Raw genomic sequence first — 288,358 nt, 5'->3', positions numbered from 1 at the left:
GCTCCAGAGGCTACTTTTAAGTCTATTACTATGGTTTACTGCCTCTGCATGGAGCACCCTCTGGTGGGCAGGGGGATAACCAGACTGAATGAATGCCTTCTCCAGACCCTTTTCCCAAAGAGGCTGAGACCTGTAGCATCTTCCTAGTTAAATTGGCCAGGAGCCTGCCTGGGTATGAAAGGGATACTGAAGCAGCTGGAGATTTCTGGGTCTGCTTCAGAAGTTCTAGGCACTTCAGCGTATTTAACAAAAAGTTTCAAGGAAAGTAGACCTCCTTCCTTGGGCTATGAATCCTTTCCAGAGACAGGATATCTATTTAGATAAATGTAAGTTTCAATTCTTCCCTTTCTCACAGTCCTCCTCTCTAAAACAGAATTAGTGAGTAACACCCATCTTAGAGTGATACAGCCTGGTAGACAGTGTTTTGGAAGACTATAACTCTTTAACTCTTGGAAAAGGAAGAAAAATATACAACCCTGCAATCTGCAAAGTTCTTGCACAGATATGAACTCACTGATTCTCAGAGAATTGGAGGTACAAGTGTCGTTATTCCCATTTTACAAAAGCTCAAGTGGCTCAGTGACTTGCTTAAGATAAAATGGTTAACAGGACCCTTGCTTTTACTAAGCAATTTGACCTCAAAAGTCATGTCTTTCGTATTAAATATACCCTTCCTATAATCATGTTAAATAACAAATTGTTCCCAGGGTAAGAGAAGGGGAGTGATATAAAATTAAGCCATTATCTTATCCCTTGCTATGGTTTGAATGTTTGTGGCCCTTCCAAAATTCATGTTGAAATTTAATCCCTAATGCAACAGTATTAGGAGGTGGGGCTTTAGAAGGTGATTAGGCCATGGGGACTCTGACTTTATGAATGGATAAAAAATAAAATATAAAAGGGACTGAGGGGGCAACTTCACCTCTTCTGTTTTTTCTGCCTGAGAAAACACAGCGTTTGTCTCTTTTGTAGGATGCAGCAACAAGGTGCCATCTTCGAAGCAGAGAGCATCCCTCACCAGACACCAAATCTGCCAGCACTTTGATTTTGAACTTCCCAGCCTCTAGAATTGTGAGCAATAAATTTCTATTTATAGATTACCCAGTCTCTGGTATTTTGTTATAGCAGTACAAAGGGACTAAGACATCCCTGAATAATATTTCAGTGGTATAAGGCAAAATGTTATATATATATATATATATATATATATATATATATATATATATGTATATTACAAAGGAAACAGACACATTATTTTACTCCAGTGGAAGAAAAGTAGTGTTACACAGGAAAGACTTTATGACATAGGCAGCAATTTATCTGGGTCTTCTGTGAAAGATAAGATGTCATGAGCTCAAGACAGAATCTGGCAAAGGAGTGAAGGAAATCAAGTGGAGGAAAAACTGAGAAATCTAATATTGCCCAACTATAGGTTCCATGAGAGGAAATAGTGAAAAACAGCTCTGGAAAAAATCAATGTGGATGATCTTGAATGGGCGAGCCAGGTAAAGCATTAGGCCTTTATTCTGCCAATAATTTGGAACCCTGAAAGGTTCTGAGCAAGAGACAGAATGATCCAACCTATCCTACTGTGGTACTATTGTAAAGTACAGATTAAAATGGGGAGACATTAGAAGATATGAATATCTTTGCCTCAATTCACATGAGATGAAAAGGGGGCTCTATTAGGGTTCCAATACCAGGAATGTAAAGGTGGGGTGAAATGACATAAGTAGAAAATGGATAGAACTCAGTGAGTGACTGGATATGAAGGCTAGCCAGGGGTTGAAATCAAGAGCTATAATTAGGGTTTGAACCCAGCTGATTTGAAGGACAATGACAGAACTAAGCAAGACAGAGGAGACAGGAAGAGGAATTGGCAGGGAAGGGGATATGGTAAATTTTGCACACGCTGACCGTAAAAAAAGTTTTGATTGATTATTCAGAATAACATTTTCAGCAAATTCTAGATAATGAATAGTAGATCTAAAACACAGGAAGTAAGTCAAAGGTGGAGACTCAGGAGTCAACAGCATAAGGAAGACAGAAGTGAATAGAATGACCAATGGAGAGAGATGAGAGTCAAGTGCAGGAACCCAACAGACCCTCAAGAAAGCACACTGAAAGAGACAAAGGAGTAATATTAAGATGAACAGGAGAAGAACATGAATACAATGCCATGTGATAAAGGGAGTGAGAAACATTAAGAAGTAGATTATGGCCAATAGTATCAAATCTCAGAGACACAAAGGAAGACATGGGTTAGGACTAGACTATTAGTGAAGGTCCTGGTGGTCTTTCAGAGCAATTTTAACAGCTATGTGGGCTTTCAGCAGATTGAAAGAGGTTACAGAGAGAGAGAGAGAGAGAGAGAGCAGGAAGTGGAGGCAGGGAAAGTGTAGGCTACAACTTTTGGGAAGCAGACAGCCTGAGGCACGTAGCCAACCATCTGGTTCTAAACTACCTTTCCAACTTTATCCACCATTTTGCTCCAAGAAATAATTTTCTCCATATTGCCTTGTCATGTGTCTATCACCTTGACTACACCAGACTCATTCTCAATATTCTGTTTTCGCATCCACTCTGTAGCTTCAACCTCTCTGCCCATTAGAGGCTGCACATTACGGCTTACACAACCTGCATTGTGTTAAGACTCAGATCATGTCCTAATGCCTCATGAATCATTTTCCATTTATTTCACCTTTACTGATTTCTCAGATCTCATAAAGTAACTAGTAGAATAACCTGGACTATGCATGCTTCATTTTCTTGTGAAGAATGTTATATTGCTATTTAAATAATCTGCATACAAAGCAAGGGAGACTTAAGCCTCCCTATGAAACAAAGTAAAACTTATCTGCCTTTTACACTGTAGAAGTTCAGGCTCTGACAATGGAGTTGGGCAAGAGTTGGAGGCGGCCTGAAGGAGAGAATGCTGAAAGAAAAAAGATTCCCTCAGAAGTTGGTGGAATGGAAAAATACAGATGTAATTAGTTATAAAAATAATCAGAAGAAATAAACACAATTATACAATTACAAAATTTGATAGGCATAAGGAAGGAGGTGAGCTAAATCTTAAAGTCATGTGGAGCAATAGATAATGCATAATGTTTACCAATAAAGATAAAGTAGCTTACACATATATTTTAGTGCTGATATCACAACTAACAGAAGATCTAAAAATAGAAGTAGTTAAAAGTAGTTGAGTCTAGATAGTGAGTGGAAGCAGGGAGGGGCAGGGTCAGGGGAGTTTAAAAAATATATAGGCTGTTCTTTTAATATTTGCTTTAACATGACTATCTATTACTTTGACAATAAAACATAAATAAAATAATTTTGGTATACTCGTTACTGCAGTGGCCAGGCCGGACCACCTGGTTCAAATATTCATCCTTCACAAAATCCAGAAGAGTCCTTTGACGTGGGAATTTTCATTTGCAGTTCATTGTGTTTAGCTTAAGCATAGCTAATACATGGCAAATTTCAATTTCCATAAAGTAAGATTCTGTTACCAGCTTCTAACTCCTACTTAGTAAGACATTGATAAACCCTAGCCCAGTGTACCTAAGAATGATATCTGCTTGGTAATGTTTAAATGCCTCATGATCTTTTCCATTCCAACTCTGTTCTTATTCCACCAAAGGGCACACTAGCATGTTGCTTTGTTTTATTAGAGTTCAGATTTTCAATTGCAAAACTTTTTCTCTGTCTATATCTGTAAGTGTTTAAAATTCATGTTTTAAGTCAGCAACACAGTCAATTACACCACTAAGCAAACTTTACTTTCCATCAATACCATTTGCAAAAAGCCTTTCTGTCTCATTTCCATCTCTGGGCATTCTCTGCCCGGCTGCCTTGTGCTCTTTAGACCACTGAGGTTGTTGGAGAAAAGTCTTCATTTGCAAGCTCTTTTGTGGGAAGTAGAGCCTCCTGGTTGTATCCTAACTAGAAACTGGCCTCCTGTTGGGCTGAAATCTAGCATCCTTATGTTTCCTTTTTAATTTTCTAAACTACCCTCCCACCTGTAGCTTCCTAGAGCTTTTCTGTTTGGTTATTTCATACCTTGTGCCACGCAAGTTTTATTTGACACATCACAGCCATTCAGGTATTTGTTCCATGTAGGTTAACTTGACAAAAATAGAATACTAAGATATAGAAAACTACCAATGTGTCCCCCTGTCCCTGCCTGCCACCACGCCATTAAGTTATTATAGACTGACTTGGATTTTGGATCCTATTTCTTCTTGCAAATAAGGCAGACTTTCTTAAGGTTGAAAAAGCATGTTTTAAAGAAAATAGAATGAAAAACAAGTCTACATTACAGCATGAAAGAGGAATTTCAAAATGTGTTTAATTTAAAACATCCAGTATGCCATTTGCTATAGTCTGAAAGGTCACTGGTTGCTTATGTTTTATTATTTTGCTTGGTTTCATTTTTAATAATTTTGATTCTGGAGATCCTGCATTTCAAGTCCTAAAACCAGTGGCAAAAGCAAGTAAGCTCCTAGCCAAGGTAAAGCTTTAATATCTGACTGGTAGAAAGAGAGGCAGGAGGAAGACGGCAAAACCAGTCAATGTAACACTGCTGTTTGCACAGGCAGCTGCAGAAGCAAAGCAAGAGCTGCAGATGTGGATGTCTGACCTTTAATCCAACAAGAGTCTCACAAAGTATTGAAAATAGATCATTTCAGTCTAGTAGGAAGGTTTTAGATGTGCTGACGGAAGAAGAAAGTCTGGCATTAAATTGTATAGGTATCTGCCTACCAGAAAAACACAGCTTCTAAGAAAAGAGCAAAACCATCAGGTCTCCTAGTATTTTTTTGGCCACAGGGTTGGGAAATGAGATTGCAGATGTCAATATGGGACTACATTCTCAACAATTTAAGATTTGGCTTCAGTCACACATCCCAGGTGAATGTGTCCCTTCCAAAATTCAGGTATTGCCAATTTGATAGTAATAAGACATAAGGCCTTTAAGAGATGATTAGGCCACAAGACCTCCTCCTTTGTAAATAGGATTAGGTTCCCTTATACAAGGGCTTGACAGAAGGAGTTTGTCTCTTTTTGCCTTTCTGTCTTCTGACCTGTGAGGACAGTGTTTCCCGCTCCAGAGGATGCTGCATCAAGGCGCCATCTTGGAAGCAGAGAGCTGCCCTCACCAAACAACTGTGGCACCTTGATTTTGCACTTCCCAGTCTTCAGAACTGTGAAAAAATAAATTTCTGTTCTTTATAAAGTATCCAGTCTCAGGTATTTGTTATATAGCATCACACAATGGACTAGAACAGTAAGGAACACAGATCTAGTGACATATGATAATTTCTATCTCTGAAATTAGTATAGTTTACTTTTCTGTCCCAGGATGAATTATATCATCAAAAAACAATAGCTTTAATGTAAATATAACTGACACTTCTCATGTTGCTGTATGCTAGGCTCCGCGCAAAGACCTTACTTTCATGACCTCATCTCAGATCAATACTGAAAGTAAATGAACATCATTCCCATTTTAAAGACAAATGAAGGGTTAGGTAAGTCAATTAAGAGTTCTACATGTCCCCACTCCACACAAGGAAGAACTCAAACCTAAACCTTTCAGATGACAAAACCAATGCTCTTTCAATTAAAAGCAAAGTAGATTATACAGTAAGATAAATCTGAATTTGCCTCCTAGCTCTACCATTTACTAGCTATCTATCCTCAGGCAAGCCAATTTCTGGTAGTCTCACTATCCTTCTATTATGTAAAATGGGACTATTAGTCTACTTCTTGGGGGCATTCAGTAAGATTAAATTAAACAAGATAATTTATCTTAAACATTTTGCAAAGTAGCTGGTTTATAGTACTCAATAAAAGACTAGACAAATATGTCTTTCCAGTCTCCTTTTTTAAAGCAACCATAAGTATGAATTATATTTTAGCACTTTAACATAATTTTCAATTATTCACTAATATTATTTGTGCATATACCTACATACACTGCAAGTGTGAAACTAGGACAATAATGTATCAAGACAAAAAGAGAATCAATTCTAGAGAACTTAGCTTCCAATGAGATGCCTAGAACACAGAGAGATGAGACTAATCAGTGAGATGGCTTTAAAGAAAAAGATGCAAAGACACAAGGAATTGGTCAAGAGGAAAATAAAGAATAAAGGAACAAATACTTGGCACATTTTTAAAGAAAATTAGGAATTCAAATCCGTCTGCTCAATTTCCAATAAAAATTAAAAAAAAAAATCAACAGAAGGCTAGGTCCACTCTAATAGTTGGATAAGAAGGAAATACAAACTGGAAATACCATTTGGCATTATACAGCAGGCTGGAGTAGCACCAAAGGAATCAACATGTCCCCCCAAAATGAGGGTAGCTTGAGACAAACCCCAAGGAAATGCTGGAGCAAGGGGGAACAATCTAGGCCGTGGGAATGGGATTTGCTATTTCCTTGAGAATACTGGACCCTACTTTTGTAAAATGTTGAATGAGGACTGGACTCTACTCTATTCTGCCCTTTGATTTTCATATGCCTACTCATGTGTCAGTTGCTTTTAACTGCCAAGAACAGAAGTCATCAATTGCCAGGGAGAAAAGTCAAAGAAGAGCCTTTTTTCTCCAGTATCTTTCAGTTAAAATAGGCATAAAGGAACTGACTGCTACAATTCACTTTTTTTGTCTGACAGAGAAGAATAATGCTTCTTTTCTCAATGTCTCTTAATCCTTCCTAACTAGTAGAGAAAGGCTGGTGTACCATTTCTCACTAACATGTTAGAAAAAGTAGTCCCCCAAATTAAGAGAACCCCCATTCCCCAACGTCTTGATGATTTCCAAGGTTTTTTTTTTTAACTAATATACAATTTTTAGAGCAGTTTTAGATTTATGGAAAAATTGAGCAGACTAAGTATAGAGTTAACGTACACTCCATATATTCCCTTTCTCTTCCCTGCCATAGTTTTCCTGTGTTAACATATTGCAGTAGTGTAGCACATTTGTTCTAGTTGAACTGATAGCCACATTACTAACTAAAGTCTGTAATTTACATTAGAGTTCACTCTCTGAATTGTACAGTTCTATGGGTTTTGACAAATATATACTGTCGTGTATCCACTATTACAGCATCATACAGAATAATTTTATGCCCTAAAACTTCCCTGTGCTCCACCTATTTACCCCTTTCTCCCCTCAACCCCTGATTCTCTTCAACCATTTCTATAGTTTGCCTTTTCCAGAGTGTCATATATTTGAAATCATACAGTATGTAGCCACTTCAGACTGGCTTCTTTCACTTAGGAATATTCATTTAAGGTTTATGTCATTTCATTAAGGTTTTTTTTTTTTAACAACTGTGCATAATAGAGTTGACTAAGTCATATATACCTTAGTGTTGAAAAGTCAGCAAAATTACCTCTGACATTTAGGCTAGAACAAGCCTAAAGCCTAGCGACCTCCCAAGATGTTGCACATTTTCCCTCAGTTACTATTTCACAGCGTAACAATTTCCCACCAGGAAAACCTTCTTCATATCTGCACTAAATTGCTGAAATCCTTTTAGATTTTAGTGAGGATTCAATAGGATAGAAACGTTCTCTTTTTCTCATTCAACAGACATTTATTAAGCACTTGTATGCATTCAATAAATTGTGTGCCAGACTTTGTGCTAGTAGCCACTAGAGGCGTAAAGATGAATAAACCCAGTCCTTATTCTTAAAATCTAAATGTCTTTGCTCCTTCTAATATCCTTTGCATTCTTCCAGTTAAAGCATGTTTTGCCTTGTCACTCTCCTTCCAGGTTAACTATTTAATACAATTACTCCTAGTTGCCAAACATATCAAATCAAAAATTAATGGCAAGCATGGAAAGTGCTACCTACCATATTAACTTAACTAATCGATCTTCCATTATTTCTCAAGTATGCTTACAATTGTCACAAATTCATGTGACAAGAATATCCTTTGTAAGAGGAGGTTTAAACCAAGGTTATGCCTTTGCTATCCATCTGCTAAGACACGCATGTTCCTATCTGGTGCCTGCCATCATCTACTTCTTGCAACTATAAAGCTTCTCCAGCTCTAAGTTCTTGGGCCACATTTGCCCTACTGCAAGCCACATGGGCAAACATTCTGCCACTCTACACGCCATACCATGAAGGGATGGGGACCCTCTGAAGCTGCCCGCCCCTGCCTGGGCACCTCTTATAGCCATTCTCACCTACCAGCCTAAACCATGCTGGCCACAGTTGCTTCTCTATGACTCTGTACCTTCCAGGCCTGACTTTCTGGAAAGGAGGATACATGGAAAGCAGAATTTCTACAACTGTTTTGGTTTTGAGGTTTATCTGTGCTTCAAGTTTGAAAAGTTAATTCTGAAACCCGAAATCTCAGCATTGCCTATTCTATCTTTCTACATATAGGCTATAGCAAACCATAGGAGAGAAAAAAATGAAAACTTTACTACTGCCTGAAAGGGGAACATGGTAAATTTAGCAGAAAATATGGGGGAAAGAAGCATAGTTGTAATATTTCAAAACATGGTTCCATTATACGAGTAGAAAATTCCAGGTTTATTTCTGCTTTGGGTTAATTAAAAAGTGACCTTGCCCAATGACGGTCAGTTGGATATCTCTTATCATCCTTCAGTGGTATTACATGGTTTTTCCCGGAACTACAGATCTGCATTACTTGGTTGGGGAGGAGTGGGTGGATATATTTAGAAACATTCAATAATTAAAATCACTTTCTACTTACCTTCTGCAAACACATCTTAATGATAGAGTTTCCTTCAATTCCATTAAAGCACAGTTTTAATGAAATCTGTTATCTCAGCTTCTTTTAAGGAGATATGTTCTCAGTAATTCTATTTTAAGGGGGCTATCTTTTCTTCCTAATGCTTACGGAGAACACACACACACACACACGCACACACACACAGTTTGCTGTGATCTCTCCAAAAATAAATTAAGAAGTAGTAAAAGAAAGGGAGTGGAGTTAGGCAAGAAAAAGCACCCAAGGGAAGCTGCTAGCTCTTTTCAAGTCCTCAGGAAAACAGCATAAACAAATATACCTTTTTAGCAGTGTAATCTTTAAATAACCTTAAAGAGTCATGATTCACTTTCACAAACAGCTCCTTGAACTTCCATCAAAGTTCCCACGGCCTTGCTGACGTCACCCTTCCAAGGAGACTGAGGTCATACCTCTAGACTTTTTCTGGAAATACTCTGCACTTTATAGGAATGATTGACTTATGCAAAACTGCTTAATTACCTTGTGAAAAACACATAGACAGGAAATAGAGAAATAGTGCATCGACAGACTAGCAACGTGGGTCATCTGCAATTCCTCATGGTCAAGACAACAACCTGCTTGTTAGTGAAGGGACGCTGTCCTAAAGATTTGTCAGATTGTGTTGGAAACTCCCTGAGATAGCAGGTGAAGCCTAAGGGGATGTGGAGATTGGAGTAACAGGACCCAAAAGACAGCTTACTGGTGGCAATAGCAGCTTCTGGATTCTGTCAGTGGGTATAATCTGCTAATTCAATTTGTCCTGGCTTCAGCTTCCCTTTGGACTTTGAGATCTGCTAAAAGTTTATGAGAAAAAAAAAAAAAAGTGGGTAGCATTTTTTTTTCTTTATATTTTGTCTTCTAAACTCCCAGATGTCAATTGCTAGTAGTGGTAGTATTGGCAGCAGCAGTGGTAGTGCTAGTAGTAGTAATAGTTGTAAAAAGAACAGTAGCAACTAACGGTAATTATGTTTTACAAAATGAGCACATAAAATTCTTATATCAAATCTGAGATATAGCTATTTACAATGTTCTTCTACAAAGGAAGAAGCTAAGCCTCAAAAGGAGAGTGACTTATCTGCAATCACTCACAATTAGTAAAGGGCAGAGCCAGAATTCAAGCCCAGACACTTGACTCTAATACCCTTGATGCTGTGTGATAATATGTAAGACCATAAGATGAAAAGCCATTATCTCAGTCTCTGATTGAATACTATACAAAAGTAGTTTGTTGCTTCATTAATATTCCGCTTATAAAAATACACTCAACAAACGACACCATGGTGTTTCACATTCTCTCCATGGTATTAGAAAACTCTGGCACAGAAGTTATCATTATCGTAAAAAAATCCATAGGAGTTACCATCTTCTATTCACATTCAGCTAGATACAGATTTCTTTAACATGCATTACTGACTACTAACAATGGGCAAAGCACTATACTAAGTGCCTCCGCATACACATTTTGATGTAATCCTAATAGCGGATAAGGGAGATTGCATTATTTCCACTTGCTAGATGTGGCAATGAAAGAAAAAGATAGTCACGCATCCATTTAATTATTAATTTATTCAACCAATATTTGAATATCTACTACATACCAGGCACCATCCTAGGTACTGGGGATGCAGGAATGAAAAAACAGACCCTGCTCGATCAAGGTTTAATTCAAGGGAAACACACACACACACATGCAATTCAAAAAGATGTCAGGACACGGTAAGTGCCATGAAGAAAAACTAAACAACGTAAGGGATAAATATTGAGGTGGTGGTGACAGGAAGGCCCTTTTACATGGAAAGCCTCTCTGATGATGATACTTAAGCAGAAACATGAAGTGAAGGAGTAGATATATGGGGAAAGAACACTCTCACCAGAGGCACATTTATCAAAACCGACTTCGCACCAGTACTGAGCTTGGTATCGTAGATATAATGATTAATGAGGCATGGTCTTGACCTACCAGGAGCTTTTGGTCTATTTGTGAAGACATATATAAATACATTATTATAGTATGATCAATACATGTTCGGGGCATTATGAGCAGGGTCAGAACTAGGACAAGGCAAGGAAACAACTTCATTTTAAAAGCAGACAATACCAGGATGGCTGATTTTTGTCTTGTGCCTCAGGTTGCAGTATGGCTCTGCATGGCACTGATTATAAAGACATACAGGAAAGGTTTCTTACCCTCTTTTCTGGGGACCGGTGGTCCTGGAACTGATTACATATGAGCTGAGCCTTAACTGATAGCAGCAGCTAAATTCAGTGCCTTGTCAGAGTCACAGAGCCCAGGAAGTGTAGAACAAGGCTTCAAACACACATTTCTATATTAAAGATCATGCCTATTATATCTACCTGATCAGCATTTCCTAAAGTATGTTTGCTGTGTTTGCAGAGCAGTGGATCCACAGGATATTAATAGGTATTACTGGAAAAACTGGTTTGGTGATCAAATAAGCTTGAGAACATTGAGCATATAAGAATTTTAACAGGCTTCTTTATTGAAGAACTTTTCAGAGACTTCATAAGCAAACAATACCCAACACTGAGAGAAGCATTTCTTCCTTCACAAGGACAACAGAGGGGCAAAGTGCAACCAAACAACAATAATGCAACTATTGTTTCTTGTGTGTATTACAGGCCAGCACTTTACGCATACATACATACATGCAAAGTACAAACTATGCAATATATAAATATATGTGTGTGTGTGTATATATATACACATATATACATATATACGTGTGTGTATGTGTGATTTCATCTTTATAATAACGCTGGAAGATAGTTATTATTATTTCCATTTTGCAGTTGAGAAAAACTGAAGGATTTAAAGACTCTAACAATTAGCCTGAAGTTATGCAGCTTATATGTAGCAGACCCAAAGGCTTTGACTCCAAAGTTTGTGTTTTCTTAGACCCTACACTGCCACTCTGGAGTCTAGGTAATATTCAGAGACTGCACAAAAGCTGGCGAAAGTATCTCTGGTGGATTCAGGAATTTGAATAATAAACCAGAACAGTATTAATTCCAAATGATTTGGGAAACAAGCCTAAAGAACAAAATGAACTACGAAGATGCTGAAGTCTGCAAAGTTGATTTTGGTTTGGTTGTTTTCTGAGCCCAGTGTGTATCCAACTATCTTGCAGGTTTCTGGTAATTATGAAAAACATACCATTTTCTGAGTTTTTTTTTTTCATAGATAATACTGTTTTACTCATTTTTTTTTTCATTCAACTGAGAGTGTATGCAACGATCCTCTGTATATTCTGAACCCAACAAGGCAAGGATCTGGGATTATGTCAGCCTTGCCTTCCCACCACATGACCGGTTGGGGTTGTCCTTTCTATAGCCACAAACACTTAACCCAGTCACATTTCTTCCATGCTCAAAGGGGCTGACTTATGAGCAGGAACTTCATGAGCAAAATGCATAAAAATATAAGATGAATATCAAAGGGAGACCCAGGTGGCAGATTCCATGCGTTATTTTTAGTTAGACCACCAAAATCTTTTTGCCCTCATAAACAGAACCTATCTGGATTCAGCCTTATTCCTTTGGAGAAGCTGATTAGAAAAGAAAGGAGTTTTGCCACTAATAGGCAATGCCCAACGAAAATGAGGCTCTTGGGGCTCATCTCAAAAGGAAACGCGACAAGAAAGCACTGAATTTGCAAAGAAGTGAACCTCATAAATTGTGCACAAAAAGGTTTTGAAGATTCAGATAAAAAGCTCAGTTCCAGCATGACCATCTGTTATGTCCCCCTAAAAGAAGATAACTAGTAGTTTATAAAAGCAATAAAACAGTTCCAGAGCTCAAAGGCAATAGCAAGGACTTCCAGTTACAAATCAGGGAACACGCAGGCTGACATCCAACTGAGCATGCTTCCATTACCCCCCACACTGCCTCTCCAGTCAGAAACAAAGATTCCCTAGTTACCGGTGTCTGATCTACTCTTTTTCTCCCCCAAAGGGATTATGACTGGGCATCAAACCTGCCGTCCCTCTTTCCTTCTGTTGATGCGCACTGCTTAATTTTTTTTTATCTGGCCACCTTTTCCATACACATATATCATCTTTGACCTCTTCCATCTCACTCTGCCTCAGCCTCTTCCAATTCTTATCCACTTTTCTTAGCTCTCCACCCCCACCCCACCATTTGATTGAGTAGTGAGCCAAGACTGGAATCACATCCGGACTAGTCAGTATGAGAAGTTAATGATATACCTGGTCAAAAAGAAGAAAGTTTAACCATAAACCAGAGAAATCAACTCCTGAAGCTGAAATAAAAGGCTCCCATAGTTTCTCCCCTAGAGCCTCCTTCCCAGCTTCTTAATCGAGCTTTGCAGTCAAGAGTTTGGGCAAAGGCTTGTGCTGCCTGGACCGTAATTTTGGCTCTGCACTTTCTGGATATCTGACCATGGGTGAGTTACTTGACCTTTAAATCCCTCGATTTCCTCATTGGTAAATTGTGCACAATAATGTACCTTCCTCTTGGGGTTGTTAGGATTAAATGAAATAACTTATTTAAAGTGTATAACACAATGCCTCCCAAATTTTTAAGTCCACAATTAATGTTATTCATCATTATCAGCAGCAACAGCAGTTAGATCTTTCTCCAATTAAACTGTTATTTTTTTGCTCTTACCCTCCTTTTGTAGTAATTACTGACTGCAACTATATTTTTCCTATTCTTTTATTACAAACACACACTGAAATTACTTAAATAATAATAGGAGCCTAGCTTTGGCCAATGATAATGTTAGAGGAGGTAAAGCAAGGGGAAGACCCAGGCTACCCGGTGGGTACCTGGTTCAGGGCCTGACCTTCAGATCACAGGCTCTGCTTGAGGTCTGATTTTGTCAGCTTACTAAGAATGGACCCATCTCTCAAGGGGTACATTTGAATTAATCAAACTCAGGAAACATTTATAGAACTACACCACCTATCTTTTAATTTACAATAATAAACATAATTATGACAGAGCTGTAAAACTTGTGGCAACAAAACCAGAGAAACGTCTCCCTGTAGACCTATATAAGAAGCCCAATTTTAACCAGAAGTTATTAGGCGAGTATGCAAATAAAACAAGAGAGTTAGCTGATTTTAGCTACAGTCCCTAAAACAGGCTGATGCATCTATCTTCCAGAGAGACAGACCTTTCAGCAGTCATTGGCTAAAGCTCCCTCTACAATATGTAGTACCACCTGGGGATGCTGCCAATGGTTGTTCAAGGGGCTAATTTCTCAGTTCTTCCAGGGCTAAGAACTGAGTTTCCCTTCTTTGAGCAACATTCTTATAGGCCCCAAAGCTATTTTGCTTCTTAAAGGTAACTTTGCATGTCTCTGTTCTGATCGATTTTATACTAATTTTATAGTTGCACTCCCTAGGGGGAATTTGTTTTTCCCTTATACATAAGCTCTTGGGTTGAATCTCAACATGCTAACAGCATTTACTATTTCCATCACTTTGCAGGGAAAATAGGCATGTGGGAAGATGGGGGCTACTGAAGGTCCAGTTATGTATCATATTACTTTACAGAAAAATTAGCTTCAAGTTCTAAGTAAATAACTTTACAAATGTATCTGACACTTGCTCCCACACCCTCCATCTCTATTAATAAACTAGCATTATGCTAACTTCATTTTTAAGCTAAAGAATTTCTATTTCTAACACACCTCTTCTCAATGATAAAGAGGTCATTATAATTTTTGGCATAAATGTGGCAAAAAGAAAATGGTGACACTTGTACCACCTACACGATCTGCAAACCACATTTAAGAGTTGTTAATAACATGAGAAATTTTTGAATTTAAAGGGTTAAGTGAAAGGAATCAAGATTAAAAGTAATATATTCAGAATATGGGCAGTACAGCATAGAATTAATCTTTGCTCCAAAACTTACTGCCTGGGGCAGATGCCTTACTCTGCTGTGTCTAATCAGGTAAGCCAGTGATGTATCTTTTTGCTTCAGTTTCTTCATCTGGGAAATGGGAAGACCGTGCCTACATCATAGATTGTAATGAGGATGAAATAAGTTAATATCAGTGAAGTATTTAGAACAGGGATTAGCACATAACAATCACTCAATAACTGTTAGCTCTTTATCATCTCCACTATAAAAATACAATTAAAAAACTAGGGAGAATATATCCATATATCCAAATATTATTATCTACCTCTGAAAGGGGCTTTCTTCCTCTTTATAGTGTCCTGTGCTTTCTCCAGATTTTGTATAATGCCCATATACTACTCAGATAATAAAAAAATAAACTTTTTCAAAAAATTATCTCAGTTGGTAACTTTTAACCCGAAATAACGTTTGCCCCTTTAATGATGCCATTTTAAACTGCATCACTTTTCTACTGCTGCCATAACTACTTACCACAAACACAGTGGCTTAAAATGATACAAATGCATCATCTTACAGTTCCACAGGTCTGAAGTCTAACACAGGTCTCCGTGTGCTAAAATCAAGGTATGAGCAGGGCTACCTTCCTTTGTGGAGACAGGAGACCACTGATTACAGTTGCACTGCCTAAAATAGTAGCTGTAGCCATACACAGCTATTTAAACTAATTACAATTGAATAATATTACAACTTCAGCTTTTCCATCACTCTGGCCACATTTCGAGCTTGGTCGCCCCGTGCGGCCAGTGGCTTCTGCATGGGACAGCACAGATGCAAAACACTCTCATCACTGCAGAAAGTACGGACAGTGCTGAGCTAGAGATGTGACTCATATGGACTTCCTCACTGGTGTTCCTGTGCTTCAGTGGCCTCCATTATCTTTTCAGATACAAATGGGCTCAAGTCAATCTCCTGTTTAAAATTCTTCTCTGGTGTCTATTGCTTATAACATTTTCCCAACATTTTAAAGCTATATAATTCAAACCAAATCTTATATATAAATCATAAAATGTAGCTGCTCTCGTTATAACTCTAGTAGGGGCTTCGAGACCTCCAGTAGCCTCATTCTGCTGTAAATCTCTGAGCACTTTGATACTCTCTAAAGACAAAGTGAAACCCCTTAGCATGGCATAAAAAACTGTTCTTCATCTAGTCCCAGCCCTTTCGCTCTTCCCCAGAGACCACTCCACTATTCCCTTTCACCCTTCTGTAACTTCATCCATGAAATCCCCTCTACTGCAATGTCTTTCTCTCTTTCCTTTTTCTTTTTTTTTTTTTTGAGACCGAGTCTCACTCTTGTCGCCCAGGCTGGAGTGCAGTGGTGCGATCTCGGCTCACTGCAACCTCCACCTCCCCAGTTCAAGCAATTTTTGTGCCTCAGCCTCCTGAAGAGCTGGGATTACAGGCACGTGCCACCATGCCCAGATAATTTTTGTATTTTTAGTAGAGACGGGGTTTCACCATATTGGCCGGGCTGGTCTCGAACTCCTGACCTTAAGTGATCTACCCACCTTGGCCTCCCAAGGTACTGGGATTACAGGCATGAGCCACCACGCCTGGCCTCTTCTCTCTTTTCTACCTACAAAACTGCTCCTTAGCCTTCAACCTCTAACTCCATGTTCGCCATGGGGAAAAGCCTCCTGATGGAGAATTTTCACTCAGGCCAGGTGTTCTCATACATACTGAGAGCAATCACATGGACAGACTTTTAAGGACTTTTCTGTGAATCCCCAAAATTGTATGCATAATTTCATGTGTAGGTACATTTAGAAGGTACATGCTCTCTGGTTTTCCTACAGTTATTAACTGGCCAGTGACCCCAAAAGTTTAGGAACAGTGCTAGAGAAATTTCAGGGTTCAAACAGGAGTCCTTTCAGCATTTTATGATCCCTCTTTTAATCTCAGTTTCCAAACATAGCCTTTTATTTTTAAATTTCCTTACACAAATACAGTCATGCACTGCATAATGATGTTTTGGTCAATAATGGACTGAACGTAAAATGGTGGTCCCATAAGATAATACCATATTTTTACTGTGCCTTTTCTATCTTGAGATATGTTTAGATACACAAATAAATACTTACCATTGTGTTATAATTGCTTACAGTATTGAGTACGGTAACAGGCTGTACAGGTTTGTAACCTAGGATCAATAGGCTATACCATAGAGCCTAGGTATGTAGTAGGTGTATACCGTCTAGCTTTGTGTAAGGACACTCCATGATATTCGCACAATGATGAAACTGCCTCATGATGCATTTCTCAGAATGTATCCCTGTCTTTAAATGACAAAGGACTGTGTATATAGTCAGTTCTGCAGTCTTGTCTTCAGGTTAGAAGCATATGCCCCATTCTGGTTCATTCTCTCATGACATAGAATGCCAGGTACTCCAACATATGCTCTCTACAAGAAAAAAAGAAAAGAAAAAAAAGGTGAGGCAGTGCACATTGCTGAACTAGGAAAATAGTTCTATCCTTATTAATTCAACTCTGTATACTTTAGAAGACACTACTAACAGCATTTACAGAGGTCTTCACGTGCCAGGTACAGTGCTAAGTGGTTTACATATAGTATCTTAATTAAGCCTCAAATCCCTTGAGAAGTATTATCTCAATTTTTACAGATGAGAAAACAGGCTTAAGTTACATAGCTAGTAAATGGAACACTGGGATTTGAGCCCAGGCCATTCAAAAAGTGGGTACTAAATTCACTGCATTCTTGTAGTGTTCTAGTTCTCCCTGAATAATCACTGTAAAGGATCTCTCTTAAAGTGATATTTGTGGCTGTCTAAACTTAAAGATCCCGAGGAAAAGTGTGAAGATGTTAGCTGAAATGTTAAAATCATTCCCTTTTAAAATGGAGACAAAGACTAGCATTATACAGTGACTATATGTTAGATAAAAACGTATCATCAATCTACAAATAAGTCTGTCACTCACCGACTATATTTCTCTAGGGAAGTTCCTTAAACTCTCAGTGCACAGTTTCCTGATATGCATAATGGGGGCCATAAAAATACTTGGTTCTTGAAAATAAATTAAATAACATAGGGATGATGGTTAATTTTAGGTGTCTACTTGACTGGGCTAAGGGATGTCCAGATAGCTGGTAAAACATTATTTTGGGGTGTGTCTGTGAGGGTGTTTTTGGGAGATATTAGCATTTGAATGGGCAGACTAAGATCATTCTCACCAATGTGGGCGTGCATCTTCCAATCCTTTGAGGGCCCAAGTAGAACAAAAAAGCAGAGGAAGGATGAATTTGCTCTCTTTAGTTGGCTTGTGACGTCAATCTTCTGCCCTTGCACACTGGCGTTCCTGGTTCTGGGGCCTTTGGACTCAGACTGAATCACACTACTGGCTTCCCTTGTCCTCTGGCCTGCCAATGGCAAACTGTAGGACTTTTCAGCCTCCAGAATTGTGTGAGCCAATTCCTATAATAAATTTCCTCATAGACAGATAGATGGATAGGCAGGCAGACAGACAGACAGAGCCTATTGATTGTGTTTCTCTAGAGAACCCTAATGCAATGAAGAAATACATGTTAGTAATGGTCATTACTGTTGCTGGAAAACAGGTTTGAGGTGGAAGAATGTTCTTTCTGATTTATTGGTCTTCCTAAGTGAGCTAACATAACTGAGCTGAAGGTTGTTAAGACTACCTGCTCTTCTGCTTTTGTCTAAGAAGGAAATGAATCAGAGAGATAACACTCCTGCTTCATATGTAAGAGTTTTATGGGGTAGTGACTGGTGATAAACGTGTTATTCTCTAACTATCAGGAGTTGGACAGAAGCAGGCAGATGAGACCATTAAAAATATGAGCCCCCTAAACAGATTGGGGCTGCTGCAGCTGGCTTCACATCCAGCTGATCAGAACGATATCTTAGATCTAGCCCTGCTCCTCCAGCTCTCTCCAGGACTGGGCACACAAACCCAACCAAATGAACTCTGGTCCACAAAGAGATGCTAACATTATGTCTGTCATAACCGCATCTGCTCCAGGAAATATTTCATGACCCATAAAAGTCCCCCCATCTTGGGGGCCAGGGAGGGAAAGTGCAATGGCTAAGTGACGAATTTCTCTTTTGGTTTGTGGCCACATCTTAGTCAGTTTGGCTGCTATCACATGCATTTCTTATAATTCTGGAGTCTGGAAATCCTAGATCAGGGTACCACGTTCTTGGTGAGGGTCGTTTTCCTGGTTTAAAGATGGCCTCTCTTTATTGCTGTACCCTCACATGATGTATGTGTGGAAATACACACACACACACACACACACACACACACACACACACACACACACACAGAGAGAGAGAGAGAAAGAGAGACAGAAAGTGCATGAGCTCTGGCCTCTTTATCTTTTTATAAAGGCATTAATCCCATTCTTGAGGCCTCTGACCTCATGACCTAATTACCTCCTAAAGGCCACACCGCTAAACACATTGAGAATTTAGGCTTCAACATGCAAATTTTGAAAGGTACAAACATTCAGTTCACAGCAAGTCATGAAACCAAAAATGCTCTTATATTCTGGTTTTATACGTAGAGTATTAAAGAGAGCTTCATGCAGATGAATCACACAGGATAACAGAAGTTGAAGTGTGTAGTTTTAACTTGTAAAGTTATTCCATACAAGGTATTTTACAATTTTTGAGTTAACGCAAGGCTATTCTATAATTTTCGATGAAGAATTTTGCATACTTCTATTAATGCTTGACATTCTAAAGCCAGGAAACACAGTTTCCGTTCCTCCACAGTCTCCCCAGCTGTCTACTTGCTGTCCCTTAAACATACTGAACTCATTCCTGACTCCTGGATTTAGCTCCTTAGTGTTCCATTCTCCATGTGGAACACTTTTATCTTTGCATATCCAAACTTATCTAAGCTTCACATTTTGTCCCAAGCCCCATCTTATATTTAGATGTTAAGACTTCTCCAATTCCTGCCATCTCCAGTCACCTTGCTTACAACTGTGTATATCCCACAGTGAATAATGTATTCTGTGTGCCAGGAAGTGTGCTGTGCACTGGAGATGCAGCAGTGAACAAAACAACTGAGTGGTAAACAAGGCAGAGGAACAATCAGACAAAAATTAAAAAGATATTTCTATAGTAAAAGGTAATATGGCAAGATTACCAAGACAGACTTCAGAATGAGAAGAGATCTCACCAGGTTTCCTGAGACCTGGGGTGATGCTAGATTGGGTCAGACTCACTGTGAGCTGTCCTGGGAAAGAATCAAGGTTTGAGACTAGTAGTTACCACCACCCAATGAAGTGTAGATAGAAATAAACTACCAGTACACACGCAGTTTATTGTGGATAAGTCTGGAGTTATGCAAAGCCTATCCTCTCAAGATTTAGTGTACTGTACCATTAAAGACACACTTCTTTGCCTCCTTTATAAAATGAACAGGTCTTTTTAAGTTCTGGTAGTTATCGCTCTTTCAATATATCATATCAATGCTATCTTTCTTCAAGCAGCATAAAGTGAATTTTGAAGTGTTTTATTCTGATGATGTCCCTTGAAAGATATCCACTTGTTAAGTATCTCTCATGTAATTTTCAGTCTAAAGTCCATCATCTGTAGACAGAAGTGAGGACAGCACAGTTGGAAAGAGGCCTAAAGCTGTTATTTTAAACAAATAGCTAGTTACAAGTGCTGGTGAGGGAGAGCTTTCCCATTTGTCTTTTCATACACAGACTAGCTTGTCGCCACAGCATTTGTGTCCCTAATCTGATTAGCTAGAGGGGTGTCCAGAAATCCCCTAGCTACAATAGCCACTTGCAAACTCCAAATACATCAAAACAATGATTAATAAAATATATCTATAAGCGTGTTTACAGTCGCAGGGGGTTAAGAGGGAAATGAAACAGCAGCTATTGCAAACTCCTTTCCCTTGGAATTCATAATTTATTTACCTTGTCTGTCCTGTTCCCGGTGTGGCTACAATCAACTGCATTCAATGTCAACTCCTAGTACAACAGTCTGTTGTGCCTGCATTTCTAGCTCTACACACTAACAATTCTATAAACACTTTCAAGAAAACATCAGCATCTACATATTAGTTATCCAGGTGAAATATAATTGCTACTAGAAAACGATCTGGAGGCCTCTCCTTCCCTGTAAAAGTGTCCTTAAAGAGAAGTATATTAATCAGGGTAGGCTAAGTGAGGAAAGAACCTCAAAACCTCAATGACTTAATATAATCAACAATTATTTCTCATTTATGCCAAATGTAATGTGGATATTCCTGGTTTGGCTGTTCTCCTAAACACAAACTAAGGGATCCAGGTTCCTTCCAACTTTTACTGTTTGCAACTGCAACATGATATACCACCATTTTCATGGAATAATATGAGTGTAGGCATGGCCTACCAAAAATTTAACCACCTCTTCCAAAGTAACATATAATCATTTAGGTTCACATTAAATAAGCCAGAAATAGCCAAAGGCCTCACCTAGATTCAAGAGGCTTGGGAGATGTAAACCCAGCAAAATGGCATTCAACCTCCTGGAAAGGGAATGCCACGTTGCTGGTGATCAGCCAGCCATCTTTGTTCTGAGGACTTCATGTAGACATATTTTTTTAAAACACACACACACATGATCTACCAATCTCAACTCTTACCAATCCTTCAGGAGATGATCAACGCATGGCTCCTAAGTCCTCACAGTGATACAGTCCCAGTTTAAAGGCAGGGGCTTAGGAGGCCAACAAACCTACATTCAAATTCTAACCCATCACTTATCAGTGGTGTGACCTTGTGCAGATAGCATATCCCTTCTCTGCTTCACCTGAACAATGGAGACAACCATCATATTTTATTCACAGAGTTGTTGTGAAAATTAAATGATGGGGCATGTCAATAAAGATACCCCCAAAATGACAACAATGGCTATTTAATTACAACTTGATATAACAAGGAGTCAGCCACTGTCACTTGCATTTGGCAGAGTCAAAGTCAGGCAGGGAATGAGAAAACTTTGTAATGAAAAAAGGGAAGTCTTCAGGTATGCTTTGATTGGAGGCTGCTGGCATGGGGAAGCTGGAGATGGGCTAACCAGGACCAGACATCTTAAGTGATTGGCTCATGAAGCATAATGGACTTTCTCTGCTTGATCCTGAGTGGTAAGTGGCAAAAATTAGGGGAGCAGACAGTCACTAACCAAGTCCTGATAATAACGGGCTGATGCTACGGAAGTTGTGGTTTGGTGTCCCGGGTTGGTGGCTGTGCAGTTCATGAGTCAGTTGTCACCATGGTCTGGCCTTTACCCCTTTACTTGCTCAGTCTCTCATGAGCTATTATTTTTTCCAAATTGGATGGTGGTTCTACTCTTCTTTCACAGACAGAGGTGATCTTCCCAGTTCTCCACTCCTATGGAAGAACTTTAATCAGAATTTTTATGTTCTTAGGCCCTTGCGTTAAGGGATGAGAGGCAGGGAAAATACAAGACAATAGCTTTAAATTCTGTGCTGTCTGGCAAAGCCAGGTCTACCACTAAGCTACACTGCATAGAGCAAATCTCTCCATAGCCAGGTGAAGCCACTATTAAAGGGCAATAGTGTGTTCTACAGTGCTGTGAATGAATGGGCTTTCCAGGATGCTGGAGAGCTGAGGGCAGAGAAAGAGTGTTCAGAAATGCCTACACACTGATTGCCTTTACCCCAGGTGAGGATGGAATGCTCTGACCTGAAATTGGCTCAACAACCAGCAGAGCCTAAAGTCTGCAAATATCTCCTTGAAGAATTAAGTACAGAGAGTTTATTGGGTGTGTAGATTCGTTATGAATGGTGATGAAAGGCACAATATAAAGTGACTCTGACTCAGCACAAACTTAAGCTTCTTGGATCCTGCAAGACCTTACTTTACATGGATAATGGTACCAGTAGCTACATGCCCCCACCTCACCCATTAGAGACTCTGGGGTCCAAGTGAAGTGGCAGGAAGATATTCTGCAGCTGCTTTTGCTCTGTGTTGTCACATCGCTTCTGCTAAGTTTCTGTATCCTTGACTAAGCCTCAAGCTTACAGCGTGTGTGTGTGTGTGTGTGTGTGGGTGTACATGCACACTTGCACTCCAGGGTTTGGATGGTTTTTAACATTAAAACATAGACCACTTGAAATTATGTAGGTGTCCTGGGTCAGACCACAAGTGGTGGCCAGTCTCAGCCACAAGCCTCAAAAGAGACATGTAGCACATTTGAAGAAAGCAACCAGGACAAAGAGAGACTTAAATAAATGACACATGAGAATGAATAGTTGAGGAATGAAAGGAAGGAAGGAACTAGGGATGTTAAACCTGGAAAAACTGAGTTCTTGCTAATAGCACCATCCAAAAATTGAATGTGTTTTCCCTGGATTGGCAGGAGGCAAACTAGTTAAGTCTCTATCCCGGGACATATTTGAACAAATATAACAATACTATGTTTGAAATGTTAATTGACTCCTTCTGCCCACCTCTAAGACTTTTCCCTTCCCTCGTAGCCCTTGATTCTTTATAAGCAGCCAAGTTGCCTGCCCTCATTGCCTCTGGGAAGGGATGAGCATAAAGCAGAGGAAAATGGAGCCCTTTCTTATATTTGTATTCCAAAGCCTAGACTCTTCAGGGAATGAGAACGGGAAAAAAAAATCTCCCACTACACTAGAAACCAAAATCATGCTCTGAGGCAGAAGGTGGAGACAGACTTAGAGGTTTGTGAACTCAGAGTCTGTGAAGCTCAGGATGACAGCATTTACCTGGAGAGACGCTGTAGGCCAGAACCGAGTCAACATTTGCAGATGGTCCAAATTTCCCTGGAACAAGGTCCATACACCGCCTGTGCCTCAGGGCGCTGCATCCTGCCTGCTTCAGTATTTCAAGTACACGGATGCCTGCCTGGGAGGCAAGAAGCATGTGAGAGGCAAGACTTCACACAGCCCCCGGAAGACTCACCTCCTGAGGGAAACTCACTCCCACTACAGCCTCACAACAGCCCAGATGTTTAAACTTCAGAGATTAAAGGGCGGAGAGTGGAACACTAAGCACCTAGCAAGATGAATGTGGTGATAAAAGGCCTAACTACTACGCTTTGGCAGAGTTGGAGAGACCAACCCCACAACCCCCTGAGCCAGGAAAGTAGAAAATTACACACAGACTGAATGATCACTTGGCATGGGGTTATCTAGAGGAAGTCAAATTAGGAGTCTGTGTTAGTTGGGGTTCTCCAGAGAAACGGAACCAATAGGGTGCGTGTGTGTGTGCGTGTGTGTGTGTGCGTGTGTGTGTGTGTAAAGGGACTTACTATAAAGAACTTGCTCATGCGATTATGAATGCTGAAAAGTCCCAACAGCTGCAGGGTGAGTCGGCAAGCTCAGAGACCCGGAGGAGATGGGATATAGTTACATTCTCAGTTCGAAGGCCTGTGAATCAGAAGAGCTGATGGTGTAGTTCCAGTCGGAAGGTCAGCAGGTTCAAGACTCAGGAAGAGCTGATGTTTCAGTTCAAGTCCAAAGGCAGAAAAAAGCCAACATCTTAGTTGTAACGCAGTCAAGCAGGAGGAAGTCTCTCTTACTTGGGGGAGGGCCAGACTTTTTTGTTCTATTACAGGCTTTCAACTGCTTGGATGAGGCCCATCTACATTAGAGGACAATCTGCTTTATTCAGTCGATCGATGCAAATACTAATCTCCTCCAGAAATACCCTCGCAGACACGCCCAGAGTAATGTTTGGCCAACTTTCTGGGTACCCTGCGGCCTAGTCAAGTTGACTTGTAAAATTAACCATCAACAGGGTCTCAATGGGATGACGATGAAGACCTTCCCAAACATAGATCTAGGGTGTTTTGTCAGGAGGGGATTCAGGCATCTAGAACTTGGAAAAAAAGAAAATGCACCGGGGAATTTGTTGAGGCTTATCTATGTTTGCCTTATCTTGCTGATGTTTCTTTCTAGGAATAGTTCAGTGTAGCCAGTCTGTGTTGATGTTCAGTGGAGCATCCAGCTATGGCATAAGTGCTTTGCACAGTTTTGTAGTTAAATCCATGTCATTTATCTGGCATAAAACCAATTTTTTAGAGACATAAATAGCAAAAATTTTCCAAGGCTATAAAAATTGTTCTTCCAACTTTCCTGATAACCTGATCTTCTGGACCCAGTCAAGTCAGTACAACGTGGTGATTAAAATCAAATGTTCTAGAATATACAGGCCCAGATTCAAACCCGGGCTCTGCCAAGACATTTACAATGAACTTCAGCAAATTATTTAAAATCTTCGAACCTCAGTTTCCACATCTACAAATGTGAAGATAGTGACATTGCTTACACTTATTAAATCAGAGGATGCCAGTAAATAACTTAGCCCTGTATTTGCCACAGGCCAAATGCTTAAGATGTATTAGAAGTGGTTATAATAACTCGGATGGAGTTCTTTAAAATGTGCTGCCGGCATTGCCCTGAAATCTTTTAAAAACACTTCCTCTACTTATCCTTTCCCTTCCTCTTGCATCCCAGGACTTAACTATCCATAACAACTACCACTGATTTTCAAGATTAGCAGATAGATTTCTGGCTGAAATCCTGGATGATAATTTCTCCAGAAACTCAGGAAGCCATTTACGAAGGGCAGGTATTTGACTTGCATGCCAGAAAGGTGGAAATCAGAGAACAGAGATAAATAATCCTATTTCCTCCTTCAAATTAAAGCTTTGTGCGCATGCATGTGCACCAGAGAATACTGACTTAATCAGAAGCATTCAATTAAGATTAGAAAGAGTAAAATACAGCCTCAGAACTGAGGCAAGCACAGCAAACAAGCAGTTATTTCTACAAAATCCAACCTCATGACAATGCTCGGTATCACTGATGTGTGGATATGAGCAATTCCAGAAAGTAGAATAATTGCACCATTTGGCAATAATGCAAATGTTCTCTCCTTTACTATGTTGCTTTACCTCTGGCTGTGAGTCCGGAATTTTCCAGAGAGAAGACACTCAAGAAAGATGTTGCCTTGACTACTTTTAAAGATAGATTTCTAGATGCAAATATATTTCTAGATGCAAATTTTCAGTCACATAAAAAAAAAAAAACAGCAGGTCAGCTACAGTCTGTTATTATTTTAAACTACACTGGTTTCAACCAATGGTTTCAAGAGGTAGATGACTTTGAAAGGATAGTTTCTTTACAGAAAGTTTTACAGACATAATCAGTCAAGGGAGATACCACATGACTGAATCGTCATTATCCCATATGGAAAGAGTACCTTTGTGCACAAGATATTTGTGAACAAATATCTCTAATATATATGAAAGATATTTCTATTTTGATAGGATTTTTTCTATATATGTATTTCTATTAAATACATATGGTGAAATTTTACCTATAGTAAAAGAAAAATCCTATCATCTCTTGGAAAGAAATTATGCCAAAATGAGAATGTGTCATTAGTCTTCAGGAAGGCCAAATTAAACCTCACTGTGATACTCCAACACACACATTAGAATGATAAAGTTAAAAAAACAAAGCAAAACTCTGACTATACCAAGCACTGGAAAGGATATGCAGGAAATGGAACTCTCACGTGCTTGTGATAGAAATATGAAAGGGTACAACCACTTTGGAAAACTATTTGGTGCCAGGTGCGGTGACTCATGCCTGTAATCCCAGCACTTTGAAAGGCGAAGGTGGGGGGATCACCTGAGGTCAGGAGTTTGAGAACAGCCTGGCCAATATGGCAAAATCCTATTCCTACTAAAAATACACACACACAAAAATTAGCTTGGTGTGGTGGTGTGTGCCTGTAGTCCCAGCTACCCGGGAGGCTGAGGCAGGAGGATCACTTGAATCTCGGAGATGGAGGTTGCAGTGAGCCGAAATTGTGCCACTGTACTCCAGCCTGGGTGACAGAGCAAGACTCCATCTCAAAACAAAACAAAAACTATTTGGCAGTTTCTTACAAAATTAAACATACAACTGCCATATAATCCAAGTATTCCACGCCTAGGAATTGAGGGAAGAGAAACAAATATGTATGTTCACATGCAGACATCACATGAATGTACACAGCAGCTTTATTTGTAATGGCAAAAAACTATGAACAACCCAAATCAACATCAAGCAAATGGATAAACAAATTGGTGATATAGATAAAGATGGTGGTGATATAGATGTTTGTTTTCTAGATGTAGTGATGGTTTCATAGATGGATTCACAGGTCAAATCTGAATTGTACACTTTAAATATGTGTAGTTTATTGTACCTCATTTAGCTATCAAGTATAAAGACAAAAAACATCTTCTTCTTTGTGAATTTCTCTTCCTCTGTCTCTTATTTTGCTCCATATGTTGTATACGTGTGTGTGTATATATGTATATATGTGTGTGTGTATATATATATATGACACCCACTAACAGCATCCATATATTGTATATATTGTATACGTGTGTGTGTATATATGTATATATGTATGTGTCTGTGTGTGTGTGTGTGTGTATATATATATATATGACACCCACTAACAGCATCTTCATTTCCCCTTGAGGAATATGCTTTCCTGATTCTCACTCCTTCAATTCCTGCATTGTGGCAAGCAGGAAAGCCATGTGATTCAATCTTGGCGAGAGGAGGATACCCTTTTAGCCAGTGTGATGGTTAAGAGACAAGCTGTACCCTAACCTGGGCCAATGAGATCAGACTAGGAAGTCCTGAATTAGGACTTCTCTTCAGATCACAGAGAAAGAGCCTGACTTAGAGTGTGAAAATGTAAGCATGGAACTGCAGGCGGACATCTGGCTCCACCAAGGGAAAGCCTGCCTAAAATGGAGCCAACACAGAGGAGAGATGGCACGATCCTGTGTGAGCTGCTGAGTTCAGATGTGCCTGAAGGCAGATCTATCTCTGTACTTTCAGTTTTGTGGCCAATACATTTCACTTTTCATTAAGCCAATCTCAGCTGGGTTTTTTGCCACTTGCCATTATCTCTCCTCCTCCTGGCCAAAGAATGACGTGTGATGTCCATGGGAAAGCATTACATATTTGGTAGTTTTCCCACCAATGAAAAATTGATAGGAATGCTTAAGTGATTTAAAAAACCCACTAGTTAGCTCTTCTAAAATTATAGATGGTGGTAAATGAATAGACAATTTGACAAGCCAGAGGATGCTCATGGTATGATCCTCTCTACTCAATGTATCTCAAGATAATCCTGGACAAGATGAATACAAGAAGCAAAATAACTCTTATTAGTTGTGTGACTTTAGGCAAGTTGTTTAACCAGAGTCTCAGTTTCCTCATTTTAAGAGAAGGCTAATGGCAGTATCTACTTCTTGGGTTTTTAGGACAGTTACATTAAACCATGCACATAAAGTCCCTGCCCTAAGGTAAGTCCTCAAAAAATATTTGTTGTGTTACTCTAAGACGCTAGTAATCTTTACCTGTACTAAAAAGCCCCAATGGTTCTCCCTTCTCTTAACAAAAATCCTATGCATTCTTCAAGTCCCACCACCTCCTCCAGGAAAATCTCCCTTGATTACTTCAATACACAATGTAGTGATTTCTTTTTTCTGGATTTCCAAACCATTTACTACAAATGTGTGTCTGATACCCTTATCTTATTTTGTCATAAACTGAATTTCCAGTCCTAGGCTGGAGCCAGTTCATAGTAGATCTTTGGAGTTAATTATTAAATTTTCAGAAATTTTGAGAGATTGTTGCTAAATATCCCATTATTTAAAAATTAAATTACAGAAAATGATGATTAAATAAGTTAAATTAAAAACAAAGGCAATACCCAAAACATAACGCTTTCCACTATTTGTATAACATTTATGATATTTTGCTATTATCTATACTCTTGAAATGATGTCTGTTATATGTGTATAGAGGACACTATTAAATGGAGTGTTACTGTACATCTCTTTCTGAATTCAGTGTCATCATGTTGGCAACTTGTAACTTGCAAATGGTCATGGCAGGAGAATTCACACCTTCGAAATCAGCAAATGCTGCAAATCAGGATTCCACATCCCTACTTAAATTCTTTGAGACGAGGTCTCGCTCTGGCCCCAGGCTGGAGTGCAGTAGCGTGATCTCGGCTCACTGCAAGCTCCACCTCCTGGGTTCAAGCTCTTCTCCTGTCTCAGCCTCCCGAGTAGATGGATTACAGGTGCATGCCACCAAGCCCAGCTAATTTTTATATTTTTTAGTAGAGACGGAGTTTCACCACATTAGCCAGGCTGGTCTCGAACTCCTAACTTCAAGTGATCCGCCCACCTCGGACTCCCAATGTACTGGGATTACAGGCGTGAGCCACTATGCCCAGCCTCCACACCCCTACTTTCTGGTGCCAGTTGTTAAACATTTAGAGGCACACCACCGATTTTAGCTTTTGCACGTTTTAAATTGTTCCACTAGGTTCATTAGCTCTTTGATCATAGGAATGCTTCACATTTGTCTTTGCCCTCTGTGTTGTTCAACATTTACAGTGGGTGCTCAACATTTTGCCACTTGATAGGAGCCTATAAAGAAGCAATCATTTCACAAAGAGAGCTTTGCTATGTGCTATTAATCTATCTGACCTTATGCAGTTAAAAATACCTCCAAGCACACACAAAAACCTTGCAGGTCTATCACTGTTTGAGTTGTAAACAATGGGGAAAAATGCCAAACGTGAAAACAGAGTAAAAATATTACAATGGGACAGTCGAAGTGAATGCATACTGACACATCCTTACCCCCTAACAAAAAGCTAAGATCAGTCGAATTCATGTCACAGGGAACTGGTCCAAAAAATCATCAATGTTTCACCTACAGAAAAGAAAAATGTAGGTGCGCAGAGGGCAATAAAAAAGTATCTTCAAATAGCTGAAAGGCTATTACAAAAAAAAAGACTAGGTATGTTCTGTATTGCACTAGACAATAATAACACCAGAATCAATGTTTAGATGTTATGGAGAGACACATTTTTATATAATGAGGAAGAACTGTCCTACAAAGATGGCCCAAGGTGCAATAGTCAACCTCAGGAAGTAGGCAAATTCCTGCTCCAGTATTACTCAAATACAAGGTGTGGCATATAGTAGCAATTTAACATTTTTACATGAATGAATGAGTGAACAGGCTGTCAGTGGTTCTCAACTGGGGCTACTAATTCTTCCTAAGAGGTGTTTGGAAATGCACTGAGGCACATAGTGAGAAGCAAAGACGTTAAACAATGCAGTGAAGGATGTCCCCACACAAGAAATTACCACCACACAAAATGCCAACAGCATCTCTCGAGAGATATTGAGAAATACTGAGCTAGACAAATCCTGGAGGGAATGTTTTAAAGATCAACATTCAATCATGAAGTAAGTGTTTACTGAGTGACTGGCAAGTTCCAAGCACATTGCTAAAACTTTAGGGCTAAAAGGTTGCATAAGATAGTTTCTTCTTACAAGAGGCTCGAGACTAATGGGAGAGAAAAAGTAACCAGTTTCAAGAGAGTGAAAAATGGCTAATCTAGAAATCTGAACAGGCAAGGATAGGGCAGAGGGCTCCTCTAACTACTGGGGCGTGGGGCAGTTGAAAGGGTAGGGAGGCCTCTCAGAGGCCTTGAGTTGGGTTTTGTAGAATACGTACAGGAATTTGCCAAGCGGGAAGAAGAAATTCCAGATGGAGAAAACAGTAGGGGTTAAGGAACAGAAGTGTGAGAAAACATGGTGCTAGAGGCCTGAGAAAGCAATCCATGTAGAAAAGAATTACTTTCGTCATAGTTACATTTGGGTAACTGGTATATTTTGTAAACATTCCCACACAGAGCATATTATGAGAACCTAAGCACTGTTTCAGTGAAGCTTGAGTATGGGCACCGTTGAAAAAGGAGACTGGGGAGTTGAGGACATGTTCTTTGCAACCCTGGGGATCTTTGACTTTTTAGAGAGGGGAAGAGTTATCTCTGGGTTACCATAGGATGAGCAGAAACCAAGGCCCTCATCTTACACCACTCTCCTCCTTCTCCCTCCTCACTCTGCTCAAGCAACATGGGCTTGCTTTCTGCTGCTTGAGCTCACAAGTAAGCTTATTCTCCCATCAAAGGATTTGCATGTGCTCTTCCCTCTCCGTAGAACACCCCTTCCCAACCTTGAGATCTCATTTCAGTAGCACCTCCTCAAAGAGGCCTTCTCTTGTCCACCCAATGTAAAATACCATCAGCTGAAATGTTTACATTCTTTCACTTGATTATTGCTTGTCTTTACAACTAGAGTGCAAGTTCCATGACAGCAAGACTGCCTCGGCCTTGTTACTTGTATAGTCCAGAACTATGGGTACCACTAGACCATTTAGTCACACCTGGCCATTTCATCCTATGACAGATAAGGAGAAAACGGACCAGAGGAGAGCACACATGGGATGGTTAGGAGACTCCACACCACAGTCTAAGAAGAAGAAACTACTGTCTGGTCCACCTAAAAACCTGAATGAGACTAGAAAAAACTTGGAAACCATGTGCTTTGGGAGAAAACTGCAGGTCCTGGGATATTCGGCCCCAGTAAAAAGTAGTCTCAGATGGTGCATCCTCTTTTCAAATGTCTGGAGGTATCATGTGGAAGGAGGACTGGAACTGCTCTGGATGATACGCCAGGGGAAAGACCACAGGGTAGAAGACAAGTGAGAAAGTAAGACTTCAGCTCCACATGAGGAAGAACAGTAACAGGCAAAGCGACAGTCAAAAGTTCACAAGGGCCTTTCACAAAGTTCCAGGTTCCCATCAGCAGAGCTGTTTAAGCAGAAGCTGGCTAACCAGTCCAATAGGGATGAAAAGCTCAAGCCTTAGTAAGAGAGCAGACAAAATAACTAACATTTGTATGTCACTAAGTGCATGCCAGGAGCACTCTTGGAGGTACATGAAAAATATGAACTCATTTAATCCTTACAACAACCTGAGAAGGCAGGTGCTTCTGTCATCATTTTACAGCACAGACTAAGACACAGAAGTCAAATAACCTGACCGAGTTCACCTTGCCAGGAAATGGCAGAGCTAGCTTTTTAAATGACCTTTGATGTGTCCTCTAAATTTCACAGTAATTTTTTTATGCCTCAACTAGCAATGAGTTGCTATCCTATTTTTATCATCTCCAGGGAAAAAGCTTTCCAAAATGTCCAAGTGTGACTGTCCAGCACCATGGGGGTTCAGAGTGTAGGTGGCACATAACGCCGTACTTCAATACTTGCATAGAACAGTCATTCTGAAAAGCTGTGCTGAATGAGGGACTCAGACCTCGGTGTAGCACATATTTCTTTATTTTTATTGTCTATCTCCCCATAACCTTCAGATCCACAAAGAAAAGGATTTTTTTTGTTATCGTTGACTGCTATCTCCGCAAGTGTTGAATAAATATTTGTTGAAAATAGAAAAGAAAGGAAAGAAGAGGGCCGGGCGCGGCGGCTCACGCTTGTAATCCCAGCACTTTGGGAGGCCGAGGTGGGCGGATCATGAGGTCAGGAGATCGAGACCACGGTGAAACCCCGTCTCTACTAAAACTACAAAAAATTAGCCGGGCGTGGTGGCGGGCGCCTGTAGTCCCAGCTACTCGGAGAGGCTGAGGCAGGAGAATGGCGTGAACCCGGGAGGCGGAGCTTGCAGTGAGCCGAGATCACAGCACTGCACTCCGGCCTGGATGACAGAGCGAGACTCTGTCTCAAAAAAAAAAAAAAAAAAAAAAAAAAAAAAAAAAAAAGAAAGGAAAGAAGAGGGGGAGGAAGAAAGTCAGTATCTTCAAGGATTCTCCACCTTGGACTCGGCACATTAGCTTCTTTGCGGGCCTTTTCATTTGAACATATCAAGAGAAAAACCACTAGGAGCCCAGATCTCAGACAAACTAAACATGCAGCTTTTGTGGTTTTCAAAAGAATCCATTGCAAACAGTTTGGTTTCCAGGTTAAAAGAAAAACAAAAACAAGCACTTTTCAAGCAAGGTAGCTGAAGCACAGATAAAAGTTTAGAGTACATCTCTGGGTTGCTGTCAAAATCCCCTTCTGATTAAATGTAATAAAAGAGAGTCAATACTAAAATGTTAATAAAATGCTGTTTTTCCCCTAGTCACTAGCATCTAATAAAGGTGTTTTGATCCTATTTATGAAATAAATTATATTACTTAGTACCCAAAGGTGCGATTTTGTCTGTGGGAGGTAATCATATTCTAATTTAATGACAGAGAGGAAAAATCATGCATGACTAAAATAGCTATAACACAGGCTATCCAGCTTTAAGAAGACTTACATCTTGAAAGGGGCTACAGACATGCCAATGCTTGTTAAAGTATTAAAATTAACATGTTTAAATTTTTTCATTTACTATATATTCAGTGTGCCTTCTTCCAGATCCCATAAGCCCACACTATCTTTCTCATGCATATTTAATCTTTCTTTCTCTGGGAAGTCAACTCCACAACCACCCCTCCAGAAAAAGAACTGTAAACAAGGCTGAAGGGAAAAGTGAGACAGGGAGATGAGGCGAGAGCAATGCAAAAGGACAGATGGCTAAGAATAGCAGAGCATCCTACAGTCACCCTCAAAGGAAGAGAGAGACAATTAGAACCAGAAGGGAGCAGATTCCTTTTAGAGGCATTTAAGGCTCTAATATCTTCCCCAAACGGAGAAATGGGTTCTATTTTGAGGCAAAGGGGAGGCTTATGAATACTTTATAATGTTTGCATTAGACAGCCTATGTCAGCATGAATAGATTGCATCCTTTGGGTGAGTAAGCCACTCACTGGTCAGCGGTTAGAAATTTTAAATGTCTTTCCCGAAGCAAACTTCCTGGGAGCAGTTGAGTCACCAACTAAGGTGATTTAGAGGCAGACAGAAAACCTTTAATGGAGAAATAATGAACTACTTTGCATGCATCCATTAGGCCCCAAGAGTATAGAAGGCCTCCCAACACGGTTCAGCAGAAAACCATTAGTGCAGCCACATTTTGAACTGTATGAAGACAACTGGGGAAGAAGCTAAAGCAGAAACTCTCTCTTCAGCCACACAAACATCATTTTCTACCTTAAGCTGGGATGGCATGAATGGTATGTGATTTTGTAAGAAAAAAGGGGTCAGTATGATTTATTAAAATTCTAATCATTCAATCAAAATTTCTGGTGAGGATTCCCTTAATACTTGGGCAACCGTAACCAAGGCCATCCTGCTGTCCAAGCACATTTTTGTTTCAAGTGAGTAGGGGAAGTGCTGTGCCTGAGTGATACAGGAAATACATGCTTTCCTGTAAGATTGCTAAGGGCTAACTAAATTCTAGGCCTAATTAATTTCATTAAAATGACATTTGGTTTGAAAAATATTTTATAGTTTCAGTTCCCTCAGAAGTAGATCAAGAGGTGGATATTAGAATGCAAGTGGGAGGTGATTTGGGGGCAACTCCAGCAAAAACATGAGACAGGAAAAGGGAAGTGAGCTAATAAAAGGTTCATTGTCAATAAATTGCCACAATGGGCAAGTGGAGCTTAATCTCACTGGGGAATTCCAGGAAGCAGCATAGAAAATGTGCCTCAAAACTTAACCCGCCTGAGAGAGGAAGTATAGTCACATACCAGCTCCCCATTATGGGATGCTGGGGGTGGGAAAAAGGCCTTAATTGTCCAGCACTTTCCAACCTGCTGCCTGCCTGAGGGTGGAGGAGTGGGTGGTGGTTGAGGGAGAAAGCTGAGTGGGTTTCAGCAGCCACGGAAAGCATGTAAGGAGAAAGACGCCGGTACTTGCACCAGAAGTCAAACCCAGTGTGCACTGAAATGGCAGGGGTCTAGGGCAGCAAGAGCAACTGCTGCCGCAGGAAGAAAAGTCAAAAAGGAAGCAAGTGCCAGTGGACTATAGCGAACTAGAAAACATGGGCTTTCAGTGTCGCTTGTAGATACTAACATTTCTTACAGGCTTCAACCAAACCAAAAAAAGTTACTCATATATCCCCAGCAGCTGCAGCCACACAACCACTACCACCACCCAGTGCCCAGAACGCTTAGGTGGAAGACAAAGCTGGATTGTTCTGCTTAATACGGGGAGTGGAACTTAAAGTGCCCTAAGAGAATCAAGGAAAGAAGACAGATGCCTAGGAGCCTGGGTACTGTGTGAAAGTTGAGGAAGAAAAAAAAAAAAAAAATCACCACCCCTACTCTCCATTCTGCTCTAGGAAGAATAGCAATGTAGAAAAGACCGGAGAAAAGAAATCTGTAACAGACGATTTTTCGATAGTTTCTTGTTTCTTAATGTGAGACACACATATGCACATACAATAAACTTCCTCTCCCCACTATTCTTAAAAATCTTCAGTGCAAACTACATTATCTACTAACACTATGATAGGAGGTGATTCTAGAGGCACTCGGAAAGTTGCCATGCTCTACATCTGAGGTGGGCATTGACAAGGGGACAGTGCACTTCCTAGCTATATCCCTGTTCAGAGCACTTTCTAACATGCCAGAACTCTAAAACAAGTCACTCGTTTGCTGATTCAGTCTCGGATGTACATTTTGGTATTTCCCCCGCCAAGATCCCCCATTAGATGTTTTAAAAATTGAGACCAACATTAAACTCTGACTTCTGGGGGTAAAAACTCCCAGCAGTTTTAATATATGGTGATAACAACATAGCTCTAATCAGTTAAAGAGTATGTATTAAGATTGCCACAATCCCCTCACTCTTTTTGTTTCCCATACATTACACTTGCACTGATTTTTTCCCAGGAAATCCTAGCAAAAATGCGTCTAGCAAACATGGAAAAAGGATAACTACTGCTAGCAAGAGCACTGCATGATTCTAGAACAAAAGAGAATGTATATTTCTCTGTGGAAATGAAGAACAATCCTAAGTCTAAAACAAAAAGTGTGTGTTGTGTATGAAGTTTCTGGAGTCCTTGAGATTGACCTTTATGCTCAGAAAAAATTACTCAGATGGCACTTTGGTTTTAAATGTTAATATTTGATTTTTCAGGTTATAAATTTAAAAGTCTAAAATAAATAAATTTAAAAGCCTACTTTTTCCTTCAGCTTACAAATGTAATTCTGTTTATAATCTAGTGAAGTTTAGCAACTGCTTTTAAGGGTACTTAGAGGAATATTTAGCACCATTTATAAATAGTTAATTAAACCTCTTCAAACATTTTTAAATTCATTTATAAATTTAATATATTTGATTTCCTTTAAGTACTTCAATTGTCTGACTTTAAACCTTCCTGGGTAATTAAATAAATCTCTGAAATCAAATGAATTAAATTTATAAATATGGTGAATCAAATTCGTTTAAATATTCCAGCACTGTAGATCAATTTAGTAATATTTCAACCTAAAACCATAAGCCTAAATCAATTACTCAATTATGCATTTTATATTGGAATTATAAGGCTGGTCTGTTTAACAGAACAAACTCTCTTAAGCATTACAAAAACTTAAATACCAAATAAACACGGATTCCTTTTTAACACAAAAGCATGTTGTGTTAGTTTTGATTCTCTCAAATACTGCTGTATTTAATTTAAAACTTTACTCTTTTAACTCCCTAGTTAAAAGAGATGATGACTTCTTTTCCAACTAATGAACACCACTGCTGATTTTGACCAAGTCATCAGAGTCTTCGCCAAATTGATGGGAGATCATGAGCCCTATTTATAGACTATGTGAGGGACTTCAAACTAAAGTTGGTGGCCATGTAACCTAGTTCCTAAGATTTGAGTCACACTGTAACCAAACTGCAAATGAGATTAGAGTTTGTAACTGTCACTCAGGCAGCTGTACCACTTGACTGGATTCTATAGCTCTTCCGCTCCTAAAATATATAAATATTTCCCCTTTTAAATCTAAAGACCTGTGATATAATTGAAGAATACTCATTCTTTTTCTGTATTTCCCAACTCTGCCCCACCCTATAATGTCTGTTATGGACATTAAAATTATATTGTCCAAATGGATTCCTGATATTTCACACAGATTTTGTCTATTTGGTCACGATGTCCAAGACAGTTCTACTGACAGTGCTATATGGAAAGACCACACCAAGTCCCCTCTACTTATCAGTTCCTGGTAGGTATCTGCTATGATCACCTGTGAGATACACCATACTACGAGTTTGGAAATCCAAAGGTTGTTAATGTATGGATTTCAGGCAAACTGTATAAGCACTCAAGTTAAAAATGAAAGGGGAGGTAGGGATGTATTGTTTAATGATTCTTAACTTTTTGGAGGTCACCAACACTTCAGAGAATCTGATAAATGTTATGAACCTTCTGCACAGAAACACACAAGTTTATAATTTCCAGGATTTTGTGTTTCCCCTGACATTCACTAACAGATATCACGTTACAAGAAGCAACACAAAACCTTGGACTAGATGGATCTTTAAGGTCCTTTTCCCAACACGGTCCTGAAAACACAATCCATCAAAGTGACGCATTACAGAGGAGATTTCAGAAACTTGTTTTGGAGGATTAGTTTTCACAATGACTAATACAGAGAGCTCATCATAATCAAAGCAGAATAAAGTTCAATGGAAATTAAACAGACTAAATTTTCTTTCTTTTCCAAAATTTTTTGTAGTCTGCCCTAATTTTCATTGACATGTATGGCAGAAGTAGGGTAGAGTGAAAAAGTAACCTAGAAGGTTAGAAAAGATAATTTTATTCAGCTTGGAGAAGTAACAGTGACGAAAATTTTTATGATGGGTATTCCAAGTACGTAAAAGGCTTTTATACAATGAAAGATAATAAGCTTATTCTCCATCATTACTAAAGATAAAATATAATTTCAAGATAATAGAACATTTTGGGGTTTTGTTTGGTTGGTTTTTGGATGACTTACTTAAGATAATAATGGAAACAACTTACCTGGAAATCACAACCTCCAGTGTTCCTCATTTGTCTGGGATTATTAAGAACTACTAAACAGCAAGAGGAACCACATGTTTTGTGAATGAATTAATATGAATGAATGACCTGTTAATACTCCTTTCAAACTGATAAGTTGACATATTTCATTGCAGATTATGTAGTTTTTCTATTTGTTTAAGCAGTTGTTTCATCTATACACTCTATGCTCTTTACTAAATAGAAGTAATCCTATTCATATCATGGTATTTTTTAGAGTCTACATTTTACCTGTTAATATCAATTCTGTTGAGTTTAAATTCCCCACTGATAGCATAAGTTTAAAGAAAGAGTTATAGCTATTTAAGAGTCTCTTTGGGCCCTCTATGTGCTAAAAGCTAAAGGCAAACTTCTAACATGGTTTTACCTTGTGGAGTATTTTTGGAGGTTCAGTGGGTTTTGAAATTATTTTATCTGTAGAGCCCCCCACCAAAGCCAGGGCTCCTGCACTGAACACATTCAAGGCTTGGGTTTAAGCTGCCTGGCTCATAGAGTAACAAAGAAAACAAAGCTCTCATGCATGAGGCCGTCAACAAAAGCAACACACTTTCTTTAAAGTTTCAGTTCAATAAATGTTTGCCTTACGGGAAAGATCTTTTTGCGTTTTGAGACTTTTTCACTCAAATGCCCTCATTTTAAATCAAGTTTTAAAAAAATGCCTTTATTGTTGTTGCTAGAGATGGGACTCTCCAAGGTGCCTACAAAAACAATGAGGTTGTAGTGAACTGAAAGGCAAAAGGCTTGAACTCTATGACCTTGGGTAAGTCCTTACACCTCTATGGTAAGAGGTAATGAGAGTAAGGTATATAAAAATGAATAGACCTAAAACCATAAAAACCCTAGAGGAAAACCTAGGCAATACCATTCAAGACATAGGCATGGGCAAAGACTTTATGACTAAAACACCAAAAGCAATGGCAACAAAAGCCAAAATTGACAAATGGGATCTAATTAAACTAAAGAGCTTCTGCACAGCAAAAGAAACTACCATCAGAGTGAAAAGGCAACCTACAGAATGGGAGAAAATTTTTGCAATCTATCCATCTGACGAAGAGCTAATACTCTGAATCTACAAGAAACTTCAACAAATTTACAAGAAAAAAACAAAACAACCCCATTAAAAAGTGGGCAAAGGATATGAACACACACTTCTCAAAAGAAGACATTTATGTGGCCAACAAACATGAAAAAAAGCTCATCATCACTGTTCATCAGAGAAACGCACATCAAAACCACAATGAGATACCATCTCACTCCAGTTAGAATGGCGATCATTGAAAAGTCAGGAAACAACAGACGCTGGAGAGGATGTGGAGAAATAGGAATGCTTTTACAATGTTGGTGGGAGTGTAAATTAGTTCAACCATTGTGGACAAGAGTGTGGTGATTCCTCAAGGATCTAGAACCAGAAATACCATTTGACCCAGCAATCTCATTACTGGATATATACCCAAAGGATTATAAATCATTCTACTAGAAAGACACATGCACATGTATGTTTACTGCAGGACTATTCACAATAGCAAAGACTTGGAACCAACCCAAATGCCCATCAATGATAGACTGGATAAAGAAAATGTGGCACATATATACCAGGGAATACTATGCAGCCATAAAAAAGGATGAGTTCCTGTCCTTTGCAGGGACATAGATAAAGCTGGAAACCATTATTCTCAGCAAACTACACAGGAACAGAAAACCAAATACCGCATGTTCTCACTCGTAAGTGGGAGCTGAATAATGAGACTACATGGACATAAGGAGGAGAACATCACACACTGGGGCCTGTCAGGGGTTGGGGGCTAGGGGAGGGATAGCATTAGGAGAAATACCTAATGTAGATGAAGAGTTGATGGGTACAGCAAACCACCATGGCATGTGTATACCTATGTAACAAACCTGCACATTCTGTACATGTATCCCAGAACTTAAAGCATATATATAAAAAAAAAGTGTAAAAAAAATGGATAGACAGTGAGAATGGAGGGAGTAAATGTCTTCAGGAGTTGGGCAGCTACCATATAAATGTGACTTCGGAGACTGCATGCTTCCTCTAATGCCATTCAAATCTGAATTTTTAAAAAATTCAGCAAAAAAGACATACATAAGGTGGATTAAATCCGAGCATTCAGAGTCTGAGGTGTTTTTGTCCCCTCCTATACTAACACTCCTCATCTATAAAGAAGTTGGCAAATCTCCATGGATCTTCGCCTTGTAGAAGAAGTGGCCTAGAAGTAAAAATAACTTCTATGAAGTTCTTCAGTGCTGCTATAACCAAACCTGTCCATATGTTAGTAAATGTTTCTATTTTGCCCTCACTTTCCTTAGGGCCAAGCCCCTTTTTTCAACACTGCATATTTTTTCATAGAACACTCCAATTACCAATTGGGAAAAAAATGCTTCATATTTATGCTGAACTAAAACATGCCATATACTAGAACTTAAAGTCAGAATATGCAAATCCCTAAAATGAAGCAAAATGACAAGTCACCACAGGAGATGTATTTTAGTCCAATCATATATAAAATCCAGAAATTATGCTAAGTTGGCAATCACTAAAAAAGGCATGTATTCCTCTATTCATTCATCCAATTATCCATTCATTTTTAAAATTCAGTCATCATATACTGCACTCCTATTATGTGCTAGGCACTGAGGATAAAAAGATGAAAGAAACAGACACATCTTTCAAGGGGATACTGCCTGGAATCTGACAAGAGACATGGTGTTGATCATAAGACAGTGTATGAGAGGATTACAGATGGTCTTCTGAGCAAAGAGAAGGGATACCTTGCTCAGATAAGGGAGGAGATGGGAGCTCTAAGTTTTCTTGAATAAAGAGTTTTAAATGATAAGCAGGAGATAGTTGGGTAAAAAGAAGAATAGTACTTTAAAGCTAATAGTTGTTTTTCACATATAACAACAAAACACATTCCCAGTATGTAAGTTTTCCATGTCTTTTATATCCATGGAAAACTCAGATCAGATCTAAGGATAGCACACAAAATTCTCTCTGAAGCTCACGGAAAGTTGGCATGATTTTTCCTAACACAAGCCCTACTGATTCCTCTGATGGCACTGGGGACATACAGTGCAAACTCCATGACATCTCAAATACATGGAGCTTGGAGAAGACAGCAGTTAAAATCCTCTCTTTCTCTTGCACGCGCACGCACGCGCGCGCACACACACACACACACACACACTCATACTTACTAAAAGTCCCAGAGTCTTAAAGACGTATCTGCAAAGGAACGTTAAATGGTCCTTTCAACCAGTGAACTAAATTTAAAAGAAACTATCTTATAAAAATATTTGTAAATACACTTAGCAAAGAAGATTAATTCTTGAGACTCCTTGCATATTCCAAGTGAGCCAGAGGAGCTGTATCTTCATCCTTCCTCCTTGCTGAAGTTACTTTTGTTTTCAGCTCACTGTACTTTTATCAGTACTAATTGGGACATTCTTCCTGCCAGGGCTTAGCATTTTCAGATTTTTTTGTAGGTACTGATTTAATGGCACTGACATTAAGGTTTCTATCCACTGGGTCACATAAAAGCCAACTAAAACAGGCTGCAAAAGAAGAAGAGTGTTGAATATCAAAAGGAGTGGGTGGGCAGGAAGACGACTGTCAATGTGCTTACCTGGCTGGACAGACATGATAGCTGGTGCTGGCTCTAGTTATTAGCACAGCATGTTGAAGGTCTACTGAGAGTTTCTATTGAGCCTCCTCCTGACGGGATAAAGCTCAGGAAGGAGGAGAAGGCTACAGTCTATCTTTGATTTTGCAGACACTGAATCAAATATTCCCATCTCAGTAAAATAGCAGAGACACAGGCCAATCTCCAAATCAGCTTTCTGAGCATTTCCCAAAAGGTTCTGATCAATTTGGCCACCCTGGTGAAACCCGGGCATTGCTATAAAAAATACAGACCCAAAGAAAGATGCAGTACTTTGAGGAGGAGAGAGCAGAGGTATGAGGTATGGCCAAGAGTTGAGTTTTTTAAGCCAGCCTTGAATCAGTTGCTGCCTAAATTCTGTGGGAGCCAGACAAGTATTTGAGGGAAGCAAGCGTGGGAACTGCTTAGAGAACAGAGAGAATCAGGACAAAGTGGCAAGTCCAGGCCCTACCCAAAGGGCAGCCACTATTCAACTCTAGCCCGGTGTTTGGCCGTGACAGCATGCAGGTCTAGTATGGCAAATGTGGTATTTTAAGAGAAGTGAAAATACAAATTTTATTGTGAAATCCCCCAAGTCTGAAATGTTGGCAATGAAAGTAAAAGTCATCCAGGTCAAAAAATACACCTGGTGCTAGATGCAGCTGAGCAACCACTGGTTTATATCATCTGATCCAAATTCTAAAGGAAAAGTTTGGGGTTCACCTCCATAGCAGAAAGTAATAGAGATCCTATTAGAGCTTAGGCACCTGAACTATGCTACTTTTTAAGCCAGAAGGGCCCTAAGGGGCATACCAGCTGGCCTTGGATATAAACACATGTTATGTTTTCTTCTCTCTTCTCAAAGCAAACTTAACATTAGGTTCAAAATTTCCAAGGAAGAGAAATAAAAAGGGAACTGATGTTGATATTTTGCCTTTCTTTTAAAGGTTTTAGAGGGCATGTGGGAATAGTAAGTAGTTTGCATTTGATCTCTACAGTCAGTCTTATTTATTAAAATAAACTTGCCTGTTCTTATTTATTGAAATATGTTTGCTCTGACTCTCAGATGACTTACTTTCACAGATATTAGGACTGAATGATCTGAGTCTCCTGTTAAAGTATTGCAGGTAAAATGAGGGTTCTTTAACCTGGCTTTCCTCAGCATTTCAGGGACTGTTAACAGCAATTTCATTACACAAGGACATCCCAGGTGAGTTTCCTGATGGTCAAAAGGAGTTCAGGGCTAGAAATTACATCGTAAGTCTGACAAACGGCTTCACAACCACAGGGCCTGCTTCCTCAAAGTGGGCAGTCAATGAGCAAGGATGGAAAGTGCTCTGTTCTGGGTAGGCAGGGGCAGCAGCCTTCCCTTCTTAGAATCTCCAGCAAATGCAGAGCATGGGGGTAACCAGACTGAAGCAGTGGAGGAGGATGGATTCATGCACTCATTCAGTAAACATTTATTTAATGCCTACTTCAAGCCAGGTATTGTTATAGGTGCTGTGAATCACTGCTAATTAAAATTCCTACCACCATTAAACAAAATTCTAAACAAACAGACACATATTATAATGTTGGACAGCACCCAGTGCCATGGGAGAAAGGAGAGAACTAGGAAGGATAAATGGGCCAATATGACAGAATAACAAGGCTGCTTCTGAAATGTTTCCCTAAGGCCTCCTCGGAGAGCATTTCCTGGATAAGAGGAGCAAGAAACATCAGTATACTTTGGCATTCATATCTTGGTTCACTATGCAGAAAAAAAGAACACCAATTTGAAACCCAGTCAAATTGACGAAAACTTGTATTATTAGGCCACCTTTAATTCCTTATGTCTCAGTTCCTTCACCTGTAAATGGCAATAATATCGGCTACTCGTCTCAAAGGATTAAGTGTAGATTATACATGGCAATGAACCAATGTTCTGTACAGTGAGCTCAGAACAGAGTCAGCATGGTGTGAGCCACATGGTGACTTTCACTGGTACCTAGCACAGTGTCTGCCTCCAGGTAGTTACTTAGTTCCTTTTCCCTCCTCATCTCCCTTAGAGTGAGGGCCCAAGGTGGGTATGAACTTGCACATCTGTGTTCCACAGCAGAGATGCTGGGGCTGAAAAGAGCTAAACAGTTCTTTTGGAACCAAAGTAAGAAGCAGAGTTCCGTATTATTAGCTCTTTTTTCTTTTTCCTTTCCACACCTATTTCATTCATTTATTTTTGTAGAGATGGGTTTCTCGCTATGTCGCCCATGCTGGTCTCAAACTCCCAGCCTTAAGCAATCCTGACTCAGCCTCCTCCGTAGTTGGAATTGTAGGCATGTGCCACCCTGCCTGGCTCCTTTCCACACATATAGTTAAAATGTATACATTAATGAAGAATTAGCAACTTTTGAAAGCATTTGATGGACCATATTATTTCTTTCAGACAGTGTTTCATGGTCAAAAGAAACTTGTTTCCATAAAAAAAAACTATGAAAAAAATGAACAGTTTTGTTAAATAGTTGTGTTTTATTCCTTCTTTCAAAAAGTATGGCTATAATGGGACTTCAGATTGATTTATATGGGTTGATGACTGCCAAAAAGTCAAATGATAAAATTTTCCAATGCAAAAATAATAACTCTAGTAAAATGAACAAAATACTCCAAACATATATTTGATGAATTGTGACACCAGTTGAATACTGCCTGCCAGATTTTTCAAAGGTTGTTAAAAATGGGTCCCTTTAACAATGCAGGTAAGGGAAAAGTGAGAAATTGATTTCAAATTAACATTTTAAACTGCTTTTGCCACTGCTGGTGACACTTCTGTGCTCCTTAGGTGAAGACTCGATACCTCCCTTTGTGAAGTGGCAGCTGAGGAGATTCTGGCACCCACTGAGGCCAATGAAAAGCCCAAGGAAGGAATGAAGACTCAGAACCACCACTGCATTAATTTGAAGGTGGATGGGCATAATACATCTGTGGTGTAGTTTAAGCTTAGGCGGTATATACCACTTAGTAAACTAATGAAAGCCTATTGTCAATGAGGCAGATCAAATTCCAATCAATAAAACAGGCACACCTGCACAGTTAAATACAAGGATGAAGATATAACTGATGTATTCCAGCAGCAGACAGGAGGCATCTACTAACAAATGAACCTAGTACTTAACTACAGAACTCTTTTCCTACAGACTAAGAATACAGTCTCAACTAGAAAACTATAATTCGGTTTTACTACATTCTGACTACTATAGTATTCTCTGTTCTTTCATTTCCCTCTTTCCTATTCTTTTATTGTAATATAAGGTAGCTTGTGTATGTGCACAAGCATAATGCTTTTTTTTTTTTTTTAACTAAATGGCCAATGGTATTTTTTGATGGTCATGAAATGGAGATGAGATGGGGAAAAAGTACTGGATCTGTGAAAATGCCCCCTTCCTTCATTAGTTGCATGCTCATTAAGCTCTCATTTTTATATTCCAGTAAATTATTTTGTTCTCAATTTTAACAATAACAACAACAAAAATCCTTGCATATCTTCGATTGGCTCACTTGGAGAATCTGAACGTCTTTCATTCATCACTGGTAAACCAAAGCCAATTTTATAACTTTTTTGTATACAGCTGTTACATATAGGGCAATGTCTTTAAGTAGGGATAAATTAGTCTAAAAAAAATGAATCCTCAGTAGTGTTCCCTTCAAGTCAAGTGCCTTGTTTAAATAAACTTCTTGTTTAAAAATAAATAAATAAATTCACAAACTTAATCCCGCAGCTGCTTACCTACATTTGGCCAAAAATGAATCAAATTGACTTTTCTCACTCACCATTACAAAGAGGGTGTGTGTTTACCTCTGGAAAAACTCTAGAAAGTCTATTTAAGAAGTGATAAAAGTAGACAGTCATTACTTTATGAGGAACAATTAATTTGTAAACGTGCTATCCAGCATATAGCCAGCATATCTGCACACTTACTCGAATTTTTTCAAATCAAATGTATTAAACCAGAAGCTGAATAAATCACATTACAAAAATTAATGTTTCTAGACTTAACATATCTGTGCGGAAACCATGCCTGGTAAACTCCATGCGATGTCATAGGCAGAAGGAAAAACAAGAGTGGCGCATCTTTGACTCGAAACAACGAAACTACATTGCAATATTCGTTTTCACCATCCGATGCAAAAATTACAGGTCAGATTTGCCTTAGAATAACTAGACAAGTCTTAGGTACATTTTGAAAACCCTTTGTTGATTAGTATTCCAACTTTTAGCAATATCCAATATAAGTCCCTGCAAATACAATCCTTTGGACCACTGAATTTAATAATGTAACACTCCTCACCCCAATTCTGGAGGTCCCTTGTTCTCCTTTTTTATCCACAGTGCGTATCTTACTTTTTCTGTATGTATGTGTATATATGTATGTAGTACTATGCCTAATGTTTATGACCTGCTTCCTTCAAAAGACTGTAAGGTCCACAAGGACAGGAATCCGTATTGTGTTCAGTGATATGTCCAGAACACTTAGAACAGTGCCTGGCACAAAGTGAGCTTTCAATAAACGTGCTGCCTGGATGAATCTAAATGCATTATGACAGGTTATTATTTAAAGCAACACAATGGGTGGGTTTCATTGGTAAGATGAGTTTTTCTCCCATTTAAAAAATGTACATTTATTTTCCAATTATGAGCCTATTGCTTTCACTGCCAGGTGCTCTTAAAGCAAGTTACACTTGTGGTAGTGCAGGTAAAAAAAAAAAAAAAGGTCATTAAACCACCATGTGGGTATGTGGGTACAGGAGAAAAGGGGTCATGCCAATGGATCTTACATCCTCGTAACCAGTGATCTCATATTTAATAGCTCTAGGCCAACAACTTAAAATACCAATGTACCAAAATACTTGCAGCCACACAACCTGGCCCAGAAATCAAAGCATGCCATTGCGACATTAATGCAACGAGCAGGCTTCCTGCAGGTAACAACCTCTAACCTCAGAGCGTTCATTAGGTCATAGTCACAATTTTATCTATATTTATGCTCACTTTATTTTTCTCTTTAAAGGCAAAATGCAAAACACCTATGCTGAACACTTTCAAGTATAAATATAATTCCAAGGTACAAAGTTCTCCTTCACATGGATAGCCCTTTCTCTTTCATTTTGAGTTGACCATCAAATCATCTATTTTTTCCAGCCGTCTTATAAGGAAACATGTATCAAAGTCTCACATATTAAAAGTGATCTTCTAATCCGGGCTCTGTCATATCCTAAGGCATATCATATACGTTCCTGAATCCTCAGTTTCCTTATATGTTGAACAGAGCCAATGCCATGCAGAATCGTCAAGGTTAGAGTTGCTGAACGCAAAGTCTAGGCTGTGGTTCCAGAATGTAGCACTGTGGCATAATATCTATTCAGAAAATAATCTGCATTTTACTAACTGCTTTAAGAAGCAAAATCATGAGTGGCATTTCTTCTGTTATAATAATGTAGCCATGCTCTTGTCATCTGAGTTCTGGGGCCTTACCTGGGGGCTAAAAGGGAGCAGAAGGAAGCAAGCCAAGAGGGTGGGGTTCCTGCCCTCTTACTTCTATCCAGGTTTGGGTTAAAATAATATAAATGGTTTGTTTGATTTGGGAGAGGGAAGAGTTAACCTTCCTTCACCTGAGAAGGCAAATATGTGCCCAAGTTAATTTTCCAAGTAAGACTACATGGTGCCTGGAAGGGATGAACCAAATCCTTCAGCCTAGGGCCTTGACAAATGATTGCTGTATTTAACTTGCCTTTAAAATGGACCATGTTGATTTCAGTATAAGTTGCTTGGTGGCGACCAATGTAGATCAGAACAAAGGGCACATCACAGAATGTCAGAACTGTGTAAGGTCTCTGGAAGGCATGTAAAACTCTATGAAGATCCCCATCCCATTAGCATTGGGCATCTGTCCACTTTGGCATGTATGGGCTTAGACTCACATTTAAGTTTTGAATAATAAGAAAATATAATATCCATAAACCCAATGTTATAGAACAAATTCATACCCATCACTCAAATGGAAGACTCACACTAACTCTATGGAAGGTTTTTCTCTTCAAGTGTGGGGAAGTAAAGTGTCCTCATTTCATTGGAGTGATTATCACGGCAACTTCAGTGCTATTCTATCATGCCTTCAGGCCACAGCACATTCTAACGTCCAATCTTTGTGACGAAGCACTGGAACACAGTCACCAGCCTCCTCAACAGATGAGCTGCAACTCCCCTGCAAAGCAACTAACCAACCATTCTAAATTCAAGTCATCAAAGAAAGTTTTCTGCTTAAAATGAACTTCAAAAAGGTGAGTCACTCTTTTTCACAGTCAGCAAGTTTCCTATGGGTAGAAAGAGAGGGAATGATCACTTATGTTTCAGTGCTGAAAATATGGGCTATGTCTGTCTTGATGCCTTTTCAAAACAAAAGTATTTTAGTAACTGCAGCCACAGATGTCAAAAGCCACTCCCCAGGGTCACCATCGTCACCATAGAAATGGGCAACCCTTAGGCGAGAAAGCATTCATGTGCCAGTCACTGCCCTATGCACTTTGTAAGCATCATCTCATTTACTCCTGACCACAACCCACTGATATTATTATCCCATTTTTCCAGATAAAGAAATTCAGATTTAAAGGCGTCAACTAGGCTACTGAAGAAATAACTAGTAAATAAAAGAACTCAGGCTCCAGGAGTCAAGTTCTTCACCTCACTGGCATTCCTTTGGCATCCTCGTCATACCATGTCCGGGTTTCTACGTCTCCGTCAGGCCTAGCAAATCTGAGTCCTCGATGAGCCCTCCTATCTTTTGCTGTAATAGCAAAAGTGTAATAGTGGTAGTGGTGTAATACCACTTCTGCTAGTTACAGTGTAATCACTAAATCTTCCATCTTAGGAGGAAAACAGAAACCACACCAGATATCTTACCAGAGAGAATTTGAGATAAGAAATTAGTTAAATTGGTGTTGTGGAACTGAAAAAGTAAACAAAGAACACTGAGGCAATCCAGGCATCAAAACCAGAAGAAGCAACAACCACCCCTAGGGAACGTAAGGAAGAGACAGGGTAATTAGAATCTGGAAGATTGGAGGAGGAACTCTGCAGAGCTGGGCACCAGACTTCTGAGGAGCTGCCCAGCTGGTACTGGGTGTACCAAAATGAACTGGAGACTGAAACTAACCACTGTTGCTAGGGTGAAAACAGGAACTGCAAATATATAGGAAGGAGCAAATGCTTCTCCTCTCCTCTAGTCTCCCAGTCTTCTTCTAGTGCTCCTATAGGCAGAATCTAAGGACTTGAAGAACCAGCTTCAGGAACTCCCAGTCCAAAAACAAAGCTAAGTACAGAAGGGTGGGTTTGAAGTTGGAGACAAAGCTAAAGTACTAGTTAGCATACCTCCCATTAGGTCAGGTGTGCTGGTAAACAGAAGAGACAGGGCAGGCTGAAGGAACTCATCACCAAACATCCTGTCCCCTCCACTGATGGTGAAGTGTGACCCCTAATGATTCCCACCAAAAAGACTCTTCTCATTTGATCTGGTCCCCATTGAATGACTTCATGAGGGGAAGAAAATCAGTCTGGATTGATGCCCATAATGTGTGAATATTGTACTGAGAATTTTATCATGTGCATCCTAATATTTAATCCTTAAAAAACAGTTATGCCATCATGCAACACAGGCATTAGGAACAAATGCCTTGCTATGCAAAATCACATGGTAAAAACCACAGGGCTCACAGGAAAATTGGGGCTAGGGGTCACTCATAAAGTTTTGTTAGTGACATAGAGGAACCTAATAAAAATAGCACAGTTTTACACATATTAGATGATTAAGAACTACGTAAACGCCACAGTAAGTACGTATGGAACTTCATGAAACTTTATCTTGAAACAGGCTCGAAGTTTGCTCGTGGGAGTGGGTGGTCAGTCGGGCTGCACTCGAGCCTGGGTAAAAGAGCAAGATCCTGTCTTAAACAAACAAAACAAGAAAAGAAAACGGGCACACTCCTTTTCTTGGACCAGCATGCTATTTTCTCATTTAAGATACATCACTTGACAGTATGATGTCAAGGCAGCAGAACCTGAGGGCAGTTTTCAGTGCCGTTTTACCAATGACCTTTTCCAGGTGGGAGCGTAGTGCCCTGGGACGAAATGGCTGGTGATCTCAAGCTTCTTTAGGTCAGCGTTTAACGCAGAGCTGCTGAACAAAGGAATTCGTGTCTGTCTCGTACTTTCTCATAAGTGCATTTCTAGATCTGAGTCATAGTGATCCTCAAAAGATGTTTGATAATACTTCAAACACATGGAAATACACGTCCCAACCTCTGTGGTCCAGAAATAAAACATAATACGAATTGCTAAGTTTGTTCTTCCATCCTTTGCCACAGTGATCTTTCTAAGTCAATAATGTCATTCCTATGCTTAATTTCCTTCAGTGGCTCCCTATGGCCCAAAAGATAAAGTCCAAGCTCCTTAGCATGAAGGACAGACTCCTCCTAGATGTAGCCCCTATTTACACATCAAGCTTCAACTGCAGCTAAGCCCCTACCTAAGCTATGGTCCAGTCAGCTGAACTATTTGCTTTCCCACCATTTCAGAGCCACGTGAATTTGCTCACACTAATCCTTAACCTGAAATGCCCATGTCCTCTGTGCCTGCCTGCTCAACACCAAGCCACCATTTCGCTCACAGCCTCCTCTGATAGGAAGTTCTTTCCAATCTCCTCATCTTCCCAGGCAGAATGAACCACTCATTCTGTGGGGCCCCACTGTACCCTACGCTTGCTAACTCCTATCATAGCACTTTGCTGTACATATTTGATTGAAGGTCAACTCCCCTTACCCCACCTTTAAAAAACAAAAAACAAAAAGCCACAAGCTATCTGAGGGTACTGGCCATGCCCCAGTAATCTCTGCATCCCTGGCACCTAGCTCATTGCCTGGTAACTGAATGTGTCATCAATGTTTACAGAATGAAGCAATGGCTACATTACCATTACAGGAAAAGAGTGCAGTAATATAGATCAAGCTGTACCTTTTCTTTTCTCCACCTGAAATCTAGAAAAGACCCTCAGTGCCACTAAATATGTTTCAATATTGAGAAAAACCTACTGAATTGGTAAAGGCAAGGTGATTACCAAATGCATCAAGTGATTTTCCCAAGATGAAGATGGCCTAGGAACACCAAGGTGGAAGATTCTCAAGCACAAGAAACTCACTGGTGCTTTGCCTTAAAAGCATATTGAATTAAATATAGGTAGTACCAAGGAAGTGGAAATTATACTACAGCAAATACTCCTTCTGGTTGAATGATTAAGTGAGGTATCTGGATAAGAAGCTATGGAGAAAGACTGCTGCCAGTAATAAACACTTGTTTACAGAATCTGAGGATTAAGAAAACTCTTGCCCTGTAGTGTGAGTTTGACAAACGCTGTTTAAATAAAAGCAACTAGGCTGAGTGCAGTGGCTCACGCCTGTAATCCCCGCACTTCAGGAGTCTGAGGCGGATGGATCACCTGAGGTCAAGAGCTCAAAACCAGCCTGGCCAACATGGCGAAATCCCATCTCTACTAAAAATATAAAAACTAGCTGGGTATGGTGGCACATGCCTGTAATCCTAGCTACTAGGGAGGCTGACGCAGGAGAATTGCTTGTACCTGGGAGGTGTGGGAGGTGGAGGTTGCAATGAGCCAAGATCACACCACTGCACTCCAGCCTGGGTGATGATGGAGTGAGACTCTGCCTCAAAAAAAAAAAAAATAAATAAATAAAATAAAATAAAGCAGCTAGTCATGCTGTTCCACATTAAGGCCAGCTTAGTCAAAATACCATAAAAAGCGTGCAGATACCAGATATATGACACTATAACTAACATGGGCTGCTTACATAGAGTTTCTGGATCTAGATTCTTCAAGAGGTCTCTTCTATTCCAAAGTGACTCATTCTTCCTGGGCAGCAGTGGCATGAATCATTAATCATGTAACAGTATATACAGTCCCAAGGTATATTAGGCATGATCCTCTTGAAAACACACATTCTAAACAATTTTTCCAACAAAAGCCTACTTTCCCTGCCATTTGGGTAGGGCATTTCTTATCACAAAACAGTGAATTCTGAGAATCATTTTCTGACAGCTCAATAACTGAAATGATACAGGCAAATCTAAAGGCAGGTCATACTTTTCCTCCTTAGGAAAAATGGCCACACAGAAGCTCTAAGCCTGTTTTACCAAGTGCCTAAGGAAGATTCCCACAGTACATCTTACAGTCACTTCAAACTCCTTATGCCCCAAACACCCTTCTTTTTCCCACAAACGTGCTGTCCTGGCCAATGGTCCATTTTCCTACAATGGTATGATCAGCAGCCTGGTTACATTTACCAGTTAAAATCCTCAAATCATTCTTCATTCCTATTTCTCTCCCCTATCACCAAATCTCATCGTTTCTTTCTTTAAAAACTTGGTGACACACCAAAAATATCTCAGCCCTCGCTTGACTAAGGTTTAGAACCACAGCATACATTAGTTAGTTAGCTATTCTCCAAAATTCATGCCCCCTTTCTATAATGTAGAGTTGTTGCCAGGAAGTGACTGCCTGCTCTGAAGTTCTATTTACCCTACTTGCAATAAGGTGTGCTAGTGAATGTTAGGCCATGGAATGTGAGCAGAGATGATGTGTGCCACTTCCAGGCCAGGCCCATGAAAAACTTCCTCATAGAGCCCCTATATGCTTCTCCCTTCTCTGCTGGCTGTGATGAAATTTGGGGTCTTAAGTGGTGGTGGAGCCACCAAAGGAAGCTGCTTGGATTCTGGATCACCATGTGAAGTGAAGTATCCTCTGTCCAGCAGCACCCATGTTTTACTGATACATGAAGAAATAAATTTCACGTACCAATTCACTAAAATATTGAAGTGTGCTTTTTTACAGCACCAAAAAATCAGGACAACTAGAAATATTTAAGGTTTTAGTTAAAATCATCTCCACGGGCATGATACTGAGGGCTATGGAATTGCCCTTGACCACAGGAATCAAACCTCTTAAGAGAATTCTATTGCTTTTTGAAAATAATTGTAACCATTATATTGATTAAAAATAGCCACAATTTACTAACCTTTCCCTATGTGCTAGGCAGGGATCATACTGTGTGTTTTGTGGATTTTTAAAAATCATATATATATACATATATATATACACACACATATATATGATTAATGATTGATGCCACTATATATATATGTGTGTGTATATATATATGTATATATGTGGTAGATATTGCTACTGTGTCTCATTTTGTAAAGGGGAAAGCTTGGAGGTAAAAGGTGAAAGCCTAGGTTACACAGTTAGAAAGTTACATAGCCAAAGCTCAAGGTCCTCTGTCTTTCTCCAAAGCTCATGCCTTACCCCTTGTTACCCTGCCTTCTCTCTAAGGAAAAAAGGTAAACAAGATAAGAATGTGGTGTAATGGCTCTTGCTCCAGTTACCGCATGAAACTGCATTTTACAATATAAATGTAAATTTATTTCTGCCATACAGAATAGGCAACTTGGTATTTTAGTTAACACCACTGAAGAGTTGTATAAGTCTAGTTTCAGGGTTTCCCAGCACAGTGGAGGCAGCTGGATAACCAAGATGCTTTTCTGAGGCTCACCTCTGCCTTCCCCATTCCCGAAGTGCAGCATTCTTCCCTTCACCCCATGAGGACCTCACATGGATGCCTCACATGTTACATCTGACCATCTATGACCATCTTTTCATTCAACCACCCGTTTCCAAATCCAGATTTCGGAGTTAGCTTTTATAATAGCAGTCCCTCTCTAGAGCGTGGACTAAATATCACTAAGTCAACCATCTCATCATCATCAATTTTCTCCCTCTCTTCAACAAAATCCAGGTGACAGTTAGCTTGTATTATGCTTTCTAACCATTGTGAGAAATGTATCAGATCCCAAAATAAATCTACCATGTTTTTTGAAAATTAATTCATCTTTCCATAAACTGCCTTGTTTATGACGGATCATTTTCCAAATTACATGCTGATGGGACACTTATTAGTCACTGACTACAACTTATCTGACCAACTGTTCCTGACAAAGCATTTCCCGGCAGACAACAGGGGAGCCAATTTGTGAAACGCTAACCAGAGATGGTGGAGGTCACCTCACAGAGAGCACTGACCTCTTAACCCAAGAGCTCTGCTCAGGTATTTTATGTGCCAACCTTGGCACAAAATATAATTTGTTGGGTTAAAATGAAGACAAAGACAAATTAGGCACTTCTATGAGAGTGCTGAATTTTTTTTTCTATTGCTATGGTAACACTACTCCATTGTAGGAGACGGAGAAGAAAGAGTGGGCCTTAACAAATAAGCTATAAACTCTGTCAATGATGTATCAAAAACGACTTTTAAAAGATATTCCTTTCAATTATTTCACTGCTAGAAATTTATCCAAGAGCAATAGTCTGTTAAATAGGCAAAATATGTACATATCGGATGCTTATAACATTAAAGATACATGTCCAACAATTAAATTATGGTGTATTCATACAGTGGAATTCCAGAGAACAGGTATGAGTTAGAATGTAGATGAATACTTATTGATGTGGATGCATGTTCATCATGTGCCATTAAGTCAGTATGTGAGTTACAGGATAGTACATACCATTTGATTCTGTTATAAACATTTCCCAGGGAAAAATGTCTGAAGATATTTACACCAGCATACTAACAGCAGGAGTTATTTCCAGTGAGAGAAATTTTGGGGGTGACTGGAAATACTTGCTATGTGCTTTTCTGTATTTTCTCTGATGATTTTTCATATTTGTGTAATATAAACAGAAAAAATGCAACTGTGGCTGATTACACTATTTATTCAGAAATATCCACTGCCCCTTCTTAGTGACCCTTTCCTGGTGCCTCTTTTTACGGGAGGAGGATAATTTTTGTCCCCATAGACATCAGGCTTAATGATGTGACGTACTTTGACTAATGAAATAAAAATAAAGTATGAGTGAAAGGGACATGGACAACTCCCAACAGAAAGCTTGAGATTTATCATGTGCTTCCATCAATTTTTTTTTTCCTCCATCCTGAGACAGGCATGCTCTCGACAGGAGAGGCTTCCTGAGACTAGACAGCAAAAAGATGTGAAGCAGATTTGAGCTGACCTGCCATAGCCAAGATACAAGTAAGAAAGTTATCTTGGGTTGCCATAAGCCACTGGGATATGGGGCTGTTTGTTAGCATGGGATAACACATTCTAAGCTGACTAATAAAGCAAATTTACCACCACCCCCCACAAGACCAAACTAGGATTTAAATAATTCTAACAGTCCCTCAGTTATTTCCAATTTAGAGCTGGTGTTCCATATTAAATTCAAACCTCTCTGCTACCAATATTTTTAAACTGTTATTTATGGGAGAGTTTATTGCTCCCAGCCTCCCCTGCTTTCTTTCTGCCTCCCCACATCATCTCAGAGTCACAGTGATGATTCCTTTGCCTTTCATGACTGTTTCTTTTAGGCCTTCCTATTCTCCCTGCAGTCCACGGGCAACTACTCATTCCATGCCTGCATATGGTGGCTATGGCCAATGATATTACCCTTCAACCCTCTTTTTAATATTTACTTATCTTTAAAATGTTATTTTTAATATGTGCTTTTTAAAATTTAATTTTTAATTGACAAATAATTGTATTTATGTATATATAAACTATATGTATGTATTATATGGGTACACTGTGATGTCTTGATATATTTACATTATAGAATGATTAAATCAAACTAACTAATAAATCCATCACCTCAAACACTTATTTTTTTGTGCTAAAATATTTAAGACCTACTCTTTTTCAGCAATTTTGAAATTTACGATTATTTAAGTCACAAATCAATCTTCTTTATACACTGTTGTGGGATTCATGTTCCTTAAAGACTACTCTCCAATTTACCACCACTAGTTCAAAGCTCCCCAGCCCGTTAGCCTAGAATTCAGGAATTGCTTAATTCTTCAAGCTCACTACCCTCATAACACAAACTCTCAGCAGCAGCCAAACTGTTTCATTCATTATTTCCTCCGCATAACTCACATTCCCAGAATTGAGGCTATCAAGATGATGGCAGTAGCTTGAACCCTCTGGAGAAAGGTTAAACTGGTGGTAGAAGCAATCATTCAATGGGTGACTGACATACTGCAATACAGGTAGCACAGCCTTGAGGTACAGGCTGCAAAGTCGACAGGCTGACAAGACATGGTGATAATCACCAACAATTCTTCCCATCCCTGAACACACAAGACCTTTTTCCTTTCTCTTAGAATCTAGGCTGGCTTTGTGACTTGTTTTGACCAATAAAAATGCAGTGGAAGTGATGAGACTTTCAAGAGGTTAAGAGACCCGGTGGCTGCCTCTTTCTCAGAGCCCTGCAGCCAAGCTCTAAGGGAGTCCAGGACAGACCACAGAAGGATGAGTGGTCACATGGAGAGAAGCCCTGAAGGATGTGGCCATCTGGGACTTAGCTGCTCCAGCCAAGTTTCCAGCTGAATGCCACCTGAGTGACCAAGCCAAAAGTACATGGAACAGAGTAAGTGCTCAGTCACCCCAATCAATCCAGACTTGGGAGGAAAAATAAACTGTAGTTCTCTGTAATAATTTGTTTCATAGCAACAGATAACTAAGACAAAAGGTATTCTCCTTACTTCTGCTCTGAATACAGTACCACTCAAGCCTCTAGGGGAACAGTGGTCTATGGATCCTAAAAGACAGTACTCTCTTGGCACAGTGGTAGCACTGGGGTGCCCTTAGATGACTGAACAGGCAGTGAATTTAAATGGTGGCAAGAGGAGTAGGAGTGCACATGAAGTGAGAGAGCAAAATGATGATAGAGGCCATATGGTAAGTATTGCCAATAAACTAGTCCATAAGATATAAAGAGATGAAAACCTAGGAATGGTAGAAGATCCCAGCTGAAGGTGTGGGCAAGAACCAGTACAATTTGAGTTACAGTTCCTGTGGCTCTGTTTACACCAGCTAGGAAGGACTGAGAAAGAGTCAGGTGGCATCAATAACGTCTAAATCTATTACAACCACTCATATCCGCCACACTGTGGTTATCAGGAGAGACATAAATCCATCATGGGCAGAAACACCAACCTACCAACAATCAGAGCACTGAAGCCGCAGGTGGCAGAAACTGCTAGTTGATCATCAAACTGATTTCTTCCTGTTCCTGGGCACATGATCAGATGACATTCCCCAGCCTCTCTAGCAGTTGGATGAGTCCATGTGACTGAGTTCCAGCCAACAGAATATGAATGGAAATGATGAACACCACGTGCCAGCCTGGCCAAGAAACACCTCCACACTCTCCTGCTTGCCCAGCAACCTTGGAAATTACATGCTGATGGCCATGGAGCCTCAAGACAGAAAGACCGACCGTGAGTCTCTGATCTACTGCTTGCAGGTGAGGTGCCACCTAAACCAGAACTGGTGACTGAAAAAGTGGTGTACTACCAAGATTTGGGAATTTATCTTTTATGCCCTTATAATATATCCTAGCTGCACATACGGCAGCACTAAGCATCTATACCTGAAAATATTCTTTAGAGCAAAGATACCCCACAAGGGTCTCCAGGTGTTTTGGAAAACTATAATACAGTAATGAAAAGTCCTTAGCTATGTTCAATATTCAAAATGCCTAATGAAAATTCTACATTTAGGTTTCCAGGCTAATTAAAACATCAAGCCTCTCTGCTTCTGGCTGGGATGCATCACTTGAGCTAGCAGCACTGGCCAACTCGTGCCAGTCAGGAGCCTGGAGCTGCAGTATGGCCAAATAAAAATCCCTGTAAAATGCAGCTTGTTTAGTCAACAAAAATCTTTCATTACATGAAATAATAGAAGTGATACCTGGTGGTACAAAGATTTGGAATCACTGCTCTCACATACCATATTGATACAGTTGGGTCCCTTCATGTTTTTTTTTTTCCTTAAGGAAAATGGGCATCACAACAATGAACGGTTATATAAAAGCAGATGCAAAAATTAGTAAGATATGTATGGATATTATATTATCTTTCTGACAGCATCCAAGAATAGATCTGGCTGACGCTATTAACCAATTGGATGACTTTGGGCATGTCACTTAAATCTTGCTGAACCTAAATTTCCTCAGTGGTAAAAGGGGGCTTCTTTCATTTGCCTGCAGTGGCCCTGAGGCTTGGGGGTCACCAGCACTAGCAGGAGTGCTTGTTAAAGGAGACTGCTGGGGCCCACTCCATTTCCATTCACCAGGTCTGGAGTGGGGTCTAAGAATTTGCATTTCTAATAAGCACTCAAGTGTAACAGGGTTCTCCAGAGAAAGAGAACCAACTGGCTGGGTTGGTGTATAGGGGTGTGTGTGTGTGTGTGTGTGTGTGTGTGTATGTGTAAAGAGAAAAAAGGAGAGAAAGGAGAGACTGACTGATTTCAAGGAGTTGGCTCCCACAACTGTGGGCCTGGCAAGTTTAACATTTTGCAGGGCAGGCCAGCAGGGTGGAATTCCAGTAGGAGTCACTGTTCCAGTCTTCAGTCTGAAGGTAAACTGGAAGAGAATTCCTCTCTTCTGGGTTTCTCAATCTTTTCTCTGAAGGCTTTCAACTGACTGGATCAGGCCCACCAGAATTATGGAGAGTAATCTGCTTTACTCAAAGTCTACTGATTTAAATATCAATGACATCTAAAAAATAACTCCATAGCAACATCTAGACTGGTGTTTGAGCAAACAAGTGGGCATAATGGCCCAGTCAAATTGACACCCAAAATTAAACATCACACCAGGTGATGCTGAAGTCCTGGTATTCCTGAGAGCCATTGCCCTACAGGACAGCGATGACGATACATAAACCAAGCCAAGTAAAATCATCTAGTAGCAAGGGGTTTTTCAATTATAATGGCCTCTTCTACTCCTCCTTTCAGGCTTTTTTTTTTTTTTTTCTTTTTTTTTGAGACAGTTTCACTCTTGTTGCCCAGGCTGGAGTGCAATGGCGTGATCTCGGCTCACTGCAACCTCTGCCTCCTGGGTTCAAACAGTTCTCTTGTCTCAGCCTCCCGAGTGGCTAGGATTACAGGCACCCGCCACCACGCAGGCTAATTTTTGTATTTTTTAGTGGAGATGGGGTTTCACCCTGCTGGCCAACCTGGTCCTGAACTCCTGACCTCAGGTAATCCACTTGCCTTGGCCTCTCAAAGTGCTGGGATTACAGGCCTGACTGGGATTACAGGTATGAGCCACCATGCCTGGCCTCAGGCTTTTACATTTTTAACCCATCAGAGAAACCACATTTTTCACTACCCAAATATTTGAGAGAATATTCTTGAAGAGAATGTAAAAATGCACACCTGTGGCTGCTTCCTAAATTCGATTACCCCATTTCTGGATTACCCACTTGTCAGTTTAATGACATTACTGACATCACCAAATCTCACATTCAACAGACAACCGACACTAAAACAAGGTTGGTATGGTTTTCCACCTACGCCTAGGATTTCTCAAACCTTCATGGATAGAAACATAGAAACCTCAATTTCAAAATTAATGCTTATATTCTGACCAGGCAGTTAATAATTACATGTTACATCAAGGGGGTGAATAATTTTGTATGTTGCAAAGTTGTAAAATGATGATATTAAAAATGCTAATTTATCTAAGAGAGTTGTTTCCTACTAGGATTTTTTTTTTTAACACATTTTAAAAATCTGCACTTCACAGCAGTTAGGAAGTAGCAGAATCTGGTTCTGATTTAATCAGATGAGAACTAATTCAGCTTCAGGCCATAATGACACTTGGTGGGAGAGGTCGGGAGGCTTTCACACATTAAAAAAAAAAAATACAAATCTCTTTCACTCTTCCTTGAACTTTCACTCTGCTTGATACTATTCCTAGATTTTAATTCCAAATTCCCCCAAGGGCAGAGAAAAGCCATCTAATGTGTTAGAATGTAAGACATCTTTAATAAGGTTTTTATGATACCAGAATCAAATGAGCCACTTTTTAAAAACGTATTTTGGCAAGGGTGGCAACAAAAATATTTATATAGAGACATACACCCATACACACCTCTATTTACTCATCCATCCACACACACAAACACACACACACACATCTTTTTTTGACCAACCAACCTCTTTTCTTATCAAAAACATTTGGATAACCCTTATCTAATTATTTTACTTCACAAATTTTGTTCCACAAAGTTTATTGTTATAGGGATTAGGAAAAAAAAAATCAATCAGCTGGGGGGAACTCTAGATTTAACAAGCTCCACTGTTTTGGAAAGTCTCTGATATTTTAATACGCTAATATGTGCTGGGACTTTTATTAAAACAAGTGTGTGTGTGATTGTGTGTATTCACTATTTCCCAAACTTATTTGTTCATCAACTTTTGTTCCCTGTTCAGAACATCTCTCAATATTTTAGTTCTACTCAAACATGCAAGAAAATGACTTAAAGATGTATTCAGGAAGAATTTACACTAACAGTTGATGGACTTCCATTCAAAGAAATGTCTGTAAATACTACACTCTGTTTGTAAATTCAGGTCAGTAAGGCTACGTCTTCAACCGAGAAAGAAAGTAGAGTCTAATCCTTAACAACGACTCTGCTTCTTCAGTTTTCCCGCATTCGAAAAATCCTGTTTCCCTATAATGATGATAGTGTTTCAAATCCGTCTGGACAAATGGTGTAACAATTGCTAAACACTCTAGGAAGACAACAAATGTCATATATAAAAGAACCCAAAACATCAACACTAGTCATTTCCAGGTTAAGATTGTGAGTTCTTTCTTCTTCATGCTGTTCTGCATTTTGTAAATTCCCTAAAATGAGCTATACTTTTCTAATCAGAAAATAAATATAAGTATCATTTTAAAAGGTAATCTAATAGATTTTCTTCTCAGGGGATATTTCATAACATAAATAGTTACAATGCCATGATTTTTATCGTCATAACCAACCAGAGAACACAGAAAACCTAAATCAGAAATTGAAACTAAAACATGAAAAATGTCCCACAAGTGCTAACCTTGCTTCTGTTTTGTCATCGTATGTGAGCTGCTCTTCATTAAGAAAGGAGAATCTTCACTTTCACAGGAAATGTGCAGCAAACTGCTAGACAGCTATGTTTTTACCTAGCTAGAACTCGGATAAGGAAAAAGAAGAAAACCATTAGCATTATAGCCAATACTTTACTTTCAGAACAGTCATTTATGGAACAGTTTCTAATGTCTGTGGTAGGCTGGATAATAATTACTGCAACGCCCCCTCCCCAACCCTGGCCCCAAAATACACACCCACACACGATATCCATGTCTTCACTTCTGGAGTCAGTGAATCTTACCTTATATGTTAAAAAGGATTCTGAAGATATGATTAAGGATTCTGAAGATATGATTCCCCCATCTCATGATCAGGGAAATTATCTTGGATTATCTGGGTGAACTCTAGATACAGTCAGGTGTGTTCTTATAATAGGGAAGCAGAAGGCGATGTGATGACACAAGAGAAGGCCTGTGGTCACAGAGACTGGAGTGATGCAGCCACAAGCCAAGAACGTGGGCAGCCACCAGAAGCTGGAAGAGGGAAGGAACAGATTCTCCCTTAGAGACTGTGAGGAGAATGGCTTCCAGGGGGAAGTGTGGTTCTGTGAAAGCACTGATTTTAGCCCAGTGGAACCACTTCAGAATTCTGGCCTCCAGAACTGTGAGGGAATTAATTTCAGTTGTTTTAAGCCACCAAGTTTGTGGTAATTTGTTACAGAAGCCATAGAAAACCAATGCAATACCCTAGTCGCAAGTAGGCAAGTGGTCTTGACTTCTATAAGGCTGGGGAGATGGACCTTCTGGCTGACTGGATCTTGAAGACAATCCCCACCTTTGGTGACTATTCCTCCGCCCTGATGCAGGGATGAGCAGGGCACTGGCCTGCAAGCTCTGGGTGCAGTTCCTTTCAGTCGCACTGTTGAAGTGTGTTAACTAAATCTGAGAGATGTGAATCTGGTCATGTGAATACCTGGGATAATGTCCGTTTATTATTAAATACATCATTTCCTGAGATTCTTAGCTGGATGTTTAAAATCATCTCTCTTGCCAGGAAATTAATAAAATACGCATCTGACACAATTATGTCCACACCTACAATCCTGATGTCAAACAGAAAGCCCCATAAATCTAGAAACTTAGAGAACGTTGTATATAAGAAACAGGTGAGAAAGAGACAATTCACTAAGCTTATTGATTAAACTTTGAAAGAATAAAACATATACTGTGGGAAACATCGGCAGTTGAACAACTGCTATACTTGTGAATCAAATTCATTCCACTTAAGAGCTCTATTATCTCCAAGTAGTACCAAAATTGAAAAGAAGTTATTGCATTTAAAGGTTTAATTTAAATTTAGGTCCTTCAACAGCAAGTTCAATGATTTATCACACTGATTGAATTCTAATTCTCTTACAATGTTGAAATCTAGAAAACCATTTCCTTCAAACATTAGTGCCACTGAGAAACACACTTATAGGAACTCCTTAATCCTCCAAAAATAATGTAACATACGCATCGTTTAATTCAATGAGGCAGGGTTATTGTCATATAGTGATAAAATTAGTAGTTCTATGCCAAGAAGTACCTTGGGCATAGGAGGCATGGTATTTTTTTCTGGTAGTCTTCCAGAAAACCTGGCTTAGCAAAATGACAACGTATTGATGGCTTAATATCATAAATATGGAACAAATTATATATAACTTACTAGAAAACAGAGTAACAATCTGAATAATTCACTTTTCTTCAAGAGGGACTTAAATCCCTTTCCTAACACCTCACTCTATACCACACTTTACATAAAAGTGGCTTACATCACTTGAACCCAGGAGTTTGAGACCAGCCTGGACAACACAGGGAGACCCTGTTTCCTTTTTTTTTGAGACGGAGTCTCGCTCTGTCGCCCAGGCTGGAGTGCAGTGGTGCAATCTCGGCTCACTGCAAGCTCCGCCTCCCGGGTTCACGCCATTCTCCTGCCTCAGCCTCCCCAGCAGCTGGGACTACAGGCACCCACCACCAGGCCCGGCTAATTTTTTTTGTATTTTTAGTACAGACGGGGTTTCACTGTGTTAGCCAGGATGGTCTCGATCTCCTCACCTCATGATCCACCCGCCTCAGCCTCCCAAAGTGTTGGGATTACAGGCGTGAGCCACCGGGGAGACCCCATTTCTATAAAAAATTTAAAAATTAGCTACGCATGGTGGCATGTACCTGTGGTCCCAACTACTTGGGAGGCTGAGGCAGGGGGACTACTTAAACCCAGGAGGTCAAGGCTGCAGTATGATCGTGCCACTGCACTCCAGCCTGGGTGACAGAGCAAGAGCACATATCTAACAACAAAAAAAATTAAATTAAAAAGCATATTACTATCTCAATGTAAAGTAACGGGAATTCAAATCTGAATGTCGATTAATTTCAAACAAAGGTTGTAGCAGAGACTTGCTAGCTGTCCAAAACCCGTTTTGTCTTATTCACGGGTGCACAGCTAGACTAGATTTCCCAGCCTCACTTACAGTTAGTGTTGAACTAAGACTGTGGCCAGTCAAATGCAAGTATAATAATGTGCATTGCTTCCTGGCCTGGCCTATATAACCCCAAAGAAACAATTCTCCACACTCCTTACCTTTCTCTACCCCAGCCTCAGGAGCCATGTGTTCAAGAAGACCGGCAGAGCCACAAAATGGAAGGAGCCTGGAGGAATAAATATATATGATTGGCACTGATTTCTTGCAGTAGCTAGCATTAGCTTTACTGATACATTGGTTTTGCTTTATTTGTTAACTTACGTGTTGATTCAGTTAAAACAAAAACACATTGGGTACCCAAAACATGACAGAAAACAAACAAGTGACTCATCCTGAAAATTCACCAAGTAACGGAAATAATATAACTAGACAAAAATCCAACCATGCACAGTCCTAGGTCCTGTGGATGAAATGTGTACAGAGTTCTGGAAGTTTCTGAGGAAATGGGAGGATGAAGATAGCTTAAGTTGATTCTTCAAGTACAGACATGGCAAGAGCCTTTCCAAACACAGGAATAAACTCATGCAAAAGCCGCAAGGTGCCCGATGATTGTGGGCCCTGTGGGGATGGAGTGGTGGCAAGGAGTAAGAGACGGGGCTCCACGTACAGTCAGGGGAGCCATAACTGCAGGCCTGGTACTCTCAGCAACACCCTTCACACACTAGTACCACTGCCCAATAATGTTAATACCACTGCCCGACAATGTTAGTACTTTTGCTGGGGAGACCGGACTTTATTCTGAAGGCATTTCCTGAATGGAAAGTCACAGTCTGGTAGGTACAGACAGAGTTAAAACTGTGATTTGAGAAAAACATTCACATACCAGGTAGAGAATACACTTTTTCCCTTAAGGGATGTGGTAGTTAAGGAAGGCAAAGAACCAGTAATAGGTAGATCAAGTTTACAAGCTACTGGATTATTACATTTCAAATCCAAGGTTTTGTACAGATGACTTTTAACCCACCTTCTAAAATATACCTAGGGTAATCGTTTCCAAAAAGGACATATTCAGTTAGGCAAATTACTCCTTTACAAATCTAGAAGCTTCGTCACTTTTTATACATTCCTATTAGACATTAATCACAGAGTATTTCTATCTCATGTATCTTTTTAAATTCATATTGAAGGAGAGAAGGAAAAACAAACAGAAAGGACAATAAATACAAAGTTAATATCCCATCTATCCAGAGATTAGCTGTCAAGCAATGATACCCAGGAGAAGCATCCAAAAAGTGAAAAGGTCTCTGAGAGGTGAAGACAGATGTCACACTGGCTAGTGACTAAAGATGTGGCAATTTTCCCACAGGAAAATCCCTCAAAACCTTATTTTGATAAAGCTGTATAGAAAACCTAAGTGTCCAGGTTTTTAAAAAATTTTTTAGTTTTTTGGAGCAGTTTTAGGTTTACAGCGAAAATGTGTAGAAAGTACATACACCCCTCCTTCCCATCCTGATATATGCAGTTTTCCCTACTATTAACCTCTTGCATTAATGTGGTATATTTTGAAAATTCATGAACCACTATGGATATATGATTAACCTAAGTCCATTGTTTACGTTAGGATTAACTGTGTTGCACGTGCTACGGGTTTTGACAAATGCATAGCGTCATGTAGCTACCTTTAGTGTCATACAGAATAGTTCCACCACCCTAAAAATCCCTTGCCTACCAATTCATCTCTCTGTTCCTCTCACCCTCTGCCACTCTGGAAATCACTGATCTTTTCATTGTCTCTATATAGTTTTGCCATTTCCAGAATGTCATATAGATGGAATCACACAGCATGTAGCTTTTTCACAATGGTTTCTTTCACTTAGTAGTATGCTGGTTCCTCCATGTCTTGTCATGCCTGGATGACTCGTTAATCTTATCATGGAAGAGTACTCCATTGCATGGATGTACCATAGTGTCCCCATTCAACTATTAAAGGACATCGTGATTGCTTCCAATTTTTGCCGATGATGAATAAAGCTACTATAAACATTCACATGCAGGTTTTTGCGTAGATGTAAGTTTTCATTTTGGTAAATAACTAGAAGCTTGATTGCTGGGTTGCATGTTTAGCTTTCTAAGAAACTGCCAAACTGTCTTCTGAAGTGGCTGTAACATTTTACGTTCCTACCAGCAATGAATGAGAGTTTCCATTGCTTTACATTCTCAACAGCATTTGGTATGATGAGCGTGTGAATTTTAGTCATTCTAATAGATGTCTAGTGGTATCTCACTGTTGTTTTAATTTACAGTTCCCTAACATATGTCAAGCATCTTTTCATATAATTATTTTCATTTGTATATATGATTTGGTAAAGTATTCAGATCTTTTGCCCATTTTAATTGGGTTTTCTTATTGTTGAATCTTAACAGGTTTTTAAATACATTTTCGTTAATAGCCCTTTATCAGATAATGGGGTTTTGTAAAGATTTTCTCCAAGTCTGTGGCTTTTCTTTTAATTCTCTAACAGCGTCTTTTGCAGAACAAAAGTTTTAAATTTGAATAACATCCAGTTTATCAACTTCTTTTTCCCATGGATCATGCTTTTTGTTGTTGTATCTAAAAAGTCATCACCAAACCCAAGATTGCCTATATTTTATCCTAGGTTATCTTCTAGGGCCTTTATAAGTTTACGTTTTACATTTAGGGCTATAATCTACTCTGAGCTAATTTCTGCCAAAGGTATAAGGTCTGTATCTAGAGTCACTATTTTGCAAAAAATATTCCGTTGTTCCAGAACCATTTATTAGCAAGACTGTCCCTTCTCCAATAAATTGCCTTTGCTCTTTTGTCAAAGATCAGCTGACAATATTTGTGTGGGTCTCTAGTGTCTCCATTCTGCTCCACTACTCTATTTGTCTGTTCTTTCACCAATACCATGCTGTCTTAAATACTGCGGTTTTACAGTAAGTCACGTAGTGACTGACTGTTAATAAGAAAGGGGAAAAAACACCCACCATAGAAAGGTTCATGGTAACTCATTAAATATATCTATCTGGAGAGAAAAGAAGCACCTAGTAGGACACTGCTCCGTCAGCCTGGATGCATCCCAGAGTGAAGACACAGCAAGGCAGAGTACCTTGGGCATAGGAGGCATGGTATTTTTTTCTGGTAGTCTTCTGGAAAATCTGGCTTTGCAAAATGACAAAGTATTGATGACTTAGTATCATAAATATGGAACGAATTATATATAACTTACTAGAAAACAGAGTAACAATCTAAATAGCTCACTTTCATCTCTAATGAATGGGATGAATGCCATTTTAAGCCAATGAGGTTTGGGTTTTTGTTTGTTACTATAACTTAGCCTATCTCAGCCACGACATCCTGATCTGGAAATAATTTCAATTACTTTAATGAAGGAATGTCACTTTTGATCTCTGAATCCTTCATCAAGAACAGAACAACACTTTGGGAGGCCGAGGTGGGCGGATCATGAGGTCAGGAGATCGAGACCACGGTGAAACCCCGTCTCTACTAAAAATACAAAAAATTAGCCGGGCGTGGTGGCGGGCGCCTGTAGTCCCAGCTACTCGGAGAGGCTGAGGCAGGAGAATGGCGTGAACCCGGGAGGCGGAGCTTGCAGTGAGCCGAGATCGCGCCACTACACTCCAGCCTGGGCGACAGAGCGAGACTTCATCTCAAAAAAAAAAAAAAAAAAAAAAAGAACAGAACAAATAAGCATCAGCAATGCTCCTATAAGTGTAGCCATGTAACATTAGACATGGTACTATTAAGAAATAAGAAGCAAAACCTTGAGCTCTGGAAGATAAAGATAGGGCGTTTGTTTAGATAGTAATTATTTAGAAGTTAGAGGGCATCTGCATCCAAGAAACAGCTTTTGGTTTGAACCTCATTTAGGCAGGGACTCTTACTACCTGAGAGAGTAGAATATAACTTCTCAGACTACTGTAGGGAGGCTGAAGCATGGATAGGAAATCGGAGCAGAGGGCAGGCAGAGTTGCCATACAACACCAAGAGAGCAATTTGCTGACAATCAGTGATAAGTTGCATGTATTTGTGAAGAAAACTGGATGCAAATTACTAGTGAGCAACTAAACAGACTCTGTACTTGAAGAAAATTTTGGCCACTTTCATTAGAAGAGACTGAGAAACCCATACAAAGAAGGTAACAGATTCCAGAACAGACTTGAGGGGAGGAACAAAATAGTTCAGGACACATGGGACAATCAGCAGAACATCAAAGGGGCAAGTAGACTGGCCTGAAGGGAATGGTGTCCCCCACCAGATCCTTTGTGAAAAAGAGCTAAAAGTTAATACCGCATCCCATACTCTGAACTGCATAATTATTGTGAATATTCACATTTCAATACACAGGCCACATTTTCAATAATAATAGAGTAGGCATTGGCAAACCAGGGTATGCAGTCCAAATCTGACTGTTAATTGTAAATAAAGTTTTTCTGGCGCACTGCCACACCCATTTGTTTACGTATTATCTGTCTGTTTCAGCACTACAACAGAGCTGAGTAGTTGCAACAGAGGCCAATGGCTTGCAAAGCCCAAGGAATTTACAATCTGGCTCTTTACAAAGAAAAGGGTTGCTGACTCCTGACCTAGAGAGTATGGATTTAGTCATTCAATAAAACCTTTTGTTGTCTGTGAGAAACTTAAAGTTTTAGAACATGCTTCTACTACCTTTATTTTAAAGGCCCTATCTGTCCACCAATGTCAGTATTCTTGTATCTGTAAGAAATTAAAAAATTATAGAGTGAGTTAATGGAGGAAAGCTTCTGGGATGCTGGTCTCACTCTGCTCCTGATCTGGAGGCCTGGGACACAGGAATTTCCAAAGTGTGAAAACTCATCAAGCTATGCACTTATGTGCACTTTTCTGGGTTTTCGGGGTATATATGTATACTGTACTTCAATAACATTTTTTTAAAAAGCATGTATACCTCATCCCTTGTAGAATTTCAAGAGGCAGCATGTATCAACTACCTCCCACAGACTGGACTCCACACTAAGTACTGAAATGAAGATACATAAAATGTACAGTTACAGAGCTCGGCAGAGTAGACGGTCAATACATATAAAAGCACACAAATAACTATATACGGTCAAGTATGTAAGCTGCAGGATTCAACTACAAGCTCATAACAATCTAACTAAACTAGCTCAGGCAAAAGGGAAATTCATGGGCTCAGAGATTCCAAGGAAGTGTTAAAGCAGACTAGGAACTGAGAAGTATCTAGGCCAGTGGTTCTCAAGTTAAGATGATTTTTGCCCCCCAGGGGATACTTGGTAGTGTCTGAAGACCATTCTGGTTGTCTCTACTGGGGGAGAGCTAGTGGCATCTAGTGGTAAAGGCCAAGGGACAGTGTTAGATACACTACAATGCCCATGACAACCCCTGACAACAAAGAATAGTTTGGCTCAAAATGTCAACATTGCCGAGATTGAGAAACCTTGATCCGAGTCTTTGTTACTAAAAGTGTGGTCTGTCAAAACAGCAGCTTTTAGCAGCATCTTAGAGTAGATCAGAAATTCAGAATCGTGGCCCTACCCCAGATTATTTAAATCAGAATGTGCACAAGACCCCAGGTATCTCTTGAGCACATGAAGGTTTGAGAAGCAGGACCCTCAGCTCCTATCACATCTGGAGTCAGGTAATGACTTTGCCAGGCATGTTTTTCCCTGCGTGACTTCTCATCCCTTGCTGCAGATGAGATTCTGCCTCACGCATAAATGTTGGGTGCTATAGGTTACTAAGATTCACGCCTCATATCTCCCCCTCCGTGCAAGAGGTGCTGACTTGCTTCTCAGGTGCTGAGTTTACCAAATTTTAGGTGGCTTTTATAGCTACAAAGGAAAATGATGGGGGTACTATAAGAAATCTACCTGGATTTGGGATCAGGAAAGCCAACGCTGAAAAATTTAAGCTGATTTCTGAAAAACAAGGACAGTTGGCAAGCAAATTAAGGTGTCTGTCAAATATTTACTAAGCACTTATTATGTTCCAGACACTGTTCTGGACCTAGGAATGTATCAATGAACAGGACAAAGTCCTGATCCTGCCCTTGAGGAGTTTATATTCCACTGGGCAGAAGCAGACAAACACATAAACAAAGAGAAAGCACAATACAGTTACAGAACCCGATAAACGCTGAGAGGGAGGGAAGCAGGCAAAGAGTCTGGAGAATAAAGGACAACGTGATAGAACACCTAGGGCCCAAGGACAAATATGTTAGGAAGGATTCTCCAAATGAGGTTGAGATTTGGACTGACACCTGAAGAAGGAGTTAGCCAAGCAACCAGGAGAAAGGTATTCTACAAAGACAGATCAGCACAGGAAAAGGCCCCAAAGAGTGAGAGCTCCACAAGCTCCAGCCTAAGGGCAGGGTTGAGGGGTGGGGGCAGCAGGGAAGGGGAAAGCTGAAGGTGCAGGATGAGGGAAACAGGGTCCTAGCGGTTAGCTGTAAAACAGACCTTCAGCAGGAGAGCACAATGGTTCCAACTGAGGTGGCTCCTGGCTCTGGCTGCCTCAGTTTCAATCTGGGATTTGCAATTTATAAGAACCGTGACTAGGCCAGGCTCAGTGGCTCACATCCGTAATCCCAGCACTTTGTGAGGCCAAGGCAGGTGGATCACTTGAGGCAAGGAGTTCGAGACCAGCCTGGCCAACGTGGTGAAACCCCGTCTCTATTAAAAATACAAAAATTAGCTGGGTGTGGTGGCGTGTGCCTGTAGTCCCAGCTACTTGGGAGGCTAAGGCAGGAGAATCCCTTGAATCCCCAGGAGGCGGGGTTGCAGTGAGCCAAGATTGTGCCACTGCACCCCAGCCTGGGCGGGCAACAGAGTGAGAACCCGTCTCAAAAAAAAAAAAAAAAAAAAAAAAGTGTGACTGTTTCATAGGGTTGTGAGAATTACAAGTAAATGTCAAGACACCCTATAACAGGAGTTAGCCCAATCTGGTCCACTGCATGTCTTGTATGGCCTGTGACCTGAGGAAGTTTTCTGTTTACATTCTTAAATGGTTACGTTTTAAATGGGCATATAAGTACCTACCTCATACCCTTGATTTTGCCCCTTAACTCCACAAAGCCTAAAATAGTGACTATGTGGCCCTTTACAATAAAGTCTGCCATAGCCAAGCCTGTACACAGTAGGCGCTCAGGAGGTGAGGGCCAACACTGCCAGCTACCCATCTCAACGGATATGACTCCCTGGCCAGGCATTACCTGAGGCTTTTTACATTATACTTCCCCAAATAACCATTATCCTAATTTATAGTTAAAATGCAGGCAAGTAACATGGAACACAGAACTTTAATTCTAGAACTAAAACCCAGGTCACTATGTCCCAAAAACCCATGATCTTTCAGTCACTCATGAAAATCACACAGGTAAGCCCTCTATTAATTCGTCCTCCAAGCTAGGTATTGTTATCCCCTGTGTATCTGATACAAAGACAGTCAAGATGAAACTGAATGAATTTATATCACAGTGCTCACTGTATGACCAAAGCGAAGAGAGGATTGGGGATAAGAAAAGGACGTAGCTGATATTGAGGGTGGTACTTAAACCAATTTACTGTCCCTCTTTTTGCTTTTATTCCCCCAATATTCTCTAGTAAATGTTACTTTGGTAATAAGAGAAAATACTTATTTTTATAAAGAAAGCAAGCAGAAATAATCAGCCTTACCCAGAGTAGCTACATTGTACTTTATAAAGACAGCACTATTTTGACAGCCAAAAAAGACACTTAGGAATACAGCATTACAAATTCAAGATCATGTCTATGAACTTGGCTTGAAAAAAACCCTCCGCTAAAATACAACCTACCATCTGTACAATATATTCAAAAATGATTAGCATAGTATGAAAAAATAATGCTGGAACAGCAGAATTTTTTTTTTTCCATTTTTTAAGAACGCTTCCTGCTCGGTATTATTTTCGGATTCCTCCATGAGGTATAAGCAAAGGCAAAATGGAATCTCAGGTCAAGAAGATGGAAACAGAAAGTAAACAGAGACAAAAAAGGAACATTAAATACTCTTTACTGAAGATGTGACACTGCTCTAGAAATTTCACTGAGCCCAAGAGAGAATCTTTGCATGCGCCAACGTCAAGAGCTGCACTGGGAAACCTCCCATTTCTGGCTTCAAAAGTAAAAGCCTGGGTCCTACTTACACTATCTCAGCTATCAAAAGCTATAATGCCATTTCTCTGACAGCAGGACTCTCACTCTCTCATGTCACTAAAAGTGAATCAGCAGAGCTTGCAGATGCATGGAGCCCAGAAAGGCACCTCTCAGAACGAGGGTGTGGAGCGCGCCGGGGCAGCGTGGAGCACGATGATGGCCACAGACAGCAGTATCTTGCCCTGACTTTCTCACCAACCAGGGTGCCTTTTTGCACAATCTCTCGACTCCTGGAATCCTTACTAAAAATAAGGGAGTTAGGCTGAGAAGCCCTGTCTAAAAGCCATTCTATGCTTCTGTGATCTTAAATCATGAGGTCATGTTCACATTTGTATAAATACATCCTAACAAAGTGAAACCCCTACAGTACATTTTGGGAAATTGTATCCAACCACAAATGTTCAGAATTTTTCCCCAAATGAAAAAAAAATTGAATATCAAATTTATACCTATTAGAGAATATTTACCACATTGGCAGAGTGCCTCAAAGGACTTAGGAATGTTCTATTTGTATCTGAAAGGCAGGCGCGTGAGTTTTGCTCCTATCTCATCAGTCAGCACTAGACGATGACTTGGGGATGGGCTTCTGCTTGTAAGAAAACTTGTCCATACAAGAGGTGATCAAGAGAGTGACCTCCAGCTGCCTACGGCGGACAGATGCTTGATGCCTGACACAGAACTTCATCTCTAGGGCCTGAAGAGCTGAATCAAGCCAGGAGACAATCCCTGGAGAATTTAAATCAAAAAAAATGTCAGGTATGAGCTACTGTCGGCATCGCTTTCCTTACTTCCTTCTGACACTCTGCCCCCCTACTCTGAGGGCGGACAAGCCCTCAAACTTGTTTTCCCTCCAACAGGGCCCAGCTGGTCCCTTCCAAGACAGAGGAAACCTGTGGAAACTCTACCATAAAAGGAGGCTTTGTTCATGATCATTGCTGATCACCTCTACAATCTCTCCAATTTTAGAAAATGCCTTAATTGGCTGCTGGAAAGGTCAAGGCTCTAAGGCTGGCAAACAAAGTGCTCCTTTAATAAGCTGGCTTTCTTCAGTCTACAGAGAAAAGGCAGATAAATTCACACGTGGGACAACATCCTTGCCAAGAGGTATCTAACGGTTAGATGTGCTGGACATGTAAACATTAGCATGTTTTTCCAGAGACTGCTAAATACACTAGCACAGAGGTCAGCAAACCTTCTCTGTAAAGGACCAGATGATAAATATTTTAGGTTTTGTGGGCCATATGGTCTCTGTCGCAACTACTCCACTCTGCTGTTCTAGGGCAAAAGCAGTTATAGAAAATACATAAACGAATGAGCATGGCAGTGTTCCCATAAAACTATTTACGGACACTGAAATTTGAATTTCATATAATTTTTGCAGGTCAAAAAATACTCTTGATTTTTCTCTACCATTTAAAAACATAAAGATAATTCTTAGCCCGAAGGCCATATAAAAACAGGAGTCTGTAGTTTGATGACTCCTGACTGGGAGGATGAGACAACTCATATTCTGCATCTTATCACAGAAAATGCAAAGTGCAGAGTCTTTCTTCACAAGCTCATTTATACTCAATTTATCCCTTTCCCTTCCCAAATCCAATCCTCCAAAACGTTCCTCCAAGGGGGTCCACTGTCTCCATTTCCTTTGTCTCTGCTCCCATCATCTCTCCCATGGCCTCCACCTCATCTGGTACAATAATCTTACCTTCAAAGTAGTCACCATCCACCAGAGTGATGGGCTTTGAAAAGAAATCATCACTCCTTAAACTCCTTCAATAGTCAACAGTCCACCCCCCCAAATATAATCAGGATAAACTCTATAATCTGTGCCAAGCCCTGCAAGGCCCTGCCTCTCTAACTTTGTAATCCTCTCCTTGTCTTTGACTCTATGTGATGGTTCACTGTGTGTCAACTTGACAGCCTTAAGAGATGCCCAGATATTTGGTGAAACATTATTCTGAATGTGTCTATCAGGGTGTTTCTGGATGAGATTAACATTTGATCAGCAGACTGAGTAAAGCAGATTGCCCTCTGTGTTAATCAGGGCTCTCCAGAGAAAGAGAACCAGTAAGATGGAGATTCTACATATAAAATATCTGTATGTCTGTAATGAGATAAGGAATGGGCTCACATGATTACAGAGGCTAACAAGTCCCACAAGTGGTGCAAATTACAATCTGAAGGCCTGAAACCCAGGGGTGCTAATGCTGTAAGTCCCAGTACAAGGACAGAAAACTAATGTCTCTACTCGAGCAGTCAGATTAATGTTCTTCTGCCATTTTGTTCCAGTCAGGCCATCAGTGGGTTGGATGATACCCACCCTACACTGGGGAGGGTAGTTTACTCTCAGTCCAATTACAATGACAATCTCTTCCACAAACACCCTCACAGATACACCCAGAAATAATGTTTAACTAGGTATCTGGGCATCTCTTACATTAGCCCAACTGACACATAAAACTAACCAATACACACTCCCTAATGTGGATGAGCCCATCAGTTGAAGCCCTGAATAGAACACAAAGGCTGGCCCTCTAGTCAACAGGAGAAAACTCTTCCTCCCTGACTCCGCCTGCCTGACTGCCTTTGAACTAGGACATTGACTTTTTCCTCCCTTCAGACATGAATATTGGCTCCTTCTGGGTCTCAAGCTCTCATGCTTCTCAGGCCTTTGGACTCGTATTATTACTATACCACTGGCTGTCCAGGGTCTGGAGCTTGCGGACTCAGACTCACCTTGCAGATCTTGAGATTTGCCCACCTCCATAATCGTGTGAACCAATTCCTTATAATAAATCCCTTTATACATAAAAACACAAATTTTTTTATATATATGGTATATATCTAGATAGATATGTATCTCCTATTGGTTCTATTTCTCTGTGTAACCCTAATACAACCATGAACTGTCACATCACTTTTCTCAAACTTCTTCAAACACATTATGGCCTTTGTATGTTTCCTTTTTCACAAATGTTTATTACTGTGTTGTTACCTTCTCATTCAAGTCTCAATTTCAATATCTCCCGCCCTAATATTCTTTGAAAAATGACTTCCTCTCACCCTTCACCAGTGATTCTCTACCTCACCCTCTTATTTTTGTTCCCTTCAAAAAACACTTATCAAATCTATAATTATTTTTATTACTTATTCATGCCTGTCTTCCCCGACTGGAAGGTAACCTTCGTGAGGGTAGGCACCACCTCTGTGTTATTCACTGTATCCTGGAGCCGTAGGGCAGAGCCTTTTAATCAATGTTGCGGAATGATGAATAGCCCAGAGTTTACAGTCCCTGCCTTCTTCTTTGGAACTTCCATCCACTTCATCAGAAAATGACCTTTGCATGAACAAGATGATGCTGGTGATGATAAAGACCCCCCTGTACCCTGCCCCAGTAAAGTGATGCTTGCTCCCCTATACCACTGTGAAGTCCTCTGCCATCTTTATGCTATTCTTACTCTCTGGACTCATCACTGAAATGAGGACTTACTCTCACAGAGGCTGTGCCTTACTACTTAACTGGGTATTCACACTGGTGATTCAGGTTAACAGTTAAGTCACCACCTCATGTGACTCACAGCAGGGACTTTTCCCCACCACCACCACCACCACCACCAGGCTACATGCAGCTTGAAGTTCTGGGTACTATGATAAGTCTTATGGGTTTGCTGAATGAACTGACTTACCCATTCCAGTTCCTCAGCAGCACCTCAATCAGAATAACCCTGGGTAACAATGGTGGATCAGTGGTGGGGATAAACATTAATGGGTACAACCTTTAACAAGAGTCTATGCTTAGAAATGGAGGATTTAAGAGCTAATCAGCTTCACCTTTCCCTAATAAAAATTATTTTTGTCCTATTATTCATAGCTACCTTTGGCTGGTTCCACTCAGTCAGTGCTTGCTATCTGTTCCTTACACTGGACCCATGAAGAGAGCTCTTATTTCCACATAGCATGGAAAGCAAAGTGAAAGCACGACAGGAATTCACTGATTGGTCTGTGGTCAGTTCGTGAAGCTGATGAGCTTCTCACTGTGGTTGTCCCACTGGTCCTCTGATTCTCTCCTGCTTCACAAAAGGCAACAGGAGGAACATCTTTAACTCAGGTAGAACAATCTGATTTTGGTGCACGCCACCACTTAATTGAAGACAAAACAACCTGTCAGCACTAGTTACGTGAATTTGTCTCTATATACCTCAAAGTCCCCAAACAAGGCCAGTCACAGTTATCTGAAACCTGCCAGCAAGCCAGGGAAGTGGGTTCTGGGAAATCTTTCTTGACTAGATCTGGTGTATCCCAGGAAAAAATGTAGAACCTTAAAAGATCTTCAGACTGTATATGCCTGGGATAATACTCTGCTCACCCAGTTCTTGACTGCATAAAATGTGACTGGAGTGTGAACTATGTTCATTTCCCATACAACAGTTTTTCTTACCAAGTAAAAAGTCCCCTCATACCTGCTCTACTGAAAAAGGCTTAATCCTTTTCACTTCGCCAATGTGAATTTCATGCTGTAATGGGCCGAGTTTTGGAAAAACAAAGCAGTTATTTTATACCTGCCCAACTTTCTGTTCATACAGGCAAACAAGACGATCAGTGGTGAAATCTCGCCAAGATCTCTTGAAAAAGATCCTTGATTTAACAATGACTGACATCTGCACACTTTCCCGTTGAATATAATTCTCTTCACAAGGCCACACCTTGCGGAATAAACTTTAAAAGAGCAACCAGAGCTAAACTGCAGGCATTCTTCTTTCCTAGCTCCAGACATCCTTATATAGGCTGTTTATTTTTCAGCTTTCTAATATAATGTTGGGTTGACATGTCTGTCATATGACAGCAAGAAAACCAATGCATGAGTCACGCTCTAAAGTGATCAAATACTGGCCAGTGAAGCCAGAGCTGCTTTTGATTCATTAGAAATACATTTTCCAGCCCTGCATTTTTACCAGGCAATGCAGTTCAGTCGGTATTGCAGTTTTTATATAATACTTCTTTATTTGATTCAAAGTACATATTTGTAAGATATTGCTAAAAAGTCACAAAGGGAAGGAGGGCATTAATTGTGCATCTCCTAAAGCTTTATTTCCACAATAAGTGGTAAGTGCTAGAAACGAAGAAATGCCTCAATCTGCCTGAAAACCTCCAACATGGCTTTCTAATAAGCAAGACTACAGGGTAAAAGCATTCCTCAGCATTTGACGAGTGAAGACTCCCACAGCTGCTAAGATTAGGTTTCTAGCAGGACTTCCCACTCTCTCCTCAACTGCATGAGTGAAAAATACAATGGTCTCAGCTTGATTCCAACTATACTTTATTTCCTGAACTGACACTTTGGTTTTCTTTAGGATAGAGCTGTTTAGAGTCAATTGTAGCAATAAAAATTGACAATGTCATGAATATTCTTACTGAAAAGCTGCTGCACCTTGCTTAGGCATTGAATATATTGTCAGTCTGTCCAAAAATAGAGTATCCCAACAGTTGACTGATACAGCAAGAAATGTCTATCTTAACAATCAGAAAAGGTGGTCATTTTCCAAAGTGAATTCATTACGTGGTTAAAAAAAAAAAAAATTTCTATGACCAAGTAAGTACAAGGTGTACAGAGTTAAATAAAAGTTAAATTAGGGTTACTTTTCCACATTTCTGAGCTTTTAATATTCTGACATGTATTAGGAATTTAAAATAATTTCTTACTGAATTTTTCTTATAAAGTGCAACAGTTTGTAAGGCTAGTCTTCCATGAAGCTTTTTCAATTTTGCAATAGGCCACTTAAAAGTGTCTCAAATATGTTACTGTCTTTCCTACCTCTCTCTGACACTCATACACACACTATTCCACCTATCATATGGATATTTTATATAGTGCCATGTATTTTAGATACTTCTAAGTATATTACGACATAGTAAAGCACAATGAGCATGTTTCACAATGCTTTTTGGCATAATTACTATGTTTCCTACCTGGATGATATTTCAGGCAATTCTAGTAAGGGCCTTTTTCTTCAAAACACAAGGTGATTTAACCAAAGCATGAATGAACAAAAGGAGGGGCTGCACAGAAGTGTGATTGTCACATCTGTTAGCAATGCATTTGGTAAGCCTTCCCCTGTCACTATATATATTCAGAAATAATGACAAAAAAATGTAGTTCCTCTGGGCAAATGAAACGGAGGTGCAAATTAGAATCACACCTCCAGTCTCATTTTGGTATCACTTCTTGTCTGGATAAACAACACTTACTCTCACTCTCCTACTCATGGCAAGTAGCCACTGTTAACACTTGCATTAGGGATCAGTCACAACAAATTACAGTTAAGTTTCACACCACACTGCAGGAGGCAGCCTGGGCCCAGGAGAGCATAAGAGTAAAGCTGGGCCGCATTACCAATTTTGAGAAAACTGGCATTGGGGATGAAAAGGCCCCTGTGCCTCAGCCATATGAAGTGGTTAAAATTCTAATATTCTACGTGGTATCTTAATATTTCTGTGTATGGTGATTCATTATTCTCTGTGGAGAGTAACAGTAGGTAGCTGCTTGCAAAAAGGGTGATTTTAATCACCAATCACTTTCAAGAACACAAGAGATCAGTGGTACTCAACAGTGAAAGCTTTATTATAATGGGAAACTGCCTGTGTGGATTAAAAACACAAACAGATTTCACTTCAAGATGATTGTGTGAGATGCTAAATTTCCATGATGTGAAAAGTATCTACAGACTATGAGCCACATAAAAGTATCCATGGGGAAGATGAGAAAAATAAGGACTAGAGACCCAGTTCATACATGAATTTTCCCTACCTACTTGTGGGGCAGAAGATAAAAGGGGCTTTGTAAGCTGGATCTCAAGTTGGCTAGTTTATTGTTTATCCAAGTAGGGCAAAGTCCACTTTTTTGAGTGAAATACAAAGGTGAAATCTGAATAAAAGTTTATAGAATGCATGCAATTAATCTCCACTAAATAATAAAAAGTAAAACAAAATCATAAACCTTTAAGAAACAGGGAGGGGCAGGGTGGCTCATGCCTGTAATCCCAGTGCTTTGGGGAGCCGAGGTAGGAGGATTGCTTGAGCACCCAGGTGCTCAAGGCTGCAATGAGCTATGATCATGCCACTGCAACCCAGCACCCCAGCCTGGACGACAGAGCAAGACCTCGTCTTTTTTTTTTTTTTTTTTTTAAAGATTCAGCATAAATGTGAGAAATATGTAGAGCTAAACAGTCTTTAAGTGAAGCAAATACAGATGAATTCATTCACCATCAGACTTGCTCCTTTTGGAGGCATGTTACTTACTAGGGCACCTCTATGAAGTTTTCTGAGGGATCCTGACATCTCAAGATGAGGGAGAAATCAGGGTGTTTTGTGATATTGAGCCAGGTGGTTTTCTGAGATCTGGGAACAGGATTTGTTCGATAATTTAGTAAATTAAGGTGGGGGGGATTTTTTAATGTCCTTCAACACCAAGTAAAAAATGATTGGGTTTATGATGATTGTAGTTCTCTTTTCCATAAACTTCTTGTTGATATGATTTAGGTATCTGCCAGCCCCTCCAGAAGTAGAGAAAAATCATTAGAATATATCATTTCGATGTCCCCTCATCCACACACTCTGAGACATCCATTAGTATAGGTGTCCTTTGTGATTTATGAGTAATTCTAAAGGGAAGGGCTCCTTGTAACCCAATATCCACACACTGCTATTAATAACTCTCAATAATGGCATCTGTCATGTGCCAAACATGACACTAAATACTGGATCTGCATCATTATCTACCCGTTCACAACAGATCTCTAAGGTAGATTTTATTATGTTCATTTTACAAATGAGCAAGTTGAGGCTCAAAGATGTAAATGAAGTTGTTCCAGGTAACAGTGCCAAGAAGTAAACAGGACAGATTTAATCCTGGGCGGTTTGATTCTAATAAGCATCTGTGCATGCTTTTATTGACAAACTACTAGGTATAATGAGAAAAACAGGCACAAATAATCAAGACATATGTGGTCAATGTGTCAGAAGTGTGACCCACTAACCATGATACAGGCACTACAACTGATTTTAGACCAAGAGGGAAGGATTCAGAAGGTGGTATTTGAAGTAAAGCTTGGCAGAGAGAAAAAGGTTCCCTTTTCTCATTAAAATCCTACTCTCCCTTCCAGATTCATCAGGGATTCATAAGTGCAAAAAGGACATTCACGATGAAGAAAAAATGTAACGGGGTGGAAAATGAAGCTCACATTTATGACACTGCAAACTGTCTAGGTTGGCTGAGGTGTACGCATGTGAAAGGAACCGTATAAGGTAAAACTAGAAAGACAAGATTGAGCTAGTTTTGCAAGCAAGAATTCTTTGGAATTGTATTAAACCTCTTCGACATAACTGACAAACTCCATCAACATCTATACTTGCATTTTCTTGCAAGTCTCTTCATTCCAGTTCCATAGGCATTTTCCTTTCCTCTCACTTGGCTTACTCCAAAGTCACTTAGTATCCTAGTCCTCTTCCATCTCTCGAGTTCTCCTTCAAATACATCTCAAACTAAGTCACTACTCCTCATCTGCAAACCTGCCCTCACAGTGAATATTCACGCACCTCTAACTTAGTCCCACGCCTTGTCTACAAAGGTCTGGCCCCTATTCCTATCTGTGAGCCTTGCCTCTCACTATTCCCTGCCTTGTCCCTAACTCTATAGTTAAAAGGGACAAGTTCTTAAACTTGTTAAAAGTTTAACTTGTTAAACTCTAGTTAAAAGGGAAAGTTCTTAAACTCTCATATATTCTTTCTTACCTCTGAGCCTTTACACAGGACCACCTCTGCACATGGCATGCCTCTCCTTGCTCTTCACATGTGCCTAGCTAATTCCCCCTTATCGCTGAGTATCAGTTGATATGTTACGTCTGTCAGGAAGATATGTCTTATCTCCTCACATCTAAGGTATGCTCCTTTGCTTTCTACACACTCTGATACACTCATGCTCACCATTCGGTATTGCAAATGCTTTTCTACTTGTCTTTCTCACTTGTTATCTTAAGCAGCTACTGAGCTATTGAGCATCATTAAATCTTGCAATCTCACATATGAAAAAATGAACTATTTTCCATAACAGGCCAATACTATTGAATTCACTTGTATATTACTCATTTTTCACAACTCTTCTTCAAATTCTGAAGAAAAATACTAAAGAAAAAACTGTATCTTCACATAATTTTTTCCACTCTCTTCCATTTATTTCCTCTTCTTAGAGATACCTATATATATTGGCCCCTTCGAGGGCTTAACAAACATCCATCAGTATGAGAGTACAATAAGTGAGTCAACAAATAAGTATGACGAGTGACTGCTCCATGTACCATTTTCATGAGACTATTACATAATTTCATTAACCTCAGTTGGTACCGAGAAGCCTACAGTCCACTGGACTAATATGGGAGAAAATAAGTCAGTATTCATCCCTCTATGTCATTGCATTTCCTCACATTCTCTGTTCTTCATTCAATCCTCGCTGTTGTTTGAGACTAAATTCTCCGAGTGAAGACAAGCTCTCGAGTGCGTTTGATGCTTCCACATAACTCCAACAATGAGAGGTTTAAGTGGGGGCGCAACTAGTCACGCAATTGTTGACTCATCCAATCAAAGAAAATTAAGTGATGAAACATTTATAATGTTAATATTGCCCTCCAATCACCTGGCAAAGAGGTTAGTGCCTCTCCCTGCCACATATTCCTGATCACAAATCCAAAGGCAAATACTAGACACATCAAACAAGGCACGTGCCTGTTTAAACTGGGCAGATAAAAGCAGAACTTTCGGGTGGGCACAATTAGCACCCTCCCGAGGGAGAATAGAGAGAGGGGAAATGATGCAAAATAATGCAGCAACACTTAACTGGTATTCACATTCTAGCTTGCAAACAATTTCTAATTCACTTGCCTAGACAGTTAACCATCAGTCTGGATGTAAAGAATTCAAGCTCAACCAAGAAACAGGAAGCATAAGTTCTGTCACAAGTGTGTTTATTTTGGTGGCTCACATCTGCAGCTTTTTCCCCCTCAATGTATTTTTTTCAGAGCCAAACGAGGAAGGGAACAAAGTTACTGGGCCTAAATCCATCACTGTGATTGTATGCTGAACCACCCACAGCATCATGAGAAGGAAGCTATTAGTTTCATGCTGAAGAACTCCAACCCACATAGGGGCAGAATCTAGAAGCAAAGGAACAGTCTATTCAGCATGATTAACTTTATTCAGTACACCCAACAACGTCTAAGAACTGATCTAGTCACACTCGGTTTAAAAGCAGCATTATCTAAGGGGATGTGTTCTGATGGATGTTCCAACGTACCTGGTGTTCCACTGGGAGTCCAGCATCAGCATGAGATCTTTTGGTGTCATCTTGTGTTGATAACGTTACTGCTAAATCACTAGAACTGCGAATAGAGACTGAACACTGTGTAGGTGCAGGGCTAAACTATCTTAAACCAAACTTACAAAACCAAAGGGTGTAGACTTCACAACAGCAGCCTTGTCAACTGCATCGCATGAATCCAAATCCTTGGATGGGAAAATCTCCTATACAGATTGAGTTCTTGTAATCCAGAGAAAGGGTCAGCAAACTATGGCCTGCAGGCCAATTCCTGCCAGCCACCTTTTATGTAAATGAAGTTTTACTGGAACGTAGCCACAATAACTCATTTAAATATTATCTACTGCTGCTTTTGTGCTACAGTGGAAGAGCTGAGTAGTTGTACAGAGGTCACATGGTCCGCAAAGCTTAAAATATTACCTGGCTCTTTACAGAAAAATTTTGCCAATCCCTGGTCTAGAATGGTGGAGCATTCACTAATTCTTGCTCTGCAAAACCTGGTTCTAGGTCAAAATTATTTTGTCTTGATGCTGTAATTCCTCACTGAAGATCCTAGTACTTAAGGCTTTGGGTTGGCCCACAGACATCTCAACCCTCTGCTTGGAAACACTATAGGAACAGGTCCAGGTGGCAACCCTGCAAATCTGAACAGATGCCTATTTTTCTTCTGCCCATGAGACAGATGGTCCTCAGAGAGGGGGAGAAGAATTAGTCCATGAGAGAGAATTCTCTGTGCAGCACTAATTTTGGAAATGTATCCCTGATCCATCTGGCCAAAGAGGATTCCTTAGGAGTACCTTTGCCATTCGGGTTTGCTGAACATTCAGGAGGGGAATCCTAAGTTCCAAGGCTAGAACCTGAGGTATTTGCTCTCTGTCAAAAGTAAAGCCCTTGAGACAAGAAGTCTGAAATAATTATTACAGAAGATGATTATAAGGACGAAGACAAGGATAGCTGACTACTCATTCAGGGACCCCTTTTCAGATAATTTCTTTATTTATTTTTTATCCTAAACATATATACTTTTTATTTGTCTATTATACCAGGATAAAGCTGGGAAAAAAAAGAGATGCATTCACTGTTGTCTGCCCTGTATGTCTCTGTGACATGCCTGGCAGCTTGGCGGGTCTTGCTAGGCAGAGGATTCTGCACCCACATTCAGTGCACTGGATATCTCACAGGCCAGGCACAGGAGGAGTTTGTCCAAGAGACCTGCAAAGGTCTTCTTGATTTTGCCCAAAGGATATCAAACATCCAACATAAAGGAGAGGCACGATGGAAAGAAAGGTTTTATGGTTTCCTTAATTATAGTAACAGGACGGTGTTGAAGGTTTCTGAGGATGAAATCATAAGTATAATAATAATAAAAAAAAAAGAAAAAAAAAAGAAAATGGGAAGACTCATCAAGAAGTACAGAATGCTGTCAGCTGAGGCTAAGAGTGCAGAAAACTGTGCCCTGCAGCTGTGGCTAAAATCAGAGGTTGGCCAAAGGATGGGAGAGGAAGCAACAGAAGTGTATGCTACCCTACAAATTTGGTATCAATATTAAATATTTAAAATTAATATGTCATATTTTCTTGTGAAGCATTATAACAGATTGGCATGTACAAACTAAAGCTTTTTTAAAAAAAGTACAATTCAAAGAAGCTTTATGACATACTACTTCAGGAATTATGATTTCAGATAATTTCTTCACTTTCCTTTGATAGTAAATTTTCCCTTAGATGAAAAAGATAATACCCTGATATTCTGCTATGTACAGAAAGCAGGAAGAACAATACTTTCTGAACTGCTACCAACAGTAGCTCTCCTCTAGATGTAACAATGTTTCTCCTTCTCATTAACCACCTTAACTCATCTTTGATATTCGGGCCTTGTTATTCTAAAGAATATTTCCCCGAGGAACAAACCATAAATTTGCAAAGTTAATTAGGACTCTGATCTTAACACAAATCCCCCCATTTCATTCCTAACGATCTGCCGGGGGTGTCCAAGGGAGAGGAATACAGTCGTGGGTCCTTGGTTTGTTTCTGGTTGAGCCAATAAAGCCCCTTCCTCATCCCTCTTTACTGCTTATCACTAGAGACATAATATAAAAACTATACAAAAATAGAATGGAATGTCTTAAACTCCTTTTCCCTTTTATAATTAGTTGGCAGAGAGACATTTAAAGTGTGCATATACTTCAGGAAGACACCATATAAATATGATTTTTATCTAGGTATGACATGGCTTCAGGCTGCTAAAAGCCTAAAACAAAACAAAGCAAAACAAAACAAAACAGAAACAACAACAAAACAAACTAAGGCGGGTTGGACAAGATTGCTAGTATAGCAGGAGTGTCCAGTATTTTGGCTTCCCTGGGCCACATTGGAAGAAGAATTGTCTTGGGTCACACATAAAATATACGAACACTAATGATAGCTAATGAGCTTTAAAAAAAAAAATCACACACACAAAATATCTCACGTTTTAAGAAAGTTTATGGATTTGTGTTGGGCTGCATTCAAAGCCATCCTGGACTGCAAGCGGCCCCACAGGTTGGACAAGCTCGCCGTAGAGGGTTGGTTCTGTTCAGCCCCAAATAGGAAAGAGACAATATTAAGATCAGACATAGGGGGAAAGTTAGGCAACTAGAAGTAGAGGCATTAATAAAAGCAACTGCTGACAGATTCTGATCATTCAATCTTAGCCAACAGGCTTTTGAAGTATGATGGACTTGGGTGTAAGTGAAAGAGTTGAGTAGTTGTATAGAGAACATACGGAACTACCACTTACTACCTGGATAATCTCAGAGTCCTCACCTATAAAACAAAATAATTACGTAGTTACTGGCGCTGTTATTGTGAGGATTGAATGAAAAATGCATATAAGTCATTTAATAGTGCCTGAGTCACAACACAGTAAGTCCTTAATATGTACTTAACAATCATTACTGAGCAAAGTTTCTGCTAAAAGCATAGTTGCTGTTAGAAGCAGAAAACAGGTGGAGCAGAGAAGTCACAAGTGAAAAATATCTTTCTTGGTTTTCTTCTGAGTCATATACTTGGAGAAAAAGGAAAATTTTTAGTGCTTTTGGTCCCAAAACCCTGTGTGACGATACCTGTGAGCCTGACAAGATCCTTCATCCAGTTTCAACATCAAGGGGAAAGAAGATGCTGCTTCACATAATGAAGGTCTCCGCAGATGATGCCGTGCCACAGGAATCAATCAAGAAATAGTTACATCCCCAGCATTGCTCCGTGGGTTGTAAAATAAATGTTTCTTAGACAAAGAAAGTATAAGTAGCTGAAACATTAGGAAAATAATATCACTGATCCTAACACGGTAAAGTACTTGGCTTAAATTTAGCCTTACAAGGTTTTCTTAAGAATATACTATTTGTTTACAAAATTTAACTCAGTATTTTTCTAAAATTGTAACACCTTCTATGTGAAGTCCCCAGACACAGGCACAAATTGTAGGAACAGAGACCATGAGCAAATAATAAACCAGGAAAAAAAAAAAGAGTTGATTTCATGATAACCAGGGTGGGAACAAAATTGACGTCTTTATAAATGAAAACCAATACTTGATTTATAACTAGAAGCAAATGGGCAGCCAGGACAGACGACAGAACACAGCTGCGATGACTTCTAGCCACTGATAATCTCATAAAGCTCACCTCTGGGGCAACTCACTGAAAGCAAATCAAGATCAACCCCGCTCCTCTCAGCAGATGCTTCTTTTTCCAAGCTCCATGGGTTTAGGTTACATCTGAGCTCACTTTCACACATGTTGCGAGCTAATTACAAAGAATCCAGAAATGTGGGAACGAACTGGGAATACTGTAGGCTGCTTCAACAAACCTTAGCACCATCTGCTGAAATATTAAGATGCTTGTTTAAAAAGTTGGCTGTCAGAGAAGGAGGTCACAGCACAGACAGTGGGGAAGTTCTCTTAAATAACTACTTCTTACTTCTCTTTCCTGTATACAAGCAGTAGGGCACCGAGCCAAAGGTGAACCGTCCAGAGATAGAAGACCGTATCTGCTAACTTCTCCTGGTCCACGTTGCCAGCAGGAGAGAACCTAGAGCACGTTGGTCATCAAAAGAGAAGAGATACGGTCAAAAGACTGCAGCATGTTTGTGCCTTTCAGTGAGCAACAACAGTCATTTGGGAAAATAGAATGGAATGTCTTAAACTCCTTTTCCCTTTTATAATTAGTTGGCAGAGAGACATTTAAAGTGGGCATACACTTAAGGAAGATAGCATATAAATATGATTTTATCCAGGTATGACAATCCCTCAGTAATCTGAGACTTGTGAGATTTGGGGATTCCCTTTGTAGGTTAGATGTTTCTCTCTCAAACAGAGCAGCTGAAAAGAGCCTCAGGTTTGTAGACAATGATCAGGTCAATGGTTAGAGTTCCAAGGGGCTTAGGGAAAACAAAAGAAAGCCTTGCATCATTTAATGTCAATGTTGAAAGGCCCCAACAGAATCACATATTAATAATAGGAACAGCAGCAGCTCCCATCTTTCTAGCATGTACCAAGAGTTATGTTAATGGTTACATCTGTTATTTATTAAGTCTTCCAGCACTCTCAGGTAGGTACTGTTGTCTCATAATATACAGGAAGAATATAGATGCTTACAGAAGTTAAGGAACTTACAAGAACTCTTCAGTTTGGAATGGGTAAAGCTGTTATTGAAGCTTAGCTGCTGACTCCAGAGACTAATTTCACTTGTAACCATGAAACTATATTGACCATGGACTGAGATTCATGTAAGGCCGCTCACACGAGGGAGTGTCATCATAAGGATATGAGTGGTAAAGCAGAAGACAAGGATCTTCTAAGAGCCCAAAAACATGCTTCAGAGAGACAATAAGTGGAGCCAAAGTAACTAGAAGGATGCCAGGCAGCACAAGTTCATGGGTCTTCACTCCTGTGTATCACTATTACTGACACAGCTACTCTGCCTACCTGCTTTCCCTTCTATTAACTTGTTTCTGTTCTCTGTAACTGGTCCAAGTCACTCATTGGCTAGACTACAGATTGGCTGTCGCTGAGTTAGGTACCAATGGTTCAATTAACTGAGGCCAGGTACAAGAGCAGGGGCCTCAAGGGCTGCTGAGAGCCCCAACTTCAGTGGAAGTTATGGGAAAGGCACACAGCTATGGAAGGAGCCATAAGAACAGTGGGCCCCATGCTGCTCATGTAGTACAGAAAGCAATCCTGCATCCATGTTTGTACTCTCCCTCACATTTTTGGCTTTTACAGAGATGGTTTATATCCAAAAGGGCACACGGGATTACTTTTCAGTCCCAGCAGTCGTCTATGTGTAGTGACTACATGGATAAAATAGTATATACATACGTGAAGATCTTTCCTACGAATAAGTACAAAGAGTACTAACAAAGACAGGTTACTCATGAAAGGGTTTCCTCTTCCTTCTTCACTCTGTTTGTTTCAAAGTCCTGTTTATTAGAATTAAAAGGTGCATGTTCTTGAGTTCCACTTACCAGGAGGCTGGTCATTTTTCATCATTACGTAGAGGGGTGGCTCCGAGTTTAGCTCAACCATCTGTCGCCCCTCACAAGCCTGAGGGATTCACAGCAGGACCAGCAGAGTTTGCCAACCCTCTCAAGCAGGCTCTGAGGGCAGGGTTGACAAGTTACTTCCCAAGCCTGGGTGGACCAGACAGGAAGAACAGACCCATACATATGACTAGACAGAGCCAGACACGCAGGGATAATAGGTCATCACAAAAGCAAAGTTGGCCTCCAGAAAGAAGAAAACCCACCCTGCAACAATCACTATCAAAGCCACAGGTATTCACACAGGATACTTCCATCGAACTCCAAATGTCTCTAGAGCAAAGAGGTTAAAAATGTTCTTGTGGTAAGTAAAACCTCCTTTTCATGCAAACAAAAATTAATCACATAAACACGACATGGTAACATAAGCCAAAAGATCAACAAAGCTTTATGGTAAGTAGGATCAATCCATTGAAAAGAATAATTAATGTTCAAATAAGCAGGGCATTCATTTTTTTCCCCAAGAAAATTAAACTCTGAAGATATGGGTTACTGAGTATCATTAGATCAGAACCTAACTATTAACACACTTCATCCAGGTGGCGCTCAGCTCCACACAGCTTCCTGCTGGAGTCAGCTTAGAAAGGATGAGGGGGAGTGAAAGTAAAGGCATAGTTTACAGCCGTTTTTATGAAATGTTACAATCCTGAAATATTCCACTTAACTTCTCCAGGCTCTTTTAAATGCACTTCTAACAAACTGGTAGGACAGGTATGAGAAAGTATATGAGGCTCGGAGTCACCAGGAGTGAGTTTACACTCGCTCCCAGGTTCTGCCATTTACTAGCCTTTGTTACATCCAGCAAAACCTTCAGTGTTCCCTTGAGATTCAGATTCTTACCTTCTCACCCCAATCCCAATGAGCATCTTTGCACCTGCCCTATCTATCTCACAAGATTCTGCAGATCAAATTAAATGTATATTCAAAGCTTTACAACCCTGAAGTAGTCATCAGGCATTTTCATTTTTAATCGTGGCATGAACTCAAATCTATTTTATCCAGCTTTCAATAAAACAGGGTACATGGTGAGAATGGGTTCCAGAGGCCAGGTTAAAACCCCAAATTTAAATCTTAGCTCTCTAAATAAATCTTGGGAGTCTACTTACACTCGTTTCCTCAGCTGTAAGAGCGGAAGACACAACTCATTTTGTAGAACCATGAGGTGCTGCACACGAGGCAGGGCTAACAATGGATACTAAATGAAATACTGGTTTTCTTCTTCTAATCCTGTGGTGCCTTCCAACTAAATCTTCTCTAATTATCCAATGGCTTTGTGGTATTATATCTTAAATATATATAATATACAATGTTCAAAATGAACAGAAAACTGAAGATATCCAACCTTTTCTATTCTTACATTGTTCCAAAAAGCACACCTTTATAAATTGAAACAAAAGAAATTTACAGGCAGTAAAGCTTTAAAAATCCTGACACGTGTCATATAGGAATGTCCTCTCTTAGCAGGTACTTTATATTATCTATAAATGACTTACTTTTTATTAAAGGAGGTAAGTGAAAATTAAGGGCAAATGAACAAAACTTCACATACCCAGGCTTTACCCAAAACTCTAAAAAGTAGAGTTTGCTAAGGATTGCACCCACTACGAGTAATGAAGCAATTTTTTTCCCTTCTATTAAGACATATCAAGTACTTGATACCAACCAGAGAAGATAAATAATGGTTTAAACATTACAGGAAAAAGATCCTTTAGAAAAACTTACTTTTGGGGTATTTTTCCTGTGACACTGCTATAATAAGATTTTACAACACAAACAAGAATACGTGTCAACTCAAAAGAATTTTCATTTTGACAAGAACACAAACATACCTATTGAAACTCATCCAACATCCAAATCCACCTGTTTCCTCAGTCTTACAGATTTAGCAGTCTTACAAGGGTGAGGGCCAGTACTTCCTGACCACACCGATCAACCGAAGTGTTTGCAACCCTCAAAGGTACCCGTGCTTTCAGTGTATAAACACATAAAAACACCTTGAGGCAAAGTAGGAGGTGGCCAAGCCTTGGCTGCTCAAGAACTGCCGTAAATCAATTTTAAAAGGAAAAACCAAATGGCCATGTCAACTGCCGGGTTCTGATATGTGTTGGCTGTACTTGGCTAGAGAAACGATGAAGTTATCAAAATTCCTAGAAGGAAACAGAATTTAGAGAAGCAGAGATGTGCAATTTGTTTTTTCTTTTCCATGGACAAAGACAGTAAAGCCCCTAGCCAACCCATTAAATGGTTAACTGGAAACTGTTCGCATATTATTCCTCTGGCCTATTTATCTCTACACAGATTTTCACTTCTAGTAACCACAGAACAGTTTGTTCCATCAACCATAGCCCTCTGCAGAGTAACTTTAAACAAATAAACGTGGAACTACTGTAGACTCCACCTCCAGCCCTTGGTAAAAGTAACCAGAATTGGTTGCAAAGGATCTGCTACAGTTTGAATGTCTCCTCCAAATCTCATGTTGAAACTCAACTGCCATTGTGACAACATAATAGGTAGACCCATTAGGGGGTGATTAGGCATTGACAGCTCTGCTCTCATGAATGAATTAATGCCATTATCACAGGACTGAGTTCTGGATGAAAAGCAAGTTTGGCCTTCTCTGCCCTTGTTCCCACATTCTCTTGCCCTCTAGCTTTCCACCATGGGACGATGTAACAAGAAGGCCCTACCCAAATGCTGGTGTCATGCTCTTGGACTTCCCAGCTTCCGCAACCATGATACCAATAAATTTCTGTTCATTATAAGTTACCCAGTCTGTATATACCTAAAGGAATATAAATCATTCTATTATAAAGATGCATGCACATGTATATTCATTGCAGCATTATTCACAATAGCAAAGGCATGGAATCAACCCAATTGTCGATCAATGATAGACTGGATAAAGAAAAATGTAGTACATATACACCATGAAATACTATGCAGCCATAAAAAGGAATGAGATCATATCCTCTGTAGGGACATGGATGGAACTGGAAGGCATTATCCACAACAAATTAATGCAGGAACAGAAAACTAAACATTGCACATTCTCACTTACAAGTGGGAGCTGAGCAATGTGAACAAATACACACAGGGAGGGGAACAACACACACTGGGGCCTGTGTAGGGGGAGGGAGAGTACCAGGAAAAATAGCTAATGCATACTGGGCTTAATACCTAGGTGATGGGTTGATAGGTGCAGCAAATCATCATGGGACACGTTTACCTGTGTAACAAATCTGTATATCCTGGATATGTACTCCAGAGCTTAAAATAAAATTTAAAAAGAAGTTGCCTAGTCTGTGATACTCAGTTATAACAGCATAAAATGGACTAAGACACGATCTTAAACTATTTGAGTTCAACCACCTAAATGACACTTGGAATATCCCAGCCCTGAAAGCCATCCAACCAAAGCTGCGAGATGTCCAGGGAAAAGACAACTCCCAGTGCAGGCCTACGAAATCAATTTTTGGGCCCAGGAATCTACGTATAGATGTTTTGACAAGCCGTCTGGGTCAATCTTAAGAATGCTCAAGTTCAAGAAACACTGCCTCACATCACTTCTTCTCAAACTTTAATTGCGAATGGATCGACCTGGGACTTCTGTTAAGATGCAGATTATGGCTCAATCGTTTAGGGGTAGAAGCTATTATACAGTAAGTTTGCATTTCTTACAAATTTCCAAAAGATATCAATGCTGCTGACCCATGGGCCATACTTAGAACAGCAAGACCTTGAAAACAGAGTCCAGTGCTCTTATTCTATGTACTATAATAATTTATTAGCAATCTACTTTGGCAACCAAGATTACGTCATGTTGAAGGTGATATGGTGGTAAGTAATTAGAACACTATCTGAAATACTGCACATTTTATTTCAGGAAAGTCCATATCCTTCATGTTTATGCACGTCAATTTAGATAGCAAGTGCTACTGTAAAATGTATTTCAATACTTTTAGGTATGATTTCACTTATATGATACTACTCAGTTTCTAAATCACAGCTTGGTACATAGAGGTCTGTGGTTCTAACCACACAGAGTGCTCAACACTAGTCAAGTCAATCACTTTTCCTTTACCACAGTTCCTCACCTGCCAAATGAAGGCATTTGCATCAACTAATCCACAAGGCATATTACTCCTTATGGGTACAACAGCAAGCATGAACACAGCAAAAACAGAAATACCCGTAACTGCTACCAAGATAATTTTCTACACATAAAAAGCAGTTAAGATAATTGCTTATCTTGCCACCAAAAGAACAAATGTTCTCTTGTCTCTGAAGACAGAAAAACGAAGATTTTCATCTGAACTGGGTTCCACTGAAGCTTGCAAGCTTTCTTACCTCTTAGAGGTTCACATACCACAAGACAAAAAGGAAATAATCTGGGTTCTACTCCAAGAAGTTTGACTCTGACCATGCTTTAGTCAGGATACATGCTTTCGTCTTTTTCGTTCACTTACCTAGAAACAGATAACTCATCTTTCCATCTTATTCTGTGATGATGAAAGAAGCTAAACCCTAACCCCTTATTCCATTAGGGAATATGTACCTTTCAGAATTACGAAAACTAGTAATTAGGTCACGGTCTACATTCAGCAAAGGAAAGCAATAATGGCAAGACAGTTTTATATAAAAGTCTGACACTAAGAGAAATATCTGCCCAAGTACACCTAAGAACTCCACATGCACGTAGCCTCCTGATATTGTTGTATGACTCTTAGGATTCGGCTTTGGTGAGTAAGTGGCATTAGTCAAGCTATCAACTCTAAGTAGAGGATATTCTACTACTAAGAGTAAATTCAAGCATATCAGGTTACTTTCTGGCTATTAACACCATAATAGTTCCATCAAAAAGAGGGAAGTTATGAAGTCGTGTATTTATAAGTGTACACTAAATACCACTCACCTGGTCTCTTAAGAAATAGAACACCAGACATTTCAACTTTTCTTTACATCTGTCTGATTTTTACTGATACACACACACACACACACACACACACAGAGACACACACACACTTCAGACACAGGACCAGTTTATATATTGTCCAAGACAGAAGACATTATAATTGTTTATATCACTAACTTTATATAAGAAACATTCACACTTAGAAGACGTTCTTATCCAAGAACAGAAACATGTAGCAAAGTTTACTGAGTGTGTACACTTGCACTTTCTCTAGAAACATATTAATTCCTTTTCCATACTTTTCCTGGAGTCACTGTTTTATAATTTAGGCATTATTTTCAACCCTGACACACCCTCGAAGCAAGCAAATCCAAAATGTAAAACAAACAAACAAACAAACAAAAAACCCACAACGAATATTATCAGCACTAACGTTTTGATAGAGAAAATACATTTTAGAATGAGCCAGGCCTCACACCCTAACTGTGAGTAGGTAATAACTCCTCAGACTTCACTCTCCCTTTTTATGTATCCTACATGCATTCTGAGTGCTCGCAATGCTCAAGGAACTGTGGTGGATACAGAGGGAAAGAAACACCAAACTGACCTGCAAGAAAGGTACTACTCTAGGGGATTTTCCAGTCTAGAAAGCTAAAACATGAGCTAAGTTATGTATGTATTATAGACTTCCCCTCACACACACAAAAAGCCCAGCTAGACTCTTTTCCAGGTGATGTATTTTCAGCAGTAAAACCAAACCACCTCACTGAAGGGTAAAATATTTCTATCAAGGCCACCTACTATTAACCATTACAGTACACTGTGTTAAGACTGCAGGTTTTGAAGTCACACGAGTTGCAGATCTAGCTTAACAATTTGCTAATTATAGTCCTTGGACAAGTTTTTAAACCTCTTTCAGTCTCATTTTATTCCTCTGTACAATTGGATTAGAGTATCTCTCTCATAATGTTAAGTGAGATAATGCACAGAAAATACTTAGCACAGTGCTTGACTCAAATCATTTAGTCAAATATGTTTTCTGGGTGTCAACTGGTATAGAAACAGACAACCACAGGGTTCCCGACCCTGAAGAGAACACAACAGACGAGGAGGAGGAACGAGCAGAGCAGGAACACCTCAGATTTCCTATACCCTTTCCAGCTAACTCCAACCACTAATGTGCCTCTGCCTTGGCTGAAAAAAGCCCTGTCTGTTATAAAGCCTGTCTGAGACTTACCCTAGAGCCACTGAATCAGAACCCAGTTGTGTCTGAAACATCTGTATTAATAAGTTCCAAAGGTGAGTTATCATGCATACCTAAGTTGAGAGCCACAGTGGAAGATAAAATGTTTTACAAGTGTTTCAATATTTGTTGAGACATGATTCAGCTAAGATCTGATGTTTTACTTTGAGCCCAATACAGCTGTCTATAGTCTTCAAAATCTCAGGATCACTGTCCAAAATTTCATTCAGAAGTCTTCCTAATGGAGTTCTTCCTGATTTACCTCCACTCCTTGCCCAGGGCTCCTGCCCACTGTGTGGGAAAGGAGAGCACGACACAGAGGTGCCCTCACTGATCCCTCTGCTCAGAGGTCTGGTCAACCCATCTATCCTCACTCACAGCTCCACATCCTTCTCATCTCACTTTTTTGTATCTCTGATGGGTCCTTAACTAATTTATTCACGATGATGTTACCACATTGCTTTCAAATACTGAGTATTAAAATCAAGTCTGAGTATTAAAAAACATTGTCTAATAGATACACTTCAATTCTAATGATTTTGGTGCCCTAGTATATATTGGCTTGGTTTCCAAACAGATAAAATATAAATTGTCTTAAAGAAACAAAAAAAATCCATCAACAATTCACACTACTACAATTATTTAATCTTCATTAGAAGGAAAAAGGGAAGAAAGTCTTGCATTTGCTAAAATTTGCATGTCGTCAATTCAAAACACAAATACGGTAGGAGACTATAGTATTATTTAAAAATCGTTATCCAGAGAGAGAGAAAAATATTTACAGAAAAAGTTTTATTAAAATTACTAGATAAATTACTAGATAAAATATACCAGCATTTAATACCTCTCCAATTGTATGAAAATTTCTATTGCAGGGAGGTGTGACTAAAGAACTACACTACTTGACTTAGTAATAGATCTAAGCTGGCTACTCAAACAGATTGCCATCTGGTCAATCAATTGCCATTTGAAAAGCTGCTCTAAAAATATCTTCATGTAAGTGCCTAAATCTCATCAAAATGTAATGACTTCTAATTAATTTATGCTAGCTAGCAGGAAACAAAATTTCAATGTACACTTTAGATTCCCACTTACAATACAATTACCAAAACCCTCCAATATTCTCAAATTATTTTCCCAAAAAGAGACATGGTAACATCTCCTGATTCCACTTACTATGAAGCTACTATAAACTAGTCCTACAATTAGGGCAATCTCTACCAGCCTTTTGAATGTAGGGGAGTCCATCAATTTGCTTTAGCTACAGAATATACAAAATACGCATTTTCTTATTTCCACAACATGGCAACAGTACACAAAAGTAAGCGGGTGCTGCTATTTACCAACTCTAAGATTATGTACACTTCTGTAAAATGGGAACAATACAGAATTCTCTGCCTCACAGGTTGCGAGAATCAGAGAGAAAACGTATGTAAAAGCATATTGTTTCCCAGGGCCCAGAAAAGGGACCAAGTCTCCAGAGCCCTGATGACAAAGGGTAATACACCAAAATATGGACTCATTTTCCACTCCATCTTCACTGGCCAAGCAGCTGCCAGGAATAAAGGCCGCATCTCCCAATACCTGGCAAACAAATGTAGTATTGCCTCGCAAATCGACTACTCTGCTGAGGTGCTCATAGCGTATTTGGGGAGAAGCTTCAAGAACAAGTTGAAGAGAGACTGTCTTTCTATGAGAGTGGAGAGATCCTATCAAAGAAAATGGATGTCATGAAGACAGAAATGGTTCAGGCAGAGAAAATGGCTGCTGAGATTATTAGGAAGCTGGAGAAACAGGAGTAGAAACGCTTAAAGAAGGAAAAGAAATGCTAGCTGCACTTGCCGTCTCATCTTTGGAAAACAGAACTCCAGAGGAGTGTGCAAAGACAAGTGTAAAACCCAAAAAGAAGAAAAAGCAAAAGCCCCAGGAGGCTCCTCAGGAGAATGGAATGAAAGACCCATCTAACTCTTTCTCCAAACCTAATAAAAGGAAATCTTTTTCCAAGGAGAAACTGGTTAGTAGCCATCGAGAAGAGACCCCTGGCAGCATCAGTCTTCCCAAGAGGAAAACATCTTCACCCAAGGAGGAAGCAGTTAGTGATCCCAAAGAGGCAGGCAACAGGATCGTCACTAAGAAAAAACAGGAAATTCTCCTTCAAAGGGGAAGGAGCCGGTCAGCAGTGGACCTGAAGAGGCTGCTGGCAGCAAGAGCAGCTCCAAGAAGAAGAAAAAGTTACACAAGTACCACAAGAAGGTTAGAATGCAAATGGACCTTCCCTGTCAGGCGGGGCACATCCTACCCCAAGGAGACATTTCCCATTCCGTGTCCTATACCCCAATAAAAAATTCTCACACACAAAGCATATTGTGAATCCTAAGGCAGTATGATTATGGATATGCACAGAAATATACACTCCTTCACCAAAATGATATTCATAGGCAGAAGTACAAGACACTAGAAAAATACTGAAACAACTCCTTCATTTGAGCTGCTGTTTCTGAAGTGTCAGCCATTAAACTGGAGCCAAGATTCTCTAAGAAGATACTCTTTCCAAAAGACATAAATCAATGGGCACCAGATTGTATCTGTGAATCTCTTTCTCATGCGTGCACATGCAGATTATCTCACAAAAGCTCCAACAAGTCAAAAACAGCAAACAAGAAGTAAACACAAAAGGAAGAATTCCTGAGAAAACAGCATAATGTTTTGCGATGAGTCACATCCAGGTTTGCATGGGGAGGATTCAGGCAAAGGAACAGTACATGTTCTTTCTGCACATGCAGCCACAGCCATCCTGGCTTACACAAAGCAGCAAGGTGTTTAAGTGACTCTGATCAACACAGCATGCTGATGATCCCATTGTACATTTGATTTGGCTCAGGATCGCCCAATCGAATTTGCTAACACAGTAGACTCCAGAAGAATCACCCATTAACAACAATCCAAATACAGACTCTAAATGTGCATAAGGCCTTTTGTGATCTCCGCTGGAGCTTATAGTATCTAACAGCTGCAACTGTGACTGTTCTAGCTAATTGCTCTCAGCAACAAAAATAAACAATCGCTTCAGGAAGGAGACTGTATCCACCAAATATTAATGAATTTTTTAACTCAGAAATCTCAAATCTTGGTTTAAAAATCTTGCTACTGCTAAAAAGTCTGAAACAGAGTTAAGGAGGCCCTGAAAGTCCTTATTTTGTAGTTAATTCGCCCCTCCCACCCACCTAACCCCCTCCCCCACAGTAAAAAAAAAAAAAAAAAAAAAAAAGGAAAAAGGAATGTGCCTTGCGTTTGGAAGAATTTAAGCAATCTGAGATATTTTAACTCATGTATAACTTTTTAACATATGGGGGAAAAGAGTCGCACTGATTGGAGCTATTTTTAAAGTGCAGCTCTACCATAAAAATAGACATTTACTCATAAGGATGCTTGAATAGAGAACAAGCCCAATCTACGTCTCATTGTTAAGAAAGGGGTGAAAAAAGGCTGTCGTGCTTTCTGGAGAGCCGTTTATGGTCCGCCTGTGATGTCATGGCAGGATCCAGGTGCACTCTAACAAGCAGCTTTCAGTCTCATCAATTCCTTTAAAAGTGCTCTTCTACCATCAGCTACTTCTCTGAGCACAAGCAATAAGGAGCCAGTATTTACCCAGACCCTTGCAAGACAGAACATCACCGCAATCACAGACCCAGGAAGGAGGAGGAAAAATTACTCACCCACAATTGGGTTCATCGTCGTCCTCTCCTCCTGTCCCCATTAGGGAAGGAAGCATTTTCTTTTGCTAAGAAAAGAAAGGACAGAAGTAGTTATCAGTACCCTATGACATCTACTTGCCCTCTGTCCATAGAGAGAAAAAGCAGCTTCATACTTCTCTCCCTATCCATGACCCTACTGCATAGCTGATGTTTGCAACCAAACTGCCCACCGAACACAGTGGCAAGTAGTCATTTAGGCATCACTACCCCAAACTGAGGTTTGGAGAGATCATCTTAGTGTCTGGACTTAATCTGTCTTTAGCCTTTTTCAAAGCCTGGAGACTCACGCCTGTAACAGACTCACGCCTGTAGCACTTTGGGTAGGCTGAGGTGGGTGGATCATGAGGTCTGGAGTTTGAGACCAGCCCGGCCAACATGGTGAAACCCTGTCTCTATTATAAATAGAAAAAAAAAAAAAAAAAACAAAAAAAACAACTCAGCATGCTGGCAAACGCCTGTAGTCCCAGCTATTCAGAAGGCTAAGGCAGGAGAATCTCTTGAACCTGGGAGGCGGAGGTTGCAGTGAACAGAGATGGTGCCACTGCACTCCAGCCTGGGCGATAGGGTGAGACTCCGTGTCACCAAAAAAAAAATTAAAAAAATAAAAATAAAAATAAAGCCTGGAGAAATACACTTGTAATAGGAAACCACACAAAACTCCTGATTTTTATACCTCCCTGACATAATGTCAGCAACAATCAATATAACAAAAAACAGACAACAGCTTTGACATGTCTTAAAAATCAGAAATGCATTATTTTATGTCTCAAAAAATATTATCCATATACACATAGAACACAATTAAAAAAGCAAAAAAACTTTATTAAAGAAAAAAGCAAATCTGAATGTTTAAAAGTGTTGTAGAAAGGATTAAAAATAAAGAGGCAGAGACAAAATGTACTAAAAAATGTTTTCTTTCCATGAAAGGACTGAGTAAATTTTGACTTGTATTTTTTTGTACTTTATGCATTTTCGACAGTGACTATATTATTATTGACTGAAATTATTCTTAAGGGAGGTAAATGATACTGAGCACATCAAAAAATACTATATGCACTTACCTATGTTCAACTTCTAGATGCCATACATATCCTGAAGGATTTCAAAAATCCGACATCATAAAAGGACACAGCTTATTAAAGTTAATTCAGCTTGTGTTTTAGTACTTTGATGGTAGGAAGGACAGAGTTCCAAGAGTGGGGAGGGCTGGGTTTAAGTGCCAGGTCTCAGGCCAGCAAAAAATCTTGGAGAACCTTAACTTCTCTGGGTCTGGCTCATACATCTGCAAAATAAGGGGTGCTGAACAAGACCACTGAAGTGTCTTCCAACACTTCAGCTGTTCAAAATTAGACTGAGAAATAGAACATAAATTAAGTCTTCAGCCTAAATCTTACAGCATAGTGACTGGTACAGAGTAGGCGCTTGATGTACACTTAGTGAAAGAAAGGAAATTTTAAAAAAGTAAAGTATTTAAATCAGAGCTTCCCACACATAAGCCCTGGTGTGCTGCTAGGCCTAGAAGTGGTTGTACGTGTGTGGAGATAAAGGTTCCCCCTCAGGACAGGCACTCATGACATAAACGAGCTTGGGAAGCACAACTTTTAAGATGTACTACTATTTCAGCAAAAAATAAAATAAATTTTCATTATTTGGATTAGGATAAGTTTCAGACTAAATTTATGAAAAGTTCTCACCACCCTTTAATGCTTGGCTTATCATCTGGTCCTCAGGCCATCTTAAGACAGAAAACGTAAGTAGCAGTTTACTTAAGCATGGAGGCCTTCTTTATGCAATGTATGAATAGAAGACAGGTACTTCTTTAAGAGTAACTCCTGAAAAACAGAATATATTCAACATATAGTTCTCTACATACAGACAACACACTGCAGCAAACATTCTCAAGAGATGAAATTTCTACTAAAGAACATTTCATACAGTAACAACTACAATTTCTGGTTCAGCATTTATAGTAATATCTGCTTAACCTTTCTGATAGTAACCCAGGTTTTTTTTTTTTTTTTCGGTGTGAAAATCTGCATTATTTCTTGTAATTACTACTACCTAAGGCATAACAAAACATTTTTAAAGAAATAGATGATCTATAACATGGATGTAAAAGTACGGGGATTTTCTTTCAACAAGGTGCTCAATGGTACTTCCTGATGGGCTGCTTTTTTTCTTCAAGGTCCAAGGAATGAAGCACTGCATCTTTTGGATGCCTACATAGATTTATGGGTCATGACCTCCCTCCCCCATGCTCATGGCCAGCTGTTGCACCTTTGCCACACTGCAATTAAAAACCCGCAATCCAGATAACAAAACTACCTTGCCAACTGTGTTTCATTCCAAAGGGTGAGTCACCCTGAGAATGGCTGCTGGTCTCATCACGTCTGCAAGAAAATCCACAGATGGGCGGGTTGCTTCTGAAGCATGCATTCAACAGGACGAGGAGCATTCTCAAAAGGAGTACACCATGAAAATCAGCATTGGAGACAGCATGTGGCTATCAACAACCTGTAGGTCAAAGGGCCTTACAGGATTTAAAAAACCCAGCAAGGTCCATCACTGAAATGGTTATTGAGTTTCCAAACACCAAAAAAAAAAAAAAAAAAAAAAAAAAAAGGCAACCTATCAAACTAAAACCTCATCTTGCATATATCTGAGAAATATTTGAATTTTATAATTTTTCCCTCACCTTCGATGAAGGTGATGCTTGAGTGATACAGGTAAGAAGGGTGTAAAATACATATCCAAGAAAGGAATGAATCAGGTACTATAACACTAGAAATAGTATAAATCCTAAAAAATGGTAACTTTTATCATCTTAACAATAGAGTTTGATAGGTACAATAGTGGGAGAAAAAGATCAGTATTCCGTTGCTGGAGAGATTCTGTTTTTGTTTGATCTTTTCACATACACTGCCTGACACACCCCAAATAAATGTCTCTCTCAAAAGAGATGAATGTCCCTAGCAAGTTCTATGGAACTCCCCAAACCACACATAATCTATTATGGCAAGTAATCTTTAGTGTTGCAGTAGAAATGGGCAAGAAAACAAAAAGTTTTGCTGTTTAGGTATTTTTTTAGACTTAACTAGTCATGGACACGAAAATGTCCAAGGAACTCATAAGTCTAGACTGAATATGACTTAATTCTCCAGAAATAATAGAGGTAGATAGAGGCTTGCCTATGTCTTTGATCACAGGGATCTCTTCTTGAATTGCCTCCCCCAGTATCTTTTAAAATCCCACCTACCCTTACTGATGCAGCTCAACTGCTGCCACTTCCGTGTGGCTCAGCATTCCCATCCCAGGAACAACCTTCTCCCCGACTACATGCAACATTAGGAGTCTCCCCTTCCTCCTCTTTTAATGCACTTTGTGTATAACACTTTACTGTAGTTACTTGCAGATGTAGTCTTCTAGAGCACGACAGGCTCCAGGGGAGCAGAAAGGCGTATGTCTTCCACACATTTATGTCTGCAGAAATAGACTGTTTTATTGTATTTATAAGGTTGCCATAAGGTATTTATTTGAAAAAATACCTATGAGTGATTTTGAGGCTGAGTATTATTGTAGTCCTCACCTACATCTTTAGTTACTTAAACCAAAAGTAATGTTAATACTAAGTTTAAGATCCTAAGATAGTGGTGAGTCTTAAGGTAGGGTAAAACCCATCAGGCATACTTTTAATATCCAGGGTACTTTACTATATTAGTACATTCAAAATTGTCACTCCATAGTTTATGTTTAGAGAGAGCAAGACTATCAGCCAGATACCTCACGCCATCCAGTTATTCAGATCCACAATGTCTTACTGTTTATTAGTAGCTTTGCGTTTTTTAAAGAAAGGATCTGGACAACTTGAGTATGACAGCATTCAAAGATTTGCGAAACTAAGTGATACCACTGTCAGATTGAAAATTAAACAATTAGCCAACAATTAGTCCAAGAAAGGAAAAGAAGCATCTATAAGAGGAGTAGAACAGGTTTTACTTTTTTGAGTTGTAACTGGATTTATAAAAACTACAGCAAACTAGCTTGCCAGCTGCTCCTGGGCTCTCATAGCACTTAGGACGTTGCAGTCGTAACCTGTTGGCTTGTTAATCCTCCCTTCTAGGTGGTATCCAAGAAGGTAAGAGCAGTATTTTGCTCACTTTTGTAGACCCAGGGCACAGTATGGTAGATAACTATGTGCTGACCAACCAAAAAATCTGTTTATTTCTATGAGCCAGAATTCTAGAAAGGTTAATTTCAATAAGGTCCATCCTATATCAACAGGATACCTGTATTAGTGGTGTAAATATTCAATCTTTCCAACTTGAAGGGAGATGGGCCTACTACTTTTGGAAATTTTCAGAGGAAGAGTGTGAATACTACTAGAAGTAGAGAAATATGGGCTATTAACTGCAATGACAGAATATCAATGCTCTTCATCCAATAATAATAAACTGTCATGATTTTATCAGTATTTGTTTGGTCCCACTGTTTGAGGTTCCAGTATAATAGAGGCATAAAAAAGCTAAATGCCCCTCTTTTTTTCTTCTACCCAATAAAAGGTATATGGCATATTGCTCCATAAGTAGGTTAATAGGCCTAGGTACTGCAATTTCAACAAACTTATTAAAAAACGCATTTTCTTTGTTCTAGGTAACGCTGTAAGCAAGTAGTTGTCAGTTTCCACTACAATTCATTTGTAAACCTCTTATAAAGGGTAGAAATCTTGCAATCTGTTTATCTTAAAAAACAGTGAGGTTAAATTGCTAACTTTTTTTCTCAGATTAAAACAATGTAAAATGATGTTAACATCAAGAATTTCACATCGGCCGCTCTAAAACTCAATTTCAATATTGTTCAGATAATTTCCAAGCACAGGTAAAAAAGAGAGAAAAACAAAATTTCTCCTCAAATATACCAGTAGTTACTATACCAACTTCCTTTGCTGAGAATTTTTCCACTATCTGCTCAATTATAAAAGAACTGCTGACATGCAAACCAATCAAAATACCGATAAAGCATGCAAGAGGAGAGAGGTGAGGGGAGGATGTTCCAACATCACAAAATTAGAGTATTAAATTCATATAAGAAGAATAGGGAGTATGGAGATTTAAGACTAACTGCATGTTGAAAAAAGGAAGTGCCTTGTCACTCAACTATGCTCTTGACTAGTAGGTTGTGAATTCAAGACAATTACTTTTAGAATAGCTTCTACCAAAAAAGCCGACAGATACAATAAAATTAAGTCATTCAGTATACTTTGTTTAAAAAAATGAGTGTTTCATTATTATACTCATTTGTCTGAAGTTCTATAGAAGTAGAATCCTTTCACAAAAGATCAGCAGGAAATCTTTTTTTCCTTCACAGATCTGTTAAGGGTGTATACAAGAACTGAACTTGTATGCGAAATACGGGGTTGGCAGAGTTCATGGTTTGTAACGTGTGTGACACACAACAACACTAACTTAACAGAAACTGAATTTGATTTTAGGGAAGAATCTCTTGACAATCTAGCATTTGTGCAAAAAAGTAACTTTCATACACCAACACTTAATCCCATGAGTGAATTAAAGATTGCCAGCGGAAGCCCAGTAAGCTACTTTCCTTCTATTTGGTTTTTAACTCACGTGTAAGGGTGATTATTTGTGCAAAAAGCTGAAGGTTGAATCCCAGCCATAAAATGGTGTCGATATCCAATTTCCCAAACTTTACAACTAGCAGATGAGAGTATGTTCTCCTGTGAGAATTACTCATTTAGCAATATTTGAAAACTAATCAGAAGGTGTCATTCAGTCCAAAAATTTTTTGCACGTTCTACTTCAATTAACTTGCCTTTTGGGATTCTAAGAGGTAACACTGCTTTCCACTAAAACTCTCAGGGAACTTCTTTTAATTCAAGAAAGCAAGTCTGCTTATTAGACTGAGCATAGGTACCCCCGAATTGTGTATAAAGACCTACTCACCACACTGTTCTTTCCCTTCAACTTTGTTTATTGATGTACTGAACATGAAAAAGTACAAAGAATCCAAACACAAAAGAAAACATGTACAGCCTCTTAAATACTCAACAGAATATATTTTCTATTCCAACAGATGTGAATTAAGTCATACTGTACAACTTCAAATAAATACCAGCCTTACATTTTATTAAGTGCTCTGATAAACACTGTAAAGTGAAGCACAATTTGCATGCCCTCTCATCAATGCCTTGGTTTGCTACAGTAGTATAGGAAAGAAGCATGTAGCTGCTGTTTTCCCTTGAGGGAAACCTTATTAATTTTTTTTAAGTATATACATGTATTTTATTTTTTAGTGTTTTTCTTTTTTTAAACGCAGAAGGTTAACTCTGACAATCTAAATGCACCTAAGGATATGAGAAAGTGCTAAGCCAATTGATTTCTGAATAGCATTGAGTGGGTCAGCATGAAAACTCGCTTATTCACTTTAGCACGCGCCTCACAGTATATGTACTGTACTATACTGAAAAATTTTATAACTACAATTTTAAATAATAAAAAATAAAACTCAAAGCAACCGCAAAGATAATGTACAACTATGTTATGCATAGCACATTGCCTGTTCTAAGGGGAAGCATGTGAGCATCTCAGTTTATACAAAAAGCAGGACGTAACTATATAGTTCTCAGTGCATCCTGATGAAGGCATTTTTGCCTTCAGCTTTTTTGAAAATTTATTATAAGCTAGATGCTAATCAGAAAATATTTTGTATTTTTTAAAATTTCTTTCATACATGGTAAAGACTTATTTTATTATTTCCCCAAATAGTGGTTTAAGCATCATACAAAGTTAAATTTCAATAGCATACAGATATTTATGATTTTTGTATGAAAAATGTAAGGAAATTTGTTCAAAACCTATGGTTATACTCATTTTTTTATACCACAAACATATTTATAAACGAAAATGTAGCATCACCATAAACAGCTGAAGCTAGACTATCTACAGACAAAATTAGCAACAAATCTGATGCACTGTAAATTCAAGTCCTCAGGACAACAAAAGTGATTAAGCAAGACCTCAAGTAACAATGTTAATGCCATTTACAAAGGAAAAAACTGATACAAAAACATTCAAAACCTGAACATCACTTGGCATGTAAGGGAAAAAAAAATAAATTAGCTGAAAGGTTCATAAACACAAGGTCTTATTTACATTACACAAAGCTCAGGTGTTAGCCTTGAACGTAACTTTCAAAATACCTTCAAATATATCCAACTCAGATCACTTTTGCTGATTTGCTGCAGTACAAATCATGTGCAACATCTTTTTTCCTTAAGACAAAACAATTCTTCAAACAATACTGCAAGTACATCACTAAACACCATGAGCTCTATCTGAAGGGATTTCTTTAGGAAGAACAGATTTTTTCCCCCATCTCTCGGTAATTTAAATTTCTTGCCTGCTCTTAATATATTCTTTTGTAAATTTTTTTTATTTGTTTCAAAATCACAAATCAATGTGAGCCACCTATCACATAATAACCAGGATGATCAGACGCTCCACTGGTGATTACAAAAATGAAACCAGCAGTGTTTCCCCCCATTGATTCTACTCCTTTCATACAAAGATCTCAAAAGTATTTTCTACACCATAAATCTTTCTAAATTTTCCAACCGCTGCAAATTTCCTGGTAAATTTTAAAAGCTCACTAGGTGTCATATGAAGAGATTTCTCAAAGTATTCAAGTCAAAATATTTGTTCCAGGACCAGTAAAAAGTTTCTCCAAATTTTCTTTTTTATAAAAATAGATGCTTTTTTTAAACCCACATCAAAGAGGCTCTTATCTCTTTGGCAAGGTACTGCTTTACGAAAAGTTCTCCAGTATTCTTACAATAAGCGTTTATAATGTAGCCCCCCCTTCCCCAACCCAAATCATAATTACAAAATAAATACTGTTTTAAACTTCATAAATAAAAATGTAAACTTCAAAATACTTTTCTTAAACAGACATAACAGCAATGCTTTAAATGTAAACCAAACGCAAAGCTAATCAGGAAAAGGAAAAAAAGGGGGGAAAAAAAGACACAACCAACTGAAGAATTACAACACAAAGCCTCAATATTTACTCACAGGTTCAAGGCAGTTATGTAAAAAGAAAAGAAATGTCTTCCCTTAGCTGAAACACTTTAAAAGGTCCACCTTCTTCAAAGAAGGCAATAGAATGCAATGTGACAGGTAAAAACCCTGTACCTCTTGTCCATATTCAAACATAAAAGATATTTAAGAAGTTTTAATTCAAATACTAGCAATAAAAAATCTCACATATTTCTTAGGATGCTAAGTAGTCGTTTTATCCCCATCTCAACACTGACTTACAAAGACATTTACTAATGTATAAAGTTTCTCTTAACTTGCCTTTGTTGTATAGTTTTCATATATAAATGGACTGAGGACAAGAGCTCATTAGGCTTTGTGCGTTTTGTTTGTCTTAAAGGAGACCTGCAGTACTCTGTCTCCCAGACGGTATCCATTGAGGCTAGCTATCGCCATGGCAGCCTCATCATAGTTTGTCATAGTCACAAATCCAAAACCTTTGCATTTATTGGTGTTAAAGTCACGGATGACCTTCACATTGGTGACAGCTCCAAAAGGCCCAAACATTTGCCACAGGATACTCTCATCTGCGTCAGGAGCCAGGTTGTACACAAATATACACCACCCTGTTCCAGGGTGCCCAGGGATATTAATTCCAGCCAAACTGGTCATTCCGTCAATGGTCATTGGAGAAAACCTACTAAACAGAATAGGAAATACACACATACACACAAAAAATAAAAACAGAGGTTGGTTATAGCAATAAACTTATACCTTTTCCATCCCCAAGAATTTTAATAATTCTCCTCCCCCAACAAATACATAAACTATTTCATGTTTTGACCAAGGTCTGTGTGTGGCTTTGCAGTGACATGCTAGACTACTGAGATATTAATAAGTTATGAAATGACCATTATTCACTGTACTAAATATCATCCACAATAGCAAAGAAATATATTTAGAACTGGCTTCATGAATTAAGCAGGATTGGCAGGGGAAGGGATCAACACATATGTAAACATGCTATAACGTCGTAACGTAATATGAAACAAATGATGGGTTTTTAAAAGACCAGGTGGCATCTGGTGGTATAAAAATTTCTTGAGTCAATTGTGCTTCGAAGAGCAGCTTTTCATTAGGTTGCACATGCAAAATAAAACCCAACAAAAACTTATGAGGGGTGTGAATGGCACTCCCAAAATCAAAGAAACCAATCAACTGTGGAAAGGGATTATGAGTATCATGAACCTCTATCATTACCTCTTTACTCCATAAGCCATATTGAGCAGATTGTCCAACCTGCAAAACACACATTTAGCAAACTTCAGTTTTTAATTTTTCCCCTTGATGTTCAAGAAAGCTGGGCTCATTACTGCCATCTTCCGAGGGGATATCTGTACACTGATTATATGTGAAGTCTCAGAATGCTGGGTCTTTTTACATTAACGAATGGTTTCTCTCTACAAGGGTCAGTACATTGGACACAGTGATGGTCATCTGAGGATACCTTTCAGAAAGGAAGTGTGAAAGCTCTGGGATAGTTAACTTTAGGGTTCTCATCAGGTAGCTTTAAAGTGATCAATGTATAGCTACATGTTCTTTATATTACTTTTGATTTTCACAACTCTGTTGGTGCCTGCAGATACCTAAGGCACACAGGGTTTAAGTGGCTTGCTCAAGACCACAGGGCTAGTAAATTATGGCATTGATATTCAAACTCTGCAGGTTACAGAATTCTATATATTTTCCTTTCATTTCCCAAGTTTGAAGGACTTTCATCTCTTAGAATCAAGGAGGTATAATTACAGGTAGAAAACAACCTTATTATAGACAACCCAAGCTAACCCTCCCATTTCTCAAATGTGCTCAGCTGAGGTCTAGAGAAGGAAAAAAGAAAAATCCACCACTCTAGTGTGCAGCAAAGCCAGGAGTTCAGATCCTGATCTGGATGCTGTATTCAAATTACGCTACAGGAAGTGTGTCCTACTCAGTTTTCAAAGGTCAAGTAGGAAACAAAACAAGCCAGTCTGAGCCTCACTTAAAATGTTTACAGAAAGTAAATAGGGGTGAGGGTGGGGGTGTCAGTACTCTTTAAAACAAAACCTTCTACCTTTTTCCTATATCAAAAATTAGTTTTACAGCATTTGACTCTTCTTTATCAGTTTCAAAACACCACTCTAATGTCCCAAATTTCCACAGCACTTACCAACTAATTACGTGTTTTGAGGAGGAGGCATAACTTAATACATAGCCCACAATCACCCTCAACTACTACAATGCTCAACGCTTTCCAAAGACATCCCAGGGTTGTCCCTCTAGGACTGGGGGTGGGGGTGAGAATTTTTTCTTTAACACCTGTGAAAGGTAAGTTTGAAAAGTCTCAACCCTATCCCCTAACCTGTGGCATCAAGTCACGCTAAAGTATACATGAAAAAGCAACTCCTTTTAGTTTTGTAAAAGCCAAAACACATCTCATCTGGTCTTTCAGAATGGGGAAAAATACAGCCTCCCACATCCCTGCCCTCAGTCTCCACTGAATATTTTGTTTTGTAAAGATGAAAAGAACTGAGCTTATGCAAAGTGTAAGGAAACAGAACAGACCACAATGACAAAAGATCTTTGTGTGTGTGTGTGTGCGTGTTGTGTTTGTGTGTGTGCCTTGACCCACCACCCTCTCATTGCACCACTGAGCACAAGCCAGGGTCACTGATAGTTTATAATAAATATGTGATGATCAAATAAAGACAATGAGGTTCCCAAAATTATTGTCAACTTAGTCCAGAATGAAAACTACTAAGAGGATTGGTTGGGTGACCTTGTCTGCACATAAGTAAAAAGAGTACATATGTGGGGTTTTATTTTTTGCAGAGATGAGTATAGTCAAAGATGCCATGCCTTTATAGTCAAGAATAAGGGTCACAAATATCAGCAATAAAGACAAACACATATTAGCATCACCAATCATAAAGGAACAATACTATTTTATCAAATTGCTGGAATGATCAATACAGAATGCATGTGGCATATGCTACCTGTAGAACAGAACAGCATATTGAGGTCTCCAACCAAAGTGCTAGAAGACTCAGAATGTAGAGGCACCTTATCAATTCACTCATAAGTTACACCATCTATGCCCATTAATTGCATCCAGGTAGGGACAGGTCACGCATTGCTACCACCCACTCAGGACACCAAGCATACGCCCAGAGACAGATGAGTTTTGAGAATTTTCAAACAGGGTAGAAATCAAATCTGCCCCTGAAGTGAATTACAGTCAGGCATTGTTTAACAATGGGGATATGTTCTGAAAATGTGTCACTAGGTGATCTCGTTGTTGTACGACCATAGAATGTACTTATATAAACCTAGATGGTAATAGCCTACCACACACCTAGCTATATGGCATAGGCTATGGCTCCCAGTCTACAAACCTGTATAACATGTTACTGTACTGAATACTGTAGGTAATTCTAACACAATGCTAAGTATTGTGTATTTAACCATATCTAAACACAGAAAAGGTAACGCATTGCACAATATTAGGATGACTATGGTATCACTAGACAATAGGAATTTTTTGCAGTCTACTATATTATGGGACCAAGGTCGTACATGTGATTGACTGAAACGTTACGTGACGCATGACTGTACACGCAATGAGGGAGAAATATTTCGTGTTCCATCCTCCATCTCCCCCACTTCCACCTCTGGCATCTCCAGACAGGAGGTCTGGAATTTTTATAACAGGATCTCTGAGGACCCTCCAAATTATGATAGGGTATCTTTTTTACCCTATCTGTGAAGTTTTGTATGATACCATGATCTTCACTGATTTCTTCACTTTTCTCTCGTTTTAGAAAAAAAATTGGTCCTTTGGAACTAAGCCAAGTTATCCACTCTAATCTTTCTTCTCCTCCAACGCCAGCGAGAGTAGGGAGAAGCATGGAACCTAGAAAACAGGGCCCAGGCACTGCTGAAACCCCCTGCCTGTATGCAGCTGGGCCCAGAAGTATTTCCTAGCTTTCTCAGTGCCACATATTCATGTTTCCCACGGGAGTTCAGAAAAGGCAGCGGGTGCTCCACATGGGCACCACTCACTCCAAATCTAGTAGCATAGGCTGTTGTAAGAGAAAATGGTGCAGCAACTCAAACACAAGGACTACTACAAGCCCCTAGAAATATGTCTTTTCTGGGTCTGTCCACTGCTCAAGGACATCTTTTTATTTTATTTATTTATTTTTGAGACGAAGTCTCGCTCTGTCGCCCAGGCTGGAGTGCAGTGGCGTGATCTCGGCTCACTGCAAACTCCACCTCCTGGGTTCACACCATTCTCTGGCCTCAGCCTCTCGAGTAGCCGGGACTACAGGCACCCACCGCCATGCCCGGCTAATTTTTTTTGTATTTTTAGTAGAGACAGGGTTTCACCATGTTAGCCATGATGGTCTCGATCTCCTGACCTCGTGGATCTGCCTGCCTTGGCCTCCCAAAGTGCTGGGATTACAGGAGTGAGCCACCACGCCCAGCCATCTTTTATTTATGGTCATTTATAAATGGAAGTCAATTTTTAAATGGAGAGCAAGCTAGCTGCCTCCAGAATAACTGAGAGAGGGGTGTGGATGATAATGTAGTACATCATGGAAAGTAAATATTAAAGTATCCATTAAATATATATTTAAAATAAAAAATAAAATAAGTATGTATTTAAAATAAAGTATTTTTTACTTATATTTAATAGATGCACTGAACCCAGTACCCTCTCAGACCTGCCTCCCTGGGGGAAGACTGAGCAAGCATCGAAGGGGAGAGGTGGCCAGTGGCACTCTCCCCTGCTCTTTAGCCTGAACAAAATCCATTTTACAAATAAGACAGATATGGAGGATTAGACTGGATAACCTGCTTTAATTAAAATGACCTTCATTTAAAGAAAAAGTAACTTAAAAAAAGATTACTACAAATATAAATCAGAGTAAAGAATGGTACCAGTAAGGGAAATACAAGTAAATAAGAAAAGGGAGAGCCGATTATTTCTCCTATTCTTAGTACAAGCTACATTATAAGGTTAGACACAAGATAATCCAACATGGATCACATGAAGTCAGATGAGATATCTGAAATTATTTTATGGTCCTGCTTTAAAAGAAATTTATTAAGATATTAGGTACATGGAAAATGAAGCCAACCAGTACAGTAATTAACAAGACATTAATATGTTGATTGTCTCATTTTTATCCTTTTTTATGTCTGATTAGAGTTTATAATTTAATGAATAGCACAAGCCTATGTACATATGTAATTTATGAAAAAGGCACATAGGAGAGATATGTGTATGAACATTTTTCTATCAACAGGACCACAGCTCCAATTATAACTTGTCAAAATTTTGAACAGAACCATGTATCAGGTAGATCATTCCTATTTTAAAGCTAGGTGTTTATAAGTAGAAAATAAAAATAAAGTACCTGCCTAATTTCTAAAAAAATTAGCTGATGGACTATGGGAAGGCCTACATTTAAGTAAGGGGAAATGTGAACCCAATTAAAGTCACAAATAAAAATATGAAGATTAGTTATTGATGGGTAAGAAAATATACTCGAAATCCCACAAATAATGATTATCAAAATCTCTCCAAAGCGCCAACCAAGAACTGCTTGGAAATTATCCACAACAAGACCATCTTCTTACTGCCTTACTGCCTTATTCAATTAGATGGTATCATCTGTCCTCTAAGAAAGGGGAAAATTATTTAAGGGGATTGATACCAGTTTCTTCCAAAAGGAAATTGTGATAATGCAACCAGCACATCATGCCTTAAAGGCAACTCAAGTGCTGATTTAAAAGGCTTTTTAAAAAATGCATAAAGGCTCATAGAAGCAGGCACACAGGTCATTAGACTAGATCATATTCGATAAAATTAAAGCTGTTTCACAGAAAAGAACATGAAAAAATCTGGCTGAAAGTTTAATTTTGATATCATGTCCCAAGAATATACTTAAGGGGCTTGAATTACACCATCCATCCAAATAAACAAGGCTTGTCCTATTTTGAAAACTGCAGTCAATTAAATAAGCGTATTAGACCAGCAGTGCTCATATTACAATATTCTCTAATTATTCACATAGGGTGACTAAGCCATAAACCTCACAAACCCACCTTTAAACTTAACCCTTATTACACAGATTTTTAAGTTTTTTGACCTTAAAAGATACGGCTCATACTTTATGATTATTAAAAGTATTCTTGACTATAATACATATAACTTATATTGCTCAATCTCTCTCAACTCCCAAGGTACTATGATAACATAAAAATACAGTGAGAAATTTTCTACATGTCTACTGAAAGGTGACAAAAACTCAAGGCAAGAGCATTAAAACACAAATATCAGGGACAAAATAGATCTGTGCGATGATTTAGACTCGAACTATAGAAAAGAGCAAAATACCAACAAAACATGCAAGCCCTTAATTCAAGTGTCTTTATGAGTTGAAAGAAGAAGGGGGAGTGGGGCGGAAATCAAGATAATGACAGCCAAGTTCAATATACTGTATTAAAGAAAAGCATCAAACATCAGGTTAAACCTGAAATCTGATTTCTTCCAACACACCCAATCTAGATCAAACACTATCTCTGAGCACACTAACTCGTTCATATTTTATTATCTGGACAGGGATCACGGCAGGAATGAGAAATGCGGTGAACGGGACAACAGTTAAAAATCTGAAGAGAGAATAACAATTTCTCCCATTTTCTGAAACCAAGTTTCCCTTACAACTGACAATCTCTTATTCTCTTCTTCTAAAATGTCTTTCTATAGGAGTCAAGGAAAAAGAATTTTCAAGTTAATGGTAACATATGGTACTAAAAGATAAAAACACAGAATGGGCCAGAAAAAGATAATTAAATTTGACCATAAGAACATCCTGTAAAGCTTTACCCAACCAAAAATAAAAAGCACAGAGCCTGCAGGGATGGAGGCTAGGTAAACCTAAGGGCTGACCACCCATCAACAACCTAGCACCTGAGTCACCTATAAGCCTTGCCATTTCAATAATCAGGCACTCTCCCAAATCCTGTCTTCTCAATCTTCCTAAGAATTCGATCTTGATTCCAAGAACTTTGTTTTATCTAATAACTATCAAACAAAACCACTGCTTCAATCTGGAAAAAAAAAAAAAGTAACTGACTAATATAGCTTTCCACTAACAGCAAACATTTTATAACTTTACAATGTTAAAAATCAACCAATATATTTTGAAGAACTTTCTTCTATCTAAACTCGAGATCATTTTCAAGGCCCCAAAGAGCTCTGAAATTAACTGGACAAGCTGCCTAGGAAATACCTGTAAAATTCCTTCAGGCTTGTTCATCCTATGTTTGCAATTTAAAAAAGCATATTTATACATATATTATTCACTTAAGATGTCACAGAGGAAACCTCTGTGCAGAAAAAGGGCTTTCTTTGTGAGACTTCTTTCTCCACAAAGGCAAGCATCAAGCAGCCCCAAGCATCTCCCACTCTAGTCTGATCACCACTACCACGGGAAGTCAAAGGTGGCAACGGTTTTTTTTTTTTTTTTTAAATACCAATGCCTTTTCCTCACAGCAGAGCATGAAGTACAAGGCTCAATCCACTGGCAACCTAGTAACTCAGAGTTCAGATGTAGCCTTTTGACAGTACCACCTCTTCTCCCACAGGAAAGGCCAACTTAAGTTGAAATTTAATGTGGCATTCATAACAAATTTCCTTCTCATATCTCAAGCAACATAATTCAGTATTTTTTAAAAGGAGCTACTTTAACTGATTTTATCTCCACTCTCTTCAGCACTGCAAATATTCCAATGAAAAAAATAAATGCATAGATTTAAGCTAGAAAACGTAACTCCTGATCTTATTAGGTTATATTTGTGATTATATTTTTGGTAATTAACTACTCTGTCCCGTGAATGAAATAAATAAAATTGATACGCACTTGGAAATGATTTTTAAAAATCAGTGTGGGGTTAGATAGCATTCTGGGTGTAGTATACCATATGGCCAAAAAGGATATTTAAAAATGTCCTGGAAAATAAAAACTGCATGACTTGCTTATGAAACCAAAAACTCTCTGCTCTGCTTAACTTCTTAAAGTCATTGTTCTTCTCACATGCAGATTAGGAGATTTTTTGAATGACTCCTGGTTTGTTATCCCAGGATCAGAATAAAACTTAAAAAGTTAGAATATGTACTCCTGTCATTGAGATACAGTGTCTTCTTTGGGCTAAAGCCACGGTCATTCTATGGACTATAGAGAGGTCAGTGAATTACAACCAACAGGCCAAATGGAGACTGCCTCTCACCTGTTGCTGTATGCGCTATAAGCTAAGAATGGCTTTTACATTTTTAACAGGTTGTTTAAAAACAAAAACAAGACAGATGCAACAGTGACCATAACCCATAAAGTTAAATATTTACTATCTGGTACTTTACAGAGAAAGTCTGCCAACCTGTTTGTAAACAATTTTAAAAAGGAAGAGAGGAACTTCATTTGTAGAAACTTAACGTAGTCACACAGGTTATATATTCTTAATGGTGCACATACTATAAAGTGAAGTAACAGAAACAGCTTGACCTAAAAATTGACACATGAGAATAAAATCTTTTAAGAACAAAAAGAGGAAATCTGAAGCCCTGGAAACAATTCAGATAACCCCAGAAATCTACAGATTAGAATTTCTCAACCACAGCATTATTGATGCTTGGGGCCAGGTAACTTCTTGTTGTTGGGGCTATGTTGTACATTGTAATAGCTTAGCAGCATTCCTGACCTCTACCATTAGATGCTACTAGCACCCCCACAAGTTGTGCCAACATGACCAACATGAATACCTCTAGACATTGCCAAATGTTCCCTAGGAGTCAAAATCACCCTTGGTTAAGAATCACTGCTGTAGGTTACTGTCCTTTGGTCCCCACCTTCAATATTAGCAAAAGACACTATTTCTCAAGTAGATTCTCTCTGTGCCCATGGAGAAGAAAAATTAATAATAATAAAAGCAACAACACTGACAAAAGCAAACCAGAGATCCTGTCAATAAAGTACTGGACAGTAAACCTGAGTATTCTCTTTCAGTTTGGTAGCTGGGCACAAGAACCAAACCAGACTTACCTAAAACGCTGTGCCTGCTGAGCTAGCGGTCCTGGATACCTTCTGTTTGGAGACTGGTACAGCTGGGAAAGGATGGCCTGATTGGTTTTTTGGCTTGGATTATTAGCAAACTTTACAGTGATTGGCTCCGTGGCACCGGGAGGTTTCTGGCCATTTAGGCCTTTGATAGCTTCTTCTGCCTCAATTCGCTTGTCAAATCGAATAAACCCTACACCCCTTGATATGCCTATGGTAGATTTGAGTAAAGATTTGGAAAGAGGGAACAGAAGGAGAAGGGAAGGAGAGAAGAAAGGACACATTAATTTTTCCTTCTCGAGAACATGTTTTCACCTACATATAATATTTGCCACAAAATCACACCAGGAGGAAACCTTCCCCTTAACTTATTAGCCATTCAGTTTAGAATCACCATTTTGCATTTTTAGAAAAATGCGTGTCACTTACATAATCTGAGTACCCATTATCACATGCATTCCAATCAGCTAAGACAAGAAAGCACAGGCATGTCCATGTTTTCTCTCTCTCCCACCTCCCTCCCGTACACTCTTTTAATGTCAACAGTATACTGGAGCTCCATTTTTCAAATTGTGCTATTGGATAAGCAGCTCAGAAATAAGGGACACAGTAGTTCCTGTCCTTGAAACAAGGAGAACAGAAAGAAGAATTTGCTAAAAATGCTACAAAGCTATGCTAAAAATACATACGCTGTGGTAGAAAGACATTTCGGTTGAAATTTTAAATAATATATTCAGCTTAATAATATTGCATAGGATATAGGTCCTTTAGGAAAAAAATGCCTGAAAATGTTCTTCCAGTTCTCTGAAGCTCTCTTGTGCTTCTAACTAGCTATATTTTATTACAGAAAAATATTATATGGAGAAAAAGAAAAGACCTAGATTTTAAAAATAAATAAACTTCTAGAAGTAAAGCATCAAAGCTTTCTGACCTCAGCAGCATCACTCCTGACTACAGAAGATCACTCCCTGCCCCACATTCTCCCTGGTGTGAAAGACACAAATGGGAAAGAAGGACAGCCAAGAACCTTTCCAGATTATGAAAAATTGTAGAGGGAAACCCAGCTTATTCCATTTAATTAGTGTGAACAGGCTAGTGGGGTGGCCACAGCTGGTCATCATGAGATAAGCAGTGGCAGGGAAATTTTTTTTGGCAAGTAAATGAGTACTAGCAGGACCAGATTAGACTAGTAGCAAGAAAGTATAGATGATTCAGAGGATGTCAGTGAAGAAAAAATAACAGGGGTTACTAAGAAAGGTATGCAGAGAAAAAGCACTGGACCATCGTGCTTGGAGGAACTGAAAAAAAAAATGGAAGGTCTACTTGCTTTAAAATTAATACTGTGTAAGGTCAATGACTTAGAATTTTCTAATGAAGATAAAGCATATTTTCCATATATGCGTATCTAAGACAGCCCCTATCACTTTACCTTTTCTATTTAAAGAGCATACATTGCACATTATTACCACCTGATGGCTGAATAAGAAAATTGCAGGGTTTCATTTTTCATTTCAGGTAAATTCAGTAAGTTCACTTTGAAAGCCTTAAGTATGAAGAATAAACAGTGAAATGATAGCAAATCCTTTCACTTATCTACTAGCGCCTATTAAGAATTAATAACCCCTAGAACTTAGCTGTTCCATTAGAAAAGCATCAGATTAGCAAAAAAACAGCCTCTACACAGCTTGAGTCACCTAAACCAGTGGTCCTCCTACTTAAGCATATATAAGAACAACCTGTGGATCACCCTCAGATTTATTCAGTAGGTTCTGAATGAAGCCCAAGAATTTGCATTTTCGGCAGGGTTCCAGAAGACTGCTGATACTGCAGGTGTGGGACACATACTTGAGAACCGCTGACTAAAACAAGCTAGGTCCACCTGTGATGGACTAGCAGGTAAAAGATGAGATGCACTTTAGTGTCACAGGTGAAACCTACTCTCAATTCACAAGATCTCAGAATGAATGAATTAGAAAGCATAAGTGAAATAAAATAGATTTTTTGTTGCTTTGAACAAATTCATCTGTATTTCTAGGCCTGGATTTCTATTTAACACCATTATTAGTCTATGTGATAACAACACAGGGTGGCCATGTATGAGTATTATGAATTAACTAACACGGTTAAGGAGGCTGTATTTTATATACTCTCACTTGACTAAATATTCTCATGACAGCAAAATCTTTAGGCTACTCTCCCAGGCATGCATATAGTGCTAGCTCTCTCTACTCAGAACTCTAAAGGTGGTGCTTCTTATGAAGCCAATTAACAGCACAGAGGCAGGTAATATGGGCTCCTCTGATTAGATTCAGATCAACTAAATGGATCTTCAATTGATGAATGAAAAATCTGGCTCGATTTTCTTCTGAAGTCTTTGCTTTAAAAGAATTAGACATTGTAATATACAACATGTCTCCAAGGTATTATTATTATTATTATTATTATGTGGGTGGGTGGGGGGAGAAACAGTGAGGAGAAAAGCTACCTTAAAAAAAACAACAGAAACAACCTCACAAATCTTCATGTGGCTGCTTCAGTCTGTGGTACTACAGCTAATATTTCCTCCTCACAATGTTTCTCTATTTTTTTTTAACTGTTTACTAAAGAACAAGTATTGCTTTCATTTTATTTTTTACTTATTTTTTGAAATGGAGTTTCACTCTTGTTGCCCAGGCTGGAGTGCAATGGCATGATCTCAGCTCACCATGACCTCCGCGTCCGGGGTTCAAGTGATTCTCCTGCCTCAGCCTCCCGAGTACCTGGGATTACAGGCATGCGCCATTACACCCAGCTAATTTTGTATTTTTAGTAGAGATAGGGTTTCTCCATGTTGGTCAGGGTGGTCTTAAACTCCCAACCTCAGGTGATCCACCCACCTCAGCCTCCCAAAGTGCTTGGATTACAGGCATGAGCCACTGTGCCTGGCCAAGTATTGCTTTTATAATAGGAAACTGTATCTGTATTTTATTTTGAAAATCCATAATCAAATCTATATTGCTAGCTCTTTAAACTAAGATTTGGCAGAACAACTCCCTTACATTAAAGAGTTTTAATGAACATTTTAGTCTTCCCATTTCAGTTGGGCTAACAGTGATATTAGGAATAAAATAAATTGTTAACATTCAAAATTTCATACTCTTACATATGCCCATACAGCACAGCATGAACCTGGAAAACAGCCTGAACGGCAATTACCAGTGTGGATGTAGTGTAATCCTCCCTTGGAGAACTAGCTGCACACTGCTGCATTAAGCTTCGCTTTTTGACAAAAGAAAGATTGTTTATTAGTACTTTATAAGCAGGATGGGGGCTTTTATCACACAGTGGCTTGGAAATGAAGATTATAGCATCTATAAATTTATTACAAGCCATGAAACAGGTTTCAAACCTGCACCTTCAGGGTGGAAATGACTCAAGCACGCTCACTATACTCCACAATCTATTTTTATCCATGCATATTTATGAACAATTCCAGCAGAAAATTGCATTTTCTGGCCCACATATACCTTTGATATGTTCTAGAGGCAAGACTGCTACATGGAAAGACAGAGTATTTCACAATCTGCTAGTCAGAGACAGGGAAAGACTGTCCGGAGCGGCTGTCTACTCACCAGTGACCTGGTCGACAAGAATACGAGAAGTAATAATGCGTCCATATTGTGAAAAAAGCTGTTCCAACTCCTTCTGGGTCATTGTTTTTGGAAGTCCGCTGACATATAAATTTGCATCTCTGATAGAAGCTGAACTTGGGCGAGCATAGGAAACCTGGAAAAGGAAAATAAAATTAAATGTATATGCACGCTCACTCACCTCCCTTTAGAAACTCAAAAACTGCCTCAGTAACTTTCCCATGAACAGCATAGAACACTGAAGTTCAAGCAAGTCAGGTGCTAACTGCTTTATTCATTTCCAGGAAAATTCTAGACAAATGGGTAGCAGTATTCCCATTCCCTCTCCCCTAGGTGGAGAGGGGAGAGTATCTGTAATATGCTGGACTAGCCTACTGCAAGGGACAGAAATTTCACAATATAGCCCATCCTCCAGATTATTACTAAAAATGGTCAATGGGTCTGGGATCAATTTGCAGAGGTATAGTGATATAACGACTGCCTGCTCATTTTATCATTGGTACCCATCTTTAATCCAGTTTTAATTCACTAAAATTTAAAGTTCTTAAAACAGACCAGTGGTGCACATAGCACAGTACTATTCACGATAATAGGCTGTCTTCTGTGGGGCCAAACCCCTAGAGCAGTGGTCCCCAACCTTTTTGGTACCAGGGACTGGTTTTGTGGAAGACAATTTTTCCATGGACCGTGGTGGGGGATGCATTAGATTCTCATAAAAACCACACAATCTAGATTCCTTGCATGTGCAGTTCCAAATAGGGTTTGTGCCCTGATGAGAATCTAATGCTGCAGCTAATCTGACAGGAGGTGGAGCTCGGGCAATAATGCTGGCTCACCTGCTGCTCACCTCTGGCTGTGTGCACCGGTTCCTAACAGGCCACGGACCGGTATGGGTCCATGGCCAGGGGTTGGGAACACCTGCCCTAGAATAGGGATTTAGGCCCAATCATTCAAAGCTTAAAGATTCCAAATTCATGGAGACATTTTTGTTTTCTAGCCTCTCCCATCTGTGTGGGTGGGAGTGCTACACTTCTAAAAAAAAATTCACCCTTATCAGTGAGTACGTTCTTTTGATGTACGCCATATGATTGTCCATAAATTCCCAGAAATTTGAATGTGTGAACAAGCCCTCATTATTCTTTGTCTGTTGTCTTCTCATCCACAGGTCTTTTTAACCCTGATTTTCAAAAGGTCTTAAGTCCCTATAATTAACTCTACCTGCCACTGTATGTACTTTCAAAGAGTTCCATGTCTTTGAGATACGGTATACAAAATCCCACAAGGAAGAAAGAGAAAATAGGTCTGCATGTATTTGTTTATAATCATCATTCCTCATGTCAACTCTGTGAGGCAAGAAACCACATCATTCTTGGTCATCACCGTATCCTCAATGCCTAGTGAGCGCCTGACATGTGATAGATGCTAACGCATTTGGTGAGTAAGGCCCATCCAATAGTACCCCATTGATCATGCAGATCCACAACGGCTTACTGAACCAGAGCATTTAAGGGTCAGTTCAAGTCATCCAGATCTCCTGCCCCAATTGTAATTGATGACTCTCTGCCTATAACCTATCTGCCAACACTTAGTCTCATGAGCTATTTCTGATCGCATTCCCTTTGGTTTAGCTATAATATTCTGGACTAGCCTACTTCAAGGGACAGAAATTCCACAATATACCCCCATCCTCAGATTATAACTAAAAATGGTCAATGTGTCTGGGATTGATTTGCTGAGGTAAAGCGATAACTACTGCCTGCTCATTTTATTACTGGTACCCATCTTTAATCCAGTTAAAAACAAACTTTCCCAATTTACACTAATACTTAAATAAGTTTTAGTATGAAGCACCAAACATTTTCCCCATAATTTGAATTGTGCCCACAGCTCTCTGTTGCCACTTTTTCTTGGCTTTCCAGAAAAAAATATAAGCCAGATTTTATACTACTTTATAAAGACCTCGTTATCTTTCACACCCCTGCCCCAATGGTGTTAACATTTAATACTCTTCTTTATTCAAACCGTTTGCTCATTAACAAGTGAAAATATACCTGTTGTTCCAAAGGCTATATTTGGAAGTTATATTAGCACTGTCCTGTCCTACAGAAGAAACAAGGAATTTGGAATAGTGGTGGAGAAAACATACATATGCTACTTTTTTATTTTTTCTATGCCTAAATACTTAAGAACAATGAAGACTGGGGAACTTCAATGTAAGTGAAAAACAAGTGGCCAATTTCAAGTGATTAATGTAACTTAGATGGAATCAAATCTTGGGATTGCTATAAACTGATGAAACAAGGCCAATGAATTATATATGCATTCAGTAATATGAATCAATGAAAACTTAATTTCCTTTCTGATGTAAGATTCTCAATTATCCAGAAAAGCTGAAACCACACCAGTTGGGACATGCATCCGTATCTAGGATTCTATGGCTTTATTGCCACAGGAGGGAGCACTCAACAAGTCAGCTGTTACTCTGTTCCAGATCATGTGACTGAAGTACTCCCATTATGAAGAGCCATGTCCCACGGGCTCCAGGGCAGGCATCTACACATTCTCCAAGGAGGCTAACTTCCAATGACTGATGCAGCAAGCAGCAGCAGGAGACAGGCTCTGCATGAGATCAAGTGTCACAGGAGGCAGTGGAAATGTGGTTAAAGGTAACAGCTAATCAGTGTGCCTGGGCCCAAAACTAGGTTTAATTCATAACCAGTTCTGTGAACTTAAAACTAAGTTCTTCAAGCCTATTACCACAATTCTACCTTCTTTATATGGCTATTAGGAATAATTAAATAATTTCTAATCCACATGAAAAGATTCAGAGCCTAATCTATGTGACATTATAAATACTATTTACCTCTACATGCATCTGAAAATTTAGGTAAATGCCCAGCCCATTAGAGAGAAACCTGGTTCCATTACAGTGTTCTAGAACAATTTACTCATGCAGTGACATTCACTGCTTTGTGCAATTCAGTTGAGTGTAGGTGGTGTGTCTTAAAAGTCATCCTAAAATATATTTAGGAAAATGGGTTTATATTTAGTGCTTATATAAAGGCTTTGAAAACATACCTAGGTCAGTTATGTGATTTTTTTTTCCCCAATGTCCACTCTTCAGTTTATATTGTATCTTTAGTTCCCAGCCACATTAAAAAGGCTCCAAGACAAACCTTCTCAATAACAGTATCTTTCAGTAACATTGTCAAAGAACCATTTTCCACTACCACAGGCAGGACAGGAGCGATTAGATTATATATAAACTTACGTTGGTAACAATGTTTAATGTTAAACTTACATTTAGAGGATTATGAGACTTCAACCATTTACAAGGCATTTTCACAAACTACAGTATTTTGTCTGTGCCTCACAACAACGCCATGAGGTAGGTAGCATACATATTAGTATTTTATAGCTGGGGAAACAGGCATAGACAAGGTAAATAACATGCCTAAGGTTATACACAACTAGTGTTGAATTCTGGGTTCAAACTCTGATCTTTCTCTTTCTGTGTCCTGGTCTCCTCATCCAGTTTTCCTTCCATAACACTATGGTAAATGAGTGTTTTAGTTCACTTGTTCTGAGTTAGGAAAAATTAAATGAATCCTGGCTGTTTCTTAAAGGCGTACACAGAGAAACTGGCCACAGACAGAAAACAGGATGTTGCTAGAAATTAGTTAATAGTTATTCCACTTATTATTTTGAGACGGAGTCTCACTCTGTTGCTCAGGCTGGAGTGCAGTGGGTGATCTCGGCTCACTGTAACCTCCGCCTCCCGGGTTCAAGCTGTTCCCCCGCCTCAGCCTTCCAAGTAGCTGGGATTACAGGTATGCACCACCACACTGGCTTTTTTTCTATTTTTTAGAGACAGGGTTTCACCATGTTGGCCAGCCTGGTCTCGAATGCCTGACCTCAGGTGATTGGCCCACCTCGGCCTCCCAAAGTGCTGGGATTACAGGCGTGAGCCACCATGCCCGGCTCCATTAACATTTTTAATAGTAATTTTTTCTAAGAAAAGAGAAGTGGCCACTAATTAACCAAAGAAACTACATATCATCATTCGAATTTTTAAATTAATTTTTGTTACTTTCTAATTCTCAGGAGTAAGCAATGCCATTTTCACTCACTTTCAGGCAATAAAGATGTAAGAAAGGGTAATTGCCTTCCCCTTCCTCCCAGACCAAGGCTCAAGGTCCTACCCCTATCCCTTTATTTACTGTTCTTGGAATTAAAACAGCTTCCTTTCCCTTCCATTATCAAGGATATCACTGTCATCAAAATCCTCCCTTCCTGAAAAACATTTCTTTTTCCATCTCAAAAGATTATAAATAAAAAATGTATTTAGACCTAAGTGGGAAGAAGGCTGATAGTGGAATAAGGACTCACACTCTGGAGATTCAAATCGGTTACCAAACTAAATTTTGTATCTGACAATTATCAGCAACCTTCTCCATTCTGACTTTTTTTTTTTTCCTGTGGATTTAGATCTTGTACAGGTGCCTTCATACGCACGAACCATACAGGGGCTATTTTCAGACAGTGTTAAGTATCTTTTTGGTTCTATAAGACTAAATTCCCTTGAAGGCCCAAAAGAGAGTTCGCTTTAAATGACAAATTCTATTTAGAAATGCTTCAATACAATGGACTCCTAGCATATGTCCTACTGAGGTCAAAATAGCCTCTTTCTCCACTGCAATCTGTTCTCCATTTTCCATTTGCTGGATTAATATATGAGTTTGGATTTTACATTTTCACTGCCACTTAAACAGGTGAATATTTAATGCATGAGGAGCAAGGTTATGAAATGTCAAAACTACTAAGTGAAGGATCTAATTTAAGAGGCAGCCAGAGAGTCTGCAATTTAAATATTTAAAGATGATACAGGGAGTACAACACTGAACACCAATCTACTCCAAAGATAGCAATTTAAAACTCAGGTTTATTCTGGAATTTCTCACAACCCTACAAGTGATATAATAAACAAAGACAAGCAATACTGAGATTATATGAGGGAAAGGGAGAGACGGGGAGGCAGTAAGTACTTGCTACTGCAGGTTAAGTAAATGGCCCATGGCTTCTCAAATTGTTCTTCAAAAACGAGAGTAGACTGGACAAAATAAAGATAGAAATATATTTATCGAATTATGTCTTGAAAATGGAACTGTTTGAAATATAGTGTATTACTTGTAATTAAAAGCTCATTTCTTCATCAGCAGCTAAAACTAATGATACATTAAACATGCAAAAATGAGTAACACATATACTAAGAGTGGGCTATCAAACACAAGTTAATCAAAATATACAAAGAAACAAAACCATCTTATGAATTAGTACTTTATTAAATGTACATAGCAATGTTTAAAATCCCAGTGCATCACTTTCAGAAGTTCCTCTAAATGCTTTTGTCCAAACACACAACTGCTCTCGTTTCTCTGATTCATCAATGGAAAGATCAGTGACAGTGGACATTAATACCAACAGATTAAAGTGATAAGTTCTATAAATGAACAAAGAAGTTCCCTCTTTTTTAAACTAAGGACATTTGAGAAGTCACCCACTGATAAGATCACCACTGAACAACTTTTATCACTTGTCAATTACTGACCCAGGACTAAAAACATTAAACCTGAAAATTAGACACTTGCCACTTTAGACATTTTTCAAAAAGCTCCATTCAATCTCTCCAGCTGAAAGGTCACAGTTATGCCTATTTAAACAGACAGTTAATTGCTGTTCATATTTTTTAAAGATGGAGTCTTCATGGGACTATCTGAAAAATGACACTAACTCAATAAAAGTTAGCTCTAGCTCTAAGTAAGCAGTAGCAAAGGTCTTGTGACAGCATCATGGATATTTAGACAGTTGGCTACATCGGACCCTCCAAATGAGCTCAGAAGTATAGTACACAGAAGAAGAGGATCTCTAACCACAACTCAGGCCAGAGACCTCAAAATTCACCCAAAAGGAAGATGTGTACTTTGATCTGCTTCTAAATTCAAAATCCTACCAGTAACAAGTCTCAAACACACATCAAGGCATACATGTATCACAGTCCAATATTAAGTTATCAATAAGGAAGGGCATATTTCACAATGGGTCGAAAATGAATAAGCCTAAGATAACAATAAGAAATTTTATAAAAGGTATTAAAAGTTAGGGCAGTTATCTTTAATGGATATTCCAAAATATAGGATTTAGGAAACTATCAGTGGAAAATACATACAGAACCTTAAATTTTATTGTAACTGGATTTGTTGAATGTTTTAAGACTAAACAATTGCTTTAATTCGAGTGAGAAGTTCAGAAGTACCATGGAATATATTTGATAATGTCATCCTCAACTTAAATTACCTAAAGGGCTCCCTAAGACTTTCAGATAAATGTTAGAATTCTTACTCTTTTATGGTCACAGCACTGGCTACCTCTTCTATACAAGCATACAAAACCTTTGGTAGTTTTCCAAGATTCCTGCTCTCACTTTTTTGTGTTAAAAATAAGCTGCCCTCCTTCCAATCAGCTAAATTTCAGTCATTTCAGACACCTAGTGGGTATCACCTAGTCCCTAAAGTCAACACTAATCAGTCCTCTCCACTACAGTCTGAGTTGGGTGCCTCTTACCTGTACCCACACTGCATTATATGCCTTGTTCTCTTAAATACTGACTCAACCAAAATGTACTTAACTCTTTCTTGTGGCTGACTTAACCCCTTGAAATAAGAAACCTTGTCATCATCCTACTTTGTACATCCTGGTACCTACCACACACTTACTGTAATGAAGATGATTTATAATCACATACTAAATTGAGAGTTTATTTCTGAAATATTGTTTAAAAGCTAACAGAAGCCACAATCTTTGTAATATATCAAACATTACAGGCATTGGTACTTTGTGTACAGACTACAATGAAAATTCTATTAAACATTTCAAAAATGAGATTTCATTTCTCAAATTGGGGACTCAAGTCCCCAGAGGGAACATAATCTTCAACAAAATAATATGGTGCTGATAGGAGGGTGTGGGGGGGTCTTAATTTTGGAGCAAAAAGAAAATACAGTGATCATTTAGTCCAATTTCTTTGTATTTGGGAAATAGGAAGACTGAGGCACAGAAAGATGAAGTAACTTTTCCAAAGACACAAAGAAAAAGAGTTGGGTGTAGGACTCGGGGTCTTAGCTCTTCATCATAGGATTTTCCATTACACCATTAGCTGCAACATAATCTTCAAAATCATAAAATTTTCCTGTGAAATGACAGTGACTGGGACAATAATCAGACATTTCCAAGGAGATATCAGAAGAGCTATTCCAAGAAAGTAAGAACCTTAGCTTTGCTACATAGAATATTTTTTTGTATACACATAAGGAAATAATAAAACCCATCAAAATAACTGTCTTAGGACAGTTACTATATTATTTCTACTAGTAATGCCTGAGAATTATTCAGGAGATGCTGGAGAAAAAATCTAATTACTTGGGAGTTGGAAGAGAAAAACCAAACTAAGAATCCTGAGACCAGCATTTTCCACCAATTAAAATGTACCAACCTACAACAGCCAGAATCTTTTTGATAGTGTCTCTCCCCTTTTATAAAATTACAAACCAATTAACAGGAAAACAGAATGGCAACTGGTTGTTTACACTAAGGAGACTTCTCATTTTCATATAATTTTCAAGTTTTAGTGCAACATCATTAAATAATAGTCAAGGCAGTTGATCTTAGCTTCAACTTAAAGACGAAGCTAGGAATAAATAAGTAATGTCATAAAAATAAGTGATCCTATGACATTGTTAAAGACAATAATAAAACTACTGAATAGCCACAGAAAAATAAAAAGTGTTTTGGCTTTAAGATCTGTATCAAGCAACTGATCATAAACTACAGACTTGACAAATTAGACCTCCCTTTTCACACATCTTAAAGAGCCTCTGACAAACTACACTGCACTGAGTGGGGTTTATTAAATGCTACCCGAACAGTTGCATCCATGTGTATCAAAGAGGGTCTAAATAGGCTGCCCTGACGGGCATCTCGTTTTTATTAAAGTACAACCGGTAGATAACTTATGCCCTTTTATTGTTGTTTCTCCTTGGTTCTAGTATGAAGTTGGTTCAACAAGGACATGTCATGCTGGTAAAGGCAAATGGGATACATGGTAAAGATATTCTTGAAATGCAACTTAGGCCACAAATACCTTACCATTTCTTAAATTTTTTACCTGCAGAGATACTTAACAGAAAACAAAACAATTGAGCAATGGTAGTGGATATGGCACCTGAGGTGGAGGCAGTGAAATCAAATTCACTATGGTAGTGACAGTAGACTAGCCATTCCAAGTTTAAGCAGGAACTTGTCAATCAAAATGTACAGGATTGGAAATGGAATATGGAACATTTCACTTAGCCTTTTGAGACTTTAGAAGGTGATTACACTAAAGAAGTATAAAAAATAGATGGGAGTTTTAGCTGTAACCACCAAAGAGTCTATTCCTACCCTCTCTGCATTAGAAAATTTTCAGTAGTGGTTAAGAATACCAACTTCCTTACTTCTAACTTCAGAAATGAGCCTGCATTTATTTAGCCACATAATATTTATAAATATTAAGTAATGTGAATAGGCTGCAACTGAGGCAAGCACGAGTTAGCTTAGCACCAGGTTAAAAAATATATTATACAAAGCAGAAGAGAATACACTGTAATGGGTACAGTTCTGGCCATTACACAGCATACTATGAAACTAGCGGTTAGGATGGAATGTTTGGACCACAACCCTCCAATGTTAAGGAGTAAAAACATATGGTATGGAGTCACACAGAGCTAGGTCCAGGTCTTGGCTCTGTTACTTACCAGTTAATCATTTCCTTAGGTCTTCTATCTCTTTATTTGTAATTTGATGTTAATCACAGTACTTACCTCATGGAAACCTTACAAGTATTAAATGGAACAATAAAACTATTAGCACAGAGCAGGGGAACCATAAATGTTTTAATCATAACATCATTTTATATACAAACATAGGAAACAATTCAGATAATGATAGCTCCTAACACTTATTGTTTACCATGTGCCAGACACTGTTCTGGATATGTAACATATGTTAATTCAATTGCTCCTCCCAACAAGTTTATGCATTGGGTATTATCATCATCCCCAATTTATGGAACAAAAACTCAAGGAATACTATTATCTTTGAGGTCAGGAAAGATGACACAGAGGAGAAGACTTGGCACAAGAACAATGTATGCACTCTAACACAGAAGCAGTTCAAAAATTACATATATAAATGAGGCTTCTTCCAAATCCATGGTGATAATTATTAAAGTTAATTCTTGAATATTCCAAATATTTTGTAAGGTGACAGCAGATGAGTGTGCTGGGAAGGCTGCAGCCTGGATGGAGGGAACATAAGGAAGGAGCTGTCTTACTGACATACAGAGAGCAAACATTCAACATCTATAAATGGGCCAACAATAAGGCCCCCAAATTTTATTTCTCCCATCAAGCTGTTACATATTAAACCTCCCACTACCTCAATTCTCTTTTGTAGAGATCTGTTGAACCTAGGCCAGTAAAATGTAAAATGAGAAATTCTTTTGGATAGACAGTAGTAGAAATATAAATGAACTTCATGGAATAACTTCTATATTGAGATGAAGGTTATGTGTATGTTTCTGCATGTGAAACGTGTTACAAGCTACCATGCAATCGGCCACCTGGTGATTCAATATGATTTCCCAGTTTAAAAAACAATACTGAAGAGGCTACACTATCAAGTACCACTATAAAACTTTCACTTCAGACACTTTAAATATCTTATGAATACATTCGAGAGACTAAAAGAAAAATCTCAGTACTCAGTATTTTGAGCTTTCTTAAATACGGCCAGAGAACTAGACTGCCTCAAAGCTTCCTCCCAAGTTAATAGTATCACCATTCAAAGCTTTTATATTACTACGTTTTATACTTCTAGAGGGTTGAAACTCAGTCTTATATGAAGCCTATCTCACATAGTCCCACCCACCAAGTAGGGACTCTAATACCTGTTGAATGTATATATTCCATGGCCTTGTGCAGGAGGTTTTTCCTTTTTGAGGCAGTCTCACTTGTCACCCAGGCTGGAGTGCAGTGGCACGATCTCGGCTCACTCCAAGCTCTACCTCCCAGGTTCATGCCATTCTCCTGCCTCAGCCTCCCGAGTAGCTGGGAACACAGGTGCCCACCACCATGCCCAGCTAATTTTTTTGCATTTTTATAGAGACGGGGTTTCACAGTGTTAGCCAGAATGGTCTCGATCTCCTGACCTCGTCATCCGCCCGTCTCGGCCTCCCAAAGCGCTGGGATTACAGGCGTGAGCCACCGCGCCCGGCCAGGAGGTTGTTCTGAAGTACCTCTCAAGCAAGATGATTAGAAGTTGTGGCATTTGCCCAAATAACTTGGCTTTTGCTGCTTCATTGAAAACAATGCAGGCTAAATTGGCTTACAGAAAATCAGATATACTCATCCAATTGTTAGAAGCCCATTCTCCAGCAATGGCCAAGGGTTCTTTCAAGATTCTGAAACTTGACCAAATGACATCTCCAACAGATGCCAATACTATGAAGATAACCATGGCAACTTTATCTCCAAAAATGTACTTAAGATATAATTTGTGTAGTATCTGAATATCTAGTATGCCTAAGGCACTGTCAACAGATTAAAATGCTGAGTTAGAATGTTAAACTAAAGAAGGACTACACACTGGCTGGCATAAATAAACTGTAGGTGTCTTAGAATAAAAACCAACCAGTACCGGCTGGTAATGGGAAAAAAGAAAAAAGGTTCTCATCAAGCCAATTTTGGTGAATTAAACATCCTAGGACTTTCATACACTTCTTCATCCATGATCTGACAAAGAGAGAAGTACATGAAAAGGAGAAGTGGATAAGAAATGAGACGGGTAGGTGGACATTGTGCAGAAAATCTCACATAAAGGGATACCTTTACTTAAATCTTTGTTTTTCACCGCATGTTCCTACTCATAGGTGGAAAGTGAACAATGAGAACACTTGGACACAGGAAGGGGAACATCACACTCTGGGGACTGTTGTGGGGTGGGGGGAGGGGAGAGGGATAGCATTAGGAGATACACCTAATGTAAATGACGAGTTAATGGGTGCAGCACACCAATGTGGCACATGGATACATATGTAACAAACCTGCATGTTGTGCACAAGTACCCTAGAACTTAAAATATAATTAAAAAAATATGTATATATAAAAAACTTTGTTTTTGTATGAAACAAAAAAGCTGTTAAGTCCTTTATATATCTTTCATCTGACCATATCTTCGATGTATAATGACACCTACCAAGAAGTTTTGAAAAACACACCCAAAGTTAAAAATGGCATTAAAACAAAAAACAAAACAAAAGCCTCCAAGAATTTCAACTTTTAATTTCACTTAAACTGTGAGTTTTTCCATCTTTGAGCACACAGAGCAGGTCTTCACTGTCTCTTATAAGCAATAGACAGAAGCTTCCTCATGCAGAGGTTATAAATAAAAACATTCTGTAAGCTGCTCTCCAAAGACAAAAATCCCGTTGCCCTCAGAGGGCAGACCCAAATAGAAGAGAAAGGTAATGTATAGTGAATAAATTTTTATCCACTTTTATTATTTTATGGCCAAATAAAACTTGGTAAATGGCAGGGTTAGAGGCCGTGTAGGCAGAGAATAATCCAAGGCAATGGAGAATTAGGCTTGCATATTGAGTGATGAAGAGCCCAGCTGAGCTAGAATAAAGATTTCTGTAGGACACTGACAACACCAGAACAGTGAGTTGAGGGGAGAGTCTAGAGCCCTTGAATGGCAGTGCAAAACTTTCATGAGCAGAGGAATGACAATCTAAATGTTGGTAAGTATTATCAGACAGAAATGTATGGAAGGAGAATATAGAGACAGTTTCCCATCACAACGCAGGTGAGGAGAACAGTCAAAATCAGTATGGTAGTAAAGTTAAATGTAAATGCCATCTACAGTTAAGTTTCCCTTTGTACTGTAACTAGAAGAAAAACTGCTTTGCAACAATGTTCAGAAACCCAAGTCTTCTTTGACCTACTTCATACAGTAATGAAAATATAATGATCCTTTCCTCTGTGTGTACACTAAATACTGCTTAGAGAAACTTCATCTAGATACCATTTGTAAATACTTAAATGAGTCCCATAGGTCTCCAAGGATCTTTGCAGAACAAGGCAAATATGTTTCTATGAGCAAATTACTTGATCTACCCAAAATTCCTTCCTATTGTTTCTCTTATAAATTAGGTCTTCACTAAAGGGGGATAAACGTAAAGTACAGGGCTAGATATAATCAAATTTTCCTGCCAATCATTTTTGTAGAAGGTTATTACTTGATAGAATAAGTATACTTTATGGTGTTCAGATGTAAGCTTCTCCTAAAAGGTACGTATCACATGAAGGCATCTGTGCTTTTGGATGAGATATTCCCTTATGTGTAATACATTTCTTCTTTTTCTGCCCAATAAAACCTAGCTTGTAAAACACCATCACCTCTGAAATCATCGCAGAGGCCTCTAGACAGCAAGTGGCATATCCATTTTCATTGTATTCTGCATTCACTCATCATATATCCAAATAATGGTCACATAAACTAAGCGCTGTCTCCCCTACTACACAATGAGATCAAGGACAAGGCTACCTCTTGTCTTATTTTAATGCTGTTCCAACATTTAGCAAAGCTAACTAGCCCACACTAAGCACTCAAAATGTTTATACAATATTTAATTACAGATACTCCCTGTCTAACACTGTATAGCCAAGATTACATGGTCTCAGTAAACCAAAAAAAAGTTGCAATTAAATACTTCTCAAAAATTTTTACATTTGCTCATCCTGGCCCTTTGTTTTGTGGGCAAGGTGAGCACCATGCACATCTTTTAAAGCTATTGACCTTTCCTACAAACTTGGAGACAGGCCTATTAGTCTTGTTATTGTTCCATATAATATAATAAAGCCCTAAGGGAAGGGAAGTCTTGAACATAAAATAACTACTTCTACTAAATCTTTAATGTATTTTAAAAATATGATTCCTCAAACACCCAGAGAAAAACTCCTAACAAATAATCTTCCTCTTAAAGGATGTTTTATTTCAACAATCCCCATTCAAACACCTGTTTTAAATTTAAAACACAATCTGCAAGCCGTATCTACATTACAAGTAAACCATACGCTATCCAAGATTTAGTGTTTTGGGCCCTGATTTGACCCAATTGTCAGAGATCTAATGTATGTATACAGGTATACATATACAAAGAAGTTAGGAAGCCAGCTCACTTTCTTTCAAGGGCAGCCTGTCTTTGGTAAGCCTCAATCAGTAGAAACTGTACCAGTTTTTTAAAAATTTAAAAAGCAGTAACAGCAAACACTGCAGATTGCTTATGGCATTTAACAGGCTGAGATGGAAATTTGTGTGGGGCACGTATGATAAAGGAGAAAGCAAGGAAAAAGAATAACAGAAATGTTATTAAAAGCCCTCCCCACAGAGCCAAAGGAAGTTTTACCTACACATATTTTGTGGAGCTGACATAAGTTATACAACTATGAAAAATTTATTCAATACATAAGGGGATAACCCCTGGAACATTAGTGAGTGTTTTATGACTTTAAGTCTACCAAGATATTTCTCTCACAACAAGATTAGACATTAGAGAATAACCACAGGGAAAGTTTTTTTTAAATGAACTGATTTGCAAGACTAATAGTCTCATTCAAAGACAATCCTTCATTCTCCAAGTATCTATTAGACACCTGAGCTGTATATTCCCCCTAACAGCTTTAACAAAAAATAATTACTGTATTTCTAAAACCCTTTGTGTGACAGTTGTGAAGGCTTTAAAACAAAGAGTTTTTAAGGAAAACATGGACCACCTTCACCGTACGCAATAAAGAGACCATATCATTGCCATCTACGCAACACCTGCAGAAATTTAAAGAGGGGAAGCGAGGAGGGGAACAACCACCTTTATCTTTGTTCTAAGACAAAGTGTTCCCCTGCTTCAGATCTGCAGAAGCACCTTGAGAATCCCTTCCTGAGGTATTTAATTACACTGAATGATTTGGCACCAGGTCCTTTCCCTGGGTCTTGCTGATTGATAGCATCAATAACACTCACTAGCTGTAATTAAACCACCAAATAGTATCCCCTTTGCCACTTGGCAGATCAATGTTCTTTAATACTCCAAAGAACAAAGCACAAAGGTGAGAGGGGTGTTTTTACCCCTCACCTTCACAGTTCATTTGACTTCGTGCACCAGGATATACTGTAGACAATGCATATTTTACAATTCCCCCCAGACATCGCTTAATGAAGAACATGAAAAAAAATCCTTGGTTTCTTATTCATTTTTGCAACTCTGAGCAGGGGGAAAACACTGTAAGCCTTTTGGCAAGAGTATGCACTGCTTTCACATAGCTTTGGGGCAACATTCGGTTTAGAGGTCAAAAGGTTTCTAAATTAAGTTTGCATATAGCAAAAAATGTTTTCCTTCAAAAACTTACAGCATAAAATGCGTGGAAGCTCTTACAATAGAGCAAATTCCCATTTATTGAGGCCCTGGCTAGAAAGCTCAAATATCAAGACACTGGGTAGGGAAGGAAGAGGGGTTTGGTTGGCAGGCTATAAAAGTAAGACAAATTTTTATTAAATTTTAAAAGCCACTTTTTTTTTTTTTTTTTTTTGAGATGGGAGTTTTGCTCTTGTTGCTCAGGTTGGAGTACAATGGTGCGATCTCAGCTTACTACAACCTCCGCCTCCCGGGTTCAAGGGATTTTCCTGCCTCAGCCTCCCCAGGAGCTGGGTTTACAGGCACCTGCCACCAAGCCCAGCTAATTTTTTGTATTTTAAGTAGAGACGTGGTTTCACTACGTTGGCCAGGCTGATCTCAAACTCCGGACCTCAGGTGATCCACCTGCCTCAGCCTCCCAAAGTGCTGGGATTACAGGCGTGACCCACCACGCCCAGCTCAAAAGCCACTTTCATAATCTAACACCTTGGATCACAGAACTTAACTCCCAATCTCTATACTATAAGACACCCTTTCACCTTTTTTTTTTTTTTTTTTGAGACAGAGTCTCCCTCTATCACCCAGGCTAGGGTGTAGTGGTGTGATCTCGGCTCACTGCAACCTCCACCTCCCAGGTTCAAGTAATTCTCCCTGCCTCAGCCTCCGGAGTAGTTAGGATCACAGGCCCCCGCCACCATGTTCGGCTAATTTTTGTACTTTTTAGTAGAGATGGGGTTTCGTCATGTTGGCAGCCAAGCTGATCCTGAACTTCTGACCTCAGGTGGTCTGCCCACCTCAGCCTCCCAAAGTGCTGGGATTACAGGTATGAACCACTGTGCCCGGCCAAGACACCCATTTTAAATGGATAGGTCCTAAAGAACCATACTGAAAATTCTCCAAATACTCTCAGAAGCAAATAAATTATGCTAACATAATTGTAATGTTGAAGTATTTAATGACACACAAATGCTTTGAAAATGAGCAAATTGTGTGTGAGAATGTGTATTATTTCTTAGGTAAATCCAGCACTATATTCATTAAAAACACATTAGTGAATCCCAGCCATTCAACATATCTTGATGTAATCTACAAATGAAAATCCTATTATTTACAAGTAGACCTGTTTTAAAATAAGCACCACAGACCTACCCAAGTGCAAATCATTAAGATCCACTAAACAATGTTCCTCAGGTCAGGCCACCATCTGCTGAAGAATCACCTGTGGTGGCTGTTGAACTACAATTTCCTCAGTCTCTCTCTGCAGATAATCAGATTCAGTAAGTCTTGGTTGGGGTGTAGAAATCTGCATTTTTAATCAACCACCCCACCCCACTGATCCCGATGAACATTAAAGTATTGGCAGTCTCTTGTGTAAAGGTATTTGAAATAATCCTCAAAACTCTGGGCATATTAGGGTTTCCTAGATCGCTCATAACAATCACGGATGCCAAGCCCTTTTCCTTGCCATCCACTGGTTGTTAGTTTCTAAGTAAGACAAATGCCAGGTAGCTTGAAAGCAAAGCATTTAGGAATATAAATCACCTGCAAATGCAAAAATGCAGATGTAAAATAAAGCCCATGAAACTCATCCAAAGATATTTCCAAGAACCCAGACTGGCTGGATGTGGCTCAACTGGGTCAGTCTCTTCAAAAAGGCCACTGTGCTTGATTCAATGAAGTTAGGAGCTTCTCTCAGTGACTCTTTCTAGGAATATGAATATGGTTATTTGGTTAAGGCAGGCACAAATTTCTAGACAGACATTTAACAAAACTGGAAACTGAAACTTTTTCTGAATTATCAGTTTCCAGGACTACATGCTTGTTCTATTTTTCCTTGCCCTTCCTGCAGCTCACCTCATCAAGAAACCACAAACAGAACACAAATCCAAGACTTACACCTCCAAGTCCTATTGCAGCATTCAAAAGAGTTCTTCACGGAAGGAAGGGAGAGGAGGCAGACAAGTATCAGATTTCCTGTACTGTTTTCAAAATACAGATGACCCTGGAACAATACGGGTTTGAACTGTGTGGGTGCACTTAATATGGGATTTTAGACCAACCCCTCCTCTTCCTCTGCCTACTCAACACAAAGATGACAAGGGTGAAGATCCTTATGATGATCCACTTCCACTTAATGAAGAGTAAATATATTTTGTCTACCTTATGATTCTCTTAATAACATTTTCTTTTCTCTAGCTTACTTTATATTGTAAGAACACAATATGTAATACATGAAACATACAAAATATGTGATAATGTTTATGTTATCAGTAAGGCTTCTAGTCAACAGTGGGCTACCAGTAGTTAGGTTTTTGAGGAGTCAAAAGTTAGACTTTTTGCTACATGGGGGCTGGTACCTGTAGCTCCCGAATTGTTCAAGTGTCAACTGTACAGCCCTGTCTCATTGCCCAAAAGCAGCATGTCAAGACACTTCTGGAAATAAAACATCCGCAAGTAATTCTAATGTAGTACATACGGCTGAGAACGCACACTAAAAGTAATGATAGGAATGGCTGGCAGAAGTGAAAGTAAAATAAAATGTACCGTCCATGCTTTTTTAAAGAGTCTACGCAAATTTAAAGAGAGACCAATGTTAATGCACATTTCTGTAACTTTTAAACTAGCATCTATGACTTACATGAACCTACCAGAAAAACATTGTTGAAGAATGGGTAGCTGCCTAAAAAATAATTTCAGGAAGTTACTACTATTATAATAATTTTACTGTTCATTACAACTGAAATAACTGAATCAATGTTAACTCACTTATCTGCTAAGTATGACCTCCAGATCCAGTTTTCTTCTCAAACTGTACGTCTGGCTGTCTCAAGTGCTCGCCCTGAAAGAGGGCAGAGTTCTTCACTCCTAGGCAAAGACAGCTTCACTCTCTGGCACCTAAGAGATCTGGTCCAGAAAGTCTCAAGACAAAGACACTCAAAGGCCCAAATTAAGGCCTCTATTAATTGGTTTATTTAGAGTGGTATCTGAGCAAAACAGTTTAACATCAATAATGTGAAATGGAAAGAAAACAACAAAAGCTACGACATCAGCCAACATGATACTACATTTCTGATGCCAGTAGTGCTTACTAGCTATTTCATTTTGAACAAATCCCTTTTAACCTGAGCTTTATTTCATCAAAGGGATTAAGTATTTGCCTACCAGGGACTACTGCTGTTTCTGCATGAATTCAAAACAGTAAAAAGATAACAGTCCTATGAAATTTGTTTGAAAAGTAGATACAGCAAGGAATTAAGGGCTCCTTCTTGGGAAGTTAACACAATCATCTTAACTTTGCAAGCCAGGTATGTGGTAGAACAGACAGAAGCCAAACTGACCTAGCACCACTTTTCCCAGGTGATAAATGAAAGAAAAGCCCTACCCCACATTCCCCTTAAAAAGTACTGGGAAAGTAAAGCAACGAGGGCTAGCAGTGTGATGTTCAGGTAGAAAAGATTTTTGGCCATCCAGATCAGTTTCAATTTATCTTATCTCTCTGTTATCTCAGAACTCGAACTCAAACACATTTGAACATGTGGTTCAACTATTTTCAGTGTCTTCTATCATGATGCACACGGTTGGCTTGAATCTCTTCCTCAGCCCATTATTATTAGGAAACCAATTTTGCACTTAACATTCTAGACCTGTGAGCTGTTATAAGGGTTCTGCCTCAATGACTCAAATTTCTGATAAACAGTAAGTTTCAGTGACATCCCCACCACATGCCCCTTTCAATTCCATACGTGCACACACACACAGACAGCAACAATTTCCTAAACTTATACAAGTTATTACTTCTGTGGCTTTCCCCCTGCCTTACACAGAAGCAATACTCACAAGGAGGCAGTTACTCTTTTAATTCCAATGGAGGTCTTCATAAAACCTGACATTCTCCATGCTGGTTACAGAAATGAAATAGTCAGGCTTTTCTCGTATAGACCTCACCTTGGGTAAGTTTAAGCATCTGCCATGAGGGGCTATGATATCCCTGTGCAGCATGCTTAGGTAACAAAATGATCCATCAATTCCAATAAAGATGGGTTCAGTCAACTGTTGAGACTCTTCCACCATCACTACCCACTGTGTGGCTGACAGGCAGGAAGTAAGCAGGGGACACTGCCACCAACAACCCTGTTCCTCATCCTTCCTTCTTTGTAGGCTCTGCCTCTGCTCCAACAACTGTGGGAAAATCCAAAGGAAATCCATTGGAAGAATGCCTATTTATTGCCCTTTGGGAATTCCAATTAACTCTCACTTTGGAGGTGGCTAGAAGGAACAAAAGTAACACAAGAGGCTTGAGGACAGGACATTCAAGCTCTGGACCTTACTTGGGCTACCTACCCACATTCCCTAGACCACACTAGGTGCGTAAGACATTTCTGGGCTTTTTGTATGAAAAAAATTAAAGCTGACAAGAGAGCATTCTACAAAACACATGAAGGGCATTATACAAATAACAGTAAAAAAGTCATCTGTCACTTCTCACTTCAAATAAGGACTATGTAAATGGGACTCAATATAGATAGAAGAATTTTATTTAAATGTATTGAAGAGGTGCTGATAATCAGATGTAATATACTGTTAAAACTTGACATGTGGCTGTGGAAATTTCCAGAACACAAGTTAACAATAAAGTTAGGAAAACATGTACTCGGTCAGTCTGTATTTTTTAAAAGGCAAAGGAACAATTTACTCAATGTTTCCATTTTTACCCCACTCCTGGTATATACTTTTTCAATTTTTTTTTTGTCCAGATAAGTAACAGTTATAAGGCTAACATCTCATAAGTAGGTCAGTTAATTTGTGGCCTGTTCTTCAAACTATTACTTCTAAATTTTCCAAATCTGCTCGAGGTAAAAGTTTTTAAATGAGGGGTACTTTGTAGGAGATGATTTATAAATTTCTACCCTTTGTACCATCACAGGAAATAACAAACTACACAAGCCAGAAAAACACTAGGGTAGGCTGAAATGCTCAGAAAGATGTGGCGTTTAAATACAAAACAAACCTTCCTCTCCTAAATACTGAAGGTCAATCCCAACACTGCTCTGCTCAAAACCCTCTGGTGTCCCTCCCTCACCTACAGAACAAAACATCAGCGCCTTCACATACATGCGCACCCAGAACATACTCCCGTAACACATAACTCAGGCTCATTTCCCACATTAGCCTCCCATCCTGCTTTCTTTTTGGGCAAATTCTATATGGTTCCCCTATCAACTGCTTTAAAACTTCCACGCCCTACTAAAGTCATGAACTCTCAGCATTATGGCTATTAGAGCCACTCGTCACACACAGAATTGTGCTGCAGGTATTTTAACAGAGGACCTACTGGGTGGCAAGCCCTTAGTGTAGCTTTACTTACATTCCTGCCTGCATACCCTCTCCTTCTTTACAGTGGGGGCTGGTTTACACACAGCATCTAACAATACTTCCTCCTGATCAGTATTAACTTTTATAAAAGAACAAATTATAATGATAAAGAAAAACCAACCCAATCCCAATAATCCTGCCGCAAAAGAAGTTTGAACTAGAAACTCAAATCCCAATATAAAGTCTACAGTGGCTATTAAACTTTCAAGAGTGAAAGAGGAAGGCAGTTAAAATTATTCTCTCTTCAGGAGAGGGTGCTGCTTTTCATCAAATCATTCTACGCAATAAACATGAATTCATTTAAAAAGTTAATGTTTTTTCTTAATATGCAACTTAGCAGACCACGAAAAGCTTTTTTTCCTCTCCTAAAAGGCAGGTAATGAACATTCTCAGTGATGAACAAATTATTTTAATGACATAAATGGAAACTTAAATGGTTAAAAGCTCTGTCCAAGATTAAGCAGCCAGTTAAATCATTTTAGTAAGGTAATTTAGACAGAGTAAGATTTCAGAAATGTAGTTCTACATTCCTCCTATGTTAAGGGTCGAGTTCATGCTAAACAGGAAAAAAAAGTATAAATATGACATTTACTAATGAGAAAAGGATAAGCTAGTTAGAAAAACGTATAAGTTTAACAGAAAGTTAATGGCAATACAGTAGCTTAGAATACAGGTTTCTTAGCTTTGCTTAATCATTCTCAAACTGAACACAAAAAATAGATAATACTATTTATAATATTCTCATTTTTATAATAGAATTTTCCAAATGTGGTTAATTGTGGTTTAATTATTTCAGTATAAGAAATTTCATATGATTGTATACCAATTAATAACTTTTAAGCAAAGGTAAATTTTAGCCTGGTCTATAGCTGAATGATTAAGGAAAATATTTATTTAATCAAGACCAAAATCGGGCAGTTTTTCTATGGTAGTAGTAATTCTAGACAGAATTTTTTTTTTTCTTTGGAGGGGTTAGAACTTACCAATAACAATAAAACATTCTATTCCCTGAGATAACAGCTCCTTCTTTCCAGATAAATCAACCCGTTTCAGGAAAAATAAAGCATCCTAGGCCCATTGTAGAAGAGGGAAAAGCTGAGAGAGATGCTGGGAGCCACGTATCCATTTCACTGTGTTATGTGACAATCACCTATCCAGAGTTCTTCATGCAGAGGAGGGAGGAAGTCTACACATATTCTTGTCAATGAATGATTTTAGTTTGCTAATCATGAATTTAAGTCTGACACCATTAACCTAACAAGTCAAAATTATTGGCTTTAAGCCATAAAAATTCCACATACTATTTAGATTTTTTCAATACTTAAGACCCCTAAAAATAAAATGAGTAGAGAAAGAGCACGAAGACTGAACACAGTAGGTACAACCACTCACCTCATGAATAATTCACCAAAGGAAGGATTCCTATAGGGACCTGAAGGATCTTAGTGAAAAACCTCTCCTTTTCTCACCAGCATACAATTTGACACTCCATGAGATTACTACCCTACCCCCATGCCTGAACTGCACACATATTACCTTTTCACTACCTTCCCTAATGAGAATCTTAAAACATTTTTGTAATATTCACACTTTATTTACCATGTCAACACTGGGGACAATGTGGGCAGGCTTAATCCAAAATAGCTGCCTCCCATGCAGTACAGGCATGATGTCATTTCACCAGCAAGGTATGCTGCTGGAACATCACCTTAACCAGGAAAAAAAGTGACCCTTAGGACAAGAGAACAAGTATCTCGAGACTTTAACCTGTATCTGCTACTGCTTAAACAAACAGCATCCTACTATGAGATGGATACGTTGTTTTCAATTTCTATGCCATGTCTTTTAAAAGCAAAGGCTGGTGAACCACATTGAACTCTGGATGCTAAACGATCGCCCAGCATGCTCAAGAAAAAAACATTAATATTTTGGTTAACAGAATGAACCACAGGAGGATTATTAAGGTAAAATGCTAGAAGACAAACTGAACTTTGCACACACAAATACCAAATGTATAGAGAACTGCCAAACATTTTTGCTGATTCCTAAGTGCTAGGCCTTAGACTTGCTGTCATAAATTACCTGGGAAGCATAATAAAAAACAGAACCTTGAATCTCACCTGTGGACAGTGATCTAGCAGATCTAAAGTGGATCCCAGAAACTGTATTTCTAACTCACTTCCCTTGGGATTAAGATGCAACCAAAGTTTGGGAACAACTGCTTTAGGTCCTCACAGAGCCTGAGGGACTTCACTTCACTCACCATGGAAATACTGAACATTTGTCATTTATTCAACACACCAACTACTGCACAAAACCCTACTGAGCCAATGCTATTAGGGAGCCCCAGGAGAAACTGCTAAATAAACCACCTTTCACAGCACTTGATTCACTGTTTCAATATCCTAATAACCAGGAATTTTACCAAACGCATACTAAATTCTAAGTGGCTTGGAGTATACAAACACTTGAATATACTAACCAATCTTCTGTACCTTTCTCAAGTAAAGCACAGTGTCCTGGCAAGAGTTCTGATATAACGATCAGAAGACAAGGATTTGTTTGAGTCACAGCTCTTTCTTCAACTGCCTGGTCTTGGCTAAATTGTATGACCACCAAGATCTCCACTCTGACTGTGGACAGAGAGCAATGCTTAAGCCTAAATTACATATGGGTCCCCCTGTAATTCCAAAACTTCTGTGGTTCCTCAAGGGTAAAGAATATAGACTTCAAAGAAGGGGGAATTCAGCAGGAGCTGGAACAACCTGGCAAGACAGAAGCTGAAGGACAGAATTCCTTTAGATGGGCTCCAAAAGATGAGATGACCACAGTTAAACTAAAAATGAGTGTGAAAGGGTATACCAGGAAGTAGGAGCTGCAAATGCATATGCACAGACGCTGGGAGTAAGATCAGCTTACAAGTAAAGAGCCAGTCTGACTACAGTGGAGAACGGCAATAGCACTGGCGTCACTCCTACAAAACTCAGCCAGATGATAGGGTAAAACAGTAGAGAAACACCATAGAGTTCTGCGTGAGCAGTAACATGAGTAAAGTGGTGCTGTGTAAGAAAGTGGTGCTGACAGCCATCACCAGTATAGATTAGAGGAGGGAAAAAGACTTATTTATGGAATAGTATCCCAGGAAATGAAAAGGCTTAACTCAACTTCCAAAACATTCTTAAAGCTGTGAATACTAGAAAAACTTGGCTCAAGACATTGTACAAGAGCACAAAATCTGTCTAATGGAAATAAGTAAACACAGAAAGAACAAACAGGCAAAGGCGGTGCTATATACTTGTGGGAAATGGTCTGCTTTGCCTCATAGACAAATCTGGGCCAAATTGAGGATACCAGCTGTTATCTGATATTTTTACAGGAACCAAATAGGGAGAGAGAAATAAGTAGCCTGCTGTTTACCCATTACCCTGACCCACATCTCAGAAAATCAGAAATTGATGTCACACTATAAAAGCCACAAGGCTTTACTGTCCTTTCTTCCACATATTCAGCCCAAGCAGCTGGGCCCTAAAGAGAAAAGGCTGAATGATGAACAGTAAGGATACAGCTGTTATCAACTGTCTCCTTGAAGGCCATGGGCATTTCTCCTGTGGAGACCTATTGCCCCTGCATTTCTATCTTCTTCTGGATCTTAGTGCAGGAGGATATTTAGTAAAAGAACTGACACACTAGAATGAAATAAGGGTAATTATTTCTAGAATGGAGAAAAGGACAGTTCCTGGGATGAGCCATCTTGACCATCTATTCCATTTTCTTCCCAACCACAACTCAGGACCTCAGAACTAGGACAAATTAGCAGCAACCCTGGAAATCAATATAAATTGAGGAAGAGAAACCCGCAAAAATCTGCTGTAGGATAGACAGCACACAATCTGAAGGTAACTGAACACTGGATGTCTTTTTAAAGAACACTTATTGTTACTTAATAGTACTAGTAAAAAGATCACTGACACAAAAAATATGCAGAGAAATATAGATAATTAGAAAAAGCAGTTCAGACTGAAAAAAACTTCAAAACAAACTTGTCTTAGACTTTATTGGAAATCTCATTTTTCCCTTCACATTTTGATAATATACAGTCACCAGTTCATTTTCTGATTGGTGAATCTTTTCATAGGACATCTTCTTGCTGAAGAAGTATCTAGAATTCTGGGACCTCTCATACCCTAGTATATTTGGGAACCACTATATACTTTCATTTAGATAAGACAGGGCTGGTAGGCATTTTTCTTAGGGGCCAATAAATATAAGGAATGATGTGTCAAAACCACTCAGGGCTAATAAATTACCTTAACTGGTAATTCTAAGAAAAGCAACTTTAAAGCACAAGAATGACACTGCATTTCCAGATACCTGAAAAAAAATGGGCAAAAATCTTTTAGACAAGTCTCTAAGCAAGATGGATACTACAGTCAGCCTTGAATAACTTCCCCTCACCACTTCAGGCTATAGTCTGAGCTGGTTTCTTAAATCAAGGGTGGAAAATAGGTTCAAACTTAAGTCAATTGATAGAAGTCGTCTGGAACACTATTTTGAAAAATATTTGGGAGCCACATCTAGACTCTGTGAGAAAGAGTTCCATGACTGATTGGCAACGTCTGCACTGGGCAGGAGAAAGCAAATTGATGATATAGGTACTAAGAATTTGCTAGAGGCGACATTCCTCTTATTTTCTAAAGGAAAAGAAATCTATGCTGTGAATTGGATTAGCTCCCTCTCAAGAGAGAATCTATGTAAGAATTTCAAAGATTCACAAAAGCAGCAAAGTATCTACAAAATTATTTACTGTATGTCTTAAAAAGAAAAACAACAGAAGAAATAACCTGTGTCATGTAAGTTCCTCCAGTTAGTCTCCTCAAAGCAAGCTGAATTTGCTAGAACTACAACTCAAGCGTCAAATCCAGTCTGCCACCTTTTTGTATAACCCATGAGCTAAGAATGGTTTTTACATTTTTTAATTTGGAAAAAATAAAAAGAATATTTGTAATACATAAACATCTTATCAATCTCAAGTTTCATTGCCCATAAATAAAGTTTTATTGGATCACGGCTGCATCCATTTGTTTATGTAGTGGCTATTACTGCTTTCAAACTATAAAGGCAGAGTTGAGAAGTTGTGACAGACTGCATGGCTCGCAAAACCTTGCTTATTTACTACCCAGACCTTTATAGAAGAACAAGTCTAAGGTTTCCTCAAGTTACAGGGCAAGTAATTCTCTATAAGGGAAGGAGACTTGATTCCGTAGGCTTCCTAAAACATTTATCTAAGAGAGTTGTTGCTCTGTCCCTTTGCGAATACATGAATGATTATATATAGCACTCTTGAACAGTTTCTCCCATTATGCAACAAACACCAAGATTCCACTATGTCTCCCAGGTAACTGTTTATATGGGCCCAAAAGGAAGAAAGGAAAGAACTACAAATAAATCTTATTTTTTTTAAACTTCTGTTCTAAAGTAGATATAAAAAATTTTTAAACGTACTTTTATTGTTTTGGTTTGAAGTCTCAATCCATTCAGGGTGTTGATAGCTTTCTCTGCATCCTTGGGGTCAATGTAGTTCACAAAGCCATATCCCAAGCTCTGCCCTAATGAAAGGGAAGGGGAAAAAGGCATATATTAGTTCTATACTGCTGACAGAGATCGACTTTCATTTTGGCATATGGTCTTGCCATTAACACCAGCATATTTCCTCAACAGTAAAATATACATGAAGTCTTTATGTCTCCTGTCTACTACATTTGCAAGTTTTAGAACTCAGCAAGCAGTGCTGTTGAGGAAAAAAACCACACATCCCCAAAGGATTCCATCATACATGCCCTGCCTGAGCCAGCGTATACTAGCAGCAAGACAAAGCTCAGCTTCACAAACTGTGGGGATAAATCTCTGTGCTATGGAGAGGGCTTAACAGGCAATATCTTTTCAGCTTCAGTTTCCTTAGCCATAAAAATGGGAAGACAGAAAACATCAACCAAGAATCTGTCAGTGTTCTGTAAATTGTACCCTGACATATTTACAGCCTTTACCAAGTACAATTATGTCGGAGTCTAAAATGGTGAAGAACCATGTGTGGGCGTGTATACATGTACGTTTATTTTAGAGGAGGGCTTATCTTCAAACACACTCAATCAAATTTCTCCAAAGAGGGTTTTATGATCTAGATAAGAGTAGAGAAATACGAACACAAAGACTTACAGTGATGACATCGAAGACAAAGAGAACATATAGGAAAAGAAGAAATAGAACATATACAAAAATAACAGGAGAAAAAAAGTCTAGAGTAAAAGTTGCTTCAAAGTGTTTGTTGTTGTTGCCACCCTCCGCCCATCATCTGAGCCCTCTCACTCCTGGTTCACTGATGCCCTAGATCTCAGAAAATGGGAGCTATCAAAAGCAGTTGAATCAATGGAATGCAAAGATAACTAAAGTCAATTGCAAAGGTCTCAATTTTTCAATGAAGAAAGTTTCTCAGTTTGAAATGGCAAGAAACATTAATACAGGTGACAAAAATCGGCATAAGAAAAGTTTAGTCTACAAAAGTCAAAACAAACTAAATGACGATTTCCCAGATGCCCAAGGACGGTCCAAATGCTTTTACTAAGTACTACTGTTGCATCAATTTCATAGGGAAGTGAGGTATTTGTTCTTGACGGGGCACCATAGGTGCAAGTGGTTATCAATGTGGGTTTTTCGGACAGCTACTCTGGTTATCGTAATGTGGCTACTTGTTACTACATAAACGAAAAGAGAAGGCTAAATACAGTGCCCAATATGAAAACTAGTAATTGTATTTTGGGACCACAATCAGAATTTTGGATAATCACTGCTAATATATGTCCTCTATCAAAATGTATTTTCTCCTGTTTTTTCAAAAAGAGAAAGGAATAGAGAGCTAAAAACTAATTAGGTTAATTTTATCTCACACTAAAATTGAGAGGTTTAATTTTACAGTTCTAGTAAAGAGTCACATGTGAAGCCACTATATTTTTAAGCATTCAGCTTTTCATTAATTCAACATTTATCATGTGTATACTGCATGCATTATGCCTCTCTTATGAAAATGTGTTGCAGACCTATTGTCATTGAGTAGAATTAAATTGGCTGAATGTAACAAAATCTGCTCAAGGAACCAGTTTACAGTGGAAAGACAGACTTCCAATACTGGCTCTGTTGTTTACTGGCTCTCAGTTAGCTGTGCAACTTTGAAGAAGCTACTTAACACCTCTGTGAACCACAGCTTCCTTATCTCTAAAACGAGGGTAATTCCTACCCAACTAGGTTGCTGACACATTGATGAAAATACTCATTAATGATGAAAGTGGATCCTCCTTAGTCAAAAGATAACATGAGAAAAAATAATATGCTTACTGTTAAAGATTTTAAGTATATTCATTTAAAGCTAAATAAAAAAGATGCTACAAATATAACAGAAAAAAAGGGCAATACAAATATAATTTTGTCACGCTGCTATTCTATGACAAAATAAATCAATTGTATCAGCATAGTCTAATTGCCCTTTTTACTGATAGACACTACTCCTCCTGCATCTTAGCAGCTTCTAACCCCAGTGCATTCTCAACCTTGACTGCAATGGAATCATCTAGAAAGCTTAAAAAAAAAAAACTAAAACAAGAAAACCTGATCCCTGAATCCCACTCCCAAAGATATATATATATATATATATATATATATATATACACACACACACACACACACACACACATATATGTGTGTTTGTGTAGTGTATACATATATGTGTGTATATGAGATGAGATCTCACTATGTTGGCTGGGCCGTGCTTGAACTCCCGGGCTCAAGCGATCCTCCCACGTTGGGCTCTGATTTTATCAGTCTGTCATGAAGCATTGGTACTAGCTTTTTAAAATCCTGGTGACTAACGTACAACCACCATGTTGAGAAATCACTGCATTAATGGTGAGAACCTAGCTGGGGCTGCTGCGAGGTCTAAGAAAGGTCTTGCAGGGATGACTGCTGTTTCACTGTTGCGTTGTTTAGGTACATATGGATGTATTTCTTCTAAAATCTTCAAGTTACCTATTACTTCAAAGGAACAGTTTATTGGCCTCCTGAGGTCCGTCTGGGGCACAGGAGTGCCTACTGAGATTAGATCACTGGGTAAAGTGAAAAGCCTGTCTTGCTTACTTCCTACTTAGCTGTTTCCCACTCTGGCCTCTGAACCCTTACTCCCGGCCTGCTGTAGGCACAGAAACATTTGCTAAACCAAAGAATGAGAAACTTACTGATGTTGTTTATTTAACCAAAGCTATTATCATCATCACCACCACCACCATCAGAGGACCCAACCATCGAATGGGTCCTTCCACCTGATACCCTCAAGCAATCATGACTCAGTCAAATATCTAGTATCTGTTAAGTTGTTTATACTCAGAAATATTTATCCCCAAATGACTTTGCCTTCTTATAAAAAGCTTCTTATTTGCCTAGTGGCATTATTAGGATGAGTGCCACTCAGAATATGTTTGAGGTAAGCAAAACTGTATTATTATCCTAAGCAAAATAATATGAAAGGGCGTATCTGCTATTAAAAGACTGCATTCCTAAACCTACCGTCGTTGGTGTATTAAAATGTTGGCACTATAACAAAAGGGAGTTAGAACTTTAAATTACTTTACAGTGAAAATCTGTAATCACGGCAGCAAATATTTATTGGATGTTTAATATATATTAAGGGCATCACAGATGATACCAAGATAGGCAAGCCTCCCCATTCTCACCTTTTAGCTACATGGTATTTTACTGTTTAATTGTAGCTTCACATTAACCATGTTCGGCATTCAGATTCTTCTCCTACAAGGTAGAAATGATATCTGAAGCTTGGCAAGGTCAATCAGCTTCTACAAATCAAAAAGGCAGGGAGGAAGTAGTAAAGTCAGGACTTGAAGTCAGGACTCTCAAATGCTGTGCTCTACTCCACTCAATTAACTAGTTTATACCTGAACTGAGACTTCAGGCATATTGCATATAAGCCTAGGACTAGTTTGTACCCAATATGCCTGAATAATAATGTAACCAGGCACTTCTGACACTTTTACCTCAAAAGTTGTTTCTTGTTTGACTACTATCTCAAACTTCTGTATCTTTTGTACAAGTATTGGTTTTACTATATATAAATTTCTGTGCCATTATTCATTCCTATGACAACATAAATTGCATCTTATTTATATAGTGTATATTTCTGGTTATAAGTGAGTGCACAGTTTTTACAAATAAAAGCAGTAGCAAGGCAAACATTAAAAAAAATACCTAACCTACCCTTTTCCCACTCTTATATTCATCAGTAACAGTCATGGGCCACCAGGGAAGGCTTGGAAACCAAGCATCATTTATCCATATCATCCAAACCTATTTTTCAAGTCTCTCTGTATTTAGAATGTGCATACTGATAATCCCCAAACTAAGATTCATTTCTTTAAAAAGTTTTATAAAATGCTACATTTAAATTCCAAGTATAACCATTATGGAAACCAACATGATTAAAAGACTATTCTGACCAAAATGACAAAGCTAAGGCTCTTCCAAAGAAAAAAAAAAAAAAGCCTTTAAGAAAAACAAATCCTGTCTTTAAATGCCAAAAAATTTGCCTGGTAACTGAACATAAAGAAGAGGGTCAACGCCACATGTCCTCAGCTATTCTCAAAAGCTACCTGTGGTCAAGTGTTCTCAAGAATTTTCGAACCATTAATTCAAATCTTTTTTCTTTTGAGGCAAGGTCTCTCTCTCTCTCTGTCATCCAGACTGGAGGGCAGTGGCATGATCTCGGCTCACTGCAACTTCCGCCTCCTGGGTTCAAGCGATTCTTCTGCCTCAGCCTCCCAAGTAGCTGGGAATACAGGCATGTATCACCACACCCAGCTATTTTTCTGTAGTTTTAGTAGAGACAGGGTTTCACCACGTTGGCCAGGCTGGTCTCGAACTCCTGGCTTCAACTGATCTGCCAACCTCGGCCTCCCAATGTGCTGGGATTACAGGTGTGAGCCACCGCACCTGGCCCCAAGTCTTGATCTTAATGGCCCTGGTAGGGATTCTGGAACTTTGCTATATTCTGTGCTGCACTGTTGTGTATGAATGCCTTTTGTTTTACACCCTTCTTTTTAATCTAACATATGTGCCACAGAAAAGAAACGCTTCTTCACAAGAGATAGAAAAATAGTTTATAAAATGCTCCTGGCACAAGGAGAACAGTTATAAACAGGCTGGTAGAAATCATGGTCAAGGGATCTATACCACAGAGCTGAAGCACTCCACATGCCTCTGAAGAGGACCAAAAACTACTGAGAGCAGGGTTCAGAGCAAGGAGAGGAAAACAGGAAGAGAATCCGTTTAGTGGCAAAGTGCTACTGTGGGAAACGCAGTAAACGGCAATAGATCCCAAACTGCGTAATTCAAAGCATCAGCTATTCCCCTGCCACCTACATTGTTTTAATACCCTACTTTAATTAAAATTTTAATTGCATATTTTAATTAAAAATACACAATCTTCTGGACCTGTTTCATTCAAAGGTCACTTTATTTAGTCTTTTCTATTTTAAATTACTACCAATGTTCATAAAAATCAAATTAACCCCACAGGTTTAAAGGTAAAGGCAATAGACTACCGTAATTCCTGATTAAAAGGTATATTAATTTTATCCAACCAGTATTAAACGAGATCCTCAACACAAAATTGTGGAAAATAAAACTTTGTATTTAAAAAAAACAAGAGTCACCCTAAAAATTTCTCATCTACAATAAGCATTCAATAACTATGGGAACCATACTTTTTGCTAGGCCTTGAGGATGCAAAAGAGAAAAAGTTCTTTCTCATAAAGCCTATATTTTGATGGGGAGACAGGAACACATTCTACGGGGTATTAGAAGAAAATAGAGCTAAGGAGAAAAAAGCAGCAGGGGATGAGAGTGGGGAGGGGAGGGGAGGAGCAGGGCTGCTGTTTAAATACAATGGTGAGAGCAGGCCCTATCCTGCAGGTAACATTTGATCCAAGGCTTGAAGGAACTAGCTCAAGTCTTAACAGTGAAGATGTGCAAGACATTCCAGCCCAAGTTCTGCCATACACGCATCACATTCTGCCAGTTCTACCAGCTAAATTGGCCCCTTGTCTGCGTTAGCATTGGTTCTGTATTATTCTGGCCCTGATCATTGCTACACTATCCTAATAGGACACCCCTTGCTTAGACTCCCATTAACTCCAAAAACAGCCATCCTCCACCAAAACATTGTCCAGGAGAACTTCTTAAAACACAAATCTAACCATACTCTGGTTTCCAGTCACTGTCAGTTTTTTGCTCACTTCTACTTTCGCTCATCTTCCACCACTCCTACACATACACCCTAAAATGCACATTCAGTTCTCTATGTCTCGAACACAGCTCTCCAACTAGCCAACTCCCATGTATCCTTTGAGACTCTCTGAAGTCATTTCCTGCCACAACTTGCCCCATCCCCAGTGCACACTGCTCAGTGCTCCTCTCGACTAGTCCTCCCACAGCTTCTGATATTATTCCGTTATCTTTGTTACGTGTGTCTGGGGTCCATTTGGATGCTCCCTCACTAGACTGCTGAGTAAGGGCAAGCAGAACATAGTTCCTGACAAAGAGGACCCTAAGACAGATCATTAAATGTTCTGTGAATGACTGAATGAACAACAAATGAAGGAACAGCAGCATCTGCCTTCCAGGAGCCTGTGGTTTAGGCAAGAGTTGCCCTTATAAACATGTTCCTCATGTCCTTACACTGTACCAGATGGATTACAGAACATGTGGAAACAAGATGCTCAAATATTACAGTATTCTGCCTTCATAAGGAAGTCATACGACTTTTAAATAGTTCATGTAAAATTTTTCATATGAAAAATTTCTACAAATACCATTAAGATGAAGTCTCAATTTAAAAAAATGTCATCTAGAGTAATTTGATAGATTTACATAAATCTGTTCCACAAATCTGTAAGTATGAATTATGGGATGTCAGCATATAATTTTGTTGAAAGTACTTTTTCACTAATATAATTAAGTCTGCTGAGACTATTCATGTACAAGTCAAATAAAATGCAGAGTGAATTCTGTAAAAACCTGGTAGTTGAATCAACAATAAAAGGTGCCTACACTGATTGATGTGTATCTATTATTTCATTTAGAGCAGTAGTAATGTTTTATGAAATAAAAGAATAAAAGCCGTGTGAATCTTTTTCAGATCCCACAGTTAGCAGAAACAGGTCACTATGGTCCTCTCTGTCAAGCAAGACTTGCAATCTGAGGTTTAATAATGCAATACTTTTAAAAAGCAAAACGGAAAGATTCGCTTCCTGCAAACACAGCTCTTGCATAAAACTGCACGCCTTAACACCAAAAAAAAGCAAATAATTTGATTTGCAAAAAGAAGTTTTCGTTACAAAGGGGGAAAATTGTTGCTTTTAATAAAGACCCTGTTCCCTCCTAATACCCTTCTCTCTCCTACCTCAAACACACAATAAAGTTGCAAATCTGTTGTATTTCTTCAGATGGACTTACTGTTCTTGGGCACTCATTATGTGTGTCTGTTCAGACAGGCTGTGCACTGCAGCTCTGGCACCAAAGCAACTCGCACCAGACTTAACAAAGGAGCTTTCTTACTATCTCAGATCTGATACATAGCAAAACCATGTGGGTACCACACAGCAGGGAAAAGGTTTGAGAGAATCTTAGAACAGAGGGATGCAATTCTCTCTAGTCACGTTTTTCTCCACATTTTAATTCCTGACTTAGCCTGAGTCTCCTCAAATGTAGCATGCCAGATGCAGCAGGTCCTTCCATTTAAACACTCAAGTTAACGTGGGTCAAGTTAAACAGGTCCTCCTTGCTGCCCTCTAATGAGTAAGATCAAATTGTGAGATGGAGGACTGCTGACATCCTATTACTACAGTCCAAGCCAGCCTTCCTGAAAGCTGGGAGCATTTCTACCAGCTTCCCAAAGGACATTAATAGGGATTATCACAAGGATGGAGAATTCAACCTAGACACTCACATAATACAGAAAACAGATGGCTCACTCGAAGACTCATCTTCCACCCAAATGCTAATAAAGCTGGCCTGAGAATGAAAGGCTCCAATGCTTCTAAATGATTTTCAGGACTTTACAGATACATGGAGCTAATATAGAAGAGTTTAAATTATAACTTTTCTGCTGAAATCAAAGTTGCAAATAGTGATCATTTGGTAAATATTACCTAAGCAGCCTAAATTCTAGAGGGAGTGGTTAATGTCCTCAGCACCAGGGCATTTTCCTTTCAAGTTAATTTTAATAGCCATATCTGTCCCCTGATTATGCAACTGGTAGAGCTCTATTTTCCTGTAGTTCCAGTCCCAGTAATTATGAATCTGCTGGCAATGCAGCATGACCCTGCTTAAGTTGGCGAAACTGTGGGTTCTTAATATATCACATTTTCAGACAACATTAAGAACTCCCACACAATTCAGTCTTAGACTATTGAGAACAGAAACAGCATATTAAATCCTCTAAATTCTTGAGAAGTATTACACTGGGTACACAAAGATGTCCTGCATCCAAGACCAGGAAGATTAGGAAAAATTACCTGTAGTAGCAAAATAAACCAATTCCTCTACAATACACAGGATGAGACTCTACCTGAAAGCAGGTTCTCCAGCTTGAAAGAAAGTGACTGAGATAGTGTAGCATGCTCAGCACCACAATGAAAACAAAAGGTGGTTCTCATTACTTACTGATGTAGGTAGTTTCTCTAAAAGATAGGTCAGCAGTTCTACCTTCAAACACTGGAGCTGCCACCAGGATAGAGCAAGTGCCAAAATACCTTCAGATAGCCTGAAAGTCATACCTGACAGTTCAAAAAAGGTTAGGACATTAACAACTCTGGGCTAGTCCAATCTACTTTCAATTAAAGGTTTGGGTATGCTGCAACTTTCTCTTTCTTTGTTAATTATAATTAATTCTATACAGATCCGCCACCACCCCCACACCCCCCCCCCCACACACACACACTAACAGAGTCTTATATTATCTGCTTTATCTTGTGTTTACTTAAAAGACAATGGAGTTGTTCAAGTATGTATCATTTGGGATGAAGGCAAAGGAACTGTATTCCTCAAAATACTATTGTGATAGAGGAAAACAAGTTAACTGTGGTAGTAAAAAGGGCATCTGCTGTTGCTTGTGCGACCAGCTGGTGTCAATCTTCACAAACATGCACTCTTGCCTGTGCCTGCACACACACACCCCCCCCCCCCCCCCCACTAAACAGCCCATCAAGAGGCAGTACGGCTTCTTAATGTGTTTTTCTCTCTGTACGAGATCATTTTTTAACTCAGATACCACAAGAAACAAAAAATTTAAAGGCCCTATGCACTATAATTAGATCAGTGCCTGTTTTGAAACTATGTCAGAGTCCTGCAAACCACCATGGAGAGCTCCCCATTTTGTCAAGAACGGGAAACTATAAAATTAGACTCTACCAAACTCACCAAGTCCACGTGAAAAAAAAAAATTATTGTTAGAGATAAATTTTCTTCTTGAACACATTTTTCTTAAAAAATCACTCTCTCACCCAAAAGTTAAAGGTTCACCAGCCCAAACCTTCCAGTAGGAAAAGGTAAGTTTGTTGGGGAAAAATGCCCATTCACACTGCCCCATAAATGCTATGTCTACCTGTCTGGAAGTCAACAGTACCACTGCCAAACTAAACTATCAAGCAACTATGATCCTTACGTTACATATATCACATTTAATTCTCACCACAAGGCTACATGTAAATACATCTGTATCCATTTTACGGACATAAAGTTGGAGGTTCAAAGATGCTAATTTAACTTGCTCAAGGGCACACACAGCTAGCTCAAAGGAGCAGTTGGGTTTCCACAACACAATCAACCTTTCCAAACTCAGTCTTTCAAAAGTGTACACTTGATTGCCTTTGGCTGCGTGTGGAAATTACTTTGTGGCAGAATCCTGTACATCCAAAGTTTACAACTTTCCAATCAGAATATTTATAATCTCCAAATACATCTCTGTTTTTTTCTTGTTCTTTGTCATGAAATAAATTGACTGGAACTTCAATTCTTTATTAATCCATCCAAGAGACTACCTATGAAAGAAAAAAAAAATGACCTGAAAGAAAAGGAAGGACATCTTGCAGGTGCACAAATCACTTAAGCCCCCAAAACAAATCCATCATTACAAAACAGATAGATGAGAGGTATCTGCATTATAAAAAGATCCATTTAAAATGGGCCTTGATTTACATACTCCTTTTCCAAACTCAGAAAGCAGTTCTTATGGCTAAAGCCAAACATGTTTGCTACTGCCAAAACAGTCTCCCACACAAGACATTTCTCTCCTCAGCAGATTGCATTAAAATGCTTTCATACGCATAGCATGATTTCACAGCGGTGAAAAAAGATGGGATCAATACCACACGGTCTCTGCCCTCTAAGATGCCCAAAAATTTTAAGCCCCACACAGTAAACAAGGGAGATGCAGGCACCTAATGAACATGAAATACATAAAGTGCATCACAGGGGTTTCAGGCTTAACCAGGACCAGCTTGAAAAAGAGAACTCTTTAGTGTGTCAAAACAGAGAAGATAAAATTCAGGTGTTTCCTGACAAACAAATTAAGGAAATAGGAACGTGGAGAACAAATTTGTAAAGAAGTATAAAAGAGACAGGCCAAAGGCATACGACGCTGAACATAAGGCATCTATGTAGAGGCAAGCAAACCGACCCCCCATCCTGGGAGCAAGGCTGGCCCATGTGAAGGTTTACAGCAGACAAACTGCAGGATGCACCAAGCACTGAGGCACAATGAGGAAAGAGGCACACGAGGGACCCAGGGACAGTCACCTTAGTGGCCTGGTATAATCACTGAGCAAATGCAGATGTAAGACTGTAACTACGGACCTCAGGGTTAGAAATCACCTACATTCTTTTTCTTTCTTCCCTCCCCTCTCACCTCCTTATTCCTTCCCTCTCTAGACACTCCCCTTAGGCAATCCGTGCTTATCTACTTAGGCTCTTAAGAAATCCCACAGGCTAATCTTGAAACAAACCAGGAACAGAGTCCCCACTGCAAAATCCTCATGATTAGGAGGAGTCATAATTAGTCCACTACCACTGAGCCAAAGTCAAGATAATGCCAATCAGACCTTCAGACACCCAAGAGAGCCACTGAACAAGACACACAGATCCTGCACCATTTCTGCACGTCTCCCATACCTTTCCCTTTGAAAACCCTATGGTAAATTTTTAAATTGAAGATGGTACTTCAGAATGCTAGTTTGCCATCTTCTCAGTTTGCTGGTTCCCATTAAAACTGCTTTTCCTTCCACCAATCCTTGCCTCTTGTGTTCTGGCTTTCAAGTGGCAAGCAGCTGAACCTGGGTTCGGTTACAGGCCTTCTAAAGTAATGGCCAGGATTGAAACCTAGCAACTCCTTGTGTCCCAGGAGGATCCATACTTCCTTGGCATGATACTATCTTGCCTTTGTAAAAGTAACTAGAAGGCAAGAAACCTTTTGAACCATAATACCCAGAGATTAATATAACACACCAACTCAGCAGCCTTGCAAATATTCTTGCACTATAAAACTAACAGATATGGATAACCCCAACCACCAAAAAGCTAAACCCAAGATTACTACATCAGGCAGGCCTTATGATTTTCTGAGACCTCCTTTACATAGCTGTAAAAACAAGTACCTGAATCCTCTTTCTGCCCCCCAACCCAGCTAAGTTGCTATTATGAGTGGACAAAGTGTTAATAACTACCATAGTAAGTGGGGAGAAACTACTGCAAGTGTTAACAAACCTTATTTTTAACTCTGAGTAGCAACTGCAAAATTACACATGCCTTGTGAATGCACGTACATACCTACGTCCTTCGCATATAATACGGTGACATCAAGTTAGAAAAGGAGTGAAAGAGGGAGGGAAGCTGAGCCATTACAAAGGGAATATTGGGTAGCATCACATGATAAGATGTTTCAATACAGTAAAAACATATTTCACCTTATGTGTACTGATCATAAAGTATCTGCTATAGAGTGATACGTACAACCCTTCCACCAGGGGGAAACTGTCCACTGTAATTCCTTTTATATCAAAAAGAAAGAGCAGAATTAAATTAGAGGTATTTTTAGCAAAGACAAAGGAAGTAAATTTCCAAAGGACATCCATTGTCCCCAGTCGACACAAGGATTAAGTATAAATAACATGTGATTTTTATTCTCTTAGTACAGGACATGTTGCTTATAGTTAATGAAGAGGCAGTTAATCAAGAGGGTATGAGGAACATTTTTCTTTCTTTCCTCTAAACTTAAAATAGTCACACACAGCACTGATTTTTATATGCTTAGGAAAAATCCCCAAACAGACTGATGGTGTTTGGGCTGGTGGGGGTATAAATGCTGAGTTAAAGGAACCCTATTTAAATACTACAGACACAGCTTCAAAAACCTCAAGAACACTCTCTCTGAAGCAATAAAGAAAAGGAATCCCAATGGAACACAGTCCCCAGAGGAAAATGAGCTGTATATGGTTAAAGTTGTAAAGGCTATAGGTCAGATGGGAACCGTGGCTACGAATTAAGTCCAAGAGGTACCCTGACAGAAATAAGTTATCAATTTTGTTTTTGCTCAGGGACAGCTTATGCTACAGCAAACCACTCTGAGACCACAGGGCAACTTGCCCACCGATTAACAGATGGCTCCTAAAGAGAAGTACAAAATGGTGCAGCTCCTACGACTGCCACATTCATATCACACATGAGCATTTCTTCCCAAATCACCTCATCTAAAAGTTGAAGTGATTAGCTATTGTAATACTCCAAATTTAGAATTCACGGATACTTTTGAGGAAGATTTTGCTAAGAAGATTTTACCTAGACAATGACTCATTAGGACACAAAAGTAATGCAGCACCATCCACATCAGCATGATATAGTAAACACATTATCCTGCCGAATGAGCGGAGCACAGAGGCTTGTCTTGTCTTTTACCACTGACTTTAAAGTATATTAAAAACGAACTATCTAAATCATATACCCAGCAACTTAGTACATCTGACCATTGCTGTTAATTCTGGATACGTCTTTCCTAGGAAACAGGAAAAACCTGAACACAAAAATAATTTTAACATATTACCATTTTATCATCTCAAGTACTCTTAAATGTGTAACAGGGTAGAGGGTTAAAAAAATCTTATTCAACAACGCTTCAATTTTAATTCATCTTAAAAACTTTTAATGTGATGCTTTCTTTAATCTGCTGTTACTGAAGTTACTCGATTTGCTTATTCACATATCTGAGACCCACTCTTGGGGAAGGCGCTATGTTTTTATGGCACCAGATTAAACAATATGAAGGACCATCTGATGTGGGAAGTAACTTCTATACACAGAGCTTCTCAGCTATTTGGGCCACATTACATGCCCACTTGGCAAACACATTTTAAGATTAAGGCTAAGACAAGTGGATCAGAAGAATCCATCTTATTACCACAAAGGGGTCCCTAAGGAAAAGGAGGTTAGGAGTTTAAGGCCTGCAGCTAACTAGCCTTATGAATTTGAGATTGGAATCTCATCTGTGGGAAAAGAAACTGCACTAAAGGTACTCTCTGATGCTCGCCCCCACCTATGATTCTACCATCTCCACCTTAAGTTTCACAAATAGATTCTGATCTGCGTGTTAGAATCAGTCTTGTTAAAGAGGTTCCTACAATGCAGAATGCCATACAAAATGTTAGGTATTCAATTACAAGTACACCACTCGAAGAAATGAATGTTTCACTACATAACTAGTTTTTCAGCTCATTCCAATATTCAATAGCCTATGCTGTCAAGCGTTTTCCTATTTTGTTGCTGAAAATTTCTTCCTTGCTATTTCTAATGAAGGAATAAAATAGTTATATATTATAAACTAATCTCCTTTATCTGGGGAAAAACTTTAAATATGTATGCTGCCAGATCACTTACTAGCCCCTATATCCAAATAGAATATAACCTATTAAGTGCTTATTCTAGTTATCCTAATTGACAACATTATTACGGTATTCTACTTAGATTATAAACTTTATTTTTCTCAAGCAAGAGTATTTTCTAGCAAGAAAACATATATATACCGAAATGGATCTTAACACAAAAGCCTACTATACTATTTTGGGCTGCTTTATCCTTCTTGCGCACCCCCCGCAAAAAAAAAAAAAAAAAAAAAATTAAATAGTAAAGGAATCAGAACTTTCATCTCATTATTCCCTACAAAGCTAATTTGTTCCTTCATTTGCATTCTGTCATTGTAATCTATGACTTAAAGAAAATGAAGCAAAAAAAAAACCTTTTAAAAACAAACCAAAAAAAACAGGCTGAACACAGTGGCTCCCAAATACCAGCACTTCGGGAGTCTGAGGCTAAAGGATCACTTAAGCTCAGGAGCTGAAGACTAGCCAGGGCAACAATAGGGAGAACTTGTCTCTACAAAATATATAAATTAGCTGGGCATAATGGCACATGTCTGCAGTCCCAGCTACTCGGGAGGCCAAGGTGGGAAGATCACTTGAGCTTGGGAGCTTGAGGCTTCAGTGAGCTGTGATCACACCACCACACTCCATCCTGGGCAGTGACAGAGCAAGACTCTGTCTCAAGAAACAAAATACAAATCAAATAACCAGGAACTATGGTAGATTTTTACAATCCCCAAAGAAGAATGTTTTCTGAATGTAAAATCTATAGCCACATTAAGATGTTATACAAAGATTTTCTGTGTAATCCTCTATAACCTGGTAATATCTTGGCCAGGTCATTCCCCTGCCCTACCCACCACCACGTTTTCACTTAAAGCTACCTGAACAGATATCCCATTCAAATCCTTTCGGTGTACATAAACATCTTAATAGGTTGCAAAGAAGAACACAAAATTGACTAGATTCTTTTTTGAACAATTACATTTAAGATTCACCATCAGTGACTTACTTGCTGGGAAAAAAACATACTGTAATAAAGGTAAAACTAGACTTGAATCTCTTCAAGGAGAACCAAAGACTGTTCAAAAACCTAATGATGACATATACTACTTATCCCATAGGACACAGAAATATAATGCCTGTAAGCATACATATGTCCCTACATGGCTGGAAACCAAAAGGGTTAACTAAAGGGTTTTAAAGAAATGACCACTAAATAAGCAGAGGAGATAAATGTAGGTCATTCACAGGCAAATCTGTTTTTCCACAAGATATATGACTCTCCTTAGCTACTAAAAGCAATGGGAGTCACCAAACATTACTGACCTCTGAAGACTAAAAGCTAGAGATGAAACATCCAAAAAGACCTGCTGTGTGAATGCTACTGCTGGTGGTCATCTCAGTCATTCTTCAGGTTGTTCTTGCTCACACCCAGAGAGCAAAGTAGTGCCCAAGAAACATAAAAGGGGGAGGAAGTCACAAGAGATGACTTGGAAGGGAGGATCGGTATCTTCACTGCACCTACTATTTTCATAATTAAATTCAAACTTTGCTTTCCTCCAACACTAACAATGTGACACAAATATGAGTAAACTGTTTGAAAGACACTGACAAGTGACTTTATTTACAAAACATGCATACATACATACACACCTCTCAAAACAAACTCCTTTACCAATAGCTGTGGCAAGTTCACAACAGGGGCTTCTAACCAATTACAAAAGTTACTTACAGGTCAAATTGAGACCAGTACAAAATTAATAAGCTTACTTTTGAGTTAAAAAACACTGATAGAAAAAGATAAATATGAATTACATAAAAATTGTTTCCATGGAGTTCTAGATTGTACACTGACTCTAGCTAACTGGCACAAAGAAACACACTGGAAGAGTCACAGAGGGTTTTCAGAATGAGTAAGGGCTGGGAACCAGACTTCAAGGAGTTAAGTAGCAGGAAGTAAAACTACCCCCACCTCAGAACAGAGAGGTGAGTCATCATCACCATCTTATCCTTCTATCACTTCCTTAAGACCCTAGGTCCTGAGAGAAAATGCCTAATTGACTTTACTTGGGTTCCTTACTGGCTGCTTGCCTATAGGCAGGCAGAAAGAGAGAGGACCCACCCCACTGGCTTCTGGAATTAGCTTTTTCCCATCAGCAAAATACTAAGAAAGAGAATTCCCCAATACAGAAGGACCCTAATGAAATGAAAGACAAGTTTGTCTTGGATCCATGAACATCCTTAGAAATCTTTCCATGTAAACTGAAAAAGAAAAAAAAAAAAGCCTCTCTCATTTCTGTTCAAATAAATGACTGCATCAAATATTAATCATCAAATGAAATAATCAACAAATCATTAGTGGACCAGACTATACTTCTACATCTTAGCTCAACAAAACGGGCACCAATTTAGAACATCCTGCATTCCACCTTCACAGTATGAATATTCCCTCCTCCTCTACCTCCCTTGAACCATGAGGTATACCACAAGAAGTTCCACTCGCCGAGTACAGTAGTCCTCCACCCCCCACCTTATCCTTGGGGGTTACAAGACCCTCAGTGGATAACTGAAACCACAGATAGTACTGAGTCCAACATAACACACACTACTTTTTTTTTTCCGATCTGTTAAGATGGATTCTAAGTGACTAAAGGACAGGGAAAATGTACAGCCATGGATAATGTGGATGAAGGGATGATTCACATCCTGGGCACGAAGGTGCAAAATTTAATCACGATACTCTGAATGGTGAGCAACTCAAAACTTATGGATTGTTTATTTCTGGGATTTTCCATTTAATATTTTAACACCATGGTTGACCACCAGTAACTGAAACTGCAGAAAGCGAAACTGTTGATAATGGGAGGACTACTGTATTTTATGGCACAAGCTCTATTCAACAGATAGTCACCACTTGAAATCAAGAACTTAACACTGGCTGATATTCTCCAGCACACCCAAAGCTCAGACAAGACTACTGAACAACTGGTTAAACTTGAGTCATCTTTAGTCAAGACAAGACCTTACAGCTCCAGAGGTAGACGACCTTCCTTATCTCAATCAGAGGCTTTTGGAAACTCCCTACAAATATGAGTGCAAAGTAGGCAGTGGGGATAAGTCTACACAAAGCTTGCATTAAGACTTTAACCATGAAGTATTCGCCTTTTTCATTATTTTAAACTCTTACAACCCAGGGGAGGCTTTCTGTTAAGCCCCAACACAGGAAATTGCTTTTCAGTTGTCAATAGCCAACGTCTGAAAATAAATCCAGTCACTAAGTGTGGAATGATGTACTTGCAGCCAACATGCATTTGGCTGATGCCAACAGAGAAGGCAGGAGGCCAAGATATAAGACCTAAATTTTTTTTTTTTAAAAAAGGACTGTTCTACTCAGTAACAGAATCTGAAATAATGCAAAGGCAGAAATAGGCCACAAACCACCTGCCTCTAGCTTCAACATACATCAGCATCTGTCTCCCAAGGTTGCTTCAGAAAGATATTTACGTTTTCTCTAACTACAGTAATTGTTCCAGTGGTCTAAAAAAAAGAAATGCCTTTGTCCTGTGGGTTTCTGGTTGGGTGGTTGACTGTTGTATTGATGGGGGGCTTACTTGAGGGGTAGTGGGAAAGAGTACTAGGGAAGGGGGAGAAAAAAATGGAAGAACTAAAACTACAGAAGAGAATTTCTAACTCGTCGCTCTTTGACTCTGATTGAGGAATGGCTTTCTGCCAAGATTTCCTTCAAGAGCTCAGCCAGAGGATGAAGTGAGGTAACGAGAAGTAGTCTGGGGATGTTACACACTGTGTCCTGTGTCCCAAGACCCCACACGGATGTTTGTTCCTGAATGCTCTGACTCTCAGGGAGAAAAGAGTAGAAAAGTAAGAAGGCAGAGAAGACTTCCAGGGAGCAAAACTACTTGGGTTCTTCTTTCTGACCCACTGGACATACACCACTGCCTCTTCCTCCAGGTAACCTGCCAAGATGGGGAGTGATAAGAGATTGAAGGCAATTTTCAAAAGAATAAAACAAGCCTGAAACCAGGCTGAACAACTGCAAAGGGGGTAAGATGAAGTCCCTGCAAGCAGTCAGCAATCTGGCAAAATATTGCACAAATTCAGTATTTTAATTGGACGTTACTTTTATGGGGAATGTGGCATGAACTAAATTTGAAGCCAGGCTATTTATTTCAGGGGGAGGGGTTGGTCCCTAAAGCCACTTGGAGAGGAAGAGAAATAAAATACACAGAAGAGTCTACAGCCCAAGGGGAAAAAAACTAGTATCTCCTGAAAACAATTATCATAATTTACTTTCAAAATACTTTGGTATATCAAATGTTGTATGATTTCATTTATATGGGGTACCGAGAATAGGCAAATTCATAGAGACACAGAAAGTATAATGGTTACCAAAGGCTGGGAGCAAAGGAGGTGGGTGAGGAGTTACTGTTTGATGGTTACAGAGTTTCCATCTGGGATGATGACAAGGTACTGGAAATGGATAATGGTGATGGCTGCATAATACTGTGAATGTGCTTAATGTCACTGAACCATAAACTTGAAAAGGTTCAAATGATAAATTTTATGTTATATTTTGCCACAATAAAAACATTTCTTTTTAAAGTTTAGAATTAATCTGATGACATGTGCGCACCAGCCGTTTAAGCTTTAATTCTGGGTGGTCATCTAACATGCTATCATTAATGCACGATCCAGGATTAGTTAACTAGTACAATACAAGTAGGCTAAAATTCAAGTGACTAGTGTAAGCCTACATACTATCCATACCTAAATCAACAAACAATTCTCTGCTGACTCACCTAACGGATGTCAAAATAGGGTTTTGTTCTGTAAACCAGTTATTTGTTAATTAGTATAAAGTGTTAGAAATGGGGTCTTACTGGTAAAATTAAAGGAACTCAAGATACGCAGATGGACTAAATTAGTTTAGAGACACTTCCCACCTTCGTATAAACAGGGCACAAAAATCCAAGGTGGCATAATCCAAGGTGGTTATATCTTTATGGAGAGAACCCCTAAATGTTAAATGGTCCTGGGTTTCAGTCTTTGTTTAAAGGGATTTCTTTTTGCATGATGCAAAGTGAGGGTGCAGAATGTGACTTTTGGGATGTTGTCAGCCTCCGGTGAACATGTCATTTAAAGTGTGTTCAAAGCACTTAACAGAGAAGTGGGACTTTACCAAGCTTTTCAGAAAAGGCTTGTCCATCAATTTGGTCCTGCTTGCTAGACAGAGGTTTCTATGTGTGGTGGGATCTGGCCTGAGACCTTCTTTCATTATAATCTATAGAGCAACTATGGCTTACCCTTCCTCCTTTGGTGCCTACTAACAACTATGCAAAATTACATAAGAGCTGTTATTCACTATACTAACAGGTCCATTGAATAAATCCAGTCTCAAGGAGTCACTGATCATGAACACAGTGGCCTCCAAGGGTACTGTCTTAAAAAGGGGAAAAAAAAAAGACTCTTTAAGTCCATTGTCCAACTATAAGGGCTAGGAAAGAATATTAGACATCCTCCTTACTTTGATGGCTATGTCCAAATACACTGTTTTTCATAAGCATTCAGAGAACTAAAATATCAAATAGAGTAAGAAACTAACCCCAGAAATTTCCATATTCTACTTTTAAGTAGCACATCAGGACTAGCTTTGAATGTTCTAGAGCTGGGGATATAATGGAATGTTACCATGCCTTTTTGCAAAGGCTCCCCATTTCCAGCACTTAAAAAATACACATATTGATATATAAAACACAGTAACAAATTGGTATTAACAATTCTGGATTTTAATCCTATTCCAATATGTATAAAAGGGCTGACCTCCGTAGAAAAAGGACAACAAATAATAAAGAATATAAGGGTCTAAAAACAAACCTGGTATAACATTGTTAGATTTTAGGATACTAGATCCCAAATCATTCTACTTGAGAAGGGAGTACACTGTCTGCACCATATAATGGCAAAATCACTTGGCACCATGTTTAAAAAGAGCTAACCTAATACTCAGGTTCACAAAATAAAAAAAAGAATTTTAGAGGCAGGATTTGGGAAGTCATTTAGGAGAGCCCTTGTCTACATGAGAAGATGTCAACTGATTTGATACACCATAATCAGTCTCTCATTTATGTTCAAAATATTTAGATACATTTAAAGTAGAATAAGAGCAAACTACAATTCATTTAAGTGGAATGAAAAAAGCTCCCATGGCCTAGTACCAGGATTAGGAAAAAGGATTCATAAGACAGTATCCTTGGAGGCAACTCCTTAAGACTGGATTTAAAGCATTAAAATGTGAGGAAATAAAACTGTTCTCTCAGGCTCCAGTGACCTTGAAAACAGTGCAGTGATTCTGATTTACCAGTTTACACCCAGCTATGCCTCCCTCAAACTTTACTTTAAAAGGAGGATTTCACTTTCTCAGTATTAAGTCCAAAGGTCAAACAGGTTGTAAAGAGTCAAGGGCACCACCAGATCTACTCTACAAGGTAATAAACATTGAAGTCTATCATCCCTCACCAAGAAATGCAAATTTTTATTGAGCTACAGGACGGGAGTTGGGGGGTGGTGGATACAGGACTTGTACGCCATACACATTTTCCCTACAAAATCAAAGCAGTATGTACAAAACAGAGTTCCAACAAAAAGTACAATGATGAGAAAAGAACTCATTAAGAGCTAAAAATAAACTCTAATTCACAATATGCATAAGGATTTAACAAAAAAGGAAAACAAGATGTAAAATTGCATCTGCTAAGTTAACCATACCCTCATGGAAACTGCCCCCTCCCCCATACACGCAAACTGAAATCTGTAAAGTCTGTGATGACTGAATGAAGCAATGCTTTAAATGTTTTCAATGAATATTTCAACAGAAAAGAAAATAAAGGGATAGTAATTTTTTTCCTCAGCCTTCTGATCTGCTAACACTGCAGGAATACTAGGTTTCTGAATATCCCAAAACACAGGTCTCTGTATATCTAGACTTGAACATCTTATTTGATAAAATGAGAATATTCAGTATAGTATTTACATTTTACATTAAAGGGATACTCATCTTAAGGAAGATGATGTCAATAAAAGTAAAAATAAGCCACAGTTAGTTTTTACCTAACCAATACTTCATGGCTCAATTTAACAACTAGCTGACCTTCGAAGTCCAGTAATAGCTCACTGGGAAGCTCACTTGAGAGCACCTTCATATTTTGAGTCAAGCTAATTCATTCTGAAACATTCACACAATACCACGTAGAGCAATAATTCCACACTCCGGTGCTCTAGTTCATAAAGGCTCGTGTAATATCATTAATCATCATTCTGGGCTCCCAAGTCCTGCCTCGCACTTTCTATTCTTACTTTGTTCCACTCCTGGAAAATCAATTATGTTGGTCAAACCACCTAGAAAGCAAAGGATGGAAGATGAGCTTTGCATTCTTCCTACTTCATGACAAACTCCAAGAAATGTAGGACAACAGATCTACTTCAAGATGTTTTTCAAAAAGTACTTTACACCTATGGGGGGGAAAAAAAGTCTGCAACTGTCATGCAACTGAATGGATATTAACTGTTAAGAAGAGGACAGGACAGAGACAGTACCCCTGTATGCTAGGTACTTTATGAAAGAAACTGAATTTCAGAGTCAAAAAGCACACACAGGCCACAACACAAATTAAGTGGCTAGGCTGGAATTTGAACCCAAGTGTAACAATGTTCTAAGCTAAAAGCTCTAAGATTAGTGTTCAGTAGGCCACCTCCCTAGGAGGAGGAAGCAAAGGTGTTTTGATTCAAACTTAATCCCAAGAACTTGATCCTAAACTAAGTAACAACCTTAGTGTACATAGGGGTTTAGTAAATCCTACTACCACTTAAGAAATTTTTTTTGTTTTTCTGAGATAGAGTCTCCCTCTGTCATCCAGGCTGGAGGGCAGTGGCTCACTGCAACCTCTGCCTCCCAGGTTGAAGTGATTCTCCTGCCTCAGCCTCCTGAGGAGATGGGATTACAGGCATCCAGCACCACGTCCAGCTAATTTTTGTATTTTTAGTACAGACGGGGTTTCACCATGTTGGCCAGGCTGGCCTCGAACTCCTGATGTCAGATGATCCGCCCACCATGCCTCCCAAAGTGCTGGGATTACAGGCATGAGCCACCACGCCCAGCCAAGGAACTCTTATAAACACAGCTTAAATACTTCCGTCTTGCTTTTTCCCCCTTAAAGAAGGCATAAGGTAAATCTTTTTTCTAATTTAGAACAATACAGAATGATCACCCCTCGATTACCTAAAGATGACATATGGTGTCAGAAATTACTGAGTGGAGTCTGAAAAGATGGTTTTAACTGAGGATCTGTTTCTTCACAATACTTAAGAGCAGCAAATGCTACTCTGTGATTTACAGCCCCTCAAAAAATATTTGATTACATTTACCATCACCAATAAAAGGGGCATCCAAGAGTGTTGAAATATTGACATTCTAAAACTTTAAAGAGCCAAAACAAATACCTTAAGGACTAAAACATGCTAATTAAGCCACTGTATAGACCTGACAAATCGAATGACCCTCAAGTAAAATGCCAGAAAATATCTGTTAAAGTTGACCTTTTGAGCTGGAAAAGCACGCTCTGAGGGTTTCCACAGCTCTCAACATTCAGTAGCAGCAGTGTACTCAGCTGAAAGTCAATTAACTTAGAACAAGCTCAAAAGAAGTTGGCAAATTTTGAAGCACAGTTTTGGCTCCAATAATAAACTATTCTGTTCAGGAATATTTGAAAGGAAATGTTCCAACAGGTACAGAATAAAAGTGCTTTGGTCTATTCTGAATTTAAACAAAGTTTAAAAAAAAAAAAAAAAAAAAAGGCTGGTGGCCAAAGCTGTGTCATAGTTAAGGTAGTGAAATAGAATGAAAACTGTCAAAAACAGGTTGATTTTGTACTACATCATAAAAATGGGGGGTATAAATCATTTTTATACCAGAGAAGAAACAGAATTTTAAAATTCTATAAATTACAAAAAAAGAAGCAACAAGTTCATATCACAATTTAACTGTTTTTAATGTCCTAACTGAACTATTTCCATTTTAGTTCACCATCTTCTTTCTCATCTACGTTTTCCATCATTCCTATGACAAGCACTTACATTGAGAATGGCGTCTCTTCTATACCACCAATCTCCTGATGCAAAGTAAACAAAGACTACCCCTCAGAAAATGTCTGGAATAGCAAATAACACACATGCACTCTTACGCTAAATTATAAAGGGGCAAATGTTACAAGAGAATTTCAACTGTAATTTTATTTTCTATGAATTTGAATATATTTACAAAGTTTGTGTTTTCTATCGAACTAGCAAAGGAACAAAGAGAAAGGTTAGTGAAGACTATTCCTCATCTACTGGTAAGGCAAATATGGCTATTCTAGAAGTTCCTCTGATAAGGGCTAGGAAAGCACAAAATCAAAACTCCTAAACCTCATTTACACCATAGGTTCAACTTTATTTTCCCAGTAAACATTCTAAGAAAGCTGTTGGAAAACTGTATAACTGTCTCATGGGAGTGACACATTTTTTTTTTTTTACATTTTATTCTAACGGAACAAAATACCAAGTAACACAAATATCAATATCAGGAAACCAGAGAAACAAATCTGGATGATTAATGAATTACTAGAGAAGAATACTGTTTCATACTTTTTTGTATCCTCAAACAGATGTTTCTTCTTCCTAGCAACTAGCCATTAAAGGCTTCATTACCACAGGTTATCTACAGAAGCAGCTCTTTGATTTATGAAGAGCTGTTAACTGGGAATTAACTTACTGAATGGTGAAAAGGTCCAGATTTGCCACCCCAAAATATTCCACTTTGGCATTAAGTTTTTTTTGTTGTTGTTGTTTGTTTTTGTGAAACGGGAGTCTTGCTCTGTCGCACAGGCTGAAATGCAAGTGCGGTGGCACGATCTCAGCTCACTGCAACCTCTGCCTCCTGGGTTCAAGCAGTTCTCCCACCTCAGCCTTGTGAGTAGCTGGGACTACAGGCGTGCAGCACCACCACACCCAGCTAATTTTTGTATTTTCAGTACAATCAGGGTTTCACCACGTTGGCCATGGTTGGTCTTGAACTCCTGACCTCCGGTGATTCGCCTGCATTGGCCTTCCAAAGTGCTGAGAATACAGGCGTGAATCACTGCGCCTGGCTGGCATTAAGTATTATTTTAGGCTGAGGAAAATGAGAAATAAACAGATACAAGAAGAGTTCTCTGCCCTCCCCCTTTCTCCCTAAAAGCAGAGTATAAATTTCCCATGGGAAGATGTCTCTCTGTCCTGTACCAGTTCAGAGGTAAGTGACTCATTACTTGAGACAGTCGACATCAGATTGTTTATGCATACAGTTCTGTATAAACCAACCTTGTTAAAAGTGCCCTCATCTGTCATTACTTGCCCCTACTATTTTCTGAACACTTCCCCACAATTTCCCATTCTGCAAAGTCCAAACCTTTCCTTTGTTAAAATGGTATATAAGCACCCCCCAACCCTGACCACTTTTGAGTTTTATGATACTTTTCTGTCAACTCCCAAACACAAAATATGAACAAAAATTGTGTGCCATTTCTCCAATTAATTTCCAAGTCCCCAGGTACTAAACAAAACAGGACAGAAGTTGTTTTTCCTAACAATGATAAAGAACTGTACTGTATTTGATTTCTTAAAATGTTACAAATTTCTAGTTTCTTCATCCTGTAATCTTTCAACTAAACTAATCAAGGCTGACACTGAGAATTGTTCTATAAAAATACCCAGGTTCAAGTAAAAAGTGAACCTAGAAGAATAAGTGTTAAAGTCTTTCTCCAAAATTTTATATGAAGCTTCTATAGTGATAACACCAAATTTTTTAAATGACTGCATGACCTTTGGCAAAGAAACAAGATATAATCAAAAAATAATTAAGTTTAAAGATACATCAATGAAGATGCAAATAAAGTTTCTCCATTACCTTTTACCTATGAGAGATGTTCCAAAAATAGAGGTTCCACAAACTTGACACAAATTTCATTTTACACAAACTTGGTCACTAAAATCTAAAAATAGATTCAAATGTACTGTATTCCACAGTTAACGCACTGGGGACCAAAGCATTTACCCCTGTGCAGTCATCTCCTTTCCTACAGACCTAAGAACACACACAACCTTTCTGCCATCTTTCTAATTAAATAGCGTACAGAGTTTGCAAAGTGAGGTGTTTATTAAGTTACCACCCACCCAACCACCCTGCTGTTTCCAACTACTGGTCTGCAAGAATTAGAATTCTTGATCTCTTGATACTATGGACATTTCACATGCTCACTGTACAACTGTAACTGACATACGAAAATCACATTTTCAAATTAATGTTCATCAAAACAGCTTTGTGTTCACTGTGATTGACTCATAGGAAATAAGTGCTATTAAATTTGAAGGTTCCCATTAGTCTAATAAAATACCACTTACATGTTTCAATCCTGAGGAGCTAAGATTGTATTTGTTTAAAAAGAAGAGAATCCTATGCCATTAAAATAGTTTGGAAATCACATTATTTTGACAGAATAAAGAAGGATCAAAACTAGCTTTAAAATTCTCAGCAAGCAGAGACACAAGATAAACCTAGCTAAGAACACTCATATATTAATAAAAAAGATTTTAAGATACTAGCCCTAAGGGGTGCTGGGACATGGCAGGAGCCTTATCATGCAAGGCACTACCTATTCAGAGGTAATCAACACCTCTGTGGGCCCCCTGGAATTTATATTTGGGTTTTTGTTTTTTCCCCTTTTGTCAAAGCTTCTAGTTAGCAGCTGATGAAGTCAGTACAAGACCTACCTCAAACAACTCAGAGTAAGGGTGAAATACTCATTACCTGAGGTCTTCCACTAACTACTCCTCTAGCCATTCTTTTAGAAGAAAGGAAAAATGACAGTGAAAGAACAGTCTATCCTGGAGTTTCAAAAACCTAATTACACTTACACACACACACACACACGCTCGTGCGTGCGCTTTCAGCAACATATCAGATCAGTAAAGACACAGCCTAGTGACATAAACTCAACATCTCTAGTTCTGAACCCTAGGAATTAACTCAGAGACCAATGCTGAGGAGGAGACAGCACTTTAAACTTAAACTTTCCAAGGAATTAAGTACTGCAATTGTTAACACCTCTTCCATAATGCCCTAAATCTAGAATTCAGGTAAACCTGTAAATCCCTGGTTCAATCTCCCTGCCAAATGTTCAAGACATGGATAACTCCTAGCTAACTAGTACATTCCAGGTCCCCACTACAGATTCTGATTCAGTAGGCCTGGACAGGGCCCAGGACCACACATTTCTGGCACTCATTACAAGCGATTCCAATGCAGGAATCCTAGTGACCGTACTTCATGAGACACAGTCTGATTCCCAAAACTTTTTTGGGCTTCAAGATCACCTGGGAAGCTCTCTGACAACAGATTCCAAAACTCCCTTAGGTGAGTAGGTGAGGATGTAGAGCCAAATTTGGGTACCACTGGGCTAGAATATCAAGTTCACAACCATTGATTATAATGTTTCTAGAGAAGCACAGATGTTCTTGTTCATTTGGTGTATTCGTCAGTCCTTACTGTCAAAAACCTTCCATTCCCCTTCCAGAGAAGACACTCACCAGAAGGTGCCCTCTGGATAACTCTGTAAAAATTACACATCTCTCTATAAATTCATCAGTTGGCCATGTGCTTAATATTTAAAGAGTGAGCTCTTGCCTCCAACAAGAGGCAAAGAGGAAACATCCAGGTAAAGCATAAGATAATCAGAATTCTGGTCCCTACTCTACCGCTTAATAGCTCTGTGGCCTTGAACTAGTCATTTCACAAACCTGGGCCTCTCATCACCTATGATGTTTAGGGCAAAGAAGGGAGAGGGTTGGTTAAGGTCACCTCTAGGGCTTTTCTGACTGTAACACTTTATTACTCATTCCTTGCATCATAAAATCCATTTCATTCATCTAGAATGCAGCATCAGCAGGTGTCAAGGACTCCAAAGTGCATTTAAGAACACAAAGGGATGGACTAAAGTCAGCTAAGCTGTACAAGCAGCAGAAGCTTCTCATGATGAATGCCTATAGACAGGAAACAGGCTGAAGCATACAGCTGGGCAGAAGCCCAAAGAGACGGACCTGACAAACAACATAATAAATAGAACTTAGTCTAGAGAAGATTATTGTATTTGCTACTGAAGACATTTCTTAATGTACTTCCCTAATCCTCACTCGATCAAAATAGTGACATTAATTTGCTAACACTGACACAGTCTAAAAATTACACACTCTCTTCGAGGACTTAAGAGGCACACACTTTCCTAACTAGATGTTTTTGTTCCTCAGAGATAGTTTCCTAATTCAGTATTAAGAAAGATTTAAGAAAAAGGAAAAGGAAAGATTTCAAATCTTGCTGCAGAGTGACTCCAGAGCTTTCCTGTAACCCAATTAACACTCAGGCTCCTATAAAATCAGAATACAGAAATGGGTCCCAACTGCTTCCCAGGAGGTAGAATAAGCTGGATAATTAGAGAAGGACCAAAGAACTCTGGTCTGTCCCTAAAATACGTACTGAGAAACTGCACAAGATGGGTAATGCTACACACCACAGGGCAGGGTCCAAAGCTCCACAAATTCTTTCAAAACCTTGCTAGAGATACATTAATACTACCTCTTAAGAAGTATGTCTACTTTTCAAAGTACAATCACTCAGAACCCACATTTAGATACTACCATTTTCTAGACTATTTTACTCAATATAAATATTTAGTAGGAAACTCAGAAAAAAAAAATCCTAAAGCAGTTTATGCTTAAGCTGAACGAGTGAGATCCTTCTAAAAGCCATTATAACCCATATTACAAATAAGATGTCAGTGGTCCAAATCAAAACAAGATTTCCAGAAGTTGAGGTGCCTAGTGTTCAGATCTACCTACTCCACTTTTGAATTTATTATCATATATGTTTCTTTTAAGAATCATGCTCCTATGTTATTGATGTGAACAGGTTAAACTGGTCTGATAACCAGTTAACAACAAATCATTTCAAAAGCTTTTATAGCACCATGTTCAGTGGAATCTACTGTCAGGGAGAGATACTCACCCTTCCCACAGTCCCCAAATAGATTCCATGATCAAAAAAGGCTGGGGAACTATAAATCAAACAGGTTTTCTTTACTGCTGGATTTTTCATAGTTCTTAATACAGTGATTATCGAGTATGGATCTTAAATGAAGAACTACAGAGTGCAGCACTTCCTAAACTTGTCAATATAATACTTATTTTAAGAAATAATTACTAGTATCTCACGAAATGAAGGTTGAAAAACATCTTTCAATCTTATACACTATTGTGGGAAGCAAATTAATACACCAAATACACTATGAAAAATGGTATGAAAGTGCCTCAAAAAAATTAAAAACAGAACTACCATATGATCCAGCAACCCCACTACTGCATGTTAACCCAAAAGAAATGAAATCAGTTTGTCAAAAGGGATGCATGCATATCCATATTTATTGCAGCAATGTTTACAATAGCCAAAATATGGACAACCCAAATGTCCATCAACCAATAAATGAATAAATATGCTATATATACACAATGAAATACTATTCAGCCACAAAAAAGAATGAAATTCTGTCATTTCCAGAAACATAGGTGAAGTTAGAGGACACTATGTTAAGTGAGGTGGGACAGCCAAATACCACATGATCTCATAGGTGGAATCAAAAAATGCTGATCTCATTGGAGGAGAGAGCACAATAGTGGGTACTAGAGGGTGGAGAAGAGAGGAAGAAGGAAGGAGGGGGCTAGATGGTTAATGAGTACAGGGTCACTGTTAGAAGAAATAAGTTCTGGTGTGCTATTCCACAGAAGGGTGACTATGGTTAGCAATACTGCATAGTATACTTCAAAATAGCTAGAAGAGAGGATTTTGAACACTCTCAAAGAAATTATGAATGTTTGAGATTTGGAAATGCTAAATACCCTGCTTGATCATTACACAATGTATATAGCATCAAAACATCTCACTGTACTCCACAAATTTGTTCAATTATGTGTTAACTATATAAAAATATATACTATATATAATAGTGTACAAATATATGTGTATACATCATATATAGTATTATTATATATATATATACATAATGTATACACACACATAGAAACGTCTTACATCTTTAGAAACATCTTTCAATACTCGTGACCATTGTGGAATTTCTCGGGGACTCTACTTGCTTACCAAATATTTTTAATAGAAATTTTACCACAGTGGAAATCTCCATTACATCCTTCCCCTCGAGCCACTGAAAAGACAATAGGCAGGGGTCAGAGGTGAAGGAAATGGACGAGAAATATTTACACAGTTTTTTACTATCTAGCCATGTATTAAAGAATGCCCATGTGTTGTGCTTCTATCACCACCGTCTACCACACTAAAGCTAGAGAGGCAAAGGAGGTGAAGATAAAGAACTCAAATTTATCCCATTTTGCCACATAACAGCTCTAAAGATTTACAGAAGAATAAGATTAATTCAAGATTGACTAGAGGTGAGACGTGACAATCTGTAAGATGTCTCCTGTGGCAAATGCCTAATATGAAAGATGTATGATTTGTTTAATATTTTCATCTTATAAAATGATAAAATGTATCATTTTGTAACAGTTTCATAACAAAACATGACTTTTGTGCTCTGTTCATGCATCTTTCTTTTTAATGGTAAGGGAAGCTCTACTAAGCAATCAGAAATTGATCTACTAAGCAATCAGAAATTGCATCTGAAAAGCAATCAGAAAATGCATTTGTGTCATAGCCCTCAAGTCATTTATCACATTTTTATCTTTTGTATTAACAAGGTTGCAAAATCCACATGTAAGGGATGTTGTTTTACTTTAAAAACAAAAGATAAAATTCAACATCAGGACAGAGACATAACAGCAGCCTTTTGTTCTTCACCTTTTTCAGCTTATTAAAAACTATAAATTTCACATATGCTTATCACACTCATTTTGGAAAAGAAATTGAAAAATCTCATCCATCTGATTATCAGTGTTCAGAAACTTAAGAACCACCTTCCTAATATCATAGTGAACATTTAAGCAACATAATTAAAATATAATGGCTGTTTGATATGGATCAATGACAATCCATTTGCACTTAAGTTTTTAACTTGATTTCAGTAGGTTCTCTCTGTGAACCTCAATCTGTAGCTTGAGGAAATATGATTATGAGGCCAAGCCCAGGGGCTGGTTCTAGAACTCACTTGTAGAGCTTGGAGAGAATGAGCCGTAACGATTAACAGAACAGCTCAAAGTCCCATGTATGAAAAAGTCAAAAGCGAACTTAGAAATGGCCCAGTGTGACCCCCTTTTTCTCTGCCTTTTACCTCATTTTGCCAAGGGAAACCAGAAGTCTAGAGCTGACTTGTCCAACGTCACATGACTAGGTGAGAGTTGAGACTCCTGGTCTCATTCTTCACACTGCCTTTAAGTAATCTTTTACTCATTTCAAATATTCCATTTTATATTTTTGGTTATAAGCTTTGTAAAGCAATTTGGTATACACCATCAATCAAATTTAATTAACAAGAAAAATCCAGAGTCTGTCTACCTTCATATATTTTTAGTGTTTAACTTCACATATATGTCTAATTTCATACATTTTTAGTGTTTGAAAACAACTCCTGCAGGAAGCATTAACCCTTCTATCCCAAGAACGTGCTCCTTAAATTAGGTTTTGGCTTACTCTAAAAATTTAGTCAAATCTTAAAAAATACTAAGGAGATTTTCAACTAACTAATATTCAAAATGTACTATAATTAAGGCCTTATCTTTATCAGAAGGACAATCATATACCATGTTAAGGAACAGAACGTAAGATCTCATTACACTTGGTATTGTATCAGTGAAAATGTTTATACGCTGACAATGTGAACACTACCATTTATTTTATCATATATAAGCAAAAGGATTATACTAACATAAGGGAAAGACATTTTAAGATTTTTTCCCCTCTCCCAAACACATATTGTATCTCACTGTTGAAATGCTAACTTAAAATACACTCAGGATACTAAAAGATAGAAGTTAACATGACACTGGCTATCCCAGATAAACATACTTTTAGAAGATTTCCCAAAGATCCTGTCCAGATCAGAGTACATTAAAGTCCAGTTAAAATATATACTGTCCCCAAAAATAGTTTATGCTTTAAAAAGAAAATTTTAAACTAAGTTTCATATTGCTGATGTAATAACAGAGAGAAAATCTAGATATGTAAAATTACAGCAGTGAATTATTTACAAGCAGTAATCTTATTATTTTCTCATATCCTGAGACACGATCCCTAAAATATGACTCATCCACATAAAACTGCTTACCTGTTATTTTGTCTCTTACAAGCTTACAGGACTCTATTTCACCAATGCTCCCAAAGAGACTCTTTAGTTCCTCCTGTGTCATGTTCTGAGGAAGGTAGTTGACTATTAAGTTGGTCTTGCTGTCTTCTGTGTTCCCAGAGTCAACTGGTGACGAGCAGTTGTTGTTTATGGTGGTTGGACCATTGGCTGTGTTATTGCAAGTTGGCCCATTAGACAGTTGTGTTTCCATGGCAGCAATTACCTGCTAAAAACAGAGAAAATAAGAAGTGTCAGAATTCATATTTCATAACCTATTAGAGACCCCATCCAAGAATTTCAACACTTGTCACTAAACACAAGTCGTTCTACTGAAATTACAACAATGCTTCAACAAAGTGTAACACCTACACTAATTTTTACTTCATATTAACCTATTCATCTTAAGGTTACAACTATATTTTCACATACATATTCCATACATGCATATAAGCACAATTTAAATCTTAAACATTTTCTAGAATCACATTCTGGGTCTATTCACATATCCTTACTCACCTGCAGTGTCCACAGATGAGAAAATTAAGTAGCAAAGGGCACAGAATTGAACCCTAACTAAAAATCATACTAGAAAATAAAAGTGCTTAACATGCTACAAAAATGAACGAAAAAATGACCTACCTAACTCTGAAGAGATTTTCAGTTAGCCTAAGAGGTTCAATATTCTAAAACTGACAGATATCCATTAACTTAAAAATCAAAGAGCAAGAGTACTTTTAAAAATATAAATTTGTCAACATGTACTGTTTTGGTTACATATTGAAAATGTTTTTGATGGACAATATCATCTCTCTACCATTGGTAAGAAAAAAATAGATGCTACATTTTAGGGAGTGGAAAGGAACTGTAAGGTAACTTGGGAATGAGCTATGAATACTTGGTCTAACTGGTAGAATCTAATAGGACACTCTTGTCAACCTTGGCAGCTAAAAATTACCAACAAGGCGACTGATCTACAGCATCAAAATAAAATCCCCAAACACTTCGATATGGTGTTTCTCCTTGACTCTGCTTTTTAATGAGAAAAAAGAAAACCTATCCAGTCAATGAAAACAACAATGTAAATATATCAACTTTTGCAAACAGACCAGCCCAAGGAATTCTCGTTTGAGCACATAAGCCTGTTGAAAATGCAAGTAACAGGGTATCTATAAACTCCAAACACCAGATAAAGAACAGAACTGGGGAAAATGGCCTCAAACTGTTCAGGCTACTCTAAACATCACTTATTAAGCAGTATTAAATCTAGTTTCCTAAAACCAATCCTATGCAAAAGAGTCACAAACCACAGCCCCAAATTTTCCAAAAGCATTTTCCAGTAACTACCTAACTTTGGACAGCCAAGACTGTGGTGGAATCTAAAAATCAAAGCATCACTGAAAGGATTATCCTTCATATTGCATACATCTCTCACCTCCACAAAGAACTACTTCTCAAAACTGACAATTCTGAATTGACGGGATGCTAGTTTTAGGGAAGCTTTAACATAGAAAAGGCAAAGAACTTGAGGCAAAGAAAAAAAGCAAAGTAAAGGGAAAGAGGGTTACAAGGAAAGAGAAAAAACTGTCTTTTAAAACACATACTGCCTAAGAAAAATAAAAGGGCACATTAGCAGATAAACATATAGGAAGAAATCTCTACTGCCAGGAGATGTTTACAAAAGAAGGCAGTGTTGGACATACTGAGACTGGTCAGACTGGATAAGAATCAGTGCTGCCATGATAAAAAAAACATGAGGCAAAATCCAGAATAGCTTTTGAAATATCCAACAACCTGTAACCCCTCCGTGACTTCATTTCCTTGTCAAAGAAGTGGGAATTTATTCTACAAGCTGCAAGCTGTTTCTCTACGAAAGCTAAGTTTTCTCAGGGAATACTTAAAGGGATGAAGGAAAATAAACCTTTGGAAATCTGTATTTAAAAATCTTAAATAATTCAAGATATGGGTTTTATTATAATTAGCAAATCTATTTGAATTTGAAAAGGGAAGTTTCAGATTTCCTAATTAAACGTAACTGTTCTGGTTTGTAGAATATTAGCTGTGGGTCACTCTTTTCACAGCAAAAATTCTTCTGGGGTTAATCCTTGACCAGCAGTTCTGGAAACAATGAGCTACAAGATTAAAGTGGCCAAAGACACTTAAATCACTACTGAAAAGTTTGGATAGGTGTAGAAACTACGAGAGACCCGAATGGGATATTCGGACTAAAGCTCATTGGGATAGCATTTGAAATACAAAGTGTTCATTGACTGAAATTAGCAAGATTTAGAAAGGACAACAAACACTCCTCACTTAATTGCACATTTATTTCCATGTTCAGGTGGCAAGAATGAGCTCCTAAGCCAACATTCAAGTGAACAGCTGCAGTAGGCTGTGTGCGCTGAAAATTACAGCATCTCTCTGCTATAGGACCATCTGCTCAGAATAAAATGATACTAATGTGCTATATTTTACAAATAATGCATATTCCATTGATAGGCTCAACACAACTGTTCACAGAATGCAAACTCTTTCAACAGTTACTGGGCAAATAATTTTCAGCCAGATTTACAATTTCAACTTTTTTTTTTTGGAGCATAAAGAATTGTAAATAACTTCAAAATTTAGTAACCAAAAAAATACATAGTAAACAGAATGTATAGAATTACGGTAACTTAGTATTCAGACCATACCAAAACTTTTTTTATTTTTTTAAAAAAGCTTGTCACTCTTTTGAGTCTGCACTAAATCCTAATTTAGATTGTAAAAAAATTACATACGAGAGCATGGTTCTGATGCTACATATACCACTACAGTTAAAATTGCAATGTGCTTTAAGTCCTAATGATGGCCATACCACAATAGGTTAAATGTAAGAATAATTAGTATGCCAAATGAAAGATTCAAGTGTTTGGTATGGCCTCAGCACTCCTCCAACATGCTAAAAAAAAGTAGCCTACAGAATTTAAGAAAAATCCCACAGACCCCGGTCCAAGGCTCTGCTGCCCACGAACCACTTCTAAGCAGAGAAGCCACATCACACAGTCTGACTGCCATGTTAGTTTGGAGTTGCCGTCTGCAATATGGACACAAAAAGTACCGTATGTTAGATGAGCAAGATAATGCAACAAATCAGTTTGTACAAAATTTACAGTGATTGTATTGATATTCCCAGCACGTCCATGCAGTGTGGCTTAATTGAAATTGAGGCAATTCCAATCTAATCTTTCCAAATTCATTTCAACATGTAGTTTTCTTGCACAAATATAAGCATTTTTAATTAAGAGCCTGATTTTAAAACAGTATTAACTAGTTATCTTGGCATCTATTCTAAAGAACTAATGTAAACCACACCTCAAAAATTTAAAAAATAAAGTAAAATAAAGCAAAATACTGCAGGCTGTCTTATCTCTTAAGGATGTGGGAGAAGGGAGGAAATGTGAATGAAATTTTATAGTGGGAAAAAGTCATCATGTAATTCCTAAGTGATTGCTTTGCATAAAAGCACTCTTTCCCCAAAATATCAGAAGGACATTAAGAGAAGCTATATTTGCCCACACTGTTACATTATACTTTAAATGATCCTTAATCTTGGGACTTAAAATTAAAAGTGAATCGAAACCCTGTGAGGTTATTTTGCCACTACAGTCAAACGGTTTCTAATAGTTTCACTGAGAATTGTTCACATATACTAAGAGGCAGTAAACCAGCATCTTTCAATTGAAATAATTGGACCGATAAATAGGATTGTTTGGAGTAATGCTTGCATAGGATGTCAGCTTTGTCCCTGAATGAAATCAAGTGAACATTTTTTAATATGTAAATTATAAACCCAGCACAATTTGAAATTAGTGCTGCTATGAGGCCTCCAATATAGTTAATGGGCCATTTACCACTTATTGCAACTTGCCCAATTACCAAACAGAGCCATGATACTGGCACAAAAGCCAAAGTTTACTTTTTTTGCCATATATGCAGATGCTTCAAATGGTCAACATAATCAGAAAACTTAGTTTCTAAAAATAGACACTGAATAACAGAAGAGGTCCAAAACTGTCTTCTACTTATTGATAACTATAAAAATTTTATCCTGAGAGGCAATCCTGACTGTAAGTGATTTACTCTTGATATTAGCAATGCCACCAGTAACAATGGATTCCACTTTCTGGCATCTACCAAAAGGGGTTTGACATACTTTTTTACAGGATGCCATGAAAATATTTTACTCTTCTTCCGTTCTCCCACTGTAACAAGAGAATTTGGTCTGACCCTATGTTCTTTATTTTTCAAAAACCTACTTATGGTTTAACTGAACCTGTGAAAAAGTGCTTTACACCCATGAAAGATTTTTTTATAAGAACCCAACTGTAGTTAGAATACATGAGCAGGACCACACCCAGCAGGGTAAAGCAGGCATAAATGTATGTCCTGAATACCCTCAGGAGTTCAATCTAAACATTCCTCACTACATAAAACAGATTTTAATTTAACTGCCTCAGTCCCTTCTATTTCATGGGAGGTGGACACTAATGAGCTAATCTATTGACACCCCTCTTTCTGAAAGCCTCAGGGAGGTGAACAATCACTTTACTGCACCAACTAGATAGAAAGGCTGTGTATGGAAAATGATTCTACTGCACTTTTACATTTCAAGCACCCCAGACAGTCTCTCCGCTTGAGGCAGACACATACCTTTATGGGAAGTTATAAATAAGTTGCTCACATGGCCCTTACCTTTATGCTGGCCAACAATTCAGTTACTAAAAATGTAAAGCTACTTCCCCTTCACTTAAGGACAGGCAATTCTGCTCTACTCAATCTACCACAGACAACTGGGCTGTGCACTATTTATAGATTCCATTGGCTCTGAAACTCTTCGGAAAGAAAAAAAGGCCATATTCCAGTGAAACAGAGCCATTAATTTTAAGGCTTAAAAAAATAATGTTTCAATATATATTCTCCTCTTAATTTAGACATCACTTGTGCCAATTCAGACTGCTTTTCCTCCTATTATCCAAGGAATAATTTATGAAAAGGCACTTTAGCATAGATGAATCTAGAATATTCTAAACTGTCACTGGCCTCCAAGGTAAAATGGTTGTTACTTTGGTGAAAGCGTAGGTTTTACTGGGAAATAGAAGATTGTCTCTACTTTTGTACACACAGGTACTTCCAAAAAGCCATAAAGACTTTCAAACTTTTTATTTAAATGATCCTCTATGAATTTTAACATCTACTGTTTTCACGATAGTGGAATTTAGAAAACAAATGCTTTATATCTCATATCTGGGAAGAGTTAAGAATTTGAGAAGTCAAACTGATCCGACAGTTTCCTGATCACATGAGAGAAAAGCAGTCTATATTTTCTAATCTTACAATTAAAAAATTCTGCAAACTACGGTAATCAGCTTCTTCACTATTTTCAAACCTCTTGCAGACAGCCACCAAACCAGGTAGTTAATCAAAAGCATCTTAAATAGGCTGGACTCGGTGGCTCACGTCTGTAATCCCAGCACTTTGGGAGGCTGAGGTGGGTGGACCACCTGAGGTCAGAAGTTCAAGACCAGCCTGGGCAACATGATGAAACCCCACCTCTACTAAAAATACAAAATATTAGCTGGGCATGGTCTGTAGTCCTAGCTACTCAGGACGCTGAGGCAGGAGAATGGCTTGAACCCGGGAGGCGGAGGTTGCAGTGAGTGAGCCGAGATCACACCACTTCACTCCATCCTGAGTGACAGCTAGAGACTCTGTCTCCAAAATAAATAAATAAATATATCTTAACTATATTCTGAGAATTTTTATTAAGTTCACTCAGTATAATGTTGCGAGGAGGGAAAAAGGTTCCATAGCCTAGAAACCACCTGATTTAGGGACCAGACTTCTGTGGGTTAAAGTCATAGCAGGGCTGCTGAAAGGGCCAATACAATGACCCCTGGTGAGGCTGGTCCTGTTGCTCCAGCCACTCCATTGCCATGGTCACCACCCTGACCTGGGCTCTCATCTTCTTCAGGACCAGCAAATTAAAGCCTCCAAAAGGTCCCTCTCTCCTCATCCTAATCTACCCTAACACTGTTCCCAGGAAGACTTTCTAAACCTTCCCACAAGCTCCCTGCTGCCTATCAAATGAAGTGTAAACTACTAGGTATCAACAGAGATCCTGTATAACTACTTTTATCAGCCCACTTATTCAAGCACCTTAAGATCTGAACTACTCCTTGTCCCTCAAACAGTCTGGTACCTTCACTCTTCTAGCTTTGTTTATGCAGTCCCATCTCCCTTATTCAAGGCTCCATCCAAACCCACCCCACCTCCATTTCAGGGGTTTGTACAAACTAAGCATTTAAAAAGGAAAGGGCAAGAACAGTTTCTTAAAAATTGGAGACTGAAAGAGCAAATCCCCTCCCTAAATGTGTACAAACTTGGTAACTTTTTTTTTTTTTTTTTTACTTTTTACAAATACATTTACACTATAACACAAATAATCATGAGTGGCTCTAACTTGTTTTTCTATCCTACCAAGTATTTCAAACCAGAAGTAATTATGAAAGCATATTTTCAAGTTTTGACGCACTCCATCAGCCACCCTCACCCACTGAAATCTAAATTCCTATTATATGGTAAAACAAAGGAAACCATGTACCTTTGTGAACAGTTGTGTACTTTTATTTCAACAATCTATCACACTAACTACAAAACGCTGGAAGACAAGACAAATCCAAGCCTCTGGCCAGCAGGGTTATGGATACAGGCATGTGGAATTTGGGTCCAACTTCAGGAAAATGGCAAAATCAAAAGTAAATGCAGGAAAATTAAACAGATCTTGAAAAAGGCATTTAGCAGCACATCATGATTAAGTCGTGGATCACAAGTGATCTTGATACTAAATAGAAAAGTTTAGGCAAATAGAAACGATAACGTCTCTTAAAAGAATCATGGCTAGCGGCAAAGACAAGCATATCTCTCAGGCTGGAAAGGTCCAGCCTGAATACAGTGAACTTGGTCTCTACACTTAACTTGCAACTAGAAGGTTTGAATACCCTGACTATTCAAACACAGCACACCAGGACAGAATCAGCCCAGTGCAAAGGCCTTCCTTCTGACCACATCAAACCTCTCCCTAAATGCCAAGTTACACACGAACAGAAGACATTTGTCTCTAAAGTTTTAGAGCCAAACCTACAAAAAACAAAACAAAACAAAACAAAACAAAAAAACAAAAAAAAACAGGCAGCACAACCTTTACCACACCATCCTTCGGGGAACTTGCAGCAGGGACAAAAGCACTCCAAAATTGGTGAAATAAGTAATATGAGCTTATAGATGACAGCTGGGTAGGCAGTCAAAGGGATCATCTGCCTGAGACACACCATTCCTATAGCAAATGCTTTATCTTTCCCATTCAAATCACTAAGTGGTATTTTCAGGATATGTTTCTGGCTTCACTTAATTAAGCAAGAGAATAGTCAACCAAGTGCTAAAATCACAAGGCTAACAATGTCAGTTAGTTATAGGAACAAGCCATTAGTTTGTTTTCTTTAACTCTCTTTGCTTTGTGGTTCCTAAAATAAAGGTTTGTAGCTTTAAATGTCAAAGGATTTCTTCAATCTAGAATCCCTGTCAATTCTCCAGCCCACCCACATACCATGTTAGCTGTCTCACTAGCTCTACAAATTCGTCAAACCCACATTTTTGGCCTTGGGGGCTAACAAGGGCCCAACAACTTGCAGCGACAATGCACTGAACAGCTGCACGCGTCATAAGGAGAATGTTCTTCGGCAGCAAACACTAAAATTTTTCTGTCTCTTGGCCCTTTATGACTTCTACAGACAAAGTACGCAGTCTCCTTCATGCCAGTCTTTCTGAGGTTTTGTAGTTTGAGAGCTGGCAGGTTTAAAAGCTTTGAGGTTAGAGAGGTAAGATAATGAGTTTAGGGTCCCAAGTCCTTCTCTTCAGTCTAAGTCCATTACAGGTATCCAGTTTGAGCAATGGGAAAGTAAAGATCTGGCGAAAAAGATCTGCTTAAGTTTCATGTTTTGTTCATTCATCCATTCAACGAACATCTCCATGCAGCTCCCACGAATTCAGGACAGTCCTGAGGTACAGCAATGAAGAAGCATCTTGAAGTGCTGATTTGCTGTGGATGGTATGTGCAGAACATATACAAGTATGAACATATAGAAGAAAACAGTACATTAGCAATAAATAAGAGTGCTTTGGAATACATATAGAGAAGAACAAGGTGGAGAACAAGGTGGGTTGAAAATGTGGAGACGAAGATGGGTAGTTTCCAGCATTAAACAAGCAGGCCTCAATGAAAAGGTGAGCTTTGAACCAAGGTTTGAAGGAGATATGGGCTGGCTGCTGTGATAGGAAGAAAAATCCCCTTCCCCTCAATGTCTACATCCTACTCTCAGAAGTGTGAATATGTTATGTTACATGACAAGGCGGAATTAAGATTGTAGAATTAAAGCTGCTAATCAGCTCACCTTGAGAAAGGGAGATTATCCTTGGTTACTGAGGTGGGCCTAATGTAATTACAAGGTTCCTTATAAGTGAAAGAGGAAGGTGAGACTGTCAGAGTGATGAAGCATGAGAAGAAATAGAAAGGACATTGCTGGCTTTAAATGGGGCCACCAGCCAAGGAATATAGACAGCCCCTAGGAGCTGCAAAAGGCAAGCAAACAATCTCCCATAAAGACTCTGGAAGGAATTGCAGCCCTGCCAACACTTTCATCTTAGCCCACTGAGAACCACTTTGGACTTCTGATGTTCTTCGGAATTTTAAGATAATAAATCTTGCATTGTTTTAAGCCAGTGAATTTAAAGTAATTTGTTACAGGTCTAAGAGGAAATAAAGACAGCCCCCATGGAGATATCTAGAAGAAAAGATTCTAGGCAGAGACCTGCCAGTGCAAAGTTTGTCTGCTGTGCAGAATGACAAGGAGATAACAGGGAGAGTAGGAGGAGATGAGTCTAAGAGGTAATGAGGCCGGAACACATAGGGCCTTGAAGGCCACCATAACAAAAAAGGAAACTATAAAAGGTTTTGAGCAAAGGAGTAGCATGTGGCTACTGTGAAAATAAATTGTGTGTGGGTGTGCATGAAGACTCAGTGAGTTTGGAAACAGACCAGTCAAGAAGCAACTGCAGCAATTCAGGTGCAGGATGACAGTGACTCCCACCAGGGTGAAGTCGGGGAGAAGTCATCAGATTCTGGATATACCCAGAATAAAACACATTATTAATGTGCTACATTTTAATTACATCAGTACACTGTTTAAATCCACTGTCAAGAAACTGGTTTAGATACTAACTGCTCACATTCCTACAAACCACCAAAACATTTACTATGCTCTGGACACTAAGAACACAAGATGAGTAAGCAAAGGAAGAGATTTTACGGGCAGTGGTGCTTTAAAAGCCAAAGAAAATAAGGATATATATTTATCTATATATAGATATATATATAGGAAACCCAACATACAAAAATTTTGAGTTTATAAATATTAAATCAAGAGTTATTCACTTTATGGTTGGATATTCACTATTCACTTTATATTTGCTACTAAACGAATCCATTGCCAGCTTCTTAAAGAATCAACTGATTCATTTAGGAGCAAATATAAAATCACAAATCAGTAGCTTAAAACATGCAACTACTACTAAACATAGAATGTCAGAAAATTGATTTGTAATCTATGTGAGCCCCCTTAAAACTTTTAGAATTCAAAGTAAAATATCTCAAAGCTCTCCCCAAAAGTTTAAAAACAAAGTGGATGAAGATGAGATTAAGTCACATTTTGTAAAATGGGAGTAAACTTTAAAATCTGTATTTTTCAACAGGGTCATTTATATACCTCTACAATAGTAAAGGTTAAGCCATGGGTTAACTCAGTCTTGGTTATAGGCTGGAATACACTAAATCATTACCTTCTGGTGATGAATCATTCCAACCCCATTCTTTCAATCCAACCTCAGTGGACCTAATTAATTTCCATGCCATTACTTGGCTATAGAATCCAAAAAGGGATATGAGTACAATAAGAATAAAATCAACTACTCCCTCAGTTTTGTGGCAGAGGTTTTGTTTGGTATAGGCAGATTAATCTGAATTGCTAAATTAAGACAGTTAACATAGTAATCAACACAGAAATTGGATTAACTTCACATTCTTCTACAAAAGTCACAGCTATCAGGAACCCCCTCAGGGTAGTACAAATTGTGAAAGGCTGATTAGAAATCCTCAAATTAATCCCAGTAGTTGAGTGTTTTCATTAGGTAGGTTAAAAACATAGCTCCTCTGTTGGAAACAGACACTAAAATACTCTGTCATGTACAAACTCCAAAGCAGAAAGAATGACTAATCTTAAAGGGAATATAAAAGACAAGGAAGGTTTATGGACAGAAATAATGTTTTTTAACTCACAAATGTTATAAAGGCCACAACACTCCTCCTGGCCAGTTAGGTTAACATTTTATTGTTCACTGTTATTTAGCAGGACTTAGAGATAGAAAACCAAATGCTACACTGTTTAACCTCAAGCAGCTTACACCAAAAAAAAAAAAAAAAAAAAAGCATCTAAAATGTCAACAAGATTTATTTCCTTAGTAATGTTAGGAGGCTACAAATATTTCTATAGAACTTCAGAGAAACTGAAAATAAAGGGATGCCATCCCAGGGCACATAAATATCTTATAATTCATTGATGTATTGTGGAGAGCAAAACAAGGAGTCTAAACCTTGATCAATACAGACAGCTTCCTTCTGCTCTGAACTGTGGATCATCTCAATTACTGGTATTCACCTATGAAATGTGTTTTTCTTTTCTGTTGATGTGTAATGTCCTGCGATTCCCAAGACATGTATCCTTGTGATTTAGAAACATAACTATGATTTATTTACTATGGAAATTTGAGGCATCTTAAAAAAACAAGATTCACACCCTAAGATAGTAACTTTATTTCCTTTGGTCCACCTCTGCCTCTTGCTCCCCCAAAGACAGCTTTCTTTAAAAACAGACATCCCAGCTAGAACAAAAAACACCTAGGTACATCTGTGACTTTTTATGGTAATTAAGTTCCTGGTTATTTACTACACTTCAAGAAAAAAAAAGCAGGGGAGGGGGAGAATTTACATTCAATGCAAGTGTTATTTTTATTCAGTGATTCCAAAGTGAGGAAAGGGTTGCTAAGGGAGAGTAGTATCTCAAGGAAATGTCTTGTTAATCTGCTACATAAGAATGTATATAAGAGTTAATAATGTTTTTCAAAAAAGTTAATGCTATACACACACTATAGAACAGGTAAGGCCCTTCTTAGCCTCAGACCTTATCCACTTACATCCACAGCAGGCACACACATCCAATCTTGAATAACCCCCTAACAGAGAAAGGCGTCAATATGCTTAGATTGATGACCTCTCACCATCTCACGCAGCAAAGTGCTTCCTCTTACTCTTACTTTTGTCAGACTTCCCGCTTTGCAAGTTATCTTAGTATCATTCAAGTAAAGCACATTGGAAACAAACGCTTAAGGATCTCAAAAAGTAGGTGGGGCAAGTACCCCCATGTTAGAGATGAAAAATGAAGCAAGTGTATGAGCATATATGTATATGAATAACCTGTATATACATTATACACACACATTCCCAAGTGTTGATGAGAAACATCTATCCCCAACAGGCTGAAGAGAAGGGAGCACATACGCAATTACAGGCTACATTTTAACAGGAAATTATTCTTCAGACTCAAACCACAAAAGCATTAGCCTTTGAATTATTTCCACTCTAGGAAGGAAAAGAGCAGGTAAAGGGGTCTGTTCTCTTTAAAACCTTTAATTACACACACATATTTTGTCTGATAATGTCAAAGCACTTTACAAACTCTACGGTGCCAAGTGAATAGAGGGTATTATAATTATTGCTGGACAAAAGATGATGTCTCAAAATGTGAGCACAGAAAATTTGCTTATCTGGGCCTGGTGCAGTGGCTCACACTTGTAATCCCTGCACTTTGGGAGGCCGAGGCGGGCGGATCACGAGGTCAGGAGATCGAGACCATCCTGGCTAACAAGGTGAAACCCCATCTCTACTAAAAATACAAAAAATTAGCCGGACTTGGTGGCGGGCGCCTGTAGTCCCAGCTACACGGGAGGCTGAGGCAGGAGAATGGTGTGAACCCGGGAGGCTGAGCTTGCAGTGAGCCGAGATTGCACCACTGCACCCCAGCCTGGGCAAAAGTGCGAGATTCCATCTCAAAAAAAAAAAAGAAAGAAAGAAAGAAAATTTGCTTATCTGTCTTTTGGATTAAGCCTGTCAGTTCCCCGCCCCCCCAACCCCCCGCCCATCTAAATGGACAGCAAGGCTGCAGAGTCGTGTTGGGAGCCTTTTAACACGGAAAGGAAACACTGTGGACAGAAAGTACAGTATGCAGACTTTTCCTAATCATGACTGTTAATTCCTGTCCTGGACTGCTGAAGCAGATGCTATGTTAAACTACATTTAGCACAGTCACAAACGGTGACTAAGGAAGTTAAAAATTTTTACTTGCAATGCTGCAATTTTTAACCCCAGACCTCCAAAGACTATGTTTAAATATACAGAGTACTAACAGCCCAAGCACTTCACATTAGAATTACAGCCTTGTCTACTTTAATTTACCTTACTTTTAAAAGAGTGTGACCCCCTCCCCAACTCCCCCCAAAAATACACATCTCCCATCCTCTTTGAGTCTTCTTATGCTCAGGCTCTTGGAATTTTAATAAGATTAGAAATTGCTACCTCCTTATCCTTGCTGAGAACTCCAAAGATGATCCAGGCATCTTGTACTTATATTCAGATTTACAATACAGAGAAAACAAGAGCGTAGAAATCTAATCCACGATTATACCCTAGAATCTAGACTGATAATGTGTACATTACGAGGTCACATGGGATCAAGTTTCCACAATTAATGGACCAGGCAAATGATCCATGTATGTACATTCATACAAAATCATACACTCTCCTATCTTTCTCCTATCATGATTTTCAAAATGACCTGAATTTAAAGTGTGGCTTTAAAATCACATTTAATTAAAAGAAAAATAGAAAAGGAACTTTCCGTGGGATTTGAGTATCTTTTGCTACAGTAAAGAAGTTCAGATGATCTCCCTGCCTTCTGCAGAATCCAACGAATCCTACAACTAAAAGTAAAAATAAATGGCAAGGTAAAGAAACTAGCAATTATTGATTCCTCTTTCCATGCCAAGTCTCAAGCTAGATATTTTACAAACAAAATCTTATTTAATCCTCTTGTGGGGCGGGCAAGGTGACTCATGCTTGTAATCCCAACACTTTGGAAGGCTGGAGGTGGGAGAATCACTTGAGCCCAGCAGCATGAGACCAGCCTGGGCAACATGGAGAAACCCCATGTCTACAAAAAATATGAAAATTAGCTGGGCTTGGTGGCATGTGCCTGTAGTTCCAGGTACTCCAGAGGCTGAGGTGGGAGGACTGCTTGAGCCCTGGAGGCCAAAGTGGCAGTGAGCCATGATTAACATCACTGCACTCCAGCTTGGGTGGCAAAGCAAGACTCTGTCTCCAAAACAAATCTTAGGCATTATAAGCTATATTACATTCTCTTTAATTTACAAATGAGAATTTCAAAACTGCAAGAGTTCACACAACTATTAAGTGAGAAACTGGGATTTGAAATCAGTGCTGAGATCCCATCTAGAGCTTCCTAGCAACGATCTCTCTGCTTCCAGGCTTGCCCCTTTTCTCCAATCCTTCCTCCATTCCACGGCTGTGGGGATCTAACTAAAATAATGGTCAGCACTCCACTACCATCTCTTTTAAAGCTCTGCTCACTCCACGTTGCCTATGAAGTAACATCTCGGCTCCCTAGTGAGGCAGCTGACTTGACCCAGCTTCTACCTCTTCATCCACATGCCCAGCAACCCCCATCACATACACAAGCTCTAACAAGCTCCCAGTAGTTCTGCCCATTCCCAGTGCTTTCCAGTGTCACACAACCTGTTTTCTCCACCTGCAACAGCCTCACTACCTTTCTTCTCCTGCCTCATGGAAACATCCTCAGCACTGGAAGAGAGCAGACAACACCTCCAGGAAGCCTTCTGTGAACCACTCAGTTGGACCAGGTAACTCTGTGTGCTCCTGTATGCCTGACTTACCTTTATCTCCCCAGTAAAAAAATATCAAGACAGATCCACGAAGAGAATGAATGCCATGAATTGTGAATAAAGGTGGCAAGTAAAAAACATCCCCCTTACTTATCCATCTGGTTTTATGTTCCCTGCCAAGTGGGAAAAATTTCCATTGCAACCCTGTGTACCTAGAAGAGCCGGCCAAAGTCATCTCAGGTTGTTTATAAAGAGGAAGGTAGACTGTCAAGGGGAGAAAGGGGAAAGCAGGCTGTCAAGTCCTACCACTAACACACACATCTCTTTCCACCTATAGCTACTAATTCTATATTGTAAGCTCAAACTTCAAGTGGAATCAGCATTTTTTAAATTTCTAGCTACAAGCCTTTTTTTAAAACAATATAAACCTCACGAAGGAACCAGGGACAGGTGTGTTCCATTGTCACCACCTCACAGTTTAAGATAAGCCAATCTCATCACCAATGTGTAAAATCAAGAGGAAACCTGAAGTTTATACTCTCTCCCCAACACAGCCAAGGTCTGGTGTGTAGAATACCAAAAAGAGGAGTAAAGAAACTCCCCAAGGCTAGAAAAGCAACATTCCTGATCTACTGCATGTACCAAGCGCTGTGCTCAGATGCTGGGAAAACAAAGACGTACAAAACCCCACTCATTCCACCCCTCACAGAACTTCTCCAAAACACACCTGTGTCCTAAAAAGGTGTCCAAAGAAGTCAAACGCACACAAGGAAACCTTTAAGAACCCACAGCCAGAAATAATCACTTCTCTACCTGACCTATGCTAAATATTTTGCTATCAAAAAAAAAAAAAAAAAAAAAGACGGCAAAATCACTGCTGCTATGGAAACTATCATTTCTAACTTCAATACTTGAGTGTGGACACGTATTTGAGAAGAAATGAGGCATTTTGCTTCCCAATGTTTAAAATGCTAAACAATAGGAGACTGTGCACAGCACTGATACTGAACATTAAAGTGGACTTCTGCCTCACTAAGAAAATTTTACATTATAAAGAAGGAAGGCTGAAGATTTCCTGATTTAGAATTGCTCAGAGAGTTTCCGGGTACCCATTTGCTGTTACAACTTTATCCTAAGTAAAGTGCAAGTTTCTTTAAAAGAACTCTCAGTAGAGCAGATTTAACATGTAAATTGCTTAGCAGTAAATAGTCTTTTACTGCTGATAAAACTTTCAGGAAGTACCTACTAAGTACCATGCAATATAGTCTAGAGCAGTTAGGACTGCAATCTCTTTCAGATCGAGCTAAAAAGAAATTCTCACTATCATCCACTACTTTAATCTGAGATGGGTATGAACAAAAAGATCCTTAAACCACTCTTCTAAAGGGAACCATGATCCTGAACACAAATTTTTCAATTCTTCTGTGAAGAGTGTAGATGTACTCAAACGCCACTCTATCATTCTATCTTAGACTATTTTAAAGAGTTCCTTGACGATTCTGAGTGCCAGTCTCTAGCTGAGAATCACTATAAGGGAAATAGATGGTTTAGAAACATGCCCTTTCTATACCTTTCTGCCCCACCCAAGCATGCTTTTACATCCATCCTTTGTCAGGATAAAACCCAGGATTCACAAAAAAGATCTGGAGACTGCAGGCCTTGGAATTTAGTTGAGTCATCAAGACACTATTTTTTATTCTCTATTTCTAAAGAGCAAAAGCGGAAAAGTGGGGGTATCATGAGGTAGAAGCAAGAATGGTAAATTAAAACTGAAGAAAACTTCCACGGCATTCGAACAGTAATTAGACCAAATTTCACTGCCATCAGATTAAGAAAGAACAACTGCTCTGCATCGCTGGCTACCAAGACAGCAGTATTTCTCTTAAGTAACTTCTTGCTCTAACTGCAAAATGACCCATACTTTTACTTGCCAAGAGTAAAGACAGCTGGCCTCCTACATTAAAAATTACCAAAATGGAAACAAGTGAATCTTTTTTATCCACCAAGGTTGACTACACATTAACGAAGACCTATTCTAATAAACATGGCCAACATAAACAGCAGGTGGCCACTCTGAACATTCTTCCTGATACAAAGTACATCACATACCTAATGGCATGGTGAACAAGACCCCCCAGAGTGGCTATGACCATCAGGAAGAAAACATTGAGGGGATGGGAGTCAAAAGTCTACTTAAAGTATTAAGCATTCAAATAAATGGCAGAATCTGAGGGCCAGCTTGTAAAAACAAAAAATAAAAAGCCAACAATGGACTCTGCTTAAATAAATTACGTGAGAGGCTGAAAAGAAGGACAAAGGAAAAGTGGCAAGGGATAGACAAAAACAAGCAGATCTGTAACTCTCCCAACCTCCGGGCCAAAGTTCAGACTGGCAGCTAGAGGGTAGATTTAGCCTGAAAACACGTTACGTGGTTTCTCCAATGTCCTTAAAAAACAAAAACAAAACAAAAAACAAACAAACAAAAACAGTAGTGTTCAACATTTAAAATTTCACCAGTGTAACAATTTCACATTTATAAAAATATATTTCTGACTTCGCTTAATAAATAAAGTTTGGCAAGAGTCCACATTCCCAGAGCTACTAGCCAGCAGGTTGCCCTATAAATGGGGCGCCTTCTTTCCAGTTCTCCCAATACAGCCTTAATGTTCCGGCCCCTGCAAGGGCTGGATTTTAAGTAAAAGAATATCATAGCCTAAATGTCAAATGTGCTAAAGAGTATACGCTTTTCTACCATGATGGAGAGGTTCAGAATGTCAGAGTACTGGGGGAGGGAGGTGGTTTTCCAAGGTCATCTAAACTGAGGATCTTTAATTGTAGACCTAATCATCTGTGAAAATATTCTAATAAATATGCATAACAAAAAATGAGGCAAAAAAGCATCAAGTCTGTGTCACTAAACATCCTAATATGACTGCCACAGACATTCAAAGCACTCTAAATAACTCATTTTGGCCTGTTTATACTACTATAGATTTGGATTAGAAAGTCATCTTGTCCACAAAGAATTAGGTATATCCTGTCCCTTCTGGAGGCTGAGTTTGAGAAAGTTAATTCAACCCTAATCAAATATTTTGCTATGAGAAAGAAGAGGAGGGGCCCATTAAGTGCTTTATCCCCAGGATGAGGCAGGGAGTAGGGCAGCACACAAAAAAGACAAAAATCACCTGGCATTATACCAGAAGCCCTTGAATTAACATTAAATTTCCAGGTTAATGCTCTAAAAACTGTCTCATGACAAACCACAAAGTGTATTTTGGAGGTAAAACAGGAGGTAAGTGGGGAAGGAACGGAAGGGTAAATAAGAGGTCTTACTTCACACTTTTTCTGCTGCTTTTGGTTTACTCCAATAGAATCCCATGAAAACCTGCTTCACACTGGCAAAGTGGACAGGCAGAGGAACAAAGGCAAATCCAGGGCCTGCAGAAGTCTTTAAAGGCAAGGGAAGAAAGCAAAGCCCTGCCTAAACACTGGCTATTTATAGCACAGCAATGGAAGATCTGGGAGGTGGCTGAGGGAATATGAAAGCTAGAGAGTGGGTGGGCGGGCTTCCTTCTGGCTTCCTTAGACTCAGAAACTAATGCATTCTTCCGTGCCTCCAAAGCTGCTATTTTGTTTCCTGTGTAAGTTTTCAAAATACTGCAACACTGTCCCTAGGTGCATTTGACAATATCAGAGCAATTACAGTTTGGTTAAAATCTGAAGGTAATCAACTCACCATTCTTTCCTATTCTCTAGAAAAAGAGGCCTGAACAAAGAGGAGGAGACACCACCACCCAATTCATAAGGATGGTCTCCCAGAATCCCCTGAACTTTCACAGTGTGGAAAGTTTCTGTGATTTCAAGCAGAGACCAGGAGAAACTATACTTTTCACCTCTTCTCATTAACTAAAAGCCACAGCTAAAAATAAAAAGCTGGAGCAATTCCAAAATTGTGGGTTTTATAGGGCACATTAAATTATTCCTTATCAACTGCAAACCTTTAAGGTTGCAGAGTATTATGTTAATGCTATTGGCTTTTTTTTTTTCCCAGAATAGGTGATAATGTTCCTTAAAAACAAACAAACAAACAAAAAAAACTTCATGAACTTCCAAGTCCAATCTCTATTATAAGGTGAAGTATGAGTTCTTAAATCTGCAGAGCGTATCATCTATTCTACAAAACCTCACACATAACTTAGGTTGATTCTCTTTTCCAGGACTGTATTATAAAACATTTTGAACTGAGAACAGATCAACAATTGGTATTAATAGTAAATTATAATAATCATTTTACACTTGTTTCCTAATCTAGAGTGCATGAGATTCAAAAGTAAGAAAGCAGTCTCACAATAGAGAATTTTCTAAACAGAATGTGAAGCTCTCACGTTTATTTAAATATAAACACTAAAAAGTGTTTAGGGTTCCCCCTGGACATTCAATTGTTATTAACTCAAGATAAATTTCCAACTTGATAAACTTGGAAAATGGCTTTTTAAGCGTATTTTCAATTTGTTGAAAGTTTGTAATATTGAATCCTATGAGTCTTTTTATAATTATTTTCTTAGGAAATTGGTGGTCAATTTCCTGTGACCTTGGTAAAACTTAAATACACCTCTTAGCTCACATCCATAACTATGTTGGCTTACACCAACATTCTTCTTATATTCTTCATTAATGGCCAAGGTTACAGAAATAAGAGTATTTGGTCTAAACTCAAATCAAATGATCATGTGTAATACACAGCAGCACCCAAAACATAGGCACTATTTTCCATATCTAAAACATCAGAACCTAAGGCATCCATTTATATTAAAATGAAGATTTTAGTTCAGCTCTTCAGCAGAGTTAAGACATGGCCAGGTAAATTAAGGCCAAAAAAGGACAAGTCACAACACGATGTGGCATTCAGGAAATTTGGAGCAAATTTAAGCTTTCACATAAAACAGTCAGGGTTAGGAGTGGCCTCAGAGAAGCAATTATCTCATTCCCAAGTCCCAGGCTAACAAACTAACAAGGATATGGAAAAAAAAAGACTAGAATGAAGGTAAAAGCCTACATAAAGTCCAAAGACAATCACTGCTGGTCCTAAATCTATTTCTTAATGGTTCTGTGACCCTCAGCAAGTTTTTTACGTTCATAACTTCCCTCATCATTAAGAACGGATTTTTCTCACTCTGCTAGCAAACAGGGTTATTAAAAGAAATACGTTATAACAAATTACAGATAAAACAATGGCTTATAAAAAACTTCAGGCACTATACAAAGTAGGGTATTGTTCTCAAGGCACTAACTTTCTTGAGAATTGTTTTCTGCTTTCATGCTCTCCTAAAAACACATCTTTAATTTATGGTAAGGTCAAGCTGCCATTATCACTGCAACCTGAGAAATTCAAATTAATGGTCAAAGATACACATAAACACACACACTCCAGGCTTTGCTTTCTTCTTTCCCGCAAAAGGTCATCTTTTCACCAAACAGATCAGGCACTTTACAATATACTACGTTCCAAGTACCAAATATTTAAGCCACCAAAACATACAGAATAGCATATTTAAGAAAAGTTTCTCTTTTTTCTTTCCTTTTTTTTTTTTTTTTTTGAAGACAGGGTCTAATTGTCACCACCCAGGCTGGAGTACAGTGGTGTGATCACAGCTTACTGCAGCCTCCTGGGCTCAAGGGATCTTCCTACCTCAGCCTCTTGAGTAGCTGGGACCACAAGTACACACCACCACACCCCACTAATTTTTTAAATCTTTTTTTGTTTGTTTCTTGAGACGGAGTCTTGCTCTGCAACCCAGGCTGGAGTGCATGGAGTGCAGTGGCGGGATTCTCTGCTCACTGCAAGCTCTGCCTCCCGGGTTCACGCCATTCTCCTGCCTCCGCCTCCTGAGTAGCTGGGACTACAGGCGCCCGCCACCACGCCCAGCTAATTTTTTGTATTTTTAGAAGAGACGGGGTTTCACCGTGTTAGTCAGGATGGTCTCGATCTCCTGACTTCATGATCCGCCCGCCTCGGCCTCCCAAAGTGCTGGGGTTACAGGTGTGAGCCACCACGCCCGGCTAATTTTTTAAATCTTTTGTGGAGATGAGGTCTTGCCATGTTGCTCAGGCTGGTCTCAAACTCCTAGGCTCAAACGATCCTCCCACCTCAGCCTCTCAAAGTGCTAGAATTACAGGCGTGGGCCACCATGCCCGACCAAGAAGTTTCTTTAACATAAAAATGTCCAAGCAGATCACCAAGTCAAAACACTTTATTAATGAACAGCAGGCCGTGATGTTTTAGTTGGCAATTTAAGATTCCACACTATAGCTATTCCAGAAAAATTCAAAATCAAAGTACATGGTGAGCATTTGCTCAGAGGCTAGCATAGTGCTTAACGCAGAGTCTTAGCATTCTTAAAAACATGCAAGATCAGCCTGGCCAACATGGTGAAACCCCAGCTCTACTAAAAATACAAAAATTAGCTGCGTGTGGTAGTGCACACCTGTAATTCCAGCTACTCAGGAGGCTGAGGCACGAGAATCACTTGAACCTGGGAGGCAGAGGTTGCAACGAGCCAAGATCCTGCCACCACGCTCCAGACTGGGTGACAGAGCAAGACTGTCTCCAAAAAACAAACAAACAAACAAAAACAAACCAAACCAAAACAAAAAATCATGCAAGAGATTAAGCCATTTTAAAGAGCTGCAACCATGAACTAAGATTAAGCCCAAAGACAATTAGCGTATGTTCCATCCCATACCAAGAAAACCATTTTAATATGCTCAAATACTTCTTGGTATATTCTGCCAATGAGGCGATTCTACCTGAATTTATTAATAAACTATTTACCAGCTTGCTTGACCACCAAGGTTTGGTAAACAGACTTGGGCACAATGTGGAAGCATAGCTAAGGATGGAGACCCCGGGGCACAAGAAGTGAGCCGAAGAGAAAAACCAGGAAGGAGGTCAAATTTCTTTGACAGGCCCTTCTCTTTCCAATCCTAGCTTCTCATCTCAGTTGCTCATTGCACCTTCATCCCCTCTCCAATTTGAGAGCTCAGCTGAGTCTGCAGATATCCCAAGATACTAACTGGTAAATATTTGGCTAGAGTGAGAGCCCACTTCATTTTCTATGCATCCAACAAACTCTTATCTCAAAAGGGCAGTAAGTATACCTGGAATTTACTCCAATACCTGTGAAAGGTAGCCAAACTCTACTCTCCAGAGGCGTGAAGTCATCATACTTCCAGATAAGACATTAATAAGCAAAATTATCCTTACCTCATTTGTTACACTTTAGTCCTCCAAATTAAAAACAGCCAAAGAGAAACTAGCTTGTAAACAAAAGGAAATATTCAAGGTGCCAAGGCTGGAAGACAGCAAGATCTCACTCAGCTCACAGTCTGAAGCCACTTAAACGGAGTAACTCCAAGCAAAACCAAAAGTTAAACTGAAGAAAAACATGTAACTTCAGAGAGCATGAAAAACTGGTACAATTCTGCACAACTACAAAGTGGCCATGCACTAACCTGAAAACAACAAGGTTCATTATTGAATAAAGGGATCAGGAATTCTTGGAGATGGAGCTTTCAAATAAGGCTTTAGTCACCACTAAAAGGACATAGAAAAAAATAGATATGCCTCAAATATCAACACATTCGAAGGACAGACATCTGCATTCATTCTAACATGCAAATCCTATGTGCAGAGCCCTGTGCTCGATATCCAAGATGACTCAGATAAGGAGTTCCCACTTACACTGTCTAAGCAAAGAAGGGAACACATGCAGAACCACAACACAGGACACAATCTGGTAAGTGTGAGAAGGAGGGATTATATCTGGATGACAGATGAAAAAAAAATCAGACTCAGAACAGAGAAAAAGCACGTGCACTAGGCTCTCTGTGGTCATAGGTTCAAATAGAAGGCAAAGTACACATAGTTGCAATCATTTTAAAATTGCTGGGCACAGGCCGGGCGTGGTGGCTCACGCCTGTAATCCCAGCACTTTGGGAGGCCGAGGCAGGCGGATCACGAGGTCAGGAGATCGAGACCATCCTGGCTAACACGGTGAAACCCCGTCTCTACTAAAAAAAAAAACAAAAAAATTAGCCGGGCGTGGTGACAGGCACCTGTAATCCCAGCTACTAAGGAGGCTGAGACAGGAGAATGGCGTGAACCCAGGAGGCAGAGCTTGCAGTGAGCTGAGATTGTGCCACTGCACTCCAGCCTGGGGCCACAGAGCAAGGCTCTATCTCAAAAAAACAAAAACAAAAACAAAAACGCTGGGCACAGAGACTACAGCATAAACAAGACAGGTACAAAGGGAACTTAGTGGGAGACACATATTAAACGAGCCAAAGGATAAAGCTAATGTTTAGAAATGCAGTTCATGCCATGAAGGAAAAAAAGATGCTGCGAGAATAAAACTGGGACAGTGATCAGAAGAAAAGCCTTCTGCAGATTAAGTGACATTTAAGCTGAGATCTAAAGATAAACAGGACTAGGTGTATGTAATACTTGGTCTTTGGAAGGTAAAGGATGGTGCCACACACATACTAGGTAGTGTTGGGGGCAGTGGGACTGGTGAGTAAGACGTAACTTGTACCCTGAGGAATGTCATCCTAGGGATGCAATTACATGCAATATGTGGAACCCAGCAGGCAGAATTTTACAATTATGGATAAAACTAAAGCTACAGAGATCTTGAAACCCATCTATCCTCAACTATTCCTTTTTATCAAATGAAGGAAATGAAACCCAGAGGCTGGCTCAGTGTTTCTGAACTAGGTAGGTGCAGAGGTGGGGCACAACCTGTAACTCCCATTACATCACACTGCCAATTAACTTTTTAATCAGAATTTATTTGGAATGTCAAAATTCAGTAAACTGATCATGTACAAGAAACACTTAATATCCGTAGGGAAAAATAAGTAGACTTGGGCCTAAGTGCCAAGCACCTCACTAGACATTGTGGGAAAAATCTTACTTGGTTCCAGGCACAATAAGAAATGTAATGAGTTTTTTGTAAAGTGAAATATATTCAATTTCTCTTGTGAAGTTACGTGCATCCTACTTTGGGGCATCTAAGCAAACCAGGAAATGACAGTGATAATAGATAATGTGTCAGATTGTCTTAAATGCCTTTCCTTGACAAAATAGAGTTGACAAACCTATTAGTCCCCTCCCACAATGGACAGTTTTATTTCTTATTGTACTTCCCTCAGAAATACACATATCAAGGAACAACTGTTACAAAGAGGGTTGAGGCAGTAGAGGGAGCCACTCAGAGTTCACAGCAGCACTGTTCATCAAAGCACAAGAAATGAAAACAAAGTGTTTATCAGGGAAGATGAACAAGATATGAAGATAAAGTCATACAAGTTCACACAATTGAAATGTTCTTCAGCAGCCAAGTAAGAGCCCACACATAGACCAAAGCATATTATAAAATGAGAATTTTGATGAGTTTAATTCAGTGTCCTGGAGGACAAAAAAGGACTTAGGATCTTTTAGTTATCACAGCTGCACCTACAAGTCAAATATAGGCAAAATGAAACATTTTTAATCAGGTATCTCCCAAACTTGGCATTACTTTAAGGACAGTGTGAAAATAAAAATAACAAGGGAGGAAAAAATCCCCTTCAAATAGGCTCAATCCTCACTGTCTCACGTCTGTTAACCCAAAACTCCCAGTATGAGTACTAATCAGTCACAACATAGAAATCTAGACCTATTCTGTCAATGAGCAGCTGCTCCAGGTCTGCATCAATCTGTAAACAGGTATTTCTGAAGCATATGACCAGCTCCAGTCTGAGCAGAATAACAGATCAAAACTGGAGAGGACACACAATGGGAAAAGTAGTTCATCGGTTTGATAGAGGAAGAGACACTGGGTCCCACTCATAAATAAAGTATCTCAATGTTTTCACTGAATTTACATTCCCAAAGAATAGATTGTAAACTAAGTAGGAATTCCAGACTTTTCGGTATTTGAAGGTCACTATGAGGTCACCTGGAATAGTGATCTACTGGAAGAACAGCCTGACTGGTCTTCACTGATGCTATATTCTATTTTGTACACTGTCTCAAGCCAGCCGAACTTGAGAGATTTCTAAGTCTATCCAAGGACATTTGAAACATTAGTGATAAATGCAGAGTATTTGTCTCTGTTAACAGTGAAGAAAAGTCACCTTCCAGAAGAATTGCTGTGAAAGCCTACATCGTATGCACTATTTTTTAAAAAGTAACATAGAAAAGCAGTTTAATATACCAAGATAGTCAAGTAGAACTTTAAAAAAATTATAACCGTAATACCTAATTTCATCAAAATGATGTAAGCGATAAAGATCTAATTTATATTGAGATAAACTATATAGACTCAGACTATCCAGGCAAGGAACCAGTAAATGCTTATTTCATACTGAAATTTATAGGACATGAATGATTTAGCAATATATATTGACCCTGAGCTACTGAAATGATGACAACCCAAAGGTGATTACTGACATATCAGAAGAATAACAATGAAAGTTGAGGGTGAGAGTCTCTTTCACGCTTTTAAAAAAAAATGCAGCTCAATAAAAATGTACCTTTTAAAAATAGAAAGACAGTTATCCCTTTCAACTGGTGTTGATCTGCCCTTTATTACTGGAGATAGACTATATCACTCAGCGAGTTACCCTGAAGCTGTAAGAAGCTTGGAGGAAAATATTAAACTTCAAGGCAAAGACAGGACCAGGAGCCTGTTAAGACAGAAAACGAAGACATTAGTGTTCAAAAAGTATATAAGCAGGAAACCCGCAGCAGTCTCAGTAACAGACTTTAGAGGCAAAAAAAAAAAAAAAAAAAAAAAAAAGAGAGAGAGAAAGGAAGGCCTTTTAAAAATCTAAGCCACTGAAATTTTAAAGTGACACCCACATGACCCAGTTTACTTTTCTATTCAAAGAAGTTCTGATGCTGTTTCTCTATTTCTCTTTGGAAGTTTTTCATGTCTAATATATTGCAAAAGGTAAAAGGTACACTTTTATTTAAGCACACAATGGAATAAAACATCACTGAGGACCTTGGACCTGTAAATAAATTTTAATGGGAAAGACAAGAATTCAAACATGAGGAAAGGGCAACAGATATATATACGGCAAATGTGAGAAAGAATATGAGCATTTGGAAAAGGAAAACAACATTGTTGGACAGGGTAGGATGACAGCTATTAATTTAATTTAGGATGTGCTAGGCCACACTCTAAGCCCTTTTAAAGGGCATTACCCCCCTGTGATCCTAATAACTTAATAAAATGGGTCATTTCATCCCTTTTTTTTTTTTTTTTTTTTTAAACGGAGTTTTGCTCATCTCCCAGGTTGGAGTGCAATGGCATGATCTTAGCTCACTGCAACCTGCCTCAGCCTCCCGAGTAGCTAGGATTACAGGCACCCACCACCATGACCAGCTAATTTTTGTATTTTTAGTACAGATGGGTTTTCACCATGTTGGCCAGGCTGGTCTCGAACTCCTAACCTCAGGTGATCCAACCGCCTCAGCCTCCTAAAATGCTGGGATTACAGGCATGAGCCACCACGCCTGGCCTCATCCCTATTTTTCAAATGAGGAAATAGGCTTTAAAGAAAAAAAAAAAGATTAACTTTTCCAGAACTCACAAAACTTGCCAATGTGGGTCTATCAAACTCCAGAGCCCATGCTCTTTGCACCACACATCAATGAAGCAGCTAAAATAACCAATATCTTGCTCCACCCCAGACCAATTAAATAAGAATCTCTCCTGAGGGCCCAGATACTGGCATTTTTATAAGCACCCAATTTGATTCTAATCTGCAAGCAAGGATGAGAGCCATTGTAAAAGACAAGTGGACTATCAGCTAGGTAGTGCCGAACAAACAAGAGTCAAATAATCAGAGACTGGGGAGTTCATCCAGCTTTTAGGGGGCAAACAGAAGTTCAAAAAACAGTGGAGGTGCTGAGGCAGAGCTGATCCAGACTAAGTTCAGGGAAAGTCTGAACACAGGCTTTACTCCAAGCGGTGATTAAAAAGGCAGAAAAAAACAGGTTAGAATCATTTTGCTGAGAGAACAAAGTACAGGTTAGAAAATTTTTACTTTTAAGACTGTAGGTAAGAGAGGGAACACAAAATGACTTTTACAGCTTATGTAACCAATGGGTATAAATTTTAGGAAAATATGGAAAAAATAACAGTTGACTAACCTAAAGCCAATGGACCAGGATACAAAATACAAGCAGTGAGCAACAATAAGCACAGCTTGCTGAGCAATCAGATATAGCCTAGTAGTTACAACTGTTAATTCTACGGTGATCCCTTCTAGCATTTGCCATCCTAAGTCTTGATTTCCTCATTTAGGAAATGGAGAAAATAATCATATCGTCTCATTCAGTTATTGGAATAAATATATGAGATATGGCAGTCCCCTTTTTTCCAGGCATCCAAAAGCCCCAATAGATGCCTGAAACTTCAGATAGTACTGACCCCTACACCATGTTTTTTCCTACACATACCTAAAATTTAATTTGTAAACTGGGCCCAGTAAGACATTAACGATAACTAAGAACCACTGTAACAGTACACTGTAATAAAAGTTATGTATATGTGATCTCTCAGAAATTTAGGATGTGCTAGGCCACGCTCTAAGCCCTTTTAAAGGGCATTACCTTTATATATATATATAAATGTATATTTAGTTTTAAGTAGAGAACTTTCACCTTTTTACTTAAAGGGAACACGGAGCACTTTAACATCCTCTCTTTGGCATGTCAGAATTGCCAGCATCACTACTCTTGTGCTTTGGGGCCGCTGAAAGTAAAAGAAGGGTTACTTGAACACAAGCAGTGCAATACCTCGAAAGTCAGTCTTGTAATTGAGATGGCTATACTAAGGGACTAACAGCATGGATACACTAGACAAAGGGAGGATTCACAAGCTGACCGGTCAGCATGAGGGTACATCACACTACTCAGAAGTACACGCAGTGTAAAACTTGTGAATTGTTTACACCTGGAATTTTCCATTTAATGTTTGTGAACCACAGTTGACTGCAGGTAACGGAAATCATGGAAAGCGAAGCTGTGGGTAAGGAGGGACTACTGTCATCCAAGCAAAAGAAAAGAGACCAAGAGCTTCTGTATTCTTATAGAGGGCAATGTAAGAATACAGTCCCCCAATTTTTTCCTTCTTACCATTAAAACTTTAGATGGCCTTGTTAAAGACTGCGTAAATGCGGAATAGAAGTTTGGCCTGCTTATTCAGTTCCTATTATCAGTAACCCTCTGTATCAGTCTAGGCCAGTGCCCCGACACTAGATGCAGCCACAAGAAATGCAAGTTTTCCTAAATGGTAAGGTGGAATGTATGTCCCCTACCCCTACTGAAGTGACGGTCATTTCACAAATAGTGAATTTATATATTAAGTGATTTATTAAATTTATGTTATATACAAAATTAGGTATTAAAATGCATATGTGTCCTCAACTGAATTCTTGGGGCATAGTATTGAGGAAACAGTTCAAAATAGTAATAGAATTCGGTAAAACTTTTAATTATTTCTCAAAAGAATCCACACAACTTAAAATCTGACACCTACTGAATGATAAAGGTTGGTCATGTGCACAACTTCCTATTCAACTTTCATTTTCACAAACCTTATTTTGTCTTAAGATGATTTCCACACACTCAGTAGGGTAATCTTTTAGCTAAATGATCCGAAACCCACAATCTGAATGGCAAGAAATTGCTTCCTAAATAATGTATCATATTATACAAGCTATCACATTATCTCCCTTTCCCAGAAAAGTAAATAAACATTCTTAAAGGGAGCCCAGAGGAAAACAGTATGGTTGTAAAACAGTTAGCTTCTTATATCTTTCAAGCCTTTACTAAATATCACTTATAAATGAGAAAACATATTTGAAGTTTTTAAGTGTTCTAAACCCTTTCTTGAATGTATAGAGGTAGGACACTCAGAGGTAAGGTAAGGGGTAACCATGTTCCTAAATTACATTAATTTCTAATGCCTGAAACCAAAGTTTTCAAAGGGCTATAAATGTTTGAATAATCCATTAAGATATACAAAATGACAGGTTGATGGTAAAAAAGGGAAAAACAAACAAACAAAAAATCTTTCAACAAATGACAAATTTTCTCCTAAATCATTCTTTGGTTAGAGGACCACTGTAAAAGAGGCAGGTCTGAGTGCTGTTTTGTACTGGAAACAAAACAGATACAACAGGTGTAATGAATACCAGAGAGAGATGAGACAGAAAATCTTGAAATTAAACTTCTGTGGAATTAAACTTCTTTTTTGAAAAAAAGAGAGTGAATACAAAAATATATGGAAATACCTGGTTGGATGAAAGGACAGTAGATATTCTAACCAAACCATTTAAATCCACATTATCAGAGACCCCCATACTCCCTCTTTCCCAGTCTGTGACTGCACAGGTAAAGCCAAAATATATTTTCTGCTTTGGAATAGATTTTCTACTTAGGATTAGTTACAGGCATATCAGCTGCTCTGGGAATTCACTTGCAAATAAAATGAGGCCACACTAAAAACTTGAAGGAACTAAAATAATATCCATCCTTCATCTCATCTGTCACCCATAAACCTCAATGTAAAGAAAGCTGAAAGGCTCACTGCAGTCCCTCAAGAAAAAGTTAAAGGTTTGACTCTCTGATGATTACCTTGAATAGACAGCAAAATTAGGCTGGAGCAAATAACTATAAACTGACTAGCTAATGTAACTAGGCATTAGCCATTCATCCCAGAGCTTTAATTTTATGTTTTATATATTAGGGTTCCCCTGGTGATTTTCCACATACCTCATTAAGTTCTGACTTGAGGATGTCTGCTCTGGTTAAGTACAAAGAGCAACACAACACAAAACACCCTAACCCTCACATCTCTTAGTATTTCCAACACAAACATCGCAGGTCTCCTCATGAACACTTAACCTCTACATGTTCTCTAAGTAGAGTGTGCCTAGAGTCTCAGAGCTGCAGAGACACCAGCAGACAATCTGTGAAAACACTGCCAAGACCCTCTTGACATCTGTGGCAAAAGCATCCTGTCTTCTAAATATATGTTCTGTTTAAGTGGCTTTTAAAGCATAAGCATGGTGCCTTTAAAAGCAGTTTGTAACAAGAGGTCAAACTATAAAACTGAAGAGGTTAGAGAAGAAATCAATTGTGTATCAATTGCCAAAACTCAACTTTAAAAGGCAGAGGTGGTCAGAAACTACTGTACAGACAGGGTAAATGGAAAAGAAATCTCCAGGTTGAAAACGGCAAATGCTAATCGCGGGGGACGGAGCAAGGAGTCTTGACCCATTGTAAAGATGAGAAAGCATTTCCCTTCTGCAATGAAAAACTAAAACTGTAGATCAGAAATTCAGGGGAAAAGAATCATTTCCGTTCATGCCTGGAGAAATTAAACACCCTTACCCCTGTTAGAGAACTGAACTGTATCTCCCAAAATTAACATGTTGAAACCATAATCTCCAACGTGACTATGTTGGAAAACAGGGTTGTGTAGTTCAGTAGAGTAGTTTCAGTAGAAACAGTACTTCAAGTAACTACACAACCACTGTTTTTCACTCTCAGTATTTCCTTATTTCAGGAAATAATTAAGGCTAAATGAGGTCATAAGTGTAAATAATTAAGAATAAATGAGGTCACAAGTATGGGGCCCTAATCCAAGAGGATTGGCGTCAATATAAGAAAAGGAAGAGACACCAATGATTTCTCCTTCTTTACATACCCAGAGTAAAAGCTAAGTGAGGACACAGTGAGAAAGTGGCCTTCTGCAAGCCTGAAACAGAGGTCTCGCCAGAAACCAACACTACCAGCACCTTGATCTTGGTCTTCCAGCCTCCAGAACCATGAGAAAATAAATTTCTATTGTTTTTGCTACCCAGACTATGGTACTCTGTTATGGCAGCCCAAGCAAACTAATGCAACCCCCACACCAATTCTTAATCTCTCAGTTGTCTTTTCTTCTGATTGCTGCCACCCAATCTTTTCCTGGAATCTGAACCTTAGGTATGCAAATAGTCCCCAACTTACATGGTTTGACTTAACAGTTTCTAAACTTTGCAACGGTGCAAGATCGATACACATTCAGTAGAAACAGTACTTCAAGTAACTATACAACCATTCTATTTTTCACTTTCAGTATTCAGTAAATTACATGAAATATTCAACACTTTTATTATAAAACAGGCTTTGTGTTAGATGGTTTTGCCCAATTATAGGCTAAGGCAAGTGTTCTAAGCAGATTTAAGGCAGGCTAGGAGAAAGCTATGATGTTCAGCAGGTTAAGTATGTTAAACGTATTTTCTACTTATGATATCTTCAACTTAACTTAAAGATGGGTTCATCAGGGCATGAGCCCCATCGTAAGTCAGAGAGCCTTCTTGTAGCCACTGAACCACGCCCCCTCGCTTTTGAATCAACACTGTCAGCTATCCATAACTGCTAATTTACCTTCACTAAAATGAGTGTCTACCAATATCTACCCCTCATCCTCCAATTCCCATGACACCAGGGCAAGCCTTTATCATCATATACACTGCTTCAAATCTGTCTCCTCCTCCAACATGCTCATCTTTATATAATGGCTAGCTTCGACTTCCCAAAAACATCTCATGCTATCACCTGCTCAAATACCATCAATTTTATACATACAGACCTTCATTCAAGGGCCTTTTCAACTTTCTAATCCATCCTAATGTTTTCTCCCAACCTCTCAAGCCAAAACCCTGCATTAGGTCAAAATGACCCATAACCATCCTCTGAATCTGTTGCATTCTTTTATTTACTTCCTTTTTTCATATTTTTATATCTTTTACTTTTTAGACACAAGTTCTTACTCTGTCGCCCAGGCTGGAGTACAGTGGTGTGGTCACAGCTCACGGTGGCCTCCAACTCCTAGAATCAAGCAATCCTCCCCCGTCCACCTTCCAAGTATCTGGGACTACAGGCAGGCATCACCACACCCACTTATTTTTTATTTTTTACTTTTTGTAGAAACAGGGTCTCACTATGTTGTTGAGACTGGTCTTGAACTCCTAGCCTCAAACAATCCCTCCCCGCAAGGCCTCCCAAAGTGCTGGGATTACAGGAGTGAGGCACCACTGCCTGGCCTGTTTCCTTGCTTTTATTCTTATTGTTGTGACAATTTGGAATGTCCTCTGCTTATTTCCTTTCTAAATGGCAGCTGGAAGAAAGAAGTTCTGAAAAACATTACACAATCACAAGGGGCTTGTTATGGCAAAATCTTCTACCCTCAACTGCTGCTCTGCCACATACTAATTTTATTCAAATAGGCTTTTACCTCCACCAAATCATGCGAGGTACTTACACAATATCTGAAAGATGGTACCAATTTCAGCTCCACATAAATAGAAAATGGGAAGATCTGACACAAATGAAATTCAAAGTTTTCTGAGGCTCTCATCTCCCCCTAAATATTATCATCCTAAGTAAGGTCTAGAGACCATGAGACACACATGTAGATTTGATCTGAGCTCAATCAGTTCTTCTCTCAAACCCTCAACTTTTTTTCTAAAGCTACCACCTAAATCCCAGCAACAAAACTAATAGAGTGTCTCAGTTTCCCAATTTTCAACGATCCCCTCCCCTATCATTCCTCCAAAGAACATCATAACAAGCCTCTTCAACGTTCTCTTTATGAGAGCCTGAGCTTCGTAACCTATACTGGATCCTTATTGATTTTCATCATGTGAGTGACAAAACACAGTAATATACTAAGATTTCCAACAAACTGAATACTTGGCTCTTGATTTTTATATGCCCCCAAAATAGCCTCTGTCCCACTCAGTGGACTTTCCACCTCCAAACTTTTATAACTACTTTCTCCACTCATCATCTTCTCCCTACTGGTTCCAATTTACACACATGCTCTTCATTATAAGCTTTGCTGATCTTCTCTAATAAATTTTGCTTACCCCTTTAAAAACAGTCCTCCAAGAGCTCTTTCCTGGTAACTTAGCATGCACTATATAATATAGCCATTTGTAAGGCCTCATCAATAACTCCACCTGTATGTGGTCATCTTTATATAGAAACCCAACCAGAATGGAGACGTAAAATTCTAGAAGAGTTTTAGTTCTTTCATCACTCTGATCTAAATCAAAGGGCACTGCAGTCAGCAGCACCCAGAGATACTAGAATGTCACTAACTAGCTGACATTCTAAGCTTCATGAGCTTATCTTTCCCCTTCTAACTTCAGGGGTGGTAGGGCAGAGAAATGACACCAATGACATCCACAATCAGGGCCTGGAATCAAAAGCAAACTGATAGTGTAACATTCAGGGACTTCAGTGACACTTTCCTGGAACACTGAGTGCCCAAAAGGGCTGGGCCATCAGCTTCCCCTAAAGAGGGGAAAAGAACCACCCACTTCCTACAACAGATTGACTGTTAAACACATGTACAGCAGGCCTCTTGCAGGAGAAAAGGCAAGCTGTCCTGCCAGAGTTCGTAAAAGCTTCTGAGGACAACAATTTTTCTTAGGGAGTGAAAATATATATCCTAATCCATACTGGATAGATAGCCCCCATTTTTCAAATTCAAAGCTGAATAAGATACATTCAGTTTTAAACATTCCTAGAATTTGAGAATTCCAAAGTATCAACCATTTTTACATCAAATAACTACATTAGTCAAACCAGACTACTTATTAAAATTACACAAAGCTTGTACAAATCAATTCTTAATGTTTAGGAAAATCATGAAAAAATTTGTGTGGGTAAATCAGTCTAACCTTTTCAGATCCAGTACACCAACCACTTGGCAATGCTCCCTACAATCTGGGAAGATTTCCTGACCAATGGAATACAGATAAAATATGGCAGAGTATGCATTAATCCTTCCATCTTCTCTTGTTTTAATAATAAGTAGAGAGCCAGGACCACATAAATTAGGTATATACAGCTCCTAGAAAAATAAAATTTAACTAAAGCTAAAGAAGAACGCTTCTTTAACCAAATTTCCCACCTTATTTTATCTTATGCACACCTACAAAACATCTGTATACATGCCTTATAATAGCGTTTGATCAACTGCTATCAAAACAAACTAAAGGAGTGAACTAATATTACTGCTCTTTAGACATTAAAAAACATATTTCTAAGCAATATTTTCAAAAGTCAACAACTTTGAAAAATTAAATCCCTATCTTTATAGACCACAGGCTCGTTATAATTAAGTGGGTAGTTTGTTTATATTTTATATAAGATTCCCTAAGAACCTAAGATCCTGCCAGTGTCTATTTAAGAAATGGAGAAAATGTTGGGCGTGGTGGCTCATGCCTGTAATCCCAGCACTTTGGGATGCTGAGGTGGGTGGGTCACCTGAGGTCAGGAGTTCGAGAACAGCACGGCCAACATGGTAAAATCCCATCTCTACTAAAAATACAAAATTAGCTTCGTGTGGTGGTACATGCCTGTAGTCCCAGCTACTCGGGAGGCTGTGACAGGAGAATCGCTTGAACCTGGGAGGCGGAGGCTGCAGTGAGCCAAGATCACGCCACTGCCATCCAGCCTGAGCGAGACAGAGCAAGACTCCATCTCAAAAAAATAAAAACGAAATGGGGAAAACAACACTGTAAGTACTGGAAAATACTATGTCCATAGTCACTGATATATAAAATGTCTCAAAAAATAGGACTGTCATAAAATACAGAACCTCTTACAGTGAAGAAATTTTAAGTTGCCACCATTAAAATGGAATTTAAAATCTCAAGATTGCACATATTTAAGAACGAATATTCCTTTGTTCATCACAAAGCTGAGACAAAAGCAAGACATTTAATGGCAATGTGTCTCCTCCCTGAAAGCTGATTTTATTGCTATTTAGCATCTCCAGGAAATAATTTCCAAGAGCTAAACAATCATTTTTAATACTGACTCCTCTTCACAGCCCACTCTGCAGCACCACCACCTTCTTACAAACCGGGGGAAAAACACCTAAGTGGATGTTTAAATGACTCTCTTGATCAATATTGTTTCCCACCAGATTTTGGAATATTATGAAAACGAAGTGTACCCATTTTGGTCCTTGGACCTTCGATTGTTTCTTAATTTTTATGAGAAATAGAAATTTGAACAGTAACATACTTCAGCAATCCAAAGAAGAATTAAACCAAAAGACAAATGATGAACTTTCTAGACCCTACTATAAAACACTAGAGTTAGAAGGGTGATCAATGTTAACATATAACTCTGGTTCAAGCCCTGGTTATGGGGCTTTCACTGGGTTATTACAGTTCCTGTTATTTACAAATGTGGAAGCTTATTACATATAAAAGCTCTTAGTTCTAATAAGCTTTGGGTAACTTGCAATCTCCATTTAAAAAGACTCTTCCTCACAATTACCATCCATTTGAAGAGCGATTTGACCCATACTCTGTCCTTTGAGACATCACATAAAAGGACTCTCACCTACTCAAAAATCAATCTTTTCAGTCAGATGAAATCTTAATGAAAGCTGAGATCATCTTGAGGAAAGCAAAATACTGCCAAAAGGCAAAAACAGCTTCACACTCTAACGGTAAACGCACAAAATTGCCAGATTATAATTCTGCTGCTTAGTCATTATGATCCAAAGATGCATGATTTGCCTCACTAGGGCAACGGCTGTCTATAAGTAAGATATCTAGGGTTTACACCATCCTTACAGAGAGCCTTGACACAATTATTGCCAAATCTATATGTAGAGTTAGTTCCCTGCACAAGAAGATATTTAATCACAGCTCTATAATTTTTTTCAAAACAAAGAGTAATATCCCAAATATGTAAAAGATATTCTGAGAACAACTGCCCTTGCCCTACGTCCTTTGTATAGGTTATTCTACTGATTCAATATCAGTCATGGAATATACTAGAGAAAATAGATTCGGACTTGCTTATCTCTTCATTTTAACCCCGTTTTCCTCATTCCAAATAGTAAGGATGCATTTGAGAGATAGCTAACTATAAAGAATGAGGACAGGGACAATGGGCTGCAAACTGGTTGATGCAGAGTCCAACTCACAAGCATGACATGGTAGCCAATTTAGCTAAATGGACACAGGTTGAATTAACCTGACCTTTATGCTTCAATGTCCTAATTTGTACAATAGCTACCATCTGCCCAGCTGAGTCCTGAGCAGCTAACAATAGGATTTGAAGAGTTTAAGATTCTAGACAAAAATGAACCAAAATCCAGAATGAATCCTACTAATTCTACTTAAGCCCAAAAGTGAACCTCTATCCTCTGTTTAAAAGAAAAACACAGGCGTTTTCAAAAAAATACAATCAGTAAAGGCACTACAAAAAGCGAACGACTTTCTAAAAATCATTAAACTGATCTTAAATTGTAATGCATGCTAAGTCCCTAGTACATCACAGGAACAGTGTAAATATAAGCACAAACTAAATGAAGAAACGTGTAAGTCATCTTCATGTTATCTGGTAAATCTTATGTATGATACATTTCAATAAAATCCCAAAGGCCAGGTATTGAGAATTTAAAACAAAGGGTGCTTGGTAGCAGGAGGGGCATGGGTGGTAGATAATGACAGAAATAATTAAAGGTAGGGACTGAGAGATTTTTTAAAGGGCACCAGGTGTAGGATTTAGGGTTGCCATAATGATATACTTGAGTGAATAAAAAGTATGGGATAGGGGCGTGGTGGCTTACGCCTGTGATCCCAGTACTTTGGGAGGCTGAGGCAGGCGGATCACCTGAGGTCTGGAGTTTGAGACCAATCTGACCAACATGGAGAAACCCCATCTCTGCTAAAAATACAAAATTAGGTGGGCGTGGTGGCGCATGTCTGTAATCCGAGCTACCCAGGTGGCTGAGGCAGGAGAATCTCTTGAACCTGGGAGGCGGAGGTTGCAGTGAGCTGAAATCACGCCATTGCACTCTGGCTTGGGCAACAAGAGCGAAACTCCGTCTCAAAAGAAAAAAGAAAAAAAAAGTATGTGATTAGAATTCATGGGCCATGATCAAGAGAAAAAGTTATTTGGCTAGTTCATGAAGTAAACATTGCATCTGGCAAATAAGAGAGAACTCTGAATGCCTGAAAGTGTTTGAAATCTGTTCTGTAAGCAATAGGGAGCCACTGAAACCTTCAGGCAGGATGACAGAGCCAAAGCTGTCCTTTATCTGTCTCTTACAAGATTCTAACTCAAATGTGCCTGAATGCTGCAAGGTTATTTATCTGAGGAGACAGTTCATAACATTAGTGCAAAAAGGTCACAACAGCAAAACAGGACTCTGTATTTGATTAAATAATTTAGTTCTAATACCTGGGCAGAGAGAATTCTAGTATAGTTGTTACTGTGCACTCTGAAGCCAGACTGCCTGAGTTCTAATTCCAGCTCTGTCATTTACTGCACCTTTGGGCCAGTAACTTAAATCACTCTACGTGCCATTTCCTTATCTATAAAATGGCGGGGGTGGGGAGATAATTATACCACCTACATCTCAGAGTTTTGTAAGAACTCAAGTGAGTGAATCCATGTAGACTGCTGAGAACAGTGCCTGGCACAAAGTAGCAGCCTTCGAATTATGCTGACACAACCACTTTTATGCCACACCCTCTGACATTTGATAAACGTTATTGTAACATTTCATATAAAGTAACAGAATATTGATTCTGCCTTTGTAGGGGGTGTATGTGTGTGGGAAGGGAGATGAGGGAGAGTCAGATTTTTCTGTTGCTATCCTTCAAAACCACAAGCTAAAAGCTATACCCCTAGGTGAACACTTTCCATTTCCAATAGGCCTTGTCCATTTTTCCCTTCTGGATGGTTTAAAATGGTTCCCAGGCACACACGTAATTAAATTCATTATCTTAAAAAACTGCTTCAGGAAATGCAGCAATCAAATCTGCTACCATCCGTTTTTTATAGATAATTACAACCTAATAGGCATCATTTAATCAAGACTTAACAATTAGGTTCTTAAATCCAAAACTTGATCATTTTCTTCCTTGATATGTGTACAAAATTTTCTCCCAGGTGGTGGTCATGTAAAGTGAAGGATGGAAGAACTATTAAAATCCTTATCATAATGGCCTTCCTAAAGTGCTAATTATTACACAATTAAGACAGACATAACTAGAGAGCCTAAGAAAATCTAACGCAATCTCACAGAAGCTTTTTAAAATTTTTTTCCATCTCTATCTCCAAACTACCTACAAAAAAACCAAAAATACAAAGGAGGACCTCTTGCCTATGACTTCTAAACAAGCAAATAAAGTTGGGAGTAGCACCAAACCTTCCCCTGGTTCTAACATCACCTAGTCAGATCTTTAGAGCAGAAAAGCAACCCTATTTGTTACCTTGTTTCCCATCCCACATTTTCCGAGATAAGAAACCCAGGACCTGAAAAGTGAGTGTTTTCCTACGGCACTCGGGGTGAAACCTGGACTAGAACCTAGGTGTCCCTCCATACAAAACAAGATTTTGTACTCTTACTCCACCCCACCACGTGAGTGGGGAAAAGTAGAATTTTGAGGGCCTACAATCTTCAAGTCTGATCACTGGGTCTCTCACATCTAATTACAATTCCAGCCCCATTTCCAACTAAATAAGATTAATTCTTGGTCACTGATGCTCAACAGTAAGTCTTGCTACTCCCAGCAGAACACCCTCCTTTGAAAGACATGCAGGTCACTAATTAGTGCATCTTCTACTGACAGCCCCTAATTGCCTTACCACACCCAAGGTGCTTCCGGCTAGACTAAGCTTCCTTACAGACCTAACACACCAAACAAGAGATACACAGTTGGGCAAGAAATCTATTAAGAATTAGAAAACCCTGAAAGGGCTCTATTTATTACTGAAAAGAGAAATCTTAAGCCCTTTGTAGTTTCTCACTCTCTTTCCTTTCCCAAAAGCTTTAAGAGGTCTCCCAGCAAATCTAAAGCAAGCCCTCACTTTTAAACATAGCTGTCCAAGGACTCTGTGGGTGGGTGCAGGGGACAGACCTAATCTTTCCCTATGCAAGATTTGGAGAGTATTAGAGAAACAAAGTGTTAAAGAAACAAAAGCCTTAAAGTCCAATATTTCTCCTAAAATAGCCTCATTAAGGCAAGTTTTCTTTGGTCTTCCAAAGAATCCCAATTCAAAAATGAGAAAAGAAAGTAGCTAATAGTGAGAGCTTCACCATAAAGCATCGCAATCAACCTTTCATTATTCCCATTCTGCAGGTCAGACATCGAAGGCTTGGAAAGGTGGAGTAACTTTGAATAGGGACCCCAAATTCTGAACCGGAGGTGTAACAATCAAGTCCTAAAACAGTAGAGTTCCTATTCCTCTCCTCAGCTTATTTGACCACCAAATGTGTAACCCAGGCTATCTGCTCATGCAGGGGCCTAAGTGCACCCTTCACAACCCGGGATGGTTGTGCCCAACAGCAGCTCTACTAAGCCAGAATGAGCAAATGGCACCATGCTTCCATGAGGAGAGGGACCCCACAAGCTTCAGGACATGTCCAGCCTAGCCCCCTTCCCTCTTATTCAAGGATGAAGTGAAACGCACTACAGCCCCATATGCTTAAGATATTAGAAGGAAATTTTAAGAATTCTTTCAAAGAATATAGGTCATTATCCCCAACTTTGGAAAACTACTTCAGATTACTTGGTTTTGGGGAGTAGAGAATCAGTATAGAATGCTTCTCAAGCAAATGAATCTACAAAATTAGAAAATTTGACTTACTTAAAATAACTTACAGTAAAAGTTTAAAACTAAACTTTAAATTTAGTTTGGGAGAGCAGATGACGTATGAAATTTTTTATTCAAATACTAATTTAGATCTATCTTCATCCGATATGGGTGCCTTCAAGGGCAATGAGTCGCTTTTTAAATCTCCTCAGAGGATCCCATTCACATTAAACAGAAGCCACAGGAAAACTGGCATTAACATTTCCTTCCTGCTTGTTGGAAAGAAAGGCACCTTATTTGAGGGCTTTCCAGATCAAGAACACATTTTACACCAATAAACTTTACAGTTGGACCCAGCAGAGATCTATAAATCAAAGCTAATTGTGAACTGTATAGCAACCGCCCCCCGTCTTCCATTTTTACATTTTATTTCAATTTGGAGCTACCTAACAGACACAGAAGCCCTCCAGACTATTTCTCAAAACTTTGTTTGGAAGTAGGTACACTTACCCAGGAATAGCTGAAGTATGAAATAAATATTAAGAGCCTAGAAAAAATACAAAAACATTACTGGAAATAGGCTCAAGTTTAATATTTTTTAAAATAACATTTAAAACTTAACTGCTGCTTTATTTCTTTTAAACTCGAAGAAATTTTCTCAGGTTGAAGATTTTTTAAAGCTACAAGGGATTTCAAAATGAAGAACTAATATTTCTTCTCTTGAATGTTGTGCTTGAAAGGAAAAGTTATACTGTCATTCATTCAATAAATATTAAGCTCTATGTACAGGAACTATCGGAATATAAAGTGTGTCTTTGCCTTCAAGGGCTACTCGGTTTTCAGATGAGTAAATTTCTTGCAAGCAGAAATCCCAGAGTATCAATGATCTCACCAACAGAGGTGTCCTAGCTAAGGGACTTTAGTTTTAAACAGAAATCAACATCATTAAGAATGCTAGATGTCACTGTTACTGACATTTCTTGATCCAGTCAGGGCACATAAAGGTCAACATCTGAAAACAGAATGTTCAGGAATTAGTCATTCAAACTAAAATGTAGAAAATGTCTAAATCAGCACATTTGAAACTAGAAAGAAATTAATTCTATTAGAATATTAAATGTGGAATCATACACAGAAAAATAAATAGGCACCCTTCACCACCAACACCCCATTTTGCATTTTAAAGGGGGAAGGGACTCCCACAGAGTTTTCTTCTAACAAGCGCTGCAAACAGGAATTGACAGGTGGAGCCCTGATTGATAATGGTGGTTTTAGATGACATCTCACCTCCCTCCTCCTTACCCACCTAATCCCACAACTAATGCGGGAAGCTGAAATAAATACAGTGGAAGATTGTTTATCTGTTTCGTTTTTTTTTAAGTGCAGATGTGTTCCACAATTGAAGAAAGAGGTTAAGATTCTATACACATCCTGGATACCATTTAGTCAATGTCTACTTGAACAACAAACTAGGACAATGAAACCAATACGGGAAGAAGAAAATGCATGGAGTAGGTGAACTACTCCAAGGTGCATTTTTAGCTGATGTGACCTTCCAAAGTGCCCCAAGTATGTTGTATGTAGATGTGTGGGCATGTGTGTATTTATAGAAAGTGTCAAGAGCGCTATAAAAGTACATTAATAAATCATAGAATGTTAGTGCTACAAGGGACTTCCAAACACCTGCCCATAGCCTCAATTTTTAGACAGAGAAAGCAAGCCCTAAGACTGGGCCAAACTTTCTAGTGATAGAATTTGCTAGTGACAGAACCTGGTCATAGCATTCAAGTTTTCAACTCCTGAAGACTATCTTACCTCCAAAGTACTCCAATTCCATGGCTTTATTCTTAAATTTACCCCTCCCCTAGAAAGACGACTGTCCACTCCTCCCTACAATACAGATTCCAAGTTTTAAGACTCAGATGGGCCTAGCCCTGTCTTCCAAGAATCCATTAGTCTAATCCAGTGGTTCTCAAAGTATGGCCTGGGAACCTAAGAGTCCTCTGAGACTTCCTCATATATCCGGGAGGTCAAGAGAATGCCTTTTTCTCTCATAAATGTACAGTAGAGCTTTCTAAAGGTTATATGTGACACCTGCTTCTGCATTCAGTCTGTTGCAATGAGAATACAGTTGACTAGATCTATTAAGCCAGACATTAAAGAAATGTAAAATGTAAAACTATGCCACCCTTATTTTTAAAAAATATACATATTCCTCACTTTAAAAATATTTTTTAATATGTAATGGGTTTGCTACTTAAACATGTTTTTAAACTTTCTCATCTTAATTTCTTATACAGTAAATATTGATACACATAACAAACAAAAGGTTCTGGGGTCCTCAATAATTTAAGTATATAAAGGGATCCTCTGATGAAGAACTTTGAGAATACTGGTCTAATTCATTACTACATAAGCATGCCTTTATGGTGAATTCCTTTAGCCCATATAGATAAACCTTACAGCTTCCAACTACTCTCCTTACCTTCAAAGGGATGTTCCTCCAGCTCTGGGACTGTGTAAACTACTTCTTATGCCCAGTACTACCCTGATTTATAAGAAAAAAATGTTAATCATCTCAACTGCCTTTAATGTAAAAATTTTACATAAACATTGTAGGAGAAACATGAATATAACTGTATATTCTGGTTCTCAGAAAAGATGCTTTATAAAGCATAACAAGCTATTACATGTTTCATGTTGCATACTTACACTGGTTTAGAAAAATGCTTGAGTATCTTATGTCTCTCCTACAGAATACAAAGCATGCCAGAAGTAGTTTTTCACTTTCATTTGGGGGTTTCCACCCTAGTCAGGAAGCCAAGCATGCTCCATCTTCCTCTCAAAGCCCTGGTGCCTTCCTCCTCAAGGCCCCTTTAGCCACATAAGCCCATGTCTTTTGCTTCAGTTTTCCTCACACTAAGCCATCCTACAAAATTGTCCCAAGTCTGGCTCTCTCAAACAAAGTAACAGAAATGTTCCTGTATGGATTTCAGTGTCCTCTAAAAACCCACCCATGTTCCAATAATCAAAACTTTTTCCTTACATGCTAGGAGTACATCACACTTAATCCTCTTCTCTTAGGGGGTAGGGGGTGGGGTGGGGGGACAACTCCCTCTATTTGTATAAAAGAGCTTCACAAGTGCTACTACAGCTACCTGGTTTCAGGAACCTTTTCTCAATGTTTGCAGCAGACCTCACCAAACTCCCCTCCCATAAACTCACGTTTTCTTCCTCTGGACTGTCAACCAGACTTGGAGAACTTAAGAGTGGCATCCACATCCTAGTGTTTCTGAGCACCCAAGGACCACGCACAATGCTCAGCTCCAGGCAGGCACTGAATGCTAACAAACAGCTCATATGTAGGGGAAGTAGAAATCTATTAAAATGCTCTGAAAAGCCCAAGGGGGATCAGCTTTTGAAGTAATTAGTAATTCTACTATAATAATTTGTGCAAATTAAAAAATATATATTTGATGCAAAAGGATAACTACAGAACTGTTTAAAAGATGGATTTATTTATTATTTATTATTTATTTTTTATTTTTTTGAGACAGAGTCTCGCTCTGTCGCCCAGGCAGGAGTGCAATGGCATGATCTCGGCTCACAGCAACCTCCACCTCCTGGGTTCAAGCAATAAAAGACAGAAATATTTAATTTCTTCAAACCTACACCTGAGAGGTTAACAATTTCATGAACATTTTGAACACTTTCAAAGAAAATACAAACATGTAAAGGCACAGGTGAGGAAAAGTAAATACTTAATACATAGATCTTTTTGAATGCTCTCTGAAGCTTGCTTTTTACATTTCAAGATCAGCACATACTCTTTATTTACAGATACTATATAATAGAGATATATACCCTGATTAACCAATCCCGTACTGATGAACATTCCAAGGTTTTGCTATTTCAAACAGTGCTTACAATAGATGCCTTATACAGTAAAGCAAAAATATAAATTTAAAGATAGAAATTGCTGGTTTGTAGTCTATTTGCATTTTTAATTACGCTAGTCACTGCCAAAAAAAACTTCTAAAAACTTATCAGTTTGCAGTCCCACCAAAGCATAACCTACATGTTTAAAAAGGAAATAATGCAGCAGTGTAGAGAGGGCACTGGGGGAAAGGAAAGGCAAGTCGGGAACCAGCCACAAGATCACAGTCACCAACCGCAATCACTATACCTAAGGCTTTAGACAACACATCTTAGCATCAGTCCTGAATGTATATGAAATGAGACTGCTGTTCAACACTATAGGTAGGGCCTTTCCAGCTCTAACATTCTCTGATGTCCTTGAACTTGTTATGTATAAGAAATGTACATTAAATATGAAGACAGAATGCTTATTCTCTTTGACTACCCAAGAACAACAAATAAATGCTGGGAAAGTCAACTGCAACACTGGGAACATAAATGCTCTGATCCCTGCTAGGAATTTCAGAATGGAAGTGAAATTGAGACTGAAGGAAAAGACCACCTAATAGGAAATATAAAGCCATTTCAACAATGATAAACAAAAGAAAGACGTTAATCATTTGGGGATTTTCCTAGTTTAAAACAAACCACATCTCCGTAAAAGAAATATGGCTAAATGGCTATAACAAGCAAGGGCCAAAGCACCCTCATGGCTACTAATAAATAAAAAGGTACAAACATCCCTTTCAAGTCTACCATTTGAGAGAGTGGATATTAACAAGAGATATGATTTGCTAAGCTAAATAAAAGCCTTCATTAACAAGAAGTGACAGGATCACAACCCTGCTGCTGATAAACTGCCAACATATCCAAGGTCTTCAATGAAGGGTTGCCCATTTAACATACTGCAGCTTTAAAATGAGCTGCTTTAGAACAAACAGTTCTACGTCAAGGCAGGCCTATAACATATAAAACAGATGGAGCCGCTACTGTACCTTGGGTTTGTGTGTGTACCCATGCACGAGCATGAGTCTGGCATATACCACAGGAGAACCTGGCCCAATAATGCTTCTTAAAGTTAGCCATCCATGATCAGAACATCTACCTTAGACCTCAACTTCTCTACCTGCTTCCAAAGATACTCAGTGTAGAGCAGAAAACATTCTTCTGATAGCCGAAGGGGGTTCCACATGGCTATTAAATGACTGGCCCAGTGGTCATCCATGGAGACCGCTCCTTATTCCTAGCAAACACAGCCATTTCAGTCCAACCTTGAAGCAGCCAATATCTTTTTAATATAGCACACTTTGAAGCTGTATTAACAGGTCATAAATACATGTAAAAAGCATAGTTTCAGCTTAGTCAAAGTGGTTACAGAAGCATCATTGCGTATTTTTTTCTGGGTGGTCCAAGTAAATTAAACTCACCAACTAGACTGCAAATAGATACCATAAATTCTTAATTATTCACAGGTATGGATGAAAAGAAACAGCACTGTAATAAAAATGTCACCTTAAAATATTAAGTGATTCAGTATCAGGCACTTAATCACCATCATATAGTAGTGATATCTAAAAAACAGAAATGTTTGATATAGTTTAAATATTAAGTTTTTATTAACTCTAATTGGTTAAATATTTAAGTTATACAAGACAACTTCATAGCAACCAAAATACCAAGGCCGAATACACAATTAAAAAACAAACTTGCATGTAATATTTACCCTCAGCATATATAATTTTATAATTTTAATCTTCATAGGACCTATTAGATTCAAGAAATCAGACTAGCCAGGTGAGGTGGCTCAGGTCTGTAATCCTAGCACTTTGGGAGTCCAAAGCAGAAGGATCCCTTGAGCCCAGGAGTTCAACACAAGCCTGGGTAAGATGGTGAGACCCCATCTCTACAAAAAAATTTAAAAATTAGCCCGTTGCAGTAAAGCATGCCTATAGACCCAACTACTCAGGAGGCTAATGCTGGAGGATCCCTAAAGCCCAGGAATTCGAAGTTACAGTTAACTATGATCATGCCACTACAGTGAGACTAAATCTCTGGGAAAAAAAAAATCAGTAATAAGACAATGAGACCCACTATATTCAGAAAACAAAGTTATAAGAATCACTGACATCGAAGAGCTTCCAATGTAGTTGAAAGTAACATTTAAGTTGTGCCCTAAAAATTTAAACCAATTTCAAAAGCTATTAAGAAGAGACCAGACACCAAAAGCAATGGGAAGTTGTTACCCCAAGTGCCCATTCCCTGACCAGCTCCTTAACTCTCATATCTGCTGTCCCTGTAATGCCATAAGTAAAATTAAAATTCTCCTCTCCTGAACTAAAACTTGGTTTACTTCTCTCCAAATTCCATCAAGAGTAGAAGTTACGGTCTATATTTTCAGTAGCTTCCTTCTGCACCTAAGGAAAAGGGGCTGAAATCTAAAAGCTGTGATGAAATAATATCCACCTACAAAAAAATGCTATATCCATGTTAAATCAAACAATTATAAATGGTATAAACTAAAAGGCATGCAAAGTTTTATTATCTTCCTAAAGACCAGCTTATATTAAAAATAAAAGAAAACTGCCAGAGTCCACCTCTCTGAGGAAACTAAGAGCATAGTCAAGTAAGCTTAATAATCTAATAAGGTGGTCAGAGAGACACTATTTTAAAATATCATATTCTTGCCATGCATTCACCGTACTGTGTAGGTCTGGTGATCTGTGTGAATGAGGAAACGAGCCAGATGGAAAATTCACTTCCTCATTTTCCTTAACCTTTTTTCCGTGTCTTTTCCGATTGCTTAGAGTAACTTCCCATATTCTACCCATCTCTTACGAACATACCTAGCCCTTTAGGATTAAGGAACTCCACAGAAGCCACTGATGTTTTTTTAAAAAGTATTTTTTGACACTCTTAAACAACAAATGTCTTCCAAAGTTTCTACAAAAAAAACTGCCTAAGTCTCTTCCACTCCAACAAATATTTTAAAAACAATTCCAATTAATATGGTATTTGCTTTTAGTTATAATTTAAATTAACACTGGAAGGAACATAATATGGTAAAGCAATGGGGTGATTTGTCAGAGGGATTATCTAAAAGGTCATTCATAAACAAACCAAATAATCCAATCAATGACAAAAACAACTGTGGATGAATTAGTGAAATTCTAATTTAAGCCAAGCAAAAAGCCTAACAAATATTCCTAAGTTCTTATTGCATCAATGAATACATCAGAAAGTGTTATTTAAAAAAATACTGATAATATTTCAAAATCCGACACAACACATTTTCAAAGCCATGGGTAAACAGAATAAAAGATTTAGACAATGCAGATCTCACTGCTGGGCTTTGCATTCACCATATAGTTTTCAGAGTAAAAGTTGCCAAATTATGTTGTCCTGCAAAGAACATTAAAATTGGTTTCTCATAAAACATATAAAAAGCCAGATCTATGGTGGGATAGAAGCTGGGTGGCAGGAATCAACTCTAGGACGCAAAGTTCACCATGAATTTATCAAGGAGAATAGAGTTTAATTTTAGGACCTCTGCCTATTCTTATGCCTATAAAATTAAAAACTAGTCTGTTTTTATGTACAGTAAAAATAAGGTAGCTAGGAAGGAAATCAACAAATGACCTTCACTAACCACCTCCCACACTGTGTTATAAGCCTTAAAGGTTATTTTCCTTCACAGCACAAATCACAATTATATGTAATAATTTGTAGAACTTTAACATAATATGTTCTCCAATAAACTCTAAGTTCCATATCAGCAGGGAGTATACTGTATTCACTACTATAGTCTTAATACCTAAGTTAGTATATGTGGCATATAGCAAGATCACAAATATTTACTAAACAAATTAAAATCTGCACCGGAAACCAAGAAATGTTCACATGCAAACTGGCAAAATAATTGTTTTTAAAGTACTGGGGGGCAGAAAAGGCCAGATCAACAAATCAAAAACTGAATAGAAGGACAATCAAAAAGAGCAAAATGCCATTATGTCAGGAGGCCAGACATAATAAAATAATAAAATGTTAAATGCTAGGAAAAGAGAGATAAGTTTAAAGTTTTAAAGTGGCTACTAATAAAAACTTTAGATGTAAACATTTCAAATATTCATAGGCTATTTAATAAGCTGCCATCAAATTGCCTCATTTCTTTGAGACGATAACAGAGAATAATCACAGGGAATGAAAGAGAGAAAGAAATGTTAGCCATTTCCTTATGGGTAAAGTTCCAGAAAATTCCTTAAGGAGACTGAACTATAACGCCCAAAACTTAACAAAGTCCCTGGATCTCTTAATGCTTCTGAATTCCATAGGGAACGGGGAAACTATAGAAGCATTTTACCCAACAAAATCTCTGGTAGTCTTTGCCAAATTTAAGGAAACACAATAAAAATTAAAAGAGAAATGGTACGTATTAAGGTCAAAGTTTAAGGTTACTATGTATGTACTATAAAATGCGACGATGAGTAAAATGCTATTGAGCTTTCACCCTCAACAATTAACTTCTGCTTCATCCTATGATACTCTAAATTACAGCTCAACAGTACGGAGCAGCCTTGGCAGGATCCCACCTGACTGCTTTGTGCATAGCCTGTTGGCCAATTTTATACCAGAGGCACCTGCTTGAAATATGTAGAGACAATCTGATGACCTTATTTTCTCAGGTTTACACCAGCTTTGCATAGCACAAGGATAATATTTATACTCTAGAAAGAGTAAAATATTTGCAGAGATAATAAATCAGAGAACATGCTGGCATGCAGCTACTTCAGCTTCTCAATTCTAAGACATTTGGATTAAAAGATGCACCCACTAACCTCACAGCTTTGGGGGACATGGAATTACGACATTAAGTAAACTTAAGAGACTCAGAAGTAATATAAAAATTGCATATCTAAGACATGAGAAAACATGGGATTAGTTAAGGCGGTTTTTGCAAAAATTTCTCTGTAGAGATTGAAATTCTAGTAAGATTACCTATCATTCATGATTTACTTACAGATGCAAATAACTTTCAATTATCAGTCTCATGTACTATATTCTTTCTTTAAATTATTATCTCTATTCCAGACTTTTGAGATCTACTGTTCCAGTGACCTTCACAAATTTTCCTGAATTTCTACTACAAACACACTATGTGAGAGATCAAGTAATGAACAAGGGCAGATGGCCTCTTTCTAGGGAAGAGCAAAAAGGTCATTTCAAATCTGTAATTCTTTGTCATCCACTCCCAACCAATTTTCCTAACAGTAAAGTTGGAGAAACACTGAAAATTTACTGGAGAAAGGTGAATCAAGAACAATCTTTACTGGGTGGATATTTTGTTTATTCCAATTTGGATATTAAACATCCTATTGAACACTTGACCTGCCATTTTTTTCTCAGAACAAAAAGTGGTATTTCTAAAATCCCGCCTGATTGGGAACACATTTTTTTTTCATAAACTTAACAAGTTCAAAAAACAGCCCTTACAGATTATCTACTATAAGGAGCCAGGGTTATCTCAATGTCACTTTCACCTTTTTCTTGATTTTAACAGCATCCTAAAAAAAGCCTGAAGACAGTGTCTTCATTTCCTTGCTTACAGAAAATAACCAATCCATACTTTGTATGGTTCCAAAAAGTAATCCTGCAAGTCAAGGATGCCAGCTGGCATCAGAAAGTCACCAGCCTGTGATGGAATTGCCTCCAGAAGTCACCCAGTCACGGACCTAAAATAATCCAAGGTCAGAATCCTGGCCCTGAGGAACAAGTTGTGGGCATACTGCTAGGAGTGCTACAGGGACCACAGTGAAGCTTTAAAGAAATTATAAAAATAAAAAATAATCCTGGTACAACCACCCCACCACTGGGGAACCAAACAGCCTCTAAAGCAATTTAATATGGAGGTGAGATACAGTTGCTGCTGGAGTCACACCATTTTAGTACAAAACACCCCTAAGAGAAGCAATACATTCTCCAAACATGAAAATTAAGTTGCTTCTTGGATCTGATTTCAGCCACCTTAAACTACAGTCAGCAGAACTACCAAAAGTAGAAAGAACATCATCATTCTGGGATCCATGGAAAGAGGTACAGAACTAGGAGTCTGACCTGATCCTACTTCCCCACTTGGTTGTATCCTTGGGCAAACCACCTGACCTCTGAGCTTCATTTTCCTCGCCTATAAAACATCATCCCAGGGAGCTGTGGCAAGTTTCTGTTAAGTACAGAAAGACTAGGTGTTAATCACCGTTACTAGAGGAAATGTTCTGTCTTCTGGTTCCATCACCTTGCAGTAGTTCACCCTCTTCAACTGCCAACTCCACATATTTTTCCATCTTCCTAACGGTAAGTCAACAACTAAAAAGTGGCAGATCCCTGCTGCCCCATCCCAATCCACTGCTAACTTGACTGTCTAACACAAAATTTCTTACTCTTGCATTCTCAAGAGGGTCATTTGGAAGTTACCGTAGAAGTTGTACAAAAGGAAAACCAAAACGGATGTCTTCACTCTTCCTGTCTAGATCACAAACTATTATTCACTATAAAACCAAAGATTTCACCCTACTATCCACAAAACAATGTTTCTAAGTCAGCCAAACTATTTGGGAAAATTTTTTTTCAGAAAGTCCAAGAAACAAGAACACAAATTATTCCCCAAACAGCCAGTTCCAACTGAAGGAATGAGCCTCTCCACTAAACCAAAAAGGTAACGCAGCATACAGTCTGTTCAATCACCTTTCAAGGGGGAAAAAAAAAAACTCACAAAACAGTAATGTAAATGCCATTAAGGGAGAAAAGCAGCCGCCAGGCCTCAGAACACCAAGCACTGGCATGAGAAAGCTATAGTCAGCAGCCCAGACAACACATGCTCCTGGAAGACATGGCCTTAGCCATGAAGATGTCGCAAGGAGAAGGCATAGATCAATGCTCTGAAAAGCATCCCAGCTTCTGTCCTGTTACTTGCTTCTTGTTCCTGCAACTATATTCCCAAAAGGGAGGAAATCGAAAAAGTTATAATTATTTTGACTTTTTCCTAGATGTTTTGAAAAATAAATGTTATACCCAGAGGAGGCTGCTAGCACATAATGTTGTCAACAGAATAAAACTCTGGGGGAAACTCCCAGCTTCATGTCGTTTGAAACACACGTGCCTCGGATCTACTCTTCTGGGACAACAGTGGAATTAAGACAGTCACAGCTTGTCTCTCTCTAGCCACACCCTAAAACTTGAGTAGGTTTTGCAGAAATATTTTTCACCTGTGACTGAGCTCCTGGCAAACTAGGAAACAGTTACTCATACCATAAAAGAAAATTAAAGGTAACAAAAACGATATAGGAGGAACAGGGGAGGGAAGTAAGACACAAAAAGCAAAACATAGACAAAATGGACGAAGAAAAGACACAGTCCTGTCCCTAAAGCAGTAAGCAACAACCTGGCCTGATCCCTTGATTCCCAGACAACAGGGATATGTCCCTTTGCTTAATTCCTCAAGCACTCAGTTTCTACTATTAAATGTAAGAGTGGGGAGTGTATGATTTTTTTTAAGTTAATCATTTTCTGCCTCATCTCCTTAGGCAGAGAGACCAAGGAGTACGAGGTAAAGGGCACTTTATACAAGTCTCAACGTTCTCAGTATCCAGCACTCAGTAATTTGTGATGAAACAGTATTACACAATCTTCCTGGCTTCTGAACATAATCTCAACACAAAACCTAGAAGAATATTTTTATTGATCCTTCAACAAACTTAAAAACAAAATTAGATAAATTTGGAAAAGCCCTAAACTTCAAGTTAACTAGCAGCCCACATATATCAAAGTCATTCTTACCGCACAGTAGAAGCTCCACAGGAATGACTCCCAATCTTTAGGGGGATAAAACATGCTTGTTTTTACTGATGTTCAATTCCCCACCCCAACCCAGTTAACTAAGCCACCCTGAGGTGCCGCAATGAGATGCTGCGGGGAGCATCAAAAACAAGCAACACATTCATCTAAAAGAATCATGTAATCACAGAATAGAAGATGTTTGGTACCAAGAATTATTAAGTGCCTCTGAAAAATAAGTTCCAAATGTACCTACAATGATTTTTTAAAATCATACACAGTTAATTCAAAATTAAGTTTTTAAGTAAGCATACACTTGCACTCACACCCCAAATATAAAAAAAAAAAAATTGGCTGGGTTGTAGAGTAAACCAATGCTTAAAACTGCCAACATTAAGCTATTATTCTGAAGGGTTTTGCTAAGATGTTCAATACAGGGGCACATTCTGATTCATCGTTATAACTGGCCTAGCTCAAGTGGCTGCCAGGAGAGCAGGGTTTTATGGGCATTGTTCCATCCTAAGAAGCTACATTAATGCTGGGTTGATAAAACAGATCTTCATATCTATTTACCAGGCTGAACAAAAGTTAACTAGAAATGTAAGTGCTTAAAGTCACCAAAAGGAAGGCTCCACACTGACATTTTCTACCTACTTAGCATTCAACTGTATTCATCTCACTAGACATTAACACACACCAAAGTTGCTCTCTGCTATTCAAATTGTGCTATTATGCTCAGGAGTAGATTAATATTATCCACCTTCCTTATTGTAAAATAAAATTACAGCATTCGTCCAAACATGACATGTGGAGCCTCTTTCTACTTCTGCTGGTGCATCAGCCTGCTCTACAGCACACATGGGAGAGGGCCTTGCTCAGGCTGCCCTGCTGCTTCTGGAGTGGGGGAGAAAAGGCTGAAGACTGAAAAAAATAAAGGGGAAAGGGAGAGAAATAACACACACATAAACCACACACCTGGTAGTCTCATATTGGCTTTTTTTTTTTTTTTTAAACAATCTGAGGGGAGAATGTCATTTATAAGCTCACACCATCAGCAATGAGGTTAGCAGGTGGGCCACAGGCCTCTTTTAAACAGCTCATAACATCCTATTAGTTTTTACAGCACCAAGTAGCAATGTTGACCCCAAAGCATCTGAACAAATAGAAGCAGGCAACTGGCAGAGAGAAATCCCTACTCCCAATGGGGACAGATCTAAAATCCCAGGCGGGAAGGAGAGAAAAGGTAAGTTAAGCTGAGAGAAGCTCATTTTATAAAAGGAGAAACTGTTTTTCAACCAGGGGTTAAGGAAGGAGAGACCCAAGACAAACCTTCTCTAAAGGAGACTATAAGATCTAAATATATAAGGAGCAATTTAACATGATTCAAACATTATCTGTAAATACAAGGAATCAAAAGAATATAAAATCTTTAGAACTACTGCCTTTGTCTTTACACTTATCTTTTTAATTCACGTGGCTTTAGGAAGTATAGCATTAGAGACACCAAGGCCAGGCAAACAAACCAAGGTCAAAGTGAAACAAGCCATGCTTCATCCTTAAGGGGCAGTTGATAAATGTGGACTCCACTGTTGTTGCTCCATCCTTCCAAGTTTTCAAGAAGCAATACATTTGGCTCCAGATCTTTATATATTACCAAACCCTGAATCAACAACTCAAAACTATTTAAAACACAGTTCCGGGCAATCAAAATACCTATAGGCCATATGAAGCTCATGGATCACCCTTCAGGACCTGTGGCACAAATAATTTGTCCACTGATACCAACTGCTCCTTCTGGTATTAGTGATTCACTTAGTCACAGAAGATATTCTTCAATAAGTAAAATGTAACAAAGTGCCTAAGAGCCAATGCAAATGCACAAGCAGGATAAGAAAATAAAGGGACAAGTGATCAGGTTGCACCTGACCCCAAATTACCAGCCCCCGGAACTAAGCACAAGGCTAAAAGGATAAACAAGGGACAGAGGGCATGTACGGATGCATCCCAAAGAGGGGAGGAAGGCTGTGGGTAGTTCAAATTCCTTGCAGAGACTATGGAGAAGGGAAGAGATGAAAGTCAAAAGCACTGATGACCTCGTATTCGGGAAAAGTCCATGGGTCATTCGGAGTCATAGGACAGAAAAGACCCCAAGGGTTTTTAAACAAAATAAGCCAGTAATCAGTAAATAGCACCTGGAGAGATCAAAAGTGGTGTTGAATAAACTCAAATAGAAATAGGCCTTACCTGGAAACAGGTTATAAAAACTTGGTTACTCTATAATAAATGTATATTTAACACATTCTGGATACCTCTGCAATAAAGGTGGATGACCCCCTCACTTGCCATGTCACCTCCAATAAAGCAACATCAGTATAATGGGAAATTCTTACTTTTGAAAAGCAGCTCAGAGAAAACAAGATCAAGTGCTCCAGAAATATTTTCCCATCCTTACCCAATTCACTGAATTTATTTTCAGATACATTGTGATTTGCTTTGAGAAACAGCTCTTCTACTTCTGATATACACAAATGATGCCTAAAGAATAAAGAAAGTGTTAAACATCCTTTAAAAACTGAACAAGTGAGCAATTTCCAATATCTTACTTGACAGGACATCCATCAATGATGTTCACACCACCAGCAATGAGGGGAAAAAATGTATTTCCGTGTAAACTCCATTTTGTGATGTATAGGAATGGATCCTTGATAAGAGGTTAAATAAAATTCAAATCAGGGAAAATGCAGACTATTTTAACATAAATGGTTAAATTTAAAATTTTGATTTTTCACTGAAAAAAATATGAGAAATTTAAATTAAGAAATGTATATTCCTGGAATGTTAGCTGGCTAAATTCTCAGTCTCATATGTAATCTTTTAGCATTATTTATATTTTCAAGGAAAATGCATTTTAAACTTTCCAAGTTCCATCATCATAGGTATAAATATGTCTATTTCTATACTGAAATGTCCAAAGTCACAACTCTCCCAAATCCTCCCTGCAGTCTGGGATTTTTCTTTTACTTCATGACAGAAATAAACATATGACGGTGTATTATAAAGAAACAAAATCACTAAAAATGGTTCATAATAACACATTGAAAGCCAAAAATATAAAACTAATCAAAAAGCAACCACCTATTACCACCTTTCCAATTCAGTCAATGTCATTTCACTGCCAAAAAATCTTGTACTTCAATATGCTCATCTTTACGTGGTCCTTGAGATGGGGAGGGTAAGATTTTATACACAATCAAAGGTTAAGAGACCAAGGACATAAGTAATTAAACCAAACCAGATGCTGAAAACTTCAGACTTCTAGCCTAGCATTTTCCACCTGGGTGTGCTAAATTAAGAATTTCAACCTAAGTGGCAAAACCTACTGAGACAACTCAGCAAATAAACTGGCTGCACGGTGATCACAAGACCTTAGGTGTGTGATTATTTGTTTACAAAAACAGAATGGATTTTAAAACAAACTATGAGACAGGAAAGCTTAGAGTTAGTCATTCTTCAAAGAATGCTAAAGGCCCACATCACTAACTCGACAGCAGACAAGAACCTCTGAATGACTTCATCCCGTTCTCACTAGTATAAGAAGACAACTCTAATTGCCAAAGTCCTGTTTCCCAAATGGAACCTCATTTTAACACATTTTCTTCCAAAGTGCAAAATACTAAAAACTGTATGGAAATTTCTTAATTATTTGTATATATTTCTCTAGGACAAGACAGCTACAGCTTTCTTCAAATGCTTAAAGAGACTCTAGCCCCTCAATATTAACAAGAACTTTCAATTTTACACTGACTCTAAAGAAACGCAGGAAAGCTAAAGATCTCAAAACAACTATCACTCCCTAGTCCCATAAAGAGATGAAATTAGTCAAGAAAGTGTGTACTAAAGCTTTCAGTGAAAATAAATAAATAAATAAAAATCCATCTTGAAGGAATAGCTTATTGCTTTGATATTTATAAACGATTTTTGTGATATCCTATTAACATAGTCTTTAAAGTTACTGAAATAATCTCAAATAAAGAACAACCCACAAAAACAAAATTCTGGAAGAAAAGAACATTTACAATATAAATTTCCTTTTCATGATACACTTTTTTAAGTCAAAGGAAAAACCCGAGTATTAAATCTATCACTACAGATGGTCCCCAATTTATGATGGTTCAAACTTACGATTTTTCAACTGTATGATGATATAAAAGTAACACACGTTTAGGAGAAACTGTATTTTGAATTTTGATCCTTTCCTGGGCTAGCAGTCTGTGGTAAGAGACTCTCTCGATATAGGGCCATGGTAGCAAGCCACAACTCCCACTCAGCCAATGGATCACGAGAGTAAACAACGGATACTCTGTGTTGCCAGATAATTTTGCCCAACTATAACATAAATGTTCTGAGCATGTTTAAGGTAGGCTAGACTAAGCTCTGATATTCAGTAGGTTAGGAGTATTAAATACATTTTTAACTTAATGCCATTTTCAACTTGCAATGGGTTTATCAGGAGCATCTGTATTAGATTGGGCAAGGGAAAAATATACATGTACATCAAACTGTAGATAACATACCTGGTTCAAAATATACCAGTGCTAAAGCAAAACCTTCACTGTGTCTTAAAAGAAAAAAAAAACAACTTATTTTACTGTCACTATCTTACAGTAAGTATAATTTTAAATTTGTCAAGTTGTTTAAAATACATTTTTAAAAGTGGGAAAGGGGATTTTGCATGTCAGAGCTTATCTGCTATTCATTTTCAGTCAGAAACTGATGTAATAGAAATCAGCAATAAAAATATATACTAAGAAACTGCAAGTTTATTTAAAAAAAAAGACACTGTAAGGCATTCTATAAACTGGTTTAGTTTTATTCCCCATTCCACCTATTCTTATGACTTTCTGGGTTATTTTACCTATTTTACTCTTCAAAGCCCCCATCCTTCTCTTCATAAAGATTTCTTACAGTGAAAACCTATATCTGTTATCACACAAAACTATTCAGCAATATTCAAAAAGGTACCATGTCATTAAGAATATCAATTCAACTGATGCATTGAAAGCCTAACTCAAAGCTCTGAGAAAATAATGCTCGTTGCAAAAATAGATATTTTTATTAAGACCAATCTCTAGAAACTTAACATTGATATTAAAGGGGAAGATGTCTATGAGAATGCATTTAGCACAGTGTTGCTCACACAAGTTACCTTTTGTTTTGTTTTACACAATGGAATACAAGCCTGGAGATACAAAAAATCTTCCCTTGAAATAAAAAATTCTTCTAGCGACCTTACTAAAATGAAACTTATGATACACATCACACAAGCTGAAAGCCAATCTGTTAAATTTACTAGTGAAAAATGTCCTAAGTACTCCACAAAAACTTTAAGACTTTATTACGCAAACTTCGACTTTTAATTCAGGCTCCAAAAGTTATCATTTACACCATAATAAAACATTTATATTTTAATAAGTAAAAGCCTTAAAATAAGCACTGCCTTTCAAGCTTAAGTGTCTTCTGTTTCCACTTGGCAAATTTACATTATTTGAAATACTTAAATAATTAACTAGCACTATAAACTGTCTAGTATCTTGAACCAAATATACAATAAATGTTCTTCCCAAATTAGAACACACAGAAGTGTGGATTTGGCACTGAACTACAATATGTGGGCTCCGTGCACAACCAGAACCGGTGAAGACTTCTACACCTGTAAAATGAAAATGGCCAAAGCAAGAAAAAATTTTATGCATTTTATGTCCTCCATAGTGAATTTCATAGTCAGGTGTGGCATCACCAGACATAAAGCCTTCAAACAGTTCTATAATATATCAACAAGGCAGCAATACTGACAGCTAAATACTAACAAGTGGGAAGGCATCTAACCAGGAAAAGCTACATAATCTGTGGGTCCCAGTGCAAGATGAAAATGCAGAGTAACCTTGTCCAAAAATTCTTAAGTATTTCAAGATTGGGGAGGATGTGCAACCGTACCGGTTACAAGGTGGAAAAGCAGCCCTCCCTATAACTAAGTACTCATGCCAAAAAAATATTAACCTCCCCACACACACACTCAAATGTTGTACCCTACTATAATTTTTGACCTGTCCAGCTGAGTAGCCAAAAAACAAAGAGCCGGGGGTAGACTGCCATAGGCAGGTTTTCCACAGGGTGGCACAGCATCTAGCCCCCTTAAAATGTCAACAGAAAAGTAACCAAACCAAGCTAAGTACCACAGATTCCAGCCTCTCTCAATTCCAAATAAACATTATGAGTGATAAAAGTGCCAACAAGAATGTGACGATGTGATAGATTTAATAAGACATCAAATGGGAGCGAAAATACTGATGCTACCATGCAGACAAGCCATCAAAAAGGCGAATGGTAAAGTCAGTCTTGATAAGCTTAAGAAGCTATTTCAGAGTATCTAGTCCTTTGGGGAAAAAGAACATGAAGGCTAATTTGCCACTGTGGTGCTCTTGTGCAATGCTCATAATGCCTGAAAAGCGTCACAGGTTTTTTAAAAAAATGTCTTTCAGCAAAGAAAGAGGAAAAGGTGGATCCCAGCTTAGAAGTCAGGATATTCTGGAAGGCTTTGTTGTGTCCTTAAAGAGAACCTAAGACTTGCTTCTAGAATAGAAGTGGGGTGGCAGGAGGGGAGGCACATTATTTTTAAAAGATAAGCAGGGAAGGCTGGAAGAGCCAAGAGCGGTTGGTTACAAGGATTCAGCCAGCAGCATCTGTCTGTGTACAAATAATCAAAAGGTTGGTTCAAGGAATGATGGTATATGACACTCACAGCATCATTCTCCCTTAACCTACCACGAGCTGAGTCTTAACTAAAACCACTGAAACTGGGACAGAAGGGCTTTGTTTTTCTCTTGTGAAGAGGCGGTAACCAGAACAAATCAACCAAAAAAACTAAATCAGAGAGGATCTATAAAAACACATCTTAGGCCTAGAAAAGAAAAAAGGTTCCATAGTAAGTAACAGGTAGAGTGGTAGCCACTGACCAGCACTGGGTACTTGTTCTAAACAAGGAGCATACCCTATAACTAAAATTATCTTGAACCACCGGTAAGGAGTGTGAGCACTGAATATAGCCGACTTGATTGTTCCTGAAAGAAGACACTACACAATGAAGAAATCACCTAAAGAGGGAGGGGCTTACACACCTAAAGTTGTCTTTCAAGGGAAGAAAAAAACAACTAACTCCCTGAAAGGTGGCAGCACAAAGTTACCCAAATAACAGGCGAGGGGCTGGTTTTAATCACACAAAAATAAAAATACTCTCTCAAAAAGAAAAATTACAAAAGAGGAATCACAGAAAATTTAATGTAACGTGTTTCTTCATATTCTAATTTTTCCTACCCCATTCTGGCCTTTTATCTTCCAGATGTTTTCTTCCTCTTCTTTCTCTCCCCATAGTTTGCAAGCGAACTTCCCCTAAGTATATCCTCCCGACAACCTTCACAGTGTTACCTTAACATCCCAACAAACCTCCTATAAAGAAGGGCCCTACCACAAATGCGGTAACATTCGGGTCCACTCAGCAATACAGTCACCATTTATTTACCCAAAGGTTACTAAGACAAGGTAGATGCAGGACCGCTTTTCCACCAGCTCACCAAAATGGAGACTCCAGGTCAGCTTCCACAAGAAATGGGAAATTCAAGTGACTCTGGCGAAACGATTCTTGAGAAAACTCTTCAAGGGCAACAAAACAATATTTCAAACAAACAGATTTTACTTGAGGGAATGGGGACATTACACACCAACTGACATTCGAATGCTTTTAAATGGACCGATTTGCTGTAAGTTTTGAGACTGAGCTAAATTTTTATGAGGAATTATTAGGAATAGGGCCACTAGAAAATTAAGTTTTAAAAGCGCTTTTGTCCTTGCCCAAGGTATTACATTTTGGTACTGCTAAGAACCGTTCTTTCAGGGAGGGAATAAAGGAGAGTGGACAACTCGTAGCAAATCCTCCCTTTCCCACGTTTTCAGAAAATGTAGAGACGATAGGACTTGAAAATCTTTGTCATAAAGATGGTCTTTAAAAATGCACACAATTCTAAATGACCATCTGGACAGCTACAACTGCATGCTCATAGCTCGCATCTAGAGGCATGGTTTTACGCTCTGGCCCTCAAGGATAACAAGGAGGCTTTTAAGGAAATGCCGTGAGAAAGACTGCTGGCTGGGCATTGTCACGGCCACTGGAGGAGTACCTGCCAGTGAACCGACGCTGGCTCCCCCAGTCTCACCAGTGCACGCATACACACGTCCGTGCACCCGGGCCGCCGCTGGCGGGCCCTCCCGACCAAGCTGGAGTAGCAGCTGCCGCAACCATGGCAAGCGAACTGAAATCCCAGAGCCGGCCTCGCCCGGCAGAGCGCCCGCGCTTCCCGCGCAGCGCACGCCTCACGCGCAAACCCGCGATGTGACCGCGAGCTGCGACCTCGCGCGGCTGCGACGGGCCTCACCTAACGCGCACAAGGGGATCATCATTGCTCCTGCTCTGGGCGCCCGCGGCCCTACACCACCTCCGCACACAACGCGGCCGGTGTTAAGTCTCCAAACGCCCCGAGAGCTCCAAGGACCGCGCGCGCGGAGGCGCCGTAGCAAGTGGGCACACACCAGACACCACCCCGGCGTGTTCCGCAGGAGAAGCCAGTGCACACATCCTCCCTCAAGGCGGGGTTGCCAGTCCAACACAGGAATCCGGCCCTTTTTCTAGAAAAGTCCCCTCCCCCACTTTCCCTCCAATACACTCACCTGCGTCTCAGCAGTTTCCTTCTTGGGCTACACGCGGCCGCACCCGGGCACGTCCACGCCCGTGCACGCTACCAGGCGCGACTGGCCCCACTCGGCTCCCACCGCCCCCAACCTGCTTGTCCCCACGGGAGGGGCGGTGCCACCTCCCGAGGCGCCCAATTCTCTCTACTCCCGCCGCAACGGGCTGAGCTCTAGGAACTTCGCGGGCACAACCTCCGCCGCCCCCACCAGCGTTCCCGCCCAGAGCTCGGACTAGGGCGCACCACCCCCACCCCGCTAGGCGCAGCGGGGGCGCGCACAGACCTTAGCCTCGGCGTCCAAAATGGACCAGGGGCAAGGCGCGGGCGCCATCCCCGCCCCCACGCCCCCCGCACTTGCCTGCTGTGACTCGAAGCTGCAGCTACTACGGCTCGTGCCGCTGGCCGTCAGCACAGCCGCGGAGGAGTCGCTCGGGGCGAGCTCCGCGGAGAGGCGGTAGCGGCGGCGGGAAGGGGTACTGGAAGCCGGCGGAACCCCCGCCCCACCCGCGCCGCGCCGGCAACCGCCCTCCTCACCCGGCCGGCTGCTGCCTCAGTGACGCCCCGGCGCCGCGGTCCCGCCGTTTGTAGCAGGGCGGGAAGGAGGGGCTTGCTTGGAAGAGCGCCAGGAGGCGGGGCCGGCGGCGAGTTCGCGGCGCCGCGGCCGCCGCCGGCGCGTGCCCTGCCCGACCGCCCCGCGGGTCCGTGCCTGCAGGGAGTCGCCGGGCTTCAGCAGCTCAGCTCCGTCCCTCCGGGCTTCCGAGTCTCACCAGGCTTCCCCGACAAGGTTTCCCTGGACTCGGTGGAGAGCGATGAGCGCCCAGAGGAGGCCGATTCCAGGTGCAAGTTTGCAAATCCCGGGGCCCGGGGCGCTAACGGGGAGTCAGAGCAGCTAACGTGGGGGTTACTTTATGTGTTCATAAATGTATTTATAAATATATATAAGTATACACACATATGTGTGTCTCTTTTAAAAATGCTTTTTCCCCCTACTTCGCAGCCAAGGGGTCCTGTCCCTCGACGGAAAATAAAGGCTTAGCCCCTGCTGCCCCTCCCTGCCTCTCTAGAGAGAACCTGACGTTTAAATAAGCCCAGAGTACCTGTGCGGGGTGCTATACTCTGCTTCAAAGGCAAAGTAGGAAATCCTGCACTCGACTATGCAAACGCTTGCCGCTAACCGCATCCTTCTAACGCCCCCCCACGCAAGACCCGAAATGGCCAACTCTTCACCGAGGGGGCGTCCCATCGCTGCCTTGCCTCGGCCCGCCCCCTCGCCAAGCTCAATCCCTTTTCCCCAGAAAAACCTGTGCCTTGTCCTCAGACCCGGCCCCATGGCTGGAAGTCAAAACCGACCCCGGAGCCACGCGGCTGGAGCACGTTTTTACACCTGCTCGGCCGCTTAATTACGAGAGCACCTGTAGTTGGGATTTTTTCATTGCAAAGGCATCGGTTTTAGCCCTTCTCCTAAAATACTACATTTAAAAATTCACCTGTCATACCTACCTGAAATTGTAGGAGGTAAGAGAAAGCAACCGAGCAGTGGGCGACCCAGTCGCCGCAAGAACGTGACCGAGGTTACAGCTTCAAGGGCATGATGCGGGTTTGATGCAGCAAGGTCCGCTAAGGGCGTCCAGCGCTCCCCGCCCCCATGCGACGGGCGGAGCGGGGTGGGGGGGAAGAGAGGGGACTCGTCTAACCCAGGGCGGGGGTGGGAGAGGCAAATTTGCCCTCTTGGGCGAAGTCTAATCAGCATAGTGAAGTAGAGGGCTCAACCAAGGTCGAAAGCGAGACAGGCCATCCCTCAATTTGTGGGACCCAGTCTGGGGACACCGGATGCAGCTCATTGATTCTATATCAGCATTTCTGTGTCACCCCAAATCCGATTTGCAATTAAATGACCTTAATTGACTTTGTGTGGGTTCCTGGGAAAACTGCTCAAAGCGCCTGCGCCTCTTTGACCTCTCAGTAAATGGTTAATTATAATATTCCCATCCCAGGCACGGGAGATTGCTAAAAATGCCTATTTCCAAGACGTTAGGCGAAAATGGGCCTACTTAATTTGTCAATCCAAACCTGAAACTCTTAGAATGCCCCACGCCCTACTTCCTGACGCTGACTAAATTATGGGAGAGCTCTCAAAAGAGTTCCCCAAGTCTTCCAAACCACTTCTGCCTACAACCGTAGCGTTTTTTGTGAAGAGCTCCAGAACAGGTTAGCTTTATGAAGCGGGGTGCCCAAGCACTTGGTTAAAAGAGGGAACGGGGAAGCAGTGCCTGCTGTAAGATACACTCAGGCAATGACAGCAATAAGGGCGAGAGTTAAAAAATAAATTGTTAACCCCATAGCAACTTCGAAACTCTCAACATATTTTTTTGCGGACTTATCTGTTCATATTCTGACAAATCTTTCAGATGTCCCATTTAAGAAGCCATTTTACAAGGAACTCTTAAGGCCCAAACACATTTCCTACCCTTCTGTTCCCCAAAACACGAACACCCTTTTTCTGACCTTTAGAAACTGATTTTCATTTGGAAAATAATTTCTTTAGTTACTATTGTCTGCTGTGTACTTTCTAAAAATTTTCATTTAAAGTCTACGTTTTATAGGTTGCAGTTAATAGTGTAGGCCTGGGAAATAAAACATTAATCTCCCTCCCACCCCCAGAGGATGGGTATAATAAATAGGGGTGCGGAGAACGGCTGAAGGTTTAGAATCTTAACCAACTGGAGTGTTTGTACATGAGAGGGGGAGGGGACAGAATCCGTGCATTTCTGGGAGAAAGTACAGAGACCTCCATCCCTGTCCAGCAGTGTTAAGAGTAAATACTAAATGGTTGGCTATTTCTCTCACCCTCGCCATAATAAAACCAGACCTGCAGCTGGTAATTACGAGAGAAAATACCCAGTCTCTCCATCGGTTTTGCTAACCAGTACTTGAAAATGGGAAATGGGGAACGTATCCAACCTCCAATTTGTCACAGTTGTATAGCTCTCGTATTAATTCTGTACAGACGTGAAATAGGTGGGTACGTAGCAACGTGCTGGGCATAAATTAAGCAACAATGGCCACGCGAGGTCTCGTCCGCCGCGGAGCTCCAGTGGTGGGCACTGCCACCTTGCCATCCCTAGCCCCCACCGCCCTTCGCAGAGTCGAGTCCAGGAGGCGACGGTGCGCTGGCTTTCCCAGCCGGGAGAGTGGGTGGGGTGAGGAGCAACGAGACGTTAACCCCAGCCGGCTTTGTAGCTTTTCCCCATCCTCTGCCTCTCGAGCACCACATGAGCGCTCTCACGCACACACTCACCCACACCCCCCTCGTGCCAATAATTTAAACTTCTCTTAGGAAAGCCAGCAGCTCGTTCCACCACCGCCACCCCTTCCGCCCTCCCCGCCCCACGAACATCCTCCCCCTTTCCCACATCTACCCTGGATCCTCTCTTTGGCAGTAGAAAGCCAACTGATTTCTCCCAAACCCTGAGAAATCACAAAAGTTAAAATGAAGCGTGTGCCTATCTGCCCAGCTTCTCATCCCCAACCATCTTTCTCCTGGCGTCAATTTAACAATAGCTATTCGAGGAAGGGGGGGGCGGTAAGGAGGGGGTGAGGGCTACGTAGCCGAGTTGGCTCCTGGGGTGGCTGCGAAGCCTCGCGGCTGCAAAGGGGTTCCCCCTCGCCCCGAAGGCGAAGTCAGCCGCGTAGGACCAAGGACAGGGCTTGGAATCCACTTCCCAGCGCCTAGCACAGCGAGGCTCTCAAGCAGCCGGCACTTCACAGACACAGCTCCAAGGATCTTATTTACGCTTTTCTGAACAAAGGGAATCTCATATCCGGTACAGGCTTAAGAATTCAGCCCCAAATTGGCTATCTTCTTTTAAAACTGAATTATGATAATTGGAGCCCGTGAATCAGAGCCCGCATACAATGATGAGTTCTGACAGCTTCTAACAACCCTAGCCTCAGCCCAGCCCCAGCCCCAGCCCTCAGGCGGCATGTACTTTTTTCAGTCAACTACAACTCGCTGCCTGGTGCAGCATCTAAATTCCATCTGGCAATCCCATCTCCCCAGCACATGCTATCTGGTTAATGCAATTAAGCCTGTGGTTTTCGCTGGTCTAATCTGCCAGTCCAGGCTTCTGATTCCCCTTAATGATTGTAAAGCCTCTCCCGTCCTTCGGTTGCTGAGCGAAAGTAGAGGCATGCATCCCCAACACCCAAGTTATCCCTCTCTCCCCAAGAAATGAACTTCTGATCTCAATCTTGAAGCTCACTCCACATCTAACCTCCCATTGTACCCCTACTCCCCCCGGCCACATTTACCACTTAAGTTTCTGCCATGGACATTTACGAATATTCAGTACGCTAAGCATGCGTCCACCGTCTTTTAGTCTAGCTCTTTAAAATTAAAAAAGCAGAACAGTAGCTTTGAAATGAGACAAACATGTGCAATTAACTTCATATTCTGTATTCCGCTCACTTACAGGTTTTCTGGGTTTGCCAGCGCATCGCTGCAACTAATGATTAAAGAAACCAAACCGAAACTTACCTTTCTCCCTTAAGGTTTTTGTGTATGTGTGTTTTTAAAGTAACGGTGCAGTTCTCCCAATAAGGATGAGCAAGAAGCTGCTGGATAGTTCTCTTAAGACAGCACGAAACCTAAACTGTGCTCGGCTTAAGAAGCAAATAAAAAGAAACGCTTTCGACCCCAAAGTCCAATGCTAAAAGAAATGGCGAAAAAAAAATATGAAAGGGGAGGGGAAACTTAAAAAAGAGTTTAAAAAGACGGAGAGACTACCCTCCTATTGCCGTTCAACTAAACAAAAAGGGGCAAGAAAAACAAACCAAGGAACAAAGAAAAGAGACGAAAGAACGTTTTTTCAAAAAGACGATGTCTTTCTCCTTGTTGCTTTTTAGTAGGTCGCTACAGGAGTAAGCTGCTGCATCTCTAACTGAGAACAGAAATAGGGGGGAGGACGTCTTAAAAGGGAGGTGGACTGGACCACAGATTTATAGCACCGTATCACCAACCCCTTCTCTGCCTCCGCACTGCCGTGTGTGCAGCTGCTCTGCCAGGCTCCTATCCCGGGCAGCACGCGCGGAAGTATACGCCGAATCGCGCCACAACGTAACTTGCTCATCGCCCCAGGATCCTGATTGGTCCAGACGCTTCCATTGAGGCCGCCCAGGCGGGGCCGCATGAGACGATTGGCTATGGGCTTGTGTCACTCTCGAGAGCTCAATGGAGTCCCGTTTCAAGGTAAGTTGTGCGGGGAGGTACACTTAACACTGGCGGCGAAGGGAAATGCAAGAAGCAAAAAGAAATGTGGAGAGAGCAACGTGGGAGGGTTGGAACTGTACTATCAGAGTTTGCGATATGGCACGATCTCCTTTCCTCTTAAATCTTTCTGCTTCAGAAAGATTCATCTCCTTTGCCATCACTGCTGCATCTATGGCATATCTCTTTATAACATTTAAGTCTCTGTCCGGTATGTATGAGTCATTGAGAGCTCCCTCTCTTTGATCTGAGTGAAAGGGATGAATGTACATCCATTACTTGCCCGCATGCCTTTTTTCGATTTGTGTTCAGTACTGTATTTTGTATTAGATGTTAGGTAATTGTATGTCTTTATTTTAATATATGCATATTTCAGATTTATGTGTCCTCATCAACCCCTTTTTAAAGCATCCTTTTAAGATAAGGATGAAGTCAGAAATGCTCTCAAATAAAGCTGCACGGTTTGAATTAGCTTTCACTTCATGTTAGAATAGAAAAGTGTAGGATAAATATCCTATCCAGAAAAAGAGGTAGTGAGTAGAGCTAAGGTCCTTCACTTCGAGGTGTCTAATGGCTCTCAAAAAGAGCAGCTGTATATAAAAGTGGAACAAGCCACTCCTCTGCATTTGCAGACAGGTACAGTCCTTGGACCACACATATATTGCTGACAGCAAAGATAGTCGAATCTTTATCAGGGCTCTTTCTGTGAGGATTTAAGAAGTTTAACCAGAAGACCACGTGCTATCAATGTTTCTGCTTCATAGAGGAAGACTACTTTATTACAACCCCATATTTTAACAGCATTCAGGAGACCAAAATACAGTTTTATGCATGATAATTGTTTCTTCCTCTAAGTGAAAGTGAGGTCCTCAGGATCGTCTGGATGTATAAGTAGACACAATATTCATTTGACCTACGTTCTTTTCCAGCCAGAATTTCTCCTTTCAATCTTGAAAGATAGCACCAACTCCCTAGACAGTTTTTTTTACCATTCTTACACAATGTAATGTATCTTAACCAGAGGCACATGCCTTTTTGAAAGGGATTCCTTTACATATTTACAACTAGTCGCTATCTTTGAGAATGCCGGAAAAAGAAGACACAGGTAAGAGTTAGAGATTGCAAAAGGGTAGGGTGTCATGGAGGGGAACGGGACAGATGATCCCAAAGCAAAATGACTTGGAAGTGAGGAATACAGTAAATCAGTGTTCTTTGAGAGTGTCCTTGAGTGTTGATAAATGATTAATGGTGAAAAACAGACCTGTTTATCTCCCGTGTAGCCTGTATAACAATATACGAGTTCTATTACTTTGCATGACAATAACTGGGGGTTGACAAAGAAGGCCTGAATCTATGTTATCTTATAATTAGTGTTTATAAAATCATGCCTTAACTTCTACCCCCACTTTTTATATAACAACCCCTGGAGTCTTAATTTCAACTTAAAACTATTCTCTAGACCTGGGTGAAACTCATAGCAAGAAGAAAGAAAAGCACTTTGAAGAAATGGAGTCAAGGGGGAAAAGACAGAAAGACTCCACCCCATCTAGACTAGATGTATAAATAACAGAAGATTGGGTTTGTAGCCATCTTCCTTCAGCCCCTCCCCTTGTCCCCAGCTCCATACAGAGAAATAACCTTTAAATGAATATAATTTGGGAAAAGTATAATACTGTTTGATTTAATCACACTTACCTATGAAGTGAATTGTCTTTCCTCCTTGTTACCATGCTCTTAATATTGAATTAGTTGCATATGCCCATATAATTTCAGTACATTGAAGTAAATCTTTACCATTACAATTATTTAAGTGCCTTCTAACTAGGTGGAAACTAATACTTTTTTTTTTTTGGCGCATGTTTATATCCACAAAAAAGATATGTAGATAACTGTGATATCTATCTGTAGATAACCCAAAATGATAGGGACAGGTGTGAAAAGCTGGGAGTGATATGGAGTAATAAAAATCTAGCATGTGTATTATGTAAAGAAATTACATGCAAAATAGTAAACTTGTTCATTCAAATGAAAAATGCTAAATTCTGTAGATTCAGTATTTATGGGTTTTTTTCAGCTTGGGCAGAGTAACAAAATATTATACAAAGTATTGTCATCCCTAACATGTTGTTTTTTTATGTAGGTAAAATGGACTTAAATTATTTGAAAAGTGAAAGTGTCTTAAAATACTATTTTACTTCCTCATTAAAACAGATGTTTTTACATTTTAAAACTCTTAAATGGATAGATGTATTATAAGCAACATGTACCTTTTCAACTTTTAAAAATAAAAAATATTGACTACAGCCTCTTTAAAACAAGTGATATCTGGATGTAGATTTCACTTTGAAATTCATGTCTCATAGCTTGAAACATTAACAAATACATACTATCCTATGAGTAAGTAATGAAGGCTATGTGCAAACATCTCACTTAAGAATAAGCAAAAAATGCAATCAACCCCTTTTCACTTATAGTTCTTTGGTAAAAGAATTATCCACAAAATCTGAATTTGCATTAGAAAGTATTTAAAAGACATTTGAATATGATTAAGTCATATGAACTCTGACATATCTTCCAAGTTCCTGGCATTATTTTGAATTGCAGCAGAAAAGGGAGAGATAAAGGGAATGACTGCGAACTTGGAGCAGAAGTGTGAGGTGGATAAAGTTGCAAAAGAATAGTTCTCAAAACCGAAAAAGTAATGAATTTAATTGATCATTTTACTAAAGTTTCTATATAAGAGAACATTTATTCACAAGAATATGCAAAGCTGTTGTGGAAAATGTCTTTTAGGATAAATAACTCCCTTACACTAGAGGTCCTGGGGGCAAGGGAAGGAGTGATTTTACATTTTATAATAAAAGTTACTGTAAACTACTTGTAACGTTTTTTAAGTAAATAAAGAAGTTAAACTATTAAAATGAGTTTACAATGTTTGGCTTAAGGCAGTAATTTCCAACAGTAAACCTTCTTAGGTGAATAAAAATATTATGTGTTAGTTTGGTGGAGTAGGGGGTCGTGGTTCATGCTGTTGGAAATATGATAGTTTAATGTCTGCATGAGAAATACAGATATCATACACCTTGCTGATTACTCTTTTATTTATTCTTCTTAAAGTAGTATGTGGACTTGCCTTTCACCGAAAGGGGGGAAAAGTTGTGAAAATTGACACCAGTGTGAATTTATACCGTGGCAACAACGCAGGAGAAAAGAGGCAGGAATTAGCACCATGGACAGAGACGAGCAGCCCTCAAATTAAGACTTGCAAAGCTTGACACGGTGTTTTCTGTCCCTTTCTGTGAGACACGGAAACTGCGCGTCTTGGGAATGTTTCATTCCACGGGACTTTGCGGAAAAGACTGTCCTACTCCACAGAAACTCATTTATTTTGAATTAGGCTGGCTTTTCTTAGGACTCAGCCATCGTGACAAACTGTCAGGAGAGTTAGAGCCCCGAACTCGCTGTGCACCTTCCACTGTCCTGTTTTACATACACTCCCTTGCCGGCGTGAGCTCGCCTTTCTTCAGAGTGTTCATGCAAAATAAATGCAAATCCAGGTAGTCTTCGAAAAGTCTGGTAAACCTGCTCCAGAGTTTTTAATCCTCGAATTTCCCAGCTGGAATTGCAGCAAAAATGCCTACCTGCTCACCCTTGCTCCCTTCCCCGTTCTTCTCCCCGCTCCCTCCACCCCCTAGCAAAAGGGTAAAGCCTTTTACTCGAAGGTGAGTGACTCCCAAGACTATTTTGAGAAAGATTCTTTACATTGCAAACACTTTCGTTAGGGACAGTGCCAGGGGCGGCAGTGAGCGGGATCTCAAACATCCTTTACTTTCTCTTTACATTGTGTCTTTAAACTCCTGTTCAAGGGGGAAAGACTGTAAAGTAAGAGCGCACACTCAAGGAATATTCCCCCCGAATCCTGAGGTTGCTGTTTACACTTAAAGACACATGTATTGTTCATTTAAATGTTCTTTTAAAAAATGTAACTAGTGTCGCAGTAAATCTTTGAGACCAGCCTAGGTTGGTTCTCCCTTCCCAGCCCCCCACCTACACACACACACACACCCTTTTTTTTTTTTTTTCCTGGACCAATGTATGAGGTTCATTCTCCTTTAGGTGATTTGCCTGCAGATATTCAGACTAAGATCTGTTGCACATGTCCCAGAGTGTCTAGGAAAATATATTTGCAGCCTCAGATCGACGATTATTTTATGTAGACGCTCCCACAAATGTCCCCAGATTTCCTTCCCCTCTTTTACTCAATAGCAACTTTTAGGAGGATAAACTCACGTCTTTCCTGAGCATACAAAGGGAAAATCTAGGCGACTAGGCGAGGGTGAAGGAAAAAAAAAATAAACCCGAGGTGAAAAAGGGCAAATCAGAGCCTTATGTCCGTTTCTTTCAGGGATACTAACAGCCTTCTTTAAGCTTCCCCCTGGAGCCGATACATCTCATGCAAAATTAATACAAGCAATTAAAAATAGCAGTTTCCAAAGTTAAAGGAAACCATCTGTCTCAGCTGGTAGTAATCAGTCTTTTCTCCGGCCCCTTTACCGGGACCTGGGAAGAAACGGTTTTTCTGCTTCCGATGCTCGGAGGCTCTTTCTTATATTGAAGATTTATGTTTCCACTTGTGTGCGATGCACGTCTAATTTGAAATAATAAAGCCGGGCTGAGCAACCAGTCAATCAGAGCCATCCAGGGCGCTCGGCACGCCGCCCTGCCCCCCACCTCCCTCCGGTCTCTAACTCTTTCCCTCCTCCCCCCCCTCTCACTCTCCTGGCCCTATCCCTCCTCCTTCCTCCCTCCTCAGCTCTCACACGCGCTCACACTTTTACCCCCACGTGTGTTCAGATCAAACCCTTGTCCCACAGAGCAAGTGCCGGCACCGGGCCACGGTGACAAAGGCGGAGTTTGTATCAGAAGAAGACTGAGGCCCGGGGAGACACAGCGGCTAGAGAAACAGCTGTCTTATCAGCCCGCTGCAGAGATGGAGATGGCTCGAGAGGTCCTCAACAGATAATCACTTGAATAGGTTTGCAATGCGCCAAACTTCACGCTTGATAAGGCCAACCCAATGTAGAGAGAAGCCCAGATCCTGCTCCATTCTGTTTTATCTGGGCTGTAAATTAAGAAATTGAAATTCAGGTGGCAGAGGCAGCAGTCTGCTGATAGACCGCTAAAGTAAACTGCCATTAAAATGCTTTCTGCAGGCAGAGGGGGCGCCTGGAATGGAATATTGTTTTTAAAAAAAATGTAGTGGGAGGGGGCAGTGAGAGAGAAGAAAAAGCCTACCGGGCTTAAAAATTATTTGGGGAAGGGAAGCTGTGAGGAGAAGTGGAAAAGGGACACAGCATCTGGCCATGATTCCTAATCATAGCTACTATGAATAAACAATTTGAAAAGTACAGTATGGAGTTGTGTGTAAAGTTTGGTGTGATAAGAGATCAAGGGACAATTTAAACCAATCTGGTATAAAAGGGAATTCTGTCTTTATCTGAGCAGGGGTGAGAGGAAGTGGATATCAAATGGACTCTGAAGTTTTCCTTTCATTGTGAGAAAAGCAGATCAACCGGATACAGAGGAGTTACCATAAATTGAAGTTAACCTGACCTTTTGGTTGAAGTGATAGGGCCACGGGAGAGATTCCAGAATGATTTTTACAATAGCCTAAGAAGTTGTCATCTACAGGAAAGACTCTGCTTAGCTACTTACAGGAATAACAGTTATTTTTCAACTCCCTCCTCCCTTTACCCAGGTAATTACTATAGGATAATACAGGAAACAAAAAAAAATCCCAGGTATGTACTCTAACACATACCTGATTCTTACCGCACACTTTATATCTACATTTTTCTGTCTGCTCTTTTGGATATGAGGTTTGAAATTTTATGCATTATTTAAATAGATGTTTTCACAAATATTTAATATGTGTAATGACCAGCATATAGCCACTGACATTGTCATTTTGATTCACTAATGTCTTAGTGTTATACCTTGTTCTTTGTGTCTTAAGTGAATTGCAAGTTCGTTGGTGTCCATTTATGAGGTGGATAGCAAGTATGAGAAGATACATGGCATTTTCCACAAGGGCATTTACATTTTAAGTCTTAGAAACATTTATAAAAAGTTACCTTTAGCCGACCACACATAGTTAATACAGCTTTAGAAAATGAATCAATTTTTATTTTGTTTAACTTCAAAAATGTGATCTCAGAATGCATTTAACTGACAATATAAAGGCTTATATCACTTTAGGAAAAGGAAAAATCAAAAATGAACTTGGTGGAAAAAGTGAGAAAAATTTTAACATGCTATCATAAATTTTAGCAACTATTAAACTACTTGAATTAAAAACAATTATAAACTTTGAAATTGTTATTTGATTAGTCATAGGGTAGTAAGCAAATAAATATAGGTCATGAAATCTCAAAGACATTTCTGTTGAATTGTTATATGCAAAAATCCTTCATATCTAACAAAAAATAGGTGTTTGGGTTTTTTTATTATTTTAAATTTAAGTGTATGGATGAATTAGTGCTTTGTGTATCCTTTAATGAGACAGAAATTTATGGTTACATAAGCTAACTTTTCCTTTCCATACCATCATTTTCCATAAAGTTATACTGGTTTAAATAATGGCTACTATACATGTATATTAAGAAATATTATTTTAATGAATTCCAGCATTTTAGGCAGTATTATATTATCTCCAATAATCCAATAACAAGATATTTTTCTGCTTGTTAGAAAACAAGTTTGAATTACCAGCTTTAATAGGCCCCTTAAACTATGATTTTTATTTTTTTCTTAATCAAATTGAAAATATGCAGACAATGGACAGCTTAAACTATTCCTTAATACAAGTAAGACTTTTTTAAGATGTGAATTTGCATACAGATGAAAAGATACACTGTCACCAAGTTTGAAATGTGAAAAATTTAAATTATAGCATTTCAAAACTAAGATAATTTTAAGAAGTGACATTTTCATTATGAACATAAAATCTTTTAGCATGAAATTAGTATAAAAATAATCTTGTTTTTATATAAATTTTTGTCACAAAATGAATGCTATATATGGTTTCTAAAGGCATAGCAATTCATTATAAATGATGAAAAATAAAAAATAACCAAAAATGTAAAGTTAGTTTTTTAAATGATTTTCAATTATTAATCCCCCTCTGTGAGAAATGGCATATTATATTTTGAAAGCAAACAATCTTCCTGTGATGTATTAAGGCAAAAATGTTGGAAGCTTTTGAAATATCCAAAAGTCTTCATGTTTTTGTTTAATGACTGATTATAATTCTTTTACCAAAAATATCACATATAACTAATTATGTCCTTCCAGATATAACATTTATCATCAGGTAAGAGTCAAATGAGCAATACATAATCACTTCCTATTTCTAAATATTTTTCCTAATCTTTGACAAAAGGCCCATTTCAATTTGGTTCAGCATCCTTTGAGTGCCTAGCATGTGCCAGAATAACAAAATTAGATTAGAGACAATAAATGCTTGAAGGAAATCAGATTATATTTTAGGAAATGATAGTAAATGGAAAACTTGAGACGTTTAAATAACTCAGTTAATATGTTGTATAATACATATTCACAATGTGTCTGGTTTATGTTGTTGTTATTGTTTATCCTTATAAATTTTTGTACAATATCACTTTTTTAAATAATATAACTTGTCAAAAAATTACTCCTTTATATAGGAATATCATAGAAGGGATATTATCCTCCTAGGAGCTACAGTTTTGCAAATTGTTAATGGCTTGAGTTTTGACTTCAGACACGTGGATTTGAACCTGATTTCACGGGGCCTTGGACAAGTTACTTTATTGCTTCTAAACCTTGATTTTCTAATCTATAAAATCGTGCTAATAATGCCAAATTTAGAATCACTGTGAGGTTAGATGTAATCATAAGTATAAAATACTCAAAACTTCCTGGCATGGAGGAAGCAGTCAATATATGATAACTACAATTATGAGAACAAAAATGGTAACTTATCACATTTATTTGATGGAGCCAGAATTAGAATTCCTGCCTTTGCATACTGTCTCTTAAATATTTTCCTTAGCTCTCATTAATGTCCCAACTGATATATTTCATGATAAATATTCTCTCACATTTCTAATTGCAACCAAGTTTAAAAGGCGCCAAAAGGCATAAAATCATCTATCTGCCCTGTTATGTGACTTCAATATATTTCCCAATACAATTTCGTGATTCACTCATAAAAAGTTGTAGGTCTTCAAAATGGAACTGAGTCTGAGATCCCATTTGACTGATATAAAAATAAAAACACCTTAGATTTTTATAGTACCTTTTATCACAAAAAGCTCAATGTACTTTTACATATTTATCATTGTAACCCCAGGAGGTAAAGAAGGACATAAATTATTTCTCATTTTCAGGGGGCATAACAGAGGCATTAGGAATTTAGGTAACATTTCTAAGGTTAATAGAGATAGTTTTCCGGGATGTCAGTCTTTCTGCAATCTGTTACTCTCTCTGGCATTAATTATGGCTATTGTTACTTTAGTTAGGCTCAAACATTAGTGTTTGGCATTAAGTATAGCTTATAATTCAGTTAATCACTTGATGAAATCAAGTTGAGTCAAATATATACCATCACAGTCTAATTAAATTAAAATATTTTGATTCTATGTTGAGACACTTTTATTATTCAATTTTATATATGCATACATTATTCTTATTTACCATTCTGTGTTAATTTCTAAGGGAAGATTTTAAAGGTTATTACTCATTTATGGCCTTGGAAGGAACCAGTTCCAATCTACTTATCACTCACCTCTCCCTAGGCTCATTCTCCCATCTCCACATATATTTTTATAGGCTATTATCTTTATTCCATTTACATAGGCTAACAGTATTTTCTGCTCTAGTTTTCTATTTAGATTGTGCTTGAAAAATCTATCAAAATAAATATCTAAAGGAATATAGAGGTAGACTATATAAAGGGCTTTTTATAATGTATTGTTTTGAATAAAACAAAATGTATAATGTCTACTTGACATTATAAAACATAGAATATCAGAAGAATACTAAAACTTGCTTATGGTTTATAGTTTTGCAGTTCCTTCCTGGGCTTACATTGCTATGAATTGATATAGATGGAGCTATAGCTGTGGACTTTCAGTAAGTGAAATGGAAGGAAACAACATTTTGCAGCCTGATAAAAGAATGAACCTTAAACTTTTAGAGATCTAAATTCATTGTAGGTAACAATAGAAAACAGACTTAATGTTTTTATTTTAAGCTTCAATAGGCATCTGTCTGCATCTTAAATGTATCATATAATTTGATAAAATTAACCCACTCAAGGTCAAGCCCAGTCATGTGACTGCCAGACTTCTACCAGCAAGTGTAATTAGCACCAAGAAAAAACACATATGCATAAACACAGAACAGCCAGTGCTGCTGTTTATTGCCATTTCACACTAACCCCTCTTAACTCTTCATGTTGATGTGATTAAATAAAAAAATCCATTTCTCTGATAGAGCATTATGTATGTGCATTTTAAGGCTGAAGATACTGTTGTAATAGAAATAATATTTTATACCTTTGGTCATTGTCATTCTAGTATGAGAAATTAGAGAATATGGTTGCTTGAAATGTCAGTTTTTGTAAACATGAGTTGGAAGATGTAACATAAATGAATGGTGTTACAGACTGTTTAAGCTGTATGAGTAACAAATAGACATTTCCTTGAATTATTTTCACACAATTTACTGTGAATTTTTTCCTCTAGATGATATTTCTAGATTCCTTGTGCAAACAATAAAAAACTTTCTTTTATGTCAGTGCTTATTATTTAACTTATAGAGTACTGACGTATTCTAGAATACTAATATTTCTAGATATAAAATGAATATGAAAAGATACACGTGTCTCCATATTAGTCATATCAAAAGGATACATGAAAGTTTGAGCCTCCTTGTAAGGTTTGTATAAAAGAGGAAAATATTCATATATATTATAGTGTTCAGTCCTCGGTTTTAAAAGATCTTTATATAAATCTCAATTGGGTGTGTGTGCATGCATGTCTGTGTGTGTGTGTGTGTGGTTTAGAGCAAATAAAAGGAGGTTGAGAGGTGAAAATTACAGGAATTTGTTGGAGTATACCAGCCTGTCTATAGGAGAGGAAGAGGGCTACGAAGCATAGGAAATCAGGTTCGTTGGGTATTGTGGTGTCACATTATGCTGGCTTTGAAAGCCAGTAGAGGGAAGTACAGATATACAACTATTGGAAACAGGATACACCTATTGACAACTGTGAATTTTAGAAAACGCCAGACAGAAAGATACCTAAAGGTAGAGGAATTAGAACCAACACATAAGCAGGGTTAAGAAGCTTCCGTCGAAAATTCAAGACTCCTTGCAATGAGGAGGCAGGGTCAGACTATAATATATATGAAGAAAAGACTGACAGGTATAGAAGAAGGGTTCATGACACTGACAATAATGAAAGTGTTTTGATGGGCAAAATATTTCCACCAGCACTGGGAAAGAGATAGGGTTCTCAGCATCTAATGTTTCTGAGCCAAGGAGCCCACGGAAGCTGTGAGGGAGAGAAACCAGGGACAAGAGTCTGTCAGGCTGCTGCTCTGCGTAGCCCTGGACGCCTCTAAGATACCTTTGTGCCTAAGGGAGGGCTTTAAAAACACCGCTGGGAAAGTACGCACTGCGGCACTAAGCAAAGATCTCTAGATGTGGAGAAAGGAGGCATGAATCCTAGTATTAGTTCTCCCACTAACTAGCTGATTCTCTTCAGAAAGTCACTCTGACTAAACTTCATGATTCCCAGGAGACTAGATTAGTAATAATAATGTATGCTAGGTGGCATTCGAATCCTCTACATGCATTAAATCAGTTAACCCTCACCAGAATCTCATCATTTTACAGATAAGGAAACTGAGGAAGTTAAGTAATTTGCCCAAGATAACACAGCTAGAAATCAAAAGAGCTGGGATTTCGCCCTAAATAGGCTGTTTCTAGAGCCCAAGTCCTTAGCCACTATTTATTAGAGTACCTTTAAGGTACTTCCAGATGTACAATTTTGTAATTTTAAAGAAATACAACAGAAATTACAATTACAGATGACATAACACTTGCAAGAGAACAAAACCCTCTGGAAAACACATATTTCAATGAACATAAACAGATAAAGCTCTACTTTTTATTTCAGAAATAATCAGACTCTTATACCTTGCCATGCTCTCTACCGCTGACAAATAGGAGAGAGAGAAAATTTATAGTTGGATGATTTGTTCCTTTAAAGAGATTCAGGTCAAATATAATAGGATTTTGAGAAATATTTTATATAAGATGTCCTTGGCTGTTCTAACCAGTGGGTAACATTCTTTTGCAGTTTAATTATTTAGCTTTTACATATTTTAAGCAGTCTACTCCATAAACATATAGTAAACAGTTATAAAGCCATTAAAAAGGTAGTGTTTATTATTTAATGAAATGTGAAGATATTTATCAAATATTAAGCATATTAAACATCACATAAAGGATGTTTACTAGAACATTAAACAATGGCTATTTTGAGGTAATGGGAGTTGGATTTATAGTTATTTTTTCTTTACATTTTCTGCACTATTGGGTTTGTAAAAATTTTAAGCATGCATTCTTTTTCATAAGTCAGAAAAACAGGTAGTTTATTGTTTCAGAAAGAAAAAACTCTACAGCTCAAGCTTGAGGGCCTATAGCCACTAGGTGGGAACAGGTGCTAGATGCTGGATGGTAAGGACCAGTGACCTCTTAAAAGACAACTTAGATAAAGAGAGAGGTCAGAATAATACCCCTTGAGCTTTACAGTTTATAAACAAAATAATACTCACTTATAAAAACAAACTGAGATTTAATACACATGAAAAATAGATATGACAAAAATCTCAGAAATTGCTCTACCATTTTCTTAGACAACAATATCAGGTGCAAGTATCCTGTCCAATTAAAATTGCCTAATATTAATTATATACAATAACATAAATTGTTTCCTTCACTTACTGACTATCTGTATTATGGCCAAGGAATGTTCTTCTTTTCAATGAATTAATCATTTCTTTTTCCCTATTAAATCCTTTCTCAAATTGCTCAAGAATCTCATAAAATGAACCTTCATTCCCAGCCAGCAAAACCCTTAAAGTGATTTGCTTATATTTCTATGGCATATAAGTAAGTGAAAACCATAATACAGTAAATAATTATAATAAGATTGAACAAAAACTGGCTTCCAGTCAGGTACCATTAGTGAATTGCTATTTCAATGTCCTAAACAGTCACCTGAGTTAATTCAATTTTCATATTATTTAACTTTTGTCTTTAAAATCACTATTCAAGAGAATGGAAAACTGGCTCAATGTCTCAACTGTGACTGATGGCACAGTCTCTGAACATTCTTACTTATTTTGTTTTGCTATTTAGAAATATTCTAATACCATGACCAAGAATCTAACAAGAGCTATCTAACAGGTATTATTTATCTTATTAGATTTATGACATTGGTAGAACTGGAAAAAAAGGTACTAAGAAAAAATACCAAAATAACAGAAACTTACTTTTTAATGTGATGTATTTTAATGTGTTTTGTTATCTTTTAAGTTTTATAAACCACAGACATATATTAATTTTCAGATATGAATGACGACTGGTTTGAAAAAAAAAAAAAACTTATTTGTCACATACAGAGGACATAAAGTGCCACTACCCTCACTCATGCACTCATTTGACTCATGGTGCAGTCCTGAATAATTTTAAACCAAACATGACTGCGGCAATCAATTTTCGTCCAATTTATTGGGCATGAGTTAAAGCCAATTAAAAAACCATTTTTGGTGCAATTCAAGAGGAAAACTGTATAAACCCATGAAAAACAAATTTCAGTCCTAGACATGAGTCATCACTATTCTAAATATTGGGGTCAGTCCCAAATCAAAAAGAACAAATCCTAAAATTGCACAGTCCACACTGGAAACTGCATTTACCAGCAATGATTTTACACAATTATTAATTTTTTATAAGAAATTGACCTGAAAGGAAAATCATGCTCTTCTGTCTCATATCTGAATAATTTTTGCAATGAAATTAATAGGTAGTTTACAGCAGCACCTTGAGTTTCTGAATTAAGAACTGAGGTAGAAAGTCATCTGTGACCTTTATATAAAGAAAGCAAAACATTTTACCTATAATTTTAAAGTATCTTTCACCTATTAGACCATGTCTTCTTTCACATGAATATAGTGGCTCTCTTTTAAGGCCATAAAATGAAACAATCCCTGTACGCTCCAGATATTCTTAGGGTAATCAAAGCAGCAAAATTGAAACTTCTAGGTTGGAAATTACAGCTATAAAATACAGCCATACATTTTCAATCTGCGTATTAAAAAGGCCTTTCAAGTTCAGGGTTGTCTCAGTTAAAAGTATTCACGCAGACCTGAATGCTGGTTCTGCCTCTCCTGTGTCCTTGGTATATGACTTTGGGCAAGTTGTCCAACCTCTCTAAGCCTCAACTTTCTCATTCTTAAAATGGGTATTAAAAATAACCTACCTTTTAGGGCTGTTGTGAACATTAAGTGACTAAAGTATTTGTCAAGTGCCTGGCACAGAGTCAATCTTCATTAGATGACAGAACTGGATAAAGGAAAACCCAGTGATTCTCACACATGGCTGTGCAACACAACCTACCTGTGAGGTTTTTTTCTTTTCAAGTACAGATGCCTCCCCTTTACCTCAGGAGATTTCACTGTAATTCTGAGGTGTAATCTAAGCACATATGTGGATAAAAAGCTCCATAGGTGATTCTGATGAACAACTGATTTAGAGCAAAAAAATCAGTACAGGTTTTTCAGTTGTGCAATTAACATGGAGTTAAACAGTGGCTTGGAACTATTTTGGTTCAGTTATCTCTGCTGAGCAGATTAATTGGAATAATTGCCAATTTTATACTTTGTGTTATACTGAAAAATATTTAACTAGGATATCTTGAAAAGATTTTATTTACACTCATATTGCTATGAGGTCACAGAATAAGTGTGATTTTCTACAACTTCCTGTTAGTAAAATGAAAGAACATGTGAGATAACCCTGGGAAATTGCCGTCATTCCACTGGCATAGATATATTTTAGGGTTTGTTATGTTTGTTACTTCTATTTAATAAACATAGGCAAATAAGCCAAAATTACTTAATCAGTTTTTTCAGAGTTATATTTTCCTTTTGAGTCAGTTCATTTTTAACTGTCCTACTTCAAGTATGCACTCTCCTCAATGATAGAGATCAGGTGGTGCCATGCTGTTAAGAAAAAAAACTACCAGAAAAATATACGGGTTGGACTGACATGACCACCCCACAAGTTACTCACCATGATTGTATAACAGAAAAACATGCATTTTCCCTGAGAGCCAATTTTAAATATTAACAGCAATCAGGACTCTCCTTAATATCTTCCCATTAGTAGAGATTAATTTATTAGATGAACAACCTGTTACCTTGGAAGGGAAAGAGATATGTCCTAGTAGATCTTGGGTATTAGCAATGTCAGTAAAGGTGGCAGCATAAGCCTAGGGGAACAAAGGACAGCCAGGTCCTAGAAGTATCAACAGGAGGTGAGGAAACCAATCAGATAGTTTCCACCATTTGTGCCTAGGGCAAGTCTGGATGCAGCTGGTACATTCTCAGACTTACGGCTTTTATAGGCCTTCTTGGTAGGAAACCAGAGTGATTTATACCTTGGCATATCTCTATACAGGAATTCAGAGAAATTCCAATACTGCTACACCACCAGACAGAGTTTTTAATTTAGAGTTTCTAGAGAACAAGACTATTGCTATACCCTCTCTCTGGATTTAAGAATGCAAACTGCATAGATTACCTAAGGGCTCATTGGGACAATACTTATTCTCTGAGGACTCCCTACCCTCGGGGTTTAGAAATGACTCTGCAATCTAAATATAATTCAACATCATGTATTGGCAAGCTGTTGGTAGATCAAGGAGATGTTGATCAAGATGTCAATGAGAGAGTTGGAATGCCCAGATTCTAGTGTTTAAACTTTTTGAGAATCACTATGTTTCTATATATAAAGCGAATGATAGTGTTTGCTTGTTTTACTTTGTAGGGTTATTGTAAAGCTAAAAGAAAAGTAAATCTATGAACACTGGAAAGTTTTTTATTGGCATAAGAAATTAGAGGAAAATAATTTTTAATGTATATAACTTTCTAGCAAATTATACAAATGCCTGTCAGGAACATATTTCCTTTTTTAAAATTAAGTAAACTTTTTCTTTTTCAATATGATTCTCGAAAATTTCAAAATCAACTCATCAGATAACAACTCTATGTTAAAACTTCAAAAAGTGAAATTGCCTGACACTTGCTGAAATATCATGGAACACGAAAATGAAAATCTATAGAAAATGCAGAACCTTCCATTTCCTTTTTTGTTTATGAATATAATGTTTTATCTAAGTCTCACCTTAGACAATTGGTTTCCAAAACGTGGCTCTTTGAAATTTCAGAGAGGAGAGAGCCCCTTCAGCGTTTAACAGCAGAGAATTGCATTGTCTCAGCTGGAAGCTGAACAGCTGTTGACTCTGACATTTTTCTGTTCCCCTGAGTGAGAGTTCAAGGACCCTCTCTGTGCCATCAGGAGGACAGCCAGTAAAGGGGTCAGAAACATGTTCCAGTGCAATTCAACTCCAAGGCCACCCTAGAGGACTGGAGAACAGATAACTCAGAGCCACTGTTGCCCAAATGGTAGAGATAGTCTCCCTGTTGAGGAAAACCAGCCTCCATGAGAATCTACTTTGTGACTCATGGCCAGATCTCAAGGCTTATATGACCTGAAGCACCCTTGATATTGGCCAGTCTCAGGAATTTGGTGTCCTTTTAGAATTTATCAATATATATCTCTTTTTCTCATATATATAGGAAATTTCCTTTTCACTCAGAGTGCATTTCTGGGTGCTTCTTAGTGGATACTAAATAGCTAACTCCATTTTGATTTTATAGGAAGAAAAACAAACAAAAAGAATATTTCAGAATAGCTGTCACTGCAGCACTATTTATTGTATCCACTAGAGGACTCCTCTCAGAATAACTCAAAATCTCTCCCTTCTCATTCTCTATGGCCTCTGGCATTTGATGCTCAACTAACTCTTGAGTTGGGCCACTGGCTACATATCAGTATTAGAATGAAAACATTCCCCCTACTTTAACACCTCCTGCTAGTTCAATAAAGCGATGTTTAAATAACTGAACTGGCTTCAATGAACTGTACTTGCCATTTTTTCCTGCTTCTTAGCTAGATAAAATGGAGATAATTAGGAAGTGGATGAGCAGGTTTAATGAAAGCCAGTTTCTTTTGGTATACTCCTGAAGCAGCAATCATCATCTGTTTGGCTTTTGAAGAGCAACAATTATAATCACTTAAACCCCCAAGGGGAACAAAAATAGAATTTACATTAGCATATAAAATATACAGCTGGATTGGGCAAGCCTACAAAATTCTGGGGAAATCATTCTAATCTGAATGCTATTCAAACTCACAAGTAAAATGAGTTCAAGAGTATTTTACATACTTCCTTCCTATAAAATAATACTTATAACAATGTTGAGAGGATTTTCCTAAAAATGAACACAGGGAAATAAAAAATTGTTGCCAGGAGAGAATCCCAGAGGGAATAAGCTAAACTGTATTGTCAAGATATCAGAGAGCAAAATGCATAATGATGTTCACACAAAGTACTAATCACTCTGAAGTGAAGGTTTTTTTACAGTAAAACTACACACATTTAGGAGTTTAAGAAACAAATTTTGTTCTGATCACTGGTACTACTTACTAATAAGGAAAATTTCAAATTAATAGTACTTCCCTTCTCCTCCATTGCAAATGTGAAAGTAATACAAAGGAAAGTGAAATTGCTTAAGTTGATAATCTATTGTTATAAAACAGAACTGTTTCCTATTTTAAAATATTTTCATAACATTTCCTCTCAAACAATCTCTTTCTTACACCCCCCTTTCTAATTGTAGCCCAGATCACAGGCAATCTCCCTCATCATTTACATTATTTAATTACTTCTGCTTTTGTGTGCCTTTCACAGTTTACAAGATACTTTTTTTTTTGGTAGAGCATAGAAGAATGAAAATGGGGCCTTTGCTTTATCCATTATGCTACTAGCAACAAAACACTAACATAATCAATATATTAAAGGCTTTCCCGGCTATGCACATTTGTCAAAGGCAGTGTATCTGAGAAATTACACTAATGAATCTTGAGCAACTCAGCATCCTACACAGAAAACTTGTTCTCTCTCATCATAAGTACATATCAATATTTAAAGACAAGAAAAATATATACTTCATCTTTCTATATGTTATTTGAAAAGCCACTGTTACATTTCTTTAAAATGGAAAAAAAGTCAGTAAGCAAAATTCCACCTCCATTGAGAAGCCTTCCTGAATACCATACTAAAGCCAACCACAGGCATATTAGCGACAGCTTCCTCTGTGCTCCTAAAAGTACTTTTTACATATCTCTGATACCAATTATCTCACTACGTTATAACCATCTGTTGACATCTCTATCTCTTACACAGAGTATGCATTACTTGACAGCACAGCCATTTTTTCGAGCCAAGTATTATCAGGTTCTAGCACGGTGCCTAACCCAGTAAGCATGTAATAATGTCTGTTGAGTAAAGTGTATCATTCACTGCATTCTAAGACATCAAAATGTTGTGGTATTCATGGTAGGAATCAAACTTATATATTAATATCATCTCTGCAACAATATCAGATTTAATGATAAATTAAGCACTAAGAAATTAGAAATACAAAAGTCTAGATTTCTGTAGCAATCTTAGCTCTAATTATCTTTAACAAAGGTTCGTGGTAGTATTTTAGATTTTGTTAAATATTTATAATGTTAATCAGCTCTTTAAACTACCTATCCCATAGTTAATTATTTTTACTGAAAACACTTGAAAAGCTGAGTTCATAGTTCTTAATGGTAATGACCTCAGGTTTCATTAACTTTATAATCTCTGTTTTTAAAAAATTAAAAGCATTAACATTGCCTTCTCAGCCTTTGTCAATGTCTGTCAAGCGAGGCGGTATCTAGCTTGTATTACTCTGCCCTTTATGTAATGCTCTGAGAGGCTTTGAAAATCTACAACAGATAAGTTTACTTTGAACACAAAATGTGATGATTTCATATTCAAAAGGATTTACAGGGATAATTGTGGTGCATAGCTTGAAGGATTCCAGGACCTATGCAGGACCTTTCTTAAGATCCTTTGATTTTTTCTCACTTTAAACATAGTTCACATTTTTCCTACCAGTTTTCCAAGTGAAATGATCATTTCGTACAGTTATGACAAAACAATAATGGAGAGGTAGAAGAAAATAGACTCCAGAATTTATCCTAAAATACTCCTGGATTTTTAGTTAGTAATAGTTAATATTCTTATCATTAGATAAAATTATGTTTTGAGGAGTTAATTATACCATAAGTTTAAAACTGAACAACGAATAACTTTCCCTTTTAGCTTCATATTGCTATAACCATAACTTCTATATGTATAATTACATATATTCATTATTTATATAGACAGATTTGTGCACTTCAATGAATTTGAATGAAAAGAAAAATTGTATAGACGGTTGTATGATTTTAGTACATAATCATGTAATATAAATTTCCACATCAAAGGATGAAACAGAAAATTATATGAACATTTTATTAGCTATTAAAAAAACTTGGCCTGAATTTTATTTAAAATTAGACCAGTAACTAAAATTAGTTTTGAGAAGGGTAAAAATTCAGGGGTTTTTCCAAAATCAAAGTGAAATAGAGTTGAGTGGTTGAATGCTAGAATACTGTAGGTTGAAATGCTCAAGCCTCATAATTCTCCCCTTAATAACATGGTTCTTAAAATTCCAAAGTTATCTGACTTAAAAAAAAAATCTACTAGTACTCTCATCGTAATGAGGCTTAAACACGATTAATTTGGATATTTTCACTTTATAAAAAATGGAAACTTACAAAATGGATGTATCAATTTTTTTAAGTTATTCACTTAACAAGATCATTAATTCAAATACTATTTGAATGTGTGAGCTCTGCATTTAAAAAAAAAAGTAAGACAATTTTTTAAAAAAAGATTTACACAAAACAACTCAGGAGCCCATTTATTGCATAAAGTGCAGATAGAGTTATTCTGAGTGCTTTCATTTCTTCTCAGGTGAAAAGTGAAATATTGAGCAGTTTTCTGTTGAATGTCAATGATGTCCTTAAACATTTTTTCATTGTTACTTAAAGAGGCTTGAATGAATTACCTTGATAAAATCTTAACATCTCTACTCCACATCTAAGCTAATAAACAAACCTAAGAATAGGCAATATTTATGTCCCAATCTCTCAAGTCCAAAGATTTTATAAACAAAAAAGATCAAAATTAGAGCATTTTGATGGGAAAGGATGTTTTCTCTGTATTTATTAGAAAGTCTATCATCTTTAATATTTAAAAAGGAATCATATAGTAGGGCCCTATTTAAAACTTTTTATTTTCTATATCACTTACATGTTTCTTTAGTTCACAAAATGAGGGCAGTTTAAAAAATCCCCCTTAATCACTGTGATTAGAAGTTAATTGATTAAGTATATCAAAGTAAACTCTAGCTTAGAAAATACATATTATCGTAAAAAAATCAAATGATTTGCTACCTATAAAAATCATATAACATTTTATGACATTACCAAATGTAAATGTAATCAAAATTTTAAAATTCTTGAAAATGAAAAATTAAATCCCATTTTAGTCATTAAAATTTTTTAAATCACTCTGCTTATTTAAGTTCCCTTTTAAGGAAAATTGGGTACAGTTAGGTCTTCCTTTTATTTACTAGGTATTTTTGCTATTTATTATAAAATACTTTTGTCACTATAACTGAGTTAATCTTTCTCTCCTTTTGTTTTTGGAACAGAATCGAGAATATAATAAATTCTCCATAATTAATGTCCCAAAAGAGAAATAACCAGACAAACCAGGCTAATGTACCCAAACCCAATGTGGGTACAGTTAAAAATATTTCAGTGAAACTTTTTTCTTCAAAAATGTTGTATTGCAAAAGTGCCAAGATTGACAGGCAATCCCTACCCTCAGAATTTGTGGCAATTACATGAGCTTTATATGAAGGCCTTTTAAAATCTAGTATCTTTCTATTATTTGATTGTCATTTTGTTTGATTTTGGATCCAATTTTGGAGTCAGATAGATTTTTGATTCACATCCTCACTTTATGGTTCATGAGCTGTCTTACCTTAGGTACTCAGTTTCTAGGTGAAATAAAAGCTACCACCTAAAGTGTTTTGAAGATTAACTGAGATACTGCATATAAGGCACTTACATATATGATTAAATCCATGACTGAGTCATAGCAGGTAGACAACACATGTTAACTATTAAAAGTTAACTTCTTCGAGATTTTAGATTGTATATTTGACATGGGATACATACTACATTTAATACCAACTAGAAACAATAAATGAAGATCATTTTTGCATTTTTAAAACTCTAATGTCACTTCAGCCATTCTTTTTTGCCTTTATGCTTGCAGGTACATTGCATTCCCTGGATATGGTACAAAGGGCAAAACCTGCAATGTACCATTAGATAACCTGGCTGCCATCCACTGCCACTTCCTACATCTCACTTTTCTCTTTTATGCATGAATACTTTTTCACTTAAAGTGAGTCACTGTCATTGGAATCAATGACTTTCTATGAGAGTACTGCTTAGTTGAAAACACTTAAGAATTTTGTACTTCTGAACATTATAAGCTTTCTGCTATTTGTAAAACTTATTCTAATAAACTGAGGTTCAAGAAAAATATCGGAGCATGACCACTGTATTTCCAATGTGCCAATAGCATAAATAGAACATTTATAATTTGGTATAAATGCAATTATACTGAAAATAAAAATGTTCATATTTTGTAGGAAAAAATTGGTAAGTGTACTTTTACATTTTAAATTTCCATATTAAGAATATTTAGCAAACCTAAAATTGGCACAGAATTATGGTGAGGGAAAGTATGAGGAATATATGGCATTAAATATATAGCATTAAAGAGTCTAAATATTTTAAAGGCAGTTAAACTACATGCACTACTAATTATCATTTAGAAGATAATTTTCAATTACCTAGCTTATTTTAAATAATAATTTTTAATGAATTACTTCAACTAAAACAGTATTTTCAGTGTTTAGGTAAAAACTCAGTAAATCTGATGGCTAGTTTGAGATTATGAGTATGATTAAAATAACTCTGAATAAAGTTGTTCTTCTCCACATGTCAAAGTAATTTAATTTTACATATATACAGGACATATATTTATTTATATATATCTATATATCAGTAGTAGATAATGAATTATTTCTTTGTTTAGCACTGTATACATATAGTTCAAGGTGTTTATTTTAAAACCCCAGGTAGTGTTAGTATAGTTCAGGATTAATTATAAAATTAAATCCTATGATAGGTGAGTAATATGATCTAAAATTAATTATATAGTTAAGAACATTGCTAGCTGACTACATGTGGTCTATGGATATTAGTGGGTAGAACAAGCAAATTTCCCAACTGAAATTCTTGCTAATACAAAGACATAAAATACTATATTCTAATCCAAACTCTTCTTTTTTCACAAATTTTACTGAATTGATTTCTCTTGTACCAACAAATTAGTAGTTTAACCATTTTGGTGTTTTAGCTCTCAAATGAAAACTGTTTTAAGATGGTTATTGCAAACATCTAGACTAAAATCAATATTGATGACTATGGAAGCTGACTGCATAAGGTATCACTTTCCTGTGGTAGTTACTGTTGAACTACAGTAACTTCATGTAGAATAGGCAAAAAATAAGTCAGTTGTTAAAATAAGTTATTAAAATATATGCCCACTAAGATACATTAAGCTTTATTGCAATACAATCATTTTTAAAGTTATTTTCTGTTTCTTATGATCACAGGAAGTTCATAATTTAAAAATCTTTATTTCAGAATAGGTCTTGAGAAATGTAGGCACATGCAATTATATCTACACACATATAAATGAAAATTAAGAATGGGCTCAACAAAACAATTCCTTTCAGTGGGTATTTCTGTTTCCATCCCATCCTCCAAAAGAGAAAACTTAGACGGCCTTGCCTCATCAGAAAATGGGCAGGTCCGTTCCAATATAGGGCATCCCAGTTCTCTCCATGGCAACAGCCCTGGATAAGTTAAAAGGCAACTGAAAGTTTTTAAGACTACTGAGCACTATTAATCCTTTTGTTAAAAGTGCAGAACAGGCCAAACAATGTAGAATTCTCCAGAGCAAAGGCTGTCTTTTACCAAACTTGGAACTGTTTACATTGCCACAAATACTGTGTTAGCTACCTATTCTTGGAAAATGAATGAGATAAAGGGGCAAAACCTGGAAGTCCATCCCTGGAATATACCTGCTATTTAAAAACAAAAGGGATTAGGAAAGGATGCTGAAGAAGGACTCTTAAATGAATGAATCTGTACACTTTAAAAAGTAGGATGAATGGGAAGAGGGAGGAGAGGAGAGGGCAGTGGGAAGGAGGGTTAATAAGCAATTCCTTTCTCCAGCCTCAAACCTTTTAGACCGCAACTTTGCAAATGTATTATTTCATCATCATTTAGTATTTAAAATTTGTCCAAGAATGATGGCTTCAAATGTTGCTACCTGAGGAAGTGTGAGGAAGAATGGTCTAACTGCAGGAGAGGACACAGAGATAGTTGTAGTAGCTGAGGATGACCCCATTGTTTCTTTTCTTCTTCAGGATTTTGATCAGGAATGACCCGGCTAATGTGCCGAGTTCAGGAAGTCAGAGCTGCAAGGTTCTTTTGAAACCAGACAATAACCTAGTTCCCTTTGCCTCCCTTCCCTGCACCTCTCCCCTGCTTACTGCCAACTCTTACCCACTTTAAATGCATCAAGCCTATTACCATCCCAAGAATATCAAACATATAAATACAGCACTTGTCCACTGACCGTAGTAGAGAGAAAAACAAAATTAGCACTACTGGTTTGTATGGGTTTCTTTTTGTTGTTGTTTAACCACCCCCTCCTCCCAGCCCCCAACCCTTTGTGTGTGAGGATTCCCCTTCAAACCACCCACAGACCGAGCAGACGAGAAGAAATGGTAATTTTCGGTTTAAAAGTTCACTTACCACGGCAACCTCATATTGCTTTGTCATGCTTTTTGCACTTAAATTTTCAAAACTGCTTGTGCTGGGCGCAGAACTGGGAAGGCAGGGCTAAAGTATCTCTAGTAATCACAACAAAAAGGAGAGAACATTCACCAATCAGAATTACATTTAAATGTACACTCAAACCCCAGAGCAAGACGCACGGTTCAGAACACACCGGGGAGGGGGCGGGGGTGGAAAAAGCCAAACTAACAAAACAAAAGGTAAAGGGGAGAGTTGAGTGGTTGGAGGGGAAATTGATCCAAGCCGCCTTTTGACCGTAGACTGGCTTAAAACCACCACCACCACCACCCCCGCCCCCAGCACCCCCGCGATTACCCGAGTGACTGCACTTGCCTCCAGCCAGCTCGACTGCAGGAGAGGAAAGCCCCATCTAAGTTCACTAGCCCTGCCACAGTCTTCCACTGCCTGATGGGTTCCTTCAGGAAAACACTTCCAGAGGCATTCATCCACTTGAGGTCTGGGGTTGGCTGCTGCTGCGAGGCTGCTGCGGCCGAGGCTGCTGCGAGCAGCTGCTAGGATCCTTGCCGTCTCGTTCCTGCCTCTTTCGAGCTGCACAATAGCCCCGGCTGGGTGCACCTCATTAAGCCAGCCGAGAGCCCCAGGAGCAGGGCAAGCAGTGTGACAGCGCTACCTCTTTGTAATGACTGTATGATGGATGCAACCGAAGGGTGGGGTCTGGGTGGGTCAACACTGTTAATGACAGTATGTATCATTCTGTCCGTCCTCCAGGAGAGGGAAGCCCCCTGCCCTCCCCTCAGATCTTGGGCTCTCTCTCGCTCTCTGTCTCTGTCTCTCTCCCTCTCCCCCTCTCCCTCTCTCTCCTATCTCTCGTCTCTGTCCCCTGTCACTCGCGCGCACACACACACACACACACGCACACACACTTTCTTCCCTCTTCCTCCACCTCCCTATGCCATTTTCTGCAGTCAGCGTTCAAAAAAAGTACGAAAACCATCGGGTAATTTCCAACTGAACCGATTACGGACGGCGAATTTATCCAAACACTTAAGGAAGGAGAAGATCCTAAAATCGAAAAACGAAGGCGGAAGGGGCAAGAAGAACGGGGTGGAGTTGGGTGGAGGAGCGAGCGGGACGTTAACTGGCCAATAGTTTGCAACTGCCGGTCAACACGCGTAGCCGACTCAGCGCTGCTAGGGAGGCGCGGGACGCCGCCTCCACGTGCGCCGCGCTCCTCCCAGTGCCCGGGACGGTGTCGGGGGCGGGCTGCAAGGCGAGAAGAGCAAAATAAAACCAGCCCGAGAGGCCCTGGCTGGGGTGGAGACTGCAGGAGTAACTTCTGCACCCAGGCGGCGCGCAGCCAGTCGGGGAAGAACTCTGCAACCAGACCGAAAGAAAGTCCGACCCACCCGGGAGGGCTGCTAGGATGCTGGAGCGAGTGTCAGGGTCCAAGACTCCCAAGTCGGGCGAGGGCTTCTGCCCCCGGCCATTGGGTCCCCCCTCTCGGACCAACACCCCCGTCCCGCTTCAGAGCGTCGGCCCCACAGGTGCGCAGCGAAGTCACCACGTTGGGGACTAGCCCCCGCCTCTCTCTCTTCCCTTTCTCTCCCGACCCGACATCCTCTTCACTTCTCACTCCACTCTGAGTCTTGCCTGTGCTGGCCAGGCTGCCCCAGGGAGGCAAAAAAAAGAAGAGAAAATATCTCTCCTTTCTCCCCCTTTAAGGGGAGCCTTGGATCTTTGTTTCACTGCCACCCCACTGACACCATCCCACTGACGTTTTCCCCCCTTTCAGTTTTGTTAATGGTCCCAAGAACCTAGTTCACAGGCACCGATTTTTCTTCTATAGGAAAGCCTTACAGAATGATTTTTATTTCCCTATGTGGACAAGTACACTTATTTGACACTCAGCCTCCCGTTTCCAACTTAACTGTGATGCTGTACGCTCTTGATGTGGCTACAAAGCACCTTCCAGACATCCTGAGCGATTTCTCCAGAACCGTGCGGATACTATTTATTTATATTTATTAGAGTTTATGGAGCACCACTTCTCTGACTCTGTGTAATAGACTTCTATGTTTTTATCATTGATGTCTTACAGCCGCTAAGAGAAAGCAAGAAGCATAGAGAAAACAGGGTATTTATGCCTAATGAAGCATCTCTCCCTTTTTATGTCAGCCATTTATTTATTAATCAGTTAAAATTTGTGTAGGTTGTGCAGCCTGCTCTACACCATGGGCTAGCACTAAAGATTTTATGCCACTTCTCAAAGAGCTTCTGATCCACGGGGAAGGCAAAATAACCTTCAGTTCTTAATTGCTTCTAACAAGAAACCACTTTTAATAGATGGGAAGGAGAGACCTTGTCAGAAAGCTTTCAGCAAAGTAAAGGAACACCGTGGTGTTGACCTCAGTGGTTCTTTCAGGTCATAAACCTGCAAGGCCTCAGAAGTCTCCCCTCGTTTTTTTTGTTGTTGTTGTTGTTGTTTGTTTGTTTTTTTGTTAAAGCAATTGCTTTTCCCACCTTTTTTTTTTTTTTTTTTTTTTTTTTTTTTTTTTTTTTTTTTTAGATGGAGTCTCACTCTGTTGCCCAGGCTGGAGTGCAGTGGCCCGATCTCAGCTCACTGCAAGCTCCGCCTCCCGGGTTCATGCCATTCTCCTGCCTCAGCCTCTGGAGTAGCTGAGACTACAGGCGCCCGCCACCACGCCCAGCTAATTTTTTATATATTTTTAGTGGAGACAGGGTTTCACTGTGTTAGCCAGGATGGTCTCCATCTCCTGACCTTTGTGATCCACCCGCCTCGGCCTCCCAAAGTGCTGGGATTACAGGCGTGAGCCACCGCACCCGGCTGCTTTTCCCACCTTTTTACAATTATATGTTTTGAAGGTAGTACCAGACTTCTGTTCACATATTTCCTAGAATTAAATATAAAGGCAAGGGCAGGGGGCAAGAGAAGGCCAGTTGGAATTAGTGAGAAATCTAAATTAATTGACTAATTAATTAATATACTAACAGTAACACCAACTTAAGCTTGCCTAAAAGAAGTCCTTAGTGATATAACTTAATGAGTAAAAATAAAAATTATAGATAATTATATATGATGTATAATTGTATAAAATTAGCAAAATAATTGTTTTTATGTAAATAGTTCTTTGTAAGGGCTTCTGAAAACTGTTCAGACATTTCCTCTTACATTGTTTTAGTAATAAACTTGCATAATGAAAAAGATAAGTATAAAAGAGTTGGGAGTGGAGATAGTTAATTGATTTTGTAGTGTGTTATTAATTGTAATCATAACAAAAGTTTATTATTAAAGTTCTCCATTTCTTTAAGACCTAGATGGGCAAGATACCAAATGCTTTTCTTGGAATACATCATCTTGATTGAAAACTACTAGGATATTTTTGAAAAAATTGCTCATTAGCTGGCTGGGTAAGTTTGTTTGTTTGCAATGGACTTTTCAACGATGGTGGTAGGCATCCTGGAAGATAGCCACTTTACTAAGTTCTTTTTTCTCTGTTCTTGGCTGCTCCTCTAACCTTGAACTTTATTTAGTCAGGGAAAATGGAAGGAATGGGAATGCTAACTAATGGAAGAAAGATATTTTCTTTGAACTTTGAAAAACAGACTTAAGTAATTGAACCATAAATTTGGAAACCGGGCTTTTAACAAATGAAAATTTTAAGATGTATAAAAACAGCTCCCATAAGTATATGCACCAAATGTATTAACCTTGTGATATATAAGATTGCACCTGGGAAAAGTTAACATCATTGGAGATTATTAAGACTTACCAACTCATTCAGCTTTAATAAGGAGAACTTGAGCCAAGTGTGGAACACAGTTGTACCAAATTGGCAAGAATTATACACTTAAATGTAAATACGTTTTTTTTTTTTTCTGGGAGGTAAAGATATTAAGCCCCCCAAAACACTTTAGATATATTTTTTAAAAACGGTCCTGCAAAAATGTTTGTCCTACCAGAAGTTTCTAGCCTATTTCATAATAACCTATATGACAGTACCACTTGGAAAAGATGTTTAGTATCTGAACAAGGTAATATGTTCTATTTCCTATTTTTGTTAATGGGATTATAGATGTGATGTATTTCAGGCTCTGCGTTATCTATGGCAGGAAAAAATTGAGGGCAGAAGAGTTTCTCTGGCATACATCAAGGACTACATTGTAAACCATACAAGCAAACCAAGTCTGGAAAATATATAAGCTAGGTATTAAATAAATAATTCACTGTCTATAAATCTCCTACCAGTGGGTGAATGTTGAGAGTCATATAAGGGCTTCAGTGACTAATGGACTACAGTTGCTCATCCCAAGCGACCTTGGCTATCCTTTTGGAAACTTCTCAACAAGTTCTGCTGCATATAAGAACAAGATCGTGTCTAAGAATCCAGTAAGGATTTTAAAGATTGTCTTGCATGCTACCTTTGAAAAGCAAGCTCAATACTCAAGTTTTTCAGAAAGCATTTGTTTGCATGCTGTTAAGATTTCTTTACCCAAGTTAGACAGCAGAGTTTCTAAAGTCATATAGAAATTGGTTCCAATGCTTATAAACTGGGTGACTTGTACAATTCTCTTAATTACCCTGGATCACACTTCCTTCTTTAGTAAAATTAAAAGAACAAGGACCAACTCCTACAGTTGTGATGATTTAATGATACAAAGTGTAAAAACATACTGCCTAGTAAAATGTCAGTCCTGTTGAGACAGACGTTGTAATTTGCCTCACTCAACATGAAGTCTTAACCTCCACCCTCCTTGTCTTACTCTAACTTAGAGACTGGAAATTTGAATATTTCATTTCCCAGTTTTCTTTGCATCTAGTAGTGGCTGTTTGACATAGTTATGGCAAACTAAATGTGAATACGGCTGGGTGCGGTGGCTCACGCCTGTAATCCCAGCATTTTGGGCGGCCGAGGCAAGCAGATCACCTGAGGTCAGGAGTTCAAGACCAGTCTGGCCAACATGGCAAAAACCCATCTCTACTAAAAAATACAAAAATTAACCAGGCAGAGTGGCACGTACCTGTAATCCCAACTACTCAGCAGGCTGAGACAGGAGAATCACTTGAACCCAGGAGGCAGAGGTTGTAGTGAGCCGAGATTGCGTCTCTGCACCCCAGCCTGGGCAACAGAGTGAGACTCTGTCTCAAAGAAAGAAAAAATGTCAATACATATTTGCGGAGGAACCTTCTGAAAATGCTTTTGTTTTCCTGATGAAAGACTAATAGCCACCACTGGCACGACTTTTTGCCCCATTTTTCCTACCTGCTTCTTCCTGTGTGGTATATGTGATTTCTGGAGCTGGAGCAACCATCTTGCAATTATGAACCAGCTGAAGACCAATCTCTGAAAGATGGTGAAGGAAGATAGGAAGAACCCGGGTTTCTGATAGCAAAGTTGACTTGCTCAATTAGTCCTGGGCTGTTGACTTCTAGACATCTTGTTGTATACGAAAAAATAAACTGCTCTTTAGTTAAGCCATATTTAGCTGAATGTTCTGAATATTACGATACTGAAATATCTGCCACGATTGTTGTGGTTTTCTGCTTTTAAATAAAATCTGCCTTGATTATATGACTTTGAATGTCAGCCATTTTGAAGAATTTCAGGTAAAAAACTTTTCTGAGACTCCACCCAGGCACCTATGACTAGGTCACCGTTTTGGGTTTGGATGATCTGCTCCAAGTATTGAACCTGGAGTGGGTTTGTAAGGACCTTTTTTTTTCTTCTTTTTAAAGTCCCACAACTGACAATTCTTTTTGAGGAAGCCCCATAAGTGTACTAAAAGAGACAGAATCTAACATTTATATTGTCTAAATATCTTTTCTCTTTCCTTTCATAATGTATTGTTGCTTTTGTTTTCAAATAAACATACTGGATGTATTTATTTTTGAATAAATTTATATTGAAATATTCAGAATATTCACTTTGGAAAACGATAAATACTTATTTAATTGATGATCCTAGTTTGCTGCCATAGCTCCACACACTTTTTTTTTTAATACAAGGTCTTGCTCTGTTGCTAAACTAGAGTGCAATGGTGCGATCATAGCTCACTGTAACCCCAGACTCCTAGCCTCAGTCTATAGTCCATTCTTAGCCTCCCAAAGTGCTGGGATTATAGGCATGACCCACCATGACTGGTTTCTACATAATTTAAAATATCCTCTTTAGGAGTCAAGTTTACAATGTTAATCACAATTTAGGAGAATGTCAGCAATGTGACAATAGTATGTTCTCTGAAAGTTGGATTTAATCTAGGAAAATGCCTAAAACGTTGTTCAGAATCAAATCAAGTAAATTAAGTGAGGAATCACTTAAAAACTGGATAATACAGGATTTTTCATTGCTGTTACAAAAAAAACTAGGCATATACACAAAATAATAAGATCTAAAACATGTCTAAAATGTGTTATGGCAAGGATGGCATCCTTCACATAAGCATGTATCTTCCTAAGGGACTGCTTTGGAGGCCCACACACTTAGTCACATGTGTTAGCTAAACACGTCAGTCTCATAGCTATTTTCAGTTGTAATTTCTTTGAATAAGCCAGATGTTTCCTTTTCACCTTTCCCCTTCCATTCTGTCATAAATTTCTTATTCTGAAACAGACTCAGTGTTCAATTGATTCAAAGCTATTTTTGTAGTACCATCACTTTAGTTGATTAAAAAAAAATGTACAAGTAGCAAGACAGAATAGTGCCACGGATACGATAGTACGACTTTGAATCAAAATGAATTTTATTTGAGCTCCAACCTTATTTCTTACTAGCTGTGTGATTTGAGTGGTTATTTAATCATTTCAGTCTGTTTTTTATCTGTAAAATGAAGATAAAAATAGTATGTCTCTTAGATAGTTGTAATGAATATTAAATAGGATAATAAATATGGGGTTTGTGTATAATGTGGTGCATATAGTAAGTGATTAATAAGCATTACTTATGATAATACCATGTTAGGCAAATAGCAAGGTCTTTGAAATACTTAAAATGTAAAGAATATTAGGCCATTTATAGGCGTTGCTACCAGTAACTGCAAGTCTAAAAATAATTTAGCTAATTATGAGTTAATCATGGATAGTTAACATAGGCTGATCCAGATATTTATCTATCATTTTGTTTGATGCAGTAGAAAAAATTTGGTCCTTTAAAATAAATAGGCCTAGTTCCACTGTGTGATAATAGGTAAATCTCTGCCTATCTAAGTCTCATTTTCCACAGTATAATGTAACTAATGACCATTTTCCCAGGGAAATGTTCTTAAAAAATAGGTAAGAACCTGGTAATTACTTCTCTCTCTCTCTTTTTAATAAAGAATAGAAACCTGGATGTATTTTCTAAGAACCAGGAAATCACAATTACCTTTGAGTTTACAAAAGATCTCCAGAGATACTTCATTACTTGGAGAACTAAGATCAGAGTAGAAGGTAGATTACTATTGATTTAGGTCATATATGTTTATGACATATGAACCAGATGATTAAACAGAAAATTAGTATTTTGGTGCAAGTTACTCAACTCCTCTGAGCCTATTACTTCATCTATGCAGTGAGTAAGTAGACTATGAATGTAGCTTTCAGTTGTTCAATTATTTCTAGTTAATTTGTTTCTAGTTAATTTTAACAAAATATAAAAGACAGTTTTCTCATTTGATTCAACAAGACCTTCCCCTTACTGACCTAATTGTATGAATCATGGAGGGGGATAGAATGTAGGCATGGGGAGAGATGAAATAAAATCATTCAGTGGTTCCTGATTGATTAGAGTTGATTATGTGTTTAAGGTAGAATATTAAAGAGAATATTTTTTTCAGCATAAAGGGGAAGTCAAAGTCCTCTAAAAAGTATTTAGATTTTTAAAGTTTCACATTTTACTAGGAGAGAAATATATCATGAATAATATATGTTAAGCTATGCCAGAAATAAAGTTCACCTAGAAATAAAATTATGTATTTTAGTTTTTTTCTTTTTGTAAGAGACAGGGTCTCTGTTGCCCAAGCTGGAGTGCACTGGTGAAATCACAGCCCACTATAGCTTTGACCTCCTGGGCTCAGCTAATCCTCCCACCTCAGCCTCCCAAATAGCATGCCACCATACCTGGATAATTGTTTTTAACTTTTTGTAGAGAAATACGAAAGTGCTCATCCTCCTACCTCAGCCTTCTGCCTCGTCCTCCCAAAGTTCTCGGATTACAGGTGTGAGCCATGGAACACAGCCTTATATGTTAAATTTTAATTTAATCTTTTTACATAGAGTAGAAGAGTCTATTGTAGAGCTATTGTTCTCAAAGTGTGATCCACAGCAGGCACCGTTGTCACCTGGGAAATTGTTAGAAATGCACATTACTGGGCTTCATCCAAGACTTACTGAATAAGAAACTCAGGTGGACCCGTCAACTTATGTTTTATTAATAGCAAGACCTTCAGGTTATACTGATGCAAGCTAAGATTTGAAAACCACTGCTGTAGGCTTCAGCAAAGGAGTACGTCTTTTGTAATTGAGATTGCAGTTTCTCCCATCCAGAGAAGGAGTCTCTGTCTGCATTCCTGAAATCTGGCCTAGTTTTGTAAAGTGCTTTGACCAACAGAATGTGGTAGTGGTAACGACATGCCAGTTTGGAACCTTGGCCTCAAGAGTCCTTCATTTTTCCTATCCCTTGGTACCCTGGTACCGCCATGTAAATGGTCCTAAAGTAGCCTGGTAAAACATGAGAGATCATATAGAGAAGAGTCCAGTTGTCCTAGCTGTGGCCATCCAAACCAGCCTAGAGCCAGCCAGTTCCTAAACATGTGAGACAGCCCAGCCAAGATTAGGAGAGCTGACCCATAGGCCCATGAGCAATAGTAAATGTTTATTGTCTTAAGCCACTAGTGCAGTTGATATTGGAACCTATATCCTTTTGGTTCCAAAGTCCCTGTTACTACTCTCCCACACTGAGGAACTGGGAGGACTATAAATACCTTCCAGTGGAAACCTCTTATTTCTCAGGTAATGAAACCAAAGAAGTGTAGGAATAACTTGTCTAAACTCACTTACAATGTGAAGTTTTCAATCTTTCTAATGCCAAATTCTCACCTCTGATTATGAATATGGACACCCTGAGCAACAATGTCAGAGTTGTTTTGACCTGGGTAGATAATTGTCATTTTAAATGAGTGTAATAGGTGATTCTGCTGCAGATGGGTCATAAATTATCCCGGAATGTCTAAGTCAAACTAGTTGTGGAGCCAGGACTCAAAATCTGGTCTTCTGATTCCCGGTGAGGCCAGCTTTAAACTACACCAGTGATTTCATCAGGGTAGGTAGATGGATTCCCTCTGGTGATGCTGGATTGGCAGGAGGTGGCATATAACAGAATCACCCTAAGGAGCCTTTTCAAACCACCCCTTCATGGTCCGAGAACCCCTTTCAAAGTCCCCTCAAATGGGAACCCTTGCTATGGTAAACTACTATTACTGATGGGTTTATGTTCTCTTCTCCAGCCTTCAGGTATTCAGGGGTTAAAAACAAGAGCAGTCCAGCCAGGTGTGGTGGCTCACGCCTGTAATCCCAGCACTTTGGGAAGCCGAGGCAGGCAGATCACGAGGTCAGGAGATCGAGACCATCCTGGCTAACACGGTGAAACCCCATCTCTACTAAAAATACAAAAAATTAGCTGGGCGTGGTGGCGGGCTCCTATAGTCCCAGCTACTAGGGAGGCTGAGGCAAGAGAATGGCGTGAGCCCAGGAGGCGGAGCTTGCAGTAAGCGGAGATCACACCACTGCACTCCAGTCTGGGTGACACAGTGAGATTCCGTCTCAAACAAACAAACAAAAAACCAAGAGCAGACCAAAGAAGGTTGAGAAGTTACTTCTGTACTGAGTGGTGCTGCCTCAATTTGTTTATCTGGTTAAATTTACTCTCACCCAGTATTATCTAATAAATAAAGGCTTCAGCGAGAATGGGACTCAAAAGTATTATGTTTTGACAACAGTAATTATATAATGACTAGCTTGGAGCCTGCTCATATAGCTTTATACCATTCCCTAATGGGGCATTTAACTGCAACCCTACATTTAGATGACACCTATCTCTGGGTAATAACAATATGTGAATCTTTATGTTGGAAGTTTTCAGCGTAGCATTGATTCAGCCTAAAGGTTCTTCTACTTTGACCATAATTTTCTGGTATGCAGTCTTCTGCCTTTTTCTCCTTTTGCTTTGCTAATGAGTATTACATTCGTGTACATTAACCTACTGGTATCCCCATGCACAGATATTATTCATCACCTGTCCTACAGCTCAATACTGCCTTTCAGTTTCTCTGATATTAAACCACCATCTACATGTCTGGATATCTGCTAATTTTTTGCTACAGGATTTACTTGCCAACTGCATTTGTATCCAGTCTGCTTCTCTTCCTTTCCCCCCGACATCCTTCCCACTCATGAGGAAAAAAGATTGAAACGTTCCCTGGAATGTTCTATCCTTTGGATAATGAACCTCCTGCGTGGTTTCTATGTTCAGACATCCTGTCTTCATTGTATACTGTAGGCTGTCTCATTGTGGCTGTCACCCACACCACTGAGGCCTCAGAAATGAATGGCAACAGATGGGAAATGATGGAAACGTGGGCCATGTGCATGGTCCTTGGAAGACAGGGCAATGCAGGTATCCTGAGGGCAGCGGCTTTTTCAGTTTTGGAGTTCTATGGCTTTTTTTTTCTTTTTTCAAATTACACTTAAATTATTGGATACATGTGCAGAATGTACAGGTTTGTTACATAGGTATACACGTGCCATGGCGGTTTGCTGCACCCATCAACCCATCATCTACATTAGGTATTTCTCCTAATGCTATGCCTCCCCTGGCCTCCCAACCCCTGACAGGCCCTGGTGTGTGATGTTCCCCTCCCTGTGTCCATGTGTTCTCATTGTTCAACTCCCACTTATGAGTGAGAACATGCGGTGCTTGGTTTTCTGTTCCTGTGTTAGTTTGCTGAGAATGATGGTTTCCAGCTTTATCCATGTCCCTACAAAGGACATGAACCCATCCTTTTTTATGGCTGCATAGTATTACATGGTGTATATGTGTCACATATTTTATCCAGTGTATTGTTGATAGGCATTTGGGTGGGTTCCAAGTCTTTGCTACTGTGAATAGTGCTGCAATAAACATTTGTGTGCATGTGTCTTTCTAGTAGAATGATTTATAATCCTTTGGGTATATACCCACTAATGGGATGGCTGGGTCAAATGGTATTTCTGGTTCTAGATCCTTGAGGAATTGACACACTGTTGTCCACAATGGTTGAACTAATTTACACTCCCACCAACACTGTAAAAGTGTTCCTATTTCTCCACATCTTCTCCAGCATCTGTTGTTTCCTGACTTTTTAATGATTACCATCTAACTGGCATGAGATGGTATCTCATTGTGGTTTTGATTTGCATTTCTCTAATGACCAGTGATGATGAGCTTTTTATCATGTGTTTATTGACCGCATAAATGTCTTTTGAGAAGTCTCTGTTCATATCCTTCACCTGCTTTTTGATGGGATTGTTTTTTTCTTGTGAATTTGTTGAAGTCCCTTGTAGATTCTGGATATTAGCCCTTTGTCAGATGGATAGATTGCAAAAATTTTCTTCCATTCTGTAGGTTGCCTGTTCACTCTGATGATAGTTGCTTTTGCTGTGTGGAAGCTCTTTAGTTTAATTAGATCTCATTTGTCAGTTTTGGCTTTCGTTCCCATTGCTTTTGGTGTTTTAGTCATGAAGTCTTTGCCCATACCTATGTTGTGAATGGTATTGCCTAGGTTTTCTTCTAGGGTTTTTATGGTTTTAGGTCTTACGTTTAAGTCTTTAATCCATCTTGAGTTAATTTGTCTATAAGGTGTAAGGAAGGAGTTAAGCTTTTGTTTTCTGCATATGGCTAGCCAGTTTTCCCGACACAATTTATTAAATATGAAATCCTTTCCCCATTGGTTGTTTTTGTCAGGTTTGTCAAAGATCAAATGGTTGTAGATGTGTGGTGTTATTTCTGAGGACTCTGTGCTGTTCCACTGGTGTGTATAGCTGTTTTGGTACCAGTATCATGCTGTTTGGGTTACTGTAGCCTTGTAGTGTAGTTTGAAGTCAGGTAGCATGATGCGTCCAGCTTTGTTCTTTTTGCTTAGAATTGTCGTGGCTATACGGGCTCTTTTTTGGTTCCATTTGAAATTTAAAGTAGTTTTTCCTAATTCTGGGGAGAAAGTCATTGGTAACTTGATGGGGATAGCATTGAATCTGTAAATTATTTTGGGCAGTATGGCCATTTTCACGATATTGATTCTTCCTATCCATGAGCATGGAATGTTTTTTCATTTCTTTGTGTCCTTTCTTATTTGCTTGAGCAGTGGTTTGTAGTTCTCCTTGAAGAGGTCCTTCACATCCCTTGTAAGTTTTATTCCTAGGTATTTTATTCTCTTTGTAGCAATTGTGAATGGGAGTTCACTCATGATTTGGCTCTCTGTTTGTGTAATATTGGTGTATAGGAATGCTTGTGATTTTTGCACATTGATTTTGTGTCCTGAGACTTTGCTGAAGTTGCTTATCAGCTTAAGGAGATTTTTGGCTGAGACAATGGGGCTTTCTAAATGTACAATCATGTCATCTGCATACAGAGACAATTTGACTTCCTCTCTTCCTATTTGAATACACTTTATTTCTTTCTCTTGCCTGATTGCCCTGGCCAGAACTTCCTATACTATGTTGAATAGGAGTGGTGAGATAGGGTATCCTTGTCTTTTGCCAGTTTTCAAAGGGAATGCTTCCAGTTTTTGCCCATTCAGTAAGATATTGGCTGTGGGTTCGTCATAAATAGCTCTTATTATTTTGAGATACGTTGCATCAGTACCTAGTTTATGGAGAGTTTTTACCATGAAGCGTTGTTGAATTTTATCGAAGGCCTTTTCTGCATCTATCGAGATAATCATGTGGTTTTGTCATTGGTTCTGTTTATGTGATGGATTATGTTTATTGATTTGCGTATGTTGAACCAGCCTTGCATCCCAGGGATGAAGCCAACTTGATCATGGTGGATAACCTTTTTGATATGCTTCAGGATTTGGTTTGCCAGTATTTTTTGAGGATTTTTGCATTGATATTCATCAGGGATATTGGCCTGAAATTTTCTTTTTTTGTTGTGTCTCTGGCCTCGTAAAATGAGTTAGGGAGGAGTCCCTCTTTTTCTATTGTTTGGAATAGTTTCAGAAGGAATGGTACCAGCTCCTCGTTGTACCTCTGATAGAATTCAGCTGTGAGTCCATCTGGTCCTGGGCTTTTTTTTGGTTGGTAGGCTATTAATTACTGCCTCAATTTCAGAACTTGTTATTGTTCTAGTCAGGGATCCAACTTCTTCCTGGTTTAGTCTTGGGAGGGTGTATGTGTCCAAGAATTTATCCATTTCTTCTAGATTTTTGTAGTTTATTTGCATAGAGGTGTTTACAGTATTCTCTGATGGTAGTTTGAATTTCTGTGGAATCAGTGGTGATATCTCCTTTATCTTTTTTTATTGTGTCTATTTGATTTGTCTCTCCTTTCTTCATTAGTCTGGCTAGGAGTCTATCTATTTTGTTAACCTTTTCAAAAAATCAGCTCTTGGATTCATTGATTTGTTTTTTGAAGGGTTTTTCGTGTCTCTACCTCCTCCAGTTCTGCTCTGATCTTAGTTACTTCTTGTCTTCTGCTAGCTTTTGAATTTGTTTGCTCTTGCTTTTCTAGTTCTTTCAATTGTGACGTTAGGGTGTCAATTTTAGTTCTTTCCCACTTTCTCCTGTGGGCATTTAATGCTATAAATTTCCCTCTAAACACTGCTTTAGCTGTGTCCCAGAGATTCTGGTCCATTTTGTCTTTGTTGTCATTGGTTTCAAAGAACTTATTATTTCTGCCTTAATTTCTTTCTTTATCCAGTAGTCATTTAGGAGCAGGTTGTTCTGTTTCCACATAGTTGTGCAGTTTTGAGTGAGTTTCATAATCCTCAGTGCTAATTCGATTGCACTGTGGTCTGAGAGACTGTTTGTTATGATTTCCGTTGTTTGGCATTTGCTGAGGAATGTTTTACTTCCAATTATGCAGTCAATTTTAGAGTAAGTGTGATGTGGTACTGAGAAGAGTGTATATTCTGTTTATTTGGGGTGGAGAGTTCTGTAGATGTCTATTAGGTCTACTTTGTCCAGAGCTGAGTTCAACTCCTGAATATCCTTGTTAATTTTCTGTCTCATTGATCTGTTTAATGTTGACAGTGGGGTGTTAAAGTCTCCCATTATTATTGTGTGGGAGTCTAAGTCTCTTTGTAGGTCTCTAAGAACTTGCTTTATGAATCTACTTGCTCCTGTATTTGGTGCATATATATTTAGGATAGTTAGCTCTTCTTGTTGCATTGATTTCTTTACCATTATGTAATGCCCTCCTTTGTCTTTTTTGATCTTTGTTAATTTAAAGTCTGTTTTATCAGAGACTGGGATTGCAACCCCTGCTTTTTATTTTCTTTCCATTTGCTTGATAAATACTCCTCTATCCTTTTATTTTAAGCCTATATGTGTCTTTGCACGTGAGATAGGTCTCCTGAATACAGCATATTGGGTCCTGATTCTTTATCCAGTTTTCCAGTCTGTGTGTTTTAATTGGGGCATTTAGCACATTTATATTTAAGGTTAATATTGTTATGCGTGAATTTGATCCTGTCATTATGATGCTCGCTGGTTACTTTGCTTGTTAGTTTATGCAGTTTTTTAATAGTGTCAATGGTCTTTACAATTTGTCACATTTTTGCAGTAGCTGGAACAGGTTTTTCCTTTCCATATTTAGTGCTTCCTTCAGGAGCTCTTGTAAGGCAGGCCTGGTGGTGATAAAATCTCTCAGCATTTGCTTGTCTGTAAAGGATTTTTTTTCTCATTTGCTTATGAAGCTTAGTTTGGCTGTATATGAAATTCTGGGTTGAAAATTCATTTCTTTAAGATTGTTGAGTATTGGCCCCCACTCTCTTCTGGCTTGTAGGGTTTCTGCAGAGAGATCCACTGTTAGTGTGATGGGCTTCATCTTGTGGGTAACCAGACCTTTCTCTCTGGCTGCCCTTAACATTTTTTCCTTCATTTCAACCTTGGTGAATCTGATGATTATGTGTCTTGGGGTTGCTTTTCTCAAGGAGTATCTTTGTGGTGTTCTCTGTATTTCCTGAATTTGAATGTTGGCCTGTTTTGCTGGGTTGGGGAAGTTCTCCTGGATAATATCCTGCAGAGTGTTTTCCACCTTGGTTCCATTCTCCCCATCACTTTCAGGTACACCAATCAAACGTAAGTGTGGTCTTTTCACATAGTCCCATATTTCATGGAGGTTTTGTTCATTCTTTTTATTCTTTTTTCTCTAATCATGTCTTCACGCTTTATTTCATTAACTTGATCTACAGTCTCTGATATTCTTTCTTCCACCTGATCGATTTGGCTATTGATACTTGGATATGCTTCACGAAGTTCTCATGCTTTCATTTTCAGCTACATCAGGTCATTTATGTTCTTCTCTAAACTGGTTATTCTAGTTAGCAATTAGTCTAACCTTTTTTCAAGGTTCTTAGCTTCCTTGCATTGGGTTAGAACATGCTCCTTTAGCTCAAAGGAGTTTGTTATTACCCACCTTCTGAAGCCTATTTCTGTCAATTCATCAAACTCATTCTCCATCCAGTTTTGTTCCCTTCCTGGCAAGAAGTTGTGATCCTGTGGAGAAGAGGCGTTCTGGTTTTTGGAATTTTCAGCCTTTTTGCACTGGTTTTTCCTCATCTTCGTGAATTTATCTACCTTTGGTCTTTGATGTTGGTGACCTTCGGATGGGGTATTTGTGTGGACGTCCTTTTCGTTGATGTTGATGGTATCACTTTCTGTGTGTTTTCCTTCTAACAGGCAGGCCCCTCTGCTGTAGGGCTGCTGGAGTTTGCTGGAGGTCCACTTCAGACCCCATTTGCCTGGGTATCACCAGCAGAGGCTGCAGAACAGCAAAGATTGCTGCCTGCTCCTTCCCGTGGAAGCTTTGTCCCAGAGAGGCACCTGCCAGATGCCAGCCAGAGTTCTCCTATATGAGTTGTCTGTCGACCCCTGCTGGGAGGTGTCTCCCATGCAGGGGGCATGGGGGTCAGGGACCCACTTGAGGGGACAGTCTCTCCCTTAGCAGAGCTCAAGTGCTGTGCTGGAAGATCCACTGCTCTCTTCAGAGCTGCAGGCAGGAACATTTAAGTCTGCTAAAGCTGCGTCCACAGCCGTCCCTTCCCCCAGGTGCTCTGTCCCAGGGAGATGGGAGTTTTATCTGTAAGCCCCTGACTGAGGCTGCTGCATTTCTGTCAGAGATGGCCTGCCCAGAGAGGAGGAATCTAGAGAGGCAGTCTGACTACAGCAGCTTTGCAGAGCGGCGGTGGGCTCCGCCCAGTTTGAACTTCCCAGTGGCTTTGTTTACACTGTGAGGGGAAAACCGCCTACTCAAGCCTTAGTAATGGTGGATGGCCTTACCCCCATCAAGCTCCAGCGTCTCCATTGGCATTCCAGGCACCCCTGGGGTATGAAAAAAAAACTCCTTCAGCTAGCTCAGTGTCTGCCCAAACAGCTGCCCAATTTTGTGCTTGAAACCCAGTGCCCTGTTGGTGTAGGCACCCGAGGGAATCTCCTGGTCTGTGGGTTGTGAAGGCCATGGGAAAAGTGTAGTATGTGGGCTGGAATGCACCATTCCTCACAGCACAGTCCCTCATGGCTTCCCTTGGCTAGGGGAGGGAGTTCCCTGACCCGTTGTGCTTCCCAGGTGAGGCAATGCCCCACCCTGCTTTGGCTCACCCTCCGTGGGCTACACTCACTGTCTAACCAGTCCCAACGAGATGAGCCAGGTTCCTCAGTTGGAACTGCAGAGATCACCTGCCTTCTACGTTGATATGGCTGGGAGCTGCAGAGTGGAACTGTTCCTATTTGGCCATCCTGCCCTGGAATTCTGTGGTTTCTATGCAGCAAAGCTACCCAGAAGGAGCAGTAAGGTGTTGACAGGGAACAAGTGGCCCAAGACAGCAACTTTACGTTTTTCCTAAGGCATATCCTGTATTTACGCACATCCAGAAACGTGGTCCAGGGAAGAACACTGTGCTTCGTTTTAACCTTTACTCTATTGTCTATTTCTGATCTAACAAACGATCATAAACTTTCTGGCTTAAAACAATACAATTCAGCAACATAAAGTTTTGAAGCCCAGAAATTCAAATTGGGTCTTACTGGGCTAAGAGTCTTCTATTAACAATAGAGAAGAATCTGTTTCCTTGCCTTTTCCAGCTTCTAGAGGGCAGTCGCATTCCTTGGCTTCTGGCCCCTTTTCATCTTCAACACCAGAAGTGGCAGGTTGAATCTTTCTCCTATTGCATCATTCTGACACTGACTCTCCTGCCTTCCTCTTGCACTTATAAGGACCCTCATGATTACCTTGAGTCTGCACAGATAATTCAGGATAATCTCCCTATCTCTAGCTGATCTGATTAACTACAATAATTCCATCTACAACCTTAATTCTCCTATGCCATATACAAATTCACAAATTCTGAGGATTAGAATGTGGACATCTTGGGTGGGGGCATTATTCTTCCTTCCACATCTATGTAGTGAGGAAACAAATTCTCATGGTAAACATGTATTTGTAAAAATATCTATTCTCTAGATTTCACAAAGACAAAATACAAATAAAAATGTGTCAGGCTCTTTGACCTTAGGGAATTCATATAATGTAGTGAAAATTCTAAGGAGATTGAGGAGGGAATTACTATGCAGTAGCCTGTATGAATGTACCTTTTAAAAAGTGTATGTGGTTCTGTAGTTCATGTTCTGTATGTATTGGTTTTCATGCTTAATGTGTATGAGGAAAGCATTAATAAAAACCTGACCTCCATACCCCAAATGAAGAAATGGTGATCAACTCAAATGAAATGGGTACAGGTATAAAAACAAGGAACTGATCAAAAGATGCCTTTATAAAAAGTAAAAGCAGGTTTTTGCATTCTTACTATCATGTAATAATTTTTAGTCTCAAACCTTCATCATTTCCTCTGGCTCCAACCCTGGATAACATCTATGCTGCTGATTTAGCAGCCAAGTCAGTAATTTAAGTACTAGGACTTATTCTGCATGCTAAATTATGTTTACAGAATCAAAGGATTTTCAAATGGAAGGGCTTATCTGGAATTTGGAGATGACATCTATCCAAGTGCAGAGAAAAATCTTAAGTCTGAGAAATAATTAAATTACAACACTGTTTTTATTGAGCCCACAATCAGTTTGCTGAAAAATGTCTCTCTGATTTTTTCTTTCTCGTTCATTTTTAAAAGAAAAATTACTATTGATTTTGTAAATATAACACTTGCTCATTATAATGAGTTCAAGTCATGCAGAAAAGTAAAGAGGTTTAAAAAAATCACTCCAAATCCTGTTTTTTACCATTATTAACATATAATACATGCTATTTTTATAAATAAGTATTGAAGTAGAAAGAAGCCAAATGAAGCTGAAATGAATTGGAGTGGAATTCTGTACTTCAAATAAATGTTTTATTTAGTACAGAATGTAGTATTTTTTAAGAGCTCCCTCTAAAAGTTAAGAAGAGATTATTGAAAACATTAAAATATTGAAATTATAGCTCTAAAATTTACATATGTTAATTGCTATGGCATCAATTGTGTTCCTGTTCTGAAAGAAAAAAGACATTGGCCTTTTCCTTTTCCCCTCTTCCACCTCTTGATCTTGTTATTTATAATATTTATTTATATATTGCCAAGGTTTACACGTTTATATTCTGTTCTATAATTATTTAAATATATTTTCAATGGATTTGATGTTCACTCAAGACCTTTTATGCATATCCTCATTTCCTTACCTTTCAGTCATTTCTTCAGTAGCTGGATTTCATTATCAAGTAATGTGTACTTATCTGGTTTTTAGTTTGGTTGGTTTTAGTGGAGAAGGGTGCATGTTTGCAGACATCTATAAGCTCTATCTACTGCAGTTTTATATCTCATATACATGCGTATTTTGTATACCTTGAAGGTTTGTGATGTTGCATTATATTTCTTTTCCTTCAAAATTTCTTAGATATTTTCCAGTGGTGAGTGTTATGAATGTTACTGTGGAATGATATGAAACTAATTAATGACTTATCTCAGGGTTGAGTGTTTGTGTCAAGCTTCCTTGGAATATATGTTCCTTTTCAATCTGAAGATTAAATTTTTGCTTCATTTCAGAGAAAGTTTCTTCATTAGTTTTTTTTTTAAATTATATCTTTGGATACATTGATTTGTTCCTCTGTTGTGGTTTTTTTTTTTTTTTAACCTAAGATACATCGCTGTGTTGCACAGAATTTGTCAGTTCTCCAGTTCTGTGAGCTTTTTGCTGGTTGTTTAATTTCATCCTTTTTTTAAAAAAATCTGTATTTGCTATTACTATCTCAATTCTTCCTTGCTTTTGAAATTTATTATTAGTTCTTTAATGATATTGTTTCCATCTCATATTTCCTTAAGTTTGCAATCCCACTTTTCTCCATTCTTCTGTTTTTAAATTCATTCAGCTTCGTAAATGAAAGAGAGTTAAAGTCTTTTTCAGACAAACAAATGCTTAGAGAATTTGCCACTACCATGCCATCAATGACAAGAAATGCTAAAGGGAGTTCTAAATCTTGAAACAAAACCTCAAAATACACCAAAATAGAACCTCCTTAAAGTAGAAATCTCACAAGATGTATAAAACAATAACACAATGAAAAAATAAAACAAGGTATTCAGGCAACAACTAGCCAGATGAATACAACATTCCCTCACACCTCAATACTGATGTTGAATGTAAATGGCCTAAGTGTTACACTTAAAAGATACAGAATGGCAGAGTGGATAAACAAATACCAACCAATTATCTGCAGTCTTCAAGAGAGTCACCTAACACACATGGGCTCACATAAACTTATGGTAATGGGGTGGAAAAAGATATTCCATTCAAATGGAAACCAAAAGTGATCAAGAGTAGCTATTGTTATATCAGACAAAACAGACTTTAAAGCAACAACAGTTTAAAAAGACAAAGAGGGACATTATATAATAATACAAGGAGTAGTCCAACAGGAAAATATCATAGTCATAAGTATATATGCACCTAACACTGGAGTTCCCAAATTTATAAAACATTTACAACTGGACCTACAAAATGAGATAGATGGTGACACGATAATAGTGGGTGACTTCAGTACTCCACTGGCAGAACTAGACAGGTCATCAAGATCAAAGCAATGGACTTATACTATACTATAAAACAAATTGACTTAACAGATATTTACAGAACATTCTACCCAACAACTGCAGAAATTACATTCTATTATTTTTTGATTTTTAAATTATGGAACATCCTTCAAGATAGACTATATGATAAACCACAAAACAAGTCTCAACAAATTTTAAGAAAATTGAAATTATATCAAGTACTCTGTCAGACCACAGTAGAACAAAATTGGAAATCAACTCCAAAGAATCATCAAAACTATACAAATACATGGAAATTAAATAATCTGCTGCTGAATGATGTTGGGTCAACAATGAAATCAAGATGGAAAGTTAAAAATTATTTAAACTGAATGATAATAGTGACACAGCCTATCAAAATCTCTGTGCTACAGCAAAAGCAGTGCTATAAGGAAAGTTCATAACATTAAATGCCTACATGAAAAAGTCTGAAAGAACACAAATAGACAATTGAAGCTCACACCTCGGGGAACTAGAGAAACGAGAACAAATTAAAATGAAACCCAGCAGAAGAAAAGAAATAATAAAGAGCAGAAGTAAATGAAATTGAAACAGAAAAGTACAAAAAACAAATGAAACAAACCTTATTCTTTGAAAAGAAAAACAAAATTGATAGACCATTAGCAAGGTTAACTAAGAAAAGAAGATAGAACATCCAAAGCTCAATTAGAAAAGAAATGGAAGATATTACAGCCAATACCACAGAAATATAAAAGATCATTCAAGGCCACTATGAGCACCTTTATGCACACAAACTAGAAAACCTAGAGGAGATGGATAAATTCCTGGAAATATACAAACCTCCTAGATTAAACCAGGAAGAAATAGAAATTCTGAATGGACTGATAACAAGAAGTGTGGTTGAAACAGTAATAAAATATTGCCAACAAAAAAAAAAACTCCAGGACCAGATAGATTCACAACTTAATTTTATTAGACATTCAAAGAAGGATTGGTACCATCCCTACTGAAATGATTCCAAAAGATAAAGAAGGAATTCTCCCTAAATCATTCTATGAAGCCATTATTATCATAATACCAAAATCAGGAAAGAACATAACAAAATGAAAACTAAAGAACAATATTCCTGAGTAACAGAGATACAAAAATACTCAATAAATAATAGTTAACTGAATCAAACAGATAATACACATGTTCAAGTGGGTTTCATACCAGGGATGCAGGGTTGGTTTAACATGGGCAAGTCCATAAATGTGATACACCACATAAACAGAATTACAAATGAAAATCATATAATCATCTCAAAAGACACTGAAAACGCATTTGACAAAATCCAGCATCCCTTTTTGATTAAAACTCTCAGCAAAATTGGCGTAGAAGGGACATACTTTAAGGTAATAAAAGCCGTCTATGACAAACCCACAGCCAGCCTTATGCTGAACAGGGAAAATTTGAAAGCAATCCCCTGAGAACTGAAAGAAGACAAGGATGTTCACTTTTACCACTTCTATTCAACATAGTACTGGAAGGCTGAGCCAGAGCAATCAGACAAGAGAAAGAAAGAAATGGCATCCAAATTGGTAATCTATCTATTACTATTCACCAATGATATGATTGTTTACCTAGAAAACCCTAAAGACTCTTTCAAAAAGCTTCTAGGTTGGATAAATGAATTCATTAAAGTTTCAGGATACAAAATCAATGTACACAAATGAGGAGCACTGCTATACACCAACAGCGACCAAACCGAGAATCAAATAAAGAACTCAATTTTTATGAGAGCTACACAAAACAAAAACTTAGAAATATAGCTAATCAAGAAGGTGAAAGATCTCTACAAAGAAAACTAGATAACTGCTGAAAGAAATTACAGATGACACAAATAAATGGAAACACATCTCATGCTCATAAATAGAATTAATACTGTAAAATTGCGTTAATGAAGAATTAACATTGTGGAAATGCCAAAAGCAATCTACAAATTCAGTACAATTCCCATCAAAATATTACCATCATTCTACATAGAGCTAGAAATAACAATCCTAAAATTCATATGGATCCCAAAAAGAGCATACATAGACAAAGCAATAGTAAGCAAAAAAAAAAAAAAAAAAAAAAAAAAAAAAAAAAAAAAAAAAAAAAAAAAATAGAGGTATCACATTACCTGACTTCAAATATACTACAAGACTACAGTAAACAACATGATATGATACCGGTATAAAAACAGGCACATAGAACAATGGAACACAATAGAGAACCCAGAAATAAACCCAAATACAGCCAACTGATCTTCAACAAAACATACAAAAACATAAATTGGGGAAAGGACACCCTATTCAATAAATAGTGCTGGGAAGTCACATGTAGAAGAATGAAACTGGATCCTCATCTCTCACCTTATACAAAAATCAACTGAAGATGGAGCAAAGACTTAAATCTAAGACCTGAGTCCATAAAAATTATAGAAGATAACATTGGAAAAACTCTTCTAGGCATTGGCTTAGGCAAAGATTTCATGACCAAGAAACCAAAAGCAAATGCAACAAAAACAAAGAAAAATAGATGGGAGTTAAACTAAAAAGTTTATGCACTGCAAAATAAATAATCAGTGGAGTAAACAGACAGCCCACAAAGTGGGAGCAAATCTTTGCAAACTATGCATTCAACAAAAGACTAATATTCGGAATCCACGGGGAACTAAAACAAATCAGCAAGAAAAATTCGAATAATCCCATCAAAAAGTGGTCTAAAGACGTGAATAGACAATTCTCATAAGAAGATATACAAATGGCCAACAGACCTATGAAAAAATGTTCAACATCACTAATTATCAGGGAAATGCAAATCAAAACCAGAATGCAATACCACCTTACTCCTGCAAGAATGGCCATAATTTAAAAATCAAAAAATAATAGATGTTGGCATGGATGTGGTGAAAAGGAACGCTTTTACACTGCTGGTGGGAAAGTAAACCAGTATAACTGCTATGGAAAATAATATAGAGATTCCTTAAAGAACTGAAAGTACAACTACCATTGAATCCAGCAATCCCACTACTGGGTACCTACTTAGAGAAAAAGAAGTCATTATATGAAAAAGACACATGCACACACATGTTTATAACAGCATAATTTGCAATTGTAAATATATGGAACCAGCCTAAGTGCCCATCACCCAATGAGTGGATAAAGAAAATGTTATACACACACACACCTTGGAATACTAAGCCATAAAAAGGAACAAGATAATGTTTTTTGCATCAACCTGGATGGAGTTGGAGATGATTATTTTAAGTGAAGTAACTCAGGAATGGAAAACCAAACATCATATGTTCTCACTTATGAGTGGGAGCTAAGATACACAAAGGCATAATAAGTAGATAATGGACTCTGGGGCCTCGGGGAAGATTGTGAGACGGTGAGGGATAAAAGACTACATATTGTGTTCAGTGTACATTGCTTGAGTGATGGGTGTACCAAGATATCAGAGATCACCACTGAATAACTTATTCATGTAACCAAACACCACCTGTTCCCCCAAAAACTATTGAAATAAAAAAAAAGAAAGAATGCCCATCCCAAACTAGCAAGATTGCAGAGAGGAATTGGCATACCATATATGTACTGCTGATGGTATCAACAATGTTTTATTCTTTTATAAAGCAATTTGTGGTAAAAGCCAAAAAAAGATAATTCATTTATTACAAGAATACAGTTGAATAGTTTTAGTATTTTCTAAGAATTTTCAGCCATCGGAATTTTAGAACATTTTAATCACCCCATTAAAAAGCATATCAGCAGCCCTTCCCCTTTTTTCTTATCTCACCTCCAGCCTAGGCAACCTGTACTCTATTTTCTGTCACTGTTGATATACCCAAGAAAAATTTCTACATTAAAGTTTATAGCAGCACTATACATAATAATCAAAGATAGTCTCCTTAAGTTTTGCCTTTGTACCTGTTTCTTCCTTGAGCTTCAAGAAGGAACATCCTTCATTCTTTTCTCTTTATATCAGTGCAGCATTTCTCTCCAAGGAAAGTGCTTCACAAAATCCTCCCTCTTTCCATACTCTGAGCTATTTTTGTATCCTTGATCCAGTTGAGACATTCACTGGTCTGGAAACTGGTTCCGAATAGACAATCAAAAGGTAGTATAGGTTAGCATTTTGAGGCACAGATTCAAGAAATAAACGAGCCCATTCACATTCTGCCTGATATGGTTAGACTTTGTTGTCCCCACCCAAATCTCATCTTGAATTGTAATCCCCATGTGTCAAAGGTGGGAGGTGATTGGATCATGGGGGCAGTTTCCTGCATTTTGTTCTCATGTTAATGAGTGAGTTCTTACAAAATCTGGTGGTTTTATAATGCAGTTTTCCCTGCTCGTGTTCCCTTCTCTCTCTCCTGCTGCCTTGTGAAAATGCGCTTGCTTCCCTTTTACCATGATTGTAAGTTTCCTGAGGTCTTCCCAGCTATGCAGAACTGTGAGTCAGTTAAACCTGTTTTCTTTATAAATCACCCAGTCTCAGGCATTCTTTATAGCGATATGAGAACAGCCTAATACTCCACCTTTGCCAGTTACTAGGGAAATTACTTAAATTTTCTGAAATTCGGTTTTCTCTTCTGTAAAATTGAGATAACAGCATAATGTTCTCATAGATTTGTAACATCTAAATGAATCAATTCATGTAAAGTGCTTGTAGTGATACCAAATATTCAAAAAGTAAAATGTGTTAGTGATTTTGTATTTTTAATTTTGTATTGTGTAAAAAGCATATATCATAACATTTACTATCTTAACCATTTTTACATGTACAGTTCAGTAGTGTTTACATTTATACTGTTGCAATATAAATCTCTAGAACTTTTTTGTCTCTCAGAACTGAAACGTCTTAAAACAACTATAACCCCACAGTCCCCTTTCCTCAGCCCCTGATAATCACCATTTTGACATTTAGGAATTTGACTACTTTGGATACTTCATATAAGTGGAATCATATTTGTCCTTTTGTGGCTGCCTTATTTAGCTTAGTATAAGGTTCTTAAGATTTATCCATATTGTACCATGTAACAGGATTTCCTGCCTTTTAAAGTCTGCATAGAATTCCATTGTATCTTTATACCACATTCTGTTTATCCATTCAACTGTCAATGGACATATGGGTTATTTTCACCTCTTGGCTATTGTAAATAGTGCTGCTATAAACATGGTTGTGCAAATACCTCTTAAAGTCCTAGCTTTCAAATTTTTGGAATACATACCCAGAAGTGGGATTGCTAGATCATCACATGGTTGTTCTATTTGTAAGTTTTTTAAGAATCATACTTTTTTCCATAGATGTGGCACCATGTTACAATCTCACCAACAGTGTACGAGGGTTCTGCCTTCTCTACATCTCTGCTGATCCGGGTTATTTTCTGTTTTTAAATTGTAGTCATCCTAATGGGTATGAGGAAATACCTCATTGTGGTTTGATTTGCATTCCTCTTATGATTAGTGATGTTGAGCATCTTTTCATATGCTTATTGGCCATTTCTACATCATCTTTGGAGAAATGTCTACTTAAGTCTTTTGCTCATTTTTATTTTTTATTTTTAAATTTCATTTCAATACTTTTTGGGGTACAAGTGGTTTTTGGTTACATGGGTAAGTTCTTTAGTGGTGATTTCTGAGATTTTAGTGCACCCGTCACCTAAACAGTGTACACTGTACCGAATATGTAGTCTTTTATGTCTCACCACCTCCCAAGCTTCCCGCACTACATTTCCCAAAGACAATTATATCATTCTTATACCTCTGTGTCCTCATAGTTTAGCTCCCACTTGTAAGTGAGAGAGCATACAATATTTGGTTTTCCATTCCTGAGTTACTTCACTTAGAATAATGGCCTCCAGCTCCAACCAAGTTGCTGCAAAAACATTATTTTTTTCCTTTTTGTGGCTGAGTAGTATTCCAGGGTGTGTGTGTGTGTGTGTGTGTGTGTGTGTGTGTGTATACACATATATATATCACAATTTCTGTATCCACTCATTGGGTGATCGGCACTTAGATTGTTTTCATATCCTTGCAACTGTGAATTGTGTTGCTATAAACATGAATTTGCATGTG

The 288,358-nt window shown here is 38.7% G+C and overlaps 1 protein-coding gene and 1 pseudogene across 14 annotated transcripts; one reads left to right on the top strand and one right to left on the bottom strand.

Annotated features, from left to right (window-relative positions):
* The first annotated feature begins 94,790 nt into the window (after window positions 1-94,790).
* On the top strand, window positions 94,791-95,430 carry LOC100583606 (annotated as a pseudogene).
* Window positions 95,431-102,780: 7,350 nt separating this feature from the next.
* Window positions 102,781-262,061, bottom strand: ELAVL2 (ELAV like RNA binding protein 2). Of its 14 annotated transcripts, none has more exons than XM_030817605.1 (8): window positions 237,945-238,481; window positions 177,041-177,131; window positions 174,041-174,284; window positions 143,095-143,198; window positions 117,639-117,792; window positions 114,013-114,238; window positions 106,127-106,165; window positions 102,781-105,566 (listed from the first exon to the last, which is right to left on the bottom strand). In XM_030817605.1, the coding sequence occupies exons 2-8, from the start codon at window positions 177,110-177,112 to the stop codon at window positions 105,236-105,238; spliced, it is 1,170 nt and encodes a 389-aa protein (XP_030673465.1). In that variant the 5' UTR covers window positions 177,113-177,131; window positions 237,945-238,481; the 3' UTR covers window positions 102,781-105,235. The 14 variants fall into 14 exon arrangements, with proteins under 14 accessions (XP_030673465.1, XP_030673467.1, XP_030673469.1 ...); XM_030817607.1 differs by having other exon boundaries at window positions 102,781-105,563; XM_030817609.1 differs by having other exon boundaries at window positions 174,041-174,281.
* Window positions 262,062-288,358: the final 26,297 nt, after the last annotated feature.

This window comes from Nomascus leucogenys, chromosome 8 (genome assembly GCF_006542625.1).
Source record: "Nomascus leucogenys isolate Asia chromosome 8, Asia_NLE_v1, whole genome shotgun sequence".
NCBI lineage: Eukaryota > Metazoa > Chordata > Mammalia > Primates > Hylobatidae > Nomascus > Nomascus leucogenys.
The sequence above is the reverse complement of the archived record's forward strand: the minus strand, read 5'-3'. Positions and strand labels throughout refer to the sequence as shown.

Excerpts from the sequence above, each read along its gene's own strand:
- ELAVL2 (XM_030817605.1), bottom strand. The coding sequence starts at position 177,112 with ATGGCAGTCAGACTGTGTGATGTGGCTTCTCTGCTTAGAAGTGGTTCG. Across the intron at positions 106,166-114,012 it reads CAGCAGGCACAGCGTTTTAG|GTTGGACAATCTGCTCAATA; the intron begins GTAAGTCTGGTT and ends TGTGTTTTGCAG. Across the intron at positions 105,567-106,126 it reads ATGGCTTATGGAGTAAAGAG|TAGGTTTTCTCCAATGACCA; the intron begins GTAATGATAGAG and ends TATTCTGTTTAG.